At 42.2% G+C, this 276,657-nt stretch overlaps 5 protein-coding genes across 9 annotated transcripts; 3 read left to right on the forward strand and 2 right to left on the reverse strand.

Annotated features, from left to right (window-relative positions):
* The first annotated feature begins 3,638 nt into the window (after window positions 1-3,638).
* On the forward strand, window positions 3,639-14,896 carry MICAL1 (microtubule associated monooxygenase, calponin and LIM domain containing 1). 4 transcript variants are annotated; one of them, XM_052645559.1, is made up of 26 exons: window positions 3,639-3,837; window positions 5,388-5,458; window positions 5,562-5,867; window positions 5,958-6,165; window positions 6,426-6,530; window positions 6,874-6,978; window positions 7,089-7,244; window positions 7,857-7,957; window positions 8,458-8,715; window positions 8,989-9,104; window positions 9,298-9,424; window positions 9,571-9,652; window positions 10,218-10,365; window positions 10,790-10,980; window positions 11,170-11,258; window positions 11,375-11,428; window positions 11,622-11,705; window positions 11,823-11,979; window positions 12,296-12,372; window positions 12,666-12,942; window positions 13,058-13,158; window positions 13,424-13,537; window positions 13,663-13,756; window positions 13,930-14,029; window positions 14,144-14,217; window positions 14,621-14,896. In XM_052645559.1, exons 3-26 carry the CDS (start codon window positions 5,610-5,612, stop codon window positions 14,767-14,769), a joined length of 3,225 nt encoding a protein of 1,074 aa, XP_052501519.1. In that variant the 5' UTR covers window positions 3,639-3,837; window positions 5,388-5,458; window positions 5,562-5,609; the 3' UTR covers window positions 14,770-14,896. The 4 variants fall into 4 exon arrangements, with proteins under 4 accessions (XP_052501519.1, XP_052501522.1, XP_052501521.1 ...); XM_052645562.1 differs by having other exon boundaries at window positions 11,387-11,428; XM_052645560.1 differs by lacking the exon at window positions 3,639-3,837 and adding an exon at window positions 4,157-4,212.
* A 156-nt stretch (window positions 14,897-15,052) lies between these two features.
* SMPD2 (sphingomyelin phosphodiesterase 2) lies at window positions 15,053-18,299 on the reverse strand. Its single transcript, XM_052645872.1, has 10 exons — window positions 17,812-18,299; window positions 17,495-17,591; window positions 17,322-17,398; window positions 16,880-16,973; window positions 16,649-16,738; window positions 16,332-16,414; window positions 16,070-16,202; window positions 15,871-15,975; window positions 15,541-15,694; window positions 15,053-15,441 (listed from the first exon to the last, which is right to left on the reverse strand). The coding sequence occupies exons 1-10, from the start codon at window positions 17,859-17,861 to the stop codon at window positions 15,053-15,055; spliced, it is 1,272 nt and encodes a 423-aa protein (XP_052501832.1). The 5' UTR covers window positions 17,862-18,299.
* Window positions 18,300-18,481: 182 nt separating this feature from the next.
* PPIL6 (peptidylprolyl isomerase like 6) lies at window positions 18,482-54,772 on the forward strand. Its single transcript, XM_052645999.1, has 8 exons — window positions 18,482-18,604; window positions 21,488-21,583; window positions 25,819-26,007; window positions 29,360-29,422; window positions 29,520-29,667; window positions 36,904-36,960; window positions 48,535-48,670; window positions 54,661-54,772. Exons 1-8 carry the CDS (start codon window positions 18,482-18,484, stop codon window positions 54,770-54,772), a joined length of 924 nt encoding a protein of 307 aa, XP_052501959.1.
* A 10,031-nt stretch (window positions 54,773-64,803) lies between these two features.
* On the forward strand, window positions 64,804-76,922 carry CD164 (CD164 molecule). 2 transcript variants are annotated; one of them, XM_052645492.1, is made up of 6 exons: window positions 64,804-65,052; window positions 68,045-68,119; window positions 69,265-69,336; window positions 70,724-70,759; window positions 73,499-73,555; window positions 74,439-76,922. In XM_052645492.1, the coding sequence occupies exons 1-6, from the start codon at window positions 64,863-64,865 to the stop codon at window positions 74,603-74,605; spliced, it is 597 nt and encodes a 198-aa protein (XP_052501452.1). In that variant the 5' UTR covers window positions 64,804-64,862; the 3' UTR covers window positions 74,606-76,922. The 2 variants fall into 2 exon arrangements, with proteins under 2 accessions (XP_052501452.1, XP_052501453.1); XM_052645493.1 differs by lacking the exon at window positions 70,724-70,759.
* A 4,182-nt stretch (window positions 76,923-81,104) lies between these two features.
* Window positions 81,105-231,314, reverse strand: LOC128053312 (coiled-coil domain-containing protein 162-like). Its single transcript, XM_052645813.1, has 39 exons — window positions 231,208-231,314; window positions 227,944-228,045; window positions 219,589-219,738; window positions 209,026-209,138; window positions 208,531-208,666; window positions 208,078-208,281; window positions 191,904-192,096; window positions 189,423-189,550; window positions 182,309-182,509; window positions 180,933-181,054; window positions 178,233-178,461; window positions 174,296-174,498; window positions 171,423-171,578; window positions 169,123-169,216; window positions 168,317-168,454; window positions 161,609-161,763; window positions 160,379-160,490; window positions 158,621-158,670; window positions 156,579-156,755; window positions 149,846-149,963; window positions 146,520-146,685; window positions 140,337-140,475; window positions 132,432-132,585; window positions 130,644-130,739; window positions 129,432-129,587; window positions 125,092-125,321; window positions 124,040-124,178; window positions 122,757-122,877; window positions 107,318-107,427; window positions 96,828-96,977; window positions 96,205-96,258; window positions 95,356-95,523; window positions 93,107-93,259; window positions 92,730-92,864; window positions 91,985-92,137; window positions 90,572-90,781; window positions 88,758-88,878; window positions 83,027-83,151; window positions 81,105-81,295 (listed from the first exon to the last, which is right to left on the reverse strand). The coding sequence occupies exons 2-39, from the start codon at window positions 227,968-227,970 to the stop codon at window positions 81,173-81,175; spliced, it is 5,409 nt and encodes a 1,802-aa protein (XP_052501773.1). The 5' UTR covers window positions 227,971-228,045; window positions 231,208-231,314; the 3' UTR covers window positions 81,105-81,172.
* Between the last annotated feature and the right edge of the window lie 45,343 nt (window positions 231,315-276,657).

Genomic DNA, 276,657 nt, shown 5'->3' on the forward strand with positions numbered 1-276,657 from the left:
AAGGAGATCTAACCAGTACATTCTGAAGGAGATCAGCCCTGGGATTTCTTTGGAAGGAATGATGCTAAAGCTGAAACTCCAGTACTTTGGCCACGTCATGTGAAGAGTTGACTCATTGGAAAAGACTCTGATGCTGGGAGGGATTGGGGGCAGGAAGAGAAGGGGATGAGATGGCTGGATGGCATCACTGACTCGATGGACATGAGTCTGAGTGAACTCCGGGAGATGGTGATGGACAGGGAGGCCTGGCGTGCTGTGATTCATGGGGTCTTAAAGAGTCGGACACGACTGAGCGACTGAACTGAACTGAACTGAACTGAATGCAAATATGATTATTACCTCTGCTCTGCTTATAATCGTCTGCAGTTTCCCACTGCGCTCAGAATAAAATCCCCAGCCCATCTTCCTCTTGGGTCCCTTCCGCATTCTCACTTCCAGCTACACTGTCTTCCTTGCTGTTCCCGAAACACAGCCAGCAACTTCCTGCCTCAGGCTTTGAGGCAGGCAGTTTCTCAGGCTTGAAAGGTTTCTGCCCCTCCTCTCCGTCTCAGTGTCTGCACATCTGTCAGAGTTCAGTGCAAGTGTCACTTCCTCACCCTCTAATTCTCTCCTACCCTTTAATCTCAGGCAAGCCACCTTTCATATCTGTCCACAGCATGCTACACTTTGGACTCAGCTGGTAATTATTTTACATTAGGAGCTGTGTCTGCTTGGTTAGACGGCAGTTGTGGCTCCTGACCCAGGACTGTGGCGTTTGAACACACTGACCTCCGGCTGTAAAGTCATGGATAGGATGGTATAGAACCATCACCTGCAGTATTAGGGATCCAGTTTCTGACTCCAGGTTGAGGAGATGAAAGGATGGGAGCTGAGGTAAAGATGGCATTGCAGAAAGACAACGTGGTGTAAATTAGAGGAAAGGAACCCTGTTTTAATGGCTCAGCTTTCTAACCTAGGCCACTACTCACCTGATTTATTTGCAAAATCATTCGAATGGGATTCTTTTATTATTTTTTAAAATGTGTATTTATTTTTGGTTGCGCTGGGTCTTTGTTACTACACAGGGACTACTCTGTAGTTGCGGTGGGGGGGTTCTCAGTGTGGTGACTTCTCCTGTTGGCAGAGGAGAGGCTCTAGGCGTGCAGGCTTCAGGAGTTGCCACTTGTAGGCTCTAGAGCGCAGGGTCAGTCACAGTGGCCCACAGACTTAGCTGCCCCAATGCATGTGGGATCTTCCCAGATCAGGGATGGAACTATGTCCTCTGAATTGGCAGTCAGATCATTATTCTGTGATCTTTTTTAAAGACATTTTACCATCTGCCAGTTGGAGAGTCAGACTCTTAACCACTGAACCACCAGCGAAGTCCTGAGATTCTTTTAAAGTGACTTTTCGTGGAATTCCCTGGCAGTCTAGTGGTCAGGACTCAGCATATCCACTGCTTGGGTTTGATCCCTGGTCAGAGAATTAAGATCCCACAGGCCATGTGCCACATGGCCAATAACCAACAAAAAACCCAACTGACTTTTCACGTATCAGCCACTTATTTGACCCAGCATAAATTAGCTAGTGTGTTTGTGCCAGTATTTTTAGTTTTGTATACACATGTAATATGGATCGTGACTCAATAATGTGGCTCATGACTGTCTTTGAAGAAAGTCTAAAATAGAATTTGTTTTGGGCCTTCTAGACTGTACATTTCTTAGAATCACCAACATTGAGTAACAGGATTTTAGAATCAAAATGGATTGAAGAGGTTCAGTAATTAAAGTGCCTCCATTTAGAGCTGAGACTGAAACGTAGTGGTTGGTGACTTTTCAAGGTCACTTAAATTCATGTGAAGTAAAGCTGCCATCTGGCCAGATCTTCTAGATTAAAAACCATTTCCCATTGCTCTCTGCTCTACCGTGTATCTTTAATTAACATAGAGTGAAACTCCAAGTCAGCAGTTATTTTTAAGCATTGATGAAGTCATTATTCTGTGATCTTTTTTTAAAGACAAATTTTACCTTCTGTCATTTGGAGAGCCGCAAACCCCTATTTGGTTGAGATGCAAGTCATTGAGTCAACGGCCAGACCATGCTGGGCCTCTGCTAACCTCAAAGTCAGAGCGGCTGGTTATTTACCATCTACTAATGAAAGGGAAATGGAATGATTCTAAAACAGGTAACCCATTCAGAGTGGACTTAGAATCCTTCTGACACAATGTATTTAAATATGGGTGTGTCTCATATTTGGCAAATTGATTTCAAGCCAAATGACTAGTCATATACAAGAGCTAGGATGGGCCCAGCTGGGAGACTGCCCTGGTTTCCTGAGCTGGACCTGGCTCAATTCCCTGCCTCTGCTGGCAGAAAGCAGGCATTTCCCCTTCCCTGCTTCTCATCTCAAGCTGGGAGCAGTGTGTATATAGGTTTTACTTGGTCTCAGAGGGTTTCCAGGGAATGCAAAATGAAAATAAAGAGGGGAGAGCCATAGGGTCCGAGCTCTTTCCAGTGCCATTCATTCCTCTGTTTTGTGTTTCCAGTGTAATGGTGTCACTTCCTCTAAACAAGAAACAGTCTCTCAGGATGCCAGCCTTTCACTTGTCACATTAGATCAACACTGGTGTGGTGTTAGATAGACCTGGGTCCCATACCAGCTCTGCCACTTGCTATGCAACTTTGCCATGGGTGACCCTCGGTTTCCTTTTCAGTAAAACGGGACATTTGTGATCATTGAGATTAATATTCATAGTAGACGTTTAATAAAGGAAAACTGATGTTTTATTAATATTAACTAGTTGAATGACCTTGGAAGAGTGCCTTCACATTCAGTTGTTTCCTCATTGGGAATATGAGGAAGTTGGTACCAAACAGTTCTGTGGGTCCTTTCTCCCAGGCATTCTTGAATATTGGGGAACTAGCCTCTCATTTACACCCTTCTTATTTCCGCCTGTCTTAGAAGTGGTCCCCCAGCCCCACCTCAAGACCTTCTTGCCTTCTCACTTCTGCCGCTGTGGACGCTGCAGATTGCCGAGTTTCCAGGACTTTGCGTCCGTGCTGGATGCCCTCAGCTCGGGTCTAGGTGCAGACTGGTTGCAGGGTAGGTGGACACCGAGCTTGGATCCATCGTGGAGTACCCGGGCCGTGAATCTCCTCGTAGGAGAGGTGTAAAGGACGCAGATACTTCGGCGCTACTCAACAGCTCTGCAAACTTCCTGCTCAGTGCGAGCTCCTCCGGGCCAGGGCTCGGAGGCGGCAGCTCAGTAGGTACTGCGCTAAGGCCGGGTTGCCTCGCCCGCCTGGGAAGGACAAGCTTTTAGGCGCAGGCTCCGGAATGGAGCCGGAGGCCGCTAGTGTGCTGCGGGGCTCCCAGAGCCTCCGCCGCTGGTGTGCTGTCGGGATCCCGGAACCTCCGCCGCTGGTGTGCTGCCGGGCTCCCGGAGCCTCCGACCCTTGGCTTAAGCGACCGGGCTAGGCTGGGCCGGGGTCTCCCGCCCCTAGCCGGAACACTGCGTCTGCGGCGCCACGCCCTCGGGCACCACCCTGCAGCCGTGGGCGGGCCCCTGGCTCCCCCCAGCCGGGGATCGCCTGCTAATGAGATGTTAATGAGGCTCCAATAAAGTCTCTGCCGGCTGAGCGTGCTTGGCCGAAGCCCACGCCCAGCTAGACTCGCCGGTCGGGCGCACCGGCCCGCAGCCCTCAACCCCAGATTTTGGTCCGCGCCTCCTCTGCCTCTTCCACCCCCCGCCTTCCTCCTCCTCCTCCACCCTCCTTCCTCTGTCCCCGCCTCCCAACCCGCCCGGACTGGCACGCCCGCCTGGCAGGAAGAGACCCCTGCGGGCTCCCAAGCCCCCCGGTAAGTTGTCCAGCTGCGCCAAATGTGCGCCCCCCGACCCGCGGGGTCCCGGGGTGGGGGTAGGGATGCGCCTCCTGGGAAATGTGGCTCGAGGCCCTCGTGAATCCCGCCTGGCCCGTCAGGCGCAGTCTCTCTGCGCCTCCGTCCTGCCCAGCCCCTCCCAAACTTTACGGTCCAGAGTGTGAGTACTCCCAACCGCCCGCTGCCAGTGGTCCAGCTCCCTCCATCCTTCTGGACCGCCCTACCGCTCGCACATTCTTTGTCTTGGTGTTTCCAGATTGGGTCGCCCCTCTCCCCACTTCGTTGAGGTCTTCCTCCTTTCCACCTTGCAAGAGAGACCTTTGCTCTTACTGACATTCAGTCCGCCTCATCCAGGTGACCTGTGGCGGTGATTTTAATCTCCTGCCTGGGCCTGGCCTGCGGGGCTCCGGGCTGGGACCGGGGAGGCGACTGATGGGGTCAGGGGGATCAGCTCAAGGGTCTTCTCTGGGGTAGGCCACCACCGTCCTTAACTCCCCCGTGGGCAACCACATCCCCTTACCCTCTGATTCCTCCTGGTCCCAACGTGAGAAAGCTCTGCCACCCCTCAAGTTGCGTGGGTGGGTGCCCCAGCGAGGGAGAAGGGGACAAAGAGAAGCCTTGTCTGGAGAGATTCCTGGGAGAGCGAGCAGGGATGGGGCGGGGTGTCTGTGGGAGTGAGAGAAGCTGGGCGGAGCGAATCCTGCTGCCCTGACGCCCCCCGCAACTCCCCGAACGGTCTTGTGGCCACTGGAGCAGTAGCAAGTCACAGGGGAAGTATTCTGACCACAGTGAGTCAGAAATAGGCCTAGTTGTTTGTCACCAGACAGATGCAACATCCTGGGGCTGTCTGTTAAGGTAGTTTGGTGGTGGGAAGTGGATCCTACGTGGTTAGAGAAGGGGCTTCCCTCCGGGCTCAGTTGGTAAAGAATCTGACTGCAATGCAGGAGACCTGGGTTCAATCCCTGGGTCAGGAAGATCCCCTGGAGAAGGAAATGGCAAGCCACTCCAGAGTTCTTGCCTGGAGAATCCCATGGACAGAGGAGCCTAGTGGGCTACAGTCCATGGAGTCCCAAGAGTTGGACACGACTTAGCAACTAAACCACCACCACCACCTCCTCCTCCCCTTTAAGAGGCAATGGCAAGTGCTAAGGAGGAAAACTTTGCCCCTGGCATAAGACACACCACACCCAACGGCACACTGAGTCCGTTGAGGGCTGCAGGGCCCAGGGAGGCATGGGGTGAGATGGGACAGTGTGTGTGCCTGGCAGCTGGGGTTGCAGATATTAGATCTGTCCCTGTCTGTACTGCAAGGAAAGCCCATTTCTCTGACACCCTGCCCTCTTCATGTCTGAGAAATTCTCCCGGCCTGCTTGCAGGGCCTCGCTGAAGGCGGGGTAAGAACTGCTGTCCCCCAGGGATGGAGTAGAGCCTGGAGATTCCTGGCTGAGAAGGCTGAGTGGGAGGCTCCCTAGCTTTCTGCAGGCCCCCTGGGCTCAGGACTGCTGATTTTTCATTTCCAAACTTGGCAGATTTCACTTGAAGTGGAACGGATTGCGGCTGTCTGTGGAGCAGCTGACAGGGAGGAGAGGAGCCCATCTGGGTAGGACCCGGAGCTCCCTGGGGATACCACACTGCCTTCTCCTCTTCCTTTTCCCTTCCTCCTTTCTCCAGCCTCTTGCAATCTCTTCCTTTCTTCTTTCCAGCAACCACGTGCCTCTGCCCCTCCCCAGGAACCCCTCCCTGGGGTCTCCATGGCCTCACCCACCTCCACCAACCCAGCGCATGCCCACTTTGAGAGCTTCTTGCAGGCCCAGCTGTGCCAGGATGTGTTGAGCAGCTTCCAAGGGCTATGCGGAGCCCTGGGGCTGGAGCCTGGTGGGGGGCTCTCCCAGTACCACAAGATCAAGGCCCAGCTCAACTACTGGAGTGCTAAGTCGCTGTGGGCCAAGCTGGACAAGAGAGCGAGCCAGCAGGTCTACCAGCAGGGCCGGGCCTGCGCCGGCACTAAGGTGTGTCTCAGTGCCTGGGGCGGGGCTTGGAGAGTGGGCGGAGTCAGAGGAGGGGGCCCGCCATGCCTGTGCTGCCTTGTGTGTTCGCAGTGCCTGGTGGTGGGGGCGGGACCTTGCGGTCTGCGGGCTGCTGTGGAGCTGGCGATGCTGGGGGCCCGAGTGGTGCTGGTGGAAAAGCGCACCAAGTTTTCTCGCCACAACGTGCTCCACCTCTGGCCCTTCACCATCCACGACCTTCGGGCACTCGGCGCCAAGAAGTTCTATGGGCGCTTCTGCACAGGCTCCCTGGACCACATCAGTGAGCACCGTGTGGTGGCCTGGAGGGGCGGATGAGCCTGGGCCTAGAGACAGGCCAGTAGGTGGGGGTCAGCCCAGGGCAGGGTGGTCAAGATTCACTGCAGTCAGATGGCTTTCAGGACTCAGGTCCCTCACCTGTAAAACGGGCACTTGGACTGAGTGAGCTCTAAGACCTTCTCCAGCCCAAACCAGGTACACACTGGTGTTTGGGGAGGCTGTAGGATCCTGGGGTCCCTGTCGCTAATGTCTTCTCCCTTCCAGGCATCCGGCAACTGCAGCTCCTCTTGTTGAAAGTGGCATTACTGCTGGGGGTGGAAATTCACTGGGGCATCACTTTCACTGGCCTGCAGCCTCCTCCCAAAAAGGGTAAGTACTTCTCTGCTCTTGAGAACCCCCATGTACCAAGGATACCCTGGCCTTGCAAAAGAAAAAGGGTAAGGTTGGGAGTCAGCTGAGTCTCCCTTTCTCACAGCCTGGCCTTTTTCAAACCCCTCTGAGTCTCATTTTGGGCTTTTGTAAAATGTGAAGTATTTCTTTCCTCACCTCCTTTCCATGGCTGTTGTGAAGGTATCATTTGATCGACAGTGTGTCACTGCTTTGTAAACCACAAAACCTTTTAAATGTTTATTTATTTCATTGGATTGTCCTGGGAATATAGAGACCCCTTCAGTTTTCTATGTCTTTGTACCACTCACATCCTCTGCCCCAGGGAGTGGTTGGCGTGCTCAGCTCCAGCCCAACCCCCCAGCCCAACTGGCCAAGTATGAATTTGATGTCCTCATCTCTGCGGCTGGAGGTAAATTTGTCCCTGAAGGTGAGTGATCCCTTCCCTTGAAGAAGCCAGCATCTTGAGCTCCTCCTGGGCCTTTCTAGGCTGTTACACCCCTCATCCTCCGGCCACTTCCCACCTGTCCTCACCTCTAGGCTTCACAGTGCGAGAAATGCGCGGCAAACTGGCAATTGGCATCACAGCTAACTTTGTGAACGGGCGCACCGTGGAAGAGACACAGGTGCCCGAGATCAGTGGTGTGGCCAGGATCTACAACCAGAGCTTCTTCCAGAGCCTGCTCAAAGCTACAGGTCAGGGCCCTTCCGCACAGGGTTTCCCTTCCGAGTGCCTGACTATGGCCTAGCTCCCGATTCTCTTAGACCTGTCCACAGTCCAAAGAATCCCACACTTGTCCATCTTTGTGGTCCTGGCAGCAAAGAACCTGAGCCCCCAGGGAATCAGCAGGCACAACCGCACTTGGTCACCCAGCATGACAAGTCTTAGAAATCTCTTGCCAAATGCATGGGCTTTTGCTTTGTGCTTCTGTACATAGGCTTCAATATAAAAGTGACATAAATTCAAAGTGTAAGTGGTACTTCCAGAGGTGTTCTAGGTTTTCTTTGGCTTCACACTACCACGCATCTCATTTGGAGAAACCAGGCTGTCCTCTGCAAGCCTGTGACCGTGTGGTACACGTCTCTCCGCTGCCACTCCACCCAAGTTTCTCTCTTTGCTCCTCCATCTGCTGGGCCTGAGATAGATGGCCCATGGTGCCACCAGAACTCATGGGTCCCTGTGTAGGGAGGACCCACTGCAGGCTAAGCTGTGATCCCAGCTCAGAGGTCAGGCCTGTCTGGAGTATTTGGAGAAGTGACACATAATGAGAGGAGACCCATCCCCTGCACCCTGCCCTGACCCCACAGGCATTGATCTGGAGAATATTGTGTACTACAAGGATGACACCCACTACTTCGTGATGACAGCCAAGAAGCAGTGCCTCCTACGGCTGGGAGTGCTGCGCCAGGTGGGGCCCAGGCAGGGAGGGACTGAATGGTGGACCCTGGGAGGTGGGGCCCAGGCCTGGACATGGTCTCCCCCTGGGGGTGGAGGGAGTCCATCCTGTCTGCAGTGGCACTTTCTCTACCTCAGTAAGCTCTTCTCCTCTGAGACTTCCATGGCCACTTGAATCCTATTCTGGGGTCAACACCATATAGCAGTCCCAGCAGTGCATTCCATGAGGACTAAGCTCCACGAGGGGTTTTGTCTGTCTCTTCCTTGCTGACGATTCCCAGAGCTTAGAATGGTGCCTTCTATGTAGTAAGCACCCTGGCGGTATCTGCTGAATGAACTAGTTGAACACATGTAATGATGCTGGGCCTGGAAGGCAGGATTTTCACGTCTAGTCCCAGCTCAGCCACCAACTGCTGTGTAATCTGGGGGAGCCCGTTCCTGGGGCCTCAGGATGTGTACCTACTATACCTGAGGGGACAGGACACTGATGGTTCTGATCTGTTGGCCATGCAGGACTGGCCCGATACTGAACGGCTGCTGGGCAGCGCCAACGTGGTGCCCGAGGCTTTGCAGCGCTTTGCTCGGGCAGCTGCCGACTTCGCCACCCACAGCAAGCTTGGGAAGCTGGACTTTGCCCAGGATGCCCACGGGCGGCCGGACGTCTCTGCCTTTGACTTCACAAGCATGATGCGGGCAGAGAGCTCTGCTCGGGTGCAGGAGAGGCACGGCACCCGCCTGCTGCTGGGGCTGGTCGGGGACTGTCTGGTGGAGGTGAGGGCTCAGTGTTCCCTGATTGGGGGGTGGCTCTCTGGATTCCGCGTAAGGAGGCACGGGGATTCCCTGGTTAGGTAGGGCAGGAAGTGGCCTCATGGAAGGGGAGGGTAATAAAAGGTTTACTGTTGTAAAGAGGAGCTGAGGGTGGCCTGGTGGTGTCATGGGGGCCCCTGCTCTGGCCTCGGGGGCACGTGGGCTCCGGCAACCCTGTTGGGTTGGGCCCTCTGCTGGGCTCTCACTGAACTGTTTCTTGTCCTTCTGGCCCTGCAGCCCTTCTGGCCCCTGGGCACAGGAGTGGCCCGGGGCTTCCTGGCAGCCTTTGATGCCGCCTGGATGGTGAAGCGGTGGGCAGAGGGCACTGGGCCCCTAGAGGTGTTAGCAGAGAGGTGAGGCCTGAGTTGGGGGGTGGGGCAGGGCAGGGCTGGATGTGGGACAAGACTCAGGAATAGGTTCGGAGATGCTGGGTGAGTAGATGGGGGAGTGGATAAAGGAGAACAAGGCAAAGGCCCAGTGGTGGTTGAGGGGTGAGCGCTAATGGTGCCCTCCTGCTTGTGCCTGTCCCTCACCCTCATCCCCCAGAGAGAGCTTGTACCAGCTCCTGTCACAGACGTCCCCGGAGAACATGCACCGCAACGTGGCGCAGTATGGGCTGGACCCCGCCACCCGCTACCCCAACCTGAACCTGCGGGCTGTGACCCCCAGTCAGGTCAGCACTCCACCCCAGGGCAGGCCTTGCCTCCTGGTCCCTGCAGCCACTGTCCCTCTGGGTGAGCCCCACCCAGGCAGCCCTTCCCCATGGGCTGAGTGGGTATGTGGTGAGCCCGCCTGGAGACCTGAAAGGGGCTGCCGTAGGTACGAGACCTGTACGACGTGGAGGCCAAGGAGCCTGTGCAGAAGATGGGTGACAAGACAGACTCCGGAAAGCCAGCCACTGGTGAGCAGGCCTCCTCCAGGGGCACGTCTAAAACATTGACCAAACAGTGATGCGTAAGCACCGATAGCAGTTGCAGCCGCTGGCAGCAGGGAGCAGAGTGCTGGAGCCCCACTGGGTTGGGGGGTGGAGATTGGGGGCATCCTGGAGAGCAAAGGGCAGCGGGCGCTTCACAGCAGCCATTTGGCAGCCTTTGCGGAGTATCTCAGCACTTAAACCACCGCTGAAACACTGGATGGCAGCCGTGCCACGTTCTCGGCTGTCCTGCCCCTTCCCACCTGGCAGACCCCCAAACCTTCCTCTCCTTTCAGCCACTGGGCTTCCTTTGCCCCTCAGTTCATAGCTTGCTGGCCTCTCTGTGGCTAGCAGTGATTTCACTTTATTCCCCCCAAAGATTTTTTTTCAAATGAGAAAATGGGGATGAAGGAGGTGCTGCTCACATTCTTAGGCTGGTGCTCAGTCGGGGTGGGTCCCTGCTTCTGGCTCCCATACAGACCCCACAGCCAGCAGCTGGGCTCTGTCTGTGGGCTGGGGTGCCCTGGGTACAAGCGCAGCCTCCTCTTCCTAGGGGCAGTGGGCTCCCAGGAGGAGCTGCTGCGCTGGTGCCAGGAACAGACAGCTGGGTACCCCGGTGTCCATGTCACTGACCTGTCTTCCTCCTGGGCTGATGGGCTGGCTCTGTGCGCCCTGGTGCACCGGCTGCGGCCCGCCCTTCTGTAAGTCAGGGATTGGGCTTGGGGGTCCCTGATAGACCCTCCCTCTCTTCCATGCCTCTGCGCTGCCCCCCTCCAGGCAGTGTGGAATGGCAGGGGATCACCATGTAGGAGGGGCACAGCCACTGCATCCCAGCACCATCACTTGCTAATAATTCTGCTCTAGTCACTTCACCTCCCTAGAGATAGTACTCCTGCCCCTCTGCCCATGAGCATCCATTCAATAGGGAGAGCTCTGTGAGTGGTGGAGGCCCCCCAAGGCCAGAAGCCGTTGTAATTGGCTGGGTGGTGGTGGGTGTGTGGCGGAGAATAAAAACCCTTCCTCCCCTTGCCTCCCTTTCCCGCTATCCCTCCCCTGCTGCTGTCTCCCCTTTCCGTGGGCTCAAGTTTTGGTCTCCCACTGACCTTTCTCCCTGCTGCCCCATAGAGAACCTTCCGAGATCCAGGGAATGGGGGCTCTGGAAGCTACTTCTTGGGCGCTGAAGATGGCAGAGCATGAGCTGGGCATCACACCAGTGTTGTCCGCACAGGCGATGGTGGCAGGGAGTGACCCACTGGGCCTCATTGCCTACCTCAGCCACTTCCATAGTGCCTTCAAGAGCACACCACACAACCCAGGTGAGCTGGAAGATGAGGGTGGGACGACAATGGTGTGTGTGTGTGAGAGAGGGACAGACAGACAGAGCGAGGGAGAGAGCGCCCTATAGGGGACATCCTGGGAGAGGTATCCTTTAGCCTTCTGGGCTGGCTCATAGCTCACTTCTGGGGATATAGTATTTCCCCTGATCTCTACGACTCTCCTCACAGGCTCGGTCAGCCAAGGCTCCCCAGGCGCTGCCACTGCTGTACTATTCCTTGGCAAACTGCAGAGGACCCTGCAACGGACCCGGACTCAGGTGGAGAGTTTGGGTGGGGTTGGGCTGGGCAGTGGGGTTCCCTGAGGTGAAGAGGACGACATCCAGGATGGGGGAAAGGAGAAGAGTGGGGCTCAGAGCCCATGCTTAGAATGTAGGACTTGTTGCAGGAAAATGGGGAGGATGCTGGTGGCAAGAAGCCTCGCCTGGAGGTAAATGCATGCAAAGGCTGGACAGTCCCTTCCCTGAGGTGCTCACCCACGTCCTGTCCCCCAGGTCTTGCTTGCTACCCAAGCTCCTGTACCCAACCCCCCATCCAGTCTCACTGCCTTTCCCTTCCAGTTCTTTCATCTGCACACATGACTCCCTAACTGACCCTGTCCCTCTACCTCTCGGCCTTTTCAGATAGAGGCTGAGACCCCAAGTACTGAGGAGCCACCTGTCCAAGAGCCTGATGAACCAATGACACCGCCATCCCAGCAGCAGGACGTGAGCACAGGGGCCCTGTCTGCAGGCAAAGGCCTGGGAAGGGAAGGGAGGTGTTTCAGGGGAAGGGCCGACCCTGGCTTTGACTCCAGCTGACCTGGGACCTGGGGGTCACTGCAGGCCAGTGCTGAGGATCTGTGTGCACTTTGTGGGCAACACCTCTATATCCTGGAACGCCTCTGTGCTGATGGCTGTTTCTTCCACCGGAGCTGCTTCCGCTGTCATATCTGTGAGGCCACATTATGGCCAGGTGGCTATGGGCGGCACCCAGGAGATGGTGAGTAGGCCTGGGAGGCATTCAGAGGGACTTTGCGTTTGGCCCTACCAGGCGGGGTCAGGAGCTTGAAAGTGGAGAGGAACTGGGGTGCTGCGCATGAGGTAGACAAACAAGCTGAAGATGACGCTTTCTTCTCCCAAGCTCAGTCTTCTCTGTCCCCTCCAAAGCCCCAAATGTGGGGTTCTGAGAAACCAGGAGGCTGGCAGAAATTCACCAGCAAATGCAGTCTTGTCACCCCCACCTTCCCTGATAGACTGACTATCTGATCCTTGGTCTGCCTACGTCTGATGCCTCCTTCCCTCTCCCACCTTCTCAGGATATTTCTACTGCCTCCAGCACCTGCCTCAGACAGGCCACAAAGAAGATAGCAGCGACAGAGGTCCTGAGAGTCAGGTAAAAGCTGTGGAAGTGTGTGGTGGCGGGGTGAGGAGGAGGAAAGGGCTCCCCGGCCCAGCAGAGTGAGTGGGGGGAAACTGAATGTCCTCCACGGGAGTGTAAACTCTATGATGGCAGAGATCTTTGTCCTGTTTTACTTACTGATGTATTTCAAGTATCCAGAACACTGCCTGACATTGTTCAGTAAATGGCAACAAATGGATGAATGCCAGGGCCCACATCTCTCTCAAGGGGCAGCCTCAGCCCATGCTGGGCAGGTCACTGACCAGAACATTTGGTGGCTTTTCTAGGACCTTCCCATGCCGAGTGAGAATAACATGCCATCAAGCCCCATGACTCCCACAGCCCTCCACCAAGGGACCAGTCCTGTCCCAAACCCCAGCCAGCCCACCCGTCGACTGATCCGCCTCTCGAGCCCAGAACGCCAGCGTTTATCCTCCCTTCATCTCACCCCTGACCCGGAAATGGAGCCTCCACCCAAGCCCCCCCGAAGCTGCTCTGCCTTGGCCCACCAAGCCCTGGAAGCAAGCTTCAAGGGCTGGGGAATGCCAGTCCAGAGCCCTCAGGGTAGCTGCTGGCTCAGGGTGGGGATGGGTGGGTGGTTTTTGGATTCTTGGACAGGGATGTGGGGCATGGGGAGGGAGGTCGTGAGGATTCCAGCCCATGTCCACATCCTGCTCAGTTCTTGAGGCCATGGAAAAAGGGGAAGAAGAGAGTTCCTCCTCCAGTGAAGAGGAAACAGAGGAAGAGGAAGATGTGCCTTTGGACTCAGACATGGAACAGGTGAGTGGGAAGAACCTGGCCACCTATTCTGCCCAAGCCAGCACACATCCACTCAACACACACTTCCCCTCACCCAGGAGAAACCCACAGCACCCGGCCTCTTCTGAGCCCAAATATCTCCAAATGCGTTCTCGCCTGGTTTGACTATTTCATGTCTCTAAGCCTCTACCTTTTCTATCAGAACTTACCCCACTTCCAGCCTAGGGTCTTTCTGGTCCTTCTTAAATGGGAGCTTCCCCAACCCCTATCTACCTGACTGTCACAGTTTCTGAGGAACTTGGCTAAGAACTCAGGCACCATGAACAATTATCCAACGTGGCGTCGGACTCTGCTGCGCCGGGCCAGGGAGGAGGAGATGAAGCGGTTCTGCAAGGCTCAGGTGCGGCCTCAGGGTTCCCAGAGGTTCTGATGGGGTCAGAATCCTGAGACTGGGGATCAGAGCTCCTCTGGGACTCTGTTCTTGAGCAATCACCAGACTCCTGGGCCCTGTTTTGTACTCCTCAGGCCATCCAGCGGCGACTAAATGAGATTGAGGCTGCTCTGAGGGAGCTGGAGGCCAGGGGCACAGAGCTGGAGCTGGCTTTGAGGAGCCAGAGCAGTGAGTAAAGACAGGGGAGGGATAAACTACGAGACCTCTGCCTCCTGGCACTGTGTTCTGACCCCAGCAACCCGCAAACTGCTAGGTCTGACTCACAGCAGGCTCTATTCCTCATGCCTCGACTCCTATGATCCTGGCTGGAGGCCTGACTGGCCCCCCCTCTTCCTTATCAGGTTCCCCCGAAAAGCAAAAGGCATTATGGGTAGAACAGCTGTTACAGCTTGTTCAGAAGAAAAACAGCCTGGTGGCCGAGGAGGCTGAGCTCATGATCACGTAAGGGGTGTAAGGGTTGGGGAGTGGGGGACAGTGGCATTGCATCAGGCAGGCCCCAGCCAGGGCTTTGCTCACCCTAGGCATCTGTGCCTTTTCTATTCCTGCCCTCCACAGAGTGCAGGAGCTGAACTTAGAGGAGAAACAGTGGCAGCTGGACCAAGAGCTGCGAACCTACATGAACCGGGAAGGTAGGCAGGATGTGGGGAGAGGCTGGTATTTGCACAAGCCTCGTGACTGCAGATACTGCCCAGCAACAGTCCTCTAGTCTGCCCAGGTCCTCCAGTCTGAGTACCTCTGAGGCTGAAATGCCTCCGGAATTGCCTCTTGAACTGAAGGACGCCAGAGGATGGGGCCCCAAGCCCCTACTCTGAACCTTCAGTCAGAGCTGCACAACTGAGCTTTTACACCAGATTTCCTTTAAGAATGATGTTGCAGCTAAACAATGCTAGAAAACCATTAGTGTTGACAAGCCAGTCTGACAGGGTGGGAAACAGCAGGGGTTGTAGAAGTCACACAGGCCAGGATTAGGCTGTGCCTCTTGTGCCTCTCTGCCGCATCCTCTGTCCTCTAAGCTTCATCTCCTCCCTTCAGAAACCCTAAAGACAGCTGCTGATCGGCAGGCTGAGGACCAGGTCCTGCGGAAGCTGCTGGATGTGGTGAACCAGCGAGATGCTCTCATCCGCTTCCAGGAGGAGCGCAGGCTCAGTGAGCTGGCCTCAGAGCCCGGGGTCCAGGGCTAGAAGAGGGCAGGCTGCCTGACTTATCTGCCAGGAAGACTGCCTTACCACAGGACAGCGCTATCCTGTGTTCATCTGGGCTGCCTGGGAGAGGGCCTCAGTGTTTACAATAAAAAGTTTCTGACATAAACAGGACTTCTGGCTAGCTGCAGGTGTGAGGTGGGGACTGAGCAGGGAGGGCAGACGGGTGGGAGCCCAAAGGTCTACACTGTGACAGTCACACTGACCCCTGACCCCAGTCACTGCCTCTATAAGGGAAAAGGCCGAGCCACAAAAGTGTCAAGCTTTATTGTTCCTCAGCTCTGTCTCTCTCCTGCTGCCCTAGGAGCAGGGCTGGCTGGGACTCTGGGCCCAGGTCCTGGGCCTCTCTTGCCCTTCCCAGCACATGCTGAAGCTCGGCCCGGGTCTTACACAAGCCCTTGGCCTCCTGCACGTGGAAGAGGTAGAAGGCACCTGCCCCCAGCACCAGTCCTACGTTGGGGGTCCAGAGCAGTAGAGCAGCTTCCCTCATCCATCCTCCGGCCACCAGGGCACACAGCAACGCCAGGAAAAGAAGCCCTAGACCAACTGCATAGCCGGCCATGGTGGCCCACCAGTGAGCCTGGGCCATGCCTTGGTCCACTTCTGCCCAGGCCTCCCTTAGCACACTGGTCAATGGCGAGCTCTCTGCTGGTCCTACAACAAGGCAGGAGAGTGGGAAGGCAGAATAACGGTCAGAGTGGAGCGGGTACCTGTGGTGCAGAAGGGCCAAAGGAAGGGATGCAGATGACTCACCATGGGTAGGGCTGGGGTTGTGCTGGGGGGGGCTGTGTCTCACACACAGAGTAGCCATCAGGGCCTCATGATCAGAGAAGGGGGGGCCGCTGTAAGGGTCATGGCCTGTAGTAGTTTTGAAAGTCTTACAGGAGATGTATAGCCCAGACACTGCCTAGGAAAAGGGCCAAAGAGAAACTTCTATTTGGAAGTATGTTTCCAGAGAACCAGTTCCTGGCTGTCCATTCTCCAGATGCCAGTGACATTAAGAGTAGACCAGCTGGACAAAGGATCAGCACAGGCTAGTGACAGATGAAGAGACACGGTGGGTGTGGCGGGGAGAGGCCTGACCTTATAAAGTATATAGTCGATGCGGATGCCCAAGGGAAATGGCCCCAGCTCCTGGTGCTTGACATAGCAGTTCTTGGGTACCATTGTACAGCCTTCTTCAGAACCCTAGGTGAAGAGTGGGCTTGAGTGAGGATGCAGGGGAAGGAGGAGGGAAAGAGGCTGAGGGTGTAGGTGGGGAAATAATTAGACAGGTCCTAACCTTGAAGTCCCGGGTCTCCAGATAGGCATCATGCAGCCCTGTCCACTCTTTCAGCAGGCGGCAGCCCAGGTCCTTTGGGTGCAAGTTGAGGTCCCCACACAAGAGAACCACATCAGCCTTCTTGGATGTGTGGCTGGAGGAATCAAGATGGTGAGGCAGGAATTCTTCCCTCATCAGTTCTGCCCTAAAAGTAGGACCTTACAGCCACCACTCAGTCCCTCGATCCCACCCTATTTCCCCTGTTAAGCCCAGGCTCACACACTGGATGAACTGGGCCAGTTCCCAAGCTTGGGCCACGCGATGTGCTAGGTAGATGTCCTTCTGTCGATTGTACTCCGCATGGAGCTGCACAAGATAGAGGAGACAGTAACAGGTGAGACTCAAGGTCCCAAGGGCAAGTGTAAATCAAGTTTGTCACTTGCCATGGTGCTTGGTAAAATATGTGTGAACTTTCCCTACTGACTTTAGGAATCCTGCCCCTACAACTTACCCCAAGGCGACTCCACCAAAGGCGTCCCCTCTCTCCCTCCCAGGACCAGGCTGCCTCTCCCAGCCCTAAGCACTGTGGGCTTCACTCACGTGGGTCACGTAGGCGTTGAGCACCAAGCCACTTAGATGGAGTACCAGCAGCCCCACAGCCTTCCCACAGAACCAGTCACAATGATGGATCTGCAGGCAGGAGTGGGACAGAACTCAGAGCACTGCCATCCTCTCTCTGCCCATCTCTTGCAGTCCTGGGAAGGTTACCTCCTTTACCATGTGTTAGAGGAGGTGGGGGAGGGCAGTGGACCAGTTGGAGATCAGGCTCACCATGTAGGGGTAGCCATTGAGGGTGAAGACATGCTGGGTGAATTCCTGGATTGGGTGTTTGGAGAAGACACAGAGACCACTGCCAATGATGCCGCTGAAAGCCAAATCCTGGTTAGCAGTCACAAAAGCAGGGAGAAAAATACCCAGCCCTTTCCCCCTCCCTTGTCTCCCAGCTCTTATCAGCTACTTTTTTTTTTCTCTCTCTGCAGCTGATGGAAGTTCTCAAAGTGTTAGTTGTTTGTGTGGGGTGATAGGACAGCCTGAGAGTAAGTCTGATGAGCTGTAGAGCTAGATTTTCCTCATTCTACCTTCTGCTTCCACACCCAGAGGAGAGGATGCTGGGGGAGAGGAAGTAGGGTGCAGGCAGCATAGGGAGGAGGGGCTGGCAGGGCCAAGCACCTCAAGGTCTGAAACTAGGCTTCCAGGCCAGTCGGCTGCTCACCTCCTGAAGTAGTGTGCAGCTGGGTAGGTGGGCAACAGCTTCTGTCTCAAGTACTGGAAGTCCTGTTCACTCCACACCTGGGGGAAGGGGTTAAAGATACCTTCCCGGTCCTTCCCCCTAGGAGAGCGCCCCCACCCCCGCTGCCCCCTCTGCAGCCCGGTTCCGCACCCCACCTCCTCCAGTAGAGCTAGGTCGAAGCTCTCCATGTTTAGAAAGTCTCCCAGGCGCTTCACGCGGTCGGCGCGATGCTTGCTCAGGAAGGGAATGCCCCTGAGGACGAGAAGCGCAGAGGGGAGGTGACGGCTGCGGGCGCTCGGCGCTCCGGGGCGGTACCGGAGTTGGGGCCAGGGGCCGGCAGTGGAGGTGCTGGCACCCCGAAGCTGTAGGGCAGGGGAGCGCCGTGGCCCGGATGTGAGGAAGGTCTCCTTCCTCTGGGAGTGCGGATACCGGGGGGACGCGGCCTCAGACCCGCGCTGCGGGGCGCACTCACCAGCAGTTGAGGTTAAAGACCCTCAGTCGCAGGGTGAAGTTGGGCTTCATGGCGCGGACGCTCGGCGGCGCGGGACGGTTCGGCCTCCAGGGCGACGGCCGCGGCGGGGACACGGGCGGGGCGGTCTCCTATCGGGGCACTGCGTACAGGTGGCCGCCCGGCTCCCGCGCTCCCCGGAAGGCCGCGGCGCCCAAGTGCACGCGCCTGGGGGCGGATTCCCGCGTTACCCAGGCAACCGGCCGGCGGGGCCCCAATCTGGCGGCGCGCCAACCCGGAAAGGCGCTCTGCGGTGAAGTCTGGCGCTGACCGGAGGCAACGGCCGCGCTGGAGGACCCTGGGCGGGGGCAGAGGGATCCCAGAGGTGGGGGCGGGTGGGGGCTCCCAGGCGAGGTTCTGGGAAGCGGCGAACCGGACTGAGGCACGCGGGACGTGGGCTCAGTGTTCCTTTTCTGCGAAGCTCGTCCCTGGTAGCCGCCGCTTATGGGCTCTCTCCCGCCTCTCCGCCGGCTCAACAGCAACAGGCGCAAAGTTGAGGAAAGGCCCGGCCTTCGCCGACCGCCCCTCCCCTCGCCCCGCCCCCCTCATCCCCGCGAGCGGCGGGGGCGGGCTGAGCGGTGGTTGCCCTGGCGACGCGCAGTGTTTGTGACCCCAGGAGTCCCCGCGCGCAGGCATGGCGAGCCAGCAGCAGTCGGTTCCATGCATCTCGCGGTCGCCACCCGAACAGCCGCTTCAGGTGAAGGTGGTGGGGCTTTTCAAGAGCTCCAGCTTTCAGATCGCTAAGAGCGCCGCTGAGGTAACTGCGAAGAAACTGCAAGTGCGACCCGCTTCCCGGTCTTGCACTACCTGGTGGCGGGGGTCGAGGTTCAGGGAGGGGTTGTCCCGGCTGGGGTTGATCGGAGCGTGCAGGTGACAAGTGCCGGTCTGGGCAGGAGTTCCACTTCGAGAAGGGCTGCCTTTAACGGGAGATTCGAGTGAAGGAATCGTTCAGAACCTTGCTGGAAATGGAAGGTGATTCCTATCTATACATTAACACATACTTTATTCCACATTAATTTTTCATTGAAATTATAGCTTTTGAAGCTCCGTGGAAAAAATATTACCATATAACTTCATAAAATACTTAACAAGCAACATTATCATTAATTGAATGTCATTGAAAACACAGTTAATTAGATTTCTAGATATTTATACTAAATTAAAAATATTCTAACAAAATATTACCATATAACTAGCTGATTTTTTACAAACTCCTTCCCCAACTGATTTTTGAAAGCCATTCATTCGGGGGGAGTTGTTTTCTGTTTTTTCCTTTAAATTTTCTATAGCAGTCACTACATCCCAGTCGAATTGTTGCTTAAGGGATTTCTTAACAAATGACCCCCAAGTGCTCTGGAGAATCCAGACATTTCTTTGTAAATAAGCAGAACATTGTAAAATGAAAAACACTTTAAGTAACTGAAAGAATTTGGCCAGGTCTGCAGTGCTGCAGCACTCCTATAACCTGAACACAGGAGAAATGTAGAAGTATGTGAAATGTTAAAATGTAAAATTCAGCATGTCTTTGGGGTTTGCTCCAGATATGCTGTTATAAGATTAGGCCAAGCTTCTCTCCTTCAAAACTATACTATACTACAGGACAAAGCCTTATTAAAGTTTGTATCTCCCAAAGTACCCAGCTGGATTACTTGACACAAAATGTTCCCAAATAGAAGAAATCTTAAGAAATTCCTAACTTCTTGCCTGCTCCAAGGCAACAGAGTTACAGTTCTGAGTTTATATCAAATCAGGAAATAGTGACTAATTTGTGAAATAGGTGAAGTCTCAAGATGAAGAGAACAAGTGATAAGAAGTCTGTGAAAATAGTCCGTGTTAGCTGGGCTGATGGGATCAGCAAAGTTATACGGCCCACAACTGTATTTAATGAGTTGGAGGGATTTTTTTCTTTTGCTTTTTCTTAGTTCCTTATCTGAAGGAGCATGTTTTCTTTATACTGTAGAGAAGATGTTGGCAGATCTTTTTCTGAAAAAGTCCATACATAAAATTGTTAGGCCTTTGGAGCCACAGGCTCTCAGTCGTAACTACAAAACTCTGTCCTTGTGCAAAAAGCAGCCACAGAAGGTTTGTAAATGAATGGTGGTTTTCCAATAAAATTTTTATTCTGGACAGTGAAATTAAACGTATATAATTTCACATGACATGAAATGATTCTTCTTGTGATTCTTTTTTAACTGCTTAAAAATCTAAAAATTATTCTTAGTTCTCAAGTCTTAGAAAAACAGGCAGTGGTCCAGATTTGGCCTGCTGATCAGCTTGTCAACCCCTGTCAGAGAGGACACTAAGTCAAGAAAACAGCGTCTTTATTTTATTAATAATGTTGTTTTTCACTTTCTAAAGCTTTTGCCTACTGTAGCTCTATTTGAGTATGAAAATATATCAATGTAAATTCAGTTAGTTCTGTGTTAATAAAGGATCCTTGAATATATTTCCAACATGATCACTTGTAGGCAATCTCCGATACCTAATTAACTGGAAGACTTAGATTTATAAAGAGTAGTATTACATAATATAGTCCATTCTGGAACAAATTATGAAGAAAGTATGATTAAGTATGCTTAATTTGAGAACTCTTGGGCTTATTAGTTATACCAGGTGGTCCCTCAGTGAGAAACAGCAGTCATCTTGCATGACTGCCTCAGACAAAGCACAGACACTAGAATTGAGAAAAAAGGACCAATCAGCTGTTGGTTGGGTACAGTGGTCTAGGAAGGCAGTGGCCACATTGCTGTTGCCCTCTTTTGCTACCCCTGGTCCCAAGGCAGGGTACACTCATGTCCTGGCTTTCTCCCCCTTGCACTATCCACCCTTGAGGAAGTGTGCTAAGCCAGTGTCCCCTTAGACCATGACAGAAGCAGCCAGCTGACACTTTTCCCTGTTGGTTCATTTACTCCTCAGACCTGCTCAGAAAAGTGCTGCCTTCTCTTGCTTTAGAAGAAGACAAACTATAACATTAAAAGGAGCATTAACATTTAAAAAAACTTTTTTTTTTAAACAGGTATTGTTAACCAGAAAGAATTTTCTCTGATTCATACAGACAAAACAAAATATATTGTCAATACATGCTCAATATCTAGACCAAAACATATTTAATATTTACTTCTCTTTTCCCCAGGGGCTATAACCACAACCATGTCTTTTGGTTATTCTCCATGTTAGTAAATTAAAAGTAATAAAATTTTTTTTTTTTTTTAGTTAAAAGTACTCATGGCTCCACTGAGATGTAGTAAGAGTTAATTTAGGGAAAAACTGGTCCTAAAAGAACATGGCAGATCACAAAACTGTTGGCATAAACTCATTTGTTCACTTGTTTATGCAGTTGCTATGTGTGGATGGTCTACTGTGTACCAAATATTGAGGCCAGTGGGAAACTAAGACATAGTCTTTGCCCTCAAGGAGCTTATTCTCTTCAGATGAGAGACAAATAAGTGTGGCCTGGGGAGGGACTTAATAGAGGTAAGCACAGGGCCCTCTGGGAGCTGGCAAGGGGCATCTAAGCCAGACTTTGTGAGTTGGCTGTACACTGTGTGAAACTTCCTGAAGACTCCATAAAAATCAGGGGGAATGATTTCTACTTTAAAAGAGAATGTACTCTAAAATAATATTCTATTTTGAAACCTAGAGTCTGAAGAGTAATTATCCATCCAAATTTGAAGATCCTATAATAATTCCTGTTCAAGAATTTGCATGGCATCAATATCTACAAGAGAAAAAAAGGGTAAAGGATATTTGGGGTATGGGAAATGAGCAAAGTTTTGTCTGAATTATTTACCTATACATTGCTTTGGAAAAACAAAAGCAGTAATTTTCATACAAATAGATTTTATTTCTCTAAATTAACTTTTCCTAAATTATTTCAGTCATTTTACCAAGCTGATATTAAGAAAAAGTAAAACACTTCCAGGATTTTCTTTTGGAAGGCAAGCAATAAAGGTAAGTTTGACACTGTCAATGCTGATATTTACTTTTGCTGATGACTATCCCTCTTTCCCTGCATATCACTTGTCCTACTTCCTGTGACACCCTGGCACTCAGGTTACTATGGCTTGGTACTCTTTTAGGCCCGAATTCTGGAAGGTTTCAGTGGTATCCAGCACAGAAACAGCAGGAGAGCATGTGGGGTCCCAGGGGAGCTCTGAGGGCAGGCATCAGCTTCCCACAGGATAACCATGTCCAAATGGGAGCTTCTTTCTCTGCACTCTCCCTAATAACAGTACCCCTTGAGGACCCCAGGCCCTAAGGCTGGCAGAGATTATCCAGAGATGGCAGATTGGTTTCCTCTTGAGTGCCAACCCTAATTAACTGGTAGTGCTGCCTGGAACACGCGATATGAAGGATTCTAAGGTGGCATCCTGGCTCTGTTACAGCTCGTGTTGGGGGCAGACTAGAATGGATACATCTCCTGGCCCAGTCCTGTAAAGAGTCCCAGTCCTGGTTTCCCTGCCCCACCCCATCTCTCAGTGGTTGATGAGATCGCATTTCTCCTGATCAGAGCAGTTTTGATTGTCCTGTGTTTGACTGCATGAGGATGTCCTGTGATTATTATGCAGACTGTGCTGCTTTACAAGATCACTGTCTCCCCAGTCACATGAATAGTGCAAGATAAAGTTAAGAATACCATTTAAGTCTTATACCATTTTCACAGCCACAGTACATTTTCATTGTAATTCGAATAGAAATATAACAGACACTTAGCCTATGGTGCTTATTATATGCCAGGCTCTATTCTAATGACTTCTATAAATATTAACTCTAATCATTACAACAGCTATGGTGACCAATGGTCCTGGTTTGCCTGGATTGGAGGGGTTTCCTGGGATGCACAAATTTCATTGCTAAAGCTGGGATTGTTGTTGTTATTCAGTTGTTAAGGCATGTCTGACTCTCTGAACCCCATGGACTGTAGCCTGCCAGGCTTCCCTGTCCTTCACTATCTGCTGGAGTTTGTTTGGTCCGTTGAGTTGGTGATGCCATCCAACCATCTCATCCTGTGTTGTCTCCTTCTCCTTCTGCCCTCAATCTTTCCCAGAATCAGGGTCTTTTTCAATGAGTTGGCTCTTTGGATCAGGTGGTCAAAGTATTGGGGCTTCAGCTTTAGTATCCGTCCTTCCAATGAATATACAGGGTTGATTTAAGCTAGGATGGTCTGAGGCAAACCCAGACAGTTGGGCACTCTAACGTAAAACAATGTTTTTCTTAATATTTATCATCAAACTTCCTAAACTGCCGATCATACCATGTTCTCCACCTACAAGAGAGCCATGATTTCATACTTCGAGGTTTGTACCCATTCTTTTCCATATTCCCACCATACTGGGAAGACTGGCATGGGTTCTATTCTGCAGTTTCTGACCTGTCAGTCTGGGTTGCTGACGTTGAGATGTTTTGTGTTCTCTCCTGCTTTTCTCACGGGGGCTCAATGAGGCTTCCTAGATCATTACTGCTGCTTCTTCCCACATACCCTTTAACTCCTGTCTTTCTTTTCTCCACCTCCACCCGACCCTCATCTCCTGGATACTTGCCACCTTAACCTCTTCTTCCTCTTCAGTCTTTTGTTCTCCTACAAAAGCACTGTCATCGGACTTCCCTGGAGGTCCAGTGGCTAAGACTTCGAACTACCAGTGCAGGGGCGTGGGTTTGATTCCTGATCAGGGAACTAGATCCCCACATGCTGCAACTAAGAGTTTGCATGCCACGACTAAAGATGCTGCATACCACAACTAAAAGGTCCCGTGTGCTACAACTGCGATGCAGCACAGCCAAATACATAAATATTTTTTTAAAAAAAGAGCACTGTCTTATGTTATACGTAGTGCTTCTTAGCACATATGAGGTTAGTCTGAGGTGGCCTTATGCTTCAGCAGAATGTAACGCCAACTCTGAGGGATGGCTTCTGAACCTTCGGGAAGGCCTTTCCCCCACCTCCAAAAAGGGGAGCATCATACATCTTAGTGCTGGGAAGCCCTAGAAACCATCGGGTCCAGCCCGCTATCTTGAGGCAGGGATGAGGGCTCCTTATATATAGAAGACACCCAGAGAAGGCATGTAATAGCCTTCAGCTTCCCAATAAAGTCTGTTTGTTCCTGCGTTTCTCCTGCCAGGCTAACTAAAATATCCACAGGTAAACTTTTCCTCTCCTTTTTCAAGTTTTGTGTCCTGTAAAATGGGAGACCCCTGATAAATGTCAACATTCCAGGGAGTACTGACCCAGGGGCTATCTCAGTGATGGACAGTTCAGCATGAACAAGTGAGGAACTGGAAGTGAGCTCCTCCTGGGACAGGAGCCGGGAATGGAGCATGTTGGCAGCTAAAGGCAGGCCATTCCCCAAACTGGCATTTCTTCAAGTGCAGTCTCCAGACCAGCAGCAGCAGCATCTCATGTTCAGTTCAGTTCCGTCGCTCAGTCGTGTCCGACTCTTTGTGAGCCTATGAACCACAGCACGCCAGGCCTCCCTGTCCATCACCAACTCCTGGAATCTACTCAAACTCATGCCCATCGAGTCGGTGATGACATCCAACCATCTCATCCTGTGTCATCCCCTTCTCCTCCTGCCCCTAATCCCTCCCAGCATCAGGGTATTTTCAAATGAGTCAGCTCTTTGCATCAGGTGGCCAAAGTATTGGAGTTTCAGCTTCAGCATCAGTCCTTCCAATGAACACCCAGGACTGATCTCCTTTAGGATGGACTGGTTGGATCTCCTTGCAGTCCAAGGGATGCTCAAGAATCTTCTCCAACACCACAATTCAAAAGCATCAATTCTTCAGCTCTGAGCTTTCTTTATAGTCCAACTCTCACATCCATACATGGCCACTGGAAAAACCATAGCCTGACAGAATGTGGTCCACTGGAGAAGGGCAAACCATTTCAGTATTCTTGCCTTGAGAACCCCATGAACAGTATGAAAAGGCAAAAAGATAGGACACTGAAAGATGAACTCCCCAAGTCGGTAGGTGCCCAATATGCTACTGGTGATCAGTGGAGAAATAATTCCAGAAAGAATGAAGGGATGAAGCCAAAGCAAAAGCAACACCCAGTTGTGGATGGGACTGGTGATAGAAGCAAGGTTCGATGCTGTAAAGAGCAATATTGCATAGGAACCTGGAATGTTAGGTCCATGAATCAAGGCAAATTGGAAGCATCTCATGGGATGCTGGTAAAAAAAAAAAAAAAACACTCTCAGGCCCCATCCCAGAATCGGAAACTTGTGGTGGGGCTCAGGTATGATTCTGACTCCCCACTAAAACTGGAGAACAGCTGTCCCAGATGATGCATAGTTTTGCCAGGACTGGCACTGGGTAATAATAAACCAGATCTCCTCCGAGGTGACGTTACTCAGTGGCCACACACTGAGGTTTAACACACTGGCCGTCACTGTTGTGTGGATGAAAACACTTACACACTTAATTTTGAAGGGCTTAGGACTTAAAAGTGTTAAAGAAGGTGAGTTACCTTCCTCATTGCCCCTCATGTGTCCCAGAAACCCTGCTGGCCCTCAGGAGACATTTCCTCACCTGGTCTGACTTCCCTCCATCAAAAAGCACTCTTTTCCATCCTTGGCATTGAAAACCGTGTCTTATTTAGGACCCCTAACCAAGTATGTGTACAGTAAAATGTGCTCCGGAAATGAAGCTAGAGGACTGCATTTTGTTTTTATATTCATATATAACAAGTATGCTATGCACACTGACTTTTATTACCAGATTACCATCTATTTTCTGAGATTGTACCATTCTAAAGATTACTTTTAGGTTATTGATTTCAGCACCTTCAGAGTTTTGAAATGTTCTTAAATTCCCTTTGAGAGCAAAATTCTGAAAGATGGCAAAAAATACATTTTTTTTAAAGGTTCAGTCCTGGGATTGATTGAAGCTCTGGCTTGTGGGTTTAGCAAGGTTCACTCCCCATCCCCATCCCCCATTAATTTTTTTTTTTTTGGCCCTTTTCCTTTACAGGAACTTAAGAATGAAGTCTGGGAATATTCTTCCTATGTGATGTGTTATATTAATGATAAGCTCCTGGGTGATGCACTTGATCTACAGAAATGGGCCCACAAAGTATGGGATATAGTTGATTTTAAGCCTCCTGCACTTTACGAAGCACTTACTGTGGATTATTCTGCCAAATTCTTAAGAGACACCAAGGCAAGTTATGCTAATTTTTTAAAAAAGGAAAATAGTGGAATCTTTGAGCATTTATATTGATTAAGCACTAATTACTGATAAACCTAGTAAAGGGAATATAAAAGGACTAGGTTAAGTTCTCAATGAACTTGTGATCTTTAGTTGCAAAGAACTGGTGGGGTTTGGCTTGGTGGTATGTAAAGCCAGCCTATCTCACAGCAGGTAGATGGCACAGGCAGAAGAAGCATCCCTGTTCAAACATTTCAACTCTCCACGAGAAGCTTATGTGCGTTAATTGGCATCTATTTAAAAATATTAAGACCTCCTCCCTCAGACAAAGTCAAACCTATCCTTTACTCACTTTGAGCATGAAATATCTTGATTAGTATGTTGTAACACCTAAGTGAGAGCTCCTGCACGGAGAGACTGGCAAGTCTGAGAAGAAAGGTGACACCCAGGTGGCAGGAGGAGCAGCGAGCGATGGCCCTGCGGGTTTCCAATGGTAGAGGACGGTCATGAAGCTTGAGGTCCAGAGAGCAAGAGACAGACATCAGGGTGGGATGGGCCACCTCCATGAGGCTGGTAAACGGATGCAGTTTTGCTCATGAACCTTGTTGCAGCAACAGCTGCCACATGCTGAAAATCATGTCATGCCCATGGTGGCCTGTGCCTACATAAAGACCCAGAGCTATGATCTGAGCCATGCAATGGCCAAGACCTTGTCTCATTCACCCTTATTCAACCACTGCCTTGAACAGAACCTGAAACATAGGAGGTGCTCAGTGAATATTTTGTTGAATAAACAGTACACTTGCAAAATGCTCTAAACTCTAAGGCGTGGAGAGGAATTTAACATTCATAGCAGTTCATTCCCAAAGGGCCAAGAGTCTCAAACTACATGGTGTGCTCTGGGGACGGCAGAGGACAGTAAGGCGGCCCGAATGAGTGGGACGGAGGCTGGGGAAATGAGAGCATCAGTCGGGATTCTTGGTGCCAACGGTACCAAGCTGTTCTGATTAACTTAAGGAGAAAAAGTATGTACTGAGGGATGTTGGTAAATCCACAACTGACAGGAATTTGGAGAGCCAGCTTTGGAAAGCAGGCAGGGACCAAGGGAGACCTGGCAGCGGGAAAACATGGCCAGAGTCACGCCCCAGGCAAGTGCAGCCAGGGTGCTGCCATGTGTGCCTGCTGGCCCTTGGGTCTCCCTGCCGCCTTCGCAGAGCATAACTTCTCTGTTCTTCTTGGGTCTGTGCCGCTCCCCAGAGGTCGAAGGCCCCAGGCAGAAGCACCTGACCAGTCAAGCCCAGGTTATGTGCCCACACCCTGGCTCTCACATGGTGGGGAAAGACAGAATGTTCTGCAGAGGCTGGTGCAACTCGGAGGAGTTTCCCAAATAGGAAAGCTGCTTTCCTTTCCTATTTTTTTGTTTTACAAAAACAAAAAACAGAAAACCTCCAAAACCAGATCCACTAAGAAAAGGTTGAACTTACTGTCCACTCTTAACCAGGGAGTTTGATTTTATCTAGAAGAAAGCAGGCGAACAGAACTTTTCATCAGAAGTATGACATAACCTTCTTTAGTGTTTTAGAAAAAAGTTCAGGGCTGAGGCCAAACAGGGTGGCGCAGGGAAAGCTTAATGGCAGGGTGGCCATTTGGAAAGCTGCTGGAGTAGTGTGGGCTAGAAATAATGGCAGCCTGAATTAATTAGTGGGTGAGGAAAGAGGACCCAGATTCTAGAGAAAATCCTTGGGTTTTTTGCCCAGAGGCTAGATTTTTCATGCTGAGTTCAACCCAGGGAGACTTGTTTACTTCTGGTTTGGAATGATAGAGTAAATAATTAGGTTTGGCTGATAGGTGACATTACCTTGTGTTAAAAGTCACTTTTTCTGTTTTCATTAGGATTTCTAAAATTATCTACACTTGACAACCACATAAAGATAATATATTGATGTCCAGGGAAGTTTAATAATCCCTGAATGGACTCACGCATTTTAGAAGTCAGTCATAACTTTTTCCTCCTAAACCTGTGAAGCTTACCATATTAAGCCTCTTAAAGTTATAATATTCTTTTATAATTAAGAACTTGTAATACAGAAGGAGAGAGGCACACATATAATCATAATTATTAATAGTATGGATAGAAATACTTCATTCCTGGATACCAGGTATTATAATACTATCTTAGTCTTTAATTTAAAAAAGAGCCGCTGCTGCTGCTGCTAAGTCGCTTCAGGCGTGTCCAACTCTGTGCGACCCCAAGACGGCAGCCCACCAGGCTCCCGCACCCCTGGGATTCTCCAGGCAAGAACACTGGAGTGGGTTGCCATTTCCTTCTCCAATGCATGACAGTGAAAAGTGAAAGGGAAGTCGCTCAGTCGTGTCTGACTCTTAGCGACCCCATGGACTGCAGCCCACCAGGCTCCTCAGTCCATGGGATTTTCCAGGCAAGAGTACTGCAGTGGGGTGCCATTGCCTTCTCCGAAAAAAAGAGCTTAGAGTGACATAAAATAATGATAGTGATACATTTAGAAGTGATTTCGTTTATGCCTCCTAGATTCTTAAGAAATAAGGCAGGGCAAATTATGTACTTGTTCAATCAGCCAGCATTTTTACGTAGGAGAATGGTGCCTAAGAGTTGCAGTGTATTCTATTAGATGTGGTTTGCTACCAAAATGAATGCCAATGTGATGGAGAACAGTGTTTTCATTTTGGGTGCCTCTTTGTAGGGCTAGACAAGGGCTCACAAATGTTAGCTGCCTCTACCAGAAAGGACGTCAATTGAAAATAAGAGCTTGGGGCATCTGGGAGTATGAGGTCATGAAAGAAAGAACTAAAAAGTTACAGCATCCTCTCTTCCCTACCCCTGGCATAGTACCTATGCATACAGTGGCCTTATTTTTCTACTCAGAAAGACCGTAGTGTGGCTCTGCTTAGCTAATCTGTGCAGTTTTTGAAAATCCAGAACACACAGTAACCAAACCTATGGGCTCATGTGGATCTTTTTCCAGAATTACTCAGGAAAGAAAAGGCTTCCCAGTCTGCTCTTTCTCCCAAAGGGACTGATCCCTTTCCACACCCAGTTGTGATGTGGTTGCTATTTAGGCCGTGTGTTCTCAGCCTTGTGTGATAGGTTAATGCAATTTACTACTGAAAGGTTTTAAAAAGCATGTTACTTAGGTTATAAAATTGTAGTATAATAAAATGGAGCAGACTTTAAAGTCATTCGTTTGGTTTTGCTCTTACATCATCTATGTTAATGCTGTCCGTCATCTTAACACTGAAAACATTATTATGTTGTATTTCTGGTCACTTCTAAAACTTTCTTCCGAAACACTGACCTGCATTACCTTCTTCTCTTTAATTTTAATAGCATAATTTTGTGTTCTTGGACATTTCTATTGATCTTTATCCAATTGGAAGATTGATTTTTGAGGTAAGAGGATTTTGGTGGTTGTTTTTTAATAAGTTGGGGAGAGTGAGAATCTCTATCAAAATGTTTAATCTTTGAAAACTTTTATCTTTATTTTTAGCTATATTCTGATACATGTCCCAAAACATGTAAAAATTTTCAGATCTTGTGCACAGGAAAAGCAGGGTTTTCCCAAAGTGGCATCAAGCTACATTACACAGGTTCCATTTTCCATCGAGTGGTAAGGAATGGCTGGGTACAAGGAGGAGGTGAGTTTTTTTAAACTATTTAAATTGAAACCTTAAATACAACATAGTTGCAACATCAAATCCAAATATCCAAACTCTGTTTATATGCCTCTTTGAAATTCATATAGAATTAGAATATATTTAACATTATATGTTATATAGATATATTTAAATGATGGTCAAATGATAAGATATTCATACTCTTTTTAAAAATTCCATCATTATTAAATATAAAGTGTGTTACTAGGAATATTCCAGATTAAAAAGTGATATAAAAAAGTAGGATGGGTAACATTTTTTTAACCAAAAGATAATTTTAAATGCTCACCTAAAAATAAAGTATATGGAAAATACAGTGCTTTTAAGAAACATACTAAAGGCAGGAATTTGAAAACAGAATAAATGAAAAACAGCTTATTTCTCACCAAAGATGTTACACTGTTACCACTGAAATAAGATCAAAAGCATTTTGATCTCCATCTTTGCTTTCTTTCCAGGTCAGTCCTCTGGCTTTACACAAAGGAGGTACCTTGATTAGCAACACAAAATTCAATTTTTGAGGCCTTTTAGGAGATATCCCATAGGGAGCAATCAGGCAGCAATTTGAAAATAATTGGTTTAGTGTGGAAGGAGATTTTCTTGAACTTGATGAAATATGCAAAGGCTTAAATTAATAATGTTTCATTATTTTTCTACAATCTGGAACATTCTCAGGCTGATGAGGAGAAAAATATAGATTTAATCCAAGTATCTTGTATGTAAATCCGCTCTTGAATGTAAATCAGCTTCTCCAAAATGAGATATCACCAGTACTGTTTCTAATCCAGTGTTTTTCTACTTAATATTTATGGTATGTGCTAAATCACTTCAATCGTGTCTGCCTTTTTGCGACCCTATGGACTGTAGCCTGCCAGGCTTCTCTGTCCATGGGGTTCTCCAGGCAAGAATACTGGAATGGGCTGCCATGCCCTGCTCCCGGGGATATTTCCAACCCAGGGATCGAACCCATGTTTCTTACATCTCCTACATCGGCAGGCGGGTTCTTTACCACTAGCGCCACCTGGAAAGCCTGGTCATGTCAGGGTGTGTGTGTGTGTGCTCAGTGTGTGCGTGTGCGCTCAGTGTGTGTGCGTGTGCGCTCAGGGTGTGTGCGTGTGCGCTCAGGGTGTGTGTGTGTGTGCTCAGTGTGTGTGTGTGCGCTCAGTGTGTGTGTGTGTGTGCTCAGGGTGTGTGTGTGTGTGCTCAGTGTGTGTGCGTGTGCGCTCAGGGTGTGTGTGTGTGTGCTCAGGGTGTGTGTGTGTGCTCAGTGTGTGTGTGCGCTCAGGGTGTGTGCGTGTGCGCTCAGGGTGTGTGTGTGTGCGCTCAGGGTGTGTGTGTGTGCGCTCAGGGTGTGTGCGTGTGCGCTCAGGGTGTGTGTGTGTGCTCAGGGTGTGTGCGTGTGCGCTCAGTGTGTGTGCGTGTGCGCTCAGGGTGTGTGTGTGCGCTCAGTTGCTCAGTCATGTCTGGCTCTGTGCAGCCCTTTGGACTGCAGCCTGCCAGGCTCCTCTGTCCATGGGATTTTTCAGGCAAGAGTCCTGGAGTGGGTCACCACTTCCTCCTCTTAGGTGCCTTCCCAACCCGGGGGTCAAACACAAGCCTGCTGCATTACCCCTGAGGCACTGGGAAAGCCCACGTCAGTACACATGAATACAGCAAATTTTTATGGTCCCTCTTGAGGATTGTCTTATATTAGCAAAAAATGAAAGACAGTCTAAATGTTCACCAATGGGGAATTAATTAAGTCAGCATAGCAATATAATGAAGAATTCTGCTATGCTGTGCTTAGTCGCTCAGTCGTGTCTGTCTCTGCAACCCCATGGACTGTAGCCTGCCCAGTGCCTCTGTCCAGGGGATTTTCCAGGCAGGAATACTGGAGTGGGTTGCTATGCCCCCCCCCAGGGGATCTTTCCAACCCAGGGATCGAACCTAGGTCTCCCACATCTGAGCCACCAAGGAAGCCCCTAAAATTTTATGTGGTTATGTATATTGACATGTAAAATGTTGAGGATCAGCCTAGTTTTTCATCATATTGCTATGCCAATTGAAGTAGTTTCCCATTGGTGAACATTTAGACTGTTTTTGATTTTTTGTTAGTGTAAGATAATCCTCAAGAGGGCCCATATCCATGTCTCCTGACACTTAGTTCAGGTTGTCACTGCTCTTCCAGATGCGGTGTTCTGTTTTGTTTTTAGCTAGACCTCCTCTCACCCCTGTGAGCCAGAGCAGGATTTGGGGAAAGTAGACCATGGGATTTATTTATCTGAAGCAAAATTTCCAGAAAGTGCATAGGTCTCAGTTCATGTTTTCAGATAACAAAGCAATGATGTTTAAGGAGTTTGGAAAAAAATTCTGGTTAACAGATTCAGATCCAGACTGACACGTATAAGTTGCACCATGTTGGACAAGGAACTTGTGACCTCTGAGTCAGTTTCCTAATCACAAAATGGGGATAATTATAATATTACAGGATATGTTGAGGATTCAAGGACATGGTATATTGAACTGCTAAGCTCCATAAGCAACCTCCTCCTTCAGATGTCAGATTCTCAAAGGGCTTTGGGTAGAATTTTGGAGTACAGGAACTGACTGTGGTTTGGTGTCATGCCTTAGGATGCTTCCAAGCACTGCTGCTTGCTCTCTGGGACCAAGAGGCCCTACAAAGTCTTCTTCCTCCCTCAACCCCATCTCATCATCTGACCTCTCCGTCTTGCTAATTCTGCTCCACACAGAGGGCTCCTTGCTGTTCCTTAAGTATATCAAGCATATATATGCCCTGAGATCTTTCATTGTTTCTTTCGGGGAGATATTCCTCTGCATATCCCCCTGCATCACCCCCTGACCTGTTTCTGGTTTTTGCTAAGAGCTTATCTCAGGAAGGAATTACCTGACCACCCTATTCAAAACCGGCCACCTTCCTCTCCATATACTGCTCCTCTCCCCTTTCTGGGCTGCTCTCCTGTCCCCTTACCTAGCTTTATTTTTCTTTCTAGCACTTTTCACCACAGGACATACTATTAATACTTCTTTGTTAACTGACTGACTGTTTCTTTTCAATAGAATGTAAGTTCCATGAGTGCACAGATTTTTATCTATTTCATTCACTGTTACATCCTCAAGTTAGAGAACAGTGCCTAGCATACGGTTTTAGTAGATGCTTTTTAAAAGTCTGTTCAAGGAATGAATGAATGAAGACAAACGGGAAACATACATTCTGTTCATTTCTGAAGCTGAAGTTAATGAAGATACCAAGTTGTTAAGCCACGTTGGCAGGATCCTCTTTGTGGCTCCCACAAGGCCAACTACCTTGAGAAGGATCTCTTGAGATTTACTTTAATATATTTTATCATCATCATGGTCATCAGAATGATAGTGAAAATGATAATGAGAAGATGCATTCCATAAGTGTGTGATGATGCACAATAATAACGGCCACTAATGAAGGAGCACGATACTCTGTCAGTCACCATACATGTGCTTTCCCACAGTTTGGTTCAGCTGCTCAGTCGTGTCCGACTCTTTGCGACCCCATGAATCACAGCACGCTAGGCCTCCCTGTCCATCACCAACTCCCAGAGTTTACCCAAACTCATGTCCATTGAGTCGGTGATGCCATCCAGCCATCTCATCCTCTGTAGTCCCCTTCTCCTCCTGCCCCTAATCCCTCCCAGCATCAGAGTCTTTTCCAATGAGTCAACTCTTCGCATGAGGTGGCCAAAGTATTGGAGTTTCGGCCTCAGCATCAGTCCTTCCAATGGACACCCAGGATTGATCTCCTTTAGAATGGACTGGTTGGATCTCCTTGTAGTCCAAGGGACTCTCAAGAGTCTTCTCCAACACCACAGTTCAAAAGCATCAATTCTTTGGCACTCAGTTTTTTTCACAGTCCAATTCTCACATCCATACATGACCGCAGGAAAAACCATAGCCTTGACTAGGCGGACCTTTGTTGGCAAAGTAATGTCTCTGCTTTTTAATATGCTATCTAGGTTGGTCATAACATTCCTTCCAAGGAGTAAGCGTCTTTTAATTTCATGGCTGCAGTCACCATCTGCAGTGATTTTGGAGCCCCAAAAATAAAGTATGACACTGTTTCCCCATCTATTTCCCATGAAGTGATGGGACCAGATGCCATGATCTTCGTTTTCTGAATGTTGAGCTTTAAGCCAACTTTTTCACTCCTCTTTCACTTTCATCAAGAGGCTTTTGAGTTCCTCTTCGCTTTCTGCTATAAGGGTGGTGTCATCTGCATATCTGAGGTTATTGATATTTCTCCCAGCCATCTTGATTCCAGCTTGTGCTTCTTCCAGTCCAGCATTTCTCACAATGTACTCTGCATAGAAGTTAAATAAGCAAGGTGACAATATACATCCTTGACGCACTCCTTTTCCTATTTGGAACCAGTCTGTTGTTCCATGTCCAGTTCTAACTGTTGCTTCCTGACCTGCATATAGGTTTCTCAAGAGGCTGGTCAGGTGGTCTGGTATTCCAATCTCTTTCAGAATTTTCCACAGTTTATTGTGATCCACACAGTCAAAGGCTTTGGTATAGTCAATAAAGCAGAAATAGATGTTTTTCTGGAACTCTCTTGCTTTTTCGATGATCCAGTGGATGTTGGCAATTTGATCTCTGGTTCCTCTGCCTTTTCTAAAACCAGCTTGAACATCTGGAAGTTCACAGTTCATGTATTGCTGAAGCCTGGTTTGGAGAATTTTGAGCATTACTTTACTAGCATGTGAGATGAGTGCAATTGTGGGGTCGTTTGAGCATTCTTTGGCATTGCCTTTCTTTGGGATTGGAATGAAAACTGACCTTTTCAAGTCCTGTGGCCACTGCTGAGTTTTCTAAATTTGCTGGCATATTGAGTGCAGCACTTTCACAGCATCATCTTTCAGGATTTGAAACAGCTCAACTGGAATTCCATCACCTCCACTAGCTTTGTTCATAGTGATGCTTTCTAAGGCCCACTTGACTTCACATTCCAGGATGTCTGGCTCTAGGTGAGTGATCACACCATCGTAATTATCTGGGTCATGAAGATCGTTTTTGTACAGTTCTTCTGTGTATTCTTGCTACCTCTTCTTAATATCTTCTGCTTCTGTTAGGGCCATACCATTTCTGTCCTTTATCCAGCCCATCTTTGCATGAAATGTTCCCGTGGTATCTCTAATTTTCTTGAAGAGATCTCTAGTCTTTCCATTCTGTTGTTTTCCTCTGTTTCTTTGCATTGATCGCTGAGGAAGGCTTTCTTATCTCTTGGTATTCTTTGGAACTCTGCATTCAGATGCTTATATCTTTCCTTTTCTCCTTTGCTTTTCACTTCTCTTCCTTTCACCGCTATTTGTAAAGCCTCCTCAGACAGCCATTTTGCTTTTTTTGCATTTCTTTTCCATGGGGATGGTCTTGATCCCTGTCTCCTGTACAATGTCATGAACCTCCATCCATAGTTCATCAGGCACTCTGTCAGATCTAGTCCTTTAAATCTATTTCTCACTTCCATTGTAAAATCATAAGGGATTTGATTTAGGTCACCTGAATGGCCTAGTGGTTTTCCCTACTTTTTAAAATTTCAATCTGAATTTGCCAATAAGGAGTTCATGATCTGAGCCACAGTCAGCTCCCGGTCTTGTTTTTGCTGACTGTATAGAGCTTCTCCATCTTCGGCTGCAAAAAATATAATCAGTCTGATTTTGGTGTTGGCCGTCTGGTGATGTCCATGTGTAGTGCTCTCCCTACATGACTGCATTTCACACTCAGAACTACCGGGGAGGCATTTTCCATCATCGTTGTCTATAGCAGATGAGGAAACAGTGTTGGGAAAGGTAACCAACATCAAGATCAAAATCAAAATCATCTGACTTTGGAGTTTACTTTTAACCACTGTTCTGCATTGCTGAATCTGCTGTCAGAAGTACAGAAGATATCCAGAGCTGAATTCAAAGGGGTGGGTTATGGTCACAAAAAATATTAAATACTGAATGACATGGTGTCAATATAAAATATTCACCTGGGAGATCAGAAGCAAAGGGCAAGTGTAGTGACAAGTGTTGGAGGGAGTGTCACTGGTATTTACATAAGTCAGCAGACAGGGGAATCACCTGGGGAGGTTCACCAAGCAAAGCAAACTCTGGGACAGGAAGGAATTGGTGCTAGAGGACATTCAAACCCGGATTTAGCCTGTGGCTACTGCAGCAGGCTTCTGAGAACAGCCTTGGGCTGTGGTGAATGGGGTGGGAGTGGCAGGAAGGAAGTATATATCTGGCAGAGTCTGTTGAAGACTTAAGGTTTATCAGTTAAGTTTTGAACCAGCTTTATGAGTAGTATAATTTAAACGCTGTATGTCCCTTTCCTGCATAAATTCTCTTCACCTGCTTGCTGTTGCATCAGATTTTTTAAAATTGCACAGACACTGTTATTGTAAAGCACTCAATACTGAGTTTAAATGGGCCAGTTCTTCAACAATTATTTATTGCACATTATTCAAGGAGGCTGTCTGAAGAGCTGAAGGAAGGAAAAGGGCTGATGGGGAGAGCACAGACCTCGGAGACCTCTAGTTTCACTAGAGTTAGCTTTGCTTCTGTTGTAGCTGTGCATAGAGGAGTTTTATAGTAGGATCATTGCCTAAGCCAAAATATGCATATAATGCATATAATGTGAAACAGGTTCTATAAATACCATTAAAAAAATCTTTATATTGCAAAGGAACTTCAGTTGTAAAACACCAGATAAATGAGTTATCAGTACAGAGTTCTAAAGAATAAAAATGTGAACATTAATTCTTTTTACAGCATCTATTTTCATTCTTGTGTTAAAAAGACCTCACTGTTCCTGTTTCATCCTTGGCTAAATCTTTCCATTTTTTTTCTGAAAAGTAAGATCAACCATGGAATAACTTGTGAAATAAGTCAAACCTATATGAACACACTTAATTTAAATTCTAGCCACAATTATAATTTAATACTTCATCATTTCAAAGGTTTTACATTAAATTTAGCCTACTTGGGAGTTATGAGGGGAAAAAATGGGATCAGGAATGTTAAAGTACTTACAAAATAGAAGTGAAATCATTATAGAAGTATTTTCATGGTATAGATACTGAACAACTAGGTCACTTACTCTGGTTATTGTTATAAATGGAATCATAATTTAAAGCATTTTCACCTGCCATTATCTCTCTGTTTAATTTCAGAATTTTAATGTTTATTTACTGCTATTTCTCAGATATAGTTGCTGGAAAAGGAGATAATGGAGAGTCAATTTATGGACCAACATTTGAAGGTATGTGTCTTTAAATTTTGACAGTCATATTTTAATTGATAATTCAAATTTAACAGGACTGGACAGTTTCACGATCTCAAATAAGATAGCGTTTGGAGTAACATACTACAAGGACACATGCTAGAAGTGGGAGTTAAAAATGGGATAGGCGGGAAGGCACCCCAATTCAGTTCAGAACAGCTTTGTACTTTCTTTCACTTGCCTCGTTGTATTATTTCTTTAGAATAAGTTTCTAAAATTAGGATTGTAAGGGTAGAAGGGAATTTATATTTTTAAGGCTTGTACTTTGCTATGCTCATACTTAGAATTGGTACCTGATAACCATCCTACTAAGATTGCCATTGGGGATCCTGGGAAGATGATAGTGGTAGTGGCATAGTTTTTTAATTTTTTGAAATCCCAACCTAAAAATAGACAAAAAACTAGATGGGAAAACTGAAGACCCATGGATAACACAACAAAACTACGTGCAAGGTATCTACACGAATTTAAAATATAAACAGGTGAGGTCAAACTACCAACAGTCACACAATCCGCATAGTATCAGCATGGATGTGAGCGAAAGCAGGATATTTTTGTCAGAGCTGAGGATATAAAACCCCACAATAGGCAAGAGCAGGGTAGTGCATGGGACCCCTCATAAGGCTTGAGGCCAGAGTAGTCAAACCTTTGTGAATTCTCAAAACTGATCTGAAAGCCCTCTGTTCCAGGACAGGCCCACACTGAGAAGAAGTGTTGGGAGTGGAATCAAAATTATGCAGGTATTGGGATAACAGTGATGAAGAGGGAAAGGGACAGAGCCAGGAATCCCAGGAACCACGCTGCCACGCAGATGATCAACACAGAACAGCACTAGAGGGAGTTTGTGAAGTTGGGAAACTACCTTGCTTCTAACGCCACACCTCCTTCTAAACACCGAGGGAGACAGAAAGCAGCAGAAATTTTCTTGAATGAAAAAAAAAGTGCATAGTCATATAACTACAGATAATGAAAGTATCATAGAAAGAAAGCTCACAGGTCAAAATGATTTCAAAATAAGCTAAAAGACATAAAGTAAATTATATGACAGGAAAGAACTCGTAAATCAGAATTAGAAAACCTCAGATATGAGGTTGTTTACAGAACTGAATAAAAGAATTAACAATAAAAGAAAATTCCAGAAATGAACAAATTATAAGGAACACAAGACCAAATAAAAACAACTGATATGTGTATTAAAAGAAGCAAAAGGCAGAAGGAGAAGAACATTTTTTAAATCAAAACGAGATGAATAAAGATGAAAAGGATTTACAACAAAGTGATACAGAAAGAAGATCCAGCATACAGATGATAAGTATCCTTAAGGAATTAAACCAGTAGAAGGGAATGGAACAGATACTAAGAATCATAATTTTAAAAAGCTTTCCTGAAAGAAAAAAGGATCTGATACTGTGTATTTTGTTTGGGTGGTGGTTACACCACTATATCCAACTGTCAAAATGCATCAAACCAAACATCTAAAGTATATGCATTTTACTGCATGTTCATACCTCAAGTAAAAATATCTTTTTAAAAACTTGAAACTACTTACTGAAAGAACAGACAGCTATCTGACAGTACTGAACCAGAACAACCAAACACCAAACATATTTTACTAATATTATTAGATATTAAAGAAAAAGAAAAAAGAATCTTTGGGCAGTTAGACAAAAACAGTAAGTGATTTATAAGGGAAAGAAAAGTACATTATCATCATATTCTTAGGCCAGAAGAAAACAGAGTAATATATTTATGATGCTCAATTAAAATGAAATGGAACCTGGGGGCTTTATATACAGTCAAACTGAATGTGAATTTTAAGGGGCACACAGAGTTATCAATATGTAAAACTTCAGGGAATAGTGTTGTCATGAGTCATTCCTGAGGAATCAATGACTGCAGAATGAGTTTCATTCAGCCAGATTACAAGAGGCATCCTGACAGAAGAATTGGTGGTGAGCATTAATCATATAATTACTTATAAAACTAAAATTCAATGAGGAATAAAAGGTTGAGAGTATGATATATAATGACTATATGCTTAGTCTAACAATTTTTTTTTAAATGAAAGAAATGGGGAGAATATATGCAAAATTTTAAACTACTTTCAGTTAAATTTTACTGGTCATAGTTGTATTATACTGAGATTGCTGTATATACAATGTAGGAAAAAACAAGTAATTATGAGATATTCTAATTTTATAATTTCCTGTCCTTCAGAGTTAGAATCTTCATTGTGGAAGAAAGGAAATACAGATGAAATATAATAGAGGTTAACAAGTAAAATATTCCATAGTCCTGAACATGAATTGGAAATATCCTATTAAACTCAAGAAGTATCGTATCTATATCTTAGTTAGGCCATGGAATTTGTCTACAGTGACCAGCCCAGTAGTGATACATTCTCCTAGAATTTAGATTGTTGTTTTGAAATATCATTTCTTGCTTAAGAAACCAGGGTCTCTGGAAAACATGGCAGATTCGAGTTTTGAGACAGGAAATTTCAAAATGAGCGTGGAAGCTCATGTTCAGTCATGCTATCATGACCTAGCCAAAAGCACTATTAAAAATTTACTGGGGTCATGGCAAAGGGCTCAGGAGTCAATTTGAAGAGTCTCTCACTGGTCAGAGATGGAGTCATTTGAGTGGTAATTGCAGCTAACTGAAACCCAACAAAGATTTTAAATCCATGAGTTCATAATCATATTGTAAGAGAAATCCTACTTGTTTACCTTCAGGGAAATGATAGGAAACAAATTCATTATCTTGAAAACTGATAAATATAGGTAAAAATCCAGCATTTCTCTTGCCTCTCCTATAGGAACTATACTAAATCATAGATAAGGGGAAACATCTTGTTATAAAAGAATTCCAGTCAACAGTGAAAAGGAAATCAGAATGTCACCACTTTGCTGCCCCCAGTGAAATAATGGATGTGGGCATTTGCTGCGTCATTATCGACTGCCTCCACAAGAACAGGGACAGTCAGACAGTGTGGGCCTTCTGCTGAGAGAACACACTACCAAAGGGATAGAACATGAGCCCGATGAAGCTTTTGGACCCAGCATCCAGTTTGCGAGAAATGCAACCAGTTCTGCTAGTAATATGTTCTTAAAAGATCTCTGTGCTTTGTCAAACCACACAGTAAAAACCACAGGGCTGACTGATGGCATAACTGAGGTAAAAACAAAAATTCCTCGGTGACATATTAAAAAATAAGTTTGCAATAAAAATAGTAACATAGTTTTGTATGTTTTATGTGGTCAAGAAACACATCAGTGTGATAATAAATAAGGCACCTTACCCTGAAAAGGCCCTGCTGTCTGTGGAGGCGGTGTGTGGGAAGAGCAGCATCTTGTGAGTGATCTGGAGGTGGCGGCAGGAGCGTTCTCTGCAGTCGGAGGGAGGCTGTCACTCCAGATGTGGGCGGACGTGGCTCACATGCGGTGACCAAGCTGGTTGGTCACATCTGAGGTGTCTGTGCTCCTGGGCAGCTGGCTCAGTTCAGTGAAGGCCATTTCCTACAGTTACCTGGTGGTTCTCCCAGAGGGAACGGCACATTAAAGGAGGGGTGAGCTTCATCATGCTCAAGTCACTTCCTCCCTCACATATCAATCAAAGTGAAGCAACATGCCCCTTCAACACAAGCATTCACACAGAACCGACAGGACAGGGAACAAGCGAAACCTGCTGAACGGCACCGTGTGTGTGCAGCCGGCAGACTCCAGCCTGCGAGAAATCCTAAAGGTGAACTAGCTCAGGAACAGACACAGTGCAAGGAAAAGAAGGAGACAGAGAGAAAACCTGTGGATTAAGAGAGATTTAAAAGGCATCACAAGTTCAGTAAAATGAGAGAGATTCAACTGTAGTGCCTAGGGAGGCATACTTGGATGGTAAGACTACGTGAGTTACATAAAACATTACGGACGTGCTTTGGAGGGGGAGAGGGACTCTGGGGAAGGCTGGCGAAGTTCTTTTTCTTGGCCAGGATGGTGTTTAAAAGGGTATTTGCCTTATAATAACTTTAACAATACTATACATTAGTTTTACAAGGCTTTTTGTGTCTACATTTTAATAGAATGAAAAGGTTTTTTTTTTTTTAAATAATCATATTGAATCAATGGCCAAAGAGAACAGGAAAAGAGCTAGTTTTCCTTCTAAATTCATGCAGATACAGCTTTATCAAATGAAATCATGCAAGTGACACCACTCATTTATTTATTTGTTCATATAACTTTAAATTCTTAGGTGCCAATATGGTGCTAGGACCTTAGGAAACATAGATGTTATGACCAAGTTTCCACCCTTAAGGATTTCAGTGTTTTTGCCCAGACAGATGTTTAAACACATAAAAGAACTGGCGCGGTGCCCAGCGCCTTTACAGAGGAAGCAGCCAGTGCGGCAGGAAAGAACAACTGCCTGGGAGAGCGGAGGGCGCTGACCAGAGCAGCTCTGAGCTAGGGCTTAAAATAAGACATTGCAGACAGGGAAAGGGCACAGGGGCAGCTTTCCTGAAATCCTTCATCTCCGATCAGGGTCCACAAACTTTTCCACCCCACAACCATTAACAGATCACCCAAACTCTTTCTGCTTGGAAGTGCAGTCCCAGGCAGGGCCTGGGTCTTCTGTCCAGGAGATCGATCTCTTCGCTCATCTCACTTGTCCCTGTGGACATCCCCATGCCTCCGTCCATTCCCCTTTCGCTCCTGTTAGATACTGTGGGGATTTCCTCTCCAGCTGGAGGCCTGGCTCCTCTGGTGCCCAGGGAGCCTGGTGGGCTTAAGGAAGCTTTCATTCCTCAGTTTGTCTGGCAGTGCAGAATCAGGAATTCAGTACACTGTCAAATGAAAAGAGATGCTCCCAAAGGAAAGATAAATGGCTGAAAGAGAGAATGTGGGGCCAGTATTCAAAACAGCTACAGCGCGGGGTTCCCTCTTCAAGTAGACTCACCCTCCCCCGGCCCCATGGAATGTCAGTTAATACATCGACAGCCAGGCCTCCTTCTACATTCTCTCACTGGACCGTATTTCCATGAGATGCACAGTTAAAACCCAGGGCTTCTTAAAAAGTTATAACCACAAAAATCACTTTTATTAAGCTTAACAGTGAATTTAAAAGAATGAAATAAATTTTACCTAATTGTTGTTTTATAAATTGGTTAGTCTTTAACTTGAGGAGAGTCTTGCTTTGTTTTGCGTAACTTTCTATTTAGTTTTGGCTGTGCTGGGTCCTCTTTGCTGCGCGGGTTTTTCTCTAGTTGCGGCGTGAAGGCTTCTCCTTGTGGCGGCCTCTCTGGTTGCGCAGCACAGGCTCTAGAGCATGTGGGCTTCAGTAGGTTGGGGGGCTTAGGCTCAGCGGTCGTGGTTCCTGGGCCCCAGAGCACAGGCTCAGTAGTGGTGGCACGTGAGCTTAGTTGTTCCACAGCAAGTGGGATCTTCCCGGACCAGGGATTGAAGCCGCGTCTCCTGCATTGGCAGGCAGGTTCTTAACCACTGAACCAGCAGGGAAGCCTTGTTTTGCTTTATTTTGAATCACAGCTATTTTTGTCTTCCCAGATCCTGTTGTGAAGGTTAGAAGCTACTTATCAACTCTTCCCCTGCTTTGTATTCCTTGTATAATATCCCTAATCCTTCCCACTCTCAAGGGATTGGTGACTCCATGGCCTGGGCTGACTAGAGAAAAGGCTATTTATGTGAACAGCCGAAGAAAAGAAAGGATATATGTATTTTTAAATAATTTTATTCATTCTGGCAGTGCTGGGCCCTTGATGCTTTGCGAGGGCTTTCTCTAGCTGTGGTGGACAGGGGCTACTCTTCACTGCGGTGAGCAGGCTTCTCTTGTTGCAGAGCATGGGCTCTAGGCATGCAGGCTTCAGCAGTTGCTGCATGCAGGCTCGGTAGTTGTAGTTCACGGGCTCCAGAGCACAGGCTCAGCAGTTGTGGTGCACGGGCCTAGCTTCTCCGTAGCATGTGGCATCTTCCAGGATCAGGGATTGAATCCGTGAGCCCTGCATTGGCCGGTGGACTCTTAACCACTGCGCCACTAGGGAAGTCAGTAACGTATTTAAATACTTGATTATCCTTATTACTTTAAGTAGACCAGTTTCTTGATATTAGCATGTGCTCTAATTAACAAACAGATACAGCACTTAAATAAAATCCATTTGTCTAATTCCTAGATCTCCTTTAAATGAAAGTAGACATTAACAAAAAGCAGAGAGCCTGATGCACTGTTAATATTCAATAATGCAACTAAAAGCTGTACAAAAGTATTTTTTGGTAGAATTAAGAACAAGATAATATGGCTGGGTAGCCACTTAAGGGCTACTGTTTTTTAAATTCTGAGATTTATAATATATGTATAAATTTGATATGTACAGTTTAAAACTAATCATAAAGCAACCCCCTATATTACCATCCTTGTCAAGAAAGAACCACCAGCATGCCAGAAGCACCCCATCTGCCTATCCTCAGTAATAACTCCATCTCCCTCTTAGAGGTGACCTTGCTTTTCTTGTCAGTTTTACCACTCATGCGTGTGTGTGTGCTGTCGCTTCGGTCGTGTCCAACTCTTTGCAACCCCATGGACTGTAGCCTGCCAGGCTCCTTGGTCCATGGGATTCTCCAATCACTCATCCATAAATCCCTAAATAAAAAAATTAAGTTTTTCCTATTTTTGGACTTTATATGAAGTGGACTTGGGCTTCCCTTGTGGCTCAGACAGCAAAGAATTGGGCTGCAATGCAGGAGACCCAGGTTTAACCCCTGGGGTACAGGGGGGTGGGGGTAAGATCCCCTAGAGAAGGGAATGGCTACCCACTCCAGGATTCTTGCCTGGAGAATTCCATGGACAGAGGAGCCCAAGGGCTACAGTCCATGGGGTCACAAAGAGTTAGACATGCCTGAGAAACTAACACTTCACTTCAACCCTGAATATTCACTGGAGGACTGATGCTGAAGATAAAGCTCTAATACTTTGGCCACCTGATGAGAAGAGCTGACTCACTGGAAAGGACTCTGATGCTGGGAAAAACTGAGGGCAGGAGGAGAAGGGGGCGACAGAGGAAGAGATGGTTGGATGGCATCACTGACTGAATGGATATGAGTTTGGGCAAACTCCAGGAAACAGGGAAGCACAGGGAAGCCTGGCTTGCTGCAGTCCATGGGGTTGCAGAGTCTGACATGACTTAGCAACTGAGTAACAATAATGAATGGACTCATGGCAGGTGCTCTCTGTGTCCTTTCTTTTGTTCATCACTGCCTGTGAAATTTATCCATGTTGTCTATAGCTGGAATTCTCTCATTTTCCTGGTTTAATATTATGAATATTCTTAAAGAATTTATCCATTCATATATTGATGAACACTTGGCTTTTTATACCTAATGTCATGCACAGAGTCAACATGTTTTAAAATAAATATTTCAGTCCCAAAGAATGTTCTGCCCATGTTCTCTTCTAGGAGTTTTATGGTTTTAGATCTTACATTGGAGTCTTTAACCCATTTTGAGTTTATTTTTATATATAGTTTGAGGGAGTAAGGGTATATTCTAATCTCCTTGTTTTACATGTAGCTGTCCAATTTTCCCAGCACCACTTATTGAAGAGATTTTCTTCTCTCCATGGAATATTCTTGCCTTCTTTGTCATAGATTCATTGACCATGGGTTTATTGCTGGGCTCTTTATTCTGTTCCATTGATCTATCTGTTTGTTTTTGCACTTGTACCCTGGCTGTTTTCATTACTGTAGTTTTATAGTATAGTTTGAAGTTTGAGGGGGCGATACCTCCAGCTTTATTCCTTTTTTCCCAAGGTTGCTTTGGCAATTTGGGATATTTTGTGGTTCCGTAAAGTTTTTTGTCGTTCCACAGAATTTTTTCTAGTTCTGTGAAAAATGTCATAGGTATTTTGATAGGGAATGCATTAAATCTGTAGGTTGCTTTGCATCTTTCTGTCTGTTTCCTAAGGCAAAAGGAATAAAAAAGTGAAAATAAATAGCCTAATTAAACTTAAGTTTTTTTGCACAGCAGTGAAAACCATCTACAAAAATAAAGAGACAACCTACTGAATAGAACAAAATATTTGCGAATGATATGACTGACAAGGGGTTAATATCCAGAACAAGTAAACAGTTCATACAATTCAATTTCAAAACACCCCAAACAACCCTATCAAATGGGTAGAAGATCTTCATAGACATTTTTCCAAAGAAGATATGCAGATAGCCAACAGGCACAGGAACAGATGCTCTATATCACTAACCACTGCGCCTTCCCTGGTGGCTCAGAAGGCAAAGAATTTGCCCGCAGTGAAGGGAGTGGGTTCAATCCCTGGGTCAGGAAGATCCTCTGGAGAAGGGAATGGCTACCCACTCCTGTGTTCTTGCCTAGAGGATTCCATGGACAGAGGAGCCTGGCGGGCTACAGTCCATGGGGTAGAGAAATATAAATCAAAATGATTGATTCATTGAGATACCACTTCACATCAGTTCAAATGGCCATCATCAAAAAGTCTACAAATAACAAATGTTAGAGAGGGTATGGAGAAAAAAGAACACTTGCATATTGGTGGTGGGAATGCAGTTGGTATAGCCACTATGGAGAACAGTATGGAGGTTCCTTAAAAAACTAAAAATAGAACTACAACATGATCCAGCAATTTCACTCCTTGGTATATATCCAGAAAAAAAACAAAAACACTAATTCAGAAAGATACATGTACCCCAGTGTTCAAAGCAGCACTATTTATAATAGCCAAGATATGGAAGCAACCTAAGTGTCCATCAACAGATAAATGGATAAAGATGTAGTATATGCGTGTGTATATATATATATGTATGTATGTATGTATGTATGTATATACACACACAGAGATGTAGTGTATATATATGTGTATGTGTTTTTGTAGTGTATATGTGTAATATTCCATTTTGAATATTGTAACCATAAAAGTAACCACCATGGATATGGCTTGTTTTGTTGACTTAGCTTTGAAACTTGAGAATAACAGCAACTGCAGTTTAGAAAATCTTGACAGTTGATATTCATCTCTCAGCACACACTCAGTCATAAAGAAGAATGAAATGCTGTCATTTGCAGCAATGTGGATGGACCTGGAGAGTATTATGCTTAGTGAAGTCAGTCAGAGAATGACAAATACTGTATGTTACCATTTATACATGAATCTGAAAAATAATACGAACAAGTGTATATAGCAAGACAGAGAGAGACTCATGGGTATAGAAAACAAACCAGTGGCTACCAGAGCTGAGAGGGAAGCAGGGAGGGACAAGGTAGGGTATAGCATTAAGAGATACATACCACTATGTATAAAAGAAACAACAAGATATATAGCACAGGGAATTATAGCCATTTTCTTGTAATAACTTCTAGTGGAATATAATCTGTAAGAATACTGAATCACTGTGCTGCACACCTGAAACTAATATACTTTAAAATCAACTGTAATTTATTTAAAAATATAAAAAATAATTCATTTAAGCAGCAGTTTAAAAATGGTAGGTAGCACACCTGCTCGGAGAAGGCGATGGCACCTCACTCCAGTGCTCTTGCCTGGAAAATCCCATGGACAGAGGAGCCTGGTGGGCTGCAGTCCATGGGGTCGCTACGAGTCGGACATGACAGAGCGACTTCACTTTCACTTTTCACTTTCATGCACTGGAGAAGGAAATGGCAACCCACTCCAGTGTTCTTGCCTGGAGAATCCCAGGGACGGGGGAGCCTGGTGGGCTGCCGTCTGTGGGGTCGCACAGAGTCGGACACGACTGAAGTGACTTAGCAGCAGCAGCAGCAGCAGCAGCACACCTACTTTTTTGCCTTTTTTTTTTTTACTTTATTTTACAATACTGTATTGGTTTTGCCATACATTGACATGAATCCACCACACCTACATTTATATAACAATATATAATTAGTGAACATCTATTATTATTTAAAGATGCTGGTAAAATTAGAGCAGTAGGTTTAAAAAACTGATGTTGCAGGACTCAAGTCCAGTTTCCACTTGACATTACTGTCTTCAGAAAATTATATGGAAATGCCCCTAAACTGTTTGATTATTCTCTTACCAGAGAGAATGCAAGGCAATTTGCCTAAACCTGGTAAAGTAGTAGTTGCTTTCATTTTAAACATCAGAATGAGTTTTATATTAAATTCAGAAACTGATTTTCATCAGCAGTTGAATTCTGATTTCTAGTTCAAACAAAGTTACACCTTTAATGCTTTAAAAGTTCTCCCATAATCACAGAATTTTTGGTAAAAATGTTACAACTCTATAAATTTTCTTCCAACTAATTCCAGATTTTAAGAAAAATGGATCATAATATCTAAAAGCAATGACAAAAATAATTTTGTCATTGAATGAATCTTTGCTTGGGCAGATTTCTTATGCCATGCCATTTTCTGTGAAATTAATGGGTTACTCTCTATTTCATCAAAATGAATATGGAGTATCAATGTAATTATAAAGATACAATAATATTTTATTTGCATTTCATAAGATTTCAGGTCTTTATTCAGTGTGCAGTTTAACAAGCTAAAAGTAACCACCATGGGTATGGCTTAATTGTTTCGTTGACTTAGCTTTGAAACTTAGAATAGTCAGCAACTGTAGTTTAGGAAAATCTTGACAGTTAATATTCATCTCTCAATTATCCCCAGAATTTGGTATAGTTCCTGAATGAAAACTTTTACTGAATTTCTCTTCTATTACTTCCTTCTGTGTTTTTGAGTTTGGAGGCAAATCTTATTTCATGCTGGAAATGGTTCTTCCTGCAAATAGTGGTCTGATAATCACTGTATAATTTTCTTTACTTGTTAAATCTTCTGCTTAAAAAAAAATCACTTTCCACAAAATCTTGGTCAATCCATGTAAGGTCTGAGATTAAAATTTACTTAAAGACTACTAACAATGGCATAAATTATTTTCATCAATATTTAAGGCCACACATGTGCCAAGTAATGTGCTAGGTGGCCCTGGGGATAAAAGGCATGATGAGATAAAGTCCCTGCCTTCCCAAACAGGACACAACCTGTGAACAATTACAGAGTATTTTAAAGACTACAATAGAGGCCTGTGGAAGATGCTGTGAAGGGAAGGGTCTGTCCATGAAAGGTATCTCCAAGGAGGCATTTTTAATAATCACATTGGTAGTTTGAATAAAATATTACTGTCAAAACAATACAAGAATGTTTACTGACTTTAATTCCTAAAAAAGGTATGCACTTCCTTTTACATTTTTTATTTCAAGTTTTTCCTTTTACGTTATCAATTTTCTTACCACACTTGTTTTTTAAGGATGTTAATGATAAACTAAAGGTAAATGTTTAAATAGTTCTAATAAGACTTTCCAGCTTATCTTTTTTTAACAGCCCAGCTGAGTGAAAGTTATAAGAAACAAATAGAATATTTACAATTTGGAATACACTGATAAATATGATTGCGAATCCTTGTAACCAAGCATTCTGTTTGTGCTCTATATGTTACAATCAGCCAAGAAAATAAATATTTTAATGACCTACTATGTATTGTCTTTTCTAGATGAAAACTTCTCAGTTCCTCATAATAAAAGGGGAGTTCTTGGAATGGTCAACAAAGGCCGTCACAGCAATGGGTCACAATTCTATATCACACTACAGGCTGCTCCGTATCTAGATAAAAAATATGTGGCTTTTGGGTATGTGCATTTTAAGTTTGTTTATGTAATATTTATATATGTTAAAATGTGGTTCAAAAATATTTGGGTGAGCATTGTACATAGCCTACAAGTAAACTAAAAACAATTAAAAAACAAAAGTAATACAAATACTATAGACAAATATATTTAGAAATAAGTATTTCATAAGAAGCTTGCTTGGAGAAGGAAATAGCAACCCACTCCAGTATTCTTGCCTGGAAAATTCTGTGGACAGAGGAGCTTAGCAGGCTACAGTCCATGGGGTCATAAAGAGACAGACACGACTGAGCGACTGAACACACAAGAAGCTTGCTATCTATTAAAAACACAGAAACTATTTAGCCATTACAATGTTCTGTGCATCCATTCATCCATCATCCATCCTTCTGTGGATCTTTAGCCTCAAGGATATTGTCAATGAAAGTGAATAATACCATAGCTGTTAATGATGTGTATATATTTAGATGCAGAAGTGAGGCAAAGCCATTTAAGTAACTGTCCGTGAACACTGTGAAGAGAAAGATGACAGTCATCCAAGTTACAAGTAACTTTTTGTTACTGAGCAATTTAAACTGTGGAACGTGCATGCATGCTTAGTCGCTCAGTCATGTCCATCCAACTCTGAGACCCCACAAACTGTAGCCGGCCAGTGTCCTCCATTCATTGGATTCTCCAGGCAAGAACAGTGGAGTGGGTAGCCATTCACTTCTCCAGGGGATTTTCCTGACCCAGGGATTGAACCTGGGTCTCCTGCATTGCAGGTGACCCATCTGAACTTTACCATCTGAACTATAAGGGAAGCCCTTAAAATACAGAAATGTCTCAGGTAATAATTATTAGAATATTATTCAGTTCAGTTTAGTCTCTCAGTCATGTCCGACCCTTTGCGACCCCATGAATCACAGCACGCCAGGCCTCCCTGTCCATCACCAGCTCCCGGAGTTCACTCAAACTCGCGTCCATTGAGTCAGTGATGCCATCCAGCCATCTCATCCTCTGTCGTCCCCTTCTCCTGCCCCCAATCCCTCCCAGCATCAGAGTCTTTTCCAATGAGTCAACTCTTCACATGAGGTGGCCAAAGTATTGGGAGTTTCAGCTTCAGCATCAGTCCTTCCAGTGAACACCCAGGACTGATCTCCTTTAGGATGGACTGGTTGGATCTCCTTGCAGTCCAAGGGACTCTCAAGAGTCTTCTCCAACACCACAGTTCAAAAGCATCAATTCTTTGGCGCTCAGCTTTCTTCACAGTCCAACTCTCACATCCATACATGACCACAGGAAAAACCATAGCCTTGACTAGATGGACCTTTGTTGGCAAAGTAGTATCTCTGCTTTTCAACATGCTATCTAGGTTGGTCATAACTTTTCTTCCAAGGAGTAAGCGTCTCTTAATTTCATGGCTGCAGTCACCATCTGCAGTGATTTTGGAGCCCCAAAACATAAATTCTGACACTGTTTCCACTGTTTCCCCATTTATTTCCCATGAAGTGATGGGACCGGATGCCATGATCTTCGTTTTCTGAATGTTGAGCCTTAAGCCAACTTTTTCACTCTCTTCTTTCACTTTCATCAAGAGGCTTTTTAGTTCCTCCTCACTTTCTGCCATAAGGGTGGTGTTATCTGCATATCTGAGGTTATTGATATTTCTCCCGGCAATCTTGATTCCAGCTTGTGCTTCTTCCATCCCAGCGTTTCTCATGATGTACTCTGCAAAGAAGTTAAATAAGCATGGTGACAATATACAGCCTTGATGTACTCCTTTTCCTATTTGGAACCAGTCTGTTGTTCCAGGTCCAGTTCTAACTTGCTTCCTGACCTGCATATAGGTTTCTCAAGAGGCAGGTCAGGCGGTCTGGTACTCCCATCTCTGTCAGAATTTTCCAGTTTATTGTTAGCAATAAGCATATAGGCATGTGGACCTAAAATGAATGGTGATGACACTCTTCACCACTCCTGTGTTCCATATCTCTGTTTCATTACTGAAATGAATATAAGTTGAAGCTAATACTTAGTCTTTCCTGAAATGATATATAAAGTGTCAGAACGTTTCTGAATATTTAGATTATTCCAGCTACTCCATAGGGATAATTACTGACCCTTCATTACAAGGAAAACTTCCAGGACAATTTTAAGCACAATTATTCCTTCAGGGTAATGTGGATGATATTTCCAGGTTGAAAAAGCATAAAGTATATTTTCAGCCAAAGGAGATTTCTTTAAAGAGGTAATTTTAACAGCTACATAAGCTAAAATAATGCATTTTCCTCCATCTTCCCTGGCTTAATAAACTGTATTCTGATTTTGAAAATGCATTTTTCAATATGTTTTAAGTCCAAATAATTCTCACAATTTCTTAGATCTTTTAAATATCTTCCTGTCACCTTCTGGTAGTGTCACTGCCCTCAACCATATACTTAGATTCTTTATATCCTTCTGAAAAGAACCTTTCTCAAACACACACTGACCGTTTTGCAACATTTAATGCCTCTTTCACCATCTCCGCCCCTGGATGCATACCGCCTGGAGTTCAGAGTGGCATTTTAGGTCCTGCACCCTCTGGCCCCCATCTTTTTTCAGCCTTCACTGCGGCTGGCCTTCTGGCCTTTTATTCACCTAGCATTTTATTAGGCTCCCACCAAATGCTGGTCCCTGTGCTCAGTCCTGAGGAAGGAGTGGTGAGACACAATTTCTGCCTCCAGGGAGCCTATAACATGTTGGAGAACCCAACAACTGTGAGACAGTGAGCCATGAGACAGCAAGCCCTGTAAAAAGTGCACTGGGAATACAGGGGGGAGGGCAAGGCAGTAAATACCCTCCAGCTCCTTAGTAAAAGCCAGCGCAGATCCTTACAGGACGGTAGTGGAGGAGACGAGTGCTTGGTCTCCTTTTGATGGCTGCTTTTCCCATGCGATTCATCTTGGGGGAATCTCTCCCACTGAATCATTATCACCAACACACTGGCCTCAGAGAGGCAGTTGCATCGTTGTATTGCTCTAGCCTAAAGATAATCTCCTTTTTTCCCCCTGAAGCCTCCAAATAACAGCTGAGTCTGGGCTGAACTATTTAAACAAGACCTTGCAGAAGGTTAAGGGAGAAGCAGAAAAGTAATGCCATAGTAGGCAACTCGATAATCCGACAAAATAGAACCAACTCCTTCGGAGATATCCTCCTTCCCTGCTGTGGGGCTGCCTCTAGTGGGAGATGCTTTTTCTTCCCTGTCATCACGGAGCACCCCCAGCTTCATCTGAGCTTCCAGAAGCTCAGACAAGGCTGGCAAAGTCCAGAGAGATGTAGAAATTTCCTCTCCTATTTGAGACAGACCCTCCATCCAAGCCCTCGTTTCTGGAGCATTACCTTGCCTTGTCTTGAGAAGGATAACACTGGGAATGCCCTTTGGGGAGGCGGTGTCAACCCACAGCCGGTCTGGTTGATGCCCTTGCCCAGTGGTTTCATGGGGAAAGAATATAAAAATACAAGTCCATTCACACAAATGTAGAAGGGATATGTTGGGAATAGTGCTAGGGAGGAATTAATCGCCCTATAAGGGACCCCTAAAGTAGGGGGGAGTCACAGAAAGTTTCATGAGAAGGTGAAATGAGGACTGAAAGTCATAGAGACGTTAGGCAGATAGAGCACAGTGGAAATCAAAATGAGTAGAATCTGTTTTGGAAGGAGTGAAGAGCCTTTGCAGAGGGACCTGAGGAGTAAGGGGAGTATCCTATCTACCAGTCACTTCGTTGGGCTAGAGCTTAGTGCCCAGGGGAAACGGAGAGCACAGTGGCTGGAGAAGATGAGACGGCCAGGGCCCAGCTCTCAAAGGGCTGAGGGTGCCATGCTGCTGAGCATGGGCCCCCACCTGAAGGCCCTGGGAAGCCATGCAAAAATTTTAAATTAGGAGCAACATGACGAGGTTTTCGTTCTGAAAAAGGTATCTTTTTAGCAGAAGTGAGGGATTAATTAGCAAAGGATGAAAATGAAGGGAGAAAGGCCAGGTAACAAGTGATGGTAACAGCAGGCCATGAAGTTTTCTTCTAAGGCACTGGCAGTACATATGAGCAGGGGATAAATGAATACAAATTCAAGAGATATTTGGAACTTAGATTCAACAAGACTTTATGACTGTTTAGATGTTGGTGGTGAAGTTATGGGAAAATTCTAAAGCAATGATACCTAATAGAACTTTCCACAGAGATGGAAATATACTAGGATCAGTGCTGCCCAATATGATAGCCCCTGCCATATAGAGCCACTGAGCAGCTGCAATGTGGCCAGTGCAACTGAGGAACTAAATTTAATTAAATGTAATCACCACCTGTGACTAGTGGCTACCATCCTGGGCAGTGAAGAGCTGGAGGAACTCCGAGGACTCTGGAACTGGTTGGATGGTTGGTGTCATTCACTTCAGCAGAGAATACAAAAAGGAAGATATGGGAGAGAAGACCATGAATTCAAGATGGACAAGTTATGTTTCAAGTGAAGACAGCTCTATGACAGGCAGGTGGCGACTCCTCAACACCAGAAGTAAGGGATTCAAGCTGCTCCAGGGCTGGAGACGTACATTTGGAAGCTTTCAACATGGCGGCTGAGCTGCAGCCAGACCCGGAGTACCGTCCCTCCCAGAACACCCTCTGGGCCTCTGCTTGTCTTGTCACTTTCTGCCTTCCTTCAGTCTGCCAGAATCCCATTCAGGGCTTAGGTCAGAAATCCCCACCAACTACCAAAATCAAACTGCTTCCTTGTCCTCTTTGGCACAGTGTGAACAACTGGAAATAGGGACAGGGCCTCATTTATCTTGTGCCCTAACACCTGGAGAGGTGCATACAGTAGGTGCTCATTCAGTGTCTATGAAACCAATTTGGAGAATAGGCTTCGCATCCTCTTTGGACAAAGGTGAGTCTGTCCATTTCTTTCCTGCTCTCTATCCTGAGAATATACTTTTTGTCCTGCTCTGTCATGTTTTCTAACTGGGATGGAAAAAACACATCCCTCACATCAAAAGAAAAAACAGAGAGATGACTAGCATATGGTCAGCGTCAGCACTGACTGCGTCCCCTAAAGGATCGTGAAATGGAAATCATACCTCGTCAACCACTACTTCAACCCAAACCCTCGCAGGGGGCATAGTCCTATGTTTAGGGCTGGCTCTCTGGCCCCTGCTGCCTTTTGTTTTGAGTTGTGAGAACCATCCAAAGCCTAGTTCCACTCAGGGAGTTCTGGCTTGTGGCCACTGAATGAGAAGAGACTCAGACTAGCGCGGCTTTGGGCTGCCTTTAATTCACGTGTTCAGTGGATGCCGACGAGGCACCTACGCTGTGCCAGGCACTGAGTAGCACTAAGCGACAGCATGATCTCTGCCCTCAGGGAAGAATCAGAAATTAACTCAGGAAGCATAGAAATAGGTGTCAAATTTATCCCTGATCACTCCTATAAAGAAGGGGAACTTGATAGAAGTCGGGTGGGGAAGCAGGATCGTGTCTAGGAAACATTCCCCAAGGAAGTGATGACTGAGCGAGATCCGAAGGAAGCCCAGGAGGTGACCAGGCAGAGGGAGTGGGAGGCAAGAGCAAAGCAGACAGCTGTGGCAGGAAGGGCACATGGGTTGGCTGAGGTGCTGCGAGCTGGTCCAGCTGGAGTCAAGAGCAAGGGAGCATGCTGCAGGGCACCCTCAAGGGGAGAGGGGAGGTGGGTGACGGTAGAGACCTTCAGTCTTCATCCTAAGGATAATGGGAGATTATTGAAGTGGGGAGGTGAGACTACATTAGCATTCTTAAAAGATCACTCTGGCGGCAGTGAGGATAACAGACTGGAAGAGACCCGGAGCAGGTGTGGAGGAGTGTGATAGAGTACACGTATCTAGAGCAGTTTAAGATATTTATGACTGAGGTTAATTTAATTTGTAGCCTTAGCTAAGCTAGACAGGACTCAATTTAAGAACGTAAGGTATACGTGAAACTTGACAATTTTTTTCCCCATTTTTTTCTCCAATATAGGCAACTGATTGAAGGAACAGACGTTCTTCATCATCTAGAATCAGTTCCAACAGAGAATGAAAGACCAATACAAAATTGTGTAATTACTGACAGTGGAGAGCTTTATGCCTAACTTTCATATCAGTATTTTCTGACAGTTTTATTATTATATATCTGATCAGCTGTTTCTAGATTTAATTAAATGGTGCTTGATAAAATTTAATTTGAAAGCTGTTTCAGACGCTGTAGAGTAGCTCTCCAACATCCAACCCCTCCCCATTTTCCTTTCTTATCTAAAGCAAAACACAATTTTTCAGCTTCCTTTGCGTCAGGAGTAGCCATGGGATACTGTATCCACCAGTCAGACAGGAGCAGAATGCCAGTGGTCCTGCCCCTTCCCTTCTATCCAGTCTTGAATGCAGAGAGACTGGAGCCATGAAGGAAAGGCCAAGAGAACAACAAAGGTATCAGCTCCAGTTCTCCAGCTGTAAGGAACTACCTACATCTCGACTTCTTACTATAGAGACAAATAGACTACTATTGGTTGATTGGTTGATTTTGTTACTTGTAGCCAAAACCATTCTTCACTTAGCAGCAGTACTTAATGGCCTTGAATCCTAAAACATTTGTAACTTTAATGCTGCTGTTTATAATTCTATTTCTTCCATAAGAAGCTTGGTAAATCAAATATGAGAGGCACTAGAAAAAAATTCATTGTAATATTTGTTTATACATAGCATTCAGAAAAGGGTATACACTTTGGATGTTTTTATGAGTGGAAAGCTTGTCTTTGAGTCATACCAACCATGTGAAAACCAAGGGCTTGAGTTATAGTCCTTACGGTGGTGGATTCCTGAGATGCTACTGGGGTCCAGTTTTATCAGCTGCTCCTTAAGCTAAGAGGTATCAACTAGGGAACTTTTTCAACACAGGTGGCTGGAACATATCCTTGAGCATGGGACACAGATTCTTGGCATTCACCCAGCTTTCTCCCCAGAGGTTCTTACTTAGTCACCTGAGCACTGGTCACTTGGGAATCACTGCAAGATACAAGCAACAAGTTTCAGCCCCCTTCTGTAGTCAGGGCACGCTTGTCTGCGTTGGTGGTGGCCACTCTCAGTTTCCACCACTGCTGCCACACTGCTGCTCTGCCCAGAGCCACCACACTTTTCTTGCACTTAAGTGAAAGTCTTCCAAGAGCAATCTCTCGATCTTCAGGAGACAGCCCTCTAGTTGACCTGGGTTTTGTCAAAGGGAGGCAAAGGATTTAAAATTTTTTTTAGTTTGAAATGGTTATAGATTCACAGGAAATTGCAAAAATAGAGTGGTCCTGTGTACTGATCACCATTTCCCCAGAGGTCCTATCTCTATGAGTGAAAAATGCTCAGTTGTGTCCGAGTCTTTGCGACCTCATGGACTGTAGCCCACCAGGCTCCTCTGTCCATGGGATTCTCCTGGCAAGAATACTGGAGTGGATGCCATTTCCTTCTCCAGGGGATCTTCCTGACCCAGGGATTGAACCTGGGTCTCACGCATTGCAGGCAGTTTCTGTACCATCTGAGCCACGAGGGAAGCCTATTTTATACTAAAGTACAATATTAAAACCAGGCAATTGACCGTCGCAGAGTTGTCATTTTATCCTGTGCAGATCTGCATGACTGGCATCACAATCAAAACACAGAACTTTTTCGGCACCACAAAGACCTCCCTTGCCTAGCCCTACATAGTTACACTTACTCCCCTGCTTCCTGCCATCCCTAGTAATTCCTGCCAACCAGTGTCTATGTATCTGTCCATCTACGATCTCCCTCCCTCCCTCTCTTCCTTCCTAATAACAGCTTCATTGCTGCAGTGACATGGCTCCATCCTCAGGTCTGAGGCGGATGAGGAGGAAGCGTACTGCCTGTGTCATCACACCATCAGTGACCTGGGGGCTGCAGAGTATTACGAACGTGTGCTCTGGAACCAGACAGCCAAAGTCAGAGCCCTGGCTCTGCCCTTCCCTCGCTGCATGAACGTAGGCAAGAACTTCGCTGTCTTTTTTGCCTCGTCTCAAAACAGTAGTACCTACCACACAGGGCTGCTCTAAGGGTTCAGGGAATTAATACTTTGTAGACAGGATCTAGAATACGAACTGTTATGCTGTAAGTGCTCAATATATGTATGATTAATAAATTCCTGGTATATGACCTTCAGAGTGTTGTCAAGGAACTTGCATTTAAAAAAACTTCCGCAGTGACTGATTAACAGCCAGATTTGGAAAACACTGAAGAGGAGCTATCTCCTTTTCCTCTACTCTGAGGGCCTGCACCCTACCTGAGAATCCCAGCTCTTTGTATTGGGAGGGGTTCCTCCGGTCACACTGATGACACAGCAAACAAAGGGGTGCTGACCTTGCCACAGAGAGTCTCAGCAACTCCTGAAACATGTGATAAATCAAACTGACGCTTTGCAAAAATCCTGGTTAAAACACATTACAAGCATTAGTCATGTAATAAGCAGCAGCAGAACAACTCTTACTGACAGAATTAAGCATTTATCTAATATTGTTAAAGAACTGGGATATCGGCATGGACACAAGAAACTGTATTTTTAGTACAGCTGCATTGAAAAGGTAGAACTCCACTGACCATCTAAAGGGGCAAGGTCACGGTCCCTTTGTCTGCTCTCACTTCCCACTTTCAGGGTGTGTAGAAACTTTAATCACACGTCTGTATATGCAGTGGTTCTTCTTCAGTTCAGTTCAGTTCAGTTCAGTCGCTCAGTCGTGTCCGACTCTTTGTGACCCCATGAATCGCAGCACGCCAGGCCTCCCTGTCCATCACCAACTCCCAGAGTTCACTCAGACTCACGTCCGTCAAATCAGTGATGCCATCCAGCCATCTCATCCTCGGTCGTCCCCTTCTCCTCCTGCCCCCAATCCCTCCCAGCATCAGAGTCTTTTCCAATGAGTCAACTCTTCGCATGAGGTGGCCAGAGTACTGGAGTTTCAGCTTTAGCATCATTCCTTCCAAAGAAATCCCAGGGCTGATCTCCTTCAGAATGGACTGGTTGGATCTCCTTGCAGTCCACATGACTCTCAAGAGTCTCCTCCAACACCACAGTTCAAAAGCATCAATTCTTCGGCGCTCAGCCTTCTTCACAGTCCAACTCTCACATCCATACATGACCACAGGAAAAATTTAAAGGTACAAGCACTGATACTTCTGTATTAGAATATATTCTATCTTAGAATGATTTATATGTTTAACCGTAACATTTGGAGAAGCCGTTACAAAGGACACAAGCTTATCCAACTAACTCCAAATATAAGACTTTGATTTAACCAAACTGAAAGATTTTGATTTGATTAAATAGAAGGAATTCTAAATTTTTCCAAGTCCACAAATACAAGAGTAAGGGCATTCTGATGATTTATACAAAATGCTAGTTACACAACCTTGTCCTAATACCTGATATGGCAAAGGCAAGCACATACGCTGTATCTTACAGCAAGCCATGTTGATAAGCCGAGTGTGGTATCTGTTCATTTTGGAGGGGGAGATTTGAGATAAATGTTTAAAATTCTACCCAAAGAACAGGTTTTCCCCAACTCCAAACAAAGCCAGCTATTTGTTAATGAATGAATAGGCTGGCAACCTCAGGATTCCATACTCAAGAGTATTTATATTTTATACATATTTAAAATCAGGTGTGTTTGTTTTAGTCCTAGCTAGTTAGCAAAATGGTGGCCAAATCACTTAACTTTGCATTTTCTTCATTTGTTAAAAGAAGTAAAGAAGCTTGTCAGCTCCCCGCTGGCTCTAATACTGTGGTGGTTCCCTGACTAAATTTATATGATCAATAACAACACTATAATTTACTTTGGGGCTTCAATTTCATTAGTAAAATTGGGGCACATCTCATAACGGCTTGAAGATTGAACTAATTTGTGAAGACACCTCTAATGATGCTTGACATAAAGGATAAATTCAGCGAAAGTTGGTTTCCCTTCTGGAATGTCAACCCACAAAAACCAGAGAAACTGCCACTAACAGAACATTATTATCATTTCAAGAACAACAAATCCCTGTTATGCTCAGTGTTAGCTACTCTCACTAATATACTAATTTCCAATTGACTGAATTAATTCAAAGGTAAATCCTCAAAATAAAAATTAATCTCTATCAACCTGTGATGCTCTCTCCCTCATGGAAACTCACTTTTTAAACTACTATATTGCTTATAGCATCCACTACCCTTCCCAAAATGGAATCATGACTTAAACTAGCAAATCTAGTCAGTCCACATCGCCAGTAAGTTTCACACATCATACAAAATATTTGTAACAAACTCAGTAGTAACACAACATAAAGTCTGACACTTGAAAGCAGGCTTTGAAAATGTGATGAATCATAGGTTCTTCAGTGTGCCTCAAAATGCTTGAGCCTATTAAACCACAGGTTCTTGGACCTCACACCAGTTTCTGGTTCGGTGGATTTGGAGTGAGTTGGAGAATTTGCATTAACATGTTCCAGGTGATGCCGATCTGGAGACCACACCTTAAGAACCACTGGGGACTTCCCTGGTGGTACAGTGGATAAGACTCTGCCTGCCAAAGCAAGGGACACGGGTTCAATCCCTGGTCCAGGAAGATTCCGCATGGCACAGAGCAACTAAGCCCGTGCACCACGACTACTGAGCCAGCACACTTACAGCCCGTGCTCTGCATCAAGAGAAACCACTGAAATGAGAAGCCTGCACACCACAGTGTGCAGAACAACTCTTACTGACAGAATTAAGCATTTATCTAATATTGTTAAAGAACTGGGATATCGGCATGGACACAAGAAACTGTATTTTTAGTACAGCTGCATTGAAAAGGTAGAACTCCACTGACCATCTAAAGGAGCAAGGTCACGGTCCCTTTGTCTGCTCTCACTTGCCCCCTACTTGCCGCAACTAGAGAAGGCCCGCTGGTAGCAACAAAGGCCTGGGGCAACCAAAAATAAACATTAATTTAAAGAAAGAACCACTGGAATGTACTGAAGTCATAGACACACGGGAGACTTGGGGCATACAAGTATGCAGAACAAAGATAAACGTTACTAAAACACCAGAGTGTGACAACAGAGAAGAATGAGGAGAATTCCCTGCTAGTCCAGAGGTCAGGACTCCGGGCTTCTACTGCAGAGGGCCAGGGTTTGATCCCTGGCCAGGGAACTAGGATCCTGCAAGTGGCGTGGCCCCAAAACACCAAAACAACACACACACACACAAGAATGAAAAATAAGAAACTGATTTCATCAAAGCAGAAGGGAGGTATGCAAACACTGGCCAATCACAAGGGACAGCAACTAGAGGCCTGATGCAGGGTCCCAGAGCTCTTGGCTGGGTTGGAAGTGAGCCCTCTGCTCCTGGAGAGGCAACGGGGCCAAGTCTGGGGTTTCAGAGGAGGAGGGAGGGACCCTTGGGCTGCTCAGGGTGGTGCCCTTCACCATTCAGAACAGAATCACTGGGATATTTTTAAGAAGCAGAATATTCAGGGTGTGTTGCGGCTGAAAAGCAGCACTCCAAAAGAGGGTTACTTCAGTTCAGTTGCTGAACTGTGTCTGACTCTGCGACCCCACGGACTGTACCACGCCAGGCTTCCCTGTCCATCACCATCTCCCGGAGCTTGCTCAAACTCATGTCCATCGAGTTGGTGATGGCATCCAACCATCTCATCCTCTGTCGTCCCCTTCTCCTCCTGCCTTCAATCATCCCCAGCATCAGGGTCTTTTCCAATGAGTCAGTTCTTCAAAACAGGTGGCCAAAGTATTGGAGCTTCATCTTCAGCATCAGTCCTTCCAATGAATATTCAGGACTGATTTCCTTTACCACTGATTGGTTTGATTAGGAGGAGCACAAAGATGCCTGGGCACAGGAGAAGGCAGCAAGTAATGCTGAGTATCAGAAAGCTGCCTGGGTATAGTTCAGCTTGAACTTTGGGGTTGTTCCTAAGGAATGAGTTATTAACAAGACTTTCTCTGTTTCCTAAAGAAATATAATGCGGAAAGTTCTAGCCTGCCCAGGATTTAAAGCAGTATAGAAATAAAAATAAATGCATCTCAAGTGCCAGTCTACAGGGAACCTAGGCTGGGCTCCAAGATTCCTGCACATCCAGGAGCTTTGTATTGTTTGTACCCCAACCTTACATACATTTGTAAAACAAGTAAAAACCCAAACAAAGAAACAAAAACTTCACATGTCCTGCTTGATGTAATTTTGTAGAGGATTCACCGCTAAGTATTGCAGCCACTCGGGAGGGTAGATTCCTCCTAAGTAACTCCATGGGTTAAAGTGTAAAGCAGTCTTCCTAGACTTTAATAGGTATATATTTTGATCTGCATATGGAACAAAATGCAGACTGTGATTCAGGAGGTTTGAGGTGAGGCCTGACATTCTGCACTTATAACAAGTCTTCAAGGGCTATGAATGGTATAGGTTCATGAGCCACACTTTGAGTAGCAAGAGTAAAGCAGTGGTTTGCTTTACTAAGATGCAGAATAAAAACATCTGCAGAGCTTTTAAAACTCCTGATACCCAAACTTCATTGTGGACGAATTAAATCAGTACCCAGGCATCACTGCTTTTCAAAACTTGCTGGTGGTTCTTATGTGCAGCCAAGGTTGAGAACAACTGCTATAAAATGTAATGCTTCCCTATGAAACCCTGGAACAATTATCAAAGCAATATTCACAAAGTGGAGAGCATCTCTAGTATTTTATCACCAACCCTAATCACAGGGTTAACATTAAGAATCTGAATATACAGTTTTAGCTCACTATTAATCTTTGACTTATTACAATCCTTCTCTTTGTTGAAAGTTAGTTAAGCTTTAAAACATGTTAAAACTGTATTATATGCATGTAAATCAATGAAGTTGGAACACTCCCTCACACCATACACAAAAATAAACTTAAAATGACTTAATGACAAGACACCATAAGACTCCTAGTAGAGAACATAGGCAAAACATTTTCTGACATAAACCGGAGCAGTGTTTTCTTAGGTCAGTCTCCCAAGGCAACAGAAATAAAAGCAAAAATAAACAAATGGGACCTAATCAAACATATAAGCTTTCGCACAGCAAAGAGAGTCATAAACAAAACAAGAAGACAACCTATGAACTGGGAGAAAATATTTGCAAATGAAGCAACTAACAAGGGCTTAATTTCCAAAATATACGAACAGCTCACATAACTCAATAACAAAAAAAATAAACAACTGCATCAAAAAATGGTTAGAAAACCGAAATAGACATTTCCCCAAAGAAGACATACAGATGGACAACAGGCACCTGAAGAGATATTCAACAATGCTAACTATTAGAGAAACATAAATCAAAACTACAATGAGGTACCACCTCATACCGGTCAGGATGGCCATTATTAAAGTCTACAAATAACAAATGCTAGAAAGGGAAAAAAGAGAACTCTCCTACACTGTTGGTGGGACAGTAAACTGATACAGCCTCTATGGAAATGGTATGGAGGCTCCTTAAAAAACTAAAAATTATAACCGTAAGATTCAGCAATCTGCTGCTGCTGCTAAGTCGCTTTAGTCGTGTCGGACTCTGTGCGACCACACAGACGGCAGCCCACCGGGCTCCGCCGTCCCTGGGATTCTCCAGGCAAGAACACTGTGTATATAACTGCAGAGAACTGTAACTAGAAAGGATACATGCACCCCATTGTTCAGAGCAGTACAACTTACAATAGCCAGAACATGGAAGTAACCTAAATGTCCCCTGACAGAGGAGCGGATAAAGATGTGGTACACAGATGTATTAACACAATGGAATATTACTCAGCCATGAAAAGAATGAAGTAATGCCATTTGCAGCAACATGGATGGACCCAGAAATTATCATACTAAATGCAGTCAGGCAAAGACAAATATCATGTGAGATCACTTACATGTGGAGTTTAAAAAAATTGTACAAATGAAGTTATTTACAAAATGAACTCACAGACAGAAAAGAAACTTATGGTTACCAAAGAGGAAGGGGTTTGGGCGGATAAACTGGGAGTATGGGATTAACATATGCACACTACTAAAGAGATAAACAAGAACCTACTGTATAGAACAGGGAACTATAAAAAATATCTTGTAACAAACTATAATGGAAAATAAAAAACAGATATATTATATATGTATAACTGAATCACTTTGTTCAGTGAAAAAGCACAACACAGTAAATCAACTAGATTTCAATTTTTAAAAATCCTGTATTTTAAATGCCAGTCCTTGATCTGAAACGGTGAAAAAAACTTTTGAAGTTCTTGATCTAGCTCAACAGATGCCATGTAAAAAAAAATTACAAAGAAAAAAAAACTGGTGATGCTTTTCTAGTCTTAAATCAAGAAAGTGAAATATCCCCCTAAAAACACTAACAAAAATTTGAGGACAGGAGGTAAACACCGAGATGGCAACTTGTAAAACAATGGCCTCCACAGTGAGGTGTGTTTATTTTAGCTTGTAAATAAGACACTCCATCGAGCTATTCAAAGAAAAGAGAATTTATATTTTTAACCTTAAAAATAATAACGGTTGACTACTGGCCTTCATTTGCTCTAGAGTCAGGTTATGCGCTAAATAAATACCGTGTGAGGGATATCCTGAGAGAGGAGATATCTTTTTTTGTTTGAGGATGGATGCTGCTGCTGCTGCCAAGTCGCGTGAGTCGTGTCCGACTCTGTGCGACCCCATAGACGGCAGCCCAACAGGCTCCTCCGTCCCTGGGATTCTCCAGGCAAGAACACTGGAGTGGGCTGCCATTGCCTTCTCCCGAAGACGGATGAGACCTCACTTACTTGGCTGTATTCTGACGCTTCTTGCCATTGGTTGGATCCGTCAAAAAACGAGCTTTTTGTTTAAATCCAAGCAAATCTCCAACTAGCGTAGTTGATGGAACAAATGTTCATAGTCAGGAGGGTACTGATTGGATTTTAGGGTTGGGTTAGGAAAGACTTCAAGTTTAGATTTTTTTAAAAAAGTGCATATGCAGTCTTTTTCGGGGTTTGCATAGCAAAGCAGATCTCAAAAAAGCAACTGACGTCCTATTATTTTAAAGGGTTAATGTTTGTAATTAAAATTATATGATAAATACAAATAGTTGAAAATAAGAGTTAAATACAGCTTTTATGACCGAACTTTAACCACTTGATGTAAGCACGGCTGCACTTGTAAATATTTTTGTGAGACTGGACATCAGATGGCGCTCATCTCACTAAAAGGCTGAGCCGTGATAGGGATTTTGAAATACAGCCCTGAGGCTAAGCAACTGCGCCTTTCGGGCAAGTCTCTTGAGTCTCGGTGTTTTCACCTGTAAAGTGGGATTGGGAACAGACCGGATGAATCTCCAACCCATACTGTCTTTGGTTCTTCGACTACAAAGGGGGCACTGACTAGCTGTTTCTACCGCTGGCTGAAATCCCCAAGGGAAGTCAGGGTGGGAAAGCGCGACAGAAGTAGACGGTGTGCGGCACCGGCAGACTGCTTTCGGTGTTTCAGCCGCTCTCACTACGTGGGCGGCGGAGCACAAACTCCTTAAACGCGTGGGGTCTCCATCTCCCTGGGGTGTCCAAACACAAGGTTACTTTCAGCGAAATCGGCTTTCCAGGGGTAATGCGCGGGTCCTTCGAAGGATACCTATGCAAGCATGCTGGGAACGCCGGACGACAGTAAAAACTTAACTCTTGCCGGGGGTTCTAAGCGAAATGCTCGAAAACAACTTCCGCCGAGCGCGAATCCGTCCGGGAAGGCGCCGCCCCAGAGGTCACATGGGGCCTAGCAAGTCTTTCTCGAGGACGTCGTCGCCACGTCATGTAGGTTGTTCCATCTGAGTCGAGGCGGGATCCTTCTCTATTGCAGGAACGAGAAAAGCCCGGCCGCGCCCTGTGTGGCAACCTGAGGGCAAAGAAAAGAGTTTCCTGCATCTGGCCAGTTGCTTCGATTGGCCAATCCAGTCGCCTGAGAGAAAACCTTTCCTCGGTTTCCTCTCGGTTCCTCCATCCCCCTCCCCCCAGAGGATTCCACTTGGTATCGCCGGCGCCCCGCCTTCGCACGCCGCCCTCCTGTGACGCCGGCGCGATCCCGCTGGGGGAGCGGAGTCTCGGAGGCGGCGCTGCAGCGGACGGGGCGACGGACGCAGCGCAGGGTGTCCCAGCTTTCGCTCTAGCGCCAGCGCGGAGGCCGCGATGTCTGGGCCCTCTCGCCCGCTGCTTTTGGCCGTCGGCTGCCTGGCCGCGCTCTGCGTGATCACAGCGGCCAGGAACACCACCGTGGCCCCGAACGTGACTACACCCTCGACTCCACCGCCCACCACCGCGACAGTCCCGGTGTCCCCGACGACTCTCACGCCGCCGCCGGTCACCACTCCAGCACCAGGTGGGCGCCGGCCCAACGGGCTTTCTGCGCTCGCCCGCCCGCCAGTCGGGCCGAGCCGCCCTCCCTGCGTGTGGTGCGCGGGGCCGGGGCGGGCCGCGGTCCGGCAACATGGCGGCCCGTCCGAGTCCGGCTGGGGCCGGGCCGAGGTGGCCGCGGTTGCGGAGTGCCCTGGTTGGAAGGGTTGGTGGGGCCTCGGGGGCGTAGGGTTGTTTGCGGACCCCACAGTGTTCCGCTCCGAGGTGTTGTTTAAAAGCGCCTCGTAATCCCCAGCCTCGCTTCAGACTCTGAAGAGGGGACGTGGCTTCCTTCTGCGGTGGCGGCAGTGAGGTTGATTGTGGGGCGAGGCGACCTCCTCCCAAGTTGGCGATGAGACCCAACTCCCTCTCCCCGAGGTTAGTCGTTTGTGTCCACCCGGGCAATCCAGGTCGTCTTTTCGAAGGGAGGTTTTTCCCGAAGTTGGCGAAAGAAGGAAAGAGACGCTGGGAGACAGAAATACTCGCTGGTGTCTCAGTGCTGGGTCTGAAAAAACTAGTCGCTTGGGACTTAATTACATAGATTTTGCAGGATATATCTGAAGTTTGAGCATTTAATTAATTAAAACTATACTCGGTGATGTGTGCAAAGGAGAAAAAGTACCTATTTGTGTACCCGGTGTTTCGCATATATCTCTTAGTATTCTAGGCTAAACTGGAAGGTAAGTGGTGAAACCTAGGAGTTGGATGGAGATAAAATAATTCCACTAGAACCCTGTGTTTAGAGATTGTGAAGCTGACATTGGAACCCAGGTCTATCGATTTTTCAGAACCCGGTCGGGACCTTTTGTTAAGCTCTGACTCCATTTGGGGACTGGTTGAAACGTAGGCGGAAAAGGCAATGTCATGACAACACGCTCAACAGAGGGGGAGATAAATTTGAGTTAATAAGGTGACGACCCTCCCTAGATATTTAAAACTTAAGAGTCCAGTTTGATTGGTTATTCATGTTAATACTGGGTAAGGAGTAACATATTGACCTAAGAATTGCTGCAGTGTAAGAATTTTTCCAGGCCGATCTGTTTGAAAATATCTTCTCTAGTTTTTGTGTTTTATAGGGGTTTAAATAAAATATATAATGAGAGATTGTAAACATCTTTTAATGAGGAAAGTAAATTGCAGTACAATACTGGAGATTCTAACCTCACTATTTCCAAGATGATAGAGCAGAATTTGTTTTGTGCTCTTTTGGTGGTTTCCTCCTAGAATTTTTTGTTTGGTAGGGTGTGTGTGTTTGAAGAGAGGTTTGGAGATACGTTAATTGCATTTGTGTATTTTGAAATGAGTTTAAAGGAGATGATTAGTCTCATCTGTTAAGTGGTGGTTGGATAAACTGTAGTCTGAAAGGCAGCAGTTTAGTTCATTTTAAGTAACACTGTGCTAACCAACCATTCATGACAAGCACAAAAGATTTTAAACAACTAGCGTTTTTCAGGTGTATACAAACCTCTGAACTTATTTCTACTTTGTGACTCTCCTCCTACCCCCAAAAAAGTACTGTATTTGTTCCAATTTCTGATAAATATTGAAATGCAGTTCCTCTTTGCAGAACTCTTTTTTAGGCAGGGGGAAAGCAAATGAGAATGTTTTTGGAGGCACCTAGCTTCTAGGAAAATGTGTAGAGCCCAGACACTGAATTGTATGTAGCCGCCTTCAGTATTCTGTCTTAGAGCTGTTTGGCTTAAATTATTGACAAAGACCATGCTAACTTGTTAAATTTTGTGAATGTAGTCCCCTCCAGGTGAGTTGTCTGTTATCCTCTCATGGAAAACCCCGGAAAGCGTGGATCATTTGTGAGTTTTATGATCTCAGGTTTTTCAGAATAGACATCATCGGAGCTTGGGTTCAACCTATGATAAATCTTTATTACTATTAATTCCATTTCACATCTGATGTTTGGGGGCAGTGATTTCCCGGTGTGTAGTGTTGGCCTTCTAACAGCCTTTTTTCCAATATTTTTCTTTTTAAAAAATGCCTCAAGAAACTGAGCATCTGAAATGTTTGCTGTGCACAAAGGGGTTGTTTAGATAGGTACCATGAAGTGTTGAGTGTTAACGCTAGCTTGTGCTTTGTTCCCCCTTTCTCTTGAGTTGCCTTTTGGTTTCATAAGTCTTTTATAATGATTGGAAAGAGTGTTTTAGTAAACTATAGTTTGGTTTTTTATGTGTCTGGTTTAAAAACACATAAGATCTACCCTCTTAATAGGTTTTTTAAAGAATATATTTTTATTCTTTATTTTTGATTATGCTGGGTTGTCTTCGCTGCTAGGTGCCAGCTTTTTCTAGTTTCCTCCAGCGGGGGTGACCTCTCTTGGTGGGGTGCCTTCTCTTGTTTCAGAGACTCTAGGTGTGCCATTCTGATGCAGGAGCTTAGTTGCCCTGAGGCATGTGGGATCTTCCCTGATCAGGGATGGAACCAGTAACCCCAGCATTGCAAAGTGGATTCCAAACCACTGGACCAACAGGGACGCCCTCTTAATAGATTTTTAAGTGTACTGTACCATAATAAACTATAAGCACAGATCTCCAGAAGTTTTCATCTTGTTTGAAACTTTGCACTCATTGAACAGCAAACATATTCCCCTCTCCCAGCCCCTGACAACCACCATTTTACTTTCTGCTTCAGACTTTGACTGTTTTAGATCATTTATGTAAGTAGAGTCATGCAGTGTTTGTCCTTCTGTGACCAGATAATTTTGTTCTTCATAATGTCCTCAAGGTTCATCCATGTTTTAGTGTGTAACAGGATTTCTTTCTTTTTATAATGGCTGAATAATGTTCTATTGTGTAGCACATTTTTATCCATTCATCTGTGAATGAGTTACAAAGGTTTGCCATTTCTCTGAATAAGTAAGTCTGATAGGTATGCAGTGCTTGCTGTTGTTTAACAAAGATAAGTAGGACCGACTCAAAATGAGACACCAATTGATCGATTTTATGTATTTTAACTCCCACCCCTAGATATCTGTGGAAGCCGAAACAGTTGCGTTTCCTGTGTTGATGGTAATGCTACCTGCTTTTGGATAGAATGTAAAGGTAAGAATCTTTGGGTTTGCTTTAAATTTGAGAATGCTGTATTATTTTGTTCTAACATTTTAAAAAATTGCTGCAAGGTATTCTTGAACACTTGGAAATGTAAAACATTTAGGATGGTGGGCACGATTTGTTTTGCAAATCAAATAGTTTTCCTTTAAAATATCAGTTGCTTAATACTCCCCCTAAAATCTTTTATTGTCTCCCATGCTCCCCCCTTTAATTTCTTAGACTTGATAATCAAGGCTCAATAGCTTTAAAAGGAAGAGAAATTTTAGACCTTGTGGTTAGGTTAAATGTACACTGAAATTAGCCATGAAAGGAAATTATGGGATTTTCCCCTGAAAACTGTTGGCCCTGAAAAATGTTTGAACCATATTTATCTTCTGCAAATGTAAGATGGTTGAATTTTTTTCTTATTGGTAAAATAATCTCTCAGGTTTCCTTTTTATGTAAAGAAAAATCCAAAGCTACATGGTATTAAACTTTGTTATTCTTCACTGAAAAATTTAAGAGTTCTGGAAATTATATCAGTATGTAAGAAAGTTTAAAAACCTCTTTTAAAAATAAGGAATTAGCCTCAGTTTGAGTTGAATCAACTTTTTTGTTATATAGGGTCACTTTTCTTTAGGTCATAAAATGGAATTTAAGAATGCGCCCCTCCCCTCTGAACATGTTGGGGAAAACTTTCTCTTACTCTTGCTACACATCTTCCCATCCAGGAAAGCAGTTTTAGAAAGTGTAGAAGACTAAAGCAGAGGTCTGGAACAGAGCTGCTGCTCTGGGGCACCTCCCATGTTTACTAAGCCTGTATTAGTTTCTAAGCACTTCTCCCTACTGACTCAGCCCTCTTGTGAATTCTAGCAACCTTCGTTGTACCACAGTTCTGAGGTCTGTGTGTTTTGGACTTACCTGTTCAGTATATTCATGTGGATTTTAGAAAGTGTTTGGAGAGATCCTGTGTAGTACTTAAAACAATGGGGAAAAGATAATAATGGAGTATTTGTGGACTTCTAGAGAGTTTGTACTTGAGTTCTATTTTGGGGAGGAACTCTGGAGCATAGTAACAAAGTCAGAGGTAACATAAGTGAGTAATCGATAATTCTTTTTTTTCCTCCATCCCACACCTCCCTCACTCCCCATAACAGGTAAAAGCTACTGTTCAGATAATTCAACAGTTAGTGATTGCAAGGTGGTGAATACCACAGGATTCTGTTCTGGTAAGTGTTCACTTTGGTATCTGAGGAGATGAGGAAGATCATTGCCTCAGGAAACCTTATTTCAATATTTGGTTTGAAGCATTTCCATAATTCTGTTTTGTAAGAAATTTGGATCTGAATAGCATAGTCATACTCATTGCACTGACGCTCGATTTAGTCGTTTGGTGGTACATAATGTGGAATGCTGTAAGTACAGATACTTCTTCCTCTATTTTTCTTTAACCTCCTCCATATACTCACTGAATTTTAGGCCCTCTCTATTTGCTGCATTTTACAGGCTTGAACAACATTGTTCTGTCACTTTCTTTATTATGGTACTGGTGATTAGCACAGTCAGCTTAGTTTGTGCTGTGATTAAATGAATCCCTGCTTTATTCATCTGTTTTCTGTATTTTAGTTTGAGAAACTTGATGGTTTAACCTTTCATCTTTGCCCAGGAAATAGTTAAAATTCCTGCATGAAAGCTGGTTTTTCTGAAAAGATTATAAATTAATGGGAAAGTCAAATTCCTAATTTGGTATATTAATAGTTAAATACAATAAAAGATTTTTCTAGAGTAAATAACCGTTCAAGTCTACCTATAACTAGTTTCAGTAGTCATTTCCCCTTCCCTTCCCTCACCCCAACTTGAACTTTCTAACTGAAACTTTCCTTAGTATGAGATCAGTGATACCCTACATAGAGTCCATAATATGGTTTAGGTGGTAAATGAATGAACAGTTTTAGTATTTGATGTAATTTTATGATAATATTGCTTAGAAATAAGAGTATAAAATTTTAAAATATGTTAAGGAAAAATTGAATAAGTAATTCTGTTCATTTGGCCATCAAGGACACAAAACTCCAAATTAAAGTGGTTTAATTGAAAAGATTAATTTGGCTCTCATGTAAAGGAAGTCTGGGCTTGAGTGCAGCTAGCGGGCTGGAGTAGCATCTGCAGGCCATTAGAGACCCAGGCTCTTTCTATGCTTTTACTGTGTCATTCCTCGGAAGTGGCTTTGCCCTTATTGTCCAAGGTGAATGGTCATGTTCCAGCCATCAGAATAGTTTTTCTGCCAATAGGAAGAGGAAGGGAAGGTGAGAGACCTGTATCTACCTTACAGATGCTTTCTAGCAGTTATACATGGCTACCTAGCTGCAGGGGAGACTAAGAAATGTTTTTGCAGGGGAGAGTGTCACTAAAAATTGGTGCTGTTTCTAAAGAATGGAGGACCGGTATTGGGACAGAGCAACTGTCTGTCTCCTCCATAGGTGGTACTAAAATGAAAAAATTGTAAAAGTACTCAAATGACTGCAGGTTGGGAAAGTGTTATAGATTATTATATTTTAGCAGCTTTGATTATGATATTTTAGACAGCTTTGACTTACATGTTTGTTTTTTAAATAGTGCCCACTACCACACCAACGCCAACCAATTCTACAGGTAATACAAGATAATTGACTCTTTTCCTCCTCCTTTGGGGGTTTTTTAAACTTTCGTTGATGAGTAACTTTAGTAATTAATACCTAAAAATCATTAGTTTAATTTTAAAGATGAGTAGACATATCCAGTCTTAGACTGCAATAATTACATTAATATGTACTGTTTGTGACAGAGACACATAACTATAGTGTTTCACGTTCATTGAATCTGAACAGATTGGTTGTAGTTTTGTACATTGAGTCTGAAAACTGTGTTTTGTGGATTTTGTGGAACTAAGGAAATACAGAAGCCTAAAGGAAATTAGTTCTTGTCATCCATAGGTACACCAAAATGTCTTCAGTTCTCTCAGAACTAACTAAATATATTTATATATATAGATTCCTAATAAATACACTTACTAGGAAATTGGTTGATATGCCCGTGCACATTTGAATTGCTTTCTTCCTGCACACGTAGTTGTGTGCACTTTACCCATCTACTCTTAGTTGGATAGGTCATCTTTCATTTTCTGTGCAGTGAATATCTTACAGGAAAATACTTGCTGTCATCTCTGGTAGGATTGATTCAAACAGCATTCTGGGTCAAAGGATATGATAATCTTAAGGCTCTTAATACTGATTGCTTTCCAGAAACCGAAAAGTTTTTAAACCACACCTTCAACAGCATTCCCTGGTGGCTCAGCTGGTAAAGAATCTGCCTGCAATGCGGGAGACCTGGGTTCAAGCCCTGGGTTGAGAAGATCCCTGGAGAAGGGAATGGCTACCCACTCCAGTATTCTGGCCGGAGAATTCCATGGACTGTACAGTCCATGGGGTTGCAAAGGAGTTGAATGCAACTGAGTGACTCATTTCACTTCAACAGCATTAAATATTATCTCCTTGTATAAATTTTTACCAGTTTAATAGCGTGAATAAAAACGTCTACTCCAGGACAAGTACTAGGTTAGAAGATAGGGATATAGGAACAGAAGTAAGATAGATAGTATTTTGTCTCTTGTAGGAACTATGAAAGGTCAGGAAGCACAGTGCGTTGTAGGATTTGTACGAAGGTGTGTGTGTTAAGTAATATGTGGTAACAACTTCCTGGAGATGTTGAGTAGACTTCAGGTAACTGAGTCGTGAAGTTACCTGGTAAAATAAGAGGGGAACTTTCCAAGTGGAGCAGGGCAGACAGCACATGTGAAGGAGAGGTGAAAGAGTGTAATAAAGTCAGGCAATTGCATTTGGAGTATCCAGTAACAAGATGAGAACAAGTTAAGCACGACAATCAGCAGGTCAAGAGCCAGACTGAGAAGTGCCGTTGTGTGCCTTGCTGGTATGTTTGAAGCGTGTAGATCATGATGAGATTTGCATTATAATATGGAAAGAGGCAAGATTGAACACAGATGGGGTATTCTGTTGTGGTAATTCTAGAGAACTATTTTTAAAAATGAGTGCAACTTCTACAAGTATCTAAAAATTAAACCTCATAGCTCTGTCTTCATTATGTAGTAGGCTTCTAGTGCTTCAGAGATTGAAACCGGTGCAAATTAAAAAATAATTTTTTTGCCATGTTCAGAGAGTGAATAGACACAAATGGCAAATTTGGGAATTTTTTCTCCCAGTGTTGTCAGACAAAATTAGTAATAGTATTTTAGTATTGTAAAGGATTTGATACATGTTTAATTTATAAAGTATATTTTTTTGTGGTTTCACAGAAGGTACAAGCAAGGAAAACTTTGAACGGATTATGAGTCTTAAAATAACCATACCCTCTAATCTAGGAAATCTGTATAAGAATCCGTCCTATCAGAGAGGAGATCACATATTTCCCTGTGAGATGTTGATAGCTTGGAGAAATGAAAGATGACCTAAGTATCCAACCAAGAGTGGGACCACAGTGCTTACAATGACAGAGAAAGGAGTACAAATAAGTGTGTGAACATATCATAGTGTTTACTAATGTTTATTGGTAGTATTGATACTGTCTGAAGTCTCTTTTAACATAGTGCTGTAGTTCCTAAAATGTATTTACATTCAAACTTATTCTTCCCATGAGTGTGCATTTCTTTAGAGACACCAGCAGATAATTATTTGAACTCATGTGCTACAGTAGAGGAGAGCTTACCCTTGGGCTCTTAACATCATTTAGACGAGGGAAATTAGGGCCTTAGGGCCCCTGTGGCTATAAATAAAGTTTTCTGGAACACAGCCATGTGGATTCATCTGCTTGTTGTCTTGGCTGCTTGTGTATTACACGGTGCACAAAGCCTAAAATGTTTACTGTCTGCCTGGTTAGGTTTGCCAAACCCCTGAAATGGAGAAGCCAAATCTTGATAGCTACTTTAAGAAATACTGAATTGTATTTGTTTCTTACCATGACTTACTAAGTTAATGGGTTTTGTCTTAGAAGCAAGATTATTGAGAAAGAACCAAGAGTTCCCTCACCTAAATTCTTGCCCACCTGTGTGTCTCTTTGCAAACTGTATCCAGGTGTATATATAAATTTTTATATTTAACTGTGTACATAGATGCTAACATAGATACAACTTTATGATTGCTTAATGTTTTAGAATACACTTCAAAACTAATGTTCTGAATGTGCAGATATGTTAGTAAACCATTAACTGAGATTTGGCCTTTATTCTGTTAAAAAAAAAACAACTGGAAGCATGTTGAAGTGGTAGTTACGTTTTTTAAAAGATAGATGCTAGATAATTGAGAAATTCAAGTTTTTAATACATGTTCATTTGCATTCCAGCTAAAACCACAACTCTGCCTTCCACTACTACAACTTCCACCACAGCTACTACGTCAGGTAATTGTGGTTTTTACTACGTCAGGTAATCGTGGTTTTTAACAGTGAGATAGGACGTGTGTGCAGTGTTAGCTTTTACTATTTGTTATCACTTTCCAATTTTATTCTTAGTTAGGAACTGAAATCATCTCTTGGAAGACCAAGGTAGTAGGCTGTTAAAGCAATAAGGATAGGTTTGCTGAGAGTCCTCTAATACATTTTAAAATTGTAATCACATTTGGCGTGACATGTTAGAATTAAATAGTAATGGTTTTCCAAAACCCTTTTAGTACAATCTGTAGGTAAAATCTAATTTCTTATAACTTAAACATTAAATACTGGTTACTGTTGGAGATTGGTTGTATGCTGTATTAGACTATGTCAATTTGAAGATAATATAGCCATCCTTTTTACTTCTAGGTAATACTGAAAATTTTGATTCTGTGAATTTTTTTGGCTTTATTAAGATTATTTTTGTAATTTGAAAACCTGTAATCAAATTTTCATTTACCTTTTATAAATTTAGAAAAATGCAAAGTATGAATTTTAAACACAAATACTAATATTTACTCTAGCAATTACCTAAGATATGTAGTCTGAAGAAACTGCAAATTTTAAAAGTGCTTAATATGTTCACAGGGCATAATGTGCCAAGAGAATAAATTTTCCTTTTCATATTTGAAATTATATTAGCACCATTGACCACTTGACGTTGTTAGATAGAATGAAGAGTGGGATTGATAAATGGTTGTCTGCTTCAATTAGGAAGCTGTTGACATAAGAGGAAATACTTTATAGAAACACCTGACAGAAAGGCTCAGATGAGTCTTGAAATTATAGAGGATCATGAGACTTACTGAGTATCTTACTAAGTATTGTTATTTCTTTTATCTCATTTAACCAGGTACAACTAATACCACTGTAACTCCAACTATACAACCTATGCGGAAGTCTACGTTTGATGCAGCCAGTTTCATCGGAGGAATTGTCCTTGTCTTGGGTGTGCAGGCTGTAATTTTCTTTCTCTATAAATTCTGCAAATCTAAAGAACGAAACTACCACACTCTGTAAAGAGACCCACTAAATTAACAAGGACTGGCGTGTAACTCACTGAAACCAAAATATTATCTTTCAAGATGTCCCACATGGAAGATGCTATTCTAGGATCTTTAATTTTTCAAAGGATGCATATAGGAGCACCACCCTTGAAGAAGAATCAGTTCAGTCACTTTGCTCAACGGGGCTATTTAAAGTACGCTGCATGCGTCCTTGTGGCTTTCATTTTACATGGCTGCTGCTGTGGGATTGTGTTCTCTCTGCTTGACATGCCAAATGTAACTGTAAGTGATGGAAAACATTGTCCTGCGCAGACAACCTCATGACTCTTTTGGCAATTTAAATGTAGTTGTTTTAAGCCTGAAAGCTGCATTATTTTCATCCTAACTCAGGATGTAGTTTAGTGACCAGAATTGAGAAGAATGTGCCAAATGAGCATCAATCAGGTGGATTTTTGGCTATCGTTTCAAAAGTGGAATAAATTTATAAATTTAGTACCCTTAGAGTAAAATTTTGTGCTTGATACCAGTTGTTTTTTTCTACATTAGAAAAAAGATGCCACACAGGGAATTACATTCCAGATTTAAAGAAATGAGAGGATACAAAACATGAAAAGTATAGCAGGTTATTGTTCATACTTGTAAAGCACCTTATATCATTGAGAAAATAAAGAACAGTGCCTTAAAAGACAGACTGAAAGGTAGACTGTAACTTAAAAAAATGTTGGTGATTTGTTCTTTTACGTTAATGAAGGGAAAAGTTGGTCTGAGGATGTAACTGTTGATGTGAGCAGTAGTAAACCTGCTTTTAGATACCATACTGTTAGTATTTAATTGAAAACTTACGTACTTTATTTCAAGCCTGAATAACTTAAATGATGTTCTGCAGAGTCAAAAGCCTTCATCTATTGGACCTACCACCATTTTTCTTACGGCTGTTAAAAAGTATAAAGTTGATTTAATTATGTTTTCCTTTGTACTTCAAAAAAGTATCCTAACACTGTTGTACCTTAAAAAGATTTCCACCGAGCTTTTTTGAAAAGTAACTTCTATAAGGCAAGGAAGAAATAAATTATTTTAGAATCAGTTACTAACTCTTTAAATGAGACAGTCATTTTAAGTTTTGAAATAGCAAATGTGAGCAGTATAATTTCAGAAAAAATTTAGTTGATCAGATGACTAAATTTTTATTGATAATTTCCCTGGATAAACAGATTGAACTTTTTGTTTCTCCTCTCCCAGCCTTTCTTCTTAGTTTCGATTCCTGTTGTAGGAAAAGCATGCGTACTTTCATTTTTTAGTTTCCTCATGAAGCACTAGTTTTTTTCAGGTTGAGGGATATTTCTTCCCTGCCTTTGACACATTGGATTAGTTTCAGGGGCTTAAATCAGTTTAAAATGAACTTTTGCTTTTCTAGGTCATTAAGATGTTTTGTTTTAGTTTCTTTAGCCAATAGGGACCGATTTTAGTACTGGTTTTCAATATTTTATAGTACAAGACAAGTTGCTTTGGTTCATTTCATAAGCCAGAATTCCTTATATTTAGATAATTAAAGGTTCTTAAAATGAAGATTTACTGTTTCTTTGTTACTTGCTGGTACAGCTAAAGTTTGTTTTACTTGCACATTTGTACATATACCTAATGTTTTCAAGTGCCTTAATTGTTTAAAGTCTCTGGCTTCAAACGTTTTTGGGAGAAGGTAGGCTTACCTCACATTTTTGTGTTTCCCTCAGTAGTAATATTCTAGGTACCTCACAAAAATTTTTATTATGGTGCCATGGCTGTTAGCTTTTAGTGATTGCTTTAAGGTATAAAATTCAGTTGAAAATACACAGAATTTCCATTCTCCCAAAGAGGTAAAAATTAGCTACAGTGGTGTAATTGTCATTTACTTAGATATGAATACCTTGCCACACATTAATGTTAACGCTATAGCTATCTCTGTGAACATGTAGCTGATGAAGCCTCTCATCCTCTGTAGGTTTGAATACTGCTCTAACAGAGTCATAATGTGGAATCAGATTTTACAAGAAGAGCTCTTACAGCGAACTCACAGCCTTTTCCCCTCTTGAGCAGTTTAGTATCTTGAGCCATTAATGATTTTTTTTTTTTTAATCCAGAAGGTACATAGAAACATTTTCAGATTTTTCACGTGATTTGTTCATGCAGATTGTAGTTCTATTAAAATCCCGTATCTTACCTTAACAGATAATTGTTGCACAGGCAGACACTGCTGTATTTAGAAATTTGTTTCAGTTCATTAAAAACTGCAAAACCAATCTGTATCATGTACCAAACCAATCTAAAATAAATCTACATGTTTATTGGGTTAATCTGCTCTGTTTTTTTAATTAACTGGAGTGTGTGTTTATATTTTGACTATGAAATTTAAAGCTAGTGAATTTACCTTAGTCTTGTTGAGAATGGCTTGTCTACTCAGTGTTTCATTGCTCCCCAAGATCAGCAGATAGTAGCTAAGGGATGTCTTTATCAGTGGTGAACAGAGCCTTAGAAAGGATAGTTGGAGGGAGGACTTGGTTTGCCTTGCTATTGACAGAAGAAGTTGATCTTCCTCAAATAGAAATCATCTACTTATGTGCTAGTTTACCAAGTATTTATGAGAATACCATCTGCTGTTAGATATCTGAAAGCTTGTTTATGACTTCCTGCCTTATTCAGATTGCATGTAAAGTAAAATTGGGTTTCTGTTCAGAGTCTTTGGTATAAATATTTAGTACCAAGCCACATGCTGGTATGTGAAATCTGATTCTGTAGGCCTGTGTTTTGGGCAAAATTACGTTCTATATGAAATTGCAGAACTTGGACTAAAGAAGAGGGAATAAATACTCTTCTACCAGCCTTAAAGCCCAAAAGAGTGGATTGAAGACTCCTAGAACATTGCTAAAGACAAACTGTTATTTTGATGGGCATGGTGTTCACAGTAGGTGGGGTGTTTTGTTTTTTGTTAATGTTTTAATGATTAAAGTCCTGTGTATTTACCCATGTAGTTACTATGCCTGTGCTCTTAATTTGTGTAGGTAACATGTTGCTGCTGGTATTCACCTTCTGCCTAAAGGATGTCTTTTAACCTTCAACATTTCTACTTTTGTTGGTACAGATACTGGTTATGACTTCTTAGAGTTTTTGTGTGCTTTCATTTTTGAATGATTTCATTGGATAGAGTTCTAGGTTGACATTTTTACTTTTAGCCCTTTAATGATGTTGATCCAGCATCTCAAATGCATTGTGTCCTATGAGAAATCTCATCTTTATCTTTTGTTCCTCAGTACATGTCTTTTTTCCTTCCTGCTTTTATAAGATTTTTCTCCTTATCACTTGTTTTGAGCATTTTGATTGTAATGTGCTATGCTGTAGTCTGTCTGGTCAAAGCTATGGTTTTTCTAGTAGTCATGTATGGATGTGAGAGTTGGACCATAAAGCTGAGGGCTGAAGAATTGATACTTTGGAACTGTGGTGTTGGAGAAGACTCTTGAGAATCCTTTGGACTGCAAGATCAAACCAGTCCATCCTGAAGGAAATCAGTCCTGAATATTCATTGGGAGGACTGATGCTGAAGCTAAAACTCCAGTACTCTGGCCACCTGATGGGAAGAACTGACTCATTGGAAAAGACCCTGATGCTGGGAAAGGTTGAAATCAGGAGGAGAAGGGGCTGACAGAAGATGAGATGGTTGGATGACATCACCTACCCCATGGATGAGTTTGAGCAAGCTCCAGGAGTTGGTGATGAACAGGGAAGCCTGGCGTGCTGCAGTCCATGGGCTGCAATGAGTCGGACAGGACTGAGCTGAGCTGAACTGATGCTGTTTTGTTTCTTGTGGTTGAGGTTTGTTGAGCGTCTTGGATTTGTGGTTTTTCACCAGATTCGGAAAACTTTCAGCTATTATTTTTATATCTTTTTCTGTCCTCCCCATTGTCTGTGTTGGGGACTTTAGTTCCACAGAGAGAGGCTGCTAGAAGGTGACCTAAAATTTACCCGTGCACTGTTTTAGTTTTTAAAAAAATCTTTTTCTACTTCGTGTCAGATTATTACTATCTTTAAATTCACTAATACTTTCTTCTACTATGTTTAATCTTGTTAATCTTACCTGGAGTCTTTTCACTCAGATGTCCTCATTTTTAAAGTTCAGTTTGGGTGTTTTCATATTTCCACATATTCCAGCTTTACATTTTGAACATGTAACAGTTTTTAACATCTGGGTCAGTTTCTGTTGATTTTTTTCTCACTATAAGTCGTAACTTGCCTGTTTCTTTGTATGCTTGGTACTTTCTTATTGCATACCAGATGTAAATTTTAACTTGTTGGGTGCTGGTTATTTTTGTTCTGGGACATAGTTAAATTCCATGATAGCAGTTGGCTCCTTTCAGATCTTGCTTTTTAAGCTTTGTTAAGAGAGCAGAACATTTGTTCTAGGATTAATTGTTCCCCAGTTCTGCACGGGCTAATTATCTACCCAATGCTCCCTGTGGATTAAGAGGCTTTCTGGTCTGGGTTAGTGGAAACAGCCTCTATTCCTAGCCTTGTGTGCATTCCAAGTACTGTTTCCTCTAAACCTTTCCTCAGCCTTGGATGGTTTCCTCGTGTACGTGTCCTGCCCAATACATTGTTGAATACCTGAGGGTTACCTTCTGCAGGTCCCTGGAGGTCTCCTTTGTGTAGTTCTCCCCTCCCTGGTCCTCTGCCCTGGGAACTCTATCTGGTTTCATCTCCCTTAAATCTCAGCTGCATCTCCTCAACTCAGGGAAGCCCACCGACTTCTGCCTAGGTGTTGCCTTCCTGCATCATGACTTAGAAATTCAAGGCAGTAAGCTGGGTTGGTGGTTTCCTTTTTTTTCAAGGATCACTGTTCTCTGGCTGAAGTCCAGTGTGTTGAAAACCACTGTTTAATGTATTTTGCCTAGTTTTTCATTTGTTTCAGGGTATATCCAGTCTCTTATTTCATCTTGGCCAGAAGTAAAAGTTCAAGATAGGACTTTTAAAGTCTTCATTTTTAATTATTTAAGTAACAAATACATATTTTTTTTTCTTCTTAAACAGGTAAAGTGCTTTGATAATCCCAGCCCCTTCCCCGTCTTTGTCTTTCTCCACTTTCCAGAGATAATTACTAGAACTGGTTTGGTGGTAAACTCTCCCCCTCAGCATTTATATACACACAACTAAATATACCCTTAATACATGATATGGATTTTTATTATTATCCTGCAACTTTTTTTCACTTATTAGCTATGCCAAATTCTTAAATTCTCTGTTGGTATATGTAGTTATGACTACAGTAAGTATCTACCTACTGAAGAACAATTAGGCTGTAGATTTTTTTGTTTTCTAAAAGAATATCTTGGTACCTGCCACTTTGCTTATATGTGTGAATGTTTCTCTAGAGCAAACAGAAGTGCACACCTGCGCCCAGGGTTCCACTTTGAAAATTTTAACACTCTGAGATTGCCTTCCATTTCCTACCAGCAGATATCAGAGTGTTTTCTTTGTCCTTCCACTTACTATTACCACTTGTTATTTCATCACTACCCTTGTACATCACTCCCCTCCTGAGCTTATATCCACACTTCATTGGAGAAGGTGTGGCCAAGGCTGAATGGCAGAGGAGTTCACTGAAGCTGTGAAGGGTGGGGTAGTGGGGCAGGGGGCCAGGGTGAGCCCCTTCACAGGAGGTGCTATGCCAACGGCACTCCACCAGGAAACTGCATGCACCACTGGAGGTCAGCACTGCAAAAGCGGCAGGTGCCTGCCTAGGTGAGGAGCCCAGAACCCAAGAGAAACCCTTCTTCCTCCAGCACCCTCTACTGACAGAGCTTAACATCCTGCCTGGTGGTAAAGAAGACATGTTTGCAGGGTCCAGATTCATTACTTGATAGAAGACAATGAAGAGTGAATTTGGACCTGAGAAACTTCAGGGGTATCTTACCTGGTCATGGCTGATGTTTTAGTTTTGATCTCAGTCATCAACCTTCCTTGTGTTTTTTGTTTCAGAAATAAATTTGCGTGTGCATTTAGATAGTTAATATGTTTCTCTGGTCTCTTCTGTTCCATTTATCTATTTATTGATGTTTATTCCTTTACCCGAGATAAATTTTCCTGTCTCAACAAAAAGACTAGGATTAGGACTTTATAAAAATCTGGAGAGGGTTTTGCTGTTTGTAGGAAGAATAAAAAGACTTGAGAGAATGGTGCTCTTAAGTGAAACAAATAGAAATAAGTGCTTTGAAATTTACTTAGATTTGTCTCTGACCTGGTTTTTCACTTGTTAATAAATATGTCTGGCCAGCAATGCCCTCTCTTGGTCCTCCCACCTAATCAGTAACTAGAACCCATATTAAGAGGCTGCTTGGTTGATCTAGGCAAGGCTTAGGATGTAGAAATGCAAATCAACTGTTAAAATTTAGGGTCAAATCCTGCTTCACTTGGGACATTCAACATATAATCATCTCAGTCCTTCCATACCATCTTCACATACGCTAAAATTTAGATAAAAGGCTTAATGGAATTTAGAATCATTTTTATTCATTCAAATGCTCATAGAAATAAAACTTGGGAAAAGGCTATATGATTACCAATCAGGTCTAAATGGGGCTCTGGATGGAGCTGTTTGAACTTGAAAAGCTGGAAGTTGAACAGTATCTGCCACATTGGGTAGGAAGATATGGTCCGTTCTTTTGTGTTTAATAGGTACCTGCAAAATAAATTATTAAGTAGGTATTAGAGCCTTTTTAAAAGGTGATGAATAATTATTATAGCATCATTACAAGTCACTGTTACTAATGAGACCAAGATCATTGGTTCAGTCTGGGTTAGACCATTTAGTGTGCCTTGTCATACATATTTTACCTCTTGTTTATAAAGGGAACTAGTCAGGGATGAATCCATTAATGGAAAGCCATGTCCAGCTAAGGAAGGAAAGAGATCTCATATTTGGAGAAATCAATAAATGCCTTAATGTTTTATCATTTATGTTAGTGCAGTGCTACTTTTGAAAGAAAATCAGTGGTGGTCTTATATTTCAGCCCTCTATAAATTCCTCCCAGTCTGTGTTTATCTGACTTGTCTCATAGACCTTGTTTAAGAAGTCAGACCTTAGATTTGAAGAGGTGCCAGATGACTCCGTGACTTTTCTGGACCTCAGGCTTTTTGCCTGTGGTCTCCACTCTACACAAGCCAATGGGCCCATAAGACACTTCCTTATTTATTACAGTTTATTTATTTGATAATGTAGCCAACAATTGGTCTTAGACCACAACCCTTCTAAATCTGAAACCTAGTGCATCTCCGCTAATGTACTTAGCTCCTTAGCAGCTTTCTCAGCCATAAGTGTTGTGATCAGCAACCTGCCCCATGAGGAACGTTTGCTTTGGGGAGTGAAGTGGGGATAGAGTAAAGCTTAAAAGCCGTTGTGGTCCCATACAGGTCAACATAACATCGCTTCCTTTTGGAAAGGGCTTTTGCAGAAGCAAATAGACATAGTAGAATGTCACGTTTTGGTGAAAGATGATTGCACAGAGATTGGTGGGTCAAGCAAAAGGTAGGCATTGATAATGTAGCCCTACTTGGTCAAGGTTCTCAGTTGAGTATGTTCCTGACCTGCTTCTTCCCTCTGTTTGTGTCTCCCTTTAACTGCAACAAACTTTTGGTCCAATAACTAGACCATTGGCTTCAAGAGAGGCCTTAGGATGGCATATTTTCTGACAGAATGATTGTATTTTTTCCTCTTAACTTTTCTCAAGGTAAGAGGAGAGGCATTCTTAAGTGTTGATTAGATATATATACCTCTCTGGAGGGGATTCTGAAAAACAGTGGAGCAAAGAGTGTAATACTTATTAAAATAGCATAGAGAAGGTGGTGAAAGGGGATTCAAATGGTGTCTTAGAATAAACTACGATAAACTAAGAGGTAAAACAGTTAAATTCTTCAAATATGTGCTATACTTCAACCTAATCTGTATTTCAAGCATTTCTCACATGTTTTAAGGCTGACTTCTGAAATTATTTCTGCTCTGCCAGGGAACACAAAGGCTGTGGCACTGCTAGTTAATTACTGTAGATGATTGAAAAAACAAATTGAGAGAACATGTCCAGGTGTTGTACTGACTTACACCCATTTACTGAACTGTAATTGAGTAAGTGCTTTGGGGCTTGTTTCAACATTAGAATTTTATTATTGAGGAGTGATGCCATCAAGATGGCAGAATAGGAAACCCTAGACCCTCCTTCCTGCAGGAACATGTTGATTCAGCAATAATTCATGGACAAATTCCCTTAGTGAGAAACCCAGAATATTATTTTCTAAGATCCAACCATTGAGATAAGATCTTGATACACAATTTTTTAATGTAAGTTTGAAGTGACCCTGAATCCATGATTTCATATTTACATTTTTGTTTCATATAATCAAATTTATCATTACTTACAGTCTTTGGCCTTTGAATCCCTGTTATTTTGCTGCCCATGAGTTGGGTCTTTAAAAGGTGTTGCTGGGTGTATCTGGATGATGTGGAAGCAGAACTTAGGGGGTAGTGAGCTTGGGATACAAGGCCTGTAATGTGAAAAATGTTAAATTATATCTCTGGTTGCAATGTTCAGGTCTAGGTTTAATTCATAAAATTTAAGAGCTTAAAATGGGTATCTGATTCAGCTTCATCAGTTTTGAGTGAAGATGTCAAAACATGGATAGTGTCTTTTGCCTGAGTGTCTATGACCAAGTGAAAGAGATGATGGGTTACTTGGACCTGTGGATAGAAGTAGACAGACTGAGATATTCACATTAATAGGACTTGGTAATTAGTTGGGTATGCAGGGTAAGGAAGAATAGCTTTCAGATTTCTGGCTCAAACAACTGATCAGATTTTATGGTGGATTTTATGCTGATGGCACATACATGCTCAACAAGTCATTGTTCATTGCAAGATCAGGATAGATGGGGGCGAAATATGAATGTATAGACAGGAAGTAGACAAAGATTAGCTCAAGGGCCCTGAGACAGAAGCCCATGGGACACTGATCACAGTGATTGTCCCAGGGAGGAAAAGGAACACCTTTTCCATTTTAACAGGAAGGAAGGAGAAGCAGCTGAGTTTAGGTTTAGGTAGGCTGAGGACAAGAAGTAGAGGGTGTTCCCATCTGATAGGGCAGGAGGACAGTGTCTGCAGAGACCATGAAGATTTAAAATAGTTGCTGTATTATAACAACTTTTTAAAAAGTATAATCTATAAAAATACTGAATCATTATGTTGTATATCTGAAGCTAATATGATACTGTAAATCAATAATACTTCAATTAAGAATAAATAAGATAAACTAGTTGCTGTGAAGAAGAGAGAGTGAGCTGACCTTCCCCTCAGCTCCATGTGAGCTGGGCCTAAGCCCACCAGGCATCTCAGTCTCTGGCTTCAGTGATTTGTTCAAAATTGGTCACATGACCTGAGTCAGCCCAGTCCCCTCTCCATTCCCCACTCCTGCCATGTAAGCTTGGACAGAGGATGGAAGCTACAGAGATGACAGACATCTTGCTTCCCAAGGGGCTCTACTTCCTGTCTGCTGCCAGCATGCTCAGGGCTCAGAGATGCAGAGAGAAATCAGTCCTCAAGAAACAAACCTTGATCAAGCCTGCATGAATCAGTGGAACAGAATAGAGAGCCCAGAAATAGACTCACGCATCCATGATCAGTTAATCTTTGACAAAGGAGGCAAGAATATATATACTTTGGAGAAAAGAGAGTCTTTTCAGCAAGTGGTGGTGGGAGAGCTGGACAACTACATGTAAATCAACGAAGTTGTTAGAACATTCCCTCACACCATAGACAAAAATAAAATCGCTTAAAGACTTAAACATAAGGCATGACACCATAAAATTCCCAGAAGAGAACATAGTCAAACATTCTCTGAAATTGTAGCAATGTTTTCTTAGGTGTCTTCCCAGGCAATAGAAATAAAAATAAACGAATAGAACCTAATCAAACTTTAAGTTTTTGCATAGCAAAATAAACCATAAAACAGACAACCTACAAACTGAGAGAAAATATTTGCAGATGATATGATTGACAAGGAAGGGCTTAATTTCCAAAATATATAAACAGCTCATACACTCAATGACAAAAAACCAAACCAATAAAAAAATGGGCAGAAGACCTAAATAGACATTTCTCCAAAGAAGACACACAGATGACCAACAAATACATGAAAAGATACTCAACACTGCTAATTATTAGAGAAACATAAATCAAAATTACACTGAGGTATTATACTAGTCAGAATGGCCACCATCAAAAAGTCTACAAATAATAAATGCTAGAGAGGGTATGGAGAAAAGGGAACCCTCCTACACTATTGATGGGAATGTAAATTGGTATAGACACTATGGGAAACAGTATGGAGGATCCTTGAAAAGCTAAAAATAGTTGCCATATGATCCAGCAATTCCACTCCTGGGCATATACACAGAGAAAACTATAATTTGAAAAGATAGCATAGCAGCAGTATTTACAACAGCCAAGACATGAAGGCAATCTAAGTGCTCATCAACAGATGAGTGGATAACGTGGCATATATGTGTATACATACAATGAAAGACCACTCAGTTATGCATAAGATTCTTGCATCTTCCTGCACATAGAGAAACACTAAAGTCATTAACTTGTTTTTTTGTGATTAGCAATAATCTTATGATGTTCAACTACATGATTTTTTTTCAGCAAAAACTCTAGTAAGCTCTTCAAATAAAACTTAATCACAACTTTTAGGTTGTGCATTTCTTATTCAACAGACATGTAGAAATTCCTGAGCAAACCCCCTCCCATGCAAACCCCCTCCCATCACTGCAGAAGGGGGCAGATGGCGGCTGAGACCTGGGAGTAACTTCTACCTTTGCTTCCTGAAAGAGAGGCTTCTCTTTCATTCCTGCAGCACTCCTATCCTGGTAATTAGGGTTCTCCCCATGTGCCTCCTGCCTGACTCTTGCCCTCCTTTGTAAATGCGCAGGTCTTAGAGGACACAGATGGCAGTTTGATTGGACATGTTAACTCAGAGAAGGATTTAAAAGATGTTTGGCTAGGCTGGAGGCAGAGGGGAAAGGGAGAAACAGAAAACCCCAGGGAGTCTGTAGAGGATAGTGCGAGGTACAGAATCACTCAGGGTGATTGGTCAAAATAGGGCCCTTGGGTGCTCTTGACACTCTTTCCATCTGGGCTTGGGTGGGGGACGCCAGTCCCACTGTTAGGGCCCAGGCCACAAGAATGGGCAGGGAGGAGGTGAGTGAAGTTGCTCAGTCGTGTCCAACTCTTTGTGACCCCATGGACTGTAGCCTACCAGGCTCCTCCGTCAATGGGATTTTCCAGGCAAGAGTACTGGAGTGGGTTGCCATTTCCTTCTCCAGAAGATCTTCCCGACCCAGGGATTGAACCCAGGCCTCCCTCATTGTAGGCAGATGCTTTACCGTCTGAGCCACCACAGAAGTCACAAGTCGAGCCTTTTTCCTAGAAAACCTAAACTATCTTGACCTTTAAAAATGATCTTTCTGTTTCTGACTGTGTTTCCTCACATCATTCACACCACTGTTAAGTGGCCAAAAGAAAACACAGCTAAAGGAGGACACACATGTATGAAAGTATAATAACAAACATTTGCACAATGACCTAGTGTTACTACACTCTGTGGCAGACACACACTGTGTCATAGAGTCATCAGGATTCATCTTTGAGGTAGGTATTTTACAGAGAGGTGAATTAACCTGTCCAGGGTCACACAGCTAGCAGTGACAGAGATAGGATTTGAACTTAGGCTGTCTTATTTCAAAGTCCATACTGTCAACCACCAGCCTGTGCTATGGAACAGAAAGGAAAGGCCTAGCTGACCTTAACAATAGGCTGATTGTGGCTATTGATATCTTTGATAGACCTAAAAGAGAACTTGGAATTTACTTAGTCCTCATCTTACATGAGAGGAAGCTAGTTTAGAGACATCCCAGGTTCTGGCCTCCGTTCCATTGCTGCTCACTGACTATGTTGTCCAGAGTGCTGTTTTGATTGTCATTTCCATAGGACTCCTCAAGCCCCTAGGACCCAAGAATCATAATGTGCTTTATGAATAACATCTGAGAAACGTGGTCACTAGTATCCTGTCAGGAAGGAAGAAATTTTTCTTTACCCTTCTAGGTTCTTCTTTTGGCTGGTCTAAGAATTCAATTGATATGAGATTAACAAGAGAAAATCACACAACAGCTTAATTTGCCAACATTTGTTGGATTATGGAGAAAGCAAGGAAGTTCCAGAAAACATCTATTTCTGCTTTGCTGACTACACTAAAGACTTTGACTGTGTGGATTACAACAAACAGTGGAAAAATTCTTAGAGACCTTGCCTGTCTCCTGAGAAACCTCCATGCAGGTCAAGAAGCAACAGTTAGGACTGGTCATGGAACAGCAGACTGGTTCAAAATTGGGAAGGAGTACTACACGGTTGTCAGAGAAGGCGATGGCAACCCACTCCAGTGTTCTTGCCTGGAGGATCCCAGGGACAGGGGAGCCGGGTGGGCTGCCATCTATAGGGTCACACACAGTCGGACACGACTGAAGTGACTTAGCAACAACTACAAGGCTGTATGTTGTCACCCTGCTTAATTAACTTATATGCAGAGTACATCATGAGAAATGCTGGGCTGGAAGAAGCACAAGCTGGAATCAAGATTGCTGGGAGAAATATCAACCTCAGATATGCAGGTGATACCACTCTAATGGCAGAAAGTGAAGAGGATCTGAAGAGCTTCTTGATGAGGGTTAAAGAGGAGAGTGGAAAAGTTGGCTTAAAACTCAACATTCAGAAAACTAAAATCATGGCAACCAGACCCATCACTTCATGGCAAATAGAAGGGGAAAAAGTGGAAGCAGTGACAGATTTTATTTTCTTGGACTGCAAAATCACTGCAGATGGTTGACTGCGGCCATGAAATTAAACGACATTTTCTCCTTGGAAGAAAAGTTATGACAAACCTAGACAGCATATTAAAAAGGAGAGACATCACTTTGCCAACAAAGGTCTTGTCTAGTGAAAGCTATGGTTTTTCCAGTAGTCATATATGGATTTGAGAGTTGGACCATAAAGGAGGCTGAGGCTGAAGAACTGATGCTTTCCATTTGTGGTGCTGGACGACTCTTGAGAGTCCCTTAGACTGCAGGAGAGCTAACCAGTCGGTCCTAAAGGAAATGAACCCTGAATATTCACTGAATGGACTATTGCTGAAGCAGAAGCTTCAATATATTGGCCATCTGATGTGAAGAGCTGACTCACTGGAAAAGACTCTGAAAGATTGAAGGCAAAATGAGAAGGGGGCAGCAGAGGATAAGATGGTTAGATAGCATCACCAACTCAATGGACATGAATTTGAGCAAACTCCAGGAGACAGTGGAGGACAGAGGAGCCCGCCAGGCTACCGTCCACGGGATAGCAGAGAGTCAGACATGACTTAGTGACTGAACAGCAACACACACATGGGCGAGACCTAGGAAAACTGAGTGACTGGCAGCATTCCTGAAGCGCTCAACTTAAATGCCATCCTCAGCTAAAGACAGAAGAAGATGTTAAGGATGGGGGAAAGTCAGTTATGAGAGGTTACCAGGAAAAGCACAGTAAATGACGGTAACACTGTTACACAGATTTGTCTTTTCCACAGATAAATTTCTAGAGATTTGGTCATCCATCTCTTCCTTGTACTGAAGAAAGAGATGCTCTTAAAACTGTAAACATTTCTTACAAATGGGTAACTCCCTTCCCATGTCTGCTTTTTCTTAAAAATAATCAGCTTAAAACTTTAGCCAAAGAGACACATTAGGATGGCAAATTCTACTCCTCTATTCTCCTAAGGTGTTAGCTTGCTTCAGAATCTAGTGATGTACTCAGTCTTCTTTTGGTGACATATTTCAACTTGAACTAGTTTTTATGATTGAAAGCTTTTAATATATCAATACTCCAAGGTGAACTAAAATAGAAAGTTCTAACTGCAAATGAGAATAAAGGTTCATTCATTCATTCAACAAATATGAAGCACTTCCTTCATAGCCACTGGAATGTTATCATTAGTCCCCAGTACCCTCCTTCAATCCCCACCCAAGACCCTGGGAGCTTATTCTACCCAGAGAGAGGGTATCCTTACCGCCAGGTGAGTTTCTTTGGGTGGAGGATTGCTCAGCATCATTAAGCTGACTTTGTAGCTCTTCTACCCACTGGAAAGCATCCAGCTTCACACTACGCTCACGGGCAAGCCGGCTTCTCACCTGAGTGGAAAAGTGCGTGGGAAGCAGAAATGCTCTTGGGAAGCAGAACTGTTCCATCAGTTCACTGATGAAGGGTGGGGTAGGGGGATTGCCAGGGAGAGTGTGGGTCCAAAGCTATCCCAGGAATATAAGTTTTCAAAAAATTCCTGGTCAGGCTGAACTGAGCCTTGTGAAAATCAGGAGCACCAGGAAGGTCAAGAACTTCATCAGCGAGGAACAGAGGCAGCCCTTGGAACACTTTATCCTCTTATAATGCAAGTTCACTCACAAAAGTTATGTTTTGTCAGAGGCGAAGCGGGGAGGGGAGAGGAACCAGTTCACAGAGGACTTTGTAGGCCAAGCCCCAGTGCCTGTGGGACCCCTGATGGCTTCAAGCAAAGACCTGATCTCTCCCCCAGACCTCTAAGTTCAACTAATCATCTGCAGGGAATGCACCGAGCACCATCTCCAGGCCTAACACAAGGCCCACATCCAGAAGACAACTTCATGTTTGCTCTCCCCTTGCAACCCTGACCCAGAGTCCCCTGGCCAGAGAGTCTCTATGTCTAAAGTGACTCGTCTACATAGATCACAGGCATTTTTTTCTTTTTAAATTTATTTTTTATCATCTCCTAATTGTTTTTAATTATGAAAAAGTAATAGTGTAACAGGTTGAATAGTGTCTCTCAAAGTCATGGACACCTGGAACCTCAAAATGCTACCTTATTTGAAAATAGTTTTTGTAGACGTGATTAAGTTAAGATGAAGTCATACTGGATTAAAGGGAGGGCCGTAGATTGAATGCTGATGACCTTATAAACAGTGGAGCAAGCACAGACGCACACACAGAGAGATTCAGGGAAGAAGGCCGGACGGAAAGCTGCAGCTGCGTGCGGAGGGACACCGGGGACTGCCGTCAGCGCCAGCAGCCGGGGCGCCAGGGGGCAGGTTCTGCCCAAGCCACCTGGAGGGACCCACACCTTGCTTTCAGACTTTGGCCTCCTGAACTGTGAGAGGATACAGGTTTTGGTCATTTATTTTGTAAAATTCCCCTGACTTCCTTGAGCACTTAAAACAGTCAAACATTTAACCTTTTGATTTCTGTTTGCTAATATATCTGGGGAATTAATTGACTTATTTATTCAATGAATATGTGTGAAACACCTGCCCCAGAAAGTGCTGTTTTGGTTTTTTAATTTTTCCTTTTGTGTTGAATTTCATTCTGTGGTCTCCTTTGTTGGAACTTACATTAGCCCACATGTACATTATTTCCTTTTTTTTTGCTGTGGGGTATATCGAAGAAGAACATACTGGGTCTGGAAACCACTTCAGCCTTTCCTTTTTATTTCTACAATTCCAGAAACACCATGAATAAAATTCCCTTACAATAATACTTGCTGTTTTTCCAGATTACTTGTCAGGATTTTCTAAAAGATCCCTCCTAGCTCAAAGATTAGAGCCATGTGGAAATATGCTTTCCAAGTGGATGACAAAGATGCCAAGATTCTGGGCCTCATGGCACTCAAGTCATCATCTTTGCTCACAAGCAGCCTGAACAATCACCCAGGTATAGACATTTCCATTTCCCTGCTGTTCCTGGGAGTGACCAAGGTAAGGAAAACCGCTGTGGAGGCCAGAGAGGTGTGGAGAGCGTGACAAGAAGGAAACCACTCTGGCTGGTGCGCCCTGACTTGCTACCTCTCACTGGGGTTACCTGTCGGAGTTCTCTCTGAATTTTCTTCTGCTGCAGCTGGCCCAGTTTAGAAGCCCTCTTGGCATCTTCAGCAAGGAGCTGCAGGTGCTGTTCCTTTTGCTCCACATCCTTTAAGAGCTTCTCCATGCTGGAGGCTTTCATTAGACCCAGCTGCTGCCTGTGGAGAGCTTCCTGGGTCACTCGGTGTTCTAGCTCTTGGAGCAATTGTGCCTGCGGAGGAAACAGCCAAAGGAAATGAGAAAGGCACACGGTCTTTCTCAGCAGAGGGAATGAAACATTGGCCAACACAACTGTCCCCTCAATTAAAACCCAGGGGCAGAATTGTGTGAAGTGTTCCTGGGTTCAGGTACCACCTCCCAGCCATTCTGTTCTGTCTTGTGCCAACCAGCAGCAAGACCCAGCAGTCATTCCTACTACAGACTGCATCTGCATGTCACTACACCTTTATCACGTGGTAGCAATGGAAGGGCTGGACCTGGGGAGAACGTGGTGATGCAATACGTACAGAGAGTGGGCAAGGGAGGCACTAATCTTGCCTCTGTTTTGACTTCTAAAAAAACCTGGGAAAAGCCAGGTTGCAGATGGTTTAAAAAGAGCAGTAATAATTTGGTTCTGTTCTGAAATTTTTCTAATCAACAGTAACCAGAAGGTCGATCCTTACTTACAATATTATATTAATAATGAAGATTAATATTTGTAGGGTGACCTCACATAATTATATATCATAACACACTGGCACACCATAATGAAGGAACTAGGGTCCCAAAGGAACAGATTATATTTTATGTCTTAAAATATGCCCAGGCTGTTTCCTAGGCTGTTATTTAAACTCAGCTCTTGTCTCTCTAAACCTAAGGTCTCTGTTTCATTTATGCTCAGAGGGTTGGCACAGTTATTAAGAGCATAGATTTTTAAAAGCCTTTATTTTGGTGCCAGTTCTTTAGAGCAACAGTAACTTCTGAAATTAAGATTTAGTGTGGGTCACCAGGAAAGGAACCAAGACTCTCTGCTTGGGGCATAATGCTGATGGCTGGACCACACTCATAGAAAACATGCTTGGAGCATGAAAGGAAGGTGTTAGAGGCAGAGACTCAGACCCCTAGATGCTCTCTGGGTAAAAAAAAATACTCAGAGAAACAGAGAGAGAGAGATCAATCTTAGATATGAGCAGTATTTCACCATTTTTAGCCAAATATGAATAACAACAAAAGCCTTTTGGCCACTGCCCCTGGTCTCTGGGCTGCAAAGGAGGGAGAAGGGAAGCTGGGGTCCAGGCCGTCTTTCTCCAGCAGTCCCGTCTGCTCAGCTTCACACTGCGGCACTCTGGTGACTGCCACAAGCAGCTCAGTGCCGTGTCTCCTGGCCAGAACGTGTTCACAGAGAGGGAGGAGGAGGGCTTCTGAGCTCAGATACCTGATTCTCCTGCTGCCTGCACATCTTCACATTGTCCGCCTGAGCCCTAGCCAGGGCCTGCCTTAGAGCCAATAGCTGTTGATGAAATAAAACCACTTCTCGTTCTGCCATTAGCTTGATGTTCAAACACTCTTTTTTCGTTTGCACAGCTTCCTGTGAATATCCCAAACACGGTAAGGTAGGATATGAGTTTCTTTTCCACATTTTCAGTTTCATAAGCAGTCTCTGAACCATCATCCATCATTCTTTGAAATTTCTGGAAGCATAGAGCTCCCGCTGGCCACTGCCTCCTTAATTTCAGTTAAGAACAGTGTGACAGATCAGCATAAATAAAATCTTTCGGAAACAGTCAAAGTTTCCAAACCACTATTGATATGTGCTTTGATTTCAATTTTCCTTAAAACAGACTTTCAACTTACTGTTAGCGCATTTCCCACCGATAATCATGTTTGAAACCCAAAGATTTGCAGTGCTTTGACGAAGTCTGCCAACTCCATCTTTTCCCTTTCCTTGTGCTAAACTCTCTGATCCGTCCTCTCATTTGCTTCTTTGCCATTTGCTTCTGGCTCTTTCCTATTCCTCCGCAGGCTCTGATATTACCAGTTCCCAGGAAATCTGCAACTGTCAGATTCTTTAAGATGGTCCATCCATCTTGCTACCTGACACCAGTGCGGCAGCTGCATACAGGGAGGCCAGTGCCACCCTTCCCCCTGGCTGCGTGGGGCCTCTCTCCCCCAGTGCTCACCTTCTCAGCCCTGCTCAGCTGGCCCCGGAAGTGCGCCTGCTGCACCACCAGCCTCCAATGGCCCAGGCTCCTCAGTTTGCGCACCAGCGCGGCCAGGCTGCAGTTGTCCTGCTCCAAGGCCTGCAGCTGCTCCTGCTTAGAAGGCTCACTTTCAGAAAAGGTTGCCCCCAGCACTTTTCTCCGGAAGGACATAAATCCTAATGCCAGAAACATGCCTTCCAGAAGATGAGACAATTGTGCAGTGAGCCCCAGTGCCCTTTTAAAATGCCTGACACAGGCTTTCTCTGGGAAACAGAACAGGAATGCAACCCAAGCAAGCGGCAGGGTCAGACGCTAGGATGAAGTGCTGATACCCCACTCTAAATGAAATCACATACTTTGGCTGGATTTTCTTTCATTTCTTCATCAGGCCTGGCGGAGCCCCACTTCTTCTTTAGGCTTTTCATGTTGTCAGTCCCTTCTGTTCTTACTTCGCCGATGAGCTCACACACTTTCTGGATCAAATTAAGCTGATTCTCATCCAACTTCTCCTGCCAAGTGCAGACTCAGGTTTAGGAAGGACAGCTGAGGAAGAGTCACTTTGCCTTCTAAAACCCAACTTTCAGGAATGATTTCACACTAAAACATCATCAACCAAACAATTACTCTATCGGGTATTGTCTGAAAGTGTCACCTGTGGCCCCTTTAGCCCTTTAGTGTTGTCCTTAATCTGCAGGGCTTCATTCTGCACATCTTAGAGCCTGTGGTTGTCAGACACCAAGGAGGCAGAAGAATGGGATGTCACAGGTGGAAAAGCAAACCACTGTCCCATTCCCCCTCAACCCCCTCAGCACCAGAAACACACACAAAGGGTTACTTGGGAATTTGAACCTAGGGATTTTTGCTATGAGATTTACTCAGCAGAATCTGAGCAGATAAGACACTATCCATGAGCCACTAACAAAGAACTCCGTTAAAATAGACACATTAGAGGAAGGAATCAGGCTGGCTGCCTTCCTTTCTAGGCTCCAGCGGAAATATCATTATCAAACAGCCCATTCATTCTGAGTGGCTGTGGCTAACAGCTTATGGTGAAACAGCTTGCTCACTGCTTAGTACAACTTGAAGACCCAGCATCTTGTGTAAGGTGTGACTGTGGGGTGTCCTGTCACCTCTGAACCACTTCCCTGGAGAGGAAACAGGAGGTTAGTGCCGAGGAGACACAGCAGAAAGCTTGGTTAGTGACCACACAGCATAAGCTTCACCACCTTCTTGGGACCCTGGGATAAAACAGGGGTTCCCTACCTCCAGGGGCTTGTGCAACTAGTTGAGCCTGAGAGAAATAGAGAATTTCTTGTCTTGGAATCTGACAGAAGCTAAAAGGAACCTAAGAAAATTTTAAACAATTTCACACCTGAAAGATGGCTTAGTAAATTCTAGGCTTCAGTGTCTGCTTGCACTTTGCTGCAGTGCCACGCCCAGTGCAAGTTGGTTTGGATCCCTTAGTATTTGTAAGCACTTGTACTTTATGGACACTTCACAGTAAGAAGCAATGTTCAATCCTCTCTGCAATAACCAGATAAAGGCAGAGAGGCTCAGTGGAAACTCTTCTCAATGGAACAAGTCCAGGAACCACCCTGGAATCCCCTGGGAGGAGGGAGTGATAGAAGGACCCACATGGGGCTGGCTCTGGGGAGCATCTGCTATCAGGGAAAGGGGCAGATTTGGGGGACTTGGAGGAGGTATGGCTGTACTGAAAATCTCACTTGTGGGGCAGCTGGACCAGGCTCCCTGATGGCCTGTTTTAGGCATGGGTCTCCATCTTACAGCTGCTCAGAAGTCATAAGACAGTGACAGGCTTCCACAGTGCTGTGGGTACATGTGCACCCATCACTCCTCTTCTGAGTGGACCTTGACTGAGGTGGGCTGCAGTCTGTGGGGTCACTAAGAGTCGGACACGACTGAGCGACTTCACTTTCACTTTTCACTTTCATGCATTGGAGAAAGAAATGGCAACCCACTCCAGTGTTCTTGACTGGAGAATCCCAGGGACGGGGGAGCCTGGTGGGCTGATGTCGATGGGGTTGCACAGAGTCAGACATGACTGAAGTGACTTAGCAGCAGCAGCAGCAGCAGCAGTTCCCTGACACTGTATATGCCCAGCTAGTGGGAGTTTTGAGGGTTGTAAAGTTTTCAAAAGCTGTTTCTAATTCTGAATCTGCCCAGTGAGCTTCTAGGAGGTAGCTGTTGCTACCTACACTGGGGCTTGGCTTGGCCCAGGGTACTGCCCTCTCCTGTTTTGGATGGTCATTCAGTAGACAAAAGAGTAACATAAAACCGTTGGGGTTTGGAGGAAGAAGAACTCCCCCTTGCCTCAGCAGCAATCAGACAGTAACCATGCAGTAGAGTGAGGAAAATAGCATATGCCTAAATTATTTAAAATTCAGTGTCTCTTTTGGTAGAATAATGACCACCCATCGCTGACTCACTCTCTTCAGAGAAAGCCTAGAGCTGGAGCATGATTGGACCCAACAATCTCTTGTCACAAAGCCCACTCTGTTATCGATCCCTCTGTACAGCCACCGTGGGAGTCAGGTACACCCGGGTCTCCACGGGACTGTCCAGACATCCCACACAGGTCACTTACTTTGATGTGCAAACATGTCACAAACAAAGCTCGGACTAATGCTTCATATTCTTCTTGGACTTCTTTTCTAATTTGCTTTTTGAGATTTAGATTCTCCTCCTCCAAATCCGTGAGTCGGGCTCTCAGGGCAGTGATTTCCATGATCATATTGTGACTGAGTTCTGCAACCTAGTGGCAGAAATATTTTTTTCTTAATGGGAACTAATTCAGGAATTCCAAATAGCCACTGCAGAAAGAGTTCTTTATATATCAATGTTGAATTGGCATTCTGCTTTGGGTCCAATGAAGAAGGTGAATGTCTTGTGCAAGTACAGGCAGAAGAAGCTAAGGAAGGTTTAAGGGTCCCAGAACAGTTCCAGACACATAGTAGGTGCTCAATAAATGGTTGACAAATGAATGGACCCAGAAGAAATGCTACTTAAGCACTTTTCATATGGAGAAAATACTTCAACTGTCTTGGCTTCCATTTCCAAACTGGCCTTCCCTTGACACTTTAGCCTAATTACCTTTTCCTCAGATGGCATCCTGACCTGAGAAGAAAACAAACCCCTCCCCCCAGCACCCCCCCCCGCCCTGCCGCTACCACCACCACAACCAATAACAACAACAAAAAAAAACAAAGAAATAAAAAATAACAAGAGTCACCAAAAAAACTAAGGGAAAAAAGTCTCATTGCTTAAAAAGTACAAACACACTCTTGGGATGTCTCTGCAGGGGACCAGTCATTGACGGGATTTCTACAGGACGAGGCACAAGAAGATGATAGCAGCATGTCCCATGTCTCGCCACTGCAGAGACTGTAGATTAGAAAAATGGAGAAGAAAGCTTTTAGAGTAACAACTGGCCTACCTGACCAGCCTTGTCTTCAGGTGGACTTTGACCTCTTTGTATAATGTCCAGTTCCTGAAGAGGAAAAAACAGGGCACCATCGAACTCAAACATTTATTCAGTACAACATGCTCCAGACTTCTCTTATTTGTGTTACTGGTGCTTCATTTTGAGATCCTCAAGCTCCAGCTGGAGCCAGGACTGTAGGTGTTGCCCTACTGCACTTGGGGATAAGATCTCATTTTAAGACGGTCTCATCAGTGAGACCCACGATGTGCATCCTGAAGACAGCTTATTCAGGGATCCTGGCTTCTTGCTGGACCAGGAACAGCACAAAGTTCCCTGTATTTGCTGAGTGGGAAGGTCAGCTGAGAATCTACTCCAAAGGGCCAGCTGCCTTGTTGTTCACCTCTTATATTCCCCACTAGAAGCCTCCAAAGCATACAACCAGTGTTGCTGGGGCCATCACCATCCCAGCTGAGAAGACCAGAGCCCAAGAAAATAAGCCAACAAGAAAAGAAATTCAGAGAGTACCATTTACCCTCAATTCTTACATTAAGAACACCTCTCGCATTGTGGAGTCACTCCTGGGCCTCCCTACCCACACCTTCCCCAATGTATTTCTCATCTGTCTGGGAACATACTTTCTCCTTCTGGCAGAGCTTCTGTCTAACGTGCTCCAATATATGCTCGTAACACATGGAGTAGCTCTCGAAGTTGCTGCGTTCTCTGGCCATCACATCACAACCCAGGGAAAGGAGGCAGGCCTCGAGGTGGTCTTTCCTGAAAGTGACCTGAAAGGAAAGGGGCATCACTCACAACAGCTCCTCCAGGGCAGCGCCACCACACGATTGCTCACGGCACATGTTGCTTTGGCTCACAGACCCACTTCCATTCATCCTCCATAGAAAAACATTGGCGTCAGCCTTGCAAGCTTCTCTTTCAGGTCTGGTCCTAACATCCGCAGGGTCAAGGATAAGAGTAAAAATGAGACATAAATAACAGACTTATGGACACAGCTGGGTGGGGGGAGGGAAGGAGAGGGTGGGATGTATGGAGAGTAACACATGTATGCTTCCGTGTTACACCAAGTGCAAACACCAATGGGAATTTGCTGTATGACTCAGGAAACACAAACCAGGGCTCAGTAACACCCTAGAGGGTTGGGATGGGGAGGGGTGTGGGAGGGATGTTCAAGTGGGAGGGGACATAGGTAAACCTATGGCTGATTTCTGTTGATGTTTGGTAGAAACCAACACAGTACTGCAAAGCAATTATTCTTCAATTTTTAAAAAAAGTACAAATGGAGACTCACATTCTGGATGTCTAAGTGTCTTAAATATTTAATGGTTATAAATCAAACTAACTATTAAACTGAAAATGTTTAATTCTTTCACTTTGAAAAACAGACCTTCAAATGACTTGGGAGACCAGGTTTGATTTTTATCATTCTTGGACAACCCTGAGTTCAGTGCTGAGATATGGTTACTTGGGGGAGAAATAGGCCCCAATGCATAGTTTACAGTTTGACCCTCGTCGCTCCCTACCTTTGCCCTCACATCACACCGTGGGACTGGTTGGTGGGAGGGTTGTATATGTGTAAGCAGACACCCCAGCTGTCCCTGCCCTTGCACAGCTGTCCTCGTCTACGCCACAGGCCAGACTGTGCATACAGGTGGTGAGGTCCACTCTCTCTCTGGGAAGGATGATCTGGGGACCAGGCCCTGGATTCAGGGCATCCCAGGGCCCCAGGTGTCTGGAGCATGGTCCAAAAGGGAAGCCAGGGATCTGAGTGGGTGCATCCCCTCGGCTGTGAGGATTTCCTGTGGGGAACAGTGGGGCTGGAGCAGAGCCAGAGGGGCCTCTGAAGTGGGGCATCTGACAGGACCTCCTCTTGCCTTGGTCAGAGGGCCATAGTGCTCACTCTCTCGGCTGTCCCGTTTCCTCCCTTTCAACACCTTTTTGAAGAAATGGCCATTAAGGAACAGAGGAAAAGTCTACCCCTCCCAGGCAGACTGTCTTAGGTTCCAAGAGAAATGGGAGCCAGTATGTGGGCAATAGGGCAGATCCACCTTACCAGCACCTGCATGTCCACAGGAGTGCTTGTGTCTCTGCACGTCTGTATCAACCAGTGTGTCTGTGTCCGTTTGTGTGTGTGTGTCTGTATTCACAAGTGCATGTCTGTGTGTGTCTGTACCTCTCTGTGTGTGTTTCCACCTGTGAGTATCCACATAGGTCTCTATGTGTCTGTATGTGTCCCTCTACACATATTAGTAAGTGTGTTTGTGTGTGTGGGGCCCACTCCAAGATTCAGCCTGCTCACTTTATGCAACGACTACCCATGACACCTCCAGTATCAGGCCAGCTCTAGGCTCCCTGGCAGTCTGCTGTAGAAACTAGGTTCCCTTCCAGCCCGGGGTGGTTCCCCTGGCTCTGATTTGATTATCCTGGTGACACCGTCCCATCAGTGCAACCTCCATGCCATTGACCTCCAGAGAGAGCAGAGACAGGCTTTGCCAGCTGAGTTGTTGAGGCAAATTAACAGAGGTGGCACATAGTGATAAAACCCAGTATTGATGGAATGAGGAAAATGGTTTCCTCATCACTGCTGATGGGAGGGGAAATCAGCAAGGTATTCTGGAGGGTGGACTAGCAGTGTCTATGAAAAGATTTTAAAATATTCATGCTCTTTGACTTATCAATGCCTCTTCTAGGAATTTATCTTTAGAGAATGATAAAAGTTATATACAAAAATATATGTTAACAGATGTTCTGTATAGTAGTCCTTCCAACAGAAAAGAAAATTGGAAACAACCTAAAGTGCTTAATAATGGAAAACAGGTTGAATGTGCTCATTCATCTATACAGGGAAATACTAAACAGCCACCAATAACTGTGCTGTGGATGTATGTTTATTGACAAGGAAACATATTTATAACATATAGTCAAGTACATCATAACAGAAAGGCATATAGAATAATCTTATTTCGTTTACTGCTAAGTCGCTTCAGTCGTGTCCGACTCTGTGTGACCCCATAGACGGCACCCCACCAGGCTCCCCCATCCCTGGGATTTTCCAGGCAAGAACACTGGAGTGGGTTGCCATTTACTTCTCCAATGCATGAAAGTGAAAAGTGAAAGTGAAGTCACTCAGTCGTGTCCGACTCTTCGCGACCCCATGGACTGCAGCCTACCAGGTTCCTCCGCCCATGAGATTTTCCAGGCAAGAGTACTGGAGTGGGGTGCCATTGCCTTAAAAAGTTACAAATAAAGCTTGGAAGGAAAGGCACCAAAATAACAATAGTGGTTATCAATGAGGGTAAGCTAATGAGTGTATTTTCTAATACATATTTCTATTTTCTAATATACTCACAAAATGTATATATAATTAAAATAATTAGATATAAAATATATGTATTAATAAAACATATACTAATTAAAAAATAGCAAAGCTTTGGTAAAAGTTATCAACTGCAGCAACTTGGCAGGAATGCACTCAAGACACACAGAATGGAATGTCTTGGAGGATTTTATGAGCTGGAGCCAGGCAGTCAGGGGTGGTGCTCAGCCTCCCTCCCTCACTCTCCAGGGCCTCCTCAAGGGGGTCCCTCAGCTGAAGGGGGTGAGGGCAATTCATTCTGCCCCTGGCAAGTGAACAGTAGGACAGCCAGAGTCAGCTGCTGCCTCCAAGGCAAAGGACACCAAGATTCCATCCCCTGGACCTTGTCTTCTTTATGGTGATAGGGCCAAGGCTACGTGGATTAGCATCCACAAAGGAAACACTTCTCGGACTGAGTACAATGAAAGCCTGAAGCTTTGAGAAGTCATGAGACTGCACTGGAGGCCAGCAGGGTGTGGCCAGTGACCTCAGCCAGGTGGGTGGGGCCCAGTGCTTGGAGTTAGCCGCAACTGACTCACACCTCTCTGCCCTGGGTGGCAGTGCCAGTGTGCCAACAGGCCCTCCACAGCTCTTCAGCAGGGCACACTTCTCAAACTCTCCATAACCACTGCAGATAAAGGTTCCCAAACAAACAGAAATGCAGGCTCAAACCACCATGGCCCTCTGCCATCCTCTCTTAGCCAGCATGCTATTTGAACCAGCCCAGGTTAAGAAAGCCTTGGGTGAGTCTGTGTTATACAAAAAAAGTGAGAATAGCCAGGACTCCCCGGAGCATCTCCAGAGGCCAGAAAAATTGTGTTGCTTCCTTCCCTGCAATGGCTCAACTGAGGCCTTAGGAGCCTGGGCTGAAAGATTAGCTCAAAGGGATGGCACACAGAGGGTGAGTGTGCAGGCAGGCAGAGAGGTAAGGGCCCAGCCAGGGCATCTTCAGTGGGCACTTGGAATGTGGACCATGTCTGAGCGGGGCAGACAGGCAGCCATGACTGACAGGTGACAGAGAGGTGCAGGGACACCCCCAGTTCCCAGCAGTCCCTCTCTGCACATGATCTTTGCTTCTGCAGATGGTGCCCGGCCTCCCAGAGCATCAGTGGAGCCACCAGAGAAACATCTATTATGGGGCTGGAGCCTACGTGCTTCTCTTGGCACAGTCCTTCTATGAGGTCTCAGAGCAATTTGCTTCTCAAAAGTTGTTCTGCAACTCATCCTGCCTTCCTTGGTCACTAAGAGCTCAGTGTCAAAGTGCAGCACCAAGGGCCTTCATCTGCCAACTTCCCCTCCAAGGCAGGCCCCTGGGTTCCATAAGAACCAGAGTGATGACCGTTGGCCTGGTGCCCTCCAGGTGTCACCAACACTTAAACCTGAACTGTGTCAGATGGCATCGGCTGGAAAAGCATCACAGTGTCCCATGGATTCTTCTGGAGACCCAGCCTGGGTGAAGGATGGCAGGTGCCAGGCCTTGTTATGGCCAAAGTCCCTACTGGAACAAACTGCTTCTGTAACTGTGCTTCTCATAGCAATCCATCTAACATCAGGCACACACACAGTGTTTTGATGATATTTCTAAAACCTACCTCTGCTGACAAAATGCTTCAATGACTTCCCACTGACTGTGGGATGAAATCCAAACTCATAAGGCTTACACACAAGGCCATTCAGCATCTGGCCCTGCTTACTTTTACAACGTCCTCCTCTGAACTCTGCTAGAACCCCCTTCCTAGACTGTTGCCTTCCCTCCCCTGCCCTTTTTCATCTGGCCAATCCTGATTTATGCCTTATAACTTGGCTCAAACAATATCTCCTCCAGGAATTCCTCTCGGACTACTTCCCATCCCTCCTCCCGCTAGCTAGGTTGTGTTTCCCTTTCTCTAAGCTAACACAGCACCCTATTTGTGCCTTTATCAAAGTGCCTAATGTGAAGTACCTTTTCCGGATATCACTGGTTCACCTAACTTTTTCTATGAGTTCTTTCAGGGCAAGGACTGTGCTCTTTACATTTGTATCTATAATAAACTGCTTGAGAAAAAAGGAGATCCATAAACACTTGCTGAATGAGGGAATGACTTTCAGTATATGAATGAAAATGGTTCTGAAATCCACAAAACAGACTATTTCAGTTCTGATTTCCAAAAAAAAGGTCAGTCTCTAACTTCAGGCCAGTGTGTTTGGCATAAAATTTGGCCAATATATTAGAACTGATTGTGAAAGTCTGGTGTTCTAGAATTTGGAGAAGGAAGCAAAAATCACGAGATACTAACATGGGTTCAAGAAGAGTCAGATCAGATTAATCTTTTCCCTGAGGAAATACAGCAGATGCAATGTATCTGGGTTTCGGCAGGACATCTGAGCAGGTTTCTCATGATGTCCTTTTGGACAAATGGAGAACATGAACTGAGTGACAGGACAATCAAATGAGCTTCTGGTCAGTGCAAGACTGTGCCCAAAGCAACTGTTCAGTGTGGAGGGGACCCAGAGTGGGCCCATTGCCTTGGGACCCATCTGTCATACCTTGTTATTAGAAACTTCAGTGAGGATACTGAGGGTAAGCTGCTGTGAACCCGGGAGGGTGACAGAGTATGCTAGATGATAAATCCAGATTTTTAAAGATTTCAAGAGGTTCAAAGAGTGAACCAGGCTGAAAAAGAACAAGACTAGTAATGTGGCAGCATCAGGATGCCTGAAGGCCTTGTGTGGGCTTCAGGTGGCTATTAGCCTAATGAGTCACCTATGACAAAATCCAGCACACTCATGGGCGCTAATCAAAGCACAGCACCCAGGACAAGGACACTCTAGGCTGGTCAGACAGCCATGAAATTAGAGGAGCCTGACCAGGAATTGTAGGAAAGGAGGCTGGTGTAGTCTGAAGGAAGGAAGGAAGGTGGGCCTTGGATTTTCCTTGCACACTAGTGTGGTCTGCTCTGCACAGGGGCACCCAGGCCAGGTGACCATGATGCCTCCTTCATTTCCATGTCTGTGTCCCTGATATAGGCTGCACTGCCCAGAGGAAGGGGTAACAATTTGTTACCTGCCACCCAGAGAAACACCTGTTTGGGTGTGTCCTCCTGGAGCCCATCCCACTTGTAATTTTACAGAAGATTCACATGTGCTAGCAACGGCACCAACTGAGCTTCTCTGACTGACTTGCCCTCAGATATTTAAAGGCTTGTTGTGATGGGTTAGAACCATGATTTGTGGTGTCCCAAGGACAAGAACTAGGATCCATGGTGGAGATGGTGGGGAGGCCAAATTCAGCTCAGTAAGAGCTGCCAGAAACAGGAGCTGCCAGGAATGGGTGGTGGGGGGTGACACTGAAAGAGAGTGGACTCCCTGACACTACAGATGATCCAGAAGAGTCTCGAGGCCCACCAGGCACAGATTTTGGAGAGACCTAACATCCTGGACAACCGTCAGCTGGTACCAGCCTCATCAGTGCAGCCTGGGTTTCAGCTGTGCCTAATGTGGGCTTGCCCTGTTTATTAACACCCATATTTCTTCCTAGAAGATCCTGTCTTCAATGTTGGGGTGAAGTATATAGACAAAGGACAAGCAGATCTTAAGCCACAAACTTTTTTTTTTGCTTTCGTCATGGTAAAATATACATGAGATTTGCCGTTTTAGCCATTTTTTTAGTGTACAGTTCAGTGGCATTAAATACATTCACACCGTTGTGTGATCAATCTCTAGAACTCTTTTAATGTTGCAAAACTGAAACCCTATACATTGACAAATACCATTCTACTTTCTGTCTCTTTGAATCTGACTACATTAGATATCTTGCATAAATGGAATCACACAGCATTTACATTTCTGTGATTGACTTATTTCACTTAATAGAATGTTTTCCATGATGAAGAATGTGTAAGAATTTCCTTTCCTTTAAGGAAAGTCATAAAATTTTTTGATTCAAACATTTTTCTGCACATACCCCACTTTAATCACCTCTGTATCTCTCATTGAGAACCACTGACCTGCAGAGAACCAGAAGGAAACACTTTACCCCCTCATCAGAATACATAGTATTACACTGGGCATAATGGAAAGCTTAAAACAAATACATTTAAATCACATGTGAATTCTGAGGAAGCATGTGCCTCTAACCAACCTTGTGAATTCTCTACCTTACAAGTAAGAACTAAAATGCTTATTATAAAATTATGGAGAATATTTGAAGAGCTTCAGTTCAGTTCAGTTGCTCAGTTGTCTCCAACTCTTCGCGATCCCATGAATTGCAGCACGCCAGGCCTCCCTGTTCATCACCAACTCCCAGAGTTTGCCCAAACTCATGTCCATCGAGTCGGTGATGCCATCCAGCCATCTCATCCTCCGTCGTCCCCTTCCCCTCCTGCCCCCAATCCCTCCCAGCATCAGGGTCTTTTCCCATGAGTCAACTCTTCGCATGAGGTGGCCAAAGTATCGAAGTTTCAGCTTCAGGATCAGTCCTTCCAATGAACACCCAGGACTGATCTCCTTTAGAATGGACTGGTTGGATCTCCTTGCAGTCCAAGGGACTCTCAAGAGTCTTCTCCAACACCACAGTTCAAAAGCATCAATTCTTCAGTGCTCAGCTTTCTTCACAGTCCAACTCTCACATCCATACACGACCACAGGAAAAACCATAGCCTTGACTAGACGGACCTTTGTTGGCAAAGTAATATCTCTGCTTTTCAACATGCTATCTAGGTTGGTCATAACTTTCCTTCCAAGGAGTAAGCGTCTTTTAATTTCATGGCTGCAGTCACCATCTGCAGTGATTTTGGAGCCCAAAAAAATAAAGTCTGACACTGTATCCACTGTTTCCCCATCTAATTCCCATGAAGTGATGGGACCAGATGCCATGATCTTCATTTTCTGAATGTTGAGCTTTAAGCCAACTTTTCACTCTCCTCTTTCACTTTCATCAAGAGGCTCTTTAGCTCCTCTTCACTTTCTGCCATAAGGGTGGTGTCATCTGCATATCTGAGGTTATTGATATTTCTCCCGGCAATCTTGATTCCAGTTTGTGTTTCTTCCAGCCCAGTGTTTCTCCCAGCCCAGTGTTTCTCATGATGTACTCTGCATAGAAGTTAAATAAGCAGGGTGACAACATACAGCCTTCACATACTCCTTTTCCTATTTGGAACCAGTCTGTTGTTCCAGGTCCAGTTCTAACTGTTGCTTCCTGACCTGCATACAGGTTTCTCAAGAGGCAGGTCAGGTGGTCTGGTATTCCCATCTCTTTCAGAATTTTCCACAATTTATTGTGATTCACACACTCAAAGGCTTTGGCATAGTCAATAAAAGCAGAAATAGATGTTTTTCTGGAAATCTCCTGCTTTTTCAATGATCCAGCGGACGTTGGCAATTTGATCTCTGGTTCCTCTGCCTTTCCTAAAATCAGCTTGAACATCTGGAAGTTCACGGTTCACGTATTGCTGAAGCCTGGCTTAGAGAATTTTGAGCATTACTTTTCTAGCGTGTGAGATGAGTGCAATTGTGTGGTAGTTTGAGCATTCTTTGGCATTGCCTTTCTTTGGGATTGGAATGAAAACTGACCTTTCCAAGTCCTGTGGCCACTGCTGAGTTTTCTAAACTTGCTGGCATATTGAGTGCAGCACTTTCACAGCATCCTCTTTCAGGATTTGAAATAGCTCAACTGGAATTCCATCACCTCCACTAGCTTTATTTGTAGTGATGCTTCCTAAGGCCCACTTGACTTCGTATTCCAGGATGTCTGGCTCTAGGTGAGTGATCACACCATCATGATTATCTGGGTCATGAAGATCGTTTTTGTACAGTTCTTCTGTGTATTCTTGCCACCTCTTCTTAATATCTTCTGCTTCTGTTAGGTCCAGACCATTTCTGTCCTTTATCGAGCCCATCTTTGCATGAAATGTTCCCTTGGTATCTCTAATTTTCTTGAAGAGATCTCTAGTCTTTCCCATTCTGGTGTTTTCCTCTATTTCTTTGCACTGATTGCTGAGGAAGGCTTTCTTATCTCTCCTTGCTATTCTTTGGAACTCTGCATTCAAATGGGAATATCTTTCCTTTTCTCCTTTGTTTTTAACTTCTCTTCTTTTCACAGCTATTTGTAAGACCTCCTCAGACAGCCATTTTGCTTTTTGCATTTCTTTTCCATGGGGATGGTCTTGATCCCTGTCTCCTGTACAATGTCATGAACCTCCATCCATAGTTCATCAGCCACTCTGTCTATCAGATCTAGTCCCTTAAATCTATTACTCACTTCCACTGTATAATCATAAGGGATTTGATTTAGGTCATACCTGAATGGTCTAGTGGTTTTCCCTACTTTCTTCAGTTGAAGTCTGAATTTGGGCAATAAGGAGTTCATGATGTGAGCCACAGTCAGCTCCCGGTCTTGTTTTTGCTGACCGTATAGAGCTTCTCCATCTTTGGCTGCAAAGAATATGATCAATCTGATTTCGGTGTTGACCTTCTGGTGATGTCCATGTGTAGAGTCTTCTCTTGTGTTGTTGGAAGAGGGTGTTTGCTATGACCAGTGCGTTCTCTTGGCAAAACTCTATTAGCCTTTGCCCTGCTTTATTCTGTACTCCAAGGTCAAATTTGCCTGTTACTCCAGGTGTTTCCTGACTTCCTACTTTTGCATTCCAGTCCCCTATAATGAAAAGGACATCTTTTTTGGGTGTTAGTTCTAAAAGGTCTTGTAGGTCTTCATAGAACCGTTCAACTTCAGCTTCTTTAGCATTACTGGTTGGGGCATAGGCTTGGATTACCGTGATATTGAATGGTTTGCCTTGGAAACGAACAGAGATCATTCTGACATTTTTGAGATTGCATCCAAGTACTGCATTTCGGACTCTGTTGTTTACCATAATGGCTACTCCATTTCTTCTGAGGGATTCCTGCCCGCAGTAGTAGATATAATGGTCATAAATGTGGAGAAAATGTTTCAAAAAACTAAGCACATTTTGCTAAGGCAGGGTTTAAAAATGATTGAATTTCAAAGGAAACTAGATTCATAGCTACTTACTGCACTTTGGTGTAATTTGTTAAAGATCCTAAAAACTCTGTTATGGCCAAATATCTACATATATACTCCCATCCTGCCCTTTCAGTAGATTCTTTTGATTTAGATTAGAAAGGTACTTTCTGTCAATAGTAAACAGTTCAAAACTCCAAGGACTATATGTATGACTGTTCTATGTATTAACTGTATATTATTGTTATATATATATATATTATATAGAGTTGTTATGAATTCAAATACCAATAAATACATACAAATTATTGATACTGGCTTCCTTTGGGAGAGGAAACTGGAGATGATGGAGTGGAGGACGCATGAAAATGTTACCTTTTGGAGCTGTTGTTTTTTTCATACTGTTCATTTAAACATGTTTTCTAGGTAGTGTTTTCATAGGCTATTTTGTTTTTTTCTTAAATTTTTTATACTAAAAAAATCAACAACAGGAAATGTTGCTAAAAATAACTCATCCATAAATAAGCTCCAAGGTTATGTTAAAAATTGGCCAAATCTGAAATTAGCCAACATGCATATTATAATTACTCTCCCATCTTAGTTAAAAATCAGTCTTTTTCCAAAATTAAAATGGTAACATGTGATTTCTACTTTGAGTTCAGGCTCAGTTCTCATATCTTCACTTTATGGGAGTAAGAGAAGCATTAGGAGATATATTGAAAAGAAAGTCTTTCTCATTTGGGTTTGTTTAAAAAAAAAAAGCAAATGACACTCTATAATGACTAATTTTCACCTCATACCTCTAATCCACCATCCTGGTAATTCTCCAATAATCTCTGTACAAAATTTTCAACTATTTGCGGTCTGATAATTGAAAAGTTTTCTTCCATGACTTGGTGTTTCCAAAGGTCTAGGGAAAGAAACACCAATAATAGTATCAGGAAACATTGAGCAACTATTAATAGTTACAAGTTGGAGACTGTCCAAGACACAACACAAGGTGTCATTTCCAAATACACAAAAACTAACAGGTGAGGGAGGGGAGGTGGTGGTTGACGATTCAGGATCCTCCAGAACATGGGAATAAGGATGATCTCTAACAAGATTCCTAAGAAAAGATTTGGAAAACACCTCTGAAGCCCAGTGGACAATATTTTGTTACCATAATTGTTGACCTTATATGACATCTGTTTTCATAAATTCCCTACATGTAACTGAACAATTATTTTGATCTAATACAACTATCAGAAATAAATGAAGAGCTATTATATTTATCTATTTAAGTGTTACAAATTCAAGCAAGTTGAATACAGAGTTAATTTTAAAAGGTCAGGAAATTCAAAAGAAAGAAGAAAGAGTCACAGATTAGAAATGTAGAGAGCTGCAGAATATGAACTTTAGCTCCTGTACTGAAGCAGCAGCAAGGCTGACACACATGTGATAAGTGAAAAAGTGAAAGTCGCTCAGTTGTGTCTGACTCTTTGCAACCCGATGGACTATACAGTCCATGAAATTCTCCAGGCCAGAATACTGGAGTGGGTAGCCTTTCCCTTCTCCAGGGGAATCTTTCCAACCCAGGAATCAAACCCAGGTCTTCTGCATTGCAGGTGGATTCTTTACCAGCTGAGCCATGAAGGAAGGATGTGATAAGGCATATACACAATTATTGAGTAGCATTGTTTAGGACATCAAAAACTTAGAAACTACACACAAACCATGGTATGTCCTTCCAATGGGATAGTATGCAACTGTAAAAACAGAGAAGAATTTCTCCATGTACTAATGTGAAAAGAATATTCATAGATTTTTAAGTGGAAAATGCAAGGTGTAGAACAGTGGATATAAAATCGTATCTTTTATAAGAAAGATACAGTAAATACAATTAAGGGAGAGGCCATCCCCTCAAGCCTATTCAAGGTCATTGCTCCAAAAATTTGGCTTTCTCTGATATCATTTCTCCTGTTTCCCTGGATCCTTCACAACAGCACACATTATTTCTTCAACCTTATAAAAATCTTCCACTTGACCCCATTTCCCATATCAGCCTTTGCTTCATTCCTTTGCTCCTTTTTCAGCAAAACTCTCAAAAAGAGATGTCTACACTTATTGTCTGTGACTTCTTTCAAAATCCTTCTTAGACCCGCTCACCCAGCTGTTACCTTCACCATTCCACTGAAAGTGATTCTGTCATAAATACCAGTGACCTCAACATGGCTAAAACCAGTGTTTTTACTTGACTTCCAGTAACATTTCACACAATTTTCTACTTCCTCTTGCTTGAGAAACTTCCGCCACCAAACGCTGGGGGACCACTCTGTCCTAGTTTTCCTCTACCTCACTGTTTCTTGTAGGCTCCTTTTTCTGGTTCTCCTTCTACCCGCCAGCCCCACCCAGCTCTTCACATTAGTGTCTTAGGACTCGGCCCTTGGTTTGCCTTTATTTTTTTTCTATCTATACTCATCCCCTTGACTATTTCATCTAGTATCATGGCTATCTATATGCTAACAACTCTCAAATTTAGATCAAATGCCCACTTGGCATCTCTTCTTGCATGGCTGAAAGACATTTCAAACTTCACTTGTGCATAATTAAGCTTCTGATCTTCCCTCCCTAATTTGCCATCTCAGCAGATGGCAATTCAGTTTTCCCAAATGCTCAGGTCAAAAATCTTGGAGTCATCATGGACTCTTCCCTTTTCTCCAAGCCCTATACCCAATCCATCAATGACTTCAAAAATATGCCCAGAATCTTACCACTTAATACTTCCACTGCTCCTAACTTTGTTTGATTCACCATCTTCTCTTGCTTGGTTTCATAATGCAATAGCCTCAAAACCAACCTCTCCCTTCTTCAGCCTTTTCTTTCCAACACAGCAGCCAGAGAAATTCTATTCAAAAATAAGTCAGATCATGCCACTCAAATTCTGGGACAGGCTCCCCATCACATTCAGAGTAAACACTGAAGTCCTCACGAGAGCCTACATGATATTGCCCTTTCATCTTTCCTCTCTGACATCCCCTACTGCTCTCCTTCACTCTCTCCACTGCAGCTACACTTGGGTCTTTGCTGTTCCATAAACATGACAGGTATGCTCTGCTTCAGGGCTTTGTATGGGTTGTCTTTCTGTCTGCAATGCTCTTCCTCCAGATACCTGCACAGCTAACTCCTTCACCTTCTTCAATTTGGCTCAAAATGTCACTTTCTCAGTAAAGTCTATCCTGACCTCCCTATTTAAAATGACAATGTGTCCCTTCAAACCACCACACCACCATCCTCCTCACTCCACTATTTTCTTATTTCTTATGTGCCTTGATTATTGTCTGTCTATCCCCTACAAGATGATAAATTCCATGAGAATAAGGATTTTTGCTCCATGAACTTTATTTAGTTAGGATGTACAACAGTCCTCCCTTATTCATGGTTTTGCTTTCTGCAGTTTTAGTTGCCTGTGGTCAACTGCAGTCTGCAAATACTAGATGGAAAACTGCAGAAATAAACAACTCATACATTTTAAATTGAGCACTGTTTTGAGTATCACAGTGAAATCTTGTGCCATTCAGCTATGTTCTGCCCCACCTGGGATCCCCAACCACTAACATAGTCTTCTCCTGGCATCAAAGCATGGACATCACAACGGCTGTATGATCCAGGATCACCCAAAGCAGATGATCCCCCTTCTGACCTATCATCGAAGCTCAATGGAAGCCTGAAGAGTGCTAAATCACAGTGCCGATGTCACTTTCTCTCGTCACATAGGCATTTCATCATTTCATATCATTACACAAAGAAGGGTGAGAACGGTACACTATTTTGGGAATGACTACATTCATATAACTTTTATTACAGTATATTGTAATTTTTCAATTTTATTATTATGACTTCCCTGGTGGCTCAGATGGCAAAGTGTCTGCCTACAATGCAGGAGACCTTAATTTCTTATTGTGCTAAACTTACAAATTAAACTTTATCACAGGTATGTATGTATAGAAAAAACATAGCATACTATATATATATATATACATATATATAGTAAAGACCCTATATTTACTGTAGTACAAATATGTATATATATTGGAGCAGGCAATGGCAACCATGGGCTCAGATGGTAAAGAATCCGCCTGCAATGTGGGAGACCTGGGTTCAATCCCTGGGTTGGGAAGATCCCCTGGAGGAGGGAATGGCAACCCACTCCAGTATTCTGGCCTGGAGAATTTCATGGATAGAGGAACCTGGCAGGCTACAGTCCATGCGGTTGCAAAGAGCTGGATATGACTAACTTTCACTTCACTTTATTGTTAATTTCTTACTGTGTTTAACTTATAAATTGAACTTTATCATAGGTATGTATGTATATAAAAAATATACACTATGTTTACTATAGTATACTATGTTTACTATAGTATACAATGTATTGGAGCAGGCAATGGCAACCCACTCCTGTATTCTTGCCTGGAGAATGCTATGGACAGAGGAGCCTGGTGGGCTACAGTCCATGAGGTCACAGAGAGACGGGCATGACTGAAGCAACTGAGTATACATACGTGTGTGTATGTCTAGGGTTTGGTACCATCCCCAGTTTCAGGCATCCTCTAGAGGTGTCTGAACATGTTCTCCACAGAAAAGGGGGGACTACTATATGCCCAAAACAGTGCTTAAAATATATAGCCTAGAAAATAGCAGGTGCTTAGGAAATAGGTTGGAGAAGGAAATGGCAACCCACTCCAGTGTTCTTGCCTGGAGAATCCCAGGGACAAGGGAGCCTGGTGGGCTGCCATCTATGGGGTCGCACAGAGTCAGACACGGCTGAAGTGACTTAGCAGTAGCAGGAAATCGATATTGAATAAAAGGATGAATTAGTATATGTATAAAAAGCACTGAAAGGATACATTAAAAACTGAAAAAGATGATTATGAACCTTCTAAATATATGTTTTGTGTCATTTTGAGTTTTGAACCAAGTGAATGCATTATCTGTTAAAAAAAATAAAGTCAAGTTAAATATATGACAGTGCTGCAACAGTGAAGTATGTCAACACTCTAACTTCCATGTGGGAGAGCAAAGGTACCTATGCACAGTAATTATGCTGGATGGGGCCTATTTCCTTGTGCATGGTGCCAGGAGAGTCATTTTTTTAAAAAAATTAAGGTATAATTAACCTACAACATTGTGTTAGTTCCAGGTTCAAATAGGGATTCAATATTTCTATAGATCATAAAATGATCACCACCATAAGTCTAGTTACTGTCTGTCACCATACACACTTATTACAATATTATGAACTATATTCCCTATGCTGTATATTTCATCCCTGTGACTCATTTATTTTTGCAACTGGAAGCTTGTACCTCTTAACTTCCCTCACCTATTCTCTCCTCTTCTCACTCCAGGGGAGTCTTGAAACTAAGAGAGACCTATGGCGTCAGAGGTAGGAGCCAAGCCCCGTTCCTCCGCTCCCTTTTCTGTTGGGGGTGGGACTGGCCCTCAGCAAGTGCACCCACAGGGCCTCTCCCTGCCTCCAGCTATTTCTAATTTTAGATGGGATTTCCTACTCATACTTCCATTTTTCTGACAGGAGACTCAGTACACACAAGAGAAAGCATCCAGCAAAATCCTCCCAGAAATGCGATATGACAGAGCAGGAGCCTCTGGACCTTACAGTTACTGTTATTTATTGGGGGTCCTGGTTTTCAAAATGGGATTCCACATTTCTTCTACAATTGGCTACTTTCCATCATAAACAAATAAATCTGATTTTGTTTTCTTTAGGATAATGAAAGTAAATAGACATATTGCCACTCTCCTAATATAGTTGAAGTAGGAAATCCAAAAGAATTAATGTTGTGACTAGAAGTTCATGCTTCTAAGCAGTTTAAGACTTTCACAAATCTAAACTTTGATAGGGCAGAGGTCATGTATGCTTCAGAAATTCTCAGATAAGGAAGCGTGTATAGGGTTTTTCTTCCAGGGTACTCTCCTGGCAGGTCACTGGCTCACAGATAAGCCTGGTGAGTGGCTACACACTTCTAGTTTGGAGACCTTCCCCTGCCAAATTCCTACAAAGCTGGTTTGGGGTTTAGCTATGGGCTTAGCTGAGGGAGCAACCCCATGTCCAAGGACTGGCAGCTGTGCAGGCGTAGGAGGGCTGAGAGGAGCTACTGCACGTTCAAGGTCAGGAGGGGCGACTTGTCCAAGATAAGGAGCAGTGGCTGCACTTTGCTGGAATAGCTGTGAAGAGATAACCCACGTCCAAGGTAAGAGAAACCCAAGTAAGATGGAAGGTGTTGTGAGAGATCATCAGAGGGCAGACACACTGAAACCATAATCACAGTAAACTAGCGAATCTGATCACACAGACCACAGCCTTGTCTAACTCAATGAAACTAAGGCATGCCCTGTGGGGCCACCCAAAACGGATGCGTCATGGTGGAGAGGTCTGACAGAATGTGGTCCACTGGAGAAGGGAATGGCAAACCACTTCAGTATTCTTGCCTTGAGAACCCCATGAACAGTATGAAAAGGCAAAATGATAGGATATTGAAAAAGGAACTCCCCAGGTCGGTAAGTGCCCAATATGCTACTGGAGATAAGTGGAGAAATAACACCAGAAAGAATGAAGGGATGGAGCCTAAGCAAAAACAATACCCAGTTGTGGATGTGACTGGTGATGGAAGCAAGATCTGATGCTGTAAAGAGCAATATTGCATCAGTTCAGTTCAGTTCAGTTCAGTTGCTCAGTCGTGTCCAACTCTTTGCGACCCCATGAATTGCAGCACGCCAGGCCTCCCTGTTTATCACCAGCTCCCAGAGTTCACTCAGACTCACGTCAATGAGTCCGTGATGCCATCCAGCCATCTCATCCTCGGTCATCCCCTTCTCCTCCTGCCCCTAATCCCTCCCAGCATCAGAGTCTTTTCCAATGAGTCAACTCTTCGCATGAGGTAGCCAAAGTACTGGAGTTTCAGCTTTACCATCATTCCTTCCAAAGAAATCCCAGGGTTGATCTCCTTCAGAATGGACTGGTTGGATCTCCTTGCAGTCCAAGGGACTCTCAAGAGTCTTCTCCAACACCACAGTTCAAAAGCATCAATTCTTTGGTGCTCAGCCTTCTTCACAGTCCAACTCTCACATCCATACATGACCAGTGGAAAAACCATAGCCTTGACTAGATGGACCTTAGTCAGCAAAGTAATGTCTCTGCTTTTGAATATACTATCTAGGTTGGTCATAACTTTTCTTCCAAGGAGTAAGCATCTTTTAATCTCATGGCTGCAATCACCATTTACAGTGATTTTGGAGCCCCCAAAAATAAAGTCTGACACTGTTTCCACTGTTTCCCCATCTGTTTCCCATGAAGCGATGGGACTGGATGTCATGATCTTCGTTTTCTGAATGTTGAACTTTAAGCCAACTTTTTTGCTCTCCTCTTTCACTTTCATCAAGAGGCTCTTTAGCTCCTCTTCACTTTCTGCCATAAGGGTGGTGTCATCTGCATATCTGAGGTTATTGATATTTCTCTCAGCAATCTTGATTCCAGCTTGTGTTTCTTCCAGCCCAGGGTTTCTCATGATGTACTCTGCATAGAAGTTAAATAAGCAGGGTGACAATATACAGCCTTGACATACTCCTTTTCCTATTTGGAACCAGTCTGTTGTTCCATGTCCAGTACTAACTGTTGCTTCCTGACCTGCATACAGATTTCTCAGGAGGCAGGTTAGGTGGTCTGGTATTCCCATCTCTTTTAGAATTTTCCACAGTATATTGTGATCCACACAGTCAAAGGCTTTAGGAACCTGGAATGTTAGGTCCATGAATCAAGGCAAATTGGAAGTGGTCAAACAGGATACGGCAAGAGTGAATGTCAACATTCTAGGAATCAGTGAACTAAAATGGACTGGAATGGGTGAATTTAACTCAGATGACCATTATATCTACTACTGTGGGCAGGAATCCCTCAGAAGAAATGGAGTAGCCATCATGGTAAACAAAAGAGTCCAAAATGCAGTACTTGGATGCAATCTCAAAAATGTCAGAATGATCTCTGTTTGTTTCCAAGGCAAACCATTCAATATCACAGTAATCCAAGCCTATGCCCCAACCAGTAACGCTAAAGAAGCTGAAGTTGAATGGTTCTATGAAGACCTACAAGACCTTTTAGAACTAACACCCAAAAAAGATGTCCTTTTCATTATAGGGGACTGGAATGCAAAAGTAGGAAGTCAGGAAACACCTGGAGTAATGGGCAAATTTGGCCTAGGAGTACAAAATGAAGCAGGACAAAAGCTAATAGAGTTTTGCCAAGAGAACGCACTGGTCATAGCAAACACCCTCTTCCAACAACACAAGAGAAGACTCTACACATGGACATCACCAGAAGGTCAACACCGAAATCAGATTGATCACATTCTTCGCAGCTGAAGATGGAGAAGCTCTATACGGTCAGCAAAAACAAGACCGGGAGCTGACTGTGGCTCAGATTATGAACTCCTTATTGCCAAATTCAGACTTAAATTGAAGAAAGTAGGGAAAACCACTAGACCATTCAGGTATGACCTAAATCAAATCCCTTATGATTATACAGTGGAAGTGAGTAATAGATTTAAGGGACTAGATCTGATAGACAGAGTGGCTGATGAACTATGGATGGAGGTTCATGACATTGTACAGGAGACAGGGATCAAGACCATCCCCATGGAAAAGAAATGCAAAAAGCAAAATGGCTGTCTGAGGAGGTCTTACAAATAGCTGTGAAAAGAGAAGTTAAAAACAAAGGAGAAAAGGAAAGATATTCCCATTTAAATGCACAGTTCCAAAGAACAGCAAGGAGAGATAAGAAAGCCTTCCTCAGCAATCAGTGCAAAGAAATAGAGGAAAACACCAGAATGGGAAAGACTAGAGATCTCTTCAAGAAAATTAGAGATACCAAGGGAACATTTCATGCAAAGATGGGCTCGATAAAGGACAGAAATGGTCTGGACCTAACAGAAGCAGAAGATATTAAGAAGAGGTGGCAAGAATACACAGAAGAACTGTACAAAAACGATCTTCATGACCCAGATAATCATGATGGTGTGATCACTCACCTAGAGCCAGACATCCTGGAATACGAAGTCAAGTGGGCCCTAGGAAGCATCACTATGAACAAAGCTAGTGGAGGTGATGGAATTCCAGTTGAGCTATTTCAATCCCGAAAGAGGATGCTGTGAAAGTGCTGCACTCAATATGCCAGCAAATTTGGAAAACTCAGCAGTGGCCACAGGACTGGAAAAGGTCAGTTTTCATTCCAATCCCAAAGAAAGGCAATGCCAAAGAATGCTCAAACTACCACACAATTGCACTCATCTCACACGCTAGAAAAGTAATGCTCAAAATTCTCTAAGCCAGGCTTCAGCAATACGTGAACCGTGAACTTCCAGATGTTCAAGCTGGTTTTAGGAAAGGCAGAGGAACCAGAGATCAAATTGCCAACATCCACTGGATCATTGAAAAAGCAGGAGATTTCCACTAAAAGATCTATTTCTGTTCTACTGACTATGCCAAAGCCTTTGAGTGTGTGGATCACAATAAACTGTGGAAAATTCTGAAAGAGATGGGAATACCAGACCACCTGACCAGCCTCTTGAGAAACCTATATGCAGGTCAGGAAGCAACAGTTAGAACTGGACCTGGAACAACAGACTGGTTCCAAATAGGAAAAGGAGTATGTGAAGGCTGTATGTTGTCACCCTGCTTATTTAACTTCTATGCAGAGTACATCATGAGAAACACTGGACTGGAAGAAACACAAGCTGGAATCAAGATTGCTGAGAGAAATATCAATAACCTCAGATATGCAGATGACACCATCCTTATGGCAGAAAGTGAGGAAGAACTAAAAAGCCTCTTCATGGAAGTGAAAGAGGAGTGAAAAAGTTGGGTTAAAGCTCAACATTCAGAAAACTAAGATCATGGCCTCTGGTCCCATCGCTTCATGGGAAATAGATGGGGAAACAGCGGAAACAGTGTCAGACTGTATTTTGGGGGGCTCCAAAATCACTGCAGATGGTGATTGCAGCCATGTAATTAAAAGACGCTTACTCCTTGGAAGGAAAGTATGACCAACCTAGATAGTATATTCAAAAGCAGAGACATTACTTTGCCGACTAAGGTCCGTCTAGTCAAGGCTATGGTTTTTCCTGCGGTCATGTATGGATGTGAGAGTTGGACTGTGAAGAAAGCTGAGCGCTGAAGAATTGATGCTTTTGAACTGTGGTGTTGGAGAGGACTCTTGAGAGTCCCTTGGACTGCAAGGAGATCCAACCAGTGCATTCTAAAGGAGATCAGTCCTGGGTGTTCATTGGAAGGACTGATCCTGAAGCTGAAACTCCAGTACTTTGGCCACCTCATGCGAAGGGTTGACTCATTGGAAAAGACTCTGATGCTGGGAGGGATTGGGGGCAGGAGAAGGGGACTACAGAGGATGAGATGGCTGGATGGCATCACTGCCTCAATGGACATGAGTTTGGGCAAACTCTGGGAGTTTTTGATGAACAGGGAGGCCTGGTGTGCTGCGATTCATGGGGTCGCAAAGAGTTGGACATGACTGAGCAACTAAACTGAACTGTATAGCTGAGGGGGAAACATTCTATTTATTAAAGGTTTGAGAAATCTTTCCAGCACGCTTCTTCCTGCTGAGTTCAGGTTCCGGCATGCATCTGCATCTGTGTGCAGGAGTCAGGGGAAGTCAGGGTGAGTAGAATTTATCCAAGAGAAGCACTTCCTGGCCAGGTGGTGTCTGTGGTCTCCAAATGTGTTTTATTTTTGGTGTGTGTGTGGTATGGCTTCTCTAAGAAAAAAGGTGGACGTGGGAGGGAGACAGCATACTGGGGGTTCAGTTAGGGCTTTTTCTTCCCTTTCACTCTGTTCTCAGGTCATCTGACTGAAGGAAACTTTGATTTCCTGGTGGCAAAACCACTTCCCCTCTCTTCTCTGAGCACCCCACCTGCCCCACCCCCATACAGCCCCCTTCCTCTAGGAAGGGCACCTTGATTTGGCAGCACTTCACTTCTCTAATCCCTGGAGAAGGAAATGGCAACCCACTCCAGTATTCTTGCCTGGAGAATCCCTTGCACAGAGAAGCCTGATGGGCTACAGTCCAAGGGGTCGCAAAGAGTCAGGCATTACTAAGCACACAGTAGAGCACTTCTCTAACACCACCACAGACTCACTGTGCCTGAGCAACCCCGGGCTCCTAAGCCAATGCAGAACTGAAGGCACACAAGTGCCAACAATGACGGTTGTTTTCTTGACCAGCACGGTGGTGGTGGTGGGGAACGGGTAGGTTGAAAGCCATATTGCTTCAAGCATATGTGTGAATTCTGTACTCCTTTGCATCTCAAAATGCTGCCCAGAACACTAGTTCTTTGAGTTGACGAAAGATATTCCCAAGGTTCTGTGGTCATATAAATTCAAAGAATACTTCATGCTCTCTCTGAAGATTCACAATACACAGTAGGACAGTAAAGGCTCTGAGAAGGTCTGGAGTAAGGGAACCTTTCTAACATTATCTACTCTCAGTTTCCCAAACACTTTTAAAAAGCTAATAAAACCCTTACCTTCTTCCCTAACCCCTGCAAGTAGAAATCCTCCTGTCCAAGTCAATCAAGAGTAAGAGTTGGCCAATCATAAAAAGTCTGTTAAACTAGAGAATGCTTTAAAAATGACATGCACTATCTAAAAAATTTTAAATTAAAAATTCACAAATACACAAACATTTGTCAGTCTTCTAACACAGACTCTAGGCTTTTTCTTTGTATGCACCCACTCACTGGAATTCTGTATCATAAATCATAATACAAGTGTGTGGTCTACAATTGTGTGTGTGTGTGTTTTGCTTTCTTTTTATGGAGATAAATTTTAAAGACCATGAAACAACCCAAATGCCTGATGCTTTGTTTTTTTAAAGAAGTTTTAGGTTCACAGAATAACTGGACAGTTCAGAGTTCCCACAAATCCCCTGCATCCTCACACAAAACACACAGCCTCCCTAACTATCAACATCCCATACCAATGGGTACACTTGCTACAACTGATGAATCTACATGGATACATCATTGTCATCCAAAGTCCACAGTGTACATTATGGTTCACTCTTGTGAAACTATGGATTTGACAGATGTATAATAGCAGGTACCCACTATTGTAGTGTCATACAGAATAGTTTCATGGCCCTAAGAATCCTCTGTGCTCTGTTTATTCCTTCTTCTCTCCTCTCTCAACTGCTATCGACCACTGACTTTGTACTGGCTCCATAATTTTGTCTCTTCTTGAATGTCACATGGTTGGAATCACACAATATGTAGTCTTTTCAAGTTGACTTCTTTCACTTAATAATAATATGCATTTAAGTTTTCTTCATGTCTTCTCATGATTTGATAACTCATGTCTTTTTACTGTTTAGTAATATTCCATTGATTAGACGTACCACAATTTATTTCAATTGAGTTTTTATAGAAAAGATCTTTCTTTTTGTACTATTTCATTACTTTACATAATAATTAAATTACTCAAACACAATGACAAGTAAAACTGGCACAAACAGGTTTGGAGCAAACAATGATCAGTGATGCTAGGTAAACGTATGCAACCCAAAAGCTGTAACTAGTGAGCACCTTGCTGGCTTGTATTACCAAGAAAGATTCACGTAATCCCTGAGTCTGTGGTTGGGAGAACTACTGCATTAACCTGTTGAGGAGTTAGTACTCTAGGGCACACTGTTGGGGAAATGCTAACTCGACCCATGTTCTCCCAGATGTTTTGATTGTGCTTCTTTCAAGAAAAACATTTTTGTTGACTCACCTTTAACATATGTCTGTTTATGTATTCATAACTATATCCAGTACTATCACTGGCTAATATTGCAAAACATGCTGTACATAGGGTGAGATTCACCAACAGTGAGAGTGAATCTCAGTCCACACTCCCAATAGTTTCTTTGACTTAAAAAAAATTTTGTCTGACTTCTTCGATGTGATTAGTTTATCGTTTAAAACCTCATAATGTAATTGAAGATAAGCATGTACTAGGATTAAAACTGTCAACTCTATTATTTCTTATTATTCTCTTGTGGACTGCCTCCCCATGGTCACGTTAGGACACCTTACTATAGAGTGTAACATGGATTTCTTATGTACAGACTTAATCTATTTAGAAATTCTAGTATTTTCTTTCCCCATCCCTGGGCTATATGTCTCTACTCTGGAGACTGCTGGTCTTATAACTGCTCCGAGAAATTGAGAAAGTCAATTTAAAGTTACTTCAATGCCAAAACGTCAACGATGGGGGATGCAGAGCCTCTTTGAATCAGTGGAGCCTATCTCTCTGTTAAGCAAGCCCTGAGGCTGAGCGAGGATGCCTGGGGCTGCTTTTGATTGCTCTCAGGGGGAACACAGACTACCAAGAACTAGGTATGGCTGTGACATTTTCAGATGCTCTCAGACAAACTGGAAGCTCATTCAGAAGCTTATAAAAAGATTAAGTTCCACGACAAGGTGTGGAGGAGGGAAGTAAACAGGAGAAATATTCAAGCCTGTGATGTCCCCTGTTCTCAATACTCTCCATTTCCAGCTCCCTCTTGAGAAACCCCTAGCCCCAAGCTAACCTTGACCAGTAAGCGTGATCACTGCATGAAGAAGCAGGCCCTGTTGGAAGCCCCAACTCACTATGGCTGCTTCCTACTGCTGAGATGAGCAATAGGTGAGTGAGATTTCCAAGGTTTTACCATCCTCCTCTTCTGTGAGACCCAGCCCACAGAGGTCTCAGGAAGACGAAGTCGAAGAATATAAAAGCACCCTTGGTACACAGTGGGGACTCCCTCACTTGTACTGGGGGACACTCAGCAGAGGAGGAGACCCAGGCCTTCACACCAAAGCAAGCTGAACAAACCCCAAGCCAGCAATAACAAAACACTCTCACTACTGCTGTTTATTTTTAAAATCTTATGAGTACAGAATCTGAACAAAACTTTAGAATTGGCCAGTATATTCTAGCCAGAGTTTGGTAATATCAACCTTACCACCATTAAAGATAACTCTACCCCTCCCCTTTGCCTGACTCCCACCAGCTCCTTACTGAAGGCCCTTTCGAAGCACAGCTGATGAGCGCCCTGCACAAGGCAACACACAGCACAGCCGCAAAGCAAAGACACTTCCTCCCCCGGGCCCCCACCTGGCCACCTCATAAGAACCACGGCCCTAAATCATGCAGATGGCTGCACCTGCTGTATGCTTGTGGATTTTCTCCAAGAACTCAGAAGGAAGCTGCCTAGATGCAGCAAACACAGCATAAACAGCAGAGGCTTTGTGTCTTGTTAAACGCTCTGTAACTGGAGCTCAATCACACTGGGCTCTCTGGCTCTCAGAGATACTCAGTTAGTGGGGCTTCCCCTCTTGCTGCACAGTTCCTCAAAGTCCTGCTTGCAGAATCCAGTTACTTGAAGCACTGATGAAACCACAGTGTCTTAGTGAGGACAGAGGTTATTAATTAACATTACAATGTCTGTGGACCTTGTCTCAAAAGGAAACCGTAATTAGTTTTGTCAGTCAGACAGTTCTCCTTAGCTCAAAGACCAGGGATTTTCCTACAGAATTAGTAGGAGTTAGGAACAGGCACTGTAGTTCAGAGAGGACCAGTCACACAATCTATGGTGCCCCATGAAAAATAAAAATTCAGGCTTGTTCCAAACACAGGAAAAAGGTGTTTAGCACCACTAAGGTACTAAAATATAAAGTATTTTTCTTTCTTCTGCGGTCTCTCTCTTGACCTGTCATGGTGTTTTTGTTTTAATGTTGAACTCTCGGGCTTGGGGATGCTGGCAGGGCAAGCGCAACCTTCATAGCCATCAGGGGCCCTGCCCCGTGATCGGGGCATGAATACACATGGTCTACCAGCTACTGGACCGAGGCTTCATGCCCTAGCCAGGGGCAAAGAAGTTAAGCCAGGTATCTCTTCTTCCCACCGGCCCATTGCTCCTATCCACCATGGATGGGCAACCCCAAGGGTACTGCATCCTCTGCCCTGGGATATTCTAGGTACACAGGGATGGGCAGGCAAGCTCATTTTCACTAAGTCGCTCATCAAACACACCACAGTGCTGTCAGTATGGAGTCCCTGAGATGCTGCCAGGCACACATGCCCCACACATGCCCTCACATGCTCAGGCCCCCACTGGTGTGGGGAGTGGCAGCAACTGCTGGATGGGGATGGTGAGGGGGAGGTTAGTGATGCCTGGGGTGGCAGAGAGCAGAGGATTGGCCAGAGAACTCCTCCTGGCAAGGTGGGGAGGCAGCAGGAGGTGGGACTGTGAGCCCAGCCACCAAGCCTTTGGTGCCTATTCCATTGGTTCACTGGACACCACTGACAGAATACAAATTCTAGGTTGAAATAAAGCACGTCAAGATGGCACCAATAGAGCGTTAAACCCCATGTGCCCCTGTGGGAGTCCTATGAGAGTACACGGGTCACTTGCCCAAGAAGTCCTCCTGACTTTGGACCTCAGATGAAAGGAAACAATTTTGATTGCCTTCCCACCCCAAGTATGTGTATTTCTAAGACAGATATATATATAAGAAAAAGCTTCATGTATTTCCTCCATTTCAACTTTATTCTTTATTTCAGTTAGGAGTTGATCAGAAGAGACTGAAGTTTACAGATGTTCTCTATTTAAAAGCCTGCTAAGTGATATTCTTTAAAACATGAAAAGTACTCCTTTCTGAGCACAGGTAACTATATTCAATATTTAGTAACAAACTACAGTGGAAAACAATCTGATAAAGAATATACGTAACTGAATCACCAGATACAGACACAACATTGTAAATCAACTATACCTCAATAAAAATTTTTTAAAAGTACTTATTTGAACTCCCCTGGTGGCCCAGGGGTGAAGAATCTGCCTGCCAATGCAGGAGACAAGGGTTTGATGCCTCATCCAAGAAGATCCCACACACTGTGGAGCCACTGAGCCTGTGAGCCACAACCACTGAGCTCTCACTCTGGAGCCTACAAGCCGAGACCACTAGAACTCCTGCAGCAATGAAAACCCAGGGAAGCCAAAAATAATGTAAATAAATAACTTTTAGATACTATTTTCTGGGCATTGCAGTGTTTTTGTTTTTCCATGAATATGGATAGATACATGGATTGCTTTTATAATTAGGAAAAATAATTAAAATGTTATTTTCTAAAGTAATAAACATACTTTACCTGTAGGGAGAGTATGCTGCTCCTTGGACTTTTCTGATACAACCAGTGTTATATCTCTGTTAACTTTCCTTAATACCTCCTGGATCATATGAATTTCAAGACTTTCCAGAAGTTTCTGAAGCTAGAATAAGCAGTTTGAGAGTCACTCTTCACTATTAGTTTATACTTCAGGCTCCTAAATTCTTATATAAGGGCTTTGGGCTGGGTCCTGTCCTTTAGCTACTCTCTACTGAGGAAGAAGAAAGGTTTCTTTTTTTGAGGTTCCCAAGTGGGGTAGAGGCATCTTTTTGGAGACAAATGTCTCTTCTTCCTGGCTCATATCTCAATTGATAAAATACAACTCTTTTTTACCAGGTTCTGCTAAATTGCAAAGTGCTCAGTGTCTGAAGTGACTTCTTATGTTTTGGAGTCTCTAAATATGGCCAGGAATTTCATGACCTGTTTTATAAAAAGCGTGAAGGTCTGAAACTCAATTTAGATACCAAGGAGGATTTCACAAGAAGATATTAATCCATACACGACCAAGAGAAAACTCTGTTCCAATACCCATGAGCCCTTACTCTACCCTTTATGCTTGCAAAGCCCATGTTTCTCCCTGTCAGAGAACCCCTGGTGCTAGAGAGGAAACAGAGTTCAAAAGGGTAAGCAATGGTCATGAGACTGGGGTGTGTGTGGAGAAGGGACAGTGCTGAGTTCTCCTGGATGCTTAATGGACATGTATCTCTGTACTTACACCCACGCAGCTAGAGTCTTTGTTCCCTGTTACAAGCACAGCCAGGGACAGCCTGTGTCCCAGGACCAAAGGGAACAAACACTTGGAAAAACAACCCCTCCACACACCATCAACACACACCAAACAGACTAGTACATAAATTGTGTTGTCTTATTCTCAGAAAAACAATCGCAGAAGCTATTTTAAATATTCTATTTCTGTGAGCGTGTGTTGGGGTGAGACGATACTTGTGTGCTGAATTTTATGTTTAAGATGCTAGTGGTTATGTTTTCTGTTGTCTTTTTTGTGGTGGTGCACTTTAATTTGAGGAAAATAAGAATATGAAAACCTAGAATTACAGAACTGAGACACTAAGGTTAGCTATTTGCTTAATCAAAGCCCCACATACCTTTAAACACTTAAGCTTCCTTAGAGTCTGTTCAACAATTTACAAACCCTCAATTTACACTTAACTTCTAGAAGAAAAACACCACTTGGGTATAGCCGTAGGTTTACATGCTAATGCCATAAAGCAGATTTTCAAGCCAAGTTCAAAATAGCTTCTACATACCTGTTGAGTTTTTATTTCGATTTCTGAAGCTCCTTTTGGGGGAAGAATAGACTGACTAGTTATTAAAATTTCTTCAAATTCATCTTCCTTCCCCATCCGCCTAGCTATAGCTTTCATGCTGGGGTAGAGAATATCAGTTCTATTAAAGAAGAGCAACAGAAATTAGCAAACAAAAATTTTTTTTTCTCTTTTAGATTTTCTGACAATTCTTTTCACTCATGTTCTGTTTCCTGTCATCATGCATAAGCCTCCCAACTTGTCATAGATACTCACATCAACATCTAAATTCACCATAGTTGCCACTCCCTTAGTCAATATTAAATCCCAAGGCCTTTTCTCATTGGCACATTTAATTTCTTTGTTCTTTAAAATATTGACATGTCTTCTCATTCTCTATTTACCAGGAAAGCTATCATAGCCCATAAGATAGACAATTTGGATTAGGCCACCAAAGTGGGGGTTAGGGTCCTCAGTGCGGTCCAGCGTGCCGGGTGGGTGCTTAGTGAATGCTTGTTTGGTAACAGACACATGGCAGAGGCCATCTGCCTTTCCTGCCAGCTAAGGCATCTCAGCCAGCTCTTGAAGCTGAAAAAACAACATGGGCCACAGACCGAACTGCACCATACTGAACCCCGGCTGTGACGCTGAAGCTCTCAGAGACTCATTAGACATAAGTCCAACGTGGCAGAGAGTGGGGAGGAGGTCACAGCAGCGGCACTACCTACTCAATACTCTCTGGGATTCTACGAGCTAAAACGCTTAGAGTCAGTATTGAAGGGACACTTCAGAAGCATGTTTCCAGGGCCAGAACTCTGGGTAAATGATGTAAAGTGTTACTCAGTGGAATCCAGTGCTATGCCTGCAGTCTACAGAACTCAGCCTTTCCTGGAAAGCACTGCTGATGGACAGACACACTGCCCAGTTTCCTTGGCAATCAGTGGGCTAGGTATACCAGATTCAAGGACCAAATGTCACCCTCAGAGCAAGGGCAGTAATCTGCCAGACCCCAGGTTCCACTCCTCCACATGAATTTCCCCCTGAGCAACACTCACCCATAGAGCTCCAAGAACTGTTTGTGGAGAGAGGGAGAGTTGATGTCCTGGACTTGGAGCTTGAGTCGGCCCCAGTGCTCCTTTAGCACTTCCAGTTGCTTCCACAGCACCAGAAACGATCTTAGCAAAGCAAGGGACATCACTGCATCACATGGGCCCCCTAGCAGCTTGGAGGCCTTTGGGCTGCTTTGGAACTGACTTCTCAGTCCTGGCACTCTGGACAAATCTGGCTGAAAGCATTACAGAGATTCTTCCTCATTCATCATAGACTGCTACAAGATAACCTTCTACATGCAGCTCATGCACAGTGAAGTCTTGGAAGAATGACTCTTCACCCCAGGAGGAATGGCTTACAGGCCAATAGCGCATGTAGAACTTAGGGAGGATAAGCATCCTTCCTGAACACAGGTAGTGTTCAGAAAGGAGAGACATGCCTCCATTTTAAATTTCTGCTTGAGTCATGAACCACTGACTTTTAAAACTCTTTTACTTGGGTGCTAACATTTTTATCTGCCTTTGAAAAATTGAGCCTTTCATGTTTCAGTTCAGTTCAGTCACTCAGTCGTGTCCGACTCTTTGCGACCCCATGAATCGCAGCACGCCAGGCCTCCCTGTCCATCACCATCTCCTGGAGCTCACTCAGACTCACGTCCATCGAGTCCATGATGCCATCCAGCCATCTCATCTTCGGTCATCCCCTTCTCCTCCTGCCCCCAATCCCTCCCAGCATCAGAGTCTATTCCAATGAGTCAACTTTCATGTTTAGCCTCTGTGTTTTGAAAAGCACTCTTCAACACACTCAAGATTTAACAGCCTGTCATGGTAGAGCTATATTATAACCTTAAATTGAAGATTTTATCCATTTTATGGGTAAGGAAATGGAAACTTGGGTTTATCTTATCTCCTATTTCTCCTTCCGTCCTCTAAAATTTAGGCAGAAAATATGTCACTTGATTTGAATTTATCTTTCAATAGGCAATTTTACTTTAAAATCATGATTTGTTCATTCATTTATTGGCATTTCCTTAAACGAGTGTTGCTTGAGGGGCTGCTGTAAGCCTTGGAGGATGTGGAGGGAACAAAGTTTTCAGGCCTCTGATCTCCTTTACATCAGCGATACGAAGGCCAGGGCTACCCAGAGAATGACAGACAGAATAGGGACCTGTATCTCACCCATGGCCTGAAGACAATATCTCAGTTATAGGGAAAGGAGCTTTCCTTTGCAGACTCAGATCAGAGGACATTCAGGTAACAGCACCTTGGAGACTCAAGCTTCCTGGCCATGAACAGGAAGAACCACCACCCTAGATCAGTGCTATTAACATATGGGGTGGGGTGGTGGTGAGGCTGCCAGAAAGAGTTGGTCAGAAGAAGAACTAACAGGCATGTCCCAGAGGAGAGTGAACTCCTGCCAATATCTGGCAAGCCCTCCACCTAGTAGTCTACCTCCTCAACAATCAGCTAATGCATGCACTTCTGGATTTATTTCATCCTCAGAATCTTATGCAAATGAAATCTCACTCAGTGACCCAAGATATCCAACAGACCAAGCCCAAGCACTGTGACAAGGAGGGGGCAGCCTACAGGCCACATAGTTGGACCCCTCCACTCAAAAAGCCCCAAGCTCCTGCCACTATTTTAAAAGCCCTGAGCTGGAACTTCCTGGTGGTCCAGGGTTAAGAAACTGGCTTGCAGTACAGGGAATGCTGGTTCTATCCCTGGTCAGGGAACTAAGATACCATGTGCTGTGGAGCAGCAAAGCCTGCATGCCACAACTAGAGTCTGTGCGCTGCAATGAAAGATCCCACACGACACAGCAAAGATCACATGGACCAACACAGCCAAATAAGTAAATATTCAAAAAAAATAAAATAAAGGCCCTGAGCTAATCCATCCCCTTCACTTGGGACTCTTAGAGATGGAAGTCTAAAAGGTCACAGAACTGGTGACACAACTGGGACAGGAAACCTAGAGTCCTAGGTCATAGGCAGCATAAATTTCAGTGCTGCCCATTGTCTATGAATATGGAAATGCTATTAAATAGAACCAATCATAAAATAAAACTAATTAAAATAAACAATAATTTTAAAGCAAACGTACCTATTAAGAAAAGTCACCTCTTTCTAAACTTTGCAGAATGGGTGAAGGGACAGGAGACAGGATAAAGAACAAGGCAGAGGCGGCTAGGAGGTCAGGGAAAGATGATAACCCATCAGAAACAGGGCCAAAAGAGGGAAAATAGAAGGACCAAAGAGCCTAGCACGCTTCTTGGCCTTGGTATTACTTGGTCTATATCCAGCTTTGTAAATGTTCCTTCTAGGAGAAGCACTGACTCCTGTTATGGATTCAGATGGCACATCTAAACACACTTCCTTTTCCACTAATTGGCCTGATATGTACTTGTGACTCAGTTTTAGCCAGTGAGAGACAAGAAAATTCTATTGGAAGTTGTCTGGAAAAGATTTCCCTCCTTGACAAAAAGGCAAAGCCCCTTAAGGGGAAAGCTTTTTCACTCCTATCTTCACCTGAGGATGAGGGAGACATTCTGCTGACACCCAGGATGGCCCAGGTGCCTCCACCAGTGTGAACTGGCTCCTTCTAGACTTGACAGTGGAAACAAAATCAAATCCAAAATCACTGCAGATGGTGACTGCAGCCATGAAATTAAAAGACGCTTACTCCTTGGAAGGAAAGTTATGACCAACCTAGATAGCATATTCAAAAGCGAGACATTACTTTGCCAACAAAGGTCTGTCTAGTCCAAGCTATGGTTTTTCCAGTGGTCATGTATAGATGTGAGAGTTGGGACTGCAAAGAAAGCCGAGCACCAAATTGATGCTTTTGAACTGTGGTGTTGGAGAAGACTCTTGAGAGTCCCTTGGACTGCAAGGAGATCCAACCAGTCCATCCTAAAGGAGATCAGTCCTGGGTGTTCACTGGAAGGACTGATGCTGAGGCTGAAACTCCAATACTTTGGCCACCTCATGCGAAGAGCTGACTCACTGGAAAAGACCCTGATGCTGGGAGGGACTGGGGGCAGGAGGAGAAGGGGAAGACAGAGGATGAGATGGCTGGATGGCATCACCGACTCGATGCACATGAGTTTGGGTGAACTCCGGGAGTTGGTGATGGACAGGGAAGCCTGGTGTGCTGCGATTCATGGGGTCGCAAAGAGTCGGACACGACTGAGTGACTGAACTGAACTGAACTGAAAATCAGAAAAAAGAATGCTTAGGTTGAATAAAATGCTGCAATTTATGATATTAATACATTTTTCTTTATATTAACACAATTATAAGCTATAACTCTTCACATTTTTTAATGGAGAAATGAGCCCTCAAAGGCAAAAGTGGTAGAGTCATGGAAATCAAAATGCAGCCCTGGCAGTGGTAGAAGTGAGCCAGAACCCAATAAATAACATTTTCAGGATTAGCAGAGGTAGGGGAGTTGACAAAGAAGTCTGAGAAGGCCTGGCCCATGACATCAGAGGAAGACTGGAGAGGGCTGTGCTTTAGAAGCTAAGGGCAGACAGGCTTCAAGAAGGACACAGTGTTTCAAACGCTGCTAAGGCGTCAGGTTCGAAGCGGACTGAAACATATCTGTGGGATTCAGCGGCAAGGTCCCTGGTGCTCTTGATGAGAGCAGTCTCAGTGATGAGACGAGAAAGAAGGCAGAGGGCAGTTTTTAAGGAGTGAATGGAAGGTAAGGACATGGAAATGGCTGGTGCAGAGTTTGGCTCTGAAAAGGGGGCTCTTTAAATGGGGCAGTCGCTAGTTTACCCTGTGTCCACATAAGTTATCTGTCTGGTTCCAGATATATGCAGAATTGTTTCAAGCTATAATACTAGGGGGACTATAGGCTCCTGGTACCTTATAGCTTCAGAGGGACAAGTTTGGAGAAGGGAGTGCTTGCCTAGGAGTCCATGAGCTAGCTGAGTGATGAAAACAGGAGCCAGGCTGGAGCTGTTCACCTGGAGCCTCTATCATACCCTTCCAACTCCAGTCCTAAATGTGTGACTCACAAGGAAAAACAGCCAGTTGGAGTATTTGTTCAAACTGGTTTCAACGGACCACCCCCGACCTCAATGTCTGTTGTACTTCTAAAATTAAAAGAAACTGATATACCATTGATCATAGGATTTACTGTGAAAGAAAGCACTTTGGAGAGGGTCTGACTGGCTACTGCTGCCTCACTGCTGCTCCCGTGTGGCACTAGCACAGTCCTGGGACACTGGGAGAGGCTATGGGACAGATGAAGCACTCTAGTCCATCTCCCAAATAGAAAGGTCCTTCAGTACAACACACCACTGGTCAAGTATGTAGACTGTTCACCAAGAATACCTGTGTATTTTTGTCTGGTGTGGCCTGCTGTTCTGGGAGACCGTCCGTGATCATAGGATAGTTACTCAGAAGAACATCTTCCATTAGCAGTTGCATGCCTGCCAGCTCTCCATGAGCCACCTTGAGGTCAGGGCCACTCAGCCCACAGAGGCATAGCTAAAAACAAAAAGGAACAAAACCAAACCAAAACACCCAATTTGAACACTTCTATGTATCCTTTACATGTGGTCCTGGGGGAAGAAAACTAGGAGTAGTTGTGTTTACAAGCCCCATGCTCTCAATTATTTAAAAAAATCCATAAAAATCAGAGTAACATTTTTAGTTCAAAATCTGCCTTGAACATATTAGACATTTGGCTCTGTATGGAAGTCCAAGTTCCCCAAATGTTATGGTGGTGTCTGTATATGGTTGTATGAATATTGTGATACACGTATGAACAGGGAAAACACAGGAAAAAAACCAATATGATCTGTAACCATACACCAAAGTGGGGGACTCTGATTAATATTTTTAAACTATTTTTACTATTTTACTTAAAAAAAAAACTTTACTTTTGGAAAATTCTGAGCATATGCAAAGGAACAGTTTGCATATGTAAATATATGTAAACAGAACAGTTCTCATCACTCAGTCCCCAAAACCACCAACCTCTGCCCAGTTCTACCCCATCCTCATCACTCCCCACCTCCTCATTATTTTGAAGCAAATGTATCATTGATTTTCATGTTGTTGATAATACTTTTAAAAGTATTTTCTATTTTAATACAATAAGACTTGCTTGAACAATCAGAGGGAAACATACATTTGAAAGAAATTCTCCTTCTGAGTTCTGCTTAAGGAGTTCTCTTCCTACCACCGTAGGTGGGTCACGAGTCACACATCTCTGAACTGCCAGTCTGGGAGTTACTCTAAGAGGCCCAGAGAGTGACCAGAAATGGATGACTACTCCCCGAGATCATTATTAGCCGGAGAATTTCAGCTGATTCAAGTGTGATTCTAGCTGCAAACATGATTGTCTTCTGTCGTAAGAACACATGATTCACCCTGCAGCACTGGATTTATAGCTTCATAATCAAACACCTTGCTTATCTCATATTAATAAATTATTCACCACTGGCTAGAGTATGAAGGATTGGACCTACGGATGCAGTGACATCTGCTTTGCAGTCTGTATTCAGTTCTCTCTGAGACAAGCAGGAAGAACTATCTTACCTGCATGTGATATTCTAGGGTATCTGGGCTGCTACTTGTAACTGGAAATAGTCCTCCATCTTCCAGAAATGCTCTCCAAGGGAACAGCACAAATGCCTAAAAGAATCAAATAATAAATATAATAATGGTACATAATAATGTCCACAAGTAATAGGCATTTGTATATGAACAAGATGTCTTCATCTGTACACTAAAACATTATGGGATTACTTCTCTATTATATAGAAATAGTTCTTGATGAATAGTCTCTGATGATGCAGAGGAGAGAGTAATCATTTTGTTTTTTAAACTGATTTTTCAGAAAGTAACTAAACATATAAGGGTACTTAAAGTTTCAGTGTAAATAGTCAGCACTAGTGTTTGGAAGTCCCAGAATAGTATAAAACCAATGATACATATTTACAATCAACAAAAGTAAACTTACTCAACTTTTTTCAGTATTACAAACCTTAAATATTTGTCCTTTATCACCACTGTGCTCCAATCCTAGGCAACAACTCAAAACGAATGCTATGACATTACACATGGGTCTCTATCTTTTCCACATCACTGTCCAACAGCCAAGGCATTCCTACTCCATGGGGCATGACCTGCAGCCCAGGATAGAGTGGGCCTGTCCATCTGATTCCATTCTACAGTTTCAGACCTGGTACTGGCTTCAGACAATTCTCAAAGTTGGAGTTGATGCAGGTGGCAGGCAGCCAGGACACCTGCAACTACTTAATACCAAGCAATGCCCAAAGGCAGCAGGAGCAGGCCCAGCAGTCACAATCCAACCCTGTCTTCAGGTCTTCATGAGGGTCAAGGCTTGGGCCAAGGGTCATTGTCTTATAGCCAGGGAAAGTAAAAGTGTGAGACTTATATGGGGTTGATGCTGGCATTACCTGCCTTAGCTTTGTAACATAAAAACATTAAGTTGGAGGTTTTGGAGTCAAAAGATACGGGCTTGTGAGGTGATTTTAAAGATATGTCCACAGGGATTTCCCTGGAGGTCCAGTGGTTAAGACTCTGAGTTTCTACTGTAGGGGGCATGGGTTTGATCCCTGGTTAGAGGACTAAGATCCTGAATGCCATGTAACATGGCAAAAAAACAGAAGTGTCCACAAATTTTTTGATTCTGTTTCCACTAAGAGTTGGAGCACCTTGACCTTGACCACAGCCTCATGAGAGATTGTGAGCTGGAACTGCCCAGCTAAACTGTACCCAGACTCATGAACCTCAGAAACTGTATGAGATAATGAATGTCTATTGTGTTAATATGCTGTATTTGGGGTTAATTTGCTCTGAAGCCATAAAAAGCTAATACAGTTTGTGACCTAGTGTTGCCAGGACTGCATAGCAGTCTGATCTCTGGCCTTCCTGACCTCAAACTCTTTAGTTGTAGCAGGTGAGTAATAGAGTTGGTGCCTAGGAGCAATAATAGTTGCCAGGATTACATTTGATAACACATATTGTTATTGGGCTGTTCAAAACTCAGCTGCTGACCTAATTTATGTATCATAATTGCTATCATTATTATTTATTACATGAAAGAGATCAGGTGTTGGTTTTGCTACCAGCTGTGAGCAGATAAGCTGTTATCCCAATTAGCCCGTTAAGCGGTTTGGAGACAGAGCTCCTGACTAGAAATAACAGCAAGCCACAGGGGCCCTCTCTACTGTATGAGTGAAGGGGAGCTTACCAAGGCCAATGGGTATTTCGGCATGAAGAGCCTCCTATGCACAATGCACATTTTATCACAAAATGTGCTCTTAACACATCTCAGAACAAAAATAGCTCTCAACACACCTGGAGGCTCTGTGGATCCAGCGGTTGTGGTAGGCTGAGCTGGGAAGCAAAAATGCTCTTCATTGGAGAGTTGCTCAGTGATGGCAACCCATGGTACATGCCGTCTGTGACAGACTGGTAGGCAGAAGCATTTCCAGCTGCCAAAAATGTTCGTCTACCAAAACAGGAAAGCAATCTCATTAAAAGCAGTTACTCAAGTTTCTAAAGCTCAAAACTCTCTTCAAGGCTATTTGTAGCAAGATAATATTTTGAGATGTCAACAGGTTTCTTCTTCTTCGGCAACATCATCCCTCATTTATTTTTCTCTACCACTGCCCTTCACTCTCACAATTCATAGCTCTCAAGGGAAAGACAGTTATCCTCTAGACCAGTGCTGTCTAACAGGGTAAGTTGAGGGGATCCAAAAGGTCCCCAGGACAAAAGGGATCTTTTGCCTAAATCTTCCATAGACTTGGATCAAGTCATGCATAAAAAAGAGATTAGCAATGATTGAGGGAGATGTTATCCCTGATGGGAGTGAGGCAGTCTCTCAGAGATTAGCAGATAATCAAGGGTTGAGGAAAGACCTGCGGAGTGCCTAAGACCCCACAAGGCAGTGTCCAAGTGGGGTGCTGAGCAGCAGGCCAACCAGAAGAGATCTGGGGTTGAATAGAGATGGGTGAGGTACCACTCCTCTTCAACTGCTAGGATGACCTATAAGCACCCCAGAACTTAGATCACCTCTGAGAAGCATAAAGGAGGAGAAGGTGTGGTATAAGGCCTAAGTTAAGATCCATTATTAGTGCTGCCTTGACATCTGGTAAAACTGGGAGGGCCTTGAATGACCTAACTACAAGTTTCCCTCCCTATGGAGGGAAGGTCCCCTAGTCAAACATAAGGACCTATGTTTATTTACTTTCCTTATCATAGGGACCGAGTATAATTCCTGCTTATCCATCCACAAGCAGTGGTTTCCAGTTCCCTGCCAGACCACAAAATTATTCCGATGAACCAAGCACATCCTCCTATGTGCCTTCAATAGGCACCACATCCTCTTGACACTCAAAGCCTGCCTCTCAAGCCCCTAGCTGTTCACTCTGTTCACAAGTACAAATCTTCTGTGGCCTTATGTGGCATGCAATGTTCTGTTCCCCTTGGCCATGAGTATATGTAACTAGTAAACTGCTGTTGATCTCATTTGACCAGTATTTAAAGTTATATGTTTGGTCATCCCAATAACCTTGGAACAGAATCCTTCCCTCACCAACAAGGTGAAAAGGAGGCATTTAAAACAAAGGTAAAGGGGGATGATCTTGAAGTAATTGATTTTATATCTCAAATTCACCACTTTAAATTCTAAATATGGCTGAATGACATAGAATTGAAAAAAGTAGGGGCTTATGAACTTAAGTTCAAAGACAGATAAAGGGAGCTCTCTATTTGCATATCAAACCATTGTACTAGTGCAAAAATCATATTACCCTTTTCACATCCTTGTTAGAATTAACAAAAGATAGTTGCATACAGTTATATTCTGAGACACTGAATAAAAACACTGATTTATCCTGATAGTTCAAGGATGGAACCTGGAGTTGCTCATGCTCAGTGGATATGACCATTTTCTCCTGTTTCTCATATTGTTCACATGCTTTCTCATGATTCTCAATGGGCCCTGCCAAGGGACCTGTGATTCACTCAACACACTGATGTTTCAAGCATCTACTATGTACAGGATACTGTGTCAGGAACTGAGATACAAAGATGCTGCTGCTGCTGCCACATTCGTGTCCGACTCTGTGCGACCCCATAGACGGCAGCCCACCAGGCTCCCCCATCCCTGGGATTCTCCAGGCAAGAACACTGGAGTCGGTTGCCATTTCCTTCTCCAATGCAGGAAAGTGAAAGTGAAGTCGCTCAGTTGTGTCCAACTCTTAGCGACCCCATGGACTGCAGCCTACCAGGCTCCTCTGTCCATGGGATTCTCCAGGCAAGAGTACTCGAGTGGGTTGCCATTTCCTTAGCGCAGACAAAAAATGTTGCCTGCTGTACCAGTTAACAAAGAATGCTGCCTGCCACCAAGCCATCAGCAAATGCAGCTGCCTTCCAATGGTGCACTCTGAAGGGAATTCAGGATAGAAAAAAACAGGATACTGGGTCTAGATAAGATGCATAGCTAAGAAATAATTTTAATGAGTCCAGATTCTTACCTCTTCCCACACATAGAAAAGCACTAAAATCATTAACTTGTGATGTCTGTCTTTTGTGATTAGCAGTAATTCTTTGCTGTTTGATCACATGAGTTTTTGTTACTGCTATTGGTCAGCCCAAACTCCTCCATATCCCAGCTCCTCCCTTACTTCTTCAGATTAGATACTTAGCTATCTGACAAATTGTCTCCCAGGCTATAGTCTTCAGTAAGGTTCCAGAATAAAATATTTGTGAATTCTAAGTTGTGCCTTTTTCTTTAGTCAGTGGCACTAAAAAGCAGGGTATTCTAATGGAAACATTTCTTTTTGGTCCAAAATCAGAGCACAGAAGCCCAATATCCCAATAAATCTCTCCTTGGTTGACTCCTTCAATGTCACTCCTGTACTTCTCTCCTACCAATCCACACAATTCTCTCTCTCTCAGCCTCTGGGCCCAGCTTTGTTCACATCTTATTGTTTAATCCTTGACTGTATTGCTCATATTTTAAAATTCCATTCTTGTTTATTATGATGTTTTAACATCTTTAAAAACAATAACAAAAACCCTGCTGGCTGGGGAGAGACTGTTCCTTCCTCTGTAGCCAATTCTTGAAGACAACTGAAGGCCTAGCATGCTTTTGATACCCAAACAAACCAGTCTGAGCCATACCTCCTCTGATCTCTGCAACCCAGGAGGCAATATTCCTCTCATTTAATCATCCTAGGGCTAATTAACAGGCAACTAGAGACCAACATGGGCTTCCCTGGTGGCTCAGACAGTAAATAAATTGCTGCAATGTGGGAGACCTGGGTTTGATCCCTGGGTTAGGGAGATTCCCCTGGAGGAGGGCATGGCAACCCACTCCAGTATTCTTGCCTGGAGAATTCCAAGGACAGAGGAGCCTGGTAGGCTATAGTCCATGGGGTTGCAAAGAGTTGGACATGACTGAGTGATTAAGAATAGAACAGAGACCAACCCTACAGCCCAAAGCCTGCTGGAATTATTCAAACTAGCAGACCTTAAAATGTTCCCCTGCTCTGCCTTGCCTTTCTAGGCCATGGCCTAAGCACTCTCTTTGCTCCTGACCCATGGCCCTGTGCAGCGTGGCATGATGGATGTGTCTAGGAACTGAATATAATTTTATTTCCCTGAGTCTCTCCTGTATCTCCTCCTGTGATTGCACTAGATTGATTATCACATAAAAGAACACAGAACAATGACTTGTTCTTTTATCTTGCTAAATTTGTGCAGTTTTTAACTAAGGGCCACAAACAACCACTATTATTGGGAGAGTTTTAGAGCCCTGAACACATACTAGGTCTATTAATTTATACATACTTGGCGACTATTAAAAAATAACACAATTCAGATATAAATATGACTGCTACTCTAAGTGACAGAATCATAGCATATGATATACTGTCTGGAGAGACCAGAGTCAGTTAGATTCTAGGCATCACCACTGATCAAATCACTGGTTATCCTAGTCCCACTTTCTTAATTCTTCAGTTAAGATCACTGTCCTTGGGAGGTCCCACATCCCCTTTATCAATAGAACTGTTTATTAAGAAGCTGAACAAAATAATGCCATGTAAAGAAATGAGTTTCAAGATGGTATCTAACATTTTTAGCACTATATCCTCTTTTTTTTCCTTCCTCTCCATGGATCCCATATTTTGAAAGCTTTTTTTTTTTTTAACCAAATTAAGCATTCTCCTGCTTTCAACTCAAAGCCACATAAGCACCTAGCCTAAGCTCTGAGCTGCAGGAAGAGATAAAGAAATATGATATAAAGGAAAGAACAGGGCTTTGGAGTCTGACAAACTGTGTTAATGTAAGGTCTGTTACAACAAGCATGTGACCCTGGGGCAGTCATGCAACTTCTCTCTATCCCCTCATCTGTAAAGATGGTAATGTAACTGCTTTCTCACGGAGTTGGCACATGGTAGGAGTTCAATCAAAGCAAGTTTCCTCTCCTCCTTATCTTACTCATTCTTATGATTCCAGTTTAAAAAAGAAAGAAATGTGACATTTTCTTTACTGCAAAACTTTTGGACAAATATGTCTTTTTCATCATACCTTTAGAAATACTGAAAACAGCTTATTGTGATAGCTCTCTCAGACCCTCAGTTGGTAAACCCTGGCCTGCACCTTCTGCTGGGCTAGCTCTAATCAGTGCAGCTTGCCAGCAGCACTCAAGTTAGAGGGAAACCCATAGGAATGAAAAGTCAATTTGTTGCTTGTGCCAGTGGTACACCTGCCAACCGCCAGCTCCTAATAAAGTCAGGTCTTCCCAGCAGCCCACTAAAATACAACTATAGATGCCTCACATCCTCCGAACGGTTTTGCCACACTCCAGCTGCCTTACTGTCAACAAGAGTCAAGGGTTTCCTAGAATGCCAGTCATCTTGTGTGTGAGTTACCCATAGTGTGATCCCAGGTAAACTGGCTCCAGCCACAGGGAGCAGGGAATTCATGGAGCATGTGCTAGGTTTTTTCCTGGATGCAAGGATATATATAAGAAAACAAAACCCAAAAAACAGCTGCAAAGTAGTCCTGAGGAGGCCAGGAAAAAGTCATGGCTCTTCACTTCTCAGATGCTGGAGACCAGGATGTCATGAGGGCTTCTCTGTATTTCCCAGAAATCCCCAGATAACTCTGAAGCACACTTTAATATCTGTGTGTTCAGAGACACTTAAACTAGATGAGCATAAAAATAAATTGAAAAATGAAAAGAAAATCAACACAAATTCAAGGACTAAAAAAACTGGTGTTGCTTCTTCAGAGATCCCTTGATGTACTCCTAAATAAGGCTTATGGCAGGAAGTTAAGGCACCTTTGATTTATTTCCTCAAACTCCTCCTTTTTACAGTAATCACTCTGAACATCAACAACACATTCAGATTAGTGGCACTTTTCAAGGCATATGTTTTATTCCTATAGAGTTCCTCTGAGGAACTTTCTTTTTTTTCTTCTTTCTCTCCATTCTTGAATTTCAAAGGAATTCAATCCTTTAAATCAGGGAGTGGCAAACTCTTTCTTAAAGGGTTGGATAGTAAATATTTTCAGCTTCATGGAAGCATATGATCTCCACTGCAACTATTCAACTCTGTGGTTATAATGTGAGAGCAGCCAGAGGTTATCCATAAATGAATAGGCAGGGCTGTGTTCCCAAAAAAAACCCTCCATTTCTGGACACTGAAACTTGAATTCCTCAGAATTTTTATGTGTCACAAAATACTACTCTTAAATTCCCCCCGCCTCAACCACTTAAACACCAGCCTTAGCCCGCAGGCCTTACAAAATCAAGCAGGGGCCTATGATTTCTAACTTAAACAGATGAATTTGATTAAATCACTGTACCACACAAGCATTTATCTTTGGCACAAATGATTAATTCACTGGAAATTAAACATAAACTCAATTCTCAGGCATTTCTTGCATTGGCTAATAAATAACTTTTATAGGTGGTGGACATGCCCAGAGGTGAATGGCAGGCCTTAGGCAATGTGATTCTGACACCATTGGAGGACACACCGATTTGCATCAGGTTCTTGCCTGAGTTTGGCAACAGAGGCAGAGAGAAACTTCTGTGCTTAGAAACATGCATCTTTCTGGCACCCTAAGCTGGTTTGTGCCACAGTGAAGCAGGTGCCAGGTAATGAGGACTCCATGGGGCCACTGTCCTGAGCTATATCCTGCCTCTCCTCCCCTGGTCTATGGAAGTATGCTGCTTTCATTTCAGACGAGAGTTTCTTCTTTTCAAACTCTGAAGAAAGCTTTGGTTTACGAAAGAAAAAGGTTTCCTGGAATAAAAGTCCTATTTACCCAGAGTTGGCGAGCTCTGGGAAGGGCCAGGGAACTTCCTCAAGCTTTCTGTCTCTTTTGGTTATCTGAGGACTTATTGCTCGCAGGTTCAGCACAAAGTGTTAATAAAATCCTCAAGTAGAATGACACTGATCTTTCACTTCTCTTTTTCTCCTGCCTCCTGTCTTCTCTTCAGAGTTTCCCTTTCCATCCATCTTGCTGCTGTCTGGCATCCATCCTAGGTCTCAGGCTTTGGAGTCAAATGCACCTAGGTTCTAATCCTGGTCTGCTGCTTACTAGCTGTGTGACTCCAAACTCACACACAACCTAAAGGGCTCTGAAGAAATAAAGGGCTGGAGGAAATGCTGTAAATGAAGGACTCTTGGTTCCTTCTGAGGTCCTCTGAAAAATATACTGACTATAGAATACTGAAACCAGACATAGGACACGTGACCCTCCATTCCTGCAGACTGAGTATGCCAGGGCAGAGAAAGCCCCCAAAAGCAATTCCTAGGGGAAGCAGAGGAGAAGGCAATGGCACCCCACTCCAGTACTCTTGCCTGGAGAATCCCATGGATGGAGGAGCCTGGTAGGCTGTGGTCCATGGGGTCATGAAGAGTCTGACACGACTGAGTGACTTTGCTTTCACTTTTCACTTTCATGCACTGGAGAAGGAAATGGCAACCACTCCAGTGTTCTTGCCTGGAGAATCCCTGGAACGGCGGAGCCTGGTGGGCTGCCGTCTATGGGGTTGCACAGAGTCGGACATGATTGAAGCGACTTAGCAGCAGCAGCAGCAGCAGTAGCAGCAGCAGGGGAAGCAGAGCGGTTTCCCTGGGAGAACAGGAGCAAGATGAACTCCATGGAGCTGGAATTCCAAAAGAATTTCTGGGGTATAGTCCTATTTCTTCAGTCTGTGTAAATTCCCTGCAAATTCTGACTTGAGATTTTCAGAGCCCACAGGGCTAATGAATGGCCACCCTGACAATTAGTCAGATCGTTTATATCCTCCCTACTTGACAAAGCTATAGCTCCCAAAGCAACCTGTCAATAAAAAAACCAACCAAACAAAAAAACAAATAGCCTGATTATTTTTGTCCTGCTGAATTTGCATTCTAAATCCAGAGTCCTCTGATGCTCAGAGTAAAGAAAAAGCAGAGAGAGAAAACATTAGGTTAAGTATAAACTCCAAATTTCTATTCTCTGTGGACACTCATGCCAAACGGTTGGAAATGATTATAATCCACAGATAAGAGTACTGCCCTCCAAGGTCCCCCTCAGTTCCCCTAAATACCCACACTGGGAATTTATTAAATGAAGTTAATTTTGACAATTTAAGAATAAGCAGGGACTCTCAGGTCTAACCTCTTCCCTTCCCATGTACAATTTATTATTTATACAGGAAACATTGTGATTCTTAATTCAAACTAGTTTTTTGATCAATCATGACTCATTAACCAAACAAACATTCTTTTTTGATGCAGAGTATTTAATACCTACAAGGCTAGAGGTAAATTAAGTGATTTATAAATTTAACTCAGGTAGTCAATTTTGTTGGTTTCAGATGTGCAGTGAAATTCTGTTCTTCTGAAAGGTAATTAAGGGCTGAAAAAAGTAAAACTTGGTAGGAAGAATAATCTTCAGCAGTATAAAAAAATATAATTCCCCATAAAACAGTCTGTTATGCAAATTAACTACATTGGAATCACATTTAACAAAATCAAGAATATTATTATCTAACAAGAACACAGTCCACCTGGACAGCCTTTGTAGCAGAACACATTTGGTAGCCGCAGTGCTTGGGATCAGGTTGTGCCCTTGACTATTTTAAGCTCATTATCTAATCATGCCAAGAGTGGCCTCCCTCTGTGAGCACTTAGAAACACCTGCCCCACAGAATTTACTAGACAGGAATAGCCCTCCAGCCCTTACCGGATGAGGTACCTCACTGCAGCGTCAAACTGCAGAAACATAACCTCCCTTTGGAGGAGAAGGACTTGGGACACCAGAGTTGGGTCTTGAGGGCTCTGGAGGCTGTCAATCATTTTCTGCAGCTCTTGAAGTTCAGATCCTAGAAGACAGATGACATTTTAAGTCAAACAAATTGAAATACAGGCTACCCAGCTACCCTGTGAACCATCATTTCACCTCCAAAGCTAACTTTTTACCTAAATCGACTTCTGTTTGTTTGTTTGTGAGTATACTAATTAAATATTTTACAAGATCAACGAAGTCTTATGTTCCAGAACCCAAGGCCTGATTTATCTTTTCTTCCTTCCTTCCTTCCTTCCTTCTTTCCTCCCTCAGGAATATAGTAACTTCCATTGCTTTTCAGCAGAATAAGAACATACTGCTGAAAGTAAGTTTCAAAGTATGCAAGGCTATAGACTCTAAATAGATTGAAAAAAGAAATTACAAGGAATGGGAAAGGTATAGGTCTCAGTAAATCTATTCAGTTCAGTTCAGTCGCTCAGTCGCATCCAACTCTTTGCGACCCCATGAATTGCAGCACGCCAGGCCTCCCTGTCCATCACCATCGCCCGGAATTCACTCAGACTCACATCCATCGAGTCCGTGACGCCATCCAGCCATCTCATCCTTGGTCGTCCCCTTCTCCTCCTGCCCCCAATCCCTCCCAGCATCAGAGTCTTTTCCAATGAGTCAACTCTTTGCATGAGGTGGCCAAAGTACTGGAGCTTCAGCTTTAGCATCATTCCTTCCAAAGAAATCCCAGGGTTGACCTTCAGAACGGACTGGTTGGTTGGATCTCCTTGCAGTCCAAGGGACTCTCAAGAGTCTTCTCCAACATCACAGTTCAAAAGCATCCATTCTTCGGCACTCAGCCTTCTTCACAGTCCAACTCTCATATCCATACATGACCACTGGAAAAACCATAGCCTTGACTAGATAGACCTTAGTCGGCAAAGTAATGTCTCTGCTTTTGAATATACTATCTAGGTTGGTCATAACTTTTCTTCCAAGGAGTAAGTGTCTTTTAATCTCATGGCTGCAATCACCATCTGCAGTGATTTTGGAGCCCCCAAAAATAAAGTCTGACACTGTTTCCACTGTTTCCCCATCTATTTCCCATGAAGCGATGGGACCAGATGCCATGATCTTCGTTTTCTGAATGTTGAGCTTTAAGCCAACTTTTTCGCTCTCCTCTTTCACTTTCATCAAGAGGCTCTTTAGCTCCTCTTCACTTTCTGCCATAAGGGTGGTGTCATCTGCATATCTGAGGTTATTGATATTTCTCCTGGCAGTCTTGATTCCAGCTTGTGTTTCTTCCAGTCCAGAGTTTCTCATGATGTACTCTGCATAGAAGTTAAACAAGCAGAGTGAGAATATACAGCCTTGAAGTACTCCTTTTCCTATTTGGAACCAGTCTGTTGTTCCATGTCCAGTTCTGTTGCTTCCTGACCTGCATACAGATTTCTCAAGAGGCAGGTTAGGTGTTCTGGTATTCCCATCTCTTTTAGAATTTTCCACAGTTTATTGTGATCCACACACTCAAAGGCTTTGGCATAGTCAATAAAGCAGAAATAGATGTTTTTCTGGAACTCTCTTGCTTTTTCCATGATCCAGCAGATGTTGGCAATTTGATCTCTGGTTCCTCTGCCTTTTCTAAAACCAGCTTGAACTTCAGGGAGTTCACAGTTCACATATTGCTGAAGCCTGGCTTGGAGAATTTTGGGGCCTGAAATTATTATAAACCAGTGGCCATTTCTTACAGCCCTACCATTCAAATCAACACTGGCATAGACTCATCCTGTCAATGGCTCATGGATTAAACAAGACTCAAGACCATCCAAGGAGCCAAAAATACGTATACATATATGTATACACAAACATACAGCCTTCTAGGAGATTCACATCATTTCAGGAGTAGATGTGAGAGATCCTAAATAGGCTTATTTCTTGGACCCTTATCCTAAAGGATTTATATGTGTTTTGGATGGAAATTTAAGCTAGGGGCCTTTTACGGTACTCAATACTGGTTTGAGGAACCTGGCCTGGGTCTAGATGGCTGTACTAGCATCTCTATTATTGGCTCAGGAAATGAGGCACTCAGAATGGGGAAGCACAGAAAAAAAAAATCATGGTCCTTAGGGAGCACTGGTGGGGTGGGCGGGTGGGCCCTGTTTCCAGGTCTACAGAATGTCAGCTGATGTGAAATGCTCATCAGCTCCCTGTGGAGACAGTAATAGTTTTCTACTTGAGAGGACATCCCTGCTATGCAAAGAGAAGCAATGTGGAAACTGATCACCATCCCTGATTGTAGCCCAAGGCAGAAGTGAGATGGGAGACCTATGAAGCATTTCCAAAGTTAGGCTGTATAAACAGCTCACCCAGACTTGAGCAGCCTTGTACCCTAACTGGCCTGGTACTGGAACTCTGTCTATGTTTCTGGGATGGAAGGCAGGGGACTGAGAACAGGGAGGCTGTCCACAAGAGCCTGATCAGGGAAGAACCAGGTCTGAGAATGGTTGCCAACATGTGCTTGCAATATGGGATCTTGGCTTTAGAAAAGGATGTGAAGTAGCTCAGTTGTGTCCGACTCTTTGCAACCCGGTGGACTGTAGCCTACCAGGCTCCTCCCTCCATGGGATTCTCCAGGCAAGAATACTGGAGTGGGTTGCCATTTCCTTCTCCAGGGGATTTTCCCACCCAGGGATCGAATCCAGGTCTCCTGCATTGCAGGCAGACGCTTTAACCTCTGAGCCACCAGGGAAGCTCATCCTTAGAAAAGGATGAGCAGTCCAGATTTCATACCCATTGGACATTTTACACATAACAGAAGAATATTTGGGGCATATTTTTCCAACCACAAAAGAATTGGGGTCAATCATTAGACTTTTTATGAATCCTTTATAAATCTGATGGTTATATCAGGCTGAAAAGAAACTTCCACAGCAAATGGTACAAGAACTCAAAGAATTCTGTGGTGGATGGAAGGAGGGGTAGTCAGTGAGCCTTATTTGTTCAAGGTCTAGTGTGCTTGGTCTACAAGCAATACACTCTGTCAGGCTATGCAGTAACCAGGAGAAAAAGTTTGTAATCCCCTGCAATGACAATAAAAAAAAAAGAATATAAAGTTGCACATACCCTGTGATTAAAGCTCTGTAAAATGTATTTGAGCAAGGGTTAGAAGGAAGTAAAGTAAAATTATTTCACTTGTTAGAATAGTTGGATTATGCGTGATTTTTCTCATTATTTCCATTATTGTTTATAAAATTCTGTGTGTGCACTTTTACACAGTCACTTCCCAGCAAAACTATGTGCTGGCAGATGGCATTATCATTAAAATATAGGTACAGAGGAGGGCCTACCTTTTCTTAGTTACACACTGATAATACTGCTCATTTGGGACTTTTTCTGTGGGGTCGCACTGCTCAGAGGGAGCAGGGATGGTGGGCATGGGCAGGGAAGGCAGCCTGTCTGTGAGGATGGGGCAGGTGGTTGCATGTGGTCATGGAGGGGGGCGATGGTGGGGGAAGGAGGAGACTCTCCACTAGGAAACAAATGAGCCTTTTCTTGTGCCTTTCCACAGGAGGGTTCTGTGTGGGAAATCAGAAAGAGAAGAATCACAGTGGCCCAGCCTCCATGTGAAAACTCAAAGCCAGTACCTTTTGTTCCTGAAACCCTAAGTTCAGTGTGTAGTGTCTGGGTTTCTTTGGTCTCCTAATCCTTTACAAGGAAATCACAATGTAAACTCCCACATTCTGATTACATCTTCTGCTTCACACTGACTCCAAAGGGAGTTGCTGGCCTTCAGGGAAGGAGAGAATTTGGCAGGGTCCACAGAACTAGTCCACAGTGTCTAAGAGCTGCTTCCTCTGTCAAGTGGGAGGACCACAGCTGAAATTTGAAGTGTTTCTTAAAAAAAATTTTTTTTTAAGTACATAAGTCTACGTATGTCCTTTTATCTAATCCAAATAATTCTGAAACGGCTAAAGGGAGTTGGGTGGGTATATGAACAGATCCATCTCATCTTTTCACCTTAGTTCTCCTTGCCTCCTCTGGGAAGCAGGCCAGGAACTAAGCAGCCTAGCCTTTAAAAAAGATGATTATCTTACAGTGGAATTTTTTTTAGTTCAGTTTGCTCTTTATCTATTTTCAGCAAAGCAAAGTATGTAAAACTTTGTACATTCTCCCTGGAGCACAAATATTTTTACTGGCAACATGACAACATGTAGGTCTCTAATTGCACACCTCAGAAAGCCTGGACCCCCAGATATTTCAATGGTTTCCAGTTCATAAGCATACAAATAGTAAGAAACCAACTGCCTTCCTGCTCAGTTCTAGGTCCTCAACAATTGGGCCTTATTTTCTACTATCCCTCAGTGTCGCACTGGTGGGTTCATCCTTCTGGACTGGCCACGTGTAGCCTGTTTCCTTTGCCAGCATCCTCTTTTCATCCTCCTGCAGGACAAGCCCTTCTATTTTTCTCCACTGATTCAAGTGGGGGTAGGTCCCCCCCAGATCATCTTCTGGGTGGGCTTCTCCTCTCCCAGCTGCTATAGAACTTCCTACGCAGGGACTTCTGGAAACACAGCTCTGGCTCTTCCTCATCTCCATATAACACCTGTCTGCCCTTCTTGAGGTGGGGGCGGCACTTTTCCTGGCCTATTCTCCTTTCTTCTTTTCCTCAACTAACGTCCAGCTCCATACCCCCCAACATCCAGCTCTACTGAGAGCATTTTAGTTTATTTTCTGAGTAAACCCCTTTTACAACAGTCCCAAGATTAGCAAAAGGAAAGGAGCTAAGAGTGCTTTGGAACTTCTGTAATTTCTTGATGCTTGTTGAAGACTTGCTAGTAGGCCTGCAGTAATTCTGAGCTTTCTCTGCTGGGGCAGCACCAACCTCATTCCTTCATGCTGGCTATCCTCAGATATAGGCATCAATCTCCCTCCTGGAACAAGTCAGAATCTCCCACAAACACTTCTTTGATGCACTGGCCAGAGAGGAATAGATTCAAATTATATCACATTTGTTTTAAGATCACTTAGGTTTAAATAGGCATGTTACCTCATTGTTTTGGCTCTTCTCACACTTTAAAATCCTTGGCTACTATGTTATAATATATTGATATCAATTAATTAATATTTACATGACCAATGACATAATTTGGATGGGAGTCAAATTATTAAAATAGTAAGATTAGTTTCACTGCTTTTGATAAACCCAGTTTACTAAGCATCTCAGTGTCTTTATCTCATGTATTTATCCGAGAAGTTGTGCTGAGTTGGATTAGCAATGGGCAGATAAAACTAAAGCCTCAACTGTTCTTACTGACAGGACTACCAAGTGGGTCTTGTTAGCTACCTAAGGGCTGTCCGCAAGGCTTTGACCTTTCAGGAAGGCCAGGAGGGGAAAGGGAATGAAAGCAAACTAGTATTTAAAGGGTATTTGTACATCCTTCTAAACTTTTTACAGATTCTAATCCACAGAATAACCTTCTAAGATAGTTATCATCACCCTTATTCTACAGATGACAACAGAGACCCAGAGAGTAAAGAGCCCAGCTTCCAGTAATCCAAGTGACAGAGGCAGGGCAAAACCCCAGGCCCCCCAGTTCTCACTTGGCATACTTCGTGGTTTAGCCAACAAATGTGGAATCAATCAGTTTGGAGACAGTATATGACGGGACTTTCCCTTTGCCATTTTGTCATTTATGAGGAAATATTTCAGTCCTGTCTTTCTGAGCATTCCAGGTGGCTCAGATGGTAATGTGTCTACCTGCAATGGGGGAGACCTGGGTTCAATCCCTGGGTCAGGAAGATCCCCTGGAGAAGGAAATGGCAACACACTCCAGTACTCTTGCCTGGAAAATCCCATGGATGGAGGAGCCTAGTAGGCTACAGTCCATGGCATCACAAAGAGTGGGATGCGACTGAGTGACTTCTCTCTCTCTGAGCATTAAGGGCTTCACAGTAATTAATTAGGTGGGGGAAATCCTTCCACAGTGTATACTGTATATGTATATCAAATATTACATTGTTCACTCAAATTTTATTCTTCAACTATGCCTCAATAAAGCTTAAAAAAAAAAAGCATGTCATGGAACTTCAAGTGAATATTGAAGGCAATGTTAATCACCTTTAGTCACTTACCAATACCCTCAGTTCCTCCCCAGTCACCTCTCAGAGGGTTAGGACTCAGAGGAAATTCAAACCATGCTGGACAATTTCCAAGTTTAGCAAAACTGAAAAGGTAGGCCACGATGTCATGGAGAGGGGCTATCAGCTGCAGAGTTAGCTTTAAGGCTCCAAAAGCTACCTGTGAGTAAAATCAATACAAAGAAATAAGTTTCAAGAAATTTCTAAGGGGACACAAAAATATATGAGCATTGATTAGGGCAATATATTTAAGAATTTTTAAATAAACATTTTCACATAATAATACATGATAATAGCTACAAGACAGTATCTGAAAAAATGAACAACAAGCTTTTCATGAACTCAGGTTATACAAGTCTTTTGACAAGGTAACTCCTGCTGGGGAATTAAAACAATGTGTTTCTCTTTCTTTAAAGCCATTGGTGGCCAAAAAGACATCAAAATATGATTGTATTACCAATGATCAACAAATTACAAAGTTCACAAATAAATTCCTAGCAGGGACTCGTATTCAGACAACATTGCCCTGAGGGCTGTTATTTCTTCCTACCTATAAGGAAAACATAACTACTTATCAACATAGTTTAAACACAAGACTAAAAAACAAACAATGGATCTTAAATATCAACATTCAGCAAAGGAAAAGAGAAAAATTATGACTTAACTGCAGAAAGTAGCAGTTTTATATTTTTTAAAAGCCCTAAAAAATGCTCATGGTGAATAAATGAAGTAAAGGGTAGTTCTATTTCTAATTTCTTGAGGAATCTCCACACTGTTTTCCATCATGGATGCACCAATCGTCATTTCTACTAACAGTGCACAAATGTCTCTTTTTCACCACAACTTCACCGACAGTTGTTCTTTTGTCTTTTTTAATAACAGCCATCCCAACAGGTGTAAGGGATACCTCATCACAGTTTTGATTTGCATTTCCCTGATGGTTAGTGATGTTGAATACCTTTTCATTTATGTGTTGGTCATTGGTATGTCTCCTTTGGAAAAATGTCTACTCAGGTCCTTTGACCATTTTAAAATCAGATTATAGGTTTAAAAAATTTTTGTTTTGTTTTGTTCTTGCTTTTGCTATTGAGTTATATGAGTTCCTTACATATTTAAGGTATATATAGTTTGCAAATATTTTCTCTCATTATGTAGGTTGTCTTCTCCTTCCATTGATTTGTTCCTTTGCCAGCAGAGGTTTTTTAGTTTGATATTATCTCACTTGTTTATATTTGCTCTTGTTACCTATGCTTTTGTTGTTGTATCAAAAAAAATCATTGCCAAGACTGGTGTCAAAGAGTTTTTTTTCCCGGTTTTCCTCTAAGATTTTATAGTTTCCAGTCTTAACAGTTGTCTTTAATCCACCTGAAGTTAATTTTTGTGACTGGTGTAAGACAGGGATCCAGTTTCTTTCTGTTGCATGTAAGATTATCATATATGATCCAGCAAACCCACTTCTGGGGATATATCAAAAGAAATAAATCAATATATTAAGGAGATTATCTGCACTTCCATGTAGAATTACTCACAATAGTCAAGATATGGAAACAACCTAAGTGTCCAGTGTATGGATAAATGGATAAAGAAAATGTCACACACACAAGCATACACATACACAGGAATATTATTCAGACATAAGAAAGAACTGCCATTTACAACAACATGGGTAAACTTGAATGACATTAGGCTAAGTGAAATAAACCACAGAGAAAGACACACTGTATGATCTCACTCATATGTGGCATCTAAAAATGAAGGTCAAACTTACAGAAAAGTGGAAATGGTGGGGGAAATGGTGCGATGTGGTCAAGAGGTACAAACTTTATTTATAAGATAAGTTCTAAGGATCTAATATACAGCATGGTGACTATAGTTAACAACATTGTATTGTATACTTGAAATTTTGTTAGAGTTGGATAAGCGTTCTCACCTCCAAAAAAACAAAAAAAAGTAACTATGAAGTGATGAATGTATTAACTGTGGTAATCATTTTATAATGATTAATCATCATGCTGTACAATTTAAATATATACAATTTTATTTGTTAATTACACCTCAATAAGTATTAGTTGGGAGAAGGAAATGGCAACCCACTCGAGTATTCTTGCCTAGAGAATCCTGTGGACAGAGGAGCCTGATGGGCTGCTGTACAATTAAATCATCATGCTGTACAATTTAAGTATATACAATTTTATTTGTTAATTACACCTCAATAAGTATTAGTTGGGAGAAGGAAATGGCAACCCACTCGAGTGTTCTTGCCTAGAGAATCCTGTGGACAGAGGAGCCTGATGGGCTGCTGTACAATTAAATCATCATGCTGTACAATTTAAATATATACAATTTTATTTGTTAATTACACCTCAATAAGTATTAGTTGGGAGGACGAAATGGCAACCCACTCGAGTGTTCTTGCCCAGAGAATCCCGTGGACAGAGGAGCCTGATGGGCTGCTGTCCATAGGGTCGCACAGAGTCGGACACGACTGAAGCAACTTAGCAGCAGCAGCAGCAAGTTATTGTTGCTCAGTCATGTCTGACTCTGCAACCCCATGGACTGTTTGTAGCCCGCCAGGCTCCTCTGTCCATGGAATTCTCCAGGCAAGAATACTAGAGTGGCTTGCCATTCCCTTCTCTAGAGGATCTTCCCGACCCAGGAACTGAACCAGGATCTCCTGCATTTCAGGCAGATTCTTTACCATCTGAGCCACCAGGGAAGCCCCACACGTCAAAAAAGTTGAGCGGGGCGGGGGTGGGGTGGGTGGGGGGTGGGAGGGGGTGGAAAGGGTGAGAAACCTAGATTGCTAAACAGGTTTTCACTTCCAAAGAAAAATCAGAATGTTCCCAAATTGCCGTTTTCAACACTGCATTTTATTTAGTTAACAGTTGAATGATTTATGCATTTCTGTATCTATTCTTTTTAATGGTTAACCTTTATCAGTAAATGAGGTACTTAGAGGAACTCTTCAAAACACAGAAACCAGCTAATTACTGTGATTAAGTGTGATCTCAACCTCTCTTCAGCTTCAGCACATCAGGGTGGAGTTTTCTTGGAGCTGGGGAGGAAATTAAGGATTAATAAGGAGTCTCAGAAGCTCCATTAGTGTTCAGTAATGACCATGGAGAAGCAGAACTATGAAATAATGAGGCACAAGGGAAATTATAATAAAGCAAGCAAAATATGAGAAGCTGAGAGATTTCAGTTATTAAATGTTTCTGGGGAAAAAACCCAACAAGAGATACTCTCTGAAACTGACATGTTTAACTGTGGGACATAAAAACAGCCAGTTTCCATTCTGGCACACATAAAAAAATACAAACCTTTTCTGGCAGAGTTTTGAACATAACCAGCACTTCAGAAGGATGGGGTATGAACCATAAGTTGAGGAAGACTTTCCCATCAGCAGACAGCAAACGCCGTGGCCGGGGCTGAAAACTCCTGCGGTATGAGAAGAGAGATCCGGTAGTACAGCGTTTGTCTCTCTAAAAGGGGCTCCTGGTGTGAACTATTTCTACCTCCGCCCTCCAGCCGCAGCACCAGAGACCGCATTGCTGTACACACATCGAGTGTCTAAGCCCGAGGGCAGCAGGACTCCTTTTCAGGCAGCTCGCAAGGGGACACAGTTATAAATAACTCACCAGGAGAAGAGCAGTTGGGCTGGTTTTAGCCACAGCTGTGTTGGGAGGAAAGCGTGGGCGCAGATGCAGGGAAAGGTGTGATAAGAAAGGAAGCAGAGAGGGCATGAATTAGGTGCTGATGAAGGAGGAAACAGACAGAACAGGCCCGTCTTGAAAGCAGGACTCCATCTTGGGCTGGACTCTGGACTTTGATCTATATGCCCAGTATCTATGGAAACGACATACCAGCTGGAAAACCAGACCCCTGAAGGGAAGACCCCCAGGGCTCATACCTAGACTCTCTGTCACCTAAAAGAATACGCTAATTATCTGTGTAACCGAATAGAATCATAAATTCTATTATGCTTATTGGGGTATGAGCACAGGCCTATTGATAATTGTCCACTGTTTACTACCTAGGCCTAAGGCATATGAATCACTGGTTATCTTTGACTGTATCTTTCTTTTCCTTCATTCAGACTAGTTTCAGGGAATTTAGGGAGGTGGGTTTGGGCACGTAAACCTAGGGTATATAACGTTTTCACAAAAACTGGTCAGGGTCCTTGGCTAAGAGGAGACTCTGCCTTGGTCCCACCGGTGTAATAAACTGCACTCCACTATCTGCATTGTCCTTCTGAGTAAATTTGTTTCCCAGAACATGTGGCTACAACACTGACACCATACTGGGGGTGACAATTTTCTCACTTAATTCTTATGACAACCTTGGGACGTTCCTATGCTGTTCGTGGTTCACAGAGGAGAAAACAGAGGCCCTACCAGATGGCTGGATGGCATCACTGACTCAATGGACATGAGTTTGAGTAAACTCCTGGAGTTGGTGATGGACAGGGAGGCCTGGCATGCTGTAGTCCATGGGGTCGCAAAAAGTTGGACACGACTGAGCGACTGTACTGACTGACTGACCAGGTTACAAAGATCTTGCCTAATCAACTTGTAAGAGAAGAAGTTGAGATTTAAGCACAGATTTGTCCAGTTCCAGAATTCAGGCTCCGGGGACCAGCTTCTGTTTTCCTTCCTTCCCCACCAGATTCCTGTCAAGTTCTCCAGACTCTGGCCCTCTTTTCCCTCCTCCTTCCTATATTGCACTAAGTCACTTCAGTTGTGTCAGACTCTTTGAGACCCCATGGACTGTAGCCTGCCAGGCTCCAGTGTCCATGGGATTTTCCAGGCAAGAATGCTGGAGTGGGTTGCCATGCCCTCTTCCAGGCAATCTTCCCGACCCAGGGATCAAACCCACATCTCTTGTCTCCTGCATTGGTAAGAGGGTTCTTTACCACTAGCTGCCACCTGGGAAGCCCCTCTTCAAATATTGGGTTGGCCAAAAAGTTGGTTCAGGTTTCCCCATAAGATGTTACAAAAACTTAAATGAAGTTTTTGGCCAACTCAATACTTTATCATTTCTTAGGCACCAGTATAACAGGTTTTTTGTTATAAACATAATTCATTTATGTCTGGTTTAAGGATTCACACAGCTCAGTTACCTACTACCTGGCCTGGGGTATAGAACACGGCCAGTTCCTTGGAAGCCCCTTCACAGTTCCTTAGTCCCAACTTGCTCCACCTTGGCTGGCAGTGCCTCAGACCACCTCAGTCAAAACAGGCAAGAACCGACCTCCTCACCCCCACCCCCACCCCGATCCTGGGCTTCGTCCTGTGTTAAGAGAACCATAACCTCCAAGTCCTCAAAACCAGAACCCAGGGTTTTTAGATGCCTCCTTCTTTACCCCTCAGGTCCTACTGACCCCACAGCTCTCTTGTGTGCAGTCTCCACTCACACTCCATTGGTCTATAGCAAGGACTCTCAATGGGAGGGTTTCACCTTCTCGAGAGCATTTTGGAAATCACCGGGGCAGTTTTTGATTGTCATTATTTCTGGGTCCTTAGGAGAGATTCAGATGACCCATTTCATTTCCTAAAATAAAATGTAATTCATTTTAACTGAGGTCTAATGTTTTCCATATCAAACATTCTGAATATGAAACTTAAAATTTTTAAAACTCTACTTGGGTTAGTCTCAAGCCTCAGGATTTTAATCAGGTAATTTGAAGTTCAGAAACAAAGCATGGTCGTGTTAGCTTGGAGAACTTCTCTTATTTCAGCCACCAAAAAGTCAGACTATCCATTCCTGGAGCAGATCAAAACCAGCTTAATCTCGTCCTATCTCTGTTATTTGTTCAAAGGTGCTCCAAAGAAACACTACAATCAACAATGAGCACAGCCGATCATGTGAACTACACTCCCACCAGCACCTTCAATTCTTTACTTCTTCGTACTTACAGCCCATCTATCTAGCAAAACCCCAACTCTGGATCCCTCTAGCTAGCCTGCTTTCTGCTTCTAGTCGCATGTTGCTGAGCACAGCTGGAGGAAATCACACTGCTAATTTTATTGATGCAACAAATAAATGGTTTCCAGTCTGAGCTGTGTCACGCCAGGAAAAACTGGTTTTCTTTCCTTTGATCAGCTTTCATGTCCATTTCCGTTTTTCAGTAACTCCAAATCTTCCTTAAGCCTCATACCAGATTCCTAGCAGCAGATGATGACATGGTCTATTATTTCATAATTGAATCAAAGGGGCTGGACCTGCCTCCACTACCTGAGGGCTCATTTCCCCCTCCCCATCCTCTCTTTCAAACCAAGGGCCAAGGCAGAAGTACACACCCAGGGTATGAAGTGAAGATAGGCTCTGCCCTCAAGGATCTTACATTCCAGAGGCAGCTAGACTTGAAGCATGATGCTGTGATGGATGTGGAGGAATGGAAGTATGTGAAAGTGGAGAACATCTAGAATAAGAAGAGTCTGAGACTCGTTGGGAGACCAAGGGAAGAAATTCATAGCTGGTACCTTTGAGCTGTGATTCATTATCTCCCCCTCCACATTCCTCCTCTTAATGGCATGACCATTCTTCCCGCCCCCCCATTAAAAAATGTGATAAAACATTCATTAAATTTACTATTTTAACTGTTTTTAAGTGCACATTTCAGTGGCATTAAGTACATTTACACTGTTGGGCAACCTGCCACCATTTATCTACAGAAAAAAAATCTTTTCCATCTTCCAAAACTGAAATTCTGTACCCATTAAACAACAGCAAGACTACCATTTTTTCATTCACAAGCCAGAGACTCTGGGTAACATCCTAGATTCCTCTTCCTTCTCCTCACTCAGTTCTGCATTAAATCCAGCACCTAGCTGATTTAACTTTCCTAAACATCCCCTGTCTGCGCAGTTTCAGTACGTTCCTAAATGGTCACCAGCAATCATCTTGCCCCCCTTCTCCCTGTTTGAAAGTGAAAGTGTTAGTTACTCAGTCATGTTCGATTCTTTGGGAGCCCATGGGTGTAGCCCACCAGGCTCCACTGTCCACAGAATTCTCCAAGCAAGAATACTGCAGTGGGCTGCCATTTCCATCTCCAGGGGATCTTCCTGACCCAGGGATTGAACCTAGGTCTCCTGCATTGCAGGCAGATGCTTTACTGTCTGAGCTACCAAGGAAGCCTGTTTGTTGAAGGACAAAGAGCAGACTTCTGGATCTTGCCCATTGCACTTTCCATTCTGCTTCCCCAACTCATTCTCACATACCCTGGAACAGGAGCCACTGGGAGGTCCACATGGCTGTCTCATATCATGAGATATGCTGTCTCATATCTATGTGGGTCTCCGAGCTTGAACTGAAATTCTTTCCTTGTCCACCTGAAACACTAGTCTTTTCAAGACCCAGGTTTAGTGCACCCCCTTCCCTGAAGCCCACCTAGTTCTTCATCCCCACCTCCCTGATCCTTGAGATAATACTGAATATTGCCTGGTGGGTTCTTTCATTATACTTCAATTTTATTCTTTATCACAACGTTTGGTCATTGTCTATTTCCCCTTGCCTGAAGGGCCAGAACCATGTTTAATTCATTGCTATACAGTTCTTGGCACCAAGGCTACCATGTACCATTGTTCAGTTTGTGTCCTGAGGCAACCAGCAGTAGCTAAAATCCAGCCTATACTTGACTTGCCAAACTGTGCACCCTGGCATGGGACTACCCCTGCCCAAAGGAAACAGCACTTTCTTATTCATGAAGCAGCCGTGTGCGAGAGTGGTGGATCTGCCTGTCACACAGTAAGGGCTTGAGTATTAGTGTCCTCTCTCTTTGTCCCTTCTTCAATCATCCACCAGCCAACACCACTACGCCTTGCTCCTGGGAGTATGGCCATGCGTCAGCCTAGTCGAGACTCCAGTCTCCTCTAGAGCCATGAAGGGCACAGAGCCCTCAAGGGGCATCCTTCTTTGCAGGAGAGCTTCCCCTGGCCCCTCTTCCATTTAGGTTCTGGTTCAGGGGCAGGGTGTTTCTGCTAAAACTAAACAGTATGTTTCAGCCCTTTAAGGATTAAGTAGCATCTTAGAATTTTAAACCTATGGAATATATGGGACTCTTCTAGTCAAGGAGATGGCAAACACAAGCAGGGAGGCCTTTCCTTGACCATGGTCATTGGCAATCAATCACAACAATCTCATAAGCTTGGGGTGTCTTAGAATCCTTAGCAGGACACTAATACATTGTTGGAATCTTCATTTAAAATAAAATATTTCTTATTCTTAATATAACCCAACTCCTTATTTTAGGAATAAGGCAAGGACCTCTATCCATGACCCTCATTCCTCAACTCTGTCCCTTCATCTTTAGCTAATCTTGATCAGAGTCAATGACATATTTACCTTTGCAACTCCAGTATACATAGCAAAGGGCTTGATACTAAGTAAGCACTGAACAAACAATGGTTGAATAATCCATGAATGATAAGGGAGCAAAAGAGTTGTCTGATACAAGTGGTCTTTCAATTCCCTTCTATCTTTCTGTTCTGTGGTCATATTTATTAAGTATTACCCTTCAGTTCAGTTCAGTTCAGTTCAGTCGCTCAGTCGTGTCCAACTCTTTGTGACCCCATGAATCACAGCACGCCAGGCTTCCCTGTTCATCACCATCTCCCGGAGTTCACTCAGACTCACATCCATCGAGTCAGTGATGCCATCCAGCCATCTCATCCTCTGTTGTCCCCTTTTCCTCCTGCCCCTAATCCCTCCCAGCATCAGTCTTTTCCAATGAGTCAACTCTTCGCATGAGGTGGCCAAAGTAGTGGAGCTTCAGCTTTAGCATCATTCCTTCCAAAGAAATTCCAGGGCTGATCTCCTTTAGAATGGACTGGTTGGATCTCCTTGCAGTCCAGGGGACTCTCAAGAGTCTTCTCCAACATCACAGTTCAAAAGCATCCATTCTTTGGCGCTCAGCCTTCTTCACAGCCCAACTCTCACATCCATACATGACCAGTGGAAAAACCATAGCCTTGACTAGACAGACCTTTGTTGGCAAAGTAATACCTCTGCTTTTGAATATGCTATCTAGGTTGGTCATAACTTTCCTTCTAAGGAGTAAGCGTCTTTTAATTTCATGGCTGCAGTCACCATCTGCAGTGATTTTGGAGCCCCCCAAAATAAAGTCTGACACTGTTTCCACTGTTTCCCCATCTATTTCCCATGAAGTGATGGGACCAGATGCCATGATCTTCATTTTCTGAATGTTGAGCTTTAAGCCAACTTTTTCACTCTCCTCTTTCACTTTCATCAAGAGGCTTTATAGTTCCTCTTCACTTTCTGCCATAAGGGTGGTGTCATCTGAGGTGATTGATATTTCTCCCTTACTCAGCACTAAATTCTGTGCCATGCCATAAGGGAAAGAGTAAGGAGGGAGGCAACTTACCCTATAGGGTGTTTCTGCTCGCTCTTAGAGGCTATGCAACTATGTAATACCCTCTTCTTTTCCTTAAAGGAAATGTGGTCACTTACAACAAATGTATGCCAACTCCTCCACCCAAGTGAGTGAACTCTAGACAGGCTGAGTTAAGAACATTTGGAAAACTGGATAAGGCATGCTAAGGAAGTATAGAAGCAGCTCCACTCTTCTCACTTAATAGCATTCTATACATATATAAATATATATATAGTTTCTCTATCAGAGAAGTACAGAAGGACACTGATTTACCCAAAGCACTGAAGTATAGTTTTTTTCCTGAATATTTCTTCTACTCCACTGAATAAAATATTAAAGCCACAACAGTTCTATATTATGTCTACTTATTTGTTCACTTATTTTAGATTATGGCTTATATAAAAGGGTGTGACTGATGAAAATTTCTGGGTACTCCAGGGCAAAACAAAACTTCATAGATTGAAAAAGCAATCATACAGCCCATAAACAAAGAACTCCTTCTGTATTCAAATACAAAGATACTCTTATTCTTAGAGTATAAACTCTTTCTTTTGCCCTTCTGGACAGAAGATCAAGGTTAAATACCAAACTTAATAAATCTCTCCCCTGGGAGGAGTGGGGAGGGGATGGGGGAATAACCAGCTCGAAAGAAAATTCCACACCTGGGGTCATTCTTGAGGCCATCATTGGAGTTCCTCAACCCCTTCTTTTCTTGCCGTTGTCCCACCATGAAAAAAGTATCTCTGATGGTAGGGAAATCATCCAGTAGGGCTCTCAGGCTGTTACAGTATGCTATGATCTGCCCCCGGAGAGCATAGTGAGACATATGGCGGTTGAACCTGAAAAGTCAGAAGAAGACATAATGTGCAGAGGTGAATTCAAGTTGTTCAATCTCTCACAGAAGTTCGAGGATCTAAGTCCCTGGAGACTTTTCAAAGAGAATAGAGGACTTCTGTCAAGAAAAACTTCTGACTTGGTCAGATTGCTATTGCCTGAACACAAAGGCATGAACCTCTTCCAAGTGCCTCTTATCTGTCATTTCTGATGCTGCTTCCTCTGTGTGTCAGAGGACAGTTCAATTTGCTTTCATCCCAGAAACATTACTATGAAAAAGATAGTGGAGGTGATAGAATTCCAGCTGAGCTATTTCAAATTCTAAAAGATGATGCTGTTAAAATGCTGCACTCAATATGACAGCAAATTTGGAAAACTCAGCAGTGGCCACAGGACTGGAAAAGGTCAGTTTTCATTCCCATCCCAAAGAAGGGCAATGCCAAAGAATGTTCAGACTACCGTACAATTACACTCATTTCACATGCTAGCAAAATAATGCTCAAAATCCTTCAAGCTAGGCTTCAACAGTATGTGAACCAAGAACTTCCAGATGTACAAGCTGAATTTAGAAAATACAGAGGAACCAGAGATCAACATGTCAGCATTCACTGGATCATAGAAAAAGCAAGGGGATTCCAGAAAGACAGCTACTTCAGCTTCATTGACTATGCCAAAGCCTTTGACTGTGTGGATCACAACAAACTGTGGAAAATTCTTAAAGAGATGGGAATACCAAACTACCTTACCTGCCTCCTGAGAAACTTGTATGCAGGTCAAGAAGCAACAGTTAGAACTAGAAATGGAACAACAAACTGTCTCAAAACTGGGAAAGGAGTATTTCAAGGCTGTACATTGTCACCCTGCTTATTTAACTCATGTGCAGAGTACATCATGCAAAATGCCAGGGTGAATGAAGCTCAAGCTGTAATCAAGATTGCTGGGAGAAATATCAATAACCTCAGATATGTAGATGATACCACCTTAATGGCAGAAAGCAAAGAGGAACTAAAATGCCTCTTGATGAAAGTGAAAGAGGAGAGTGAAAAAGCTGGCTTAAAGCTCAATATTCAAAAAACTAAGATCATGGCATCTGGTCCCATCACTTCATGGAAAATAGATGGGGAAACAGTGGAAACAGTGACAGACTATTTTGTTGGGCTCCAAAATCACTGCAGACGGTGACTGCAGCCATGAAATTAAAAGACGCTTGCTCCTTGAAAGAAAAGCTATGACCAACCTAGACAGCGTATTAAAAAGCAGAGACATCACTTTGCTGACAAAGGTCCATCTAGTCAAAACTGTGGTTTTTCCAGTAGTCATATATGGATGTAAGAGTTGGACATAAAGGGGGATGAGCACTGAAGAATCAATGCTTTTGAACTGTGATGTTGGAGAAGACTCTTGAGAGTTCCTTGGACAGTATAGAGATCAAACCAGTCAATCCTAAAGGAAATTAACTCTGAATATTCACTGGAAGGACTGATGCTGAAGCTGAAACTCCAATACTTTGGCCACCTGATGCAAAGAACTGACTCATTTGAAAAGACCCTGACACTGGGAAAGATTGCAGGCAGGAGGAGAAAGGGACGACAGAGGATGAGATGGTTGGATGGCATCACTGACTCAATGGACATGAGTTTAAGTAAACTCTGGGAAATGGTGAAGGACAGGGAAACTTGGTGAAGGACTGTGCTGCATAGGGTTGCAAAGAGTTGGACATGACTTAGCGTCTGAACAACAATAGGACTGTTAAATAGGCTTATTTAAACACAAACCAGCTAACTAATTGTCCAGATTTCTACATAATACTGCTGTTTATTGACTTCGGAGTCAGAAATCAGAATGTATAGTTTACATATATTATACTCACTTCTGGCAATATTCAACTATAACATCTCTCTTGACTTTCCCAATTTCATCCTGTGATAAAAGAGAATGATAGTTTTCCTATTAGACAATTGGGTATAGGAATTCCCCAAGCTAATATATGTGCACAAACTTATAGCCAACTTAAAGTGGGAGTAGGTCACACCATTGAGATGTTCTTTCTGAAGGTCAACCTATTGGGAGGTACTCTCCCTGTGGGTCTTTTCTACTCCTGCACATCTTGTGAGTACACTAAGAATTCAATGCCCTGACGACTTTTTACCTGAACCATTTCTCAGGGTTATGTTCGCAGAGAGCAGTCTGGAGGGATGAGGTAATGTCTCCCTCCATGAAATAGAGCAAGTTTGCTATAATAGAGGTAGATTCCTAAACTCAAGATTCTTCAACTGTGACACAAAACTGTGTACAACCTCGGCTCCTCCATGTTGCCCCTGTGGGACCTGGGAGGCAAAGCGAGATGACACAAACGTGAGGCTCATGATGCTGGCTCTACTGTGAGTAACAAAGTTCTTTTTCTCTGACCTAAGAGTCTAGTGTTCTCTGTCAGCATCTTCAGAGCAGTAACAGGCTACCTTCTTAGCTTATAAGTAGGCTAAAATCCCAGACCTTGACAAAACCGACAAGTATCTTGCCTGAATCCTTTCTAATCTGATAGGCATTGGATATTCCTGAAGGGCAGTTAATGAGCTAATATATTTACACTTGATCAGTATTTTTTTAATATTATAAAGAGTAATTTATGTATCAAAGTAATTTACTTAAGTACTTATCAGAAGGAGTCGTTTGCCCACATCATTGCTGAGCAGTAATCTAGAAGCCCTAGTTTCCATCATATCCAATTTGTAGAACTGAATTAGGTAAATTGAAGTCCTTCCTTTTCAGTCATTAAAGAACAAAGCCTAGAGATTATAAACCTCGTCATTTCATTTCCAAATAACTATATATTAGCCTAAGGAATTCCTCATCAAAAAAGTAATGAGTAATGAAATAATATTCATAAAATTAAGCAACACTTTTAATGGACTAAAGGTTTAAATTTTATGGAGAAGGAAACGGCACCCCAAAGGTTGCTGCTGCTGCTGCTAAGTCGCTTCAGTCGTGTCTGACTCTGTGCGACCCCATAGATGGCAGCCCACCAGGCTCCCCTGTCCCTGGGATTCTCCAGGCAAGAACACTGGAGTGGGTTGCCATTTCCTTCACCAATGCATGAAAGTGAAAAATGAAAGTGAAGTCACTCAGTCATGTCCAACTCTTAGCGACCCCATGGACTACAGCCTACCAGGCTCCTCCGTCCATGGATTTTCCAAAGGTTAGGTTAGTATAAAACCCTTAAATGCAAACATGGTGGCAGTGTCTGAAAAACATAGTGGTGATGTCATCAACCTAACAGGTGAATTATAGATGGCAAATGCCCTTGCTCACCTTGTCTAAACCTCCTAAGCACCTGTGGGTCACTCAGGAACCATGAAATGTTCCCAAGTAGGTACTGAAACTCTTTCTGTTTAGAAAGTGACAAAGCGTAATGTGCCCTTGCGAAAATGTACATATTTTAAAAAGTAGACTGCAATTTGCTTGACTTCCTTCCTTTCTATTTCTTATTGAACTCTCTTTTTCAGTTCTTTATATTTTCAATGGTTTTACCCAAATAGGCTGAAAGCAACAGGTTCCAAGTTAAGGATTCTTACTTGCTCAAATGTAAAAGATGATGAGATCTTTAGGGAGCCCTTCTTACTATACTCACAAGGTTTTTCATTCTGTCAGCCATGGCTTGTTTCCTGAGGAGGAAGGTGTTCAGCATCATGTCCCGCAGCCCCACCTTTTCTAGTTGAATAGACACGAAAGCTTCCGGAGCCCTGACAAGTGAACAGAGGCATGTGAGCCCAAGGCAGGAGATGAGTGCCCATACAACCAGAGGACTTGAGAACTCTCTGACTGACAGGAGCACCTGGGGCTGCAAACTGGGCACTGCAGCAGGAGAACAGGTAACTCTGCTTCTGTGGTCCTCACCTGCTTCAAGTGTTTCTCTTATATTCACTGGGCATGCTGCTGTGTCACCATCCTTGTTGGGGACCACGGCGTGCCTAGAGCATGCACCAGCAGTCCCCCCCACTCCCAAACTCCATAGCCTGGCCCAGTGTTTGTACTCCCAGTGTCCCTTTGTACCTTCCTGTTCTGAACTGTAGGGGTCCCTGGACTGATGTGGCCTTAAGGGTCCTCCTGACTAGACACATTGGTCTTAAATCTCCCATCCACACACTGGAAGTGTGGATTTAGGACACTTGAACTCTGGCCATGTGTCAGATTAATGGCATATTGAGGAGTAGAGAAGCTTTGCTTGTCATTTTCTTTTTCATTCTAAATTTGCCAAGATTAGACTAGAGTGTCATTGGTATGCCTCAGTTATTCAGAGTATTCGTAATTATTACAGAATACAAATCTCTCTCTTTGTCACAGTGAGATGAGATCAGGATATAACAGGATGTCCCTAGTTTATAGATACATATCTGTAGAGGCCCTGCCTCTCTGACAGTTACCGTTCTATTATTCTCAGCAATGGAAACACCCGTGGTAGGATAACGAGGGTAGTTCTGTCCTTTTCGGTTTAAAATAGAAGTGGAAAACTTGGACATGCTCATACTTTCCTTCCTTATGTTCTACCTTCTTTGGAGTTTGAAAAATAGAGAGGGAAGGAGGGGATGACAGGAAGAGAAAGATAAAGGAAAAGAGAGAGAAGAGAAAGAGGTTGAAATTGGGAACTGTTGACTCTCTTTCATAGACTGGAGCATATTAGAAGAAGCTAAGCCTTCTTGTTCATACAATGTTTTCAGACAAGGTCTTAAAAATTTTAACACATGGTGGTCACTCTGGGAGTTTAGGCATCCTTCAATCCCATAATACTTGTATTAAATTACTTAAAAGATGATACTTTTGTTATTATAAACAACCCCCCACTGCTACCCCCATGCAGTACCTTTTGGTAGCCTGGAATCTTTCTGAAGGATGAGTAAGGGCATCTGAGACTTTTGGAATTGGGGCTAACAGCATGCCTTCTATGCCATTCACAATTCTGGAATTTCTTCTGGTTGGACCCACTCCACTATGATTTCTCAGACCAGAACTTATTTCCTACAATATTTCAAACCAAAGTGAATTAAATTTGCTGAATTTGTAGGTCTTGTGGTGCTGACAGTAAAATTATCTAACAGCTGTAACTGATGCCAAATATATGTAAATGGCTGGGTACCCTAGGGGTGAGAGAGAGAGGAAGGGAGAGAAGAGAAGAGAAAAAGTAAGGGAGCGCATGGAAGAGATACCACTTTGTACAATGAAAGGGTGAGGCACGAAGTGTGACTATTTCCAGAAGAGAGTTGTCTAAAGTGCTCTCAGAAAAAATTTCTCCATCTTACAAGGTGGCTAGTTGGAGTGCTTTGTATAGGGGCCTCTCAAGAAATACAGCTGATGAGCTTCAGGGTACAAGATCGAAAAATCATCTCAGGGTGCCATTCTGGTACAACCTAAGCAGATGGAGGTGGGCTGTATATGCTGTCCTGTACAATGTAATAATGAAGGAGGGAGAGGTGGCAGGATGGTGGGGAAGAAAGGGAAGAAAAGGGGAATCTGCATCTTCCAATATTCCTATTATTTAGGGAGGATAAATACAAGGAAAGAGAGATAGGATTCTTTTACATTTTTCTAAAATACTAACTAAAAGAAAAACATTAAGCCTTCAAAGGAAAGCCCATTCTTTTTCAAAGAAAGAAGGTTTTCCACAGCTGAATTACTGAAGGAAAGGAAAATGAGGCAAAAGAAAAAAATCTTGAGTTAAAAAGTCCTAAGTTTCCATCTTGATTTTTTCTGAAGACTCTTGGGCTAGCCCAGTCTCCTAAAAATAGTAGAATATACTAGTTCAGAAGACACAAGGGGCCTTAGAAAGGATATGAGTGAACTCAGAGGAAAGAAAACAAGCTCTGTAATCAGAGCCCAGTGCTGACGCTCAGCAGGTAGTCTTGGCTCTGTCCCTTAACCTATCAGCCTCCATCTCCGAAGGTTATTCAGAGCATTCCATGAGTCCAGGCTCATCCATCACTTAGCTTACCACCGTGCCCGGACAATAGAAACTGCTAAATTGAACCCTTAATTTCTTGACTCCCTCAAGTGCATCGAAAATCCCAACTATGATGATGGCATTTAGAAATGGGGCCTTTGGGAGGCAATTAGGGTTAGATGATGTCAAAGGGCAGGACCCTAATCTGATAGGGCTGGTAAAGCTGGTATAAGAAGAAAAAGAGACACCAGGACTTTCTTTCTGACTTGAGGACAGTGAGAATGTGGCCATCTGCAAAGAGAACTATTACTAGAAACTGACATGCTGGCTACTTGATCTTGGACTTCTAGCCTCCAGAACTGTGAAAAAACAAATTTCTGTTGTTTAAGCTACCAGTCAGTACTACCTTGGTATGGCTTCCCTAGCAGACTAATGCAGAAGCTGTAAATATTCTCTGCTTCTACACTTCTATCATTCTCTTACTTCCCTACTCTGGTAGTCTGGCTTTCACTCCATCCCCATTAGAATAGCTCTCTCAGAGTCAGCAATGAACTTCTGAGAATGTAAAATAGCCTAATTTCAATTCCTGCTCTTCTTGTTTTCCCTCTACATTTAATTCAACTTCTTCCTTCTCCTCCTAAAATATAATAGCTTTATTTAGGTATAATTGACATTCAGTAAACAACACACAAAGTACACAGTAAATTAAAGTATAAAGTAAATTAGATAAGTTTGGACATAAAAGTATACAACTGTGAAACCATTACTGCAATAAAAATAAAGACCATAGCCATCCCTCCTACCCAGCCCACTTCCTCAAGCAACTACTGCTCTGCTTTCTCCAACTATAGATTAGAACGCACTTCCTAGAATCTTATATAAATGGAATCATGCAGTTATATATTCTTTTTTTGGTTTGACTTCATTGATATTGTTGTATATGTCAACAACTTATTCCTTTGTATTGCTGAGCAATATTCCACTGTAAAATATACCACAATTTATTTATCTATTCACCTGGTGGTGGACATTTAGATTTTTTCCAGCTCTTAGCTGTTTTAAATAAAGCTGCTATAAACATTTACATATGTCTTTGGACCGACATGTGCTTTCATTTCTCTTAAGTAAATACCTAGGAGTGAAATTGCTGAATCATATGGTAAGTATATGTTTAATTTTCTAAGAAACTGCCAAGCTGTTTTGCAAGGTAACCATTTTGCATTCCCATCAGCAGTGTATGAGCTTCAGATCCTCCATGTCATGCCAAGACTCAGAATAGTTAGTTTAAATTTTAGCCATTCTAGTGTGTATGCAGGGGTTGCTCACTGGAGTTTAAATTGCATTTCTCTACTAATTAATGTTGTTAAACATTATTTATGTGTTTATCTGTCACCTGCTCATCTTCCTTGGTGACTCATTTCTTCTTGAAACACTCTCCACCTTTGGCTTGGACACAGTAACAATTTTATTATTGTATCAATTTTATTACAATTTTATTTTATTACACAGTAACAATCTTAGTAACAATTTTATTCTCTGTTTCTTTCCTTCCTTCCTCCCTCCTTTCCCTTCCTTTTGCTTGTTCCCTCTCAAAGTCTCCATCATTTATTCTTCCTTACTATATCAGACTTCCTGTCCCACATCTGTAGAAGAGTATATAAATACACACACACACACACACACACACATATATCTAAAACTCACATGTATTACTATATATATTCATGTATTCATATACTGAAGCGACTTAGCAGCAGCAGCAGCAGTGCCTCTCTACCCCTCCTTGTGCTATGTCTTTTCAGGCTATTACTCTAAATGCCTTCCCACCCCTGTTCTATTTTCCTATTTGGTGACTTTCACCACTTACTTCCTGGAGGAATCTCAGGAAGTGACTTAAAAGCCTCTCAACCTGGAAAACCCCATTTATATCTGTTTTACATATTGGTATTCTTCATAAGATTAATTGAAGAAAAGATTCCATATGTCAACTATGCATGAAGACCACAGGTGGGGCCAAGCTGGGCATCCATTTTTTCCTAGTACTCATTTGTCTTTTCATACTATGCTTGAGCATCAGAAGGTCTTCTCTCTACTCAAAATGATCACATAGTCATCTCTGCCAGTCAAAACACTCATCCTTCAAGTTTTTCCAAATGTCCCCACTCTGTGCTGCCCTTTCTGGTTCCCCAGATGTGAGCTCTCTTTTTAAAAAATTCCTTGTATAGCTTGTTGAACCTCTATTATTCCTTGTATTTAAACCACTTATGAGCCTGTCCCCATTTTAAACACTGGATATAATTTCTCTAGTATTCTTGCCTGGAGAATTCCATGGACAGAGAAGCCTGGCAGGCTACAGTCCATGGGGTCACAAAGAGGTGGACACGACTAAGTGACAAACACTTTCATTTTCACTTCATGAATCAGACTTCAGCATTATCTGATGAGCCTAACTTAAAGTATGCACTGAATTAAGACTTGAGGGGTTGAATTTTTAGAAATCAATATAACTTACTCTATCCCTATTTTCTACTTCAGTATTTGATTTCTCTGGGAATTAGTATTTGGCAGTAGAAGTGAAGATTGAATATTCTTGCCATACTTATGAATGTATACTCTTTTATTAATGTAAAGAGTGAAAATACAGAAATGTGCTAAGGGGTAAAATGTGGTAAGCTGTATAGAATTCATATATCAAGAATATAGATGCTGGGAAAGACTGAGGGCAGGAGGAGAAGCAGGAGAGAAGATGAAATGGTTGGATGGCATCACTGACTCTATGGACATGTGTTTGAGCAAACTCTGGGAGATAGTGAAGAACAGGGAAGCCTCAAGTGCTGCAGTCCATGGGGTCGCAAAGAGTCGGATATGACTAAGAGACTGAACAACAACAATTTACAATTCATAAGGCTTAGAGAATGTTTAAGACCATCTGGAAAGTTGACTTCCTAAAGTTATATTTAATTTTGCACCTAAATTACATTCAAAAGTATATAGACATAAGAGAGAACTATATAAAGTTGTTTTTGGAAATGGGGGGAAATCTCTGTGAATTAATTCAGAGTGATTTCTAGGATATACTGGTAAGTGGGAAAAAATGCCTTAGAGTATTATATACAGATAAAATCAAAAACCCCTTCATGATAAAATCATCAAAAAGCTATGAATAAAAGGGAGTGTCCTCAACTTGGTAAAAAATATTATCTAAGAAAAACTCATAGCTAACATCATATGTAATGGTTAAAGATTGAAAGCTTTCCTCCTAAGATAAGGAATAAGACAATAATATCCACTCTCACTGTTTCTATTCAACCTTGTACTACAGGGTCTAGCTAGGGCAATTGGACAAGAAAAAGTAATAAAAGGCATCCAGAATGAAAAGAGAATGTTAAATTTATCTCTATTTGCAGAAGACATAATCTTTTACATAGAAGATCCTAAGGAATTTACAAGCTCAGCAAGGTTGCAAGATAAAAGATCAATTGTCTTTCTATAAATTAATAATGAACACTGAAAATGAAACTAACAATTCCATTTACAATAATATAAAAATAATAAAATATTTTGGAATTAATTTAACAAGAGAAGTATAGAACCTGTACACTGAAAACTATAAAATATTGTTGAAAGAAATTAAAGAGTACATAAATGAAAAGACTTCCCATGTTTATGGATCAGAAGATTTAATATTGTTAAGATGGTAATAGTATTCAAACTGATTTACAGGTTCAATGCAATCCCTGTCAAAGTCCCAAATGGCTTTATTTTTTCAGAAATTGACAAGCTGATCCTAAAATTCATGTGAAAATGCAAAGGACCTGAAACAGCTAAAGCAATCTTGAAAAAGAACAAAGTTGGAAGACTTATACTTAATTTCAAAACTTATCACAACTCTACAGTTATCAAAACACAGTGGTACTGGCATGAAAACAAACATATAGACCAGTGGAATAGAATTAAGAGTCCAGAAACACACTGTTACATTTATGGTCTATTGATTTCTGTTAAGGGTGCCAGGACAATTCAATGGGGAAAGATGAGTCTTTTCAACAAATGGTACTGGAACAGCTGGATAACTACACTCAAAAGAACGAAACTGGATGCCCTATCTCATACTACATATAAAAATTAACTATAAATGAATCATAGACCTGAAAGTAAGAGCTATAACTACAGAACTTTTAGAAGAAAACATAGGAGTAAATTTTTGTGACTTTGATTAAACAATGGTTTCTTAAATATTAATATAACACCAAAAGAACAAGTGAAAAAATAAAAATAGGTAAATTGGACACATCAAAACGAAAAACTTCTGTTTCAAAGAACATCATCAAGAAAGTAAGAAGATGATCTTCATAATAAAAGAAACTATCATATACTTGAAAAGGAACTTATATTCAGAATATGCAAATAACTCTTACAACTCAGTAACAAAAAATTCAACTTTATAAAAGGGCAAAGGATTTGAATAGACATTTCTTTAATATATATTTACAAACAGCCAATAAGCACATGGAAATATGTTCAATGTCATGTCATAAATAATTAGAAAAATACAAATCAAAGCCACAAAGAGATATCTTTTTACCCTATTAGGGTGGCCAAAATTAAAAAGATAATAATAAGTGTTAGCAAACTCAAAACACACATATGTCCTTAGAAAAACTTATGCTTAAATGCTCATGGCAGTATTATTTATAATAGTCAAAAAGTAAAAACAACCCAAAGTCTGTCAGTTGATAAATGGATACATAAAATGTGGTATATACATATACTAGAATACTATTCATCAGTAAAAAACAAAACAAAAAGAAAATGAAGTACTGGTACTTGCTACGACATGGATGAAACTTGAAAACACTGTGCCTAAGTGAAAAAATTCTGACATAAAAGGCCATATGTTGTATGATTCAATTTATATGAAATGTCTAGAATAGGGAAGTCTACAGAGACAGAAAGTGGATTACTGGTGGCTAGGAGATGAGGAAAGTGGAGGATGGGGATTGACTGCTAGTGGATACAAGATTTCTTTTTGAGAATGAGGCAATATTCTGGAATTAGATGGTAGTGATGATGATATGATCCTGAAAATTATATGTTAAATGGTAATTTTATGTTATGTGAATTATATCTCAATAACAACTAAAAAGTTCAGGAGAATATCTTTTGTGTTACCGTTTGTGACAAAAAGAAGGGCAAATGTATGCTTACTTTTGCAAAAAGAAATACAGGAATGATAAAACAGAAAACAATGGAATCATCTGTCTACAAAGGGTAGGAGTGGAGGAATAGGCTATTTTCTGCTGGCTGATTCTAGCTGGTCAATATTACAGCATTACACACAATGGAAAAATTAAAATTATTAGCAAACTTCTGTAAATTAAGAGACCCAGTAAGAATCTGATCATGTGTTACTATGTATTAGGAAAGGAGAAAGGGAGGGGAAGAGGGAAGCAAAGAAAATAAAAATATAGGGGGAAATGGTCAAAAAGGGAGAAAGGGAAGAAGGGAAATGGAAGGATGGGGAAAAAGCAAGTAGGGAGGAGTGTCAAATTGAGGGAGGGGAAGGGGGATGGAGGGAGAATGGGGCAGCCTGACAGTAGCAGTAGCATGCCTCAGGCTTCTCTTACAGCTGACCTTGACATCAGCAGGACAGCTCCCACGGGGAGTGTGATAGAAGGATGCCTGCTGGACTGCCACCATTAAAGCATTCTTCTGAGTAGCCTGGCATGCTAGGGTCACTTGCATATTTTCCACTCCTGAATGGCACAAGAGCTAAAGGAAGAAAATGTAAAAGTAATTAGGAATTTCTCTTATACAGAAAGAGATTAAGTTGAGGGTGGGGATCACCACTCACTCAACAGGTAAATATATGGATCAAGCTGTTGGATTTGCCGAGACCCTTGCTCCTCAGCGACAAGCCTAAAGCTGGTTTCTCCCTAAGCAGTATTTCATCCTGTGAAGGCAGGCTCTAGGCCGAATTGCTCTGTATCTGGACACCATCAGGTTTCCCCAGTTGTCAGATGCAGGATGCATAGGCTCTGATGAACTAGCAAACATACGCTCACAGGCAGGCTCTTGTAAAACTGCCAACATTAGATTAATGTTTAAAACATACACACACACATACAAACCTGCACATACACATACAGAAACAAAGAAGTCCATCTGAGTGGCAAGGAAAGATAACACCAGGTTTGAAAATATCGCTGGACTGCCAGGGAAGTCCCAACATGGGTTTCTTTTTAATACCAAGCAGAGGTTATCTCAAGAGGTATTACATGTCAGACAAGGAAAGCCATCATCATTATTTATGAAGGTGGAACCTTTTCTTGTATATGGGATCAAACTAATATGAATTAAACATTATACTTTTTAAGGAATATGCAAACAAGTTGCTTAATTTTACTTTAGTTTCCTTTTTATAAAAAAAAATAATTTACCTCAAGAATGGCTTCCTTTGTATAAAAACTAAATTTGCCAATTTGGTTATCATCCACTTCAGAGATAGCTAAGACAAGAGTAGCAGGAGAATATCTGCAAGAAGAAACATGAGGTTATTTTGATGCGCCATACAGTTAGCCAGGAGATGCCTGTTCTGGAGGGACAGAGTGACGAGATCAGCTCTGAAATACCAGTAGTAACAGCAAGGACAGATTTTACACAAGAGTTAGCATTTCCATCCAAAAGCTGAAGGGCTCCAGTGTCTTTGCAGTCCTTACTGGCCTCAATCTTCTTGCAGTTTGGTTGTGGTAACCATCTATCTCAGACTTTCTGAAATTCTTTTCTCATGATCACTATTCCTTTGCTCTCTTCCATATTTCTTCTTACCTCCTTGACCTCATTTGCACAGGCCCCTCACTGACTTGGCCCCATTTATTCACTTCCTCACTCTCTCCCATGGTTCCAACAATTGTCTAAATGGTCTTTGCAGCCATGTTTCTGCCTTGGGACATGGTCCTTCATTCATGACTATAAGACTCTGTCAAGTAATTGAATATCTAGGAATCTTGGTTTCTTCATCTGTAAATGGAAATACCACCTATCTTAATGGAGATAATATGCATGAATGTGCTTCTCAAAATGTAAGTCACTATGCTCATGGTTGGATGGCATCACTGACTCAATGGACATGAGTTTAAACAAGCTCTGAGAGACAGTGAAGGACAGGGAAGCCTGGCGTGCTGCAGTCCATGAGGTCACAAAGAGTTGGATCTGATTTAGCGACTGAACAACAACAATAATGCTCATGTTTGGTATATGTTGTTGTAATGGCACTCCAAAGTGATAACTTGAAGGAATTAACACATAAAACACATGCAAATTCAAGATACAAGTTCCTTGGATGTAAAAACCTTCCCCTGGTAATTCAGAAAGTGCTTCAGATCTTGAAGGATCTCTGGGTCATCATTGGGAGGACCAGTCACCACTTGGCCAGGCCACAGAACATTCAGACAGTTTGTGTTGATGGGTTGATTCTGGCTGAACAAAAATATGGCCTATTTTCATAGCAGTGTAAAATAACCGCTCTGGCAGGAGGCCCTTGATGATCCAGAGAACAGCTTGGCTCCAGGTTGGGGACCTAGCCTCGTTTGAGGCCCAATCACACTTCCTGCCTTCAGCTTCTGTGAGATATCTTTGTATCTTTACAATAAATCACCTTTTTGGTTTAGGTTATATGACAGGATATAGCATGGGGGATTTTGCTTTCAGGGGACAAGTGGCAATGGCTGGAGACATTTTTGATCATCACAAATGAGGGAAAGCATACTGCTCACATCTGGTAAGTAGAGATTGGGGATGTTATTAAACTACCTCTGATGTAAAGAACAGCCCTCTCCAAGAAAGAGTTTTCCAACCTCAAATTTCAAATTTCTGAGGCTGAGAAATTCACTCTGTGGTCCTAACCCCTTCATTCCAGCCTATGCTCTCTCCTTTAGCATACTGCTAAACTTTGAGCAGTGATACACAATAGCAAAGCAAAGGTGACCTTCCCTCTTTTAGAGTCAGCTCTGCCTTCCTTGGGGTGGGACTCATACCAGGAATCTCCAGGACAAAGCTAAGACCCCTCATGGGAAGACAGACAAGGAAAGAAGAGGGAGATGAGTTTAACCCTGACTTTGTATGGGGGGAAAAGATTCCCTTCCCCCACTGAGTAGATTCTGGTCTGTTACTAGTAAGAGTGTTTTCTTTTAGGCAATGGGCTAAACCTATGGGGCATGAAAAAGAGGTTTCACTGGTTTGAGTTGGCATCTTACACTGGCAAACAAAAGAGCCTGACATATTGCCATGTATGTTAGATACACATTGCATTAGAGTTTTGAGCAAACAGTTGCTAAAAACCTTGACTGACTTTTTCCTGGTCCCAGGGAAAGTAAGAGCAGGGACCTGGGCAGGGATCCATGATTCTTGCCCCATCAAACCAACCCTCACACCCCGTTCTATCTGGAAGCAACATGGTTGCCCTGGGCAGTTGCTGAGCCTAAGATTCCATCCATTTGAGCTCTCTAATCTGATTCTTCCATTTTTCAGTTATTCGATGTTTTTAATCAAATTATCCCCCTTGATTGAGATCTTATTTTTTCCCATCCTATTAAAAGGAAAACAAAATATTGACATCAAGGCAGATAGATTATAAGGGAGAGAGTTTAGAATGCAATTGCATTTGTGATGCTGATAGAAATTATTTTTCATTGCCATTCTACTGTTTCATTATTTTTACTTTGACTCTCTCAAGGCTCACCTGTCTATGCAACCACTGTCCTCCAGCAGAGAGGTTATAAAGACAGGAGGTGGATGGACCACCTTGTCCTTGTGTGATGCAGATTCAAAGTGAACAGGCCTCAGATACAAATGGAACTCCTCAAAACCCATCTCACACGCCAAATCCTTATAGAGACTAAACGAGAAAAAAAAAAAAAAAGCCAAGAACATTTGCTATTAATTTCCCTAAAAGGAAAGCAAGTGGTAAGAAAACCAAGCCATCTGAATAAGCATAAAAGCAAAAGTCAAAACAAAAGTAAGCCAAGTCTGATGTGAAATAAATGAGTCACAAAGGTTTTGAGTTTGCCCTCAGCTATGATGGTTAAAGATAGTAGTTAAGGTAGGAGGAGATATGCTTGGGCACTTCCCCAACTCTCATTTCCTGCAAGCTGGCTTCTGTCTTCCGAGCGCTCCTGAGGTCACCAGTATTGCTCTCAGTAGAAAGTTGACCATTTTTTCTCAGAGATCCTCGGGGCTGGCTGTCTGCTCCTTGAACCATTTTGTTCTCCTGAATCCAGGATCTCCATGCTTCTGCCTCATAACCACTCTGTCTTCACTGGCTTCTCCTTTTTTTCCTCCTTTTTTTTTTTTGAAGCAGCCTTCCTCCACCACCCAATGGCAACCCACTCCAGTATTCTTGCCTGGAGAATCCCATGGACAGAGGAGCCTGGTGGGCTACAGTCCACAGGGTCGCAAAGGTCGGACATGACTGAGTGACTTCACTTTCTTTCCCCCACCACCCATGCCATGCCATTGGCCTTGTTGGAGACCCTTCAGGACCCCATGCAGGTTATCCAGATTGCTTGGGAGGGGACCCCACCAGCCGCTCCCTCAGGCTGTTGATGACACAGTTGCTCATTGCTCTGATGGACCTCAAAGAGCTGCACCCATGCCATGCCAGGGCCCTGGCTGTGGGGGGGGTGGGGGCCAAGCACCACTGCCCACATCCTGCCACTGCTGCTGCCACTGTTTTCTGGCTTCTCCTCTTCATTTTCAAATTCCTGGTGTTTCCTGGGGTTCCAAACCCAGTCCTCTTCTCACCTTCCCCCTGTCCTCCTTGGGAAGTCTGTCATTCAACTCTGGGCCATTATCATCTCCCTTTTGGGTAAGAATCTGTGACCCTGTCTCTGTCCTCCTTCAACTCTGAGCTCTATTCCCCCATGACTTGCAGCCAGGCTTCACTCAGATGTCACTGTGGCATTTCAGCCTTTTGTGTTTAGAATTCCTTCCTTTCTTCTCTTATCCCCATTTAAACACATTTCTTCATCTTGAGAAGTTGGTACATTAAGGCTGAGTTCAAATGACACCTACGTTAGTTTGCTAGGCTGCTGTGGAACAGTACCAAGAACTGGGGGTGGTGGTGCTTAAACAACAGAAATCTGTCTCAGTTCTGGAGGACAGAAGTCCAAGATCAAAGTGTTGCAGGGCTGGTTCCTTCTGAGGGTTCTGAGTGTAGGATCTGTTCTAGGTTCTCTCCTCGTCTTACAGATGTGCACCACATTCTTATGGCTTCACACTGTTTTCCTTCTGGATACATCTGTGTCCAAACCAGCTCTTCTTAGAAGGACACCAGATATACTACAGGGCTCTCTATCTTAGAGCCCACCCTAATAACTTCATTTTCTCTGTAAAAGACTCTATCTCCAAATAAGGTCACATTCTGAGGTACCAGGGCTTAGGGCTTGAACACTTGAATTGTGGAGGTACACAATCATCCCTAGGCCTTCTTCTGTGGAGCTCTCTCTGATTCCCTTAGAAAGAATGAAACACTCCACTCCCTGTGCTCCCACAGTATTTTGTTCATATGACTAGAATATCATATTAAACTTTATCAGGGGTAACTTTTACATTGTGAACTCCCTGAGAACAAGGATCAGAAATTATGAGGCGGTAGTATCATAGTGGTTAATATTATCTTGGCCCATAGTTTGATTTCTGCTTCTACTACTTTCTGGTTATGTGATCTTAGGAAAATTACTTTTCTGAGCCTCTACTTTCTTGGTGGTAAAATGTTTGCAAGCTATCATATCATAATATCATATCATAAGGACATCATTAATCTATTATAACATAAGAATATTTTGAGAATTAAATGAACTAATACATGGAAAGTTCCCAGTACAGACCCTGGACACAGTAGGCCCTAGATCATGGTTTATGGTGGATAATTGGACTCTCTGTGTCTTCAGGGACTCTCATGGGACAGAACACGAAACTCATATATGTTTGCAACAAATCCTCAAGTTCCATATTTTTCCCATTTAGGGAACATGTTCACTTAAATGTCTTGCCATCCTCTCATGCTCAAAGCCAAAACAGAACTCACCAAGCGTTCTCTCCCCCTACCTGTTGAACATTTCATACTTCCACCAGACCTGGATGCTATTACTGACTCATTCTTTCCTTTCTGAAGGCCCTCCACTGGTTCTTCTCTGCTATTGAACTTCATTATATTTGAGCACTCAGTATCATTAGGTGCTTGATGAGGGTCAGTCTTTATACCCAATAGGATACTATGGAAAACAACATGGACAGAGCTTTTACATTTAGGGAGCTTACATTAGCAGGAAAACTAATAAACCAACATTAAGCACCTAATTAAAAGGCAATGGCTGAATGGAGAAAAAGCCCAGGTGCTTAGAGGAGAACCCAGACTAGCTGAGTAGTCAAGAGAGGCCTGTGGGAGACCTGAGAAGAGAAACAGGGAGGGAGGGAAGGTGGAAAGGAGGTCATCATTTCAGTCATTTAGAAAGCTCACTCTGGTTACTCTGGGGGCACAGATGGGGCAAGGCTTGCGGTAGGAAGACCCACAGTCTATTACCCTCCATGTGGATCGGGAGTCCCCCTACTGACCGTGCCAAGTGTACACTCTCCAGACTCATCTCTATCAGCCTATGCCGGAGGGTCAAGAGTTCCAAAAGTCTGGAAAACATCTCCAGGAGCAGCATTTGGGAATCTTGGCCTTGGTTCTGTCCTTGGTCTGCTGCAGATTTGAGTGCAAGCAGGCCTGTCTCCCCCACAAGAAAGGGATCACCCATCACTTTAGCTGAAAATAGCTGAAAGAAAACAGAATACTTTTAAAAATACAAAATAAAGAAAGAAATTTGAACATATTAAGAAAAATATGTCAGCAGTACAGACTCTGGATCCAGAGTTCCTAGGCTTGAGTTCTAGCTCTGGCACTTACAAGCTGTGAGATTTAGGGCAATTCACTCAACTTAACTGTCTCTCAGTTGCATCATCTGTAAAGTGGCAGTAAGGATAATAACAGCACCTCAGTTCAGTTCAGTTGCTCAGTCATGTCCGACTTTTTGCAACCCCATGAATCGCAGCACACCAGGCCTCCCTGTCCATCACCAACACCCAGAGTTTACTCAAACTCATGTCCATCAAGTCAGTGATGCCATCCAGCCATCTCATCCTCTGTAGTCCTCTTCTCTTTCTGCCCCTAATCTCTCCCAGGATCAGGGTCTTTTCCAATGAGTCAACTCTTCCCATGAGGTGGCCAAAGTATTGGAGTTTCAGCTTTAGCATCAGTCCTTCCAATGAACACTCAGGACTGATCTCCTTTAGGATGGACTGGTTGGACCACCTTGCAGTCCAAGGGACTCTCAAGAATCTTCTCCAACACCACAGTTCAAAAACATCAATTCTTCAGCGCTCAGCTTTCTTCACAGTCCAACTGTCACATCCATAAATGACTACTGGAAAAACCATAGCCTTAACAGGAACTAATAAATCATAACTGTATCATAGGGTTGTTGAGAGGGTTGAGTTAAATATATGCAAAAGTACTTGGTACATAGCATTTGCTATTATCATTATTATAAATGTTTTAAGCCAAAATAAAGAGAGAAATGACAAAGATGACCTAAATAGAAGTCTCTGATACATTTCAAGTATTTTAGTGACCAATGATAATAATGATAATTTCTTATAAACTCTAATTGAAGTTTCAAAATTTTCAAGTATTTTCATGTATATTAACTCATTTTTATTTTCACAAGATCCCTGTGATTTAAATCACAGATTCTATTATGTCCATTTTATCAGTTAGGGATCTGAAGCAACACTGACATTTTCTAAGGTCAGACAACAGCACCAAGAATGAATTTAGGTTTCCTAGCTCCAAGCCACAGTTCTAGAGTACACCAAGCTGCCCCTTCAGTGCTCCTCTGCTCAAGTCATCCAAGCCTTGGGTGATTCGTGAAGTTACTACATTGTTCTTTAACATCCTCCTGCCTTGGTCACCTCCTCTGCTCTGACATTTTTGCTAGCCTCTAATATACCACTTCCAGCAAGGACCAAGTCTGGGGACCACCTCTAGTCTGTCTTTCCTGGTTTGGCATCCCAAGAGTAGATAGACTTATCTACCAAAGGCCTTGCCTACTCAAGGATGCAATTTCTAGACAATTGAAGTCTTCCAAAGTGATCAAGAGATTTATTAATTTCCTGCTTGTCTTTTGAGCACAATACCTGCCCCATTTTCTGTCCCAGTACAAAAGATTAATCTGGAACATTTATCATTTCTAGGTCTCAATTTGAACATATTTTGAAAAATAATAATTTAAACTGTATGGGAAATTCTCTGGTGGTCCAGTGGTGAGGACTCGGTACTTTCACTACTGAGGGCCTGGGTTCAATCCCTGGTTGGGGAACTAAGATTCTGAAAGCCATGCAGAGTGACAATCCATCAATCAATAAAAAATAAAACTGTGTGGCATCAGCCTAGATATTCACTACAATTTTTAAGAGAACTAAAAATACATTTTAAAAATCTGGTATCATAATTGCTGCTGTTTTAGTTATTAAATCGTGTCTGACTCTTTGCAATCCCATGGACTATAGTGCCCAAGGCTCCCCTCTCCATGGGATTTCCCAGGCAAGAATACCAAAATGGGTCAACATTTCCTTCTCAGGGGATCTTCCTGATCCAGGGATCAAACCTGGGTCTCCTGAATTGGCAGGCACATTCTTTACTATTGAGCCACCAGGGAAACCCTGGTACCATAATACAGTGTGAAAATAATCCTCAATAAATGGTAGTAGGCTACACAGGTAATAATGTGGGGAAAAATTCTGTTTTGAGTCATATCTTATACCACATACTCACTCATATGCACATACACACACACTCCAGGTGGAATACTAAAAGGAGTTAAATATTTTTGAAATAAAATAAAAACCGTTAGAAGTTAGAATAAAGGAAGACAAATATGAAACATCTGGAGGAAGTCTGGCTTTCTGGATTTAGGATAGAAGAAATCACAAAGGAAACGATAAACAGATTTGACTATATGAAAATAAGTTTCTGTTAAAAATTTAAAAGACAAATTGGGGAAAATAGTTGCAGAAAACATTATGGACAAATGGTTAAAGTTTTTTTTTTAAGAAGCGCTTGTGTAAGTGGATAGGAATGATACTAGGATTCCAAGAGAACAATAATCTAAGGGGAAGAACAGAAAATTCATAAAAAATACAGCCAGTATTATGACATTTGGAAGAATATTTAATCTCAACAAATAGCAAGGAAAGAAAATTAACAGTGTAATGCCACCTTTATATATTATATGCATATATTAGTACAGACATTATATGCTTACACCTAACACTGTAGAATATTGCAGAACTGGTACCCTGAGACACTATTGGTGGTATTACAGTTTGGCATGACTTTTCTGGAAAGTGATCTGCCAACATGTATCCAAAGACTTAAATTTTCTTTCAGTAAATCCAATTCTAAGAATCTATCCAAAGGAATTGATTCAAAATATGGTAAAATCTGTGAGCATAGAGATGTATCTTACGGAATTTTTAATAATAATAAAACATTGGAAATTACTTGAATGTCTATCGATAGGGAAATGGTTGGATAAATTATCATTCACCACTTAAAGGAATTTTGTGGTCATAAAGGTTAAGTATAAAGACTATTAGCAACAGGGAAGAATATATAATATGATGCAACTCAGAAAAACAGGAGCTAGTATATGAAGGATATGATTAGAAAGAACTATGTAAAATATGTATATAAAGAATACTTGAATTCAGAAAAATAATGACTGCAAATGCATTTGAGTGGTTATATTTAGGGTAATTTTCTGTTTTCCTCTTTTGCTAAAACTCTGAATTCTATTTTTTGATCAATTTAAAATTAATTTAAAATTAATTTAAAAGAAAACAAACTTTTGTTTGAACTGGAGAAGATAGGAGGCTGAGATAGACCTGTGGAACAGATATTTTTGGCAGCTGAAGCCTGGATATTTCCTTTATCTTATAGCAAGTACCTACAGATGGTAAGATCAAATTAGAAACCCAGGTCTCCTGCATTGCAGGTGGATTCTTTACCAACTGAGCTATCAGGGAAACCCAAGTTAATGGCAGGGCTGAACTTAGTCCCGATCACTGACTCCTCCCTCACTCAGTGCTATCTCTCCTCTACCAGATTTTAGCTCAGGACAAAACAGTACATTTTAGGAAGAGTCTTAGAAAGAAAAAAATTTAATTAAAAAATATATATTGTTAAACTATAACAAACCAGAAAATACTTTCCCCCTACCTGTGTACATTTCCCTTTAAATGATAACTGTAGCAGCACCCCAATAAACTGGAAACATTGACCAAAATGAACAAAAAAACCCATAAAAACGTTGGCAAGCCCTAGGACTATGATCGATCTCTGGCCAAACAGGAGGGGAATAGAGCCAAACAAAAACAAAGCTAAGTAGTAACATCTGGGAGGAAACATCCTCTTTGCCAAGGACCCACCTAACCCCTTCAGAGAACCTACATCTTTCTGGAGCTGTGCACTGTACCAGGACTCGGGCTTGGCTGGGGTGAGCCACACATCCAGGGCCAGCTGCAGCACACGTCTCTCCAGCAAGGTGAGGGCACTGGCTGATGTGGGCCTGCAAGTGTGGCGGGCCTCCCTGAGGAGGTGCTCGAGGGCGCTGGGGATACAGGAAGCCAGGCCAAGGGAAGGATGGAACTCCAGCAGATAAATGTTTTTCAAAGCCGAGCTTAATGAGAAGAAACAATTAATGACAAATTTTACACGATGAAGAACTTATTCTGTTTCCAGATCTTATATTTTTCAAGACCAATAAAACACTCTTACAATCCAGGGCATTATAAAAAACTGGCAGCTCAACAGGGCCTTAGAGGCTGTCCAGGGAGCCCATCAGGTTACACAACATGCTTTTTGCTTTAATGTGAACTTTTTTTAAGACATAGTTTACTCTAAAAGCCAGTAAGAATAAGATTCATTCATTGTATGTCGCATCATTATGCTGTACACTTAAATTTATATATGCTAAGCTGCTAAGCTGCTTCAGTTGTGTCCGACTCTTAGTGACCCTATGGACTGTAGCCCACCATGGGATTCTCCAGGCAAGAATACTGGACTGAGTTGCCATGCCTTTCTCCAGGGGATCTTCCCGACTCAGGGACTGAACATGCATCTCTTATGTCTCCTGCGTTGGCAAGTAGGTTCTTTACCGCGAGTGCCACCTGGCAAGCTCAAATTTATACAGTGCTGTATGTCAATTGTATCTCAAGAAAATAGAAAAAAAAATCTAAAATTGTATGGAAAACCTGTCAACATTTCATTAGCCAAATATTTGAGAACGAGATAACTGCAAAGTGTCTAAATATTAAACAAATACCTTCCATGACTATTTCTATTTTTCACCTGATTCTTTATCCCTTTTTCTTCCCAAAATGATAATGAAGATGGTTTTTAAGTTCTGTATGCTGCTACTGCTAAGTCGCTTCAGTCATGTCCGACTCTATGCGATCCCATAGAACGCAGCCTACCAGGCTCCCCGGTCCCTGGGATTCTCCAGGCAAGAACACTGGAGTGGGTTGCCATTTCCTTCTCCAATGCATGAAAGTGAAAAGTGAAAGTCAAGTTGCTCAGTCGTATCCGACTCTTAGCGACCCCATGGACTGCAGCCTACCAGGCTCCTCCGCCCATGGGATTTTCCAGGCAAGAGTACTGGAGTGGGGTGCCATTGCCTTCTCTGTAAGTTCTGTATACAACTATTGGAATCATTCATGTTTGCCATAAAAATGTTATATTTTATAAATGAATGAGGCCGGAAACAATAAAACACTTGTCTGTGGGTTATCCTTTTGGAAATAAAGGATATAGTATCAGTCAAGTCAAGGGCCTTTCTATGCCTGCTAAGTTGCTTCAGTCATGTCCGATTCTGTGCGACCCCATAGACGGCAAGCCCACCAGGCTCCTCCATCCCTGGGATTCTCCAGGTAAGAACACTGGAGTGGGTTGCCATTTCCTTCTCCAATGCATGAAAGTGAAAAGTGAAAGTGAAGTCGCTCAGTCGTGTCTGACTCCTAGGGACCCCATGGACTACAGCCTACCAGGCTCCTCTGTCCATGGGATTTGCCAGGCAAGAGTACTGGAGTGGATTGCCATTGCCTTCTCCCTTTCTATACCTACATAGAACTAAAGCTCCAGCCCAGCTTGGAGCTTGTCACCAGCTTCTTGGTTCCTCTGTACCCTCAAAGCCTGGAAAGGTGTGGTGAGGGTGAGTCACACTACATATCAAGGAGGTGACCTTATGAACTCTCTCCAGGTAATCTCAGGAAATTCAATCTACAACAAAAGGGGTGGGGTGGGGGTCACAAGATGAGTCTGCAGAAACCTTTCTGCTGACACTTGCTAGAAAAGAGAAATTCCTTTTTGAAAAATTTTAAGCACATCCATGTTTCATATATGTTGACTTATATGGCACCTCTAATAAATCTTTTGACAGCATTCTAATAGCAACTGGGTTTTTTAGGACTTCTCATGGGAATGAAGATTCTGCACCCAGGGGCTGCTGCTGCTGCTGCTGCTAAGTCGCTTCAGTCGTGTCCGATTGTGTGCGACCCCATAGACGGCAGCCCATGAGGCTCCCACATCCCTGGGATTCTCCAGGCAAGAACACTGGAGTGGGCTGCCATTTCCTTCTCCAAGGCATGAAAGTGAAAAGTGCCTAAGTGTAAATTCTGGCCTCTTATTCCTGATTTGCAAAGTGAATCAATATCGAGTTCACAAAGGAATCCCTCTTCTATGCCTTTTATATTTACTTCTCTCATCACCAAATCGGAGAAGGCAATGGTACCCCACTCCAGTACTCTTGCCTGGAAAATCCCATGGATGGAGGAGCCTGGAAGGCTGCAGTCCATGGGGTCGCTGAGGGTCGGACACAACTGAGCGACTTCACTTTCACTTTCCACTTTCAAGCATTGGAAAAGGAAATGGCAACCCATTCTTGCTTGGAGAATCCCAGGGACGGCGGAGCCTGGTAGGCTGCCGTCTATGGGGTCACACAGAGTTGGACATGACTGAAGTGACTTAGCAGCAGCAGCAGCAGCATCACCAAATACTTGAGTGGTGTTTTGTAGAACAGTAGTATACTTAACAGCATACCCTTAAATTATCCAGAAATTAAATGTAAAATGTCTAAAGACAACACCAACTTACCAGCTATTGTTGATGGAAATGAGTTGTTTGCAAATTATGTTAAGGGGAAGTCCAAATGTATTGCTAGCATCTGGATGGCCTTTTTGCCAAAGCCTCTGGACATACTCACGCTGACACTCTATCTAGAAATGTCACATAAAAGTTAAAATTAGAAAAGTTAAACTTTCCCATGGATGTGAGTTATGAGCCTTGGCATGAGAAGAACAGAACATCAGCCCTTTGTGTATCTTCATTATTTGAATAATTTTCACACAGACATGAGTTTTAGGGATTCCCTCACACAGAGACATGGTTGTTTTTTAGTCTGAGGCAAGGATCAGTCAGAAAAAGCAAAGGCAACCAGCTTTAGGCAATCTTAAGAGGCACAAGAAAACTTCTTTCTGTAAAATAATTGACTACAAGGAAAAAATTCTAAGCAGGCCTAAGGAACTGTATTAGCTTTTCCCTGGAAGTCATAGACTGTGACCATTTCCTGTAGTGTTCTAGAAATAGTTGCAACATTAAAAAATATATATAATTTTACACATTTAATGTCTTACAAAGGGGTAGGCTTAGTCCTTTCACTATAGATAAACTATGATTGAATGAAAATAGGTTGTCAATTCTTTGTGGATTATTAAATGTAATCAGGATTGGAAACCTCCCTTTAAGACTGTAGTTATGCTTAGAATTCAACAATGCAAATAAGCTTACAAATAAACATTATGTATATGCTGTCCTAGGAAACCCAGATTCTGAACTGGTACTGAAAGGAAAACAGAGTTTTCAGTTTTGACCTGTGTTTTCCATCCCCTTCTCACATGGAATCTTCAGTTCAGTTCAGTCACTCAGTTGTGTCCGACTCTTTGCGACCCCATGAATCGCAGCACGCCAGGCCCCCCTGTCCATCACCAACTCCCGGAGTTCACTCAGATTCACGTCCATCGAGTCAGTGATGCCATCCAGCCATCTCATCCTCTGTCGACCCCTTCTCCTCCTGCCCCCAATCCCTCCCAGCATCAGGATCTTTTCCAATGAGTCAACTCTTCGCATGAGGTGGCCGAAGTACTGGAGTTTCAGCTTTAGCATCATTCCTTCCAAAGAAATCCCAGGGCTGATCTCCTTCAGAATGGACTGGTTGGACTGCAAGGGACTCTCAAGAGTCTTCTCCAACACCAAAATTCAAAAGCATCAATTCTTCGGCGCTCAGCCTTCTTCACAGTCCAACTCTCACATCCATACATGACTACTGGAAAAACCATAGCCTTGACTAGACGGACCTTAGTCAGCAAGTAACGTCTCTGCTTTCGAATATGTGATCTAGGTTGGTCATAACTTTTCTTCCAAGGAGTAAGCATCTTTTAATTTCATGGCTAAAAAAACCCAAACATACTCACCTGCTGGTTGAGGATGCCCCTCACCAGCTGCAGGTGAAGCCTCAGACAGGTGCATTCCTCTTGGTAGGCCTTAATGAAGTAAGGATGACTGAAGTCAAACCTCGGGCACCTGTGCATAATGTCTGTGATCACTTGTGCTAAGGCAAATCTCTCCTCTGGGTCCAGTGCATGCTGGTAGGCTTCAAAGTAACTGTCCAGAAGCTGAAAATAAGGTTTATAGTCAGGGGACAGGGCCCAGCAAAGGAAGAGAAGTGAACTCCCAACCATTTCCATGCTTTGGGAAGCCTCCCACCATCAATAGGAGAGAGACAGCTCTGGGTATTGGCCCTGGGTGGGCAGCCGCAGCATCAGAGCAGCAAAGACCAAGTTAGGGAGGGCGAGGGAAAAAGCACTCATTGCACCTCTGTCCCCTCTTCCTCTGTTCTCTACACATAAAAGGGGAGTAATATCATGAATAATACAACATCTAACAATTATAAGTTCCAATGAGACAGTGAATTTGGTATCACTTCATCAAATTCTTTTATCTTCAACACCTTTTCCCACAGACCCACTCTCCTCCCCCTGTTTTATTCTATTACCAAAGGCAGGCAAGTAGCCTCCACCCCTCTTCTACATCATCAGCCCCATTTATGACACCTTCTCTTTAATAGCTTGCCTATTTAAGTGTCGCATATGTAGAAATGGTGGGGGAGAGGGGTTAGAATGGCAAGTGGAGGATGCAAGTCCCCTCTAAATATAAAGGTATTTATTCCAGATCAGACTCCACTCGGAAGGGCCTATGTACAAAACTCTCAAGAGCATCCGGGAAGCTTCTGTTTTACTGAAGTTCACAAGTCTTTTCTAAAAACTGAAAAAGGCTTCCCCACACTAAGTGTTGAAGAAACTCAGAAAGATATGCTCTTTATTTTGTTTTTACATTTGTTTATGAACTTCGGGAATTTCTGTTCTGCGTGTAAATTTTATTTGTGTTTAATTAGTCATGGTGCTAATCAGAAAAAGCTCTTCAGAGTTCACTGGACTGGAATCCCAAACAGATACCTAAGAGCTGATATGCAAGTAGTTCTGAACAATGTAGTTACTCTTTTTGGGTTGTTTTAAAACTTTCATAGGCCTTAGACACACTTAGTTTTGGAGACCCTGTCCCATACTATATCAAATATATTAAAACTCATATCCTAATCAATTCTTTTGGTAAAAATGTTAAATGATATTTATACTTTTGCTTTTCAAATTGTTTGGCTATGAGCAATACATTTCATTAATGATGACTGATTTCTGGGTAGTACGTATTTCAGGATTTTTATGAAGTGAGAAAATCTGATCTATAAATTATTTTCACATGTAATGAGATGTTTCCAAGTACTCAAAGTTTTCACATTTTATGGACATGTCATTTAAGCATTTATTGGTTATCTATTTTGTATTTTCTTTTCATATTTCCATGTAATGCATGTTTTCTCTCAGATAGCACATATATCCACTGGTCCCTGAAAAGCCTTTAGATTCTAAACACTGAGTCCGTATCACCTGATGGACAAAATCAACTCTGGCTGAAAGCTTCTGAACTTCTGCTCCCACCAGCCTCACAATGCAATGGATTCCTTTCCTCTGCCTATATAATCCAGCATCATCCCTAGAATTTCAGCTCAACATGCCCCTCCTCAGTCTTCTCTTACCCACGCCTCTAATGCAGGCTTCATGCTTCTGAAAGGCCTCAGCTCCTAGGGTAGCTGTAGCATCAAAGATACAGGTGTGCCCAGTGAGTTCATTTAGTTGACAGCAAGGAGTGGATTGTTGAGTCTGCAATTTTTGCCAACCTGATAGCCAAGCACACTTTGAGATGCATTAGAGCATTTTTTGTTTCCTTGGGTAGTGATCTTCCTGATGGTTTGAGGCCTGGGAGCCAGCCCACTTCTTAACAAACTAAGGAATTTCCTAAAAGGAGATAAAGAGCACCTTTCATTGTGTAGAGTCCATAGCTAGGAATGAAAGACCAGAAAGAACTGAGAGGGTGTCAGCACTGCTTGAATATAGGTGGCAACAGCTCAGGAGGAAGTAAAGGAACCTGAGTGGCAAGAAAAACCAGGAGTGTCTCCATCTTGCAATAATAACTCCTGAGGCTCCCAAGAAGGCAAACACTTGAGAATCAATAGAAGCCTAGGAATCAAATATTGCCTTAGCAATAGATGTCCAGTGTCTGAAGGCTATTCAATGCTAAGGCTCAAGGAGGGAGAGCCTGGGGCACTTTATTTAAAGTGAAAGTGAAGTCGCTCAGTTGTGTCTGACTCTTTGTGACCCGTGGACTGTGGCCCACCAAGCTCCTCCATCCATGGGATTCTCCAGGCAAGAATACTGGAGTGGGTTGCCATTTCCTTCATCCAAGTACTAACATCAAAGATTTCAAGGGAGGAAAGGAAGCCAGGTTGGAAGAAGAAGGGGGAGGAGGCGGGAGAAGGGGGGGCGAAAGAGGTGGCCTTACAGACATCTCCTGCCACCTACAGATACCCAGGCGTTATGGGACTTTTCCCTGGGCCTCCAGAGAAGGGAGGACTGGAACTCAGTCCTACCAGAAATCAGACCAGACCAGAACCAGAATTCGAGTTCTCTGCCAAGGGGAGGTGATCAGTCTCCAATCCTCAGCTCAGGCTGAGGGCCCTTCGACCAGATTCCTGCATCTAGGACTGGGGGACTGGAAAAACAGGGAAGGAGAGAAAGGGTTAAGGAGAGGCAAGAGAGAGGGAAGGGGAGAGAGATCAATAAAGTCTCTTGTTCCTTACTGGTCAGGGCACTCTGGCCAGTTGTCTGCATCAGGAGGAGGACAGGGACAAAAGGGTGCCAGTTGCGGCCGCTGGGTCTGGTCCATTGGCAGGCAAGCTGGCCCCTGAGTACCCCGAGTGGTCAGGATGTCAGTCTCAGTGAAGAAGAGTCCCCGCCAGAGTCGCTATTTGTTGCAGGAAGAGGGACCCCTTCCAGGGCCCGAAACTGGGCTCTTGTCTAACACTCGGAAATGAATTGTCCAAGGAGACACATGTGCTGACAAAGCAAGAGATTTTATTGGGAAAGGGCACCCGGGTGGAGAGCAGTAGGGTAAGGGAACCCAGGAGAACTGCACTTTATTTAGCATCCAGTTTTGCAGGATGCACTTTGGGAAACACTGGTCCATGGGAACTTGGGTCAACCTTAGTATACAAAGGATAACACCAGAAGAAGCTAAAAGCTTAGTGAAGGAGACTTTTGGGCCTAGAAAAGAAAACAACAGCTTCAAAGGCCCTTGCTGAATCATCTAGAAATCATCATCGGAGAAAACAAAACAGAACTTTAGGTCCTGCCCTGATGCTCCAGGCCGGTTGCATCTATCTGGGACTTCTCGCCCCCTGTTCAGAAACCTTCCACCCCCTACACCTGCCCAGAAGACTCATCACCCCCTGCCCAACTACAAATGCCATCTCAACTAAAGAATACCCAAAACATCCCGCCTGATTAATGTTTCCCTTATCGCTTCCACAAACCACCCTATAAATATGGAGCCTCTCTCCACGCTCAGCCTGGTCGTTAGGCCGACTGTTGCCCCTCCTTGCCTGAATAAAGGTAACCTACTTCTGTTGAGGTCGTCTTTCCTCTTTCTGCCTTGGCCCGAACTATACCTTACACTTAGGACAGAGAGTGTGCTCCACAAGTTAAAAACTCACACACCTTAGAGTGTGAGATGAAGAAAGGTGCAGATACCTTGTCTTTAAGAGAGCCTCAGGGAAAATGAAGCCATCAGGGTGATCTAAATGACATTAATCCATCCACAGAGCTCTCTACTCTAGAGTAGCATTCAGTTATTAAATAGCAGAAGACAAAGCAGGAACAAAGGAGTGATGGGGTAAGAAGGCTGTCACTCAATAGCCTAGGGGAAGATTAAGAAAGAAACAGTAACTTCCCTAAATCATTCTCAATGAATTTAAACCTTTTTGGCAGGACCAGGGCAATCCCAGGAGCTGGTTTATAGAATTTGTATTGCTGTGACCTGCTTTTGTACAATGAGCCCTACTGTTTGGTTATTTGGCAGGGGAAGATTGTGGGGAGGGTTCTTGCTAGTGATTCCAATCTGGTGATACCAGGTTGCAGAGGCAGGTGCTAAATTGCCATCATCACTTTGTTGTTGGTAGAATTACCAGGCTTAACAAATAAACATACAGGTCATCTAATTAAATTTGAATTGCTGATAAACAACCAATACTTTTTTAGTATGTCGCAAATATTGTCATATTTTACCTGGTACCCCCAGTTGTTGAGAAGGAAAAGGTGGCTCTTTTTAAATTGACAACACTTTTTTCAAGCTTTGTCCTCCACCTTGAAAAGCTCTCAGATGGCCCTTTGCATAATTTTATTATGAATTCTTTCATCAGGGGTAGGGCTGTGATCTTTACACCTCATAGGTTCTATTTATTATCTGTTTGCTAACTGGCTCATTTCCATTTGAACTCTGGACTGACATTTGTCTAAGAAGTCTTCCTAGCCTGTCAAATGTCACCTGTGTATGTCAAGGGCCAACTTGCAGGCAAAATAATGTGCGGTGCACACTGATGGTAGGCATCAAATATTGGAGAAAATAGAAAAGAGCCAGAATGAATAATCTCAAACCATACTGTATTTATAGACATTTTTTTTAACCTAAGCCTCTTTTTATTTCTTGGATTTAAAAAAACTTTTAAAAACAGTTCTTTAGGTCAAATGAAAGTGTAAAAGAGAAAATCAGTGTCAGACACATCTTGTCACAGAATTTTCTGCGCTCCCCCCGCCTCCCTTTTCTTAGTGCTCTAAACACTAATTCAAATTATCCTGAAAATGTGTCCTCTGGTGGCTATGGAGAGAATTAGCAGTTGGTATAAACGTCACTTAGGAACTGGCAGAGCTGATGCCTGGCTTCTGAGTCTCTTAATCCACCTAAACTCATACCAGCTCTATTTTTATGAGCAGTTTATATAATATGGTTACTTGAAGGATTTAAGGCAACCTAATGTGTTTGAGCAATTTTTAACTTTAGTGATTCCAATATATTGAACAATCAAAAACAGCTGAAGACACTTAGCAGTAGAATCAGTACTGGGGGAAATCAATTGTATTCCAGATAAAAGTCTGGTTTATCAATTAAAAATAGGCTCTTTTGACAATTTCTGGAATTCCAGAAATTGATTTGGAAGGCTACATTTTCCGGGTTTTTGCAAAGATAAGTCAGTTTCTATAGGGAACTTATTCTCAGGGTAGAAAGGAGGGAGATTATTTTCAATGACTGTTTTAAGTTAAAATATTTTCATGTACCATAGAAGAAACTAGTAGACAGCCCTGGTAACTTAGCACAGAATGAACACTAGGCCAAAGGAGGAGAAATTGGTTTATTTATTTATTACTCTTTGCCTTTCTGTTCTTCTCTACTATCAAGTCCTCCATAAGAAGCCTAGAAGCACTGAAAACAGAGGTGGGGAGAGCAAAGAAAAGGGGTACTGCCTACAACTCACGTCTGGATAAATAAACATGTCGCGTTTGAGGATTTTGTATTACTTGCACTTACTGCAGCCTCTCCAGTGTCTATACTATGAGGCTAAATCTCCCATTTACTCAGTTGATCACAGTGAGCTTCTAATTGACAGGTCAAGTGTCCAGATGCACACTCTAGAGATCAGCTGTCTTTGGAAAGAGGAACAATTTTCAGAGCTATGGCTTGCATCCTGGGAGTCTAGCCAGTGGTTTTCCAAAGTTGGATGGTCTACATCTCCATGAGTAACAGACCAGAGGGTAGATGAGATGGTAGAACCCTCTACTAGAAAAACAGTTCAAAGAAAACATTTCCCCGTCCACATCCCCTTACCACATCACAACTCCCTGTAACCTGGTTTCCACCTCTGCTGCTTTTTGAGAGAGCCCTACAAAGCTAACGATGACTGCCTGATGGCTAACCCCGTCTGGTTGTTAGGACTCACGTTTCTTTATGTTTCAACTGTTCTCCACACAGGTAATCATCCTCTCCCAATTAAGACTGTTTTCTTTCTGTGGGCTTTCCTAATGTTATCCTTTTCTTTTTGCTGCAGTCTCTTTGGCTACTCCTTGTTCCTCTCATGGATTCTTGTCCCATGACCTTCCCCTTAAATGTAAGTGTTCCCAGGGACCCATTTCAGACATCTCTTTTACTACTCATTTTGATACATTACTATGGTATGACTTCCACCTTTACACCTCAGCTCATAACTGCTCCTGAACTTCAAACCTACAGCTCCTATAAAACATTCATGCATACGTGCTAAGCTGCCTTAATTGTATCCCTATGGGCTGTAGCCTGCCAGGCTCCTCTGTTCATGAGATTCTCTAGGCAAGAATACTGGAGTGGGTTGCCATGCCCTCTCCTCCAGGGGATCTTCCTGATCCAGGGATCGAACTCGTGTATCTTAGGTCTCCTGCATTAGCAGGCAGATTCTTTACCACTAGCGCCACCTGGGAAGACATTCACACCTGGGTTTTAGCAAACTCTCCTCCATGCCTTGTGTCCTAGACTCAAAAAAATGTTCCCCTCTAAACAGGCCCCTCTTCTTTCTTTCTGTTTCAGTCGACAGCCTCCTCCCTGAGCTTGAGGAAGTCATTTTAATTCCACTCTCATTCTCTCATGCCAACATCTAGTCTTCAAATCCTGTCATTTCCATTTCTGGAAATCCTTTCCCAACTGCTCTCACCCACCCACATGTGGCCTACCCTTCTAAAGACCATAATAAGGTCTGTCAGTTTGTCTGCATTTAGCAAAGTGAGGCCTGTCCCTGACAGCACAATGAACATGAATGGAATCATCACACACATTCTCACTAAAAGCATACATGTCATAAAAGGGCCTAAATTATACAGCCCTCTAACAAATTTCCCCTAAGCTGAAGCCATATCCTTCACATTTTGTTTTTTGTAATAAAGAACCACAGTAAAGAACATAAAATTGATTATATACTTACAACTAGCTAAGATTTTTAAAATACTTATTCACTTCATTGGGAGTTGCCCTAAAAGACCCATGGTGTTTAAAAAAAATATATTGGGTTTTATAAGAATGTTTTTAATAGGTGTTTTGTTTTCTAGGCAAAAATACCTGGCGCTTGCTTTCTAGAAGAGTTGCTTCCCAAGTCCACATGTCATAGAGCACAGCAAATCTGTCCACACCTGCATGGGTCCATCCCCAGTCCTGGTCAATATGTGACTTGCTGCCCTGTTTGTGACCTGGGAGAGAAAAGGATGAAAATGATTAGAGACAGGCCTCACTATAGAGGTATTGCTAGTAGAAATGGACCCGTCAGATTGTCAGCTCCCTCTCAGGAATGAAAACACAGAATGGGTAGCTGGGATTCCCAAGAATTGGCTAAAGAGACATGGGCAAGACTAGGTAGGCCTTAAGTTCATACTTGCTGACTCCTAGATCAACAAAGGTTTTTGTTTTTACTTTTCATTTTAAAAGACTAATTTTAGAAATATAAACCAAAATTCAGTTAACATGAAAGATTTACTAAAATCTCCTCAAACCTGTAATTTAAAAGCAAAACATACATTTCTCCTCTGTAAAAACAGGTTCCTGGTGATTTAACAACAAACCTAGTTTAAACTGCTGTTATCAATTGATGCCAACCAAGTCAAAAATTTTCAGGGAAATTTCTAACATATTTCTTAGTTGTGCTAATTACTAACTTAAATCAGTAAGGGTAACCATTGCCATTATTCAGCTAAAATATTTTCCCACTATAGTACTGTAAGTTTTCATTGTCAGCATTATTTTGCTTAAAATTTTAAGTAGTCTGTTTCAGAATAAAATATTAAAAAGTAAGGGATTTTCAGGTTTAGTGATTATCAAGAATATGATGGGTACTGAACAACAGAAAGCCATTGGTCAGGAATTTCTCCAGCAGCAGTTGGGAAATCATTTCACAATGAATGACCATATACTCACTAGCTCAGTGAGATATGCTCATGCGACTAAGTATTTCAGTCGGAGTAAGTTCTTAGTAGCTAAACACAGTCACATTCTATTATAAATTAACATCAGCAAAAATGATGCATTGGTATGTAGGATCACCAGTAAAGATAAAAGCTAAAAGTTGAAATTAGGTGCTCTGGAATGTTGGACGCCATCACTGCATCCCATGATTCAGATCCCAAATGGTCTTTGGCAAAAGGAGAACAAAGAATTTAAACTAATACTAAATTAATTCTTTCTGGGATCTGAAAGGTTAACTGTCAAACATTCTTAGAGCAGCATTTTATAAAAATATGAACATGAATTATCTTTAATTAAAGTCTACATATATTACAAAATAGCACAATCTCTTGGTAAATTTCCCTCTAGGTGTTACAATTCATCTAGAAATTCTAATTTCTTTCCAAATGGAATACTAATGCCATCATATTATTCCAACAGGAATATTCTTACCTCATCAATTTCTAAAACTGGATAAATTTGAGTGATGCCAAAAGAAAGAGAGAATACAGATTATAGGTTATTTGATTACCCTGACTAATGATTTCTCCCTCTGGGGCTTGTCTGACATTTTCCTAGCCAGGTCTTCTTGCATCCTGGTGGTTTTTTGTAAGGAACTCAGAAATATCTCTGCTTCTAACTGCAGTTTCCCCAAGGTCAATTATTTCTTTTTTTGTCACTTAGGGAAAAAAGTCATTAATTTCACTTGCTTACTTTGCTTCCCTCAGGGCCCTGCACCTAGTACGTAACGCAGAAATGCTACTGGGCAACAAGTAGAGTCTAAACAACAGTGTCAGACTTTATTTTGGGGGGCTCCAAAATCACTGCAGATGGTGATTGCAGCCATGAAATTAAAAGACGCTTACTCCTTGGAAGAAAAGTTATGACCAATCTAGATAGCATATTCAAAAGTAGAGACATTACTTTGCCGACTAAGGTCCGTCTAGTCAAGGCTATGGTTTTTCCTGTGGTCGTGTATGGATGTGAGAGTTGGACTGTGAAGAAGGCTGAGCGCCGAAGAATTGATGCTTTTGAACTGTGGTGTTGGAGAAGACTCTTGAGAGTCCCTTGGACTGCAAGGAGATCCAACCAGTCCATTCTGAAGGAGATCAGCCCTGGGATTTCTTTGGAAGGAATGATGCTAAAGCTGAAACTCCACTACTTTGGCCACCTCATGCGAAGAGTTGACTCATTGGAAAAGACTCTGATGCTGGGAGGGATTGGGGGCAGGAGGAGAAGGGGACGACAGAGGATGAGATGGCTGGATGGCATGACTGACTCGATGGACATGAGTCTGAGTGAACTCTGGGAGTTGGTGATGGACAGGGAAGCCTGGCATGCTGTGATTCACGGGGTCGTAAAGAGTCGGACACGACTGAGCGACTGAACTGAACTGAACTGAACTGATAACCAAGCTACAGTTTCCAACAAATGGGGGACTTGAGCTGGAAACAAAACTTTATCTTTTCTAGAGTGGTGTGTGTTACTATTATATATGTGTTTATATTTTGAGGCGGGAGGTGTTAAATAGAGCCCTTAGCGTTTTTTGTCCATTTGGATAGGTTGATTTTTGTCTGGTTGATTTTTAAAAATCTGACTTCTGACCTTTTTCTCTCTCAATGTAATGGCTGGCCACAAGCAGCAGTTTTGTCTCTAGGTCCTTCAGATCACTCAAGGCTTCATCATACATGACATACACCCCTTGCTGGTCCTGGGTGTGGATGTAACCAGCATCCATACTGTAGTAGTCATCCTGGTTCTCCACTTCTGAGAACTCCATGAATTGGATGCTCTGGACCTAGGAAAGAAAGCCAAGCCTGGAAGTTACCAGAACAGGGAGAGCAATATTTTGCCAGCTCAAATGGACAAAATGGCAGGCTTCTGTTCCCACACAGTGGGCTATCAGTATGGAGCTGTAGACATGAGGAATGTACAAAGAGCTAGCTATGTGTAGGGAAAAAGATGACAACAAAGAATGTCAGGGAAGAGTAGTTCCTAAGATGGAGAGATTAACCAGTTGATTAAATTTTATAATTAATTCAGGATTATCTGGGAAAAGACAGACAATAGAGCCAAGGGATAAATGTGGTCTCTGAAGCCAGAGTGCCTGTGTTTAGGTCCTGGGGCTTCCCAGGTGGTTCTAGTGGTAAAAGAACCCGCCTGCCATTGCAGGAGGTGTAAGAGACGTGGGTTCGATTCCTGGGTTGGGAAGATCCCCTGGAGGAGGGCATGGCAATCCACTCCAGTATTCCCCCCACCACCCCGTCCCTGCAGATTTCAAACTATATTAGAAAGCTATAGTAATCAAAACAGTTATGACATTGTCATAAAAAATTGGATAAATGAAACAGAATACAGAGCCAAGAAATAAACCAACACATATATGGCCAATTAATTTACCACAAAAGAGGCATTAATATACAATGAGATAAGGACAATCTCTTTAGTTCTTTTTTCCTTATTGGGAAAAATGAACAGCCACAGGTAAAAGTATTAAACTAGACCATTATTTTACATTATATATAAAAATTTACTCAAAATAGATTAAAGACCTGAATGTAAGACTAGAAAGCATAAAATTCTAATAAAAAAACATATATGGTAAACTCCTTATTATCATAGTTAGCAATATTTTTTACATCTGACTCTAATAGTAATGGCAACACAATAAATACATGATTTAAAAAAAATTTTAATGAAGAATGTGAATTCATTGAAAGTAACTTTTTTTGACAAGAAACACAATTTATTATTTGCTTACTTCTCTGAGGGTTCACCACGTGGCATAAGGTACCACATGATACCCAGATTAAAAGCACAGCTTTGGTGGTTGGGGCTTTAAGTAAGAATAGAAAATTCACCTTCATCATCATGTATACATGCATGCTCAGTCATGTGCAACTCTTAGCAACCCCGTGGACTGTAGCCCACTAGGCTCCTCTGTCCATGGGAGGATTCTCCAGGCAAGAATACTTGAATGGGCAGCCATTCCCATCCATGGCCAGTCCAGTATTCTTGTTTGGAGAATCCCATGGACAGAGGAGCCTGGAGGGCTACAGCATTTAGGGTCACAAAAATTCTGACACGACTGAAGCAACTGAGCATGCATGCACTCTGCCAGGACCTCACTTTAAGCAAGTCACTTAGACTTTAGACTCCATTTCTTCATCTGTCACATGGGGACAGTGGAGACACTACAAGGTTTGTTGCCTATGATACCGTGTGTGTATGTATGGCCTCACACGTATGTGAGGCCCTTGAGATCTATAATCAGCTATTTCTCTTAATCTTACAAACACTTCTAAAATGCATTAACACAGTCTCATGACTTGGTGTCCTCCCAAAATTCATGTCCACTTGAAACTTGTGAATGTGGCCTTATTTGGAAATAGTCTTTGCAGATGTACACAAGTTAAGATGGGGTCATACTGGATTAAGGTGAGCCTCAACCCAACGACTGGTGTTCTTAGAAAAGGAGGAAATTTGGAAACAGACACGGAGGAGGGAAGGCCAGGTGGAGACAGATCCATCTACAAGCCAGGGAGCACCAAGGATTGTTGACGACTACCAGAAGCTGGAGAGGCAACGAGGGTCCCCCGGGGCCTTCAGAGGCAGCATGGCCCTGTGGACACCTTGATTTTGGACTGTTTCCAGAACCATAAGAGAGTAAATTTCCCTCCCAGCTGTTGTGAGCCACTCACTTTGTGGTACTTTGTTATGGCAACCCTAGGAAACTAACACAAGTTTCGAGTAGTCCAATCATAATTTTATTTTTAGATGACCAAGGGCCTATTGCTTCCTGGGAATCATTATTCTCATAATAACTCTCAAAATTTCAAACTCCTCTACCCTGTTCCCCACTCCCAATGTCCAGCCTCCCTCAGTCTCAGCTGATGCCCCTCCTCTTCTCCATTCACACACAAACCCACCACGCTTGCCCCACCTCTACGGCTCCCTCTGCACTGTAGGGGCCTATTATACTCCCCTTCACTAAGGTCATTCCCTCCCGCTCTGAAGCATCTCTTCTCCTTGCACATCTAATTCTTCTCAACCAGAGATTTCCCAGCTGACACTGATACATGCTCCTGGCCCTCTTATTTTAAAATATCCTCATACCATTCCCCAGGTTCCACCTTATGTCCCTCCTTCTCACAGTCCAATCCCTCCTAAAACATCATCTGTCTCCTTCACCTCACCCTTTCCCATCTAGGTCCTGTTTCCATCAACCCACCCGAACCACTTTTACAAAGACCAACAATGACCAACCAGCAGACTTTATATAGTCATCTTTATGTAATCTCTCATGAAGATTTGACATGGTTTAGCATTCCCTGCTTATTGACCCACTTTCTGAGGTGGCTTTCTAGGACTCCACATTTTCCTTGCTATCACCGATTTTTTAGCCATTTCCTCTTTATCAGGTCATCAAATAGTGGCCCACACTCAAGCTCCTAGGACTTCCATCTTTTCTTCCAATAGTCCTTCCCTTGGAGACTGTACACTTTCACAGCTGAGATAACCATCTTTAGACCATTTGCTCCCCCATTTGTATCTCCAATCCAGACCTCCTAGAATTCCACACCCACATATCCAATTATCTATTTAGCATCTGTTTCTGGGCATCTCAAAAGCCCCTTAAATTTAACATGATCAAATCATGTGCTCTCCCCCATGAACCTAGGCCACCTCCAGCTTCCCCACGTAGTAAATTGCACCACCACCCATCTACTTCCTCTAGCACGAATCATTCCAGATGTCCCTTTCTATCTCACCTGACATGTCCAATCTATCACTAAGTCCTGTTGATTTTACTTCCTATGTTTCAAATCCATCCAACTGCATCTCCACCACCCACTACCCTAGTCCAAGCTGTCACTATTGGGCACTAGAACTAGTCTAGCAGCTTCTAAACTGGTTTAGCCTGTTAAATGGTCTTTCCACTTTCCTTCTGGCATGGGCTTATTCTCCCCTCCATTTTATTCACTACTAGCAGAGGATCTTTTAGAAACGGAGCTTAGATTATGTTATCCATTCTCCCCTTTAACATCTAAAGCCTCTAAAGGCTTCCCATTGCTCATAATACAAAAAAAAACTCCATAAAAAGACCTACATGGTCTGCTCCCTGCCTATCTCTTTCCAGTAGTTTTGAACCAAATGTGATTTTAGCCTCAGAGGACATTTGGCCATGTCTAGAGACTTTTTTGGTTATTATAACTTGGGGGAGGTGCTACTGGCATCTAGTGGGTAGAGGCCAGGGATGCTTCCAAATATTCCACAGTGCACAAGACAGTCTCTCACAATAAAGAATTATCAGGCCCAAAATGTCAATAGTGCCAATGTTGAGAAACCTGGGGTTACTTTTGTTTTGTACCACTTTCCACCTGGATTACTCTGTCCCAGCCATTCATGTATTCTTTTGATTTCCTCTGGGTACCATGTTTCTCTGGCCACAGGTACTTTGCACAGACTACGTATCCTTTCTTTGTGGAATTGGCAGACATCTGGTGTTCAGTTGCTCAGTTCAGTTCAGTTCAGTCGCTCAGTCATGTCTGACTCTTTGCGACCCCATGAATCGCAGCACGCCAGGCCTCCCTGTCCATCACCAACTCCCGGTGTTCACTCAGACTCATGTCCATCGAGTCCGTGATGCTATCCAGCCATCTCATCCTCTGTCGTCCCCTTCTCCTCCTGCCCCCAATCCCTCCCAGCATCAGGGTCTTTTCCAATGAGTCAACTCTTCACATGAGGTGGCCAAAGTACTGGAGTTTCAGCTTTAGTCGTGTTCAACTCTTTGCGACCTTATGGACTGCAGCAAACCAGGCTTCCCTGTCCTTCCTATCATCTCCCAGAGTTTGCTGAAACTCATGTCCATTGAGTTGGTGATGCCATCCAACCATCTTATCCTCTGTCATCCCCTTCTCCTCCTGCCTTTAGTCTTTCTCAGCATCAGGGTCTTTTCCAGTGAGTCAGTTCTTCGCATCAGGTAGCCAAAGTATGGGACTTCAGCTTCAGCATCAGTCCTTCCAATGAATATTCAGGACTGATTTCCTTTAGGATGGACTATCTTGATCTCCTTGCTATCCAAGGGACTCTCAAGAGTCTTCTCCAGCACCACAATTTGAAGACGTTGATTATTCCACACTCAGGCTTTTCTATTGTCCAGTTCTCACATCCATACATGGCTACTGGAAAACCATAGCTTTGACTATATGGACTTTTGTAGGCAAAGTAATGTCTCTGCTTTTTAATATACTGTCTAGCCTTGTCATAACTTTTCTTCTAAGAAGCAAGTGTCTTCTAATTTTGTGGCAGCAGTCACCTTCCACAGTGATTTTGAAACCCAGGAAAATAAAGTCTGTCACTGTTTTCATTGTTTCCCCATCTATTTGCCATGAAGTGATGGAACTGGAGGCTATGATCTTAGTTTCTGGAATGTTGAATTTTAAGCCAGCTTTTTCAGTCTCCTCTTTCACCTTCATCAAGAGGCTCTTTAGTTCCTCTTTGCTTTCTGCCACAAGCATGGTATCATCTGCATATCTGAGGTTATTGATATTTCTCCCAGCAATCTTGATTCCAGCTTGTGATTTATCCAGCCCAGTATTTCACATGATGTGCTCTACATGTAAGTTAAATAAGCAGGGTGACAATATACAGCCTTGATGTACTCCTTTCCCAATGTGGAACCAGTCTGCTATTCCATGTCTGGTTCTGTTGCTTCTTGACCTGCATACAGGCTTCTCAGGAGGCAGATAAGGTGGTCTGGTATTCCCATCTCTTTCAGAATTTTCCACAGTTTGTTGTAATCCACACAGGCAAAGGTTTTAGCGTAGTCAGTGAAGCAGATGTGTGTGTGTGTGTTTTTTATTCCCTTGCTTTTTCTATGATTCAAGATATTGGCAATTTGATCTCTGGTTCCTCTGCCTTTTCTAAATCCAGCTTGTACATCTGGAAGTTCTATGTTCATACACTGTTGAAGCCTAGCTTGATGGTATTTGAACATTACTTTGCTACGATGTGAAATGAGTGAAAGTGTATGGTAGTTTGAACATTCTTTGGCATTGCCCTTCTTTGGGATTAGAATGAAAACTGACCTTTTCCAGTCCTGTGGCCACTGCTGAGTTTTCCAAATTTGCTGGCATAGTGAGTGCTGCACTTTCACAGCATCTGCTTTTAAGATTTCAAATAGTTCAGCTGGAATTCCACTTCTGAGGAAGTGATGCTTCCTAAGGCCCACTTGACTTTACACTCCAGGATGTCTGGCTCTAGGTGAGTGATCACAGCATTGTGGTTCATTAAGACCTTTTCTGTGTATTCTTGCCACCTCTTCTTAAGATCTCCTGCTTCTATTAGGTCCATACTGTTTCTGTCCTTTATAGCACCTATCTTGGATGAAATATTCCCTTGTTATCTCTAATTTTCTTGAAGAGATCTCTAGTCCTTCCCATTCCATTGTTTCCCTCTATTTCTTTGCATTGTTATCTTAAAAAGACTTTCTTATATCTCCTTCTATTCTCTGGAACTCAGCACTCAGATGGGTATGTCTTTCCTTTCCTCCTTTGTCTTTCACTTCTCTTTTCTCAGCTATTTGTAAGGCCTCCTCAAACAATCATTTTGCCTTTTTGCATTTCTTTTTCTTGGGGATGGTTTCAATCACTGCCTCCTGTACAATGTTATGAACCTCTGTCCATAATTCTTCAGGCACTCTGTTTACCAGACCTAATCCCTTGAATCTATTTATCACTTCCACTGTATAATCATAAGGGATTTGCTTTAGGTCATATCTGAATGGCCTAGTAGTTTTCACTGCTGCTACTACTGCTAAGTCGCCTCAGTCGTGTCCGACTCTGTGTGACCCCACAGACGGCAGCCCACCAGGCTCCCCTGTCCCTGGGATTCTCCAGGCAAGAACACTGGAGTGGGTTGCCATTTCCTTCTTCAATGCATGAAAGAAAAAAGTGAAAGTGAAGTCTCTCAGTCGTGCCCGACCCTCAGTGACCCCATGGACTGCAGCCTTCCAGGCTCCTCCATCCATGGGATTTTCCAGGCAAGAGGACTGGAGTGGGCTGCCATTGCCTTCATTCTTCAATTTAAGTCTGAATTTTGCAATAAGGAGTTCATGATTTGAGCCACAGGCAGCTCCCAGTCTTGTTTTTGCTGACTGTATAGAGCTTCTCTATCTTAGGCTGCTGCTGCTAAGTCGCTTCAGTCGTGTCCGACTGTGTGTGACCCCATAGATGGCAGCCCACCAGGCTCCCCCGCTACAAAATATATAATCAGTGTGATTTCGGTATTGACCATCTGGTGATGTCCATGTGTAGAGTCGTCTCTTGTGGTTTTGGAAGAGGGTGTTTGCTATGACCAGCACCTTCTCTGGGTAAAACTCTGTTAGTCTTTGTCCTGCTTCAATTTGTACTCCAAGGCCAAATTTACTCGTCATTCCAGGTATCTCTTGACTTCCTACTTTTGCATTCTAGTCCCCTGTGATGAAAAGAACATCTCTTTTTTGGTGTTAGTTCTAGGAGGTCTTGTAGATCTTCATAGAACCATTCAACTTCAACTTCTTCGGCATTATTAGTTGGTGCATAGACTTGGATTACTGTGATATTGAATGGTTTGCCTTTGAAACAAACCAAGATCATTTTGTTGTTTCTGAGAATGCATCCAAGTACTGCATTTTGAACTCTTTTGTTGACTATGAGGGCTATTCCATTTCTCCTAAGGGATTATTCCCACAGTAGTAGACATAATAGTCATTTGAATTAAATTCACCTGTTCTGGTCCGTTTACGTTCACTGATTCCTAAAATGTGAATGTTTACTCTTGCCATCTCCTGTTTGATCACTTCCAATTTACCTTGATTCATGGACCTAACATTCCAGGTTCCTATGCAATACAGTTCTTTATAGCATCAGACTTACTTTCACCACCAGACACATCCACAACTGGGCACTGTTTCCACTTTGGCTCAGCCTCTTCATTCCTTCTGGAGCTATTTCTCTGCTCTTCTCCAGTAGCATATTGGACAACTACTGACCTGGGGGTTCATCTTTCAGTGTCATATCTTTTTGCCTTTTCATACTGTTCATGGGGTTCTCAAGCCAAGAATGCTGGAGTGGTTTGCCATTCCCTTCTCCAGTGGACATTCTGTCAGAACTCTCCACATATCCTGTCCATCTTGGGTGACCCTACACAGCATGGCTCATAGTTTCATTGAGTTAGGCAAGGTTGTGGTCCATGTGATCAGCTTGGTTAGTTTTCTGTGATTGTGGTTTTCATTCTGTCTTCCCTGTAATGGATGAGGATGAGAGGCTTGTGCAAGCTTCATGACTGGGGAGGACTGACTGGGGGAAAACTGGGTCTTGTGCTGGTGAGCAAGGCCATGCTCAGTAACTCTTTAATCCAATTTTCTGCAGATGGGAGGAGCTGTGTTCCCTCCCTGTAGTTTGGCCTGAGGCCAGACTATGGTAGGGACAATGGCAATGGCAACCTCCTTCAAAAAGACTTATTCCAGCATGCTGGGACTCCCAGGACTGTTGCACTCAGTGTCCTTGACCCCACATTCCAGGCTACTGTTGAACAATATCTCTGCCAGAAACTCCCAAGCATACACAGGCAAATCTGGCTCAGTCTCTTGTGGGGTCACTGCTCCTTTCTCCTGGGTCATGTATGCACAAGATTTTGTTTGTGCCCTCCAAGAGTTTCTGTTTCTCCAGTCCTTGGAAGTTCTGTAATCAAATCCTGCTGACCTTCAGAGTCAGATTCTCTGGGGATACTCAGTCCCTTTTCCAAATCCCCACGTTGGGAAGTCTGTTGTATGGCTTAGAACTTTTGCAGCAGCAAGAGAACTTCTTTAGTATAATTGTTCTCCAGTTTGTGAGTTGTCCCTCACCCCCAGCCCTGGCGCCTCCCTGGTGGCTTTACAGTGGCACTGACAGTGATCTCCTTTAAGAGGACTTATGCCACATGACATGCCTCCCAGGACTGCTGTTGCTAGAGCCTCTGTCTCCGTGGCAGACCACTGCTGACTCGTGCCTCCACAGGAGACCCTCAAACACTCAAAGGCAGGTGTGGCTCCATCTCTTGTGGGGGTCACTGCTCCCTTTCCTTGATTGTGGTGTACACGAAGTTTTGTTTGTGCCTTCCAAGCATTTCTGGCTGGTATGTGATTGCACCCCTTCTACCATCTTGTTGCAGCTTCCCTTTGCCCTTGGTCATAGGATAGCTGGTCATATGATATAATTGCTAGACATAAGATAGTTCTATTTTTAATTTTTTGAGGAACCACCATACTGTTTTACACAAGCAGTTGTACCACTTTCAGTTCAGTTCAATTCAGTCACTCAGTCGTGTCTAACTCTTTGCAACCCCATGAATTGCAGCACGCCAGGCCTCCCTGTCCATCACCAACTCCCGGGGTTCACTCAGACTCATGTCCATCGAGTCAGTCATGCCATCCAGCCATCTCATCCTCGGTTGTCCCCTTCTCCTCCTGCCCCCAATCCCTCCCAGCATCAGAGTCTTTTCCAATGAGTCAACTCTTCACATGAGGTGGCCAAAGTACTGGAGTTTTAGCTTTAGCATCATTCCCTCCAAAGAAATCCCAGGGCTGATCTCCTTCAGAATGGACTGGTTGCATCTCCTTGCAGTCCAAGGGGCTCTCAAGTCTTCTCCAACACCACAGTTCAAAAGCACCAATTCTTTGGTGCTCAGCTTTTTTCACAGTCCAACTCTCACATCCATACCTGACCACAGAAAAAACCATAGCCATGACTAGACGGACCTTAGTCGGCAAAGTAATGTCTCTGCTTTTGAATATGCTATCTTGGTTGGTCATAACTTTTCTTCCAAGGAGCAAGCGTCTTTTAATTTCATGGCTGTAGTCACCATCTGCTGTGATTTTGGAGCCCAAAAAAATAAAGTCTGACACTGTTTCCACTGTTTTCCCATCTATTTCCCATGAAGTGATGGGACCAGATGCCATGATCTTCGTTTTCTGAATGTTGAGCTTTAAGCCAACTTTTTCGCTCTCCCCTTTCACTTTCATCAAGAGGCTTTTTAGCTCCTCTTCACTTTCTGCCATAAGGGTGGTGTCATCTGCATATCTGAGGTTATTGATATTTCTCCCGGCAATCTTGATTCCAGCTTGTGTTTCTTCCAGTCCAGCGTTTCTCATGATGTTCTCTGCACGTAAGTTAAATAAGCAGGGTGACAATATACAGCCTTGACGTACTTCTTTCCCTTACCACTTTACATTACCACTAACCCTGGTGGCTCAGAGGGTAAAGCATCTGCCTATAATGCGGGAGACCGAGGTTCAATCCCTGGGTCAGGAAGATCCTTGGAGAAGGCAATGGCACCCCACTCTAGTACTCTTGCCTGGAAAATCCTATGGACTGAGAAGCCTGGTAGGCTACAGTCCATGGGGTCACAAAGAGTCAGACACAACTGAGTGACTTCACTTTCACTTTCAACAATACACAAGAGTTACAATTCCTCAACATCCTTACCAATATTTGCTATTTTATATATATATGTATTTTTTTCTTAGTTGTTATATTCATGAGTCATTTAAACTATGGAACCAACAGGTCCCAATCTTTTATTCCCTATCTATTCATTCTTATAAAAACTCTGTTCAGTAATCAGTTGTTGGATAGAATCCATTTATCTATGAATTTTAAGCAGTCATTACATGATGGCTCTCAGAAGATGTATCATTTACTTCTTGTAAACAGGCCAGATGATTACTTGTGTTGATGGATAATTGTCAGTATCAGAAAGGTGGATGGAGTGTACTCTGTGAGCCCTTTCAATACTCTGGGTCTGTATCAGTTTTTATGTCCTGTGCTTCCCTGGTGGGTCAGAGGTTAAAGCGCCTGCCTCCAATGCGGGAGACCCAGGTTCAATCCCTGGGTCGGGAAGATCCCCTGGAGAAGGAAATGGTAACCCACTCCAGTATTCTTGCCTGGAAAATCCCATGGACAGAGAAGCCTGGTAGGCTACAGTCCATGGGGTTGCAAAGAGTCAGACACGACTGAGCGACTTCACTTTCACTTAAGTACACCAGGTAATTAAATATTTAAAGTCCCTGAAAAGACTGCTCTTTAATGAGTTGTTCATTCAATTATAGATTTTTAAATATTCAAGCTGAAACTCAGAAATATTCTAATAAGTAAAACTAGGACCATTTCTAAATAATAGCTATGGTTCATGACATTCCACCAAGAAGATATTTTATTGTTAAAAATTTTTCTGGTAGGTGGTTGCTTTTGGTATACTTTCTTACTATTCTTTTAGGCAAAAACTTTTTGATAATTAGGAGCTTCCTTTGTCTAGGAGTGCCAAAAGTGAACATGTTGTTTTTTGTGAAATGATAGGTACCAGTGGAAAACAGAAATGCTGCTGAGAAAATTACATGCAACATATAAAAATTAAACAGTTCACTTATATTTACATGTTGACTTCTATTGGCATTTAGCTCCTAAAGCCTGTTATGCAAAATGAATTATTCTCTGAGGAAAAAAAGGGACAACTTAATATGGTATGCTTCACCCACTTCATTGGAAAAGACCTTTCTTTCTCAGTGTCCTTGTACAGCACAATTTTCTGAGCTGTTAAAGAAATGGCAACTGGATTAAGTTCTAAAGCTGATGGAAAGCAATAACAGAGTCAAGACACTGACTCTAATGCTACCAGCTATTTAAATGGTCTTTTTCCCCCCCACTTTCCCCATACCCAATTCACTGTTTGAGCCCTTTAGATAGACATACATATTTTTCCCTTTCCCTCCCTCTGTCTGAAATGTATGCCTGTGTCCACAGAAGATGAACCTGAAGACCAGATGGCCAAATTACCCTATGTAGAATTATGGTTCAGTCATTATAATATTTCCTTTTTATTTTAGTTGCTTCCATGGCTATGTAGAAGACCTTCCTTCTAATGTTTTTTGTGTTGTAGAAAGTTGATCCTTCAATATTATTCTTGGAGGATAATAATTTCTTTCCGGCAAGAAAAGGAAGGCAATAATTACCCGTTTGGCTAAGGTATAATCTGACCTTTGGGATAATTCATATGCTTTTAAGTCTGCAAATTTACTGATGCCAAGGTAACTATTTGAGTATAGTAGTTATAGGAAAATTGGTGGGCCATCATTAACTCTTTTCACTCTACTGGTTTCTGCTATCACTTGTGAACAAGAAGTTTAGGCCTTTTGGAAATGTAGACAACACTTCTCTGACTAACTTGCCTTTTTCTAAATCACCTTTTCATTAATTTCAAATAATAAACAGTACTACTACTAATAGTAATATTAATACAGTCTAAGAACTCATCAAACTTTGTTGGGTGAATGACTCAATCTTTAGGCTCAATATTTTAAATCTTTTAAAAGGAAAACAAAAAATATCTCCTAGTCTCTGCCTCACTTGTAGAGTATAATACTTTATCAAAACTATTTTTTTTCTGAATTTGAACAGTATGATAGACTCTGCAAAGCACTTTCATTTACACAGACTTTTTGTGACCTCACAACTATTCTGTTATGAACAGTCTTTCCTTTGTTCAACAAACATTTATTAGATACCTACTAGCTGAAAGATATATATGCAGCTCTCTATTTGCTTTTTGCCACCTGAACTTCTATTAAGAATGGCAAAGTTTCAATGCCCTTAACCAAGAGCCTGATCTTCCCAACAAACTTGCGCTAACCACATCATAGGTGATGGCAACTCCAAACGTACAGATATTCAGGCCAAAACTTTGGAATCAACAATGACTTCTCTCGTATTCTACATCCCAACAGCCTGGAAATCATACAGAACCTAACCATTTCTTATCCTGTGTCTTCTCAGATGGTGTCTCTAGTTTGATCAATGTAGTAGCTAGTCTCTGTTCAGGCCTTCAGTCTATTCTCAATACAGCAGCAAAGATGTTAAAAAAAAAAAAAAAGTCAAATCACATCACTCTCAAAACTCTCGAAGGGCTCTTCTTCTCACTCAAAGTCCTCAGAATGATCCACAAGGTCCTGTATAACGTGTTCCAATGTCTCTAACCTCATTTGCTGCACTAAGCTCCTTGCTGTTCCTATAACACTGCTGGACACAGTTCTGCCTCAGGGCCTTCCCATTTGCTCTCGCCTCTGCCTGGCACTCTTCTCCCAGTCAGTCACATGGTCTGCTTCCGGATTTCCTACAGGTCTTTACTCAGATTGTACCTTCTCAGTAAGGCCTTCCCTGATCACCTCCCTTCCACCTGCAATATCCTATCACCAACTCTCTATCCCCTTATCCTACTTAATTTCTCACCACAGCTTCTATCACCATCTTTACCAGTCCACAAAGGCTAGATTATTCTGTGACAAACAACCTTAGAGCTCAGTAGTCAACACTTCAAATTAATTTCTAACTCAGGCAGAGCCCACTGCAGGACTAGTCGCTTTCTGGGCTTCTCTCTTCTAGCAGTGACCCAAGGGTCTAGGATGTTTCTATTTTGTGGCTTGACACATGCCTTCCACTGGCTGCAGCAGGGGACGAGAGCTGGAGGGTCATGGGTCAGCCCTTACATGCTCTGGACTGAAGTGCCACATGTCACTTCTGCTCACAGTCCACTGGTGCCTCCCAACTGCAAGGGCCTAGAATGTCTGGAGAAATTTTGGTGTCAAACCTTTAGCCATTCTACAGTGTCACTTATTTATTTAATATCTGTCTCTTTCTATTAAACAGTCCCATAATGGCAAGAATTTGTGACAGTTTTGTTTACTGCTGTATGCCTAGTGCCTAGTATATTTATTGGTCAGAACATTTGTGGGGTATATGAATGGGAGAATGAATGAATGATGGGCTCATGGCCTGTGGGAGTAGATAAGCCAACAGTCTGGAATGAGTCACGTGCTGTAATGTAGGTAGATAAATCAGAGGAAGAAGCACTAAGCTCTGTATAGAGATATAAGAAAGACTTCTCAGAGAGGTAATGTTTGAATGGACTTGAATAGAGTAAGCCTTTATCAAGGAGAGGAGGTAAGGGACAAAAGGGTAGCTATATTTAAGATTCAGAGGCATGAACAGCTCTGCCCCTTCAGAGGAAGGGCAGGCCCAGGTCTGTAAGAATGAAGGTATAAAGACAGGAGGAGGGAAATGATGTCTCAGAGGTTGGCAGGGGCCAGCTTGCACCCAGCCTTGTAAACTTCACCAAAGGGCTTGGACTTTATCACTTTATCTTGTGAGAATAGAAAAATTCATGAACAGTTCAAGCAAGGGAATAAACATGATTATGTTTGGGCAAAGATCTTGAGAAATTTTATAAAGCAATGAGGAGTGCCATTTTCTTATTTAAAATTCTCTCTTCCTCACCAATCTTGAAATTAGTTCCATATCCTGAACAGAGCCTAGCCTTTCATGGTCTCCTTTCTTCTGCAGCTTCATCTCCTTCTACTTGCTTACAACAGTCTGATACCGGCATGCCAAATCCAGGCAGATCCTGAACATGCCATAATGTGTCAGGCCTACATGCCTGAAGAAATATGCTCAAGGTCAAACAGCCAGGAAAAGCCTGCTGCCTCTCATTCTGGGGCCTTTTCTACTCTGCCACGTGCCTATTAAATAGTCCCATAATGGCAAGAATTTGTGCCTAAAGTAGGCACGTGGCAAAGTGCCCATGACAGGTTGTAGGGGCTTTCCTTTTTTGGTATTATCACTGAGCAAATATGTGTTAATACTGGCCTAAGATTTCCTTTGTGGGATCAAACACGCTGGGCCCAGGGAAGAGGGTTTCCATCTCAGTGACTTCTTCTTTATCTCTGCTGGCTCCTAAGCCCAAAAATCTTGCTCCTGGTAGCCTTAGCTCTGGCCTAGTAAGATCAACCCAACAAATTAGCATCTGTTCTTTCCATCCTCTACATGAGAAAGAATCACATAGTTAGTCTGGACATTCTAGATTAAATGCTGACATAGCCACATACAAGGAGTGCAGCTAAATCACATGGTCCTATTAAAGACCTCAAAGAAAGGCTACCTCCTTGAGTTTCTCACACTAAAGTAGCAGCTGCTGGCAGTTTCTTAAGGGTGATGTTATTCCTACCATTTATGAGACCATAGGAAAGAAATACTGTGTTACCCTTGAGAAACTCCTCCTACAATCAATGGGACAAGATAGGATTCGTCTCCTCTCTCCGCCTTCCTTTCTACCCTACCCCATCCTAGAACAAACAAACTGGGAGAGGGGCGCAGCAGTAGGATCTTTTTTTTAATCTATTAGCAAATAACACACCCAGATGTGGTATAAGACAGGCTGGATATTAGCAAGACAAAAGATGTGTTTGTTTTATGGGTGTGTTTGTTTCAAAAGTGTCTTAACCCTCCTTTCCAGCTCCACTCAGGGACATACTAACTGAACTTGGCTCACCATAAATTAGGATCAAGGGAAGAAGGAAGAAAGGTAAAAAGGAAAATCTGTATACAGTGAGGAGAGGGGAGGGGGAAATTGATAGGGAAGAAGACCAAAAAGAAGAATCTCCCAGATATTGAGTAAGTTGGACTTGAAATGACTAGGCAGGAAAAATAAGAAAATGTTTTCTAATATCCAGAGCTGAATTATTCAATACAGTAGGTTCTAATCACATGTGGCTATGGAGCACATGAAATGTGGCTTGAGATGTAACTCATCTCACCTGAGTTGAGATGTACTATACCTGTACATATGAGCTGCATATTAACAACAGGTTTTGAAGACTTAGTATGAAAAAATATATAATATCTCATCAATGATTTCTTTATATTGATTACATGTTAGAAGGATGATATTTTAGATACACTGGGTTTAAATAGATTACATTATTAAAATTAATGTCATGTTTATGTTTTTTTAAATGTGGCTATTAGAAAATTGTATATGACATCTGTGGTTTGTGTTATATTTCTACTGGACAGCACTACTCCAGACTGCATATGAGCAACAGTTGATAATAAGATTTCATACCCTTAATAAAACATGACAATCATAAGTCAGGGGTCATACAAGTTTAAAATATGACCTATTTAGTAGCTAAATAGATATTATTTTTCACATTTGTCAAGCTAGTATCTTTCAAGAAGATAAAAAATTCATATTAAACCCTACCATCAATAAAATTTCTGGAGATTAAGATGAACATATTGCAAGAATGTCTACAATATTTCAAGAAAATATATTTTTTAACTTTACTCCCAAAGAAAGGGATTTAATATGAGATTTAATATGAATTTTTTTAGATTATATAAAAATATATCCAAGAGATATTAAAAGCACCACCAGCAGGTTTGAGGAGGGATAGAATAATTCAATATTTGAATCTTTCAAGTTTTTTTTCCTACATTTATTTTTTAATCTATTTTTTTAAAATTGGGGCTTAGAAAACAGAAAAGAGGCAAAGGAAAAAAAAAAGTACTTCTTGCAATGTCAAGGAGGGTCTTATAAGCATTCCTCTGTAAGGACATGTGATTCTCTGAAAGAACTCCTCTTGGTCTGTTCTCTATTAAGTGGATAAATCAGCAGCTAAATGCCTGCCTTCCTTCCTATTGTGGTTTCCAGGGCTTTGTGTTCTCTGCCTGTGTCCTGCTCTCAAGTGGACACTGTATTTATTGTGGTTAAAAAGCCATTTCCCTTTTCACTGCAATTTTTCAAAAAAGTTATTTTCCTAGAAACTCCCACCTGTTACTTCATTATTTTAACTGATTCCAGGTGCTAAGAAGTAGTAGCTTGGAAGACAAGATAATCATGGGGAAAAAAACTGTAACACAATCCTCACCCTGTGCTCGGCAGATGTCCCGTGGGCATAGTGGTGAGCACCTAGGCCTTGCGAGGCGCCCATGCCTCCTTTTGCTTTATTTACCCAGGAACTGTCTTCTGAGGTAGGGACCAGGCTCCCTGAAACCAAGGTAAGGCCTGAAGTGTTGATCGTCAGCGTTCGCTCAACAGATCTAAAATAGTTCAGAATTCCTAAGCAGATGCGCTGAAACAAAGAAAGAACAGGGGTCATAACCCTGCCTTTGCTGGCCCACCCTACAGAGTGAAACTTACTGGGGTCCCAGAAGTTGGCAGGTCAACCCTACTGCTGGGAGAGGAACATACCACCCTCCAAAAGGCTTGATTTCTTGGAATAATCAGAACAAAGTGTAAAAATGCACATTACTGGAGCAGCAGGCAAGCCCCCTTTACAGACAACCAAACAATTCAGATGCATGCAAGACCATCCACATACCTGCAGTTCCCGGATCCTCAGGTGACGCAGATACAGAAAGGACAAGTAGGTCCCCCTCATCAGGACAGGATCCCCGTCACTGGGCCCAGTCCTGTCATCAAAGCCCAGCAGCTGTAGGGCCACTGCATAGCTGTACCTTTAGCAGGCAGGAAAAACAGAACAAATGCCTTTCACCTCAAAGTGGTTCAGAAAATTCACATACAGCATACTGAAGTCATTTTATTTAATTTCACAATAGCTACTCTTAAAATTCACTGGAAGGAAAATAATGGCTCTATATGTACAAATTTAAAAGAAATTTCTCTTAGCAATCACTCTCATTAAAAATTCAGTCCTAGGGTGAAAATTAGTTATCTGGTTGGCTGTAACACTACTTTTATTTCAGCCTTAAACATTTTTTAGTTAACTTGTAACTGACATATTAAGCAATGATTCCGTTTTCTCCACAGTGTTTAATCCATTTTCTTGAGTCACCATTAAGTGATTTCATTTTACCCTGTTTCTTTCTTCTGCTTCACAGGCTTATTAGCACACTGGCTAAGATTTATTGGTGCTGGGTCATTTTCATCTTGTTGCACTGAAAGGTCATCTTCCTTAGTGTTTTCATTCTAGGAAAAAATTAGCATTAGTTGAATTACATAAACATTTGCAATCTTATTAACAAAATCAAAGTTGGGTTATCACAAAAGTAAATCTCCTGATCCAAGGCATATTTACATGAACAAGTAGAAGAGCATTATGATCCATTTCAACCTAACATGAAAATCTGAGTTTCTAAAATAAATTAGAGATCACTATTTTTACTATGATTCATTTTATGAAAAGATGACCCATGCATTTGTAGATGTTTGGAACCCTGAACCTCTCTAATCTAGTCTTGTCCCAGACTGACAGAGATCAGTGGATTAAACTCTTCTATTTTTAAGCTATATGACTTTATCATTTAAAGTCTTGATCCTTTTTTCACATTTGTAAAATAGCACAAATTTGGAAAGTAAGTTGCTGGTACCTCATAGGTGCTCAGAACATGCCAGTTCTCTCCTGGCCAGGGATGGCATTAGTCAGTCAGCCCTGTAGGACTGATCACAGAACCTGTGGTTTACACTTATTTCCACAGTCACCTTTCCTAATTTCGAGAAAGGTGAGGCCATGAACCCAGGGCCCTAAGGAAAACTGTGAAGAAGGTGATATTGATGTGTGGTCCCACTCCTGCCCTCTGGTCAGGCCCTCTCTTCCTGTCCCTGAGCATTTACCCCATTCTCATAATATGTGCTCTTTTATAGTAGAACTGATCCTCATGAAAACACTGAGTGTCAATGGCTTGCTTGGGTTACTTGTCTTCTAACAGTGGTTCTCAGAATTCCAAGTCCTTATGGTAGAAACAAGTCCTTATGGTTGCTCCCCAGTATCCATCTTCTTTTCCCATAGTACTTGAACATTTATTTTGGCACATGGCCACCCAGATAAAGATGACATTTCCAAGCTCCAGGGGGTAGGCTAGGAGCCATAGCTTTTCTCTGATAGGTTTGTGACTCTTTCAGGCTTCTAAAATTACCCAGAATTACACAGGAAGGAATAGAAAGTGATGTCAAGTTACAGTGAATGACTTTGAAGGAATGACTGAACAAACTACAAAAATACTGTTGGACTGGCAGGTTGCTGGGAAGAAAGGAAGGGGGGCACAGCAGGCTAGGGTGAGTAAAGACAGAGAGCCCAGCATCCTCCAGGAACAATCAGCTAACCATAGCCCACAGAGACAAACTGCTCAGGAAATGCTGAAAGTCCACAAGTGTATTTCCCTAAGAGAACTGGACACAAAGCAGGTTAGCAGAGGGCTGATGAGGAAGCAGAACGTCACCACCAACTGTGTTCTTTCTCTCTTCCTGGGTAGGTTACCTTCTTTGACATTTACTCTACCTTGTGTCTGATCTTTGCCAAAATGGCTGAGTTCATGTATTTTGACAGTTCTGAGATTTCCACTGATTGCAAATCTCATTTTCTCCTGGAAAACTGGCAGGGGCAGTGGAGTGGGAGGTAGAGTGGAGGGAATAATTAGGGGGAAAGTAAGCCTAGTAAGTATTTCCCACCTGCCCAAATGTCTCTACAGTTTACTTGTGTATACCCACAGAATAAAAAGACTGGAAGGATGATATAGACCAAGTGCTAGCAATACTGTTATATTTGGGTGATAAAATAATGGGTGATCCGTACATTCTTCCTTGAACTTTTCTATATTTTCCAAATTTTCTGTGATAAATACATGTCACTATTGTCATAAGAAAATGTTTCTTTTTAAAATGTTCTATTGAATTTAATGAGGGAAGCCAGGAAAAAGGTGTTTTGTGTTTCCGTGAACTTCCTATAGAAGTTCAGGGAACATACAACACCACTTTTGTGAGCATACACCACATACTCATGGTAACACATAATCTCTGGAGATGGAGGGGAACCAGAACATAGAGAGGGGAAAATGGCTGTCCTCTTCTTCCCTCTTTGGTATGGCCAGTGAGAAGAAGCAAAAGAAGAAGCAAAGGATACAGTGTTTTTTGCCACTTTACCATAAAGTTAAAGAACAGTGACCAATTTACACCATATCTTTAGAAATATGATGATCAATAGCAGTATTTAATGTCCATACAAAGCCATTTTCATAAACAGGTGTTTGGGGGGAGAATGGCATTGGACACAATGACTTAATTACAGGTCTGGGAGGATCCATGCAGGGCTAGCTGATTCTTCTTCTGATCAGGACTGCAGTTAAATTTTCTTCAAAAGAATGTCTAAAAATGCAGTCCATTTGGGTCAAAATTATCTCTTTCTAGTTAATATACTTTTGTCAGTTATGAAATTTTGATATTGTTTCTTTACCTCCCAAACCTAGATCTTTACATGAATGTCAAATTAGAGTTGTGTTTATAAAGAAGAGTGGCCAGTCTTCCATGCTAATATTAAATAAAAGGCCAATTTACACTGTAATAGAAACATGACAAACATTATCAATATTTAGACAAGCATATTCAATGTTAAAATGGATGTGGGAAAACAGGTTTTCTTATAACTTGCTAATTAGGGAAAATGGTATTACCACTTTGGCAGGATTTATGAAAAATTTCAAATGTGCACATTCTGTAACTTAGAAAATCAGCTTCTAAATATCTATGCCAAAGAGACACATCTATGCCCAGGAGGCATAAACAATAAAGTTCAGTAACCATGGTTTCTATTCATAACTGGGGGGGAAACTGCAATAAGCATCCATAGAAGGGTGGCTGTGAGGTCTATAGTATATAAGAAAATACAATGCAGCCATTAAAAAGAACAGCAGAGACAGGCCTCTAAGATGTACTGTTTGGTGAAAAAAGTACATTGCCGAAAAATATCCATAGGGTATGACAGATGGTTCATATAGAAAACTAAAATAGAAAATTATACTGTATATATACATATATGTATTCTTTAAATAGGGACATATGTAAATAGGGATGAAAATGCATTGAAAAGGCCTGAAGCAATACCAGTATAAACCTGAGGTAGTAAAATAGGGGGCACAAGTACTAGAGTCCCCATTAGTTCATTTAGTTTTTACTTGTGTAGTTTAAGTTGATTTTTTAGAAACTCCTTACAGAGAAAAATGGTAACTTTACAATGAAGAAAACTGGCAAACATTAATAGCTTCACCATGTGGTCAAAATGAACATCCCGATGATGTCATGTTGATGGCGTTTGTCCCTGATATGATGCAATGAGAAGGGCACTTCACCTCTGGGGTGTTCTTACCCAAAACCTATAGTCCCAGTGTAACCACTAAAGAAAGTCTGACAAACTCAAATTAGGAAACATTCTACAGGCTGCCTGGCCAGTACTGCTAAAGACTGTCAAGGTCATGATAAATAAAGACAGACTAAGGGACAGGCACAGACCTGAGGAGACTGGGGAGATGTGACAATCCAACGCACTGCAGTGCCCTGAGAACTCTCTGTACTTGGAAACTCTTTGTACTGTCTTTGCAACCTTTCTGTAAATCTAAAACTACTCAAAAATTAAAAAAAAAAAAAAAAAAACATTAAAAAACTCTCTAAAGAGAGGTTACTGGCCAAGAGTCTTCACTAAGAATTTTTCAAAAACTGTTCTGAAGTTGCTGTACAGTTAGTGCCTGTATTTTCTCAGAACTGTAAAAATGAACAGTACTGTGAGGTTTGCTTTCCTTCATGCAGAAGGGCCTTAGGAAAGTTACTTTTCATAGGATATTAGTGTTCAGAATCAGGATTCTGCTCAGCATATACACACTAAAATTCATACTTGACTGCTACGTGCTTGCAAAATAGTAACAGAGCTTTAAAATTCTACCCATATTCCCAGTTGCCACATTTTACTTAATCCAAATTTCATCTCACTAGTATTCAACATTTAGAATGGCAACAGCATTACCACTGATGCTCTGATACTGTATAAAGTGCTTGACCAAAGCAGAAATACTAGAGCAGTTCACAAAGTAGCACCCGTAGGGAAACGTGAAGGAAGGTGGCTGCTGCCTATTGGTTGCTGCCTCAGGATTTACTTTTTAAACCCTGTTCTATTTTCTGGTCCCTACTTGGATACCTCTTTTCCAGCTTGTGTGCATGGCTGATTCCTTGTTCATCAAATTTCAGCTCAGATGCACCCTTTTTTTTAAGATCTTGGCTGAACTCCCTACCAGAGGGTGCTCCTCTCTACCCCACGGCCCTCTGCTTCTTGGTTTTCTGCATGGCACCCACACATTAGACATGCAGATTTACTTCTTTGTTCACTTGTTAATTGCATGTTTCATTCCCTAAGCCAGCACAATTCCTGGCACTAAAGCAGTAGCCATGCAATTATTACTGAACAAATGAATAGGCAACTGAAAAACTTATATGACACTAATATGGGTAGTGTGTGTGTGTGTGTGTGTGTGTGTGTGTGTGTTATGTTTCCTCCCATGTCCCACTTCTAGACTGTTACAGATATTCTAAGTCTCTTTGGGTCTATATACCATAAATCAGCTTAAAAATACAGCACTCACATTTCTCTTCCTTTGGTCAATTTCAAGAACAATTTTACAAGTCAGTAACTAGCCAGAAAAGACCTTTTCATTTGAAAAGACCCTGATGCTGGGAAAGACTGAGGGCAGGAGGAGAAGGGGATGACAGAGAATGAGATGGTGGGATGGCATCACCGACTCAATGGACATGAGTTTGGGTAAACTTCGGGAGTTGGTGATGGACAGGGAGGCATGGCATGCTGCGGTTCATGGGGTCACAAAGAGTTGGACACGACTGAGCAACTGAACTGAACTGAACTAGCCAGAAAGTGATATTCTTTCTCTTCTTTCCACCCTCCTTTCATCCTATTAGCCCCCAGGAATTTAGTTTCCTCTGCTCTCATAGCCAAGGAGGAAAATAGATTTGTGGTGATGGCCCTCAGATGTTAATACCAGAACTTCCTGGGTAATTTCATCAGCACCTTTGACTATCAGGATCCTAGGAACAGAGGTCCTGTTCAGAGATGCTTGAGCTGACTCTGCCTTCACCCCACTCCCTTTTTCCATACTCCTTGTTTCCTTCCCCTCAAGTCTGGTTCAAGAAGCAGAAGAGCCAGATGTTTTTAAAATGTCCCCTTGTTAGTAGGAGGTCTCTTTGAATGCTGACATATACCTCAGTGTGAAATGGCAATGGAATATGAACCATGTGGCAAATTTTTCAAATCTGGCAGGATATTAGCTGAGGAGGGGCTATCACTGGTAGCTGCACATCCTGTTGGGCAATTCAGGGGCCAGGGAGGGCCATGATATGGTAGGCTGCATCTCTTCCTGGTCTGTGTGGCCAACTCATTATTCATTAGATTCTCTAGAGCTTCTAGATTGAAAAGTTATAGAAGGTGTGTGTGTGGACATGGGCATGCTTCCGGCCTGTGTTTGCTTACAGACAACCTGCAACTCATTTGATGTATTTCGGGCTTCACTTTTCCCCCATGCCCACTCCCAGATAGTGGACCATGATAGTGCTTCTTTCCTCTAGCATTTTACTAAACTTCTGTATACCTGTGACTTTATGTGTAATTTTTAGTCACTCTATAATTATCTTTAGGGGTGAAAGTAGTAATTATGCAGAATGGGCTCACTATAAATTTATGCCCCCTTACTTCGACTGGGCTCTGTGAACTACACTATTTTCCTTCTATTTTTATCTCACTGGTGGTTCTGTGGCCTCCCCATAGTGATACGCCTCCTCATGTGTCACTCATACCTTCTACCTTACTAATGCAGATCTCTTCCTCCTCTCTCTGAGTGAGCCAGGGCCATTCACAAGCTCCTGTATCTTATCTTTCTGCACCTGAAAATTCTATGTACCTTTCTGCACCTGAAAATTCTTTCACTGCAAGGGAAGTGACGCCATTCTCCCTTTTTCAAAATTACTCATCCGCCTGGTTTCTTCATCTCATTCCCCCAGGGTCATCTGTTTCTCAAATTTACTCTTTCATGTCTTTATCTCTTCTCCACTCCTCCTTCCACTCAGACTATAAACACACTGGTATTGCTATCTTAAATAGCAAATGAAACAAAACTCTTTTTTAGAGCAACAAACAAATAATAGCTGATTACAGCTTCAAATATACAGCTTTGACATACTTCTTTTCCTATATGGAACGAGTCTGTTGTTCCATGTCCAGTTCTAAATGTTGCTTCCTGACCTGCATATAGGTTTCTCAAGAGGCAGGTCAGGTGGTCTGGTATTCCCAACTCTTTCAGAATTTTCCACAGTTTATTGTGATCCACACAGTCAAAGGCTTTGGCGTAGTCAAGAAAGCAGAAATAGATGTTTTTCTGGAACTCTCTTGCTTTTTCCATGATCCAGCGGACGTTGGCAATTTGATCTCTGGTTCCTCTGCCTTTTCTAAAACCAGCTTGAACATCAGGAAGTTCACGGTTCACGTATTGCTGAAGCCTGGCTTGGAGAATTTTGAGTATTACTTTACTAGCAAGTGAGATGTGTGCAATTGTGTGGTAGTTTGAGCATTCTTTGGCATTGCCTTTCTTTGGGATTGGAATGAAAATTGACCTTTTCCAGTCCTCTGGCCACTGCTGAGTTTTCCAAATTTGTTGGCATATTGAGTGCAGCACTTCCACAGCATCATCTTTCAGGATTTGAAACAGCTCAACTGGAATTCCATCACCTCCACTAGCTTTGTTTATAGTGATGCTTTCTAAGGCCCACTTGACTTCACATTCCAGGATGTCTGGCTCTAGGTGAGTGATCACACTATCGTGATTATCTGGGTCGTGAAGATCTTTTTTGTACAGTTCTTCTGTGTATTCTTGCCACCTCTTCTTAATATCTTCTGCTTCTGTTAGGTCCATACCATTTATGGCCTTTATCGAGCCCATCTTTGCATGAAATGTTACCTTGGTATCTCTCATTTTCTTGAAGAGATCTCTAGTCTTTCCCATTCTGGTGTTTTCCTCTATTTCTTTGCATGGATCGTTGAGGAAGGCTTTCTTATCTCTTCTTGGTATTCTTTGGAACTCTGCATTCAGATGCTTATACCTTTCCTTTCTCCTTTGCTTTTCACTTCTCTTCTTTTCACAGCTATTTGTAAGGCCTCCCCAGACAGCCATTTTGCTTTTTTGCATTTCTGTTCCATGGGGATGGTCTTGATCTCTGTCTCCTGTACAATGTCACGAACCTCCGTCCATAGTTCATCAGGCACTCTGTCTATCATCAGTTCAGTTCAGTTCAGTTCAGTCACTCAGTCGTGTCTGACTCTTTGCAATCCCATGAATCGCAGTACGCCAGGCCTCCCTGTCCATCACCAACTCCCGGAGTTCACTCAGATTCACGTCCATCGAGTCAGTGATGCCATCCAGCCATCTCATCTTCAGTTGTCCCCTTCTCCTCCTTCCCCCAATCCCTCCCAGCATCAGAGTCTTTTCCAATGAGTCAACACTTTGCATGAGGTGGCCAAAGTACTGGAATTTCAGCTTTAGCATCATTCCTTCCAAAGAAATCCCAGGGCCGATCTCCTTAAGAATGGACTGGTTGGATCTCCTTGCAGTCCAAGGGACTCTCAAGAGTCTTCTCCAACACCACAGTTCAAAAGCATCGATTCTTCGGCGCTCAGCCTTGCTTAAATCTATTTCTCACTTCCACTGTATAATCATAAGGGATTTGATTTAGGTCATATCTGAATGGTCTAGTGGTTTTCCCTACTTTCTTCATTTAAGTCTGAATTTGGCAATAAGGAGTTCATGATCTGAGTCACAGTCAGCTCCTGGTCTTGTTTTTGCTGACTGTATAGAGCTTCTCCATCTTTGGCTGCAAAGAATATAATCAATCTGATGTAGGTGTTGACCATCTGGTGATGTGTAGAGTCTTCTCTTGTGTTGTTGGAAGAGGGTGTTTGCTATGACCAGTGCGTTCTCTTGGCAAAACTCTATTAGCCTTTGCCCTGCTTCATTCCATACTCCAAGGCCAAATTTGCCTGTTACTCCAGGTGTTTCTTGACTTCCTACTTTTGCATTCCAGTCAGGGAACAACAGACTGGTTCCAAAAAGGAAAAGGAGTATGTCAAGGCTGTATATTGTCACCCTGCTTATTTAACTTATATGCAGAGTACATCATGAGAAATGCTGGGCTGGAAGAAGTACAAGCTGGAATCAAGATTGCCAGGAGAAATATCAATAACCTCAGATATGCAGATGACACCACCCTTATGGCAGAAAGTGAAGAGGACCTAAAAAGCTCTTGATGAAAGTGAGAGAGTAGAATGAAAAAGTTGGCTTAAAGATCAACATTCAGAAAACTAAGACCATGGCATCTGGTCCCATCACTTCATGGGAAATAGATGGGGAAACAGTGGAAACAGTGTCAGACTTTTTTTGTGGCGGGCGGGGGGGGGCTCCAAAATCACTGCAGATGGTGATTGCAGCCATGAAATTAAAAGACACTTACTCCTTGGAAGGAAAGTTATGACCAACCTAGACAGCATATTCAAAAGCAGAGATATTACTTTGCTGACAAAGGTCCGTCTATCAAGGCTATGGTTTTTCCAGTAGTCATGTATGGATATGAGAGTTGGACTGTGAAGAAAGCTGAGCACCAAAGAATTGATGCTTTTGAACTGTGGTGTTGGAGAAGACTCTTGAGAGTCTTCTGCAAGGAGATCCAACCAGTCCATTCTAAAGGAGATCAGTCCTGGGTGTTCTTTGGAAGGAATGATGCTAAAGCTGAAGCTCCAGCACTTTGGCCACCTCATGCGAAGTGTTGACTCATTGGAAAAGACTCTGATGCTGGGAGGGATTGGAGACAGGAGGAGAAGGGGATGACAGAGGATGAGATGGCTGGATGGCATAGCCAACTCGATGGACGTGAACTCCGGGAGTTGGTGATGGACAGGGAGGCCTGGTGTGATGCAATTCATGGGGTCGCAAAGATTCAGACACGACTGAGTGACTGAACTGAACTGAACAGCTTCAAAAAATCTTACAGCTCTCAGGCACTTTGCTCATGGTCCAATGGTTAAGAATCTGCCTTGCAATGCAGGGGACATGGGTTCGATCCCTGGTTCGTGAACTTAGATCTCACATAGCTCGGGGCAACTGAGCCCCAGTGCCATAGCTACAGAGCCTGTGCTCTCTGGAGCCTGAATGCTGCAACTAAGACCTGACACAGCCAAATAAATAAATTAATTAAAAAAACTTATAGTTCCATTGCAAAGATAAGTAGCCACTAGCTTTGTATAGAAACGTTCCTTCATTTGTAATCTCATGCCTATCCTATATAGTAGCTATCTATCTGACTTCCTCCAATCTTTCCCTCTTTCAATCCAACTGATATCCAGCTGCCACATTAATCCATATATATATATATATATATATATGATTAAGCACAAATTCCTTAGTCTGGATTTCTAGGCATTCACAAAGTACCTCTCCTCCCTGCTAAAAAAACTCTTCACTCTATTTCCACATGAATCTTCCACTCAACCCCACTGAGCTTGAACACTCCACAATCACCATCTCCTCTGCATTGTTGTTCAAGTTTCTCTTCTAGAATAGGCTGCCTACTTCCCTCTCCACCACCACTTTCCTAAGCGTCATGCTTCCTTCAGAAAGTGAAAGTGAAGTCACTCTGTTGTGTCTGACTCTTTGTCACCCCATGGACTGTAGCCTACCAGGTTCCTCCATCCATGGGATTTTCCAGGCAAGTGGGTTGCCATTTCCTTCTCCAGAAGATCTTCCCGACCCAGGGACTGAACCTGGATCTCCTGCATCGTAGGCAGACGCTTTACCGTCTGAGCCACCAGGGAAGTCCCTAGTGGCTCAAAGTAAATTCTAAGGTCTACAAACAGGTGGTGAGTTGAACAGAAAGGCATATTGGTTATTTCTTCCTGTTGTACCTAGTAGAGGTTGATGTTGCGATATATTTATGACCAAATCTCCCAGATCTGGTCATAGTTGCCCTGGGAAGCCACATGTATTGGATGAGACTAAGGCAGCAAGATTGCTTCCTTTAAGCCCACCTCAATTTCCTCCTCCTTCAAGAGATTTTCTCCAATAGAACCAACCCTGTGAAGACCACACTCCCTCTAAACACTCACAATATTTAAAGAAAGTGAAAGTGAAGTTGCTCAGTCATGTCCGACTCTTTGCGACCCCATGGACTGTAGGAAAAGATTTCTCCTACCAGGCTCCTCTGTCCATGGGATTTTCCAGGCAAGAATACAGGAGTGGGTTGCCATTTCCTTCTCCAGGGGATCTTCCTAACCCAGGGATCGAACCCTGGGTCTCCCGCATTGTGGGCAGATGCTTTACCATCTGAGCTATGTCCAACTCACTAGTATTCAGCACTAGAGTGCGCAACTCTGCATTGGTACTTATCCGCTGAGTATAAACCCTGGTAGCAAGAAAATATTGTATTACACCTCTTTATATTCCTCTTTTGAGGGAGAACCTCTAAAAACCCACCAAAGTAAAATTCTAAGGTCTACAAACAGGTGGTGAGTTGAACAGAAAGGCATATTGGTTATTTCTTCCTGTTGTACCTGGTAGAGGTTGATGTTGCTATAAATAGTCTCCCAGATTTGGTCATAGTTGCCTTGGGAAGCCACATATGTTGGATGAGATGAAGCCAGCAAGACCGTCTTTGCAGCATGATCCTGGAGAACTTGCATTACTCGCTCAGGATTGGAAATCTTGAGTAGAACACAGAGGAGAAGAGACAGTTGGGAGAAGGGTTATTCCGTTCTTGTCAGCAAGAATTTGGTCACATACACATCAATGATAAGAAGTCCCAGGTGGGACTTTATTCATTTAAAACATAAAAGTAAACTCAAACATCGTAGTTCCCTTAGGCATGTTCCTCCAAAGAACACTAAGTATTCAAATATACATAAGCAACTAATTAAAAAGTTCTGTGACAACCCCTGAAACACAGTAGCAAGTAGCACCCCGACACATGTTGTGGCACCAATGAAAAGATAAACTCATCACTTTTGGGTTTGTCTGCTCTTAGGAAGTTGCCAGGAGATGGAGGAGGAGGCAGCTGGGTAGTGTGAGAAAAGCACAGGCTCTGTAAGGACACAGCTCTGGGCTCATATTCCTGCTGAAATCCTGGCTTTTCATGTAGAGCAAGATAAGTACACTAATGAGGTCTCTCCCAGAATTGCTGCAATGCTTGGCATGTAGTAGATGCTGAATAAATGTTCCTCTAGATGTAAAAACTCACAGTCCCAGAGCTGAACTTCTACTTCAGTGATACACATATTACTATATTTCAATTATTTTAATATTACAAGGAACCTTCAAAGATTATTTAATCCTATCTCTACCAAAATTCCAACTTTTTTTTTTTTTTTTGGCTAAAGGAGAAAAATTCATCCCAAAATGCATATGGGATCTCATGTTCAGTCATGTCTGACTCTTTGTGACCCCGTGGACTGTAGCTTGCCAGGTTCCTCTGTCCATGGGATTGTCCTGGCAAGAATACTGGAGTGGATTGCCATTTCCTCCTCCAGGGGATCTTCCTAACACAGGGACTGAACCTGCATCTCCTGTGGCTCCTGCACTAGCAGGTGGATTCTTTACCACTGAGCCACCTGGGAAACCCCAAATAGCCAAAAAACATTTGAAAAAGAAAAACAAAGTTGGAAGACTCAAAATCCCTGATTTCAAAACATATTACAAAGCTACCTTAGTCAAAATGGCATGGTACTGGTGTACATTGGACATACAGACCAGTGGAATAAAATGGCAAGCTTAGAAATAAATTTCTGAGTGCATAATCAAATGATCTTAGTAAAGGTGCCAGCACCATGCAAAAGAGAAGGAACAAGGGACATATGTATAACTATGACTGATCCATGTTGATGTATGGCAGAAACCAACACAATACTGTAATTATCCTTCAACTAAAAAAAAATAAATTAAGAAAAAAAAGAAAAGGGACAGTCTCTTCAACAAATGGTGCTGGGGAAAAAAATGGATATTCACATACAATATAATGAAGTTGGATCCTTATACCATATATAAAAGTTAACTCAAAATGGATTAAAAATCTAACCATAAGACCTAAAACTGTAAAAGTCTTAACAGAAAATGGGGAAATTTTCATGATATTGAACTTGGCAATGATTTCTTGGATATGACACAAAATGAACAGACCAAAAAAAAAAAAAAATAGACAAATGTGACTCAATCAAACTTAAACAATTCTGTGTATCAAAGGACAAAATTAACAGAGTGAAAAGGCAACCTAAATAATGAGAGAATAATTTGCAAATAATGTATCTGATAAGGGGGTAATGTCCAGAATATATAAGGAAAATTCCTACAACTCAACCATAAAAAAATCAAATAACTCAATCAAAAATAGGCAAAGAACTTCAAGGAAAAAGAAAGAACTTCAAAGGAATTTCTCCAAATATGATATACAAATGGCTGAAAATCATATGAAAAAGTGCTCAAAATTACTAATCATTAGAGAAATTCAAAAAGGAAAAAAAATCACACTGAAACATCACTTCATATCTACTAAGATGACTAATATTAAAAAAAAAGAAAGAAAATAACAAATGTTAATGAGGATGTAGAGAAACTGAACCCTTTTGCACTATTGGTGAGGTTGTAAAATGCTGCAACTACTAAAAATGGCGCTTCCTCAAAAAGAGTTAAAAATGGAATTATATTATGGTCCAGAAATTTTACTTATGGGTATATATACAAAAGAACTGAAAGCAGGATTTCAAAGAGTTATTTTCATATCCATGTTAACAGTAGTCTTATTCACAATAGCCATGAGGTAAAAGCAACCAAAATGTTCAACAACAAATGAATAGACAAAATGTAGTGGATACATACAAAGAAATATTCAACCTCAAAAAAGGAAGGAAATTCTAACAAATTTTATGAATGAACCTTCAGGATATAATGGAGGGTAAAATAAGCAGTCACAAAAAGACAAATCCTGTATAATTCCATAATATGTGGTGCCTGGAGTAGTCAAACTCACAGAAACAGAAAGCAGAATGGTGGTTACTAGAATTTAGAGGAATGAGGAGTTATTATTTAATGGGTAAAGAGTTTCAGTCTGCCAGATGAAAAGAGTTCTGGAGATGGATGTTGGTGATGGCTGTACAACTTTATGAACTTACTTAATACCACTGAACTGTACACTGAAAAATGGTTAAAATGGCACATTTAAGGTTATGTATAATTTTACCACAATTTGAGGGGAGAGAAGGAAAAAATAATATAAAAGGATGCCATGTAACCCTCACTTCATTTTCGCCGATGTAATTTCTTGCAAAATTATAGTACAATATCACAACCTAGATACTGGCATTGAGACAGTCAATATACAGTACAGATTCATCATAAGGATCCTTCATATTACCCATCTATAATTATACTTCGTCTCCTTCCTCACCATTCTCTTATTAAACCCTAGAATCCATGAATCTGTTCTCCATTTCTATAATTCTGTCATTTTGAGAGTTTGCAGGGCTTCCCTATAGCTCAGTTAATAAAGATTAACTGCAATGCAGGAGACCCCAGTTCGATTCCTAACAGAAGCAGCAGATATTAAGAAAAGGTGGCAAGAATACACAGGAGGACTATACAAAAAAGATCTTGATGACCCAGATAACCGTGATGGTATGATCACTCACCTAGAGCCAGACATCCTGGAATGCTAAGTCAAGTGGGCCTTAGGAAGCATCACTACAAACAAAGCTAGTAGCGGTGATGGAATTCCAGTTGAGCTATTTCAAATCCTGAAAGATGATGCTGTAAAGTGCTGCACCCAATATGCCAGCAAATTTGGAAAACTCAGCAGTGGCCACAGGACTGGAAAACGTCAATTTCCATTCCAATCCCAAAGAAAGGCAATGTAAAGAATGTTCAAACTACGGCACAATTGCACTCATCTCACATGCTAGGAAAGTAACACTCAAACTTCTCCAAGCCAGGCTTCAACAGTACATGAACCGTGAACCTCCAGATGTTCAAGCTGGATTTAGAAAAAGTAGAGGACGCAGAGATCAAATTGCCAACATCCACTGGCTCATCAAAAAAACAAGAGAGTTCCAGAAAAATATCTACTTCTGCTTTACTGACTATGCCAAAGCTTTGACTGTGTGGATCACAGCAAACTGTGGAAAATGCTTAAAGAGATGGGAATACTAGACCACCTGACCTGTCTCCTGAGAAATCTGTATTCAGGTCAAGAAGCAACAGTTGGAACTGGACATGGAACAACAGACTGGTTCCAAATTGGGAAAGGAGTATGTCAAGACTGCATATTGTCACCCTGCTTTTTTAACTTATATGCAGAGTACATCATAAAAAATGCTGGAAAGCTGGAAAGCACAAGCTGGAATCAAGATTGCCAGGAGAAATATCAATAACCTCAGATATGCAGATGACACCACACTTATGGCAGAAGGTGAAGAGGAACTAAAGAGCCTCTTGATGAAAGTGAAAGAGGAAAGTGAAAAAATTGGCTTAAAACTCAACATTCAGAAAACTAAGATCATGGCATATGGTCCAGTACTTCATGGCAAATAGATGGGGATACAATGGAAACAGTGACATACTTCATTTTCTTGGGCTCCAAAATCACTGAAGATGGTGACTGCAGCCATGAAATTCAAAGATGCTTGTCCCTTAGAAGAAAGGCTATGACCAACCTACACAGCATATTAAAAAGTAGAGACATTATTTTGCTGACAAATGTCCGTCTAGTCAAAGCTATAGTCTTTCCAGTAGTCATGTATGAATGTTAGAGTTCGATGATAAAGAAAGCTGAGTGTCGAGAATTGACGCTTTTGAATTGTAGTGTTGGAGAAGATTCTTGAGAGTCCCTTGGACTTCAAGGAAATCAGACCAGTCCATCCTAAAGGAAATCAGTCCTGAATATTCACTGAAGAACTGATGCTGAAGCTGAAGCTCCAATACTTTGGGCACTTGATGCAAAAAAAAAACTGACTCATTGGGAAAAACCTGATGCTGGGAAAGATTGAAGGTAGGAGGAGAAGGGGACTGCAGAGGATGAGATTGGTTGGATAGCATCACTGACTCTAAGGACATGAGTTTGAGCAAGCTCCGGGAGTTGGTAATGGACAGGGAAACCTGGTGTGCTGCAGTCCGTGGGATTGCAAAGAGTTGGAAATGACTGAGCAACTGAACTGAACTGAACTGAAGAGTGTTGTATAAATGGAATCATGCAGTCTTTATGGGTTGAGTTTTTTATTCACACAGTTCTCTGATGATTCATCCAGGTTTTTGGGTAAATCAACAGTTTTGTTCCTTTTTCTAGCTGATTGATGTTTCATGATATGAATGTACTTCAGTTTATTTACTCACAGTTTCAGAAAAACATCTATTTCTGCTTTATTGACTATGCCAAAGCCTTTGACTGTGCAGATCACAATAAACTGTGGAAAATTCTGAAAGAGATGGGAATACCAGACCACCTGACAGACCTCTTGAGAAACCTATATGCAGGTCAGGAAGCAACAGTTAGAACTGGACATGGAACAACAGACTGGTTCCAAATAGAAAAAGGAGTAAGCCAAGACTGTATATTGTCACCTTGCTTGTTTAACTTATATGCAGAGTACATTATGAGAAATGCTGGGTTAGATGAAGCTCAAGCTGGAATCAAGAACGCTGGGAGAAATATCAATAACCTCAGATATGTAGATGACACCACCCTTATGGCAGAAAAGTGAAGAGGAACTAAAAAGCCTCTTGGTGAAAGTGAAAGAAGAGAGTGAAAAAGTTGGCTTAAAGCTCAACATTCAGAAAACGAAGATCATGGCATCTGGTCCCATCACTTCATGAGAAATAGATGGGGAAATAGTGGATACAGTGTCAGACTTTATTTTTTTGGGCTCCAAAATCACTGCAGATGGTGATTGCAGCCATGAAATTAAAAGATGCTTAGTCCTTGGAAGGAAAGTTATGACCACAGCATATTCAAAAGCAGAGACATTACTTTGCCAACAAAGGTCCATCTAGTCAAGGCTATGGTTTTTCCAGTGGTCATGTATGGATGTGAGAGTTGGACTGTGAAGAAAGCTGAGAGCTGAAGAATTGATGCTATTGAACTGTGATGTTGGAGAAGACTTTTAAGAGTCCCTTGGACTGCAAGGAGATCCAACCAGTCCATTCTAAAGGAGATCATTCCTGGGTGTTCTTTGGAAGGAATGATGCTAAAGCTGAAACTCCAGTACTTTGGCCACATCATGCAAAGAGTTGACTCACTGGAAAAGACTCTGATGCTGGGAGGGATTGGGGGCAGGAGGAGAAGGGGATGACAGAGCATAAGATGGCTGGATGGCATCACCAACTCGATGGACGTGAGTTTGAGTGAACTCCGGGAGCTCGTGATGGACAGGGAGGCCTGGTGTGCTGCAATTCATGGGGTCGCAAAGAGTCGGACACAACTGAGCGACTGAACTGAACTGAACTGAAAGGACATCCAGGTTGTTTGTAGTTTTTGGTTATTGTGAATAAAGCCAATATAAATGTTCATGAAAAACAAGAAGGAAGGAAATCTGGTCACATGCTACAACATGGATGAACCTGAGGACATTCTAGTAAGTGAAACAAAGCCAGCACAAAAGGACAAATATTGTATATCCTATTTATATGAAGTATCTAAGAATAGTCTAATTCAGAAACAGAAAGTAGAATGGTGGTTGCTTAGGGCTGTGAGGAAGAGGAAATAGGGAGTTTTTCAGTAGGCAGAGTTTCGTTTTTGCAAGATGAGAAAGTTTTGGAGGTCTACTTCACAACACTGTGAATATACTGAACACTGATGAATCATACACTTAAAAATGGGTAAGATGATACATTTTATGCTTGTGTATATATATTGTTTACCATAATAAAAGTAAGATGGTTCAATGTTTAGTCCACTAGTCTGGTTTCACAAACAAGGAAACAAAAACCTAAAGAGGTTATGTGACTAGAGCAATATCACACAGAGACTTAGTGTTAAAGCCAACTCTTTTGACAACTGTCACTAATGAAAGCTAACAGGATAAATTCAACGCAATCCCTATTAAGCTACCAGCCATATTTTTCACAGAACTAGAACAAATAATTTCAAGATTTGTATGGAAATACAAAAAGCCTCGAATAGCCAAAGCAGTCTTGAGAAAGAAGAATGGAACTGGAGGAATCAACTTGCCTGACTTCAGGCTCTACTACAAAGCCATAGTCATCAAGACAGTATGGTACTGGCACAAAGACAGAAATATAGATCAATGGAACAAAATAGAAAGCCCAGAGATAAATCCACACACATATGGACACCTTATCTTTGACAAAGGAGGCAAGAATATACAATGGAGTAAAGACAATCTCTTTAACAAGTGGTGCTGGGAAAACTGGTCAACCACTTGTAAAAGAATGAAACTAGGTCACTTTCTAACACCATACACAAAAATAAACTCAAAATGGATTAAAGATCTAAATGTAAGACCAGAAACTATAAAACTCCTAGAGGAGAATATAGGCAAAACACTCTCCGACATAAATCACAGCAGGATCCTCTATGATCCACCTCCCAGAATACTGGAAATAAAAGCAAAAATAAACAAATGGGATCTAATTAAAATTAAAAGCTTCTGCACAACAAAGGAAAATATAAGCAATGTGAAAAGACAGCCTTCTGAATGGGAGAAAATAATAGCAAATGAAGCAACTGACAAACAACTAATCTCAAAAATATACAAGCAACTGATGCAGCTCAATTCCAGAAAAATAAACGACCCAATCAAAAAATGGGCCAAAGAACTAAATAGACATTTCTCCAAAGAAGACATACGGATGGCTAACAAACACATGAAAAGATGCTCAACATCACTCATTATTAGAGAAATGCAAATCAAAACCACAATGAGGTACCACTTCACACCAGTCAGAATGGCTGCGATCCAAAAATCTGCAAGCAATAAATGCTGGAGAGGGTGTGGAGAAAAGGGAACCCTCCTACACTGTTGGTGGGAATGCAAACTAGTACAGCCACTTTGGAGAACAGTGTGGAGATTCCTTAAAAAATTGCAAATAGAACTATCTTATGACCCAGCAATCCCACTGCTGGGCATACACACCGAGGAAACCAGAACTGAAAGAGACACATGTACCCCAATGTTCATCGCAGCACTGTTTATAATAGCCAGGACATGGAAACAACCTAGATATCCATCAGCAGAGGAATGGATAAGAAAGCTGTGGTACATATACACAATGGAGTATTACTCAGCTGTTAAAAAGAATACATTTGAATCAGTTCTGATGAGATGGATGAAACTGGAGCCGATTATACAGAGTGAAGTAAGCCAGAAAGAAAAACACCAATACAGTATACTAAGACATATATATGGAATTTAGAAAGATGGCAATGACGACCCTGTATGCAAGACAGCAAAAAAGACACAGATGTGTATAACGGACTTTTGGACTCAGAGGGAGAGGGAGAGGGTGGGATGATGTGGGAGAATGGCATTGTAATATGTATACTATCATGTAAGAATCGAATCGCCAGTCTATGTCCGACGCAGGATACAGCATGCTTGGGGCTGGTGCACGGTGATGACCCAGAGAGATGTTATGGGGAGGGAGGTGGGAGGGGGGTTCATGTTTGGGAACGCATGTACACCCGTGGTGGATTCATGTCAATGTATGGCAAAACCAATACAGTATTGTAAAGTAAAATAAAGTAAAAAAAACAAAGAAAGCTAACAGGATATAAAATCTGGCAATTAGATTAGACAATTCCAAATAAAGCCTTCATAGTGAATCCATGGCTAACATTTTTTAAAAGTGGAAAGAATTCAATTTTCTGAGAACAGAATTTTATCTACAAGGAAACATGGTTACTTTTTTACCTTCAAAAACTTTGCTTGGAGTTGCATTAATACATCGATTCTTCTCCGTTCTTTTAGTTTGGTCAAAAGCTTCTTTTGCCAAGGATCACATTTTGGCTTAATCTAGTGGACAAACACACACAAACTTAAATATAACAGAATGATTCTCAATAAAAGTTGCAAATAAAGAGAACCAAGGACTTTCTGAAATGGGATCTGGCCTCAGTGGTAGTTTTCTGGCACATGTGAAGTCTTGGCAAGGGTCTGTGTGGATTCTCAGATCTGTGGAGGGAGGGGGCAACAGCAATTCCTGCTGGTACCTAGCCTGAGATGCAGTAGCTCCATCTATAGAATGACACGGCATCATTTGCTGGCAGAAGGGACCCTAAATCCATCAATGTTGGGCACTGCACTAACTTTATGGGGCAAGAGAAGTTTGCCCACAAAATCTCCTTGTGGCTCCACATGTAAAACTTCACCTTTCATATTAACAAGTTGTATTTCAAAAATTAGTTCTATGGCTGTAAACACTTCAATGTACTCATAACTTTCAAATTTAGGTCTAGCTCTAAGCTCCAGCCTGTTATATCCAACTATCTCCTTGATATTTATACTTGAATGGCAAGTATAATAATCTAAAACAGAAAGTCTGGCTTTCCCTACACCAACCACCTATTTGCCCAAGCCCCAGATTTAGGAATAATCTGTGATTTCTCTGCTTTCCTTCCATCCATCTTTATCACATAAGATGCCTGGGTCCAGCCCCGGTGGATCCAGGGAATTCGAAGCGGGAACGGCGTTGGAGAGGAAAACTTATTTATTTATTAATATAGACATATAAGATTAGATTACGGAGAAATAGTGTAGTAGGAAAATTAAGTGGAGAAAGAAGGCTGAATAACTTGGTTTACGTGGGAAGCCAATAAAATTCCAGACAAGGAGCTTGCACCATCTACGTTAGGCCACTGGCGTCCTCTTGAATATCGGGGGGTGCCTCGCCTTGGGCTCCCCCTCACGTGGATCTTAAAAGCCGGGGCAAGTAAGTAGACATGATGAGCCTCCACGCCCCAGATGGGAATTCAGCCAGAAATTAGAGAGGAGACACGGGGGAAACCAGTCCAGTGACTGGCCCCGTCCTCTATTGTTCAGAAGGCCTTTAATACTTTTGATTATACATAGAGATCAATGGGTAACACAAAGTTATGCAGCGTTTAGCAGTCCAGACTCTTATCAAAACTAGGCTTTTCTCTCTGCATATCTAATTGTATACATAAGTCTTAGGTGATTTACATCATCTTCCGGCCAAAAAGGGCCAATTAACATTTTACAGCCTTTTTTCTGATAAGGGTTTGTTAACTAGAAGACTTATTTGTGTTGATCTTCCCAAAGTCTGGTGCCACTCTCAGAAAGCACTAAATAAAGTTACATTCTTACATAGCAAGGACACAAGAGGAGTGCAGTGATATATAACAAAGAGAAAAGTAATTAACTCAAAAGTCTAGTGTTGCTAATATCAAAACTATTATATATCTTTTTCTACATCCCGATTACATTGATTAACATCCTCCCAGGTGCCTAAAAGATAAAGAATATGGAGGCCTGGCAACAATCATTGAGTCAACAGTGAAAACCCGTCACCAATATGATCTTTAACTCTCTAGAAAAGGCTCTGTATCTTTAAGATGCTTTTAAGCTTTGTGCCTCTCACGGTTGGGGGGCTGTAAGCAATTCACAAGCTGTAAGAGGTCCGGGGGAACCTGTTAGGTAAGCTAGAGAGCTATCAGAGGGGTTTAACTGAAACATCCCTTTCAAATGTAGAAGGCGAAAGCCCTGATTTGACTTTTTCCAGAGAATATTAGAAGAGTGAAAAAGCAGGCAGATTCTTATTTTTGGGGGAGTGGATGCTCAGGAAATTCCAGGGGGAATCCCTGAAGTCTGATCACGTCCTTGGGTTTTGTCAGGCTTCCTTCCTCATGACCTTGTCATGGGCGGGATTCCTCAAGCTGGCTCCCGGCAATAAGATGTTTCCTTCAAGACACAGTTGATCCTCATTATTCATGGATTTTGTATTTTTGGATTTGCCTACTCACTGAAACTTATTTGTCATCCCCAAATCAATACAGAGATTTCCTGGACATTCATGGACATGTACAGGATGGTTGAAAAGTTCAAGTCACTCAACCCCACATTCCCAGCTGAGGACAAACAAGGGTGACATTCACCTATTTACTACTTATTTGAGTGTGTACTATAAACAAATGTTCTTTTTATGGCCTAATTAGTGCCAGGTTTTTATACTTTTTGTGCTTTTCATTAGTAATTTCACTATTTAAAATTGCCTCCAACAGGGGGCTGAAGAGCTGTCTAGTGTTCCTAAGTATAGGAAGGCTGTGATGTGTCTTGTAGAAGGACAAGTGTTCAAAAAGCTTCGTTCAGGTATGAGTTATAGTGCTGTTGGCCATGAGTTTGATGTTAATGAATTAACAACATATATTGGATAAAGTCTGTTCAAATAGAAACACATATAAAACTAGTTATGTATTGATCAACTGATGAACTTAACACAGGGAGGCCTGATGTGCTGCGATTCATGGGGTCACAAAGAGTTGGGCACGACTGAGCAACTGAACTGAACTGAACTGAACTGACTGAACCTTTTACTTCCCCTATGAGCAGTGGTTTAGGATTTGTTAATTCAATGTTTGTGGCAACTTTACAGAACATAACTACCCCCAAACAATGAGAATCAACTGTATTTACTACTATCTCAAATCAACTCATTTAATCTACTCACTTTTGAATAATTGTGAATTGTGTATCTCCAGCACCAAGGGCCATGTAAGACACACAGAATGCAGTCAGTAAACAGTTCTTGACTAAAAAACTGGATTTATACAACTCAAGTATAACTTTGAATGTTCTTTATTCTTGCCCAGTAGCCCAGGTCACTAACAACAGAAAGGAGTTCTGACTCAACAGAGATGGGCAAAGAAATATGTGAGAACTTCCAGAAAAGACAGATCAGCCTGGCTAACTTCAACAGACTCAAGGCAGGAAGGAGCTGGGGGATGGTGGTACACGAGGCCAGGTTTTCTAAGCCGCCTCTCCGAAGTCAGGCAGGCACCTACCCTTGCTCCGAGGGCACAGTTTGCTGAGCGCACTGAGGAGAGGGGATAATAGGCATCTGACAGACCGGATGCTGCCAGGTTGTCTGGCCTCCTTGGAGGACACTCTGTGACATGGCTGACATCATTCCCAAGTGACCGTCACCACAGGGCTCCTTACCTTTATAAAGGAAGTCCAGTTGGCTCTCTTTTTCAAGGCCCTACCAGGTCCTGCCAAATCCAAATTTTCCACTTTAGCTATCCCAGCATTATAGTCTGGAAACGTTTGCATTCTCTGTTGCTCCAAGAAGATGCTTTGAAATTTTTGGGAAACCTAAACAGGATGGAGAAAAGAGAAGCCCAGGGGGGAGAAATAGTCTCAGGCTGCAGGCAATTTCAAGAACAGGTACTAACTGCCTCTGAAAGAGTCTTGGAGTCAAACTATTTTATACAACATGATTCTGGGACAGTAATAGGACGTAAATGTAAATACCTGAGGGGCACATGCATTCAGTCAGCCTATTACTATAATCATGTGTGTGTGTTACTTGTTCTGAATATCTGCTCCAAAGATTGGAAATGATGTAATATATTTATTTATATATATATATTTTAAATGGACCCTCAACGAGCAGTAGACTGTCTTTCTTTGGGAATATATTCCCTTTTCCTGACCACCTGGTAAATGAGAAAATTTAAGGGTTAGATAAATCCTGCTCCCAGAAGCCTGACCAGGATATTGCTAGAGAGAAGAGTCCAGATGCTGGGACCTGTTAAAACTCCTTATGGTACATCAGTCACAGCCCTCACATCTCAGTTCCAGACTGAGGCTTTCTATGATATAACTGCCTACTGCTAAGAGGCAGACACTGCGTGCTCCCTTCTCGGGCAGACCCAGGCCCCCCGAGCCTGTGCAGGTGCCTTCATCAGTGCACCGGCCACCTGCGACACGACTTCCTCAGTGCAAGGAGAGCTTGTGGAGGGAATCTCAAGAATCTACCCCATGGTGATGGTGGCAGAACAGTGTCAGTGCTCTTACTACCACTTAGCTGTACACTTAGAAATGGTTAAAATGCTAAATCTTATGTATATTTAATTACAGAGAAAGAGTGAGAACCTGACACACCCTAGGGCCTGGAAAAAAGTTTCTGGAATGAGTAAGTTCAGTGAGATACAGAGCTAAAGACTCTTCCAGTTAATGCTATGCTATCCATGCTGTGCTATCCAGTACTATTGCTCTTAGCCATATGTGGCTGTTTAACATTTAAATGCAAATTTATAAAAATTAGATAAAATTTAAAATTTAGTTCCTCATTTACACTACCCAATGTTTCACAGTCACATGTGACTAGTGGTTACCACATCAGACAGACACAGATCATACCCATCAGTGCACAAAGTTCAATGAAATGGTGCCAGTCTAAGCTAGAGTGGCAAACTTTTTCTTAAAGGGCCAGATGGTAAATATTTCAGACTTTGCAAACCACATGGTCTCTGTTACAACTACTCAATGCTGCAGCTACAGTGTGAAAGCAGCCACAGCCTGTGTACATAATGAAAGGGCATGGCTGTATTCCAATAACACTTAACTTTAACAAACACTAGGAGGTGGACTGCAGGCTGTAGTTTGCTGACCCTGCTCTAGGGCTTTGAAAAACCAAAATAAACACTCTTCCTATTTATAGAAATTCATCCTACACAAAAAAATGTGTTGTAATGTGATTATCTTGGGAGTACAATTACCACTGCACATAATACTGTTACAAGAAAATCAAAAGTGGAAACTCTATGTGAAGACAAGCTGTTCTTTGGGGAGAAGGCTCCTCTGTGCGAGTGTTCTGCAGCCTCAAATTCTTTTGTTGTCACTGATGACAGTCTACTGTGCCATAACCTATCTTTATTTATTTGGACTCTTTTTAACACTGTCTTGCTCTGATTCTGGTTTGGGTCTATCATAATACTTGGTGATAATGAGGGTGAGGATACTCCCATAGAAGCACTCTCTATTGAAGACAGTGCTGCTACTGATATGAAAAGAAAGACAAAAGCTAAACATCATCACCTTCAAAGAAACCAGAGGACATGTGATACCACTGGTTCCAGTGAGCTTAAAGAGTCCGTGTTACATAATAAAAGAAATAATCCCAGTAAAATAATGCTGGAACAAATACACATGGATGTGAAACTTCAAGGTAAAAGTAAATGGTGATATAGTAAGTAAGTAAGTAAGTGGTTCCTTCTTACACAAAGGGTGTTCAAAAACATACAGATTTGATCTTTGCCTTTTTGGATTAATCAACTTATTATTTTTAGCTAGCAAATACATATATTTAAAAATATTATACACCCAGATCTAGAAAAATATCTTTTTGTTGAAACTCTGGCTAAAAAGTTTATTATTGTAATTTTGAGGTTCTCTATGTATAATCCTATTTTTTTCCCTTTGAAACAAGTTCTAATATGGCTTTTGATAATATGATTTTTTTATTCAAGGAGGTGCAACACTATGAGATAGCAGACTATGACTGCTTAACTTTAAAAATCACTACACAATATACACTGTACTGAAAATAAAGCATTTTGCCAACTGAAGAGCTATTGGTACACTTTCTGAGAATCAAAGGGCTTTAGACACTAGACAACTCCATATTTAAAAAGTGCCAAATCTTGGCTATGTTTACATCATCTATTATGAACTACAACCTACCATTTTCTCTAAATTCTGCAGAAAAATAATCCTACAATCCCTCTGGGTTGGATATTCAAGGGTTTCAAACTTCTAACAGAGAGAAAGTTCAACTGCTCTAAATCTCACCTATTACTATTATATTTTATCACTCTAGAAACAATTGCGGCAGTGTGAATATCCAACTTTGTGGCAGATACTAGTATTTTCTTTCATGAACACCTACATTTGCATTAAGAAAGAATCCATAAAGTACCAAGGCAAAAAGTTCTGTCTCCTTAGAAGCATCCTTCAGCTCTTCCACGTCATATGAGATACTGAAATGGGAGAGCAGAAGCCTCAGCTGAGGTTTCAGTTCTTCTGTTTCTGTTGTGTGTTGGGGCAGAACGAAAGCAGTTTCTGTTCTCATTGGCTCTGAAAATATCCAAAATCAAGAGCATTAATGCCAATGAATACCAGTCTCAGAGGAAAAAAGGAGAGTCCTTTGAAAAAACTGAAGTCAGGGCCTTTTCCATGGATGGTGAGGGCCATTCTGCTCCATGCCCAGCCTTCTCTGCCTTCTCTGCAGTCTAGCACACACTCAGCCAGGCCTATCTGACAAACTTCTGGTGCTGGTTTTCTGCGGGAGGTAGTTAGGACTCTCCTTCTTATAGCCCGCAGGAGAAAGCCAACAGACCCTTTGGGGAATGACTTAGTGAGAACAGAACTACTTGTAGTCCCTTGGAGTAGACAAAGAATATGACTTACAAGTTAACAAACAAGTCAGGAGAAGCTGAGAACCTTCACCTCCTTTTGCCCAGCTCATTCTTACACATCTCTAAGTACCCAGATTGGACTTTCCATTTGAGATACCTTCTCTGATTCCCCACAACAGGGTTGGCTGCCTCTCCAGGTGCAACTGGTAAATTCATCACTCAGAGTAAAAACCTGATTAGATTTCTAAGTCATCTGTAACATAAGGTAAGGGTAAGAAGACTATTAAATTGATTCAGATAAGGGAAGTCTTTAAAGATCATGTAAAATTAAAAATGAAGGGACTCTGCTCAATGTTATGTGACAGCCTGGATGGGAGGGAGATTGGGGGGAGAATGGATACATGTATAAGTATGGCTAAGTCTCTTCACTGTTCACCTGAAACTATTACAACATTGTTAATTGGCTATACCCCAATACAAAGTGTTTTGGGTATATAAAAAAAATAGAAATGAAAAGTTTTCAACCCTGGGGAAAAAAAATGAAGGTGACCTTAGTGATCACTTAATCTAAAAGGTTTATTTTCGAGATGAATAAATTGAGGCCCAAGGAGATGAAATGACTTAAACATGTAGGCTCACAGAGAGGCCACAACAGAAAAGCCCTAGAGCCCAGTACTTCCAACTTCAAGTTTATTGCTTTTTCCCCCTCTCTTAATTGTCTAGCTATAAAGATGGAGATAATAATTTCTAAGAGAAGTGTTTGTTATTTTTTTTCCACCAGAAAATATTAGATTAACACTTGTTAATTAAGAAGATAAAACTTTTGGGAATTCCCTGGCAGTGCAGTGGTTAGGATTTGGTGCTTCCACCACCGGGGCCCAGGTTTGATCCCTGGTCAGGGAACTAAGATCCTATAGACTGCATGGCATGGCCAATTTTTTTTTTAAGATATAATTTTTTTGGTACATAGAAAAATTTCAAGCAAGATCAGGTGCACACTGCAAAACCACAATCTTTTCTCCACATTTCCTAAGGGGAAAGAAGACTTCTTACCTGAAACTCTGGTATTCGTAGAGTCTGGAGATACAGAACCCTGGATGTCAGAGTCAGTGCCATCAACAGGAACCTTTTCATTTTCCTGACCAACCTCAGGGACTTCGTGAACAGCTACACTCAGAGCTTTGGAGATGGGTAAATACTGGAGGGCCTACAGAAGGGGACAACCAAGGGGCCACGTGTCAATTCAGTTTTCAAAGAAGCTTCCAGACTTTGTTTCAGGAGCAGCCCTTTGATTTGATAGAGGAGGAAGGAGGAGGAGGTGGGCCTCAGTAATCTGCTCAGTCATGAGGGTCTAAATCTGGAGCTAGGGACCTTGTGTTGTCACCAACTCTAAGTGACCTTAACATCCAGGCATGCCTACCTTGATCAATGACCCATAATGAGCAGGGCATCGTGTGGGGTGCTAGAGATATGAAAATAAGTAAGACATGGACCAAATTCAAAGAGTTCAGAGTTTAGTGGGGGACCAGGACTTAGGAGCAGATCATTACTATGCCACATGACAGGGGAGAGATGCTTCAGAGGTAGAACCCACACCGACTGATTGGGGAAGGAATGATGTCAGGATGATGGCCAGGAGTTACGGTTGGTGGTATCACTAAGATGAGGTGTAGTGGAGTAAGAAAAAATTAGGTGGCAAAACAGCAATCTTTCTAAAACAGAATGTGGTCACATCATTCCGTTCTGATGCCTGTATCTTGCAGTAGGGCCTCTCCTCTGTGACTCTCTTTACTCTGTGATTATACTCAACACATTGTATTTAAGTTGACTATTTACTTGCCCTTTTCCCTATCATCCTGTGACTCACATTCTGTTGCTGCTGTTCAGTCACCAAGTCATGTCCCACTCTTTGTGAACCCATGGGTCACAGCACGCCAGGCCTCCCTGTCCCTCACCATCAGCAAAGATTATATACTCCCATTGGCCCAGGATATGTCCCTGGCATAAATCAGACACTCACTAGAGGTTGCTGAATAAAAAAAAAAGTGGATCTAAATTAGAGAGCATAAATCCAGAACAAGAGGCTGAAAACAAGAAATCATAGAGTGAATACAAAGTAGTGTAACAGAGACATCTTTGGGAAAGCTAAATGGAGTGATTTCATTACAGCAAGGTTCCAAAAGAAAAATAGTTTCAAAGGTCTCAAAGAAAAAAGCTAGTGACCCATTATTTTCCTGTCGTTTGTAAGGCAGATAGAATACAGAAACTGACAACCCCAAATTAGGTGACAGGTGTGAAGAAAACAATGTCCTGACCATCCTGGGAAGGCAATGCATCACCATATAACTGTTTCACCTACCTGCACATAGTGGTGAATAATCTTGACTGAGTGTAGGTGACACACTAACCAATTTGTGTAAATAGTCAGGTCTTCCTGTGTCACTAAGTTAGGAGGATTCTTTCTTCCCATAAGGAAGTTTTCTCGTGCAACAGACAATCGATCAGCTCTCTGAAGAGCATCATTGTATTCCTGCATAATGTAGACAACTTGTTTCTGTTTAAGAGAGATGCCAAGACAGAAGTTGATGATTTGCAAGCCTTATTCTTTGCGTCATTTGCTTCCAAGTATAGTGTATTACTGTTTGGGAGCCAAATAAGAAGCTCTTGTAATATTAAAACTCTTTCATATTTTGAATTTGACTGATAAGGACAGCAATCAGTCATATTCTCACAACTTTGAAGGAAACTGACCCTAGCAAAGAGTCAGTGCATAAGGAAATTTAGTAACTGGAGTTGGCTTCTTAGATTTTTTAGCTATAGCCTATGAAGAAAAATAAATTTTCTATAATATAAAGCCACCCTCAAATCTCATTCTTAAAAAATAGTACCATTATCTTCTGCCACAGGGAGAAATGGCAAGTAAGGGCATCCATTAGTTCCTTTCCCATCTTTAACCACCACTTAAAACATTGACAAGATATATTGTTTGTGGAGATGTAAACTGGTGCATCTAACGATAATATGAAAACAATATAGAAATTTCTCAAAAAATTAAAAATAGAACTACCATACTCATAACAGCCACTATGGAGAAAAGTATGGAGATTCCTTTAAAAACTAGGAATAAAACTACCATATGACCCAGCAATTCTACTACTCAGCATATATCCTGAGAAGACCATAATTTAAAGAGACACATATATCCCAATGTTCACTGCAGCACTATTTAAAATAGCCAAGACATGGAAGCAACCTAGATGTTCATCGACAGATGAATGGACAAAGAAGTTGCGGTACATATATGCAATGGAATATTACTTAGCCAGTTAAAAAAGGAACAAATTTGAGACAGTTTAACTGAGGAGGACAAACTTAAAATCTGTTATACAGTGTGAACTAAATCAGAAAGAGAAAACAAATATCATATATTAATGCATAATATAAATGCATATATTTATATACGGAATCTATAAAAATGGTACTGATGAAACTATTTGCAGGGCAGGAATAAAGACAAAAACATAGAGAATGGATTTGCGGACATAGTAGGGGAAGGAGAAGGTGGAATGAATTGAGAGATTAGCACTGAAACATACATTGCCATGTTCAAAACAGATAGCTAGTAGGAAGTTCGGAGAAGGCAATGGCAACCCACTCCAGTACTCTTGCCTGGAAAATCCCATGGACGGAGGAGCCTGGTAGGCTGCAGTCCATGGGGTCACTAAGAGTCGGACACGACTGAGCGACTTCACTTTCACTTTTCACTTTCATGCACTGGAGAAGGAAATGGCAACCCACTCCAGTGTTCTTGCCTGGAGAATCCCAGGGACGGGGGAGCCTGGTGGGCTGCCATCTATGGGGTTGCACAGAGTCGGACACGACTGAAGCGACTTAGCAACAGCAGCAGCAGCAGTAGGAAGTTGCTGTATAACACAGGGAACTCAGTCTGGTGCTCTGGGATGACCTAGAGGAGTGAGATGAGGGGCTGGGAGGGAGACTCCAGAGGAAGGGGATATATGTATACTTATATCTGATTATTGTTGTATGGCAGAAACCAACACAATATTGTAAAGCAATTATCCTCCAATTAAACATAAAAATTAAAAAAAATAGGACTACCGTATCATCCAGCAATCCCATTTTGGGGTATATATATCAAAGAAAACAAAATCAGTATTTTAAAGTGATATCTGTATTTCAATATTCCATTGCAGCATTATTCATAATAGTCAAGATATGAAAACCTAAGGGTCTATTGATGGATGAATGGATAAAGAAAATGTGGTAAATTACAGATAATGGAATATTATTCAGCCACAAAGAGGAGGGGAATCCTAATAACATGAATAAATCTGGAGAACATTATGCTAAATGGAATAAGCCAGACAGAGAAAAAGACAAATACTGTGTGGTATCCCTTTTATGTGGAGTCTTAAAAAAAAAAAATATTGAACTCAGAGAAGCAGAGAATAGAACAGTGGTAACCAGGGGCTGGGGCTTAGGGGAAAAGGGGAGATGTTGGCCAAAGGGTATACATTTACAGTTTATGTAGCATGAATAAGTCTAGAGTTATAAAGTACAGGCATGATGACTAAATATAACATTGACAAGCTTAATGGCCATATTGTTTCATTATAGAAAATAGCCCATAGATTCTGTTCATGGGCTTCCTACCTTGTAAAAAGGATAAAGTTGCTCCATGATCTTACTGTGATGGCAAAATCTCTTCCACCTAAGCATGTGTAAATATTTACTCTGGGCCAGCTGGGTAATTCTCTCTGTATAATGCTTTAACAACAACAACAACAAAAATTAACTAGAATACAATTATAATAGGAAGGAAGGAAGGAAGGGTGTTCTCAGTCATGACTGACTCTTTGCGACCCAATGGACTGTAGCCCGCCTGGCTCCTCTGTCCATGGGATTCTCCAGGCAAGAATACTGGAGTGGGTTGCCATTTCCTCCTCCAGGGGATCTTCCCACCCCAGGGATTGAACCCATGTCTTCTGCATTGGCAGGCGGGTTCTTTACCAACTGCCCTATGGGAAGACTGGATTAAACCTTAAGAACAAAAATAATAGGAAAATAAGTTTGGCTGTTTTGGAAGGATCTATCAATACTTTCTACATGAAGATCATAAAATTAAGAAACCTGGCTCAATATACCATTCAAATTTAAATAGGCATTTTGTCAGTCCAACAGATTATAATTTCATCTATCAGTTGTTGAAGTTTTAACAGTGACATAAAAGCCTATAAAGCTAAGCTTAAAAATTTTTTTAAAACTGAAGTTTATGAACCTAAAGTACAAAGCACATTATAAAAAAGATTATAGCTTTCAACCTTAGATCAAGAATTTTACTTGTACTTAAGTGTAGTCAAATAAGCCAATTCTTAAAAAATTTTATTTCTGATAACAATAATACTGCTATGATGGAATAAGTAGGATCAGATGCACCCTTCTATCATAAACAATTAGAAAATAGGGCAAATTACACAAGGCAACTGTTTACTGACATGCAACAACAGGCAATGCAGAACTCTTGTCCTTGAGAGAAAGGAAACAAATGAAATGAGCTCTGGTCTTCTGTCTGAAGAAGGCAGTTTTTGAACTAGAATAGGAAATCAGAGCATGCTGGTCTCTCCGAGTTAAGGATAGAGAAATCAAGTTTGGGAAGTTGAGTCAGCTGGAGTTGACAGGGCAGAGTAATGGAGAGGAGAAAGTTATGCAGAAAAAGGGCTCCAGAAACCTACATAGAGATTTCCGAGTTCTTTGCTGACTATTAAGCACTGCATGCAGAGGGTGGAACTCCCTGAGGCTGGGCAAAGAATAGCAAACTCGGAAACTGTAAACTGAACATTTCTCAGAGTTCAAACAGAACTAGGAGATGTTCAAATTTCAATCTGACAGAGTAAAGAATCCTCACTAAATACCTGGGGCACTCAGCAGAGACACAAAAGGGGTGACAATTTAGTAAGAAGAATAAACTATGTCTGGAGTAAAAGTTACTCTAAACCTGCTCTAGCAAAGCTTCAAGACCAAGCCTTGTAAGTGTGAAACTGATCTATAACTTAATTGCCTGCTAGAATGAAGTATAACATCCTTTAAGGAATGAAAAAAAAAATCAGCATTCAGCAATGTAAAACTGCAATGCCTAGCCTCTAAGGAAAAATTACTAGACATGCAAAGAAGCAGAAAAATATGACCCATAAAATGGAGAAAAATTAATGAAGAGAAACAGGCCCAGAAATGGCACCGGTGATGAAATTAGCAAACAAGGACTTTAAAAGAGTTTTTATTACTATGCTCAGTATGTTCAAGAATTGAAAGGAAAATGTGAACATAATAGAGAAATAAAAAATATTTTAAAAAGTTAAATAGAACTTTTAGAAATGAAGACTACAATATATGAAATAAAAAATTCATTGGATAGGATTAACAGCAGATTAGAACTGGACATAGAACAATGGACTGATTCAAAATTGGGAAAGAAATATATCAAGGTTGTATATTATCACCCTGCTTACTTAACTTCTATGAAGAAGTTAAATGCCAGGTGGGATGAATCACAAGCTGGAATCAAGATTGCCAGGAGAAATATCAACAACCTCAGATATGCAGATGATACCACTCTAATGGCAGAAAGTGAAGAGGAATTAAACAGCCTCTTAATCAGGGTAAAAGAGGAGAGTGAAAACTTGGTCTAAAGCTCAACATTCAGAAAACTAAGATCATGGCATCTGGTCCCATCACTTCATGGCAAACAGATGGGGAAATAATGGAAACAGTGACAGATTTTATTTTTTTCTGAGCTCCAAAATCACTGCGGATGGTGACTGCCCCCACAAAATTAAAAGATGCTTGCTCCTTGGAAAGAAAGCTATGACAAACCTAGACAGCACATTAAAAAGCTGAGATATCACTTTGCTATATACAGATAGTCAGTGACATGGTTTTTCCAGTAGTCATGTATGTATGTGAGAATTGGACCATAAAGAAGGCTGAGTGCAGAAGAACTGATGCTTTCAAATTGTGGTGCTGGAGACGACTCTTGAGAGTCCCTTGGATAGCAAGGCGATCAATCCAGCCAATCCTAAAGGAAATCAGTCCTGAATATTCACTGGAAGGACTGATGCTGAAGGTAAAACTCCAATACTTTGTACACCTGATGGGAAGAGCTGACTCACTGGAAAAGACCATGATGCTGGGAAAGATTTAGGATAGGAGGGCAAGGGAGCAACAGAGGATGAGATGGTTGGATGGCATCACAGACAAAGGACATGAGTCTGAGCAAACTCAGGAGATGGTGAAGGACAGGGAAGCCTGGCATGCTACAGACCAAGGGGTCACAAAGAGTCGGACAAGACTTAGCAACTGAACAACAACAGGAGCAGCAGCGGATTAGACAGTGCAGAAGAAATGGTTAGTAAACTTGAAGACATAGCAATAGAAACTATACAAAATGAAGCACTGGGGGAAAAAAGACAGAAAAATTTAACAGAGCCTCAGGGACTTATGGAAGATATGAAGTGATTTAACATATATGTCTAGGCTTCTCAAGTGATGCTAGTGGTAAAGAACCCACCTGCCAATGCAGGTAGATGTAAGAGACACAGGTTTGATCCCTGGGTTGGGAGGATCCCCTGGAGGAGGGCATGGCAACCCACTCCAGTATTCTTGCCTGGAGAATCCCATGGACGGAGGAGCTTGGCAGGCTGCAGTCAATAGAGTGCAGAATAGACACGACTGAAGCATGCATGAATGAAACGTATATGTCACTGCAGTCCCAAAAGGACAAGTAGGGATATAAAATACATTTGGAGAAATAACAGTTGAAAAAAATTTTAATTGATGAAAATGATAAAATCACAATCTGAGAAGTTCAACCAACTCCAAGCAAGAGAAACACAAAGAAAACCTCAAGGAACATCATAATCAAATAGCTTAAAACCACTAAGAAAAAATCTTAAAAGCAACCAGAGAACAAAAGAATAAAAGGTATTAGGAAATGGAAACAATGCAAGCCAGAAGACAGTAGAGCAACACATTTAAAAAGATAAAAAGGAAAAAATATCAGCCTAGAATACCATATTGAACAAATATACCTTTCTAAAACGAAGGCAAACAAAGACCTTTTTTTTTTCTTTCAAACAAATACCGAGAGAATTTGTCTTTGGCACATCTGTTCTACAAGAAATGTTAAATTAAGTTCTTTCGGCAGAAGATAAATGATAACATATGGAAACTTGGATTCTACCAAGCTTTTTCAAAGCTTTTGCCCATCTAGTCAAAGTTATGGTTTTTCCAGTGGTCATGTATGGATGTGAGAGTTGGACTATAAAGAAAGCTGAGTGCCGAAGAATTGATGCTTTTGAACTATAGTGTTGGAGAAGACTCTTGAGAGTCCCTTGGACAGTAAGGAGATCAAACCAGTCAATCCTAAAGGAAATCAGTCCTGAATATTCATTGGAAGGACTGATGCTGAAGCTGAAACTTCAATATTTTGGCCACCTGATGCGAAAAAGTGACTCACTGGAAAAGACCCTGATGTTGGGAAAGATTGAAGGCAGGAGGAGTAGCGGACGGCAGAGGATGAGACTGGTTGGATAGCGTCACTGACTCTATGGACATGAGTTTGAGAAGCTCCGGGAGTTGGTAATGGACAGGGAGGCCTGGTGTGCTGCAGTCCACAGGGTCGCAAAGAGTTGGACACGACTGAGTGACTGAACTGAACTGAAGCTTTTTCAGCCTCTGCACTATTGATGTTTGGGACTGAATAATTCTTTGCAGTGAAGGGGTGGTTCTGTGTGTTTCAGGATGTTTAGCAGCATCCCTGGCCTCTACTCACTAGAAGCCAGTAGCAACCCACTCCCCTCCCCAAATTGTGACAGCCAAAACTGTCTTGCCAAGCATCTCCAACCTTCACCCTCCCCTCCTCATCTCTCCTACGAGAAACACTGACACACACACAGGAATGAAGAGTGCCAGAAATATTAGGGAAAGAGAATCCTGGATGAAAATAATGACATTAGTTTGACTTGCAAACAAAATCTGAATATTTTTGTTTCTTTATGATTTACTTATTAGTTAATTGCTAACTTATTACTTATTAGTTAGTTGCTAATAATATACTTTGTATGCATAGTGAGGTTGTAACTCAAAACACAAGAGTAAAGAACAATGAATTTTTAAAATCTAAACAGTTCATGCTTATTATAAATTTTTTTAAATTTTAGAAAAATTATAAAATTAAAAAAAAATTTCTTTTATAAAAAATTTAGAACATGCATAAAAGCAAAAAAAGGAAATTCATTGTTTGCCATTCAAAGACAGTAATTACTAACATTTTGGCCTATGTCTGCTCTTCAAGTGATTTTTCTGTACACTACATGACCATTATTGTAATATATATACATACATATGTTTTTGTTACCTAATATTACATAACATAATAATCCCTTATGCAGAAAATCTTTAAAGGCAGAACAATAATCTATTAAATACCATACTGTTTTTCTTAACTCTCCTATGATTAGACATTTAGGCAACTCTAATTTTTTCACTTTTATTATAATGCTGAAATAATGATCTTCATTGGAATATCTTCCCCCCACTCCCCATGCTGTGAGTTATTTTCTTAAGAGAGATTTCCAGAAACATCTTCCTTAGGTCAGCCAATAGTTTTTGAGGTCTGCGACTATCTTAGTCAATGTTGTATTGCTTCCTAATACCAGCACAGGGAGCAACTAGCAGAAACTTTGCCAATTGTTTAGTGGCTGTAACTAAGCTGAACTTAAATGGCATGTTGTAGCTGTTGTTCAGTTGCTAAATCGTGTCTGACTCTTTGTGACTCCATGGACTGCAGCACATCAGGCTTCCCTGTCTTTCATTATTTCCCGGAGTTTGGCATGGGTCTCTAGCAAAGAAGAGCATTTATATTAACCAAATTCTGCAAGCCATACATATAGAGAATATTGTACCCTGGCCAGAGGACATACCAGAAAGCCAGTTTTGTTCATACATTTCTACTAAATTTCAAATCTGCTTTTCAAATTGCTCAATGACTCTTACCTGCAACAGTAGCAAAGGTAAATTTTCAGGAGTGTACTCTCTCCTTAGGCAGCTCTCTAGCTCCCTCTGCATGACATCTGGCTGAATAACAAGGGACTTTGACTGAGCCACCTGAACCCCGGAGAACAGAGCAAGCAAAGAAAGGGAAAGAAGGAAACAAAACAATCAGTGTCTATGATAGAAAATGACATACAATTTCTGATAGCTTTCATATGTTATGCTGTTATACCTAAGATTTCAAGTTAATATTTTTAACATCATAAATCAAGGAACTGTAAAGTTAAACACTCTACAAAAATCAGATATCTCCGAAGGATTGGCCTTCTCTGGTCCAGCAGTGTGCTGAACGTTTTTTCTTTGTAAACACCATCAGTAAGATCAGCTGCTTGTTTACAAAAAGTTTTCCTTGTCAAGAGTTTCCAACAACTTAGCAAATCCTAACTCACTGTTATAATGAAATAGCCCATTGTTTTACTCACCTTTGAAGTTTTCTTTAGGGCCAGTTCCCTTTCTCTTCTAAAGTAAGAGATGTCCTTTGGCATTCGAACAGAGCTGCAGAAAATTTTATGCAATAGAAGTTGTAATTATAGAAGCTATTATAAATCAGATTAAAGACTGTTGCTATTGTTTAGTTGCTAAGTCAAATCTTACTCTTTGCAACCCCATAGACTGCAGAGCGCCATGCTTCCCTGTCCTTCACTATCTCCTGGAGTTTGCTCAAACTCATGTTCACTGCGTCCGTGATGCTATCCAAACATCTCATCCTCTGTCACCCACTTCTCCTCCTGCCCTGATTAGTCTTCAACTCCACAACTGCTCATTTCTAAATAAATATATTATACTGGATTATTGGTCGCATGTAAAGGCCACAGTCTTCTGTCTTCAGTCAGAATCTCTCTTGTGTACACCTCACTCCTGTTAAACCTTAACTTGGGCCAGATGTCCTCTCCTGCTCACAAATACATAGTCTTTCCTTTTACCCCAACTTAAACCCACTCCAGTGTTCTTGCCTGGAGAATCCCAGGGACGGGGGAGCATGGTGGGCTGCCGTCTATGGGGTCGCACAGAGTCGGACACGACTGAAGCGACTTAGCAGCAGCATCTCTCTAGAAACAGAGACAGTGGTGAGGCCATTTCTTACCCCTATCCATAGTTCCTTCAATAATCTCATTTCTAACAATTACTGTGCTTATCAGACCTCTATCTCATCGATTTTATTTGACACATAAAATAACACATATTATTCAAACAAAATGTTTTTATTTTTGTGTTCTAGCTCAGTTATCTGAAGGGTGAAAATGATCCTTAAATATCAAACATGAACTACTTTGGAAATTATCTTAGCCAAATTTTCTGCTTCAAAAAATTTATTCATCTCTAGGAAAAACACTGCAGAAGTGCTTGCTTAAGCACCCTCATTGACTGTTGTCCAAGCCTAACCATGAGGAAGGTGTAAGGAAGTACAAGCAGCATTGCCCTGGGGCCTGATAAAGGTGGGACCCTGGGTCAAAAAGAGGGATCCTCTCCACATTGGGTGTGAGATACATCCCAGGGCTTGGCAGCTTTGGGAACATTAAAACCATGGTGCAAATGTTACTGTATTAAGATGGGACTCTGCAAACACTGGCAAGGGGACCACAGGAGATGGTTCTGGAATACATGTGAGAAACGAGATTTGAAGGGGATTGTAGTCAGTAAAGTTCAGATTAATATTGTTCATGTGACCATTTATCAGTCCTCCTTGGATAAGTTTTAAGGGAAGATGAAAATAGATTGTTAGTTTATACACTTGTCAGCAGTTCACCCCCACTGGAATCATGGTCCTGTTTCTCAAAGGAACACCAGGCTGACAGTCAGAAGGCCTCTCAATCATGTGGGACTAAGAAACCCATGAGCCAGCTACGTTGAATTCCCAACTGCAGTTGGAATAATACCTCCTCTTATCTCCTCATGTCTTGGTTTTGATGGAAAAAGATACAAGTTTTGAAAGGGCGTTGAGGGTAAAAGCATGAATAAATCAAAGGTATAATTTCTGTGATTACTGGGTACCTGTATCCTGGCTACAGCCTCACAGAGATGGAAAACCAGTAACCACCTAGAAAGGGGACCAGCTACTAAACAGGCAGTCAGGGAAACAGAAGAAACCCATTCTTTCCCTGCCCTCTTGTCTTCTAATTCTTTGCCATGCTGGGAGTTTGGGTGGGATTCAGGGTTCAGTTCTCTGACCTTCTCTTGCTCAGATCATGCCTTTCCTCTCAGTTAACCTCAAAGTGTCTGTAAATGACCTAAAGAGTTCAATTGCTATCATTGGCAGGATTTACCTATAGAATAGTTCCTAATAGAACATCATTTTTCAGAATTCACTATCAAATACCTCATATTATTTTCGTTTTGAAATTTCTCATCAAAATCAAGGTCAAATACAGTTAAAATATCATTGGAGAAAATAAGGTTTCATTGACTATGGTTTGTATAATAGCTTCTGAAATCTTAAGACAATGATATGTGTAATGCCTTGATGATTCTAGAATATAGGAGAGCCTTAAGGGCAGCAGTCAAGCCTGAGCTTGAGATGATGCCAAATGTCCAAGTAAAAAGCAGAGGGGCGCTCTGATGGAGATTATGGGAAGTGAGTAGCACTGCCACTATTTACCTGTAAGTTTGATGAGCTGACCCCTGGAGAGTCCATTGTTCTTCTATCTCAGACTTCAGTTCAGTCAACTGCGTAGCCAGTTCTTTTTCCAACACCTGGATCCTTTCTGTGGAAGCGATCTTATAAATTTCATCCATGGTTTGCAATTACTAATTTTCTGATCCCTGAAAAAAAGAGCACAAAACTCGTGGCTGAGTCCCTTGGTGATCATTACCCAGTGTGTGAGACTTTGTCTATCATTGTCCAAGAAATCATGTCAACTTTGTGGAAATGTATGCTTTTACAATTTGGAGAAACAGCTGGATTAGACTATCATTTATGAGTTAATGACTGTTTGGTAAACAGTAGAGAAAATACAGGTTATGTCTCCATTGATCATCTTTGTTCAGCCCAGTTCACCTTTAGAAATATCTCTATTTCAGCTTTGATTGTGCTGCTGCCGCTACGTCGCTTCAGTCGTTTCCGACTCTGTGCGACCCCAGAGATGGCAGCCCACCAGGCTCCCCCGTCCCTGGGATTCTGCAGGCAAGAACACTGGAGTGGGGTGCCATTTCCTTCTCCAATGCATGAAAGTGAAAAGTGAAAGTGAAGTTGGTCAGTCATGTCCGACTCCTAGCGAGTCTGATTTATTAAATGAGATTGACTCTCCCCTGCCTGACCTCCATTGTCTTCATAAAGACTTGTGGGGCTTACACACTAAATGTTTGAGTGGTGGTCACTTCTGCTTTCTATCACTTCTGCTGGAACAAATAATAGGTATGTACAGGATCCCTCTACATGCCTAAAGCATATCTCCGTAACTTTTTTGAAGGCATGAGCTTCTGACCAGAGGGAATAGACTATGGGTGGACAGCTGTGTAACATGATCATCATCCACGTAACTTTTGGACTCAGAAGAAAATCATGCTTATGTATATGAAAGTATTTTCTTAATTTTAAATGCTTATATTTGTCCTATACCTTTCATAAATAAAATAGTTGATGACCGCCACCCCTCCTACTCCCCACCACCAGTTCACAGCCTGTCAGATTCAATACAACAGTATGCTAAGTACTTAGTGTCAATATTTTTATTAGCAACACAGATTAACTTCATGACCCAGAATGAGACACATCGATTGCAAGAGATTCAGTACATGACATGTTTCCTCTGCTACTGCTGCACTCATCTGTCCTGGACAAAGGGGTAAAGTCAATCTTGGGCCACCTTAAGGAAGTTTAAAAACTTTAAATCTTCCTTTTAAAGGTTTTTCATTTTCAGAGGTATTTCCTCAAGTTATCTGCTGGATTTTCAAAAAGTATGTAAGATCTAGATTTCTTTTGTGTGTGTGTGTAGAGGCTACCGTTGAAAGCCTATTTATTCTTTTTACAAATATTATAAATGGAAATGAGCATCGTGTTCAGTCAAGGTTGTGAACCTGCAGAGTTATAAATCTGTCATGTTTGGCACACTGCTGGAGCTCAATAAAATGCACTGTTGTTGTTCTCAGCAAAAGCAAAATGTTATGAAAACTATTTGCCACTTGGCAGTGAGTGTCCTTTCAAGTTGGGTAAACAGTTAAACAGCTGCCTTAACAGCTGCATTCCAACTAGCAGCCAAGAGTGGCAGCAACACAGACTGACATTTTTCTCCCAAAGGGTGGACATTCTGCTTTTATTTTCTGATCCATTTTCAACACTTCACAGCTCAGAAATGAGAACATTTATTCCTGCATCATTTAGCTTGCTACACAGTCAAATATTAACATAAGGAGAGGTTGGTCATTGCCAACTGTCCATGAATGCATCCAACCCAGAGGAATCCACGCCTGTTGAGCACTCATAACTAGTGTTAAAGAGACAAACAACTGTTTATTCTGGGAGGGGGAAAGGTGGGTTCCTTTTATTGAGCACCTACTCTGTGTGAGGCAGGCATTGGGCTCTCATTTAGTCTCAGAAAAGATTCTCAAGAATTGTTTCAGTAGTTTTAAAAAAATAATAAATACATTTAATTATCAATTGTAAACTAACCAAAATCCCCTTTATTAACTATGTTTAAAAAGTGATAGAATCTAAGTTGTAAGAAAAAGATGGTAAGATTAGCTTGAGCAGGGTGTGAGGGTGTTCAGTGCGTAAAGTGGGCTTCAAAGGGTTCAGGGATGTTTAGAAGAGAAATACTTAGTAACTTCAGAGTAATATAGGAAAATGTATAATTAGTGTCAAAAACTTCAAAGTGACTACAAAAAGAATGGAAATGCAACACAGATCTTCCCAAGCTAGTGGGGCAGTTGGGGGCAGTGAGGGACAGGGAATGGGTCTTTTAAATCCAATAGAGGGTAGGAAAAGAGGCTATGGTTTTTCCAGTGGTCATATATGGATGTGAGAGTTGGACTGTGAAGAAAGCTGAGTGCCGAAGAATTGATGCTTTTGAACTGTGGTGTTGGAGAAGACTCTTGAGAGTCCCTTGGACTGCAAGGAGATCCAACCAGTCCATTCTAAAGGAGATCAGCCCTGGGATTTCTTTGGAAGGAATGATGCTAAAGCTGAAACTCCAGTACTTTGGCCACCTCATGCGAAGAGTTGACTCATTGGAAAAGACTCTGATGCTGGGAGGGATGGGGGGTAGGAGGAGAAGGGGACGACCGAGGATGAGATGGCTGGATGGCATCACTGACTCGATGGACGTGAGTCTGAGTGAACTCCAGGAGTTGGTGAGGGACAGGGAGACCTGGTGTGCTGTGATTCATGGGGTCGCAGAGTCAGACATGACTGAGCAACTGAACTGACCTGAACTGAATGTAATGTGTTTGGAAAATGTGTGTAATGTGTCTGCTCCTCTTGGATAATGACCCTGGTTCCTTCCAAGTCAGTGCCATCATCCCCTAGGCATTGTTCAAACATATCCGTTTCTTCTCTTTGGTGTGGCTATAGAACATGACCTTTAGTTGGATGAAGGGATGCAGACAGATATATTTGATGTTCTGAATTGGTTAACCTGCTTCTACCTCTAGTTGTTATTGTTCAGTTGCTCAGTCATGTCCAATTCTGACACCCCATGGACTGCAGCATGCCAGGATTCCCTGTCCTTTGCTATCCCCCCGAGTTTGCTCAAACTCCTGTCCATTGAATTGATGATGTCATCCAACCACCTCAATCTGTCACCTGTTTCTCTTCCTGCCCTCAATCTTTCCCAGCATCAGGATTTTTTTCCAGTGAGTTTACCAAGAGCTTAGTTTTCTTGAATGGGTACTGAATTGTGTTAATTGTTTCTTTGGCATCTATTGAGCTGTGCTGCGCTTAGTCACTCAGTTTTTGCAGTCCCATGGACTGTAGCCTGCCAGGCTTCTCTGTCCATGGGGAGTCTCCAGGCAAGACTACTAGAGTGGGTTGCCATGCCCTTCTCCCAACCCAGGGATTGAACCCAGATCTCCTGCATTGCAGGCAGATTCTTTTCCAGGTGAGCCACCAGGGAAGCCCAAGAATACTGGAGTGGGTAGCCTATACCTTCTCCAGGGGATCTTCCTGATCCAAGAATCAAACCGAGGTCTCCTGCATTGCAGGCAGATTCTTTAACAGCTGAGCTACCTATTGAGATTAGCATGTGATTTTATTTTTTAATATGGTGAATTTCACAGATTTTCTATTGTTAAAGGCAAAATTGCTTTTTTGGAATAAATCCCACTTGGTAATGATCTTTTTTTTTTTTTTTAAAGAAAAATGAACTCACTTTGCTACCACGGTGTTTAGGATGTTTGCATTTATGTTAAAGCAAGCTTAAAATTAAAAAACCTAAGATCATGGCACCCAGTCCCATCATTTCAAGGAAAATAGATGGGGAAAAAGTGAAAACGATGACAAATTTTATTTCCATGGGCTGCAAAAATCACTGTGGATGGTGACTGTAGCCATGAAATTAAAAGATGCTTACTCTTTGGAAGGAAAGCAATGACAAACCTAGACAGTGTATTAAAGAGCAGAGACATCACTTTGTTGATGAAAGTCTGTATAGTCAAAGCTATGGTTTTTCTTGTAGTCACACATGGATGTGAGAGTTGAACCATAAAGAAGGTTGAGCACCAAAGAATGATGCTTTCGAACTGTGGTGCTAAAGAAGACTCTTGAGAGTCCCTTGGCCTGCAAGATCAAACCAGTCAATCCTAAAGGAAAACAACCCTGAATATTCATTGGAAGGACTGATGCTGAAACTGAAGCTCCAATACTTTGGCTACACAATGCAAAGAACTGATTCATTGGAAAAGACCCTGATGATGGGAAAGATTGAGGGCAGGAGAAGAAAGGGGCAATAGAGGATGAAATGGTTGGATGCCATCAATGACTCACTGGACATGAGTTTGAGCAAACTCAGGGAGATAGTGAAGTAAAGGAAAGCTTGTCGTGCCACAGTCCATAAGGTTGCAAAGAACTGGACATGACTGAGCAACTGAACAACAACAACCTCTATATTCCCATATAATTCCTTATTACAGCCTACCTTAACCTTAAAATTTTGTTTTCATGCTGTATTCCACTCTAAAGCTAGCATTTTTTTTTTGCAGTCTACCTTTTACTATCCAAATGAAAACCTTATAATGATTTAAGCCATACACCTCCTTCCTATAATTCATGCAAATGTGTACTTTAAATACTTCTACATAAAACTCCACAATGTATTTTCTTCTTGCTACTTTATTTTTACCCATATATTTGTCTTTCCTGTTGCTCTTCTTTCTGGAAGGTCTGTGCTACTATTTGAGTTCATTTTCCTTTACCCTGAAGAACTTCCTTTAATATTTTTCATAGTGTGGGTCTGCTGTTGATGGTTTCTCTCCAGTTTTATTTGTCTGAATAAGTCTTTATTTTTACTATGATCTCTAAAGGTATTTTATCTGGATACAAATTTGACAGACTTTTTTCTTTAAGCACTTTAAATGTCTTTTGGCTTCCATAATTTCAGTACAATAGCCATCTGCTTTATTGTTCCTTTGTGATAAAGTAATGTGCCTTGTTTTCTCTTGTTGCTTTTAAGACTTTATCTTTGTCAGCAGTTCAGCTACAATACACTTATTTACTTAATCCTTTGCATATATCCTTTCTGTGGATTAAGGTTCACTGAACTTCTTTAATGTGTGAAATGATATCTATCACCAGTTTTGGAAATTTCTTGACTATTATCTCTTCATATATTGCTTCTACCCCTTTTTCTAATACTTATCCTTCTATGACTCTAACTAATATATGTTTAATTGCTCCCCCATATTCCACATATCTCTTATACTAGTTTTATTCTTTCCATTCTTTTTGTCTCTGTGCTTCAGTTTTGTGTTGTCAACCTTTCTGTCCTCAAGTTCACTCTTTGCTCAGTCCAAGCTATTGTTAAAACTATAAATGAATTCTAAATTTTAGCTATTGTATTTTAAAAATCTATAATGCATGTTAAATCATTTTTATAGATTCCAATTCTCTCAAAATTATCCATTGTTTTATCCATTTTGTCCCATCTTTTCCTTTTCTTCCCTGCACATAAATAATTATTTTAAAAACCCTGCCTGCTAATTCCAGTATCTGGATCATCTATGGATCTGCTTTTATTATTTGCATTTTCTCTTATCACTCACATTTTCTTGCCTCTTCTCAAGTCTTGTAATTTATTATATGCCATATTTTGGGTTTAAAATGAACAAATGGGACTTGTAATGATGTAATTTTCCCTCATAAAGGTTCTCCGTTTCCTCTGTTAGATGCATAATTTGAAGGGCTGATCACCTTAATACAACAAGGAACTGAACTAAGTTGGTGCTGGATTCCAGTTTTAGACTCAGTCTACCTCTTGCTTTTTTTCTTAAGGTGTGGCTCATTTGCACTTCTGATCGGTAGCTTGGGAGGTCTATTTCCTTTCAACACTTAAACGCTATGGGAGATTCAGTCTGCCCTTTGGAAGTTTTGTTTAGCTCATTAGCCTCCCACCTCATGTAGCTTGAAAATCTGGCAAAGTCTTGAGAGGAAAATTTATCAAGTGTTCCATGTTGATTTCTGTCATTAGTATAAATTTGTCTTCAAAGCACCGTGGGTAGATTTCACCATGACTTTGCAGTCCATCTTATTTCTTGGATATGGCCTTTTAAGGCTTCTGACTCATAGTTGTCATTCTCTTCCTTCTCATGCCTGAAATTCCCTCCTTCAAAAATTTTGAGCTTAGCCTTCCATTCCATCAAGTTCAATATCTGGCAAAAACTTAAAGGAGAGACCTGTCATATTTTTGATGCAGTCCCTTTTTCTTGTTGTTCAGTCTGTCAGTCGTGTCCAATTCTTTGCAACCCCTTGGACTCCAGCATGCCAGGCATCCCTGTCCTTCACTATCTCTTGAGTTTTCTCAAACTCATGTCCATTGTGTGGGTGATGACGCTCATCCATCTAACTCCTTTGTTGCCCCATTCCTCCTGCTCTCAATCTTTCCCAGCATCAGAGTCTTTTCCAATGAGTTGGCTCTTTGCATCAGGTGGTCAAAGTTTTGGAGCTTCAGCTTTAGCATCAGTCCTACCAATGAATATTCAGGGTTGACATCCTTTAGGATTGACTGGTTTGATCTCCTTGTAGTCCAAGGGATTCTTAAGAGTCTTCCCCAAAACCACAGTTCAAAAGCATCAATTATTTGGTACTCAGCCTTATTTATGGTCTAACATATGTACATGACCAATGGAAAAACAATAGCTTTGACTAAATGGACCTTTGTCAGCAAAGTGATGTCTCTGCTTTTTAATACTCTGTCTAGGATTGCCACAGCTTTTCTTCCAAGGAGCAATCATCTTTTAATTTCATGGCTGCAGTCAACATCCCGTGATTTTGGAGTCCAAGAAAATAAAGTTTGTTACTCTTTCCATTGTTTCCCCATCTATTTGCCATGAAGTGATGGGACTGGATACTATGATCTTAGTTTTTTGAATGTTGAGTTTTAAGCCAGCTTTTTCACTCTCCTCATTCACTTTCATGAAGAGGTTCTTTAGTTCCTCTTGACTTTCTACCATTAGGGTGGTATCATCTACATATCTGAGGTTACTGATATTTCTCCCGGCAATCTTGATTCCAGCTTGTGACTCATCCAGCCTGGCATTTCACACGATGTACTCTGCATATAAGTTAAATAAGCAGGGTGACAATATACAGCCTTGATATATTCCTTTCCCAATTTGGAACCAGTCTATTGTTTCAGGTCCAGTTCTAACTGTTGCTTCTTGACCCACTTACAGATTTTACAGGAGGCAGTAAGGTGGTCTGGTATTCCTATCTCTTTAATAATTTACCACAGTTTGTTGTGATCCACACAGTCAAAAGCTTCAGTATAGTATATGAAACAGAACTAGGTATTTTTCTGGAATTTCCTGGTTTTTCTATGATCCAACGGATGTTAGCAATTTGATCTCTGGTTCCTCACCCTTTTCTAAATCCAGCTTGTACATTTGGAAGTTCTCGGTTCACATATTGTTGAAGCCTAGCTTGAAGGATACTGAACACTGCCTTGCTAGCATGTGAAATAAGCACAACTGCATGGTAGCTTGAACATTCTTTGGCATTGCCCTCCTTTGGGATTGGAATGAAAACTGACCTTTTCCAGTCCTGTGGCCACTGCTGAGTTTTCCAAATTTTCTGGCATATTGAGTGCAGCACTTTACAGCATTCTCTTTTGGAATTTAAATAGCTCACTTGGAATTCCATCACCTGTACTAGCTTTGTTCGTAGCGATGCTTCCTAAGGTCCACTTGATTGCACACTCCAGGATGTCTGGCTCTAGGTGAGTGACCATACCATCATAGTTATCCAGGTCATTAAGACATTTTTGTATAGATCTTTTGTGTATTCTTACAACCTCTGCTTAATATTTTCTGCTTCTGTTAGGTCTATACTCTTTTTGTTCTTTATAGTGCCCATCTTTGCATCAAATGTTCCCTTGGTATTTCTAATTTTCTTGAAGAGATCTCTAGTCTTTCCCATTCTATTGTATCCCTCTATTTCTTTGCATTGTTCACTTAAGAAGGCTTTCTTAACTCTCTCTGCTATTCTCTGCAACTCTGCATTCAGATGGGTATATCTTTCTTCTCCTCCTTTGCCTTTTGCTTCTCTTTTCTCAGCTATTTGTAAGGCCTCCTCAAACAACTATTTTGCCTTTTGCATTTCTTTTTCTGGGGGATGGTTTTGGTCACTACCTCCTGTACAATGTTATGAACCTCTGTCCATAGTTCTTCAGGCACTCTGTCTATCAGATCTAATCCCCTGAATCTATTTGTCACTTCCACTGTATAATCATAAGGGATTTGATTTAGGTCATAACTGAATGACCTAGTGCTTTTCCCTATTTTTTTTCAATTTATGTCTGAATTTTATAATAATGAGCTCATGATCTGAGCAACAGTTAGCTCCAGGTCTTGTTTTTGCTGACTGAATAGAATTTCTCCATCTTTGGCTGCAAAGAATAAATCAGTCTGATTTCAATATTGGCCATCTGATGATGTCCATGTGTAGAGTTGATTCTTACATTGTTGGAAGAGGGTGTTTGCTATGACCAGTGTGTTCTCTTGGCGAAACTCTGTTAGCCTCTGCCCTGCTTCATTTTGTACTCCAAGGCCAAACTTGCCTGTTACTCTAGGTATCTCTTAACTTCCTACTTTTGCATTCCAGTCCCCTGTGATGAAAAGGACATCTTTTTTTGGTGTTAGTTCCAGAAGGTCTTGTAGGTCTTCATAGTACTTGTCAACTTCAGTGTCTTCAGCATTAGTGGTTGGGGCATAGACTTGGATTATTGTGATGTTGAATGGCTGTCCACGAAGATGGTGGAGAAGGACATGTGCTCATCTTCTCCTGCGAGAACACCAAAATTGCAGCTAGCTGCTAAGCACAACTGACAGGAGAATGCTGGAACCCACCAAAAAAGATATCCCATGTCCAAGGACAAAGAAGAAGCCACAAACAGAAGGTAGGAGGGACACAATCGTGTTTAAAATCAAAATCCCTGTCAGAGACTCTTAGAGGGCACAAACAAAATCTTGTGTGCACTAGGACCCAGGGAAAGGAGCAGTGACCCCCCCTAACTACAGTCTGAGCCAGTCCTGCCTGTGAGCGTTTCAGGGTCTCCTGCAGAGGCATGGTCAGCAGTAGCCTGATGCAGGGACAAGGCCACTGGCAGCAGTGGTCCTGGGAGTTGCAGCCTGTGACAAAGTCCTTTGAGGGAAGTCTCCATTAGTCCCATCATAGAGATGCCAGGCTGGTGATCCACAAACTGGAGAACAATTATACCAAAGCAGTTCTCTCACTATTGTAAAGGTTCTAGGCCCCACAACAGACTTCCCAACCCGGGGAGCCAGCAAAGGGACTGGGAATCCCCACAGAATCTGACTTTGAAGGTCAGCAGGATTTGGTTACAGAATTTCCACAGGACTGGGCAAAAAGAGACTTTTGAAAGAACAAAACCTTGTGTGCACTACAACCCAGGAGAAAGGAGCAGTGACACCATTAAAAGTTAGGCTTGCCTATGAGTGGAAGTCTCCAGCAGAGGCACAGGTCCATTGTGCATGGCTCAGGGTCAGGTTGACTGGCAGGAGCATTCCTGGGAGACATGGTGTGTTGGCATAAGTCCTGGAGGAGGTTGCCATTAGGTTTAGCACAGAGACTATAGCCCTTCCATAGAGATTACGTACTGCAGAACTGGGCTGCCTCAGGACAAACTGCATGAAGGGAGCACAAACCCACTCATCAGCAGAAGATTGGATTAAAGATTTGCTAAGGATGGCCTTTCCCACCAGAGCAAGACCCAGTTTTCCCCACAGCCAGTCCCTCTCATTAGGAAGCTTGTACAGCCTCTTATCCACAACCATTACAGGGCAGATGGAATGAAAAACACAATCACAGAAAACTAACCAAAACGATCACATGGACCACAGCCTTGTGTAATTCGATGAAACTATGGGCCATGTAGAGTAGGGCCACCCACAGTGGAGACTTCTGACAAAATGTGGTCCACTGGAGAAGGGAATGGCAAACCACTTCAGCATTCTTGCCTTGAGAACTCCATGAATAGTATGAAAAGGCAAAAACATATGACACTGAAAGATGAACCCCCCATGTCAGGTGTTCAATATGCTACTGGAGAAGACTGGAGAAATAGCTCCAGAAAGAATGAAGAGGCTGAGCCAAAGCAGGAACGACACCCAGTTGTGGATGTGTCTGCTGCTCAAAGTAAAGTCCAGTGCTGCAAAGAACAATATTGTCTAGGAACCTGGAATGTTAGGTCCATGAATCAAGGTAAATTCAGTTCAGTTCAGTTGCTCAGTCACGTCTGATTCTTTGCGACCCCATGGACTGCAGCCCGCCAGGCTTCTCTGTCCATCACCAACTCCCGAAGCTTGCTCAAACTCATGTCCACTGGGTTGGTGATGCCATCCAACCATCTTATCCTCTGTTGTCTCCTTCTCCTCCTGCCTACAATTTTTCCCAGCATCAGGGTCTTTTCCAATGAGTCAGTTCTTTGCATCAGGTGGGCAAAGTATTGGAGCTTCAGCTTCAGCATCAGTCCTTCCAGTGAAGATTCAGGACTGATTTCCTTTAGGATGGACTGGTTGGATCTCCTTGAGGTCCAAGGAACTCTCAAGAGTCTTCTCCAACACCACAGTTTAAAAGCATAAATTCTTCAGTGCTCAGCTTTCTTTATAGTCCAACTCTCACATCCATACCTGACTAATGGAAAAATGAGAACTTTGGCTAGACAAACCTTTATTGGCAAAGTAATGTCTCTTCTTTTTAATATGCTATCTGTAGGTTGGTCATGGCTTTTCTTCCAAGGAGCAAGCATCTTTTAATTTCACAGCTGCAGTCACCATCTGCAGTGATTTTGGAGCCCCCCAAAATAAAGTCTGTCACTGTTTCCATTGTTTCCCCATATACTGTCATGAAGTGATGGGACTGGATACTACGATCTTAGTTTTCTGAGTGCTGAGTTTTAAGCCAACTTTTTCACTTCCTCTTTCACTTTCATCAAGAGGCTCTTTAGTTCTTCTTCGTCTTTTGTCATAAGGGTGGTGTCATTTGTGTATCTGAGGTTATTGATATTTCTCCCAGCAATCTTGATTCCAGCTTGTGCTTTATCCAGCCCGGCCTTTTGCATAATATACCCTGCATATAAGTTAAGTAAGCAGGGTGACAATATACAACCTGACATACACCCTTCCCTATTTGGAACCAAGGTAAATTGGAAGTGGTCAAACAGGAGATTACAAGAGTGAACACTGACATTTTAGGAATCAGTGAAGTAAAATGGATTACTATCATGTTGAATGGTTTGCCTTGGAAACAAACTGAGATCATTCTGTTGTTTTTGAGATTACACCCAAGTACTCCATTTTGGACCCTCCTGTTGACTATTGAGGGCTACTCCATTTCTTCTAAGGATTTTTGTCCATAGTAATAGATATAATGGTATAATAGATAGAACGGTATAATGGTATAATAGAACTAAAATAGATGGGAATGGGGGAATTTAATTAAGATGACCATTATATCTACTACTATGGACAAGAATCCCTTAGAAGAAATGCAGTGGCCCTCATGGAGAGTCTGAAATGCAGTACTTGGGTGCAATCTCAAAAATGACAGAATGATCTCGGTTCATTTCCATGGCAAACCATTCAGCATCACAGTAATCCAAGTTCATGCCCTTTCTCCAGCAGGAATTTATCTCTTCACCATGAGACTGCAGATCTTATTCTGCCTTTCTTGGACAGTTTCTTTTATACTCTAGCATTCAGCAAATACCAGTCATACTTTTCAGAACTTAAACCAAATCTGTCATGTCTGTATCCACGACCTTCAAAAACTCCCCTGGCTTTTCTTTGTTCAAGGAGAGTACCCATGCTAAAAGCAGGGTCACTGTGACCAGAACTGGTAAATGCTCTAAGAAATAAAACAGGGATTGAGTGACCCAGGAAGGCACTTCCCTTTCTGGAATTTTCATTCTTCTAGTTTTCATTGTGTCTATAATTTTTAAATGACTTTAAACATATGACTTTATAATTTATCTGTTTTAGTGGGAGTGTGGCCTTTCTAAATCGTACCTGGAGTAGAAGTCTCAATACTTACTTGAGAGCAAATACATTCTGATATTTTCTATCCTATGTCATTAAATCAAACTTTTAGTCACAACCCACTAGTAATCAATATTAGGAGCCACTAATGTCTCATAATCTGTATTTTGAAAAAAACTGCTCTAATAGATCTCTGGGAAAAACCAAGATGTCTGGCTGTTTGGAAGAGTTCATCTAATAGATATGGATTAAATGGACTTCAATCCTCTTAATATTACATAAATTTTTGAAGTGTAGAATTCTGCATGTATTTTTCTTTGAAGTATGAAAAGGTCAGCTTTTGCATAGAATTACCTTCTCACTGAAATATTCTGGAAACGTAATTTTGTTCTACTGCTTCTCCAGTCTTTTTTTGCCAAGCAAAATCAAATTCTTATGATCTTAGTCATTAGTATTTTAACCCCCTACATTCTAAGTTTCCATTATTTTGTCCACAAGATGACAATTTCTTTCAAGAAAAACGATCCCTCATATCTAAAGCACCTTCCCTCAAACTTTGGCTTTCCTCTCTGTATTACTGTCTTTCACCTTAAGTAATAATAAACCACCTCAGTACTTGTTCATGAAAGGATTTGTAAGTACAAGGACCAGGCAGAAAGGAAGCATGTGTGGAAGCAAGACTGACAAAATGCTTTACTGCCATTATCAATAAATTTGTATCTCATAATCAGAATATAAAACAACTTGTACCCTGAGAGAACTAAAATAAGCAAACACAAACAGGGTGACTGTGCCTAGTTCAGTTTCTCAAAACAAAGGAATCCTTAGGTTTTGTTTATAAGAACTGACTTCCTAATAATAGTAACTTTGGGGACTTTCCTGGCAATCCAGTGGTTAAGACTTTGCTTTACAATGCAGGGGGTGCAGGTGCAATCCCTGGTTGGGGAGCTAAGATCCCACATGCCTCGGGACCAAAAAACCAAAACATTAAATATAGAAGCAATAGTGTAACAAATTCTATAAAGCCTTTGAAAATGGTCCACATCAAAAATCTTAAAAAAAAAAAAAAAGTAACTTTCTCACCAACTTTCTGTAATATTGATAGTTGAAGATCTATGATAATCTTTGTTCCTTTAACAACTGTATGAGAAAATTTCTGTCTTTTCTACCATGGACCAACTAATTGCAAACTTGGTAATGTTGGTAATTTTGTGGAGTTTTAACCCTCTTTTTTGTATATTTTAATTTGACGAGCCAGTTTTTCTAAAACTTAAGAGTTTGGGACTTCCCTGATGGTCCAGTGGTTAAGAATTCACATGCCAATGCACCAGATACAATCCCTGGTCCAGGAAGATTCCACATGCCGTGGGGCAACTAATCCTGTGCGCCACAACTACTGAGCCCATGCTCCAGAGCTTACACATTGCAGCTACTAAAATCTATGTGCCCTAAAGCCTGTGCTCCACAAGAGATGTCAACGCAATGAGAAGTCTGCACACCACAACTAGAGAACGCCTGTGTGCAGCAACAAAGACCCAGTACAGACAAAAAAAGAAAAGAAAAATCCTTGGAGTTTCTTGCAAACTTTTTTTGGAAGCAGACTTTCCTAAATGCTTGTATATGACTATTCCTTTGACAATTCTAGAGGTTCCGTCAAGATTTTATGTATTTATCTACCAGAGGTGTATTCATCTACCAGAGGTGTATTCATCAGCCAGAGCCAAGTAAACTGCATTGTCCATGAAGAGCAACTCAAGGGTTCTTTGAGGTATATTTTTTTCTAGTTTCAGGGTGAATCTCCTGTGGCAATATATATATTTTTAAATTGAAGAATCAAATTACTATACTGAGTTAGTTTCAGGTGTACAGCTCAGTGATTCAGTTATACATATGTACATATATTTTCAATTCTTTTCCATTATATGTTATTACAGGACATAGAATATAGTTCCCTTTGCTATAGTAAATCCTTGTTGCTTATCTATTTTAAATATGGTAGTATGTATCTGTTGGGGGCTTCCCAGGTAGCTAGGTAGTAAAGAACCCGCCTGCTAATACAGAAGGTGCTAGTTCAATCCCTGGGTTGGGAAGACCCCCTGAAGGAGGAATAGGCAACCGACTAGAATTCTTGCCTGGGGAATTCCATGGACAGAGGAGCCTGGTGGGCTACAGTCCAGGGGCTGCAAAGAGTTGGACACAACTGAGCAACTAACACATAGAAGCACCTCAATGTATAAGGCCAATACAGACATAAAAGGGGAAATTGATAGTAACACAACAATAGTAGAAAACTGGACAGCTATGTGTAAAAGAAAGGGATTAGAATACTTCCTAATACCATACACAAAGATGAACTCAAAACGGATTAAAGACCTACATGTAAGACCAGAAACTATAAAACTTTACAGGAAAACATAGGCAGAACACTCTTTGACATAAATCACAGCAAGATTCTCTATGACCCACCTCCTAGAGTAATGGAAATAAAAGCAAAAATAAACAAGTGAGACCTAATTAAACTTAAAGCTTTAGCACAGCAAAGGAAACCACAAACAAGGTGAAAAGACAACCTTCAGAGTGGGAGAAAATAATAACAAATGAAACAAGTGACAAAGGATTAATTTCCAAAATATACAAGCAGCTCATGCAGCTCAATAAAAGAAAACAAATAATTCAATCAAAAAGTAGGCAGAAGACCTAAATAGACATTTCTTCAAAGAAGATATTACAGATGGCTAATAAATACATGAAAAGATGTTCAACATCACTCAGTATTAGAGAGAAATGCTACTTAAAACTACAATGAGCTATTGCTCAAAATGTCCATCATCAAAAAATATACAAACAATAAATGCCAGAGAGAGTGTGGAGAAAAGGGAACCCCCCTGTACTGTTGGTGAGAATGTAAATTGATGGAGCCACTATGGAGAACAGTATGGAGATTCCTTAAAAAACTAGGAATAAAACTACCATACAACCCAGCAATCCCACTACTGGAGAAAAACCACAATTGAAAAAGACACATGTACCCCAATGTTCACTGTAGCACTATTCACAATAACTAGGATATGGAAGGAACATAGATGTCCATTGACAGATAAATGGATAAAGAAGATGTGGTACATACACACAATGAATATTACTCAGCTATAAAAAATAATGCATTGGAGTCAGTCCTAATGAGGTGGATGAGCCTAGAGCCTATTATACAGAGTGAAGTACGTCAGAGAGTAAAGCAAATATTGTATCTTAACATACATATATGGAATCTAGAAAAATGGTACTGATTAACTTATTTGCAGGGCAACACTAGAGATGCAGACATAGAGAATAGACTTGTGGACACAGTGGGGGATGGAGAGGGTGGGATGAATTGAGAGAGCAGCATTAAAACATATACATTACTATATGTAAAACAGACAGCCAGTGGGAACTTCCGTATGACAGGGAGCTCAAACCTGGTGCTCTGTGACAAACTAGAGGGGTAGGATGGGATGGGAGGTGGCAGGGAGGTTCAAAAGGGAGGATACATGTATATACTTACGGCTGATTCACATTGCTGTATGGTAGAAACCAACACAAGAATGTAAAACTATTAGTCTCCAATTAAAACAATCAGAAAACTAAGATCATGGCATCTGGTTCCATCTTCATGGCAAATAGATGGGGAAACAATGGAAACAGACTTATTTTTTGGCTCCAAAATCACTGCAGATGGTGACTGCAGCTATGAAATTAAAAGAGACAAGCTCCTTGAAAGAAAAGCTATGACCAACCTAGACAGCATATTAAAAAGCAGAGACATTACTTTGCCAACAAAGGTCCATCTAGTCAAAGCTATCGTTTTTCCAGTAGTCATGTATGGATGTGAGTTGGAGTGTGAAGATAGCTGAGTGCTGAAGAATTGATGCTTTTGAACTGTGGTGTTGGAGAAGACTCTTGAGAGTCCTCTGGACTGCAAGGAGATCCAACCAGTCCATCCTAAAGGAGATCAGTCCTGAATAATCATTGGAAGGACTGATGCTGAAGCTGAAACTCCAATACTTTGGCCACCTGATGCGAAAAATGACTCACTTGAAAAGATCCTGATGTTGGGAAAGATTGAAGGCAGGAGGAGAAGGGGAAAATAGAGGATGAGATGGTTGGATGGCATCACTAACTCAATGGACATGAGTTTGAGTAAACTCTGGGAGTTGGTGATGGACAGGGAGGCATGGCGTGCTGCAGTCCGTGGGGTCTCAAAGAGTCAGATACAACTGAGTGACTAAACTGAACTGAAATTAAAAAAAAAAAAATCTGGAGACTACTTATTGCCTACTGTGTCCAGAATATACATTTTCTCTCAAGGTGATAGTTAAGTAAATCTTCATAACATGATTATGGGTTATTTCAAGAAAAAAGGGATATTTTTCATTAACTGATCATTGTTGGCTACTACCAATTAACATGAGTCACTGAGTGTTCTCCAGGCTTCCCCTGTGGCTCAGCTGGTAAAGAATCTACCTGCAATGTGGGTAACCTGGGTTCGATTCCTCGGTTGGCAAGATTCCCTGGAGAAGGAAAAGGCAACCCATTCCAGTATTCTGGCTTACAGAATTCCACGGACTGTATAGTCCATGGGGTCACAAAGAGTCGGACACAACTGAGCGAATTTCACTTTCACTGAGTCTTCTCCATAGATAGTTTCTGCTTTTTCCTTACATTTGCCTAGTCTGAAGTCCCTATTATGAGCTACAAAGACCAGAAATTGGGTGTTCTGGCAGAAACATGAAAACAGTGAAAGTCTCAGTAAAGACTTTTATCATACTCATAACTATTAACTCTACAGGGAGTAGACTATGCCAACAGACTTTTCAGTTTAAGGTGATATCAGGATGACAGACAGATACCTGTCAGACTACCAAAAGATTCAGCTCAGTTCACTTCAGTCACTCAGTCGTGTCCGACTTTTTGCGACCCCATGAATCGCAGCATGCCAGGCCTCCCTGTCCATCACCAACTCCCGGAGTTCACTCAAACTCATGTCCATCGAGTCGGTGATGCCATCCAGTCATCTCATCCTCGGTCGTCCCCTTCTCCTCCTGCCCCCAATCCCTCCCAGCATCAGAGTCTTTCCCAATGAGTCAACTCTTCGCATGAGGTGGCCAAAGTACTGGAGTTTCAGCTTTAGCATCATTCCTTCCAAAGAAATCCCAGGGCTGATCTCCTTCAGAATGGACTGATTGGATCACCTTGCAGTCCAAGGGACTCTCAAGAGTCTTCTCCAACACCACAGTTCAAAAGCATCAATTCTTCGGTGCTCAGCCTTCTTCACAGTCCAACTCTCACATCCATACATGACTACTGGAAAAACCATAGCCTTGACTAGACGGACCTTTGTTGGCAAAGTAATGTCTCTGGTTTTGAATATACTATCTAGGTTGGTCATGACTTTTCTTCCCAGGAGCAAGCGTCTCTTAATTTCATGGCTGCAATCACCATCTGCAGAGACTTTGGACCCCCAGAAAATAAAGTCTGACACTGTTTCCACTGTTTCCCCATCTATTTCCCATGAAGTGATGGGACCAGATGCCATGATCTTTGTTTTCTGAATGTTGAGCTTTAAGCCAGCTTTTTCACTCTCCACTTTCACTTTCATCAAGAGGCTCTTTAGTTCCTCTTCACTTTCTGCCATAAGGGTGGTGTCATCTGCATATCTGAGGTTATTGATATTTCTCCCGGCAATCTTGATTCCAGCTTGTACTTCTTCCAGTCCAGCGTTTCTCATGATGTACTCTGCATATAAGTTAAATAAGCAGGGTGACAATATACAGCCTTGACGTACTCTTTTCCTATTTGAAACCAGTCTGTTGTTCCATGTCTAGTTCTAACTGTTGCTTCCTGAGTCAGGATTTCTAGGATTCTTTAAATGCAGAAGCAGATGACTTTGTGAAATTGATTGCTTCACCCAAAATCAGAAAAGCAAGAATTTTTTACCCAAGACTAAATTAATTATGACTAATGTCCTATATGTAATGGACATATAAGAAGAATTCCATTCTTCTTTATTTCAAACTCTTATTTGGCCACACTTGTATAAACTGGAATAAAACCCTCTTTAAATGGCATTGTTCTAACAGAGGTTTTCGAATTCAGAAAAAAAATTCTGTGGAAATCTTAATGTAGCTTATCAATAACACATTGTTCAGTTCAGTTCAGTACAGTCACTCAGTGCTGTCCGACTCTCTGCGATCCCATGGACTGTTAGCACACCAGGCTTCCCTTTCCATCACCAACTGCCAGAGCTTGCTTAAACTCATGTCCATAGAGTTGGTGATGCCATCCAACCATTTCATCCTCTATCGTCCCCTTCTCCTGCCTTCAATCTTTCCCAGCATCAGGGTCTTTGCAAATGAGTCAGTTCTTTGCATCAGGTGGCCAAAGTATTGGAGCTTCAGCTTCAGCATCAGTCCTTCCAATGATTATTCAGGATTGATTTTCTTTAGGATGGACTGGTTAGATTTCCTTGAAGTCCAAGGGACTCTCAAGAGTCTTCTCCAACACCACAGTTCAAAAGCATCAATTCTTCAGTGCTCAGCTTTTTTTACAGTCCAACTCTCACATCCATACATGACCACTGGAAAAACCATATGCTTGACTAGATGGACTTTTGTTGGCAAAGTAATGTCTCTACTTTTTAATATGCTGTCTATAGGTTGGTCATCACTTTTCTTCCAAAGAGTAAGTGTCTTTTAATTTCATGGCTGCAATCACCATCTGCAGTGACTTTTGGAGCCCCCCAAAATAAAGTCTGTCACTGTTTCCATTGTTTCCCCATCTATTTGCCATGAAGTGATGGAACCAGATGCCAAGATCTTCATTTTCTGAATGCTGAGTTTTAAGCCAGCTTTTTCACTCTCCTCTTTCACTTTCATCAAGAGGCTCTTTAGTTCTTCTTCGCTTTCTGCCATAAGGGTGGTGTCATCTGCATATCTGAGGTTATTGATATTTCTCCCAGCATTCTTGATTCCAGCTTGAGCTTCATCTAGCCCAGCATTTCTCATGATGTACTCTGCATGTAAGTTAAATAAGCAGAGTGACAATATACTGCCTTGACGTACTCCTTTTCCTAATTGGAACCAGTCTGCTATTCCCTGTCTCGTTCTAAGTGTTGCTTCTTGACCTGCATACAGATTTCTGAGGAAGCAGGTGAGGTAGTCTGGTATTCCCATCTCTTTAAGAATTTTCCACAGTTTGTTGTGATCCACACAGTCAAAGACTTTGGCATAGTCAATAAAGCAGAAGTAGGTGCTTTTCTGGAACTTTCTTGCTCTTTCAATGATCCAATGGATGTTGGCAATTTGATCTCTGGTTCCTCTGCCTTTTCTAAATCCAGCTTGAACATCTGGAAGTTCACTGGTCATGTACTGTTGAAACCTGGCTTGGAGAATTTTGAGCATTACTTTGCTAGTGTGTGAGATGAGTGTAATTGTGTGGTAGCTTGAACATTGTTAGAGAAACATAAAAGTTATGATTCTGGAGAAGACATATAAAAATACCCCAAAATACTTAAAATGGTTAAAATTACACAAAATATCTTTACCTAGCTCCTTTACTTTTCATGGCCATGTAGCTGTTTTACATTGTTGCTGCTGTTCAGATGCTAAGTTGTGTCCAACTCTTTGCCATTCCATGGACTATAGTGCACATGTTTCCTTGCTATTTTACATAGGTTCAATAAAAATATTCTCCTTTCTGCAATGCAGTTATTTAATAATTGCTTTTGTAACCATGGTCATGCCTCAAATCTCATTAAATTACATACAGAAAGCCCATTATTAAACAACAAGGTCCAAGCTTGAGGTGAACTGGATGGTTGTTGGTTTCTTGTCTTCATATATGAGCTGGTAAGAGCAATATTTAACTTGTAAAAATAATGAAAACCTTATGAACTTTACAAAGTTTCCAGATAAAGATAACTCCTAAATTTTAGTGTCATGTGACTTTAATTTTACTAACCAAATTATAAGAAGGTTTTTTGTATATATGTGTATACTTTCATCACATTTACATAATAAAAACAAAATATCCAAGTAATGATACTGCATTAGAAAATCACGAAACAGATTTATGCAGTCAAAGTCATGCCTTAGGAGGAAATTTGAAGGCAAAATTGACACTGTAACTACAGTAAGAAATGCACGTCACACTCCAAAGTCAGAAAATGAAATACAACAACCCTGTGTTGTAAAGGATTAACCTTTCACATTCCAAAGAAAGGTTTTACCCTTGCTCAACTCCTGGGAGATAACCTCTAAGACCACAGAATAGCCTGCCTGATAAAAACACTTATAGTTGGTGGCTCAGACAGTAAAGCGTCTGTCTACAATGCGGGAGACCTGCGTTCGATCCCTGGGTTGGGAAGGTTCCCTGGAGAAGAAAAACGGCAACCCACTCCAGTACTCTTGCCTAGAAAATCCCATGGACGGAGGAGCTTGGTGCAGGCTACTGTCTTTGGGGTCACAAAGAGTTGGGCACAACTGAGCGACTTCACTGCATGCTCTGCAAGATAGTCTACGCTAACAATGTGATTTATGATGGGGCTTTCAGCCATTTGGTACCAGCTTGGTGGCTCAGACAGAAAAGAATCTGCCTGCAATGCAGCAGTCCTGGGTTCAGTCCTTGGATTGGGAAGATCCCCTGGAGAAGGGAATGGCTACCCATTCCAGTATTCTTGCCTGGAGAATTCCATGGACAGAGGAGTCTGGCAGGCTACAGTCCATGGAATGCAAAGAATTGGACATCACTAAGCAACTATCATTTTCACTTTTTCATAACCTCCAGAGGGACCGGAGACTGAAGGTCAGTCACATGGGCAGTCAGCCATGCCATGTGAACAGCCCACAATAAAAAAATTGGACACCAAAGCTCAGAGGAGATTCCTTGGCTGGCAATACTCCAAGCATATCATACATCATTGCTAGAATTAAGTGCTATCTGCATGACTTCACTGGAAGACAAGTACTAGTTCATGCCTGGTGTTTCCTGGACTTTGCTGTGCTGTGCTTTGTTGCTCAGTTGTGTCTCTTTGTGACCCCATGAACTGTACCCCACCAGGCTCCTCTGTTCAGGCTCCTCTTGTTCTCCAGGCAAGAATACTAGAGTGGGTTTGCCATGCCTTCCTCCAGGGGAATCTTCCCAACCCAGGGATCAAACCCAGGTCTCCTGCATTGCAGGCAGATTCTTTACTGTCTGAGCCACCAGAGAAGCCCAAGAATACTGGAGTGGGTAGCCCATCCCTTCTCCAGGGGATCTTCCTGACCCAGGAATTGAACTGGGATCTCCTGATTTGCAGGCAGATTCTTTACCAGCTGAGCTACCAGGGAAGCCCTAGACTTCCTGAACTTTACCTAACTCCTTTTTTGAGTTGCTGATTTAAATTTGTATGTTTTTGTTGTAATGAACCATAACCATGAGTATAATAGCTCTTCTGAGTTCTATGTATTCTTTTAGTGAATCACTGAGCCCAAAGGTGACCTTGGAAATTTGCAACCGAGATAAAGTAATATCAGCAAAAACAGTCAGTTTGTCTGATTCTTGTTCCCTCAGTAAATGAAACCTTGAGTCTTTCCTATAAGATATTCCCCGATAGAAACAAATATATCCTCGATTTTGGCAATGCCAATGTCTGAAGATATGTGATGATCTTTTTGGATATATCATATGCAAAAGCTGTTTTCTACCCTGAAGAGATTAACTGTAAACTTGATGACCTTGGTATATTTGTAACTTTTTTTTTCTTTCAAATACTAGTCATATCTTTAATTTGTGAGAGCTATCCTTCTATATCTTGGACTCCCTCACAAATCTTGTTGGCATATAAACCCTTTTCTTTTCTAAATGCTTTAATCTCTGAGTGGTTTATGTTTTACTTCAGCCAGTGGTAGTTTGTATCAACAGTATTTTACTAGACTGGTTAAGAGAATTACACTCCACTATTTGTGGCATATCTATAGAAATGCTCAGAAGTGGATCTGAGAATTAGAAATCACAGGAAAATATTCTATCCAAATACCAAAGGCAAAGCTCTCACTCTGCTTAAGAGCTATACTATAAAAGAACAAAGAGAAAATGACCCTCTCTGAAAATTTACTTAGGCTTGGGTGTCCAATATTTAAATCACACCACAAGAGAGAAGCAGCAATATATAATACTGATATAAATTATTTCAAGTTTATCAAATCAAAGAGTTATATACATAAAATCACTGAATAAGCTTTTAAAAGACAAGTTCATTTTGAAATTAAAGTAACAGTAGAACTTCTTAACCCAGAAATATTTCTTTTAATTCTGATACTGAATTTCCCAGTTTTAAATTTGTGGCTTAGCTTATTTTGAGGAAAATGAAGGTAATAATTTTGTGCTGTGTTCAAGCATTCAATATTTTAAGATATTAATAGTGCTATTCTTTCACATGTATTATTACAAAGTCTGGGATTAGCTATCTCTGAAAATACATTTTTAAGGTATTAAAGATACTTTTTGCTAGAAATTATAAAACCAAAAATGTTCCATGGAATTCTCAAGAGTGTTTTAAAATTTAATTTTAAATGGGTTTCCTGTGTACCAATAGGATTTATGTTTTAAATAACACACTTGTGAAGTTAAAAGAACCTACAGCGATGAAAAGTTAAATAGTTTCCAATTTAACGAGAAGATTCTGGACAACTGCCTTGTAAACAACAATCTTATATTTCAGGCAAGAAATGATTCACATTCTGTACTAGTTCAGTAATAGATTTTTCTAAGAAATATCCCACAAGTCAATGTACATTTAACTTAAAAAAAGATTAACCAAAGAAAACCTTCCAAGGTTTTTCAAAACTTATCCTAAAATTTACTTGATCAGATTAAGCAAAATTAGGTCAAAAGAATATTTTAGCTATGACTAGAAGGTCTGGCTCACTTTATAATCTTCTTTTCATAAAGACTAAAATCTATTTAACAATTTAAGCACTTTTAATACTTTGTAGTGGTGAACAAACTTTTACAAGTGAGTAGAATCCTATTATAATGAACATCACTCTGATTCGCTTACTTATGGCACTTCTTCCTATGTTCTAACCACAGCCAAAAGCTGACACGGCCTGAAGAAACATGTTGAACAGGATATCAAAAGTCACAGAACCACAGCCTCTCAGTTGGCAGTTATTTCATTTAATGAAGCTGTTTTTCAGGTAAGATATTTATATACTCCATTCACTCTTTTCAAAATATTTTATCAGTTCAGTAAACTGACCTGTTTTAAAGAGTGTCCTGTTGGTAGTACATCAGGTTTCAAACTTTTTTTAGTGTTGTTGACTGCTGATGCTCAAACAAACAGGGTTTCTCACAGGATAAATTTTTGCTCATTTCAGATTCAAGACATCCACACAGTTTTTCCTCTCACAAATCTCACTTCTTTATGCATTTTAAAACTGTCTCAAGCACCTACAGAAAAGATTTTTTTCCTAATCATAAGACCCCTGCTTGGTTAGATTCCACACAGAGGCAGTGACGAGACAGAAACAATGGCTGAGGAATAATTGAGGCCTTTTGTTAAGGAATTCATGGTGAATATATTTATTTGTATCCACATTAGAAAAACAACACTTTTCTAAAGTAGGTTGGCTAGTGTTTAAAAAGAGTATTCTATAGACCAGCAAATGTAATGGTATTGACTAAACTGAGGCTTTTACCTGTAAAACATACAAAACAAATTTGAAATGATACTTCTGGGATCAACAGCAGACTGCCACAAATCATAGTAGGGAACTTGAGAGTATTCCTATTTTATACTGGCTATCTCACTGTCCTCCACAACATTTTTCAAATTCATTCCCTTTGAACATTTATTAAAAGCTGGCTTTTTCTTTTCCAAATAACATTTAGAAATTATAATTTTACATTTTAAATTATAATTTTGCATTTTAAATTATAATTTAGTACTCAAAAATTTCATAAAACAGCACTACCTTCTCTATGTGTGAAGCACTCTGACAGTTTCAATGCTATTCTATTATTTTTAAAAATGTTGACAGTGACCCACTAAATTGATTTCACAGTCCATTAATAGGATATGATCTACAGTTTGAAAAATACTGACTTGGCCTAAGTGATAAAGAAGATGAAGTATGAGGAAATTGGGAGGGTTAAATTCATAAGGAAAGTGACTAGAAATTATTTGCATAATTCTGTGAAAATCAGTAACTGGTCTTTAGTATATAACTTGCCACTATATTATTTTTCTGTTGCAGTCTAAATCCTTATTGTTTGACTTTTGCCCCAATTACTCTCCACTCTCTTCCCATATATTTCAGTGTTTCATACCCATTCTTTTGACTCATGTCTTTGAATTTGGTGCTGGTTATGTGACAATACGTGTTTGAGACTATGGGTGGACTGATTTCCTCAATCAATAAGTTATGTTAAATTAAGAATCTGAGACCAATTCTGCCATGAGGAAATAAAGCAGAGGAGAACCATATATATCAAGATAGCGAATGAAGAAATACAAACAGGCTGACTTCATCTATGAATGGATGAAAACAAAGGTTTGGTAGACAAATATTTGAGCATCTGCTCTGTGCTGATCATTATACCTCTGTGCCACCTACTGTTTTCTTTCTTATATGTTTACGTATAAGTCTTATCTCTACTATCAGACTATAAGCAACTTAAAGACATAATCCATGTATAATTTCTTCTATAGCAACTAACACAGTATCCTAGGATCAACAAATTCTTGATTATTAGATTCTTGATTATTAGAGATCAATACTTGCTGAATGAACATGTGAAACACACCAATATACAAGAAACTCCATTAGGAGTTTCACTATTTACACTATACCAACAATATACCTTGATTCTCAAACCTCTTCCTCTTAGCATCATAATATCAAAGAAAGCAACATTCTGAGTGCCTGTTGTCTCTTCTCCCAAAAAAACAAATAATAAAATACTTAAGTATTCTCATCTAGTGGTTATGTAAAATATGGTCACATATTCTTAGAAGATGAAACAGCAGAATAGCTGAACTGGTGCCTGAAACAGCAGTACTTGATCCAATATGCTCATTCCAAATGAGTTCACCAAATAAGGTTAATGTATTTCCATGCAGTGTAATTATTAAATACTTATTGAGAGGCTACTTATGGGCCAGGTACTATGCTAGGTTCTTGGCTACAGGGGTGAGCAAGAAATGATCTTGCCTTCAGGGAGCTTTCAATCTATGGGAAGACAAACAAACAAATGATAACAAGAAAATGTGCAAAGTGCAAAGACAGAAGAAGTATCTAGAAAAGGCAGCTAAGCCAGATTTGGGAGCAGGTAGGTATGTGAAGAAGACACTTAAAGAGGGTTTCTTAGAGGCAGCAGTAAATTGAGATCTGAAGAATTAAGGGAAGCTAGATAAGCAAAATCTAGGCAGAAAGTATGGTGGATAACATCATACTTATTTTAAAAGATTATTCTAGAAAGCGGATTATACCATTCAAAGAACTTTTTCTTTCTTTGATAGAAAATTCATAATGCCCAGCATTCTGCCTACAGCCTGGATCCAGTCTCTCAACATTACAAACGGATGAACTGGCATTTATAAGTCTTACATGGTTGAAAAACAGAAACAAAAAATACCTCAGAGGGTAAAGTAACAAGAGATCAATTTACTTCTTTTCTGTTAAAACTGTTAAACAGATATAATACAAGGAATACAACAGATCATGCATATATAATAAAAAATATATTTCTTCAGTGGGGGTGTCATAGTTTATAATTTTAATAATTGTCTATGGCATCTAATAAGCTTTTGAGAATGCAATGACACTATACTGGTATGGAGAACACTCTCAAAAACCCATCAGGAGGGTTTCCCTGGTGTTTCAGCAGTAAAGAATCTGCCTGGCAATGCAGGAGTCACAGGTTTGATCCCTGATCTGGGAAGATTCCACATGCTGTGGAGGAACTAAGCCCAGGCACCCCACAACAATTGAGCCTGTGCTCTAGACCCCGGGAGCTACAACTACTGATCCACATGCCACAATTACTGAAGTCCATGTGCTCTAGAGCCCACGCTCTGCAATTCGAGAAGCCCATGCTCTGCAACTAGAGAGCAGCCCCCACTTGCTACAACTAAAGAAAAGCCCTCTCAGCAATGAAGACCCAGCATAGCAAAAAGAAAAAAAAAACCATCAGGAGGAAAAAATCGACCTGATTCTTTATGTAAACACTTCATAGCTATAATCAAAATAAACTCTGGTCTAGACAATATTTTAAAACTTAAAACTTTACCATTTTGCTATATCTAATTCTCCCTATATAACAAAACACCAAAAAAAAAAAAAAAAGGAGGAAAGTTAAATAAGTACACAGGTTATGAAGAATAAGGCTGAGGTACTGGCAAGGTCTGTTTACCAAGAAGTGAATTTATTTTCACACCGGTGACAGTCAATTATTATTTTTATTTATTCTCATTTTACTTTAATTAAAAGGTGCCATGGCACCCATACAGAGTTTTTTTTTTTTAATCTCAAGATGATATACATCTGGGAGTCAGCTTATACTTATCTAAACTTCACATACAACGAAATTAAATGTTCTCTGTAGGTACAGCTTTAGTTACAGATGAATAGAGTTCCAGGAAAACTCCATTAGGAGTTTCACTATTTACACTATACCAACAATGGCAGCTGGTGCATTTTTGGCCACACTGAGCACTCCTTTCATTGCTCATGACCAACCCACCCTTTCCCCCTAGTTTGATATCTCACAAGTCAAGCTTTGATTTACATTTTGATGTCTTATCATGGATTAAGAATACTACTCTACAGTTTAAATTTTATTTTTAAAGGAAGAAAGCTTTACACATAACTAAAAAATAATTTTCAAGCATACCATCCCAGCCAGTTAGCACACTGTATTAAATATTTCCTTTAACCTTGTAGTGTTGAAAATAGGGCATTTCCCTCCAATCTTCCTATCTTTAGCTACAACTTAATAAAAATGGTCATGTTACCAATGACCCACACAAATACAGTTAATTCAAGATTCCAACTCCTATTTCCAGGATTAGAATAGTCACAATACCTACTGCTTTAAACACTCAAACTTTCTAGTTTCATAGTTGCATCAAAGTTGAGACTTGTCTTGGAAAAAAGTTCTAATTTCATTTTTTTCAATTTCTGATTAAATAAAAAACAAGCAAACCTGTTTTTCACTTAAGTGAACAAAAATTTATGATATCCTACCGAGTTTCTGCTAGGCAGAGCACAGCTGCGGGGTTGCTACAGCAACTCTTGTACACTGACCATAGACAGCCCCATCCAGGAAGGAAATCGTTTGCTCCACCCACTGAGGAGTCAAAGGCAAGCAGCAGTCTGTGAGCAGAGACACATTTTCAGTTCAGTAATTGTGATGGAGCAACAGGAGACCATTCTTTATCATCTTTCCTAATACATGTCACCCCAACAACCCAAACAAACTTCAAATCAAGTTGCTATATGAGTACATATTTCCACATCATGGTAGGATTGTATTCTTTAACCAACCCCCACTAGAAACCTGAGCCAGGGAACAAATCAAAACAATTTCATCCTAGGCATGTAGAAAAAGAAAAAAAAAAAAGTAAATTTAGAATATTCTCACTTTTATGAAGAGTACCTTTTGGTTCTTGCTTTCAGGCTTTAACCCCTGCAACTCAGGATCTATGACAATTTTTTCTCTTTTTGGTTGCTCATATACAACATTTACTGAGTTTTTATTCAGTGCCAACCCTTCTGCTGGTTCTTTGACATGTTATTTCATTTAATCTCACAACAACCCTATGAGGTAGGTAGTAATACAATCCCACTTTTACAAATGAGAAACAGAGGTTCCAGAAAGTCATTTGATTGTCTAAACTACTAAGTGGCAGAATCAACACAAACCCAAGTCTCCTATTTCTGAGATCTATGTTTTTTCTACTACATTGCACTGATTTTGCATGAAAATTCACAACTCTTAGTTAAAATATTCAAGTGTTCCTTAAGTGATTTTAATTTTTTATGGTAATTTGTTTTAGTAAAACATTTCCACAAGTAATGACTTTACTACTGGTAAATTAAAAATATTCAGCCACCATCTTAAGTGCATAGAAAACAAAGGCATATCCTGGTGAGTTTTTTGCCAAGTATAAACTATGACACTCACATTCTTGAGAAAAGATAAAGAAGAAAAATAGGTAAGGTGATGAAACTGAGTTTAGATGAAGCAGTCTGTGGAACATCTCTTGGGTTGAAGGAGCTGTAAGGGGAGAGGGAGTGAAAGTGGGTGAAGGACAACATTTAAACCAGAGGGAGAGAAACGTTTATTTCAGTCATTAGTTACTTTCAAGGACAATTCCAAGTATAAGTCTGCCCGTTTTCAGTCATATCTCCTCTTCAGGTATGGAAAGGTCTTTGAGAAGCACCTCTTTTTCTCTTCATAGGAATGAATTATAGTTTTTCTCCTTCCCCCACAGAGCCCACAATTACTCTCTTTCTCCTACATACATTCTTTGGGATTTCCTAAGAGAATATAAAGACTATCTTTTAAAAAATTGCTTTTCCTAGCTCCCCAAGATCTTGATCTTTTTATTCTTTCATACCTATAGCTTAAATATCCCCCAGCTATAGATAAAGATGTACCTCCAAAACTGTCCCTTTGGAATCACCATTTTTTAAATTGCTATCCTATCTTCTAAGCTCCTCCCTTCTGTTATGCCTTTTGTGTCAGTCTTCTAGCTCTACTTCAGGTGATGACTCCAATTCCCTAGTTGTCCCAAAGGATTCTGGTGAGAAACAAAGTAAGTTCAGTAGAGTTGTACTAGTTTCCACACGTTTCTGGAAAGACATGTCAACAAACATAAATTCACTATAAAGCATATATGAACAAAGAAATATCTTATGGCATCACTAATCAAAGCATAAAAATATAGTTATAAAGGAGTCAGATTTAAAAAAAACGAGCTAGATTTATAAAAGAGAATGGGAATAGCAGAGAAAGGCTTTCACAGTTGGATTACTGTCATCTAAAAGTTAGTTAACTATGAGTTCCTATTTGTAACTGTCACATTAAAAACAGACTAAAGGCCTCTTCACAAAGCTTTTCCCTTTCCACAAAAGAAAAACATTCCCCAGCTCTAAAATAAGACAGGGAAGAAGCACAAGAAAAGTTAAAAGGCCTGTCTATACTCTGTTAATTTTATATTTGTTCTTTATAAGCTTCTTAAGGTTACACGCCTATTAAATGAAAAAGTGGAACAGCACTTATATCTCAAATTCAACTCAATTTTAAATATCATCAGTCTAGTATAATGTTTTAAACTTAGCTTAACGTATCTGCAAAGTGAACAATGTTTCTTTTTTTAAAATTTGTTATTATTTTTTAGTTCTACCAGTTTATTGCTACCAACCCATCACCCTCCACCCTCATGCACACATGCTCA

Source organism: Budorcas taxicolor, chromosome 9, assembly GCF_023091745.1.
Source record: "Budorcas taxicolor isolate Tak-1 chromosome 9, Takin1.1, whole genome shotgun sequence".
Taxonomy (NCBI): domain Eukaryota; kingdom Metazoa; phylum Chordata; class Mammalia; order Artiodactyla; family Bovidae; genus Budorcas; species Budorcas taxicolor.

Bases quoted from the DNA above. Each gene is read 5' to 3' on its own strand.
- MICAL1 (XM_052645559.1), top strand. From the start codon at position 5,610: ATGGCCTCACCCACCTCCACCAACCCAGCGCATGCCCACTTTGAGAGC. The intron at 6,166-6,425 runs GTGAGCACCGTG...TCTCCCTTCCAG, and splicing joins AGGCTCCCTGGACCACATCA to GCATCCGGCAACTGCAGCTC. The intron at 6,979-7,088 runs GTGAGTGATCCC...CCTCACCTCTAG, and splicing joins AGGTAAATTTGTCCCTGAAG to GCTTCACAGTGCGAGAAATG.
- SMPD2 (XM_052645872.1), bottom strand. From the start codon at position 17,861: ATGAAGCCCAACTTCACCCTGCGACTGAGGGTCTTTAACCTCAACTGC. The intron at 16,739-16,879 runs GTGAGCCTGATC...TCCTGCCTGCAG, and splicing joins TCAATGGCTACCCCTACATG to ATCCATCATTGTGACTGGTT. The intron at 15,695-15,870 runs GTCAGGCCTCTC...CCCTTTTCCTAG, and splicing joins TCGACTATATACTTTATAAG to GCAGTGTCTGGGCTATACAT.
- PPIL6 (XM_052645999.1), top strand. From the start codon at position 18,482: ATGGCGAGCCAGCAGCAGTCGGTTCCATGCATCTCGCGGTCGCCACCC. The intron at 29,668-36,903 runs GTGAGTTTTTTT...GCTATTTCTCAG, and splicing joins TGGCTGGGTACAAGGAGGAG to ATATAGTTGCTGGAAAAGGA. The intron at 48,671-54,660 runs GTATGTGCATTT...TCTCCAATATAG, and splicing joins AAAAAATATGTGGCTTTTGG to GCAACTGATTGAAGGAACAG.
- CD164 (XM_052645492.1), top strand. From the start codon at position 64,863: ATGTCTGGGCCCTCTCGCCCGCTGCTTTTGGCCGTCGGCTGCCTGGCC. The intron at 69,337-70,723 runs GTAAGTGTTCAC...TTTTTTAAATAG, and splicing joins TACCACAGGATTCTGTTCTG to TGCCCACTACCACACCAACG. The intron at 70,760-73,498 runs GTAATACAAGAT...TTTGCATTCCAG, and splicing joins AACGCCAACCAATTCTACAG to CTAAAACCACAACTCTGCCT.
- LOC128053312 (XM_052645813.1), bottom strand. From the start codon at position 227,970: ATGCAACTCCAAGCAAAGTTTTTGAAG. The intron at 169,217-171,422 runs GTGAGCCTTGAG...TTCTTCTTGCAG, and splicing joins GACAGTGGTTGCATAGACAG to ATATTCTCCTGCTACTCTTG. The intron at 156,756-158,620 runs GTGAGTATAATA...CTGACTTTTCAG, and splicing joins ATAGTTGAATATTGCCAGAA to GTTCAACCGCCATATGTCTC.